The sequence below is a fragment of the Colossoma macropomum genome, unplaced genomic scaffold, assembly GCF_904425465.1.
Source record: "Colossoma macropomum unplaced genomic scaffold, Colossoma_macropomum, whole genome shotgun sequence".
In the NCBI taxonomy this organism is placed as follows: domain Eukaryota; kingdom Metazoa; phylum Chordata; class Actinopteri; order Characiformes; family Serrasalmidae; genus Colossoma; species Colossoma macropomum.
In genome coordinates this window covers 9380116-9668473 of record NW_023494796.1, presented here as the reverse complement: position 1 = coordinate 9668473, position 288358 = coordinate 9380116, and the positions used below count along the sequence as shown (strand labels likewise).

The 288358-nt window shown below is 38.7% G+C and overlaps 4 protein-coding genes across 5 annotated transcripts in view; 2 read left to right on the top strand and 2 right to left on the bottom strand.

The window, feature by feature from the left end:
* LOC118817074 overlaps window positions 1-32558 on the bottom strand; it is a 55135-nt gene extending 22577 nt beyond the window's left edge. The window contains exons 1-17 of one of the 2 annotated variants that reach the window (XM_036583756.1): window positions 32488-32558; window positions 26235-26349; window positions 22945-23034; window positions 22540-22629; window positions 21757-21846; window positions 20959-21048; window positions 20157-20246; window positions 18490-18579; window positions 17805-17894; window positions 17501-17590; window positions 16988-17074; window positions 16301-16889; window positions 13993-14166; window positions 13812-13869; window positions 13606-13686; window positions 11391-13346; window positions 11142-11298 (exon numbers count right to left, since the gene is read on the bottom strand). In XM_036583756.1, coding sequence (XP_036439649.1) covers window positions 11142-11298; window positions 11391-13346; window positions 13606-13686; window positions 13812-13869; window positions 13993-14166; window positions 16301-16889; window positions 16988-17074; window positions 17501-17590; window positions 17805-17894; window positions 18490-18579; window positions 20157-20246; window positions 20959-21048; window positions 21757-21846; window positions 22540-22629; window positions 22945-23033 — 3821 coding nt within the window. In that variant the 5' untranslated portion in view covers window position 23034; window positions 26235-26349; window positions 32488-32558. The remainder of the gene's footprint in view (window positions 1-11141; window positions 11299-11390; window positions 13347-13605; window positions 13687-13811; window positions 13870-13992; window positions 14167-16300; window positions 16890-16987; window positions 17075-17500; window positions 17591-17804; window positions 17895-18489; window positions 18580-20156; window positions 20247-20958; window positions 21049-21756; window positions 21847-22539; window positions 22630-22944; window positions 23035-26234; window positions 26350-32487) is intronic. The other variant, XM_036583757.1, reaches the window with a different exon arrangement.
* Window positions 32559-45878: 13320 nt separating this feature from the next.
* On the top strand, window positions 45879-50766 carry LOC118816505. The gene is made up of 3 exons (XM_036582913.1): window positions 45879-47192; window positions 47289-47445; window positions 50262-50766. The coding sequence occupies exons 1-3, from the start codon at window positions 46688-46690 to the stop codon at window positions 50764-50766; spliced, it is 1167 nt and encodes a 388-aa protein (XP_036438806.1). The 5' UTR covers window positions 45879-46687.
* A 6634-nt stretch (window positions 50767-57400) lies between these two features.
* Window positions 57401-196479, top strand: dnah6 (dynein, axonemal, heavy chain 6). Its single transcript, XM_036582911.1, has 78 exons — window positions 57401-57664; window positions 58938-59132; window positions 62456-62736; window positions 63628-63895; window positions 65370-65504; window positions 66075-66189; window positions 67313-67427; window positions 67569-67737; window positions 68261-68371; window positions 68814-68924; window positions 69663-69752; window positions 70788-70908; window positions 71164-71315; window positions 72088-72240; window positions 72363-72614; window positions 73746-73874; window positions 74019-74132; window positions 75193-75336; window positions 76712-76867; window positions 77735-77785; window positions 77882-77974; window positions 79560-79679; window positions 79784-79964; window positions 81411-81507; window positions 82680-82887; window positions 83822-83986; window positions 84897-85007; window positions 85124-85249; window positions 86086-86241; window positions 88117-88278; window positions 95465-95602; window positions 97265-97432; window positions 97898-98046; window positions 99232-99339; window positions 102597-103152; window positions 103976-104098; window positions 108956-109138; window positions 111363-111506; window positions 117439-117660; window positions 119311-119458; window positions 120320-120477; window positions 124114-124245; window positions 125232-125403; window positions 128211-128357; window positions 129348-129421; window positions 130306-130460; window positions 130683-130914; window positions 137607-137759; window positions 137902-138042; window positions 143208-143450; window positions 144383-144550; window positions 144738-144973; window positions 146616-146877; window positions 148088-148211; window positions 148935-149131; window positions 151391-151594; window positions 154438-154563; window positions 156172-156336; window positions 160074-160141; window positions 160933-161113; window positions 164843-165022; window positions 166241-166474; window positions 169446-169581; window positions 169845-170017; window positions 171688-171883; window positions 173421-173579; window positions 174818-174906; window positions 179436-179582; window positions 181283-181421; window positions 182322-182441; window positions 183880-184001; window positions 184414-184543; window positions 185859-185986; window positions 189213-189398; window positions 194479-194551; window positions 194630-194781; window positions 195134-195356; window positions 196365-196479. Exons 1-78 carry the CDS (start codon window positions 57401-57403, stop codon window positions 196466-196468), a joined length of 12513 nt encoding a protein of 4170 aa, XP_036438804.1. The 3' UTR covers window positions 196469-196479.
* Window positions 196480-196768: 289 nt separating this feature from the next.
* Window positions 196769-287731, bottom strand: chrna8 (cholinergic receptor, nicotinic, alpha 8). The gene is made up of 10 exons (XM_036583764.1): window positions 287539-287731; window positions 264855-264994; window positions 246426-246470; window positions 236342-236451; window positions 218389-218468; window positions 217792-217959; window positions 205967-206161; window positions 204609-204695; window positions 202738-202847; window positions 196769-199256 (listed from the first exon to the last, which is right to left on the bottom strand). The coding sequence occupies exons 1-10, from the start codon at window positions 287696-287698 to the stop codon at window positions 198705-198707; spliced, it is 1647 nt and encodes a 548-aa protein (XP_036439657.1). The 5' UTR covers window positions 287699-287731; the 3' UTR covers window positions 196769-198704.
* Window positions 287732-288358: the final 627 nt, after the last annotated feature.

Genomic DNA, 288358 nt, shown 5'->3' with positions numbered 1-288358 from the left:
TTTGGAGTTGGTGAAAGAACAGTGTAATCAACACTTGCTAAGCCTGAACATGAAAAACACGCCCCCTCATTATCATAGAAATAAAAAATGAATTTATGAAATAAATAAATAAATGAATGAATCAATAAATAAAGTGAACAACTGTTAAAAATATAGATACAGAAAAAAATGTTTAACAATGAACATAGGGATTAATAAAAAATATAAAAAATACAGATATAAACTGAGAAATATATAACCACAGACAAGGAAAATATATGTATAATTACAATATATACTTTATTTAGTTATTTTTATTTATTGATTCATTTATTGAGTAATTTATTTTTTAATTTGATTTATTTTTCATTTTAGCAGCTCTGGTCCGCCATACATAAAAGGGTGCTGAAGGAAAGAAAATAGGCCTACAATCAGATTATTTATTCATGGAGATATAAAGGGCTGTTCTTCTTGATTGCTTACACACATTTCAGGACACTGTGTCTCTGACCTCAAATAGTCACACACATTCTCTAAATAGAACTCACATTTAGCAGATTTCCCATATTGAGAGAAAATGAACGTCTGACTACAAAAACATGAGTAAAAATTTAATATTCACAACAAAACAGTGATCATATGAATTTCTACACATCAGGTTTTTCTCACTGCAGAGAGAAACTGAGAACACAGCCGTTTCAGTGAGTTTGTTCTGCTGTCTTTGGACTAAAGAAAATGCAGACAGACTAGAGGCAATAAGAAGACATTTTATATAAACGTACTGAATTATTCATTAATGGCTTTATTATTTGAGGTTTTAGTGTTGTTTTTGTTTTTATTGTATTACTGTGATACAAAATAGACACCACGTTTCCAAAATGTAAAAAATAAATTCAGACATATTTAAAACAGTTACAAGGTGTTGGCTGAATAAACAAACAAACAAAGGTAAGTATGCAGGCTGCTGTCTCTCATTTCTATGTGAGCATTAAAAAAGTGATCTACATCACATACAATGTGCTGTCGACACAGTGTTCTAAAAATCTTCTACAATCATCTAGAACGTGTTCTCCAGTCCTGATAGTTCCTGACTCTGATGTTCCTAAATGCATCCTCCATAACATGAAGCAGGTGATCTGCCGATGAGGATTTTGCTCATAGACCTTCAAAATCAAGAGAGGAAAACTTAAATTGGATTTAGAAATGGTGAAGATGGTGAAGACGGTGAAGACGGTCGGAGGTGTAAATCAGAGTCTTAGTTCATCCTGGAATGAAGCTTGTACGACTTCAACAGGGTCACACAGGCCCAACACAGAGCAGAGACGTCTACTGTTCCTCTCCTCCTGCATCCCTACTAATGTGAGACCAAATATTCTCTATAGGATATATATATCTGGTCTCTGACCAACCCAAACCCATCAGTAAAGACCATTATATTTTGGGCTTGGCTCTATTTTGCCCAGGAGTGTACATGCATTATACACTATTAGACACTCACATCTATCTCTCTCTATATTCATTCTATATTTTGATATATGAGAAATGACACTTTGACTTAAATTTTTCTTTATTCTCCCACTAATAGACCTAACAGTACCTGCAGGGCTGGCCCTTCTTTCACCGAGGCTAACTGCATTGCTTTCACCTCAAATTGTTGCCGGTAAACTGATCAACACTCAATATCATCCTAACACCTGACCTTAGGCAGATTCATTGGCTCTAGCCGCAGTGTTCACTAAGTCACATCGGGGGCTGGAAGCAGCACTGGGCGAGGACTCCATGGAGGACACAAGTTCAATGCCTATCGACCACTGCAGGTCGGCCATTTCCTCGGTTAATCTATGTGTGGGAGAGGGCGCTGCACCCCTTTGCTCTGCATGCTGCAAGAATGGGTCATCCCCTGGTCACCAATGCTTTGGGATGGCTCGCTGCTTTCTTTCACCATCTTCAGGAGAATGTACATTTCTCCTGGGCCCCCTAGCCCAGTTCTTTGCAGTGTCTTCTCATCCTCTGCTGTCCATGCGTCCCTCTGTCACTCCAGGCACCTCCTAGTGCTTCCTATCTGGCGCCCCGCTAAATCCTTGCACCGCCACTGGGATCATCCTCTCCTTGCCGTTTCTTCTGCCAATTCTGACACCATTGCAGCATGGGGGTGCACAGAAGGAGATTAGACAACTCAAAGTTTGGTCCATAGTGAAGCATTGTTTAGAATTGACACAGTAGCCGGAGTACAAGAAACGAAACTTGCCCTCTGGCTCAGATCATGTCTGTTCCTCCCTCTCTCCAGCCCGGTGGTGTGTCTGTTTGTAGTTACTGTGTATCTAAGGCTGTATGTTGTGCTCGGCCTAAAAAAAACCATGTCCAATACCTAAATCCACATTGGGATAAGCTTTAAAATGCTGACAGTATCACTGCTATCACAGTTATGCTTATTGGTTAAAATATTTTACTTATAACTCTGGGTTAAAGGCTGCTTCAGTCAAGGTGTCTCAGAGCAGCCAAGACCAAAGAGGGTGGAAATAGTTTTTAAATGTTATTCATTACACACTGATTTAAGGTTATTTCTCAGTAATATTTATTACAGATACTATACACTGGTTTTCTGAAAAAAAAAAAACTCCTATTGAGTAAACAATCTGTAAGGTTTTGTTTTGAAAGAAATTAGGAATCTAAACTGTCAGTGGAACTGGAATTGGCAAATCTCACACAATCCTCAACAGTATTCAGTAGTAGTTCCATTTCATCTTGAGATGAAATGTAACTATGAACATTTTCATTTAGTTAGCTAGCTAGAAAACGCATTAGTTAACTGGAAACACATCTCAATATATCATATTACAATATATCAGGTACGTACTGTGATTACGTTAAAAATTTTTAATGATACAATGTGTGATAGTGATGCCATTTCACTGTAACAAAATTTTTATATAACCTACGCTAAAACCTACGTCAAATTACGCTATTTTTGATGTCCTTTCTAACTGTTTTCTGATGTTTCTAACTGTTTTGATACTCTTACAAAACACTGTATTTCTCTATATGAGCCAGTACTGTGTAACTGATTGGTCGAGCCTGTGATCGATGTGCAATTAGTTCAGACTGAGCGCGGGAACCTAGAGAATGCACGTTTAGCTTGCATCACTTATATAGCAATGCAGCTGTGAGCAGTACGCATCGTGTCCTGTGTTTGCTTTAAAGCTAATATTCTCTATCATTCCCCCTCTCAGGGGTGTAACACAGACAATGTAAGAGCTTGCTACAAAGTAATTTTAGGAACTTGACATTCCCTACAAATATCATTTATTTGAGAATGAAAAACTTGAACAACTGCAGAATAGAACAGTATTGATGTTTATGAATGTGAATGTACAGGTTCAGTGTGGTTACCTTCACTTTAACCTGTCCCAGAGCAGTTTAGCTGTGTAGAGTAAGTTTCCATGGTGAACTTCCCATCTAAGAGAGTCATCCTTGTGGAATCAACAGGCCTGAGTTAAACCCTAAGGTAGCCTGCTAACCTGTAATCCTGCTTCATGATGCCTCTCTGTAGTACTTACAGAGACTTCACACTCACCTCAGCTCAGAGATGTAGGGCAGACACTGAAGGAAACTCCTCACTGTGAGGTGGCCTATGTACTGATGCATACTTTTTCACAAATATTTTTTGTGAAGTTTGCTCCTGTTTTTCACAAGTATTACTAGGCAGGAGTCTTAGGACTCAGGCCTACAAGGACTCCTATCTCCTGTCCCCCTTCTCTCTTTTAGTGTTTGAGGGTATTATCTGTACCACTAGGTGAGCGACTGTATTGTCTGCATTTGTTCTCTGAGATTTGTCTAAAGTGCACTGCATTTTCAAACTTCTTTACTTCAGTAACAAAGATATATCAATCTGGCATCTCTTTATTTTCTTGCTTGTTAAAAGGTAGGCCAAGACCGTCTCCTTCCCTCCATTTTCATATAACAGTAGGTAAGCGTCCTGCTAAGTCTTATAAACTTGCGGTTTATTGGTGATCTCACAGCAAATCTTACTGTGTGGTATAGCTGTGCTTTGTACTGTATCTGCTATGTGACGCTGTGCAGCACTCCGGTGAGCGGTATCCTTTAGATGCTAACAAGAAGGCCCTGTACACGTCTAATGTAAGCCTGTCTAATGCCCATGTTTTTCTCTGTAAATAAACTATACATTACTTAGGTAGTAAAAAATGTAGTCATTAATTTAGTTTGGTGGGTCCCATAAAAAGTAAAAACCAAATTACATTTCACGTTACATTTTGTCATTGTATGTTCTCAAACAGCCTGAACAGATATCAAAAACATATTTGTTGGCATTTGGCTTTGCTGGTAACAACATTTATTTTCTCTGTGTTCATGGCTGTTGCTGACCGATAAAAAAGTTAAAGGTATCTTAATTTTCTTGACAGACTGAAAGGTGCTTGAGCCTTAAGCTCTTTTAGTTTTGAACCAGAGCGGCTAGTGCACTAGATTGTACCTTTACATTAGGAATTTGGACTGGGCAAGTTTACAGTTTTTTACTCTTACAGCAGGTCTGGGACCTCTCAAACCCCCCACCAACCTCCCACCCCCCTTTATAATGAACTGCTGGTTACTAGTATAGAAAAGATGCATTATTCAAATTCCATGAAAATCTCAAAAACATACTTGTTTATCCAGCAATAAATCATGAAATTTAGCTGTGAATAATGGAAATATTCTGCTTTTAATTAGTTCTTTACCCAGGCCAAACATCAAAGGGGAGACTAGAGAATGTCCTTAGCACACATAGTGGACACTGGACCACTTTCTACTTCACCTTCACTTTCAAGTTAAACTTTGACATTTCAGTGATCGGGAGACCATCTTAACACAAAATCTCCAGTTGCACTGTTAAATTAGTGCAACTAAACCAGCTATAAACTTGCAGTAGGACATGGGGTTTTGGTTACGCAGTTCCATCACATCATTTCTATTTGATAACTGCAGTTACTATAGCATAAGCTTCCTTTATATTAACTGATTCAGTATATCATGATAACACGCCTTTACCTCTAAAGATTGTAATATAGTCTAATGTCACAACATTTTTCCTGTATTTCTTTTTTCCTGACATTCCTGAAAGCTTGATTTGCTGTACTGGTGGCTTTTATTTATTTGAATTTAAAAAGTTAAGTCTCGTTATTACAGACAGTGACCGGGCCAAACCACTGAACGTTTTCGCAGAGGGGTTACCTCAAATGTTGACAGAATGCAAGATGCGTTCCTGCTGATGCTGAATCTAAACCTAGTCTTTAATTATTATTTAACGGATGAAGCATTTCAATTAAGAATCCTAAAAAGCCTAAAAGACACATGAGAAAAACATAAGGTTACAGTTGTAGTGGGGTCCTGTCTCTTTGGGCCCTGGAAATATTTGTTAAAGATTTTCTTGTTCTCAGCATTGTCAATAATCATTCAGCCCTAACATTTTTAGCAGTAAACTACACAAAATCACTAAGTATAATATCAAATTCATCAGTATTTAATTTGTCCTTTCTTTACTTTTGTGCACTCCTCTTTAACACGTACATTCTTCCAATCTTAAAACCAACCAGTTACAGCAGTGTCCTTCCACTGAAAGCTCCTCCCAAGGATTTCACTGATACTATGTTCCCCTTCAAAGAGACACTAACATTTAAACAAGCAACTACCCAAACTCACCTTAACTGTTTTACACATTTCTTTCTCATGAGAAATTAGCTGAAGGAGACGTTTCTAAGATTAGACACAACACACTTGCATAATGAAGAGGAAAGTCAAAGGAAAATAAGTGAATAAGTTTCCAAAACTTCAAAAAAAAAAGTTCAAAACTCAACTAAAAGATTCAGACAATGGAACTTATAACAAGCATGCAAGACCTGGTAGACCATCAACTGTCCCATCAGATAAACAGTAACTAAAGTTTTCTTTAAGACAGAGGAGAAAATCAAGCTCCACTCTTGATTCAGATTCAAATGGATGTGAAGCCGTCAAGAAGCCATTTAAGCTAATTGCCAGGTTTAGAAGATGTTCCTTGAGTATGGCAATTACCAAACTGTGCTGGACACCAGGCCTGCACTAAAACGCTGAAACTGGACATCTCAGATGTGGATTAAAGTTTTATGGACTGATGAACTTGAAATCGTAAGTAACAGAAGGCAGTATGTGCTCTTTAAACCATGTCTACTACCATCAGTGAAGATGGTGGAGGATTCATGCAGGATTCATGCTTGAATGCTTCTGCAGTGGGGTTTATTTTGAGCCTCTTTACTTCACAGACGTCAATATCACTCCATTTATGTTGAAATGGCTCTTCAGATTGATGGCGAGTGTGTTGAATATGGTTCTTTATAGCACCAAAAAGGGTTCTGCTATTGTTACAAGCCTATAATTGCACTAATACTTGTCTGAGAAATAACAGTAAATTGTTCCGTGAAGTTCCTTCTAACATTTTGCAAACCTGCACGCAGAAAAATGACGTCTGGAATTGCGCAGTCCATCCACTGTTCGGATGGAATTCTTGTGTGTGAAAGCAAACCAGCGATAATGAGCCCCTCCCCCAAACGAGCCCAGAATCGGTCCTGAGTGCGGACTCAGGTATTCGGGACAAGTGTGAAAATGTCCTTAATCTAATACAGCTTTCCTCATAAACTCTGGACAGTAATTCTGTTGTGCTTAGATTTGTTTTTCATTTCCTGTTTTTTAGGTCTTACTGTCCTAAACAGTAATCTGTACCCAGACAAAACAGAAATCTCCTCACATCAATAATGAGACAGCAGAGCATCACTCAAAGAGATTAAACAGTGCTGTAATCAGATCCTTGTTTGGTCTGAGTGCAAAAAACCTGCAAAGTTTCTGTGTCTGGGCTGACAGTTATTTACAAATCGCAAATTACATTTACCCCTCAATCTCACCATACAGATAAAACCACATCATCAGAGACATCTGTACAGTCAGTTCATCACAGAATGCAGCATGGCTCTGCTCTCTCTCTCTCTCTCTCTCTCTCTCTCTCTCTGTTTGTCTCTAACTGTGTGAAAGCAATTAAAAATAAAACGTCTGATTGTGTATTAAGTAATTAGTATGAGTACCAGTGAAATATATCACAGTAAAGAAAATCAAAGTCAGATAAACTGCTGTTGTTGAGAATGATTTTAATGGTACACACTTTAAAAATAGATGGTTCTTCAAGGGTTCTTTAGTAAAGAAAATGGTTCTATATGGAACCATGAACACTCAAAGTACTATTTGCATGGTTAAACGGTTCTTTGCATCTTATAAGCGTTCTTCAGATTGATGGATAATATACTGTGGATGGTTCTTTATAGCACATTTTTGAAAATGGTTCTATATGGCACCCAAAAGGGTTCTGCTATTGTTACAATGTCAGGCTTATAACAAAAGAAGAACAGGTATCAGTAAATTTATACAGTTTGAAGGCAGTGTATGTAATGTTTACTGTCCCTAGATGTGAGCTAACATTCATGGAGCTGACAGGCAGCAGAGCTGTCAAGAAATTATGAATTAAGTAATCTACCTGTTATTTTACTCAAGTAATCTGTGTTTTATACATACTTAATTAAACAGTAACAAACTCTGCACAACCATTTAGGGATTCTAAACTATTTTGTCGGAAACAGATAAACTGAAGCGTTATGTAATCATTTAACCATGAAACGCATGTAGTTTTATGCAAACCTTATGCCTTATACAGTTCACTGAAAGATGTGTAAATATGCACTAGTGAGACACTGATCAGTCTCAGCACTCAGAACTTTTTTCTCATGTAATATCACGTTTGGCATTAGTTTTGTCTGATTATTTTTATTATTACAGATATTTTCATCGATGTAGTCGAGTCAACTTAGAAACATCTTCCAGGTTGTGATTGAGGATACACAAAAAGAACCTGATTATTCAAGCAGTTTTCCAACAAACTATTTTGTCTTTTGCTAATGCTTTTACATGTACTCCAGTACACTTTTTCTACAGTAACAGTACTTTTACTTAAGTAGGTATTTTCAGTACTCCTACCACCACTGTTTATATTCTTTTTTTGGACTGTTATAAGTTAGACATTTAAAATAAAGTCGGGGCATTACGTTCCTCCCAGAAAATGAACAAAACCAAGACAGCAGCAGTCAGCTGACTTATCTATCAAGTATAATCTTTCATTTGTAAATAAACTCTGAATACTTTAAATAAAACTCAATTTACACTGTTTTCCTTTTTTCCCTTCTTAAGGGTGTACTACTGCACGCTGCAGAGCAAATATTAGTTGTTTATTAATTAATTAATTTATTTATCCATTTATTAATCCATGTTGAAGAGAACATATTTTCTCTTGTGCTCAGCATTTATTGCTAGAAACATTTGTATGCAAATCATTTAAAGAGTAACTACATCCCACTACTTCAACTACACCTCACAACTCCACCCCTGGCTCAACTTTGAACAATGCTCAAAAATGGGAGGGGCACGCTGTGAGGGGCACTGCAATGATGTACGGGTTTGGAGGTGGGGCTGTGAGGGAAACCAGGTGGGCTGGCCTGCTGTGTTTTTAGAGCTAGCGTATGTTAGCTACCTGAAAATATGGTGAGTGACAGAATCAAACAGCACTTCTGCAACTGAGAGTCTTACGAGGCTGATGATTTTTCTCTACTACCATCCCCATCCTTGACGAGGGAAGGCATTTCTGATCAGGCAGTGCGTCTTGAACTCAGCATGAGTCACTGACTCAATCCACCGAAGAGTTAACATAGTGCCGGGAAATGAATGGTAGAACATTCCCTAAACCCATGACAGCAGGCTTCTAATGATCTGTTCAGCAGGTCCATATTCGATATAACTCGAGTCCTGATTTCTTAGATGCGCTGAATTCCAAATTTCTTTGAACTCTGTCTAAGTTTCACTCAGTTTGACATCAAGGTCACACAGACCGCATCACCGGTCAGCCAGTGTTTGCTGCAGTGGCCCTAAATCCTTACGTCCTGCAAGCCGTTCATGGTACTTGCCAAGGTTGCTTCCAATTCAGTTCCCACTCAAATTAACATTCCCCTTTATTAATCGAACACTTGGTCGTGCAAACTCACTGAACAGAAATCTGCTGTTTGGATGAAAGGTTGACACAGTCAGTAACAATGGCATTTAACGTTAACCTTTCCTGAACCGTTTTGCTTTCCATAGTTCCAGTGTTGCTTGCCGTTGATGTCTGTTCAGTGAGTGTGTGTGCCCGAGGGTCTGAGTTCTGAAAAGTGAAATGGACGCAAGACCAGCTTTATGGAGACTCGCAAGAATCCTCACTTAATCGTTCCAACATCTTTATGACAAACTGAGCTCAGATTAACTGTGTTATTTACAGTTGGTACAAACAGCCGGCATATCGCAGCCTTGTGAGGTGGTTCTGGGGGTATTTAGATCAGTGCGTGAGTGTGGTTACCTCCTCGCTCTGGGCTCCTATGCTTTCATATTTATGAGTGCGGCAGGAGTAGGGTGTCATCAGGGGACAGTAACGTTGTTTGACAGATTTACATACTGTGGTGTGTCATGGTACTTTGGTACGAAGACATGTCACCTGCACCTATAGCAGAGTTGAACCAGAGGGGCGCTGCAGAGGCAGAACTGACCACAATAAAAATGATCTTTTTACAGCTTGGAAAGATGTGCTCATGTTTTAAGGCTGGTATATTTTATTATTACAGAGCAGTGCATTTCAGCTGTTAATGTAAAAAAAAATTTCCACGACCATTTGTGATTTATTAATGACTCAGACACACTTCAAAGTTGCATACACATATTCAAACATGCACTTGTTTCTACAAATTAATTGTACACAAATGCTGAGAACTTTTTTTAAGAACAAATTTTGAATAATATTTAATTACGTTTTATAAATAAGGCACCTGGAGTCACAATGTCTACAGAGGAAATGCATCCATTTTAATTACTATCCAAATCACCAGTAAACCTACATGTGTCTTCTGAGTTTTTAAATAAAAAAAACATTTCTTTGGTAACTATTTTGCCTTTTGAAAACACACTAAATGTACCGCTTTACCAAGAATCCATAAAAAATGTTTATTCCAAAACCTTCTCAAAACTTTCGTAAAACAATGTGTCTGACATTAGCCTGCGTATTCATATCCACTTCATATAACAACCTTCTGTGATGTAGCTTTTAGAGGCATTAAACTCTTCAGATGTCTGGTTCTTATCACCACCACTGTGAACAATTCTGAATTTCTCTAGAATTACACATTTCACATCAAACCACTCTGATTTTTTATAATCAGTTATTATACAGAAATTTTGAAAAATGGTAGAAATTCCCTCTAACTTTTGCTGGTCCCAGTAAACCTGTTGGGCGAGGTTCCTGGGAGGCGGAAATTAGGATCAAATCTAATGAAACAGCCCAACAGTTTAAAAGTACTGAGACATAAATGATACACTGAAACACAAAATGTCAAACTACGCCCACTGCAGAAGTTATAGAATTGTCTTTGATTTAGGGCCTGGCAGCGTATCTAATATTTACAAAATATTAACAATCATTTTTTTGGCGATACAAAATTAGGCATCATGAAAATTGCAGTGGTCTTAAAACACCTCTTAATGTACATTTTAAGTGCATATATGTTCACGCAGTTAAGCTTCCCAGAGACAGTTGTGTGGCAGTCAGATGAGCCCTTCTTTTGTTGTGAAAAAACGTCATTCACCACCTCATACAGTATTTGATTATTTACTTCAAATTATGATTTAGACAGTCAGAAAATTAACTCTTTTAAGGAATACAGAAAGAGTGCTTGAATATCAAAAAATATATCATTCATTACCAAAAAGTGGAAAAATGTTGAGACATCCACTTTTATTGATAACGCTCAGCTCACCTTCAATTTCACTTTGACCACTAATGGTTGCTCTCAAAGTTTCCTTTCATCATGTGATTTGATATAAAAAGAAACCTTGTGGGTTTGATGTCTCTGTTAGACTGTTAGAAACAGAACTTTCTAAGTAACACAACACACAGGTCAACTCCCAGTGTGTGGCACAGGGCAGTGAATAACCAGCCTCATTCACCACCGCATGCCTGCCAGCTCAGCAATACATGCCAAACACAATCCCTACTGTATTTAAGAAACCTTCACACTCACCTCAGCTGGGAGATGTAGGGCAGACACTGAAGGAAACTCCTCAATTCACTCTCTTCATCTGACCAGCCTGTCAGCTTAACTGGTTTCTTCACTGTTTGGAGTTTCAGCACTTCTAGAAAGAGGGAGCTCTTTCTCTCTGAGAGGTTTATGATCCACACTGTGCAAAATTTGTTAAACAGTTACACCACAAAAAAGGAAAATGATCAATATACAACATTATTATTACAGAAAGTATGAAATAACACTCACCATTTAAAGAGACTTCTGTCTGCTCACTAGGTTTGCTCTTGTCTCCGTCTCTATATACAGCAGAGACTCTGACTCTGTAGCAGGTGCTGTAGGGGAGAGTTATGGTGTATTCACACTCAGGACCCTCTGTTAGAATGAACTGCCAGCCTTCTAGACCAGCCTCCATATACTCCACCATGTAGCAGAGGACAGGAGAGTCTCCATCAGCCTCAGCTCTCTGCCAGGAAACAGTGAGAGAGTCCTTACACTGTTTGTGCACTGTAGGCTGTCCAGGTCTGGCTCTAGAAGGTGTCTGGAACTCTGTGATTCTGCTATAGTCACTCATGCTGTTACTGTTCATTACAGCATATCTGAGCTGATACTGTGTCTCTGGTGTGAGACCTCTAATAACAACACTCTCTTCAGTATTACAGATGTCAATATTACTCCATTTCAAATAAACACGACTCCCTCCACTGCAGCTCACTGCTCTGTACTCTACTCTGCACCAGTGAAACACGTAAGACTCAGATCTTTGCAGCCTCATGGTAACAGATGTCTGTTTTATGATGATTATTTCTGGGAGCTCTGGCTTTAGCTCAAGGTTCATTTTTAACCTCACAATGTTACCAAACTGGTAGAGACATACAGAGGACCCAAGAAAGTGTGGCTTAGGTTCAGATGTAGCAATAAACTTGGTACGCTCTGCATCTTCATTTGTCTTTTTGCTGGACAAAAATAAATGAAGGTCGTTGCGGATTTTCTGACTGATATCAGGAAGCCTGAAACCCTTTGTCTCTTCTCTGTTCATCATGCTCTGTTTCAGAGCTGAAAGAAATGGATCTTCACCCTCCAGTGATGTGAGAGTGAAACACAGCACTCTGTCTGCTTGTGAATCTTCTATGACACGTTTCAAGTCCTTCTGTGATTTTACAAAGGTGATGTTAGCAGCTCTGCATTCATTCAAAGCCACAACTTCTGCGTCTTTGTTTAGGAGCCACTGATGCATGTTCTGTGGACTGAATGGTGATTGTGTGTTCTTCTTCAGAAGGTCTTGCAAATGCCTCTCTCCTTTCTCTCCTTTCTCTCGGATGGTTTTAATGCAGGAGGCTAGTCTTCTCTGAAAGTCAGACTGGTACTTCTGCAGAAGAGAAGAAAACTCTGAAAGAGCATCTTTTAAGTGTGGATACCATGAATTCACACCAAGATTAGAGTAAATTGACATCATATCCTGGCAAATGTTGATGTTCCTTTCTAGATGCTCCAGGACATCAACTGCATTGTCCAGTATGTCTTCCTTGATGCTGCCAAATACATAAGCGGATGTCTGATCCAGATTCTTCAGAGGGTAGAGCCACACTTTCAGAGGGACTGCTCTCTCATCTTGAGGTTCTAACAGCTTTTGGAGTGACCTAAATCGTTTTACTGCAGTATCAAAATCCTCCAGACTTTTGAAATCCTCTCCATCAGTGTAGAGAGCAAGTTCAAAGATACAGTTTGCTTTTTCAAGACTCAAGAGTAATTCATCTGCACTCTGGGAAAGAAAATTTTTCTTGACTTTATCTTTTAGTTTGACATTTCCCTCCCTGCTTTCATTCTTGTCATCAAACACTAAAAATGCTTGGGCCCCATACAGAACAGCCACAACCACATGTGTTGCTGAATTCTGATTGGTCATGGAGAGAGGAGGTCCACTCTGCAGCAGTCTGTGACTGAGCATGTCCAGCCTGGTGGAGGTTCTGTAGTGTAGAGTGACTCTGTCCTGCAGTTGGGACTGAGTGGGGTGCTTCAGATAAGCAGCAGCTCCAGCCACCTCCACCAGTCCTGATACAACACTAGCTCTCAGAGAAGTGGTCAGGTCCAGAGCTTTGAGTCTCTCCTGCAAAGATTTTCCCTCTACAATCCTTACATCCGTGTGGGGTCGAGGAAAAGACAGTCTCATAGAGGACAGAGTGTTGTCATCCCACAGAAAGGCATCTAAAAACATAAACAGAATAGTGTCACCCGGTATCATTGTTTGTGAACTGAAAAAAATAGATAAACATCCATTAATGCATTGAGATGTACAGAGCTGAAATTGATAAGTCGATAAAATTGATAAATTGATAAAATTTTCAATTATAACTGATATGCAATGATTATAATTAATTATATTAAAATGTAATAAAATATAAGCTCACTTTTTCCTTAAATTAAATACAGTATAGGATTCCAGTAAGTGGGAACACATGCCTACCTGAGTTGAAAGAATCATTGCGACAGTCATACAACGTCCCAAGCTCCAATATACGACCAAGTGCAGACACTTCAACAAAGTCTGAGGTGAAATTCAAAAATTATGCTGTTAGTATTTAATCATGGTAGTGTTTATAGACTGACATTTAAACATTTTGTACAAGTTTTGATGGAAAACTGCACTAAAATGACAGCATTAGAACTCACCATTAGCTCGCTCAAGTCGTCTGCATTCCATCAAGAAATCCAGCTCACTCTCAGCTCTCTGCAGTGTTTTAAGCAGAAAAAAAGTGCATTTGTTTATATCAATAACAGTGAGATAAGTGAATTTTCTTATTGTTTTATTTAACAGAATCACTGTATTGGAGGTTTGGGCTTGTACACTCACCTTAGCTCTCGCTGTAAGCTCTCTGTTGTCTTTTAGGAGTTGCTTCATGTGTTGCTCCATCTCACTTTCTCTTAATGCATTAAATGGGATCATAAGAGATGGCTCATCTTTACACTCCCCCATATTATAGACTTGAGCCCGGCTGACATTGATCACCATTGGATTTACTGATATCTGCAAAAAATACTGCCGATAAGTAGTGACTTTTTTAATGACTGCAGCATTACCAGGATTTAAACTTGTGATCTTCTTACAATGCTCCACTTAACAGCCTTATTAGTAGGACTGCAGTTAATTATGCTTTCCAAAATAAATTAATTGGTTTATTATGGCTTTGATTAGGCCTGGGTTCGATTCCCGGCCGGGTGACCAGGGTCGTTTCTGTGTGGAGTTTGCATGTTCTCCCCGTGTCTGCGTGGGTTTCCTCCGGGTACTCCGCTTTCCTCCCACAGTCCAAAAACATGCAGTCAGGCCAATTGGACATGCTGAATTGCCCCTAGGTGTGATTGTGTGTGAATGTGTATGTCTGTCTGTCTGCCCTGCGATGGACTGGCGACCTGTCCAGGGTGTAACCTGCCTTCCGCCCAATGACAGCTGGGATAGGCTCCAGCACCACACCGCGACCCAGAAGGATAAGCGGTTTAGATGATGGATGGATGGCTTTGATTAATTGATTTATCAGAAAAAGTGCACCGTTTGTCAATAACTAAATGTTTTAAGACATATACAATGTTTCTTTCAACAAAAAAATCATTCTCATTGTACACAATGTTCTTTCAAACTTAAAACACCTAATCTTCTAAAACACCTATCTTCTAAATTACATACACAAAAAAACACTTGTTTTTATGTGGGCTTGGGGCCACAACATGGCAAAAAAAAGTATGTTTTCAAAAATATCAATATATGTGTGGAGGAGAAAGTCCATTAGTGTACAAACAGAAAAAAGATCTTCCTTTCAGCCAACAATGTCTATTTTGCTCTGCTGGAGTCATGAATAACTCTGTATCATAGTCTCTGCTATCTGTATTTTTCCCTCATCAAGCCAAGATCTGATGGTGCAGCCCAACAAATAGCCACTTATTTAATAATGCAGTAAATAAATGGCGTCAAATGTCATTCACACCTAAGGTTTGTTGATAACTACTTATGTAAGGTAACTAGTTATGTTTAGGGTCACCAAAGGGCTCTTTTAATACTTCCAGCACATAATAAACTGGGGAGAAAAGATATTGTGTAGACAAGTCTCTCTTACCAATGTTACAGCTGTTGGCACTAGCTTTAGCTCATCTGAAAAAATAATCTTCTTCCCTCGCTAATACCTCCTCTTCATCAAATCCTCCCAAATTAACCTGCAATATCTGATAAAAATCTCTCTGCTCTTTTATGACCTAAATATTTTGAATAACAATATGTTTTCGAATGTTCTGCTCTGTGTCTGCAACTGTCACTTTTTGAAGCTAATCTAAAGCCATCATTGTTCACACCTTACCATGACTACAAGACTCGATCCCATCCTAGTAAGTTAAACAATTAGAGTTCAATTTGTTAAATGATGTATCATGTAGAAATTAATATGTATATTCCTTTAATTATCCAGACAACTTACTTTAAATGACTCTCGAGTACTGACTGTGCCATTTGTTTTGGTTAAACTGGAAACACAGTTTCCTGCTTTCAAAACTGACAGAAATGTGAAAGGGGCCCAATGCTTAGGTATAACACAGCCATACAGGCTGAACAGGTAAATCTGAACACAAAATGCCATCATGGTTAAAAAAACAAAAACATAATGTCATATGAGGATAACATGTTCTAACTCTAACCCTGAGAGGTCCTAACTTATTAAGAGAACCAAAAAATAAGAAGCGATTAATAGAAACCAAAACTGCAAAGAATTCTGGGTAGCCCACCCCACCAGTGGTATATTTATACTATTTTAGACTTTGAGTTTCTACAATTTATCTGAGTTAAATGTGACAGTTGAGACTCTTACAGAAAAAATCTGTGCAAACTTACAGTTAACAACTAACAACAATTGGTCAGTAAAGCTAAAACTGTTGGAGTATAAATTAGAATCTAAGATATAAACAAAAACAATAAAATTATACAAGCCTATAATGTTGGTTATCAGAATTTGAATCTCCTTAAAATCAGTATCAGTATCATATTTTTCTAATCTAACTGTGGCAGACTATGTTCAACAACACAACCCTGAAAAAGGCGCACACTGGTTACAAACAAAGCGAGGAATTCTCCAGTCATCAAGTGTTGCTGCTTTCACTCCTTTCTATGTTCAACAACCCACCTGAACAGGAGTCTCTTCACTCTTGGCCAGGACAGTATGGTGCTCTTTGTGCTCCTCCATTGTGCATATAAAACATATGACGGTCTGGTCAGTTTTGCAGAAGACCTCCAGAGCTCTGTGGTGCAGCTTGCAGAGTCTCTGTTCCAGCTCTCCAGTCACCTCCACCAGCGTGTGTCTCTGCAGAGCTGCTACTGTGTAGTGCTGCTTCACGTGGGTTTCACAGTAAGACGCAGGGCAGGTCAGACAGGACTTCACCGCTCTGAGCTTCCTCCCAGTGCAGAAATCACAGGCCACATCTCCAGGTCCAGCGTAGCAGAGAGCAGGAAGAGCAGGACTGAACCCAGCCTGCTGCAGCTTCTGAACCACTTTAGCCAGAGCTGAGTTTGGGTTCAGAGCAGGACGAGTTCTAAATCTCTTCCTACACTGAGGACAGCAGTAGCTGTTTTCTAAGGTTGGTTTGGACCAGAAGTTTTGGATGCAGGTCTTGCAGTAACTGTGTCCACATGGGATGGAGACTGGATCCTTCAGCACATCTGTACACACTGGACATCTGAAGTGATCTTCCGTCAACAGACTGGCCAACAACTCACTGTGTTTAATACGATTATAATGATCAGGGAACTCAACTCAAAAAAGATCAGTGAACTCAAAAAATTAAGTAGAATTTGATGTATGTCATGTCAGTACCTGATGTCTGGAGAGCAAGCTTCATCTCTTAATCTGATGTGCTGGTTCAAGGACAGGGAAGGGGATGGTATGTCCTCTGGCTTGATCCTGGGGATAAATATAAAACTGGTTTGCAGTACCATACCTGGTATAAGGTACTGTTAATAACTTACACGTTTTTTTCCTTGTTTAAACATAATTGACCTAAAATGGTTCATAGAAATGCAGGTAGGAGCTGGTGATGGGCACTCCTGCTTCAACCTTTACAATGAAAATATTATCCTATTAAAAACAAATTAGGGTTGAGCAGGTGTTAAATTACAGAATAATATGAGGTTAGTGCATATTAAAGGTTTCTCCAGCTAAGTACACCCCACCTTAATGTAAATAGGAAAGACAATCTGAGATTATATGAATGTTGTTAATTTATGTTCATCTTAGAATAAAGAAGTTGGGTTTCCAATTAATTTTTCACTTAGAAATGTGTCCATTTTTTAAAAAAAAGAAGTTTGCATACAACAAATGTAAACACACCCTTGTTTGAACATAATTGGTCGGTCCATTGAATGGTCAGATTTGAAAGATGCACATGTTGGAGCTGGAGATGCTGTTTCTGACTTCATTCTGTGTGAAAAAGCAAAAAGCTTTAAAATACAATACAGAACAAATACAATGGCAAAATATTACAGCCTGAGAATGTTTTGAAAGAAAAATATAATATTTTCTCATTACCAGTATTTTGTAATAATTTTGGTCTGAAATAGACATCAAGCATTAAAGAAATAGAGTCAAAAAGTGTCTGAAACCACATTAGAAAGTCTAGAAGGTATAAACACACCCATGTTTGAACATAATGGGCCGATCCATTGAATGGCCAGATTCATCAGATGCACATGTTGGAGCTGGAGATGCTGTTCCTGGATTCATTCTGTGTGAAAAATACAAATGCTTTTGCCATCCTATTAATAGTTACAAAATGTTACAGTCTAAGAATTATGCAAGAAAAACTGTTTAAAATAACAACAAAAAACAAACACAGCCTGAAAAGTGTATATAAAGAAAAACTTCACAACGTCTCAATACTGGTATTCTGGTCCGAAATACACACCATACATTAAAGCAATTGTTTGGTGAAAGATTTGTGCACAATAGTATGTTGTACAGCATTAAAAAAAACATAAGCAGTCTATTTGGGCTTACTTAACAACTCAGTATTGTTTGAGGTAAGTGTGTGATGATTTAAGCACGCAGTCTGCACAATGCTAAACAGCAGCCTAAACCATCATTACTTGTTTGTTACATTAGTCTTAAGAAGCAAACTTAAGACATCTAAACTTCAGACAAACTAAAGAAGCAAACTTTAAACATTAAACACATCTACATCCACTACATCCTGTGTACTCAACAAGATACAAAGAATCCCTTTGAAATGTATCAAGTTTAAGACAATGAAAATGTGTTTATTCAAATATAGTTATTTTTTGTGTGTAGACAGGGTTCTGATCTGAAGGGTATGAACAGACCTCTGTTTGAACATAATAGGTCGATCCATCGAATGGCCAGATGCATCAGATGCACATGTTGGAGCTGGAGATGCAGATCTTGGCTTCATTCTGTGAGAAAAATTAAAACGTTTTGGTTAAAGCCCAACCTCTTTTCACACTCTTTATTGATCCCCCAAGTCAATGGATTTGGCAAAATAAAAACATTTAGGGGATTAGGGGATTTTAAAGTTAAAGGGGATATTAAAACAAAATTGCATTATTTGCTAGTGATCTGCTATTGTATTTGAGAGATCAACTGGCTTATTTCTCTGAATTAATGAGGTCACTTAAAGTCTTTGGATCTTTAACAGACTTCAAAACATGTGTGCATAAAATACAGGTTATCATATATAATTACAACCCATCACATAAGATTATAAAAAAATGTAACTTAGATTGGCAATCAAAGTCAATGAAATATTTAGGAATTAATCAGCCTAAAAATATTAAAGACGTAAAATGCCAAAATTTAAGCTGATATAATGAGACGGAATATGATCCCTTTATTTGACATGGTATCCAGAACAGAATCAATAGAAACAAAGCATAATACCATGACATAATACCATCTTTTCCAGACCATGCCAGTAAAATGACCTCCAATGATTTATGGAATGCGACAAACTCACTTTAAGATATAGGGAAAGGCTGGAAACCAAAAATAAAATTGAAAAAACTTCAGCTGAAAAAAGAAAATGGTTGAATGGCATTACTACGCTCACATAAGATGAGTGACGTGTGGGTGCAATCCTCTTTACAAAGCTAGACATAGATATAGAAATTATGTTATCAGAGATATCTCAATCCAAGCAATGATAGCAGATAAAAGAGTAAATAAATATACGACAGAAAATGGTTAAATGGTTAAAGCTACCACTGAAAATATGGAATACTACTACTTTAGAAACACAACCTACACTATGTGGAGAAAATACTGAGATGGTGTTCATTTGATCTGGACATCGCAAGATAATCGATTCAAAATGTGGATGAGTAAAGGACTCTCAGTCTAAAGTTTAGGAATTTCCAAAACTTCCAAGCCTAAAAAGACTGTCATGGTCTTGAAACAACAGATTTTTTTTGATACCTCGAAGTGAGACAATGTTCTTACCACAAAATAAAACCAATAACAAATTTCAGAACCCCATGATAATAGTATTGTTAAATTATTTATATCCGTATTCACAAACACTTAAAAAAACCTGTCTCTGATTTGTATAAAAGGATTTAAAAATGTACACACTGACTCTGCCTTATATATTAAGGACAAATGGGAACATAAGTGTGGCATTAAGACTAGGAACACTGTCATGCTACTGGTGTAAAAAAAACGTCTTAATCAGGTGACGCATTTATGCTTGGTAATAAACAGAGCATCCAGGAAAGGCTGAGTCCTTTATGAGCAAGGATGGGTCTAAGCTTGCAACTTTGTCAAAAATATATCTGTAAATTATCCAACAGTTTAATAATAACATTCCTCAGTCAAGGACTGCAAAAGTTTTAGGTATTTCACCCTCTACAGTGCATAATATCATCAAAAGATTCAGAGGATCCAGAATAATCTCTGTACATAAAGGAAAGGGCGCAAATGAGTTCTTGTGATCTTCGACCCCTCAGATGAGCTTGTGTAGAAAAAATTTAATCACCTGTGATTGAACATGATAGGGCGGTCCATTGAATGGTCAGATTCGGCAGATGCACATGTTGGAGCTGGAGATGCTGTTTCTAGCTTCATTCTGTGTGAAAAAGCAAAATGTTTCAAAAATAGAACAAATACAATAACAGCATATTACAGCCTGAGAAATGTACTTAAAGAAAAATCTCAATATTGGTATTTTTTGTCTTAAAAACACATCAAGATAAGGATGTTTTCTATGCATTTTTCTTTCTTTTTCTGTTTTTTCTTTGATTTTTTTTTTGTAAAAATGCGAGTCAACTTTCTTAATGGCCCAAATGTTAAAGAAGCACTTTCATTTTAGTAGATGATGTTAATAGTAAAGGATACGTGTCCTTTCCAATACACATTTAAACAAAAACGTAAAGAAAAATAAACACATTTTAAAAATTAAACCTAACTGATGAAACTAATAGTTACATCTTATTGTCTGAGAAATATGTAGAAGAAATAATTCCATGACAGAACTTAGTCAGGAGTTCTCTTTCTTCAATCTTTTTGATGAATATGTTTTCTTGTTAGACATTATTTTAGTGCTGAGCTTGTCTATAAAAATATAGAATTATATAAAGTACATGCACATCAAAAGGTCTTTATCTGGTTTTATGGCTGTAAGTACAAGCCCACACTTTACCTAGGAAATGAGTATATAACACACTAAAACAATACATATTTATGTTTATTTCTCATCATTAAAATAAAGGAACTGAGTTTTTGTTTTTGGATGTGTGCTCATAGTGACATTAGCTTGTGTAGTACAAAAACGTAATCACCTCTGTTTGAACATGATAGGGCGGTCCATTGAATGGTCAGATTCGGCAGATGCACATGTTGGAGCTGGAGATGCTGTTTCTAGCTTCATTCTGAATGAAAAAGCAAAATCGTTGAAAACACAATACAGAACAAAAACAATGACAAAATATTACAGCCTGAGAAAAGCATATAAAAAAATATCAATATTGGTATTCTGTGTCTAAAAAAAACACATCAGCTTAAGGACATGTTTTCTACGCATTTTTGTCCTTGTTTTTCTCATTTTTCTCTTTGATTTTTTTGATTATGTAATGATGTAAAGATGTAAGTAAACTTTCTACCATTCTTAATGGCCCAAATGATAAAGAAGCACTTTCATTTAACTATATGATGTTAATGGTAGAGAATATATATGTCCTTTCCGATAAACATTTAAATAAAAATAGAAATAAAAATAAACAAATAAATAAAAATAATACCTAGCTGATGAAACTACTAGTTACAAAATGGTATGGTCTGACAAATATGTAGAAGGAATAATTCCATGACAGAACATAGTCAGGAGTTCTTTTTCGTCAATCTTTCTGATGAATTTGTTTTCTTATTAGACATTATTTTAGCGCTGAGCTTGTTCAAAGAAAACAGAATTACACAAAATAATAATTTACAGAATTACATAAAACAAGCACACATTCTACCTAGCGAGTGAGTATGTAATACACCGAAACAATACATGTTTATATTTAAAGGGAGTGAGTTTTTGTTTTTGGATGTGTGTCCATAGTGACACTAGCTTGTTTAGTAAAAAATGTAATCACCTCTGTTTGAACATGATAGGGCGGTCCATTGAATGGTCAGATTCGGCAGATGCACATGTTGGAGCTGGAGATGCTGTTTCTAGCTCCGTTCTGAGCAAAAAAGCAGAATATTTTAAAAATACAACACAGAACAAACACAATGACAACATATTACAGCCTGATAAATGCATATAAAGAAAAACCTTAATATTGGTATTTTGTGATTAAAACAGACACCATAGCTTCAGTCTGTAGGTGAAAAATCTAAATGTTTCAATTAAAAGCCAATCTATGAAACTAATAGTTACAGTCTAAGAAATATGCAAGAAATAAGCTGCTTTAAAAAAACAACAGACAATAAATACAGTGACAAAATATTACAGCCTGAGAAGTGTATATAAAGATGAAAGATTCTGGTCCGAAATAGACACCATACATTAAAGTCATATGTAAAAATTACACATCGTAGTATGTTACACAGCAAAAAACATGAGCAGCCCATTTGAGATTACTTAAAAACTCAATATATTTTAAGGCAAGTGTGTGATGATTTAGGCATGAAGTTTGCATGATGCTAAACAGGAGTCATAAGTCATCATTACTTGTTAGCTATATTACATAAAACAAATGCATATCAAAAGGTCTTTCTCTACCGGGTGGCTATAAGGAAAAGTACAAACTTCATCTAGGGAGTGAGTCTGTTTGAAATAAAATAGTGGGGTTAAGGTTCCATTTATTGAAGACTTGTCCATGAGTCCATATTGAAATAAATAATAGCTTGTGTAGTGAAAAGTGTAAACACACCCATGTTTGAACATAATGGGCCGATCCATTGAATGGCCAGATGCATCCGATGCACATGTTGGAGCTGGAGATGCAGATCTTGGCTTCATTCTGTGAGAAAAATCAAAACGTTTTGATTAAAACCCGACCTCTTTTCACACTCTTTATTGATCCCCCAAGTCTATGGATTTGGCAAAATAAAAACATTTAGGGGATTCGGGGATATTAAAGGGAAAGGACAGAAAATTGCATTATTTGCTAGTGATCTGCTATTGTGTTTGACAGATCCACTGGCTTATTTCTCTGAATTAATGAGGTCATTTAAAGTCTTTGGATCTTTTACAGACTTCAAAACATGTGTGCATAAAATACATCATATATAATTACAACCCATCACATAAGATTATAAAAAATTGGTATACACACCCATGTTTGAACATAATAGGCCGATCCATTGAATGGCCAGATGCATCCGATGCACATGTTGGAGCTGGAGATACAGATCCTGGCTTCATTCTGTGTGAAAAATCCAAATATTTGGAAAATACAACACAGAACCAAATACAACAGCAAAATATCATGATCTCTCAATATTTCAGTATCAAACTGCAAATCAGTAATTTGCAATACTTTTGATCTGACATGAACACCATATGTTAAAGCAATAATTTGGCAAAAAGTATGTCATACTATTAGAAACCACTGTACCACTGTATTGTGCTTTTACCTTTGGCGAACTTTGTGTAAGAAAATGGCAGAAGCCCTCACTGTGGAATATGTGGTTAATATGTGTAGATGAGATGGAATAGAGCAAAAACAAAAAAATAAACTCACACTATAACATAATTAAATCTGAAAATAAAAGCAAGATTTTCAATTCATCAGCCAATGTTAAACCATCAATCTAAAAACAAATGCTAAATAGGGCTAAGGAGATTACAGTGGCCTAACAACTCAACACACCAAAAAACAGATCAGACTCTGTCTTTCTGTCACTCTAACACCATTAACTCAAGCTCACTTGGTCAGATTTGAGTCACTATCCTGAAGTTTCAAATAAAAGTTGATAAAGATAATCTGCCTACACCTTACACAAAAAAACAGTGATTTATGATTAGCCTTTTTTCATGTCAGTCAAATCCTTTGTCAAAGACATCTCAGTAGCCACAGACTGAGCTGTCAAGACTCTGTAACTGTGTGTATTAAAGCTCTCATTTGAGGTGACAACGACAGTTTTGATTGCTTAATGCTTTTCCTACTGCTCTGCACTGCTAGCTAGCATGCTCTCTACTGCATTTATTTCCAAGAATAAACAACGGTATGCTTGTCAGCGAGCTCTCTATCTGAAGCAGAAACATACACTCCCAATTCCCAAAAAGTTGAGACTGTAGGTAAAATGCAAATAAAAACAGAAAGCAATGATTAATGAATCTACTTTGACCTGTATTTGAACAAACAGAATAAAGACCAGATTCATGTTTAACCTTATCAACTTCATTGTTTTTGGTAAATATACACTAATTCTGAAATTGATGCCTGCAGTATGTTCCAAAAAAGTTGGGACAGGGGCAATTTAAGACGAGGACTTTGTAAAATGCTCAAAAACATCTTAAACAGGGGATGCAACCATGCTTGGGTATAAAAAGAGCATCCAAGAAAGGAAGAGTACTTTATAAGCGAAGATGGGTTGTGGCTCAACACATTGCCAAAAATGCATCAGCAAAAAAATCCAACAATTTACAAATAACATTCCTCAGCCAAGGACTGTAAGGATTTTAGGTATTTCACTGTCCTCAATGCAAAATATTATCCAAGAAAAGGCTGAACAACTCAAATAATCCCCAATCCCTCAAACAAGACTGCATTCAAAACCTGCATGTTTCTGTGATGGATATCATCACATTGGCTTGGGAATACTTTGGAAAACCACTGTCAATAAACACCGGTCATCGCTGCATCCATAAATATAAGTTAAGACTGTACTGTGCACAGAAAAAGTGATGTGTCAAAAGTGTCCAGACATGATGCCAACTTCTCTGGGATCGAGTTCATCTGAAATGCACTGATGCACAGTGGAAATGTGGATTGCGGTCTGACGAGTCAACCTTTCAGATGGTTTATGGGAACAATAGATGTCATATTCTCTATACCACATAAGAAAAGAACTATCCAGATTATTACTAGCTTATGGTTCATAAACCAGGTCTAGCGTGGAATCGGGGGAATTAGTGGGTAACTCGCACATCTGTGAAAGCACTATGAACACTAAACAAATTTTGGATCAACATATTCTGCCTTCTAGGTGCCGTGTTTTTCACGGACACCCATTGCAACATGACAGCGCCAAGCCACTTTCTGCATGTGTTACAACAACAATTAGAGAGTCTGGCCTTCCTGCAGTCTAGAATCCACTGAAAACATAAAAAAACGACAACGAAGGACGCATATGACTGCACAATTATACCTGTATAACAGAACAATGGCAAAAAACTATGCTCTCAAAACTTGAATGGCTTGTGTTTTCAGTCCCCAAATGATTATTAAGTTTTGTTTTATGGAAAAGTTATTAAATATAGTTGCAATCATACTTTGGTCCCAACTTTTTTGAAATGTGTTGAAGGCATCAATTTTGGAAAGAAAATGACAATTACACAAGTGGCTCTGTGCTTCACCAATGACATGGTCATATCTATATACAGTCAACTACCAGTGATCTCTTATGAGAGACCTCTAACTAGAACATTCACAGGTCATTTCTGATAGTAGATTTTAAACTTTTTTTAAATTGTCTCATTGAAAAACACTTCATAGCTCAATTAAGATGTACAGCAACAAGTTTCCTATTCTAACAATGAAACTAAGTTTTTGTAAAGGAATTTGGTTTGAAATGGGCTTTATAGGCAACAATACGTCTTAACATTGCCAAGATACTGATTGTGTTGATGACAACATTTAGGTATGACACCATATTTTGTAATAGGAAAAATCTTTAGTCAAAACATTTAGCTTATATCTCTGATATAGGTGCCCAACACCACTCCTGATGATCTACCACCTCTGAAAGCTTAGTCACAACACCTGAAGCACTTCTGTTTCACAGCAACCTAGTTAGGACCAGACAGTGCTGTGTAACCAAGTGCCTCACAAATAAATATCATCCTTTCTACATCCTTTGCAAATTTTGGGGAATTTTATTCACAGGTTTCTATATCTCGCCAGATGCTAATGCTAACACTGCACTGGACAACCTGTATGCAGAATTTCTAAACAGGAAAACTGCAACCAAGATGCACTGTTATTTATATGATATGGTGCGCTGTGCATTGCCAGCTGAACAGAACTCCTAATCACTGCATAATTTAATCTAAGACCTCGCCCTGACTGTGATTGGTCCTCTGCACAAAGCAAAGTTCGAGCAACTCTGAGACATACACTGGTTTCTCTATTAGAACACATACAAGAGTATGTTTGGTTACTTTGATTTTGATTTTTTTATCAAGTGAAGTGTACTGCTTGCATAAGTGTTTTGAATCTGTTCTTTTCAAAAATCAGTCAAACCAATTCAAACCAAGTCCCAAATTAATCCAAATTTTTGTAGCATTTATGCAATGTTTATGTTTGTCTCATAAGCTAAAAAGGTTGTAATTAAATTCTAATATCACTTTTCACAATGTATGACATGATATATGAAGAACAATCTCTTGGAGTTCACTTACTTTTTCTGTTAGTAGACTGTAGTCAGCTTCAGTCAGTGTTGCAGACATGAAAACTCATGAGCAGTGAAAAAGGTGACCAGCTCAGAAACCAATCAAGTAGCCAGCCGCATAATTCCTAAGAGAAATTTTTACATATAAATATACAAAAATTCTGGGGCACTCTGACACTGAAATAAAATTGCTGGAAAATTACTTAGTTCACTTAGTACAACAGATATTGTACTGGTTCGTTTTCAAACTTTGAAACTTTTTTTTTTTAAAGTATTTTGATTTATTTATTAAACAGATTTATTTATTAAACATCTGGTGCTTACCACAGCAAGTAGTAACATACCGATGCTGACCCATTAAATGAAACATATATCGGCCAGATGTGTCAGATACACATTTGATATCATCTGTGATGCTGCGTTCACATGTTTGCGGTAGATGGACAATGGCAAATCAGATGCTCCATTGTATTCAATGGAGCCGCAATGGAAAAGTCTGCCACCACCAGTGACAACACTCCACAGACCTCTGCGGTGAGCACAAAGATTTCCAACTTTTGCCATTGACTGTAGTGGTGAAATAAACCAGATGTAGATTTTTTGGGGAGCCATGGACACCAAACAACTTGTGGTTGAATTCCAAACAAATTCCAGAGTATTACACAACAAAACATCACCACTGCTAAAGCACTCCTTTGACAATCATCCATTTTTGCCTGAATCACGGTAAGCATGGCGATATTTGAGTGTCTTAATTCTGTCTTTGTCTGCTATGAGGTGTGGATTTATGTTTTTTAACGCAAACATGTGAAAGCAGGTTTATAAAAAGTTACAATTAAACTAAATTTGAATAATGTGGTTAAATGTGAGTTGAACCGTAAGGGTGCCTCAATTTAAACATCAGCTAACAAGACAAGCAGCAACACCCATGTTGGCTCACTTTTTCTTTCAATATTTAGATTTTACACCTTTACTGTTGCATGGAATAGCTCACACTGGAATTATAATTGCTGTTTATTTTGCTGTTGCATTACCCAAAAGCATAACAAGAATGACACAATAAAGTCTTACTTCAAGTAAGACTTCATTCTTGTTTTCATTCTTATTTTTCATTGTTATTACACTTTTGCTCTAGTTACAGCCTCATGAAAAAAAGCACTGATATCGGATTGGTGATTTCTATTGGCCAATAAACAAAGTTCAGATATTGGAATTGGTATCGTAAGAGAAAAATTGGGATGTGTATGAACACGGAGGTTAGAGCTGCCATCATACCGTATGCCCCGGTGAAATGTCAGAAAGATATCAAGGTATGAAAAAATCAATACCGCCCATGTCTAATGAAGGTGAAAACATATTGGCTTTCTCATAGACACTTCCCTTTAAATATTTTAGGTTAACAGGCTAAGACATGCTTTAGGTTAACAGGCTATGAGAAAAAAACAAATATGAGTAAGACACCTAAAATGTCAACTTTGTTCTATATGATTTCATTAATTGTACTACGTAGCTTGTTTTATTCTATACAGTACTATTGTTATTATTAAGTATACTACATACTATTATTATCATTATTATTATTATCACTATTATTATTATTATTACTGCAAAAGCAATAGTAACAACCCTTTAACAAAACAAAATCATTCAACAAGTGCAAACGATTATTAGACATTATGTAACTCGGATGAACTGCAAAACAAACATACAAACTCATCTGCAGCAACACTGCTAAAAATGTAGCCTAACTTTAGCTAACAATCACTATAGCTAGCGCATAATGCTAATGCCAGATAGCCACTGAAACTCCAGTTAACAAGTACAGTATAGTGAAAATCTAACTAAATAATATTTCTTAAGGAATCTAGCACCAATGCCCCTTTTTAGGATTTTCTTTTTTGTGCTACCTAAACAAAATTTATTTTTGTTCCAGTTTATTTCTCCTAACTGTGCATAGAAAACATGATCTAACAAAGGTAGACTCACTTTACTGTGTATCATGCCCAATTACACCTCTAAATCACTGTCACACAGTGTAGTCAAATTTATATCAGTCTGATTCAAGTTAATATAATAATAAAATAATAATAATAAAAAAATATTATTCAAATTAATCGAAAGCCCATCAACATGGTTTCAAATGTTTACAAATATGTTTTAATAGTAACAATATATGCCTCAGAACAAACATTTAGCAATGTTATATTTAAGAGATGAATCCAGTTAGATAGTAGTAAATAGTAGACAAATGCTCCAAAAATGTCAGGCTGCTGCCTGATCAGAACGGTTTAGGTGAGCCAGATTGCGAAATGACTGACTGTGGTGTCTCCCTGGTAATGTAAACAATTATGTGTCGATGGCAACACAGCCAACAATGCTAAAAATGGTATGCATAGAAGGGAGTACCACTGTGGGGTTTTTTTTAGTTTGCTCCGTTTTGACGTGTGAACATTCCACCTGTATTCCGGTCTGCAACAAACAGCTGAAAAAACCCACGGGTCTCGGTTCGCTTCCAAGTGAACCCTGGCTAACAGATGAGACTTAAAGTAATCGCAAAAATCTGTGTTTTATTTTGGGTAACGGATCGTGGAGTGTATTTCTGGCTGAGTGGTTAAACTCAAATTGACAAACCAATGACAAATAAACAGATGTCAAGTAAGATTTATTGTTATTATTGATTGTGATGACAACTAATGCCCAGTGAGAGGAGTTTGGTCTGGCTATTTCAGATTAATCACAAAACTCTTAAAACTAAAGAGAAACCTCGAGACCAAACAATTACTCTTTTGAGAAAGCCACCTGAGTATTTTCAGTGAAAATACAATGGAGTACAGCTCCAAATCACAGTCCACATCTACCTTGTACATTTCTAATCTTTCTCTCACCACCTTTTTCTAAGAAAACCACATTCATATGTTTTTTTTAATGTTATGTTATGTTTTTTAACATGACTGCAAATTGAGTTTGCTTCATCATCAGACCTGAGGGTTTCACTTCAATGACAGTAGCTATGTTAACCAGTCAGCATGTATTTAAACCTCCACAACCTGACCACATGCCAGGTAAAGCTGAAAAGCTGAAAAGAGTCAGTACAAGAGGTGATGTGTCTAAGAGGGAATGATAATTGATGCCCCCCTGGAGAGATGAATTTTACTGGGTTTTACATGATGCTGACTGAGACTTAGTGATGATGATGGTAAAAAACTCTTTTACTGGGTAAGCTAATAACTATTTCTCACTCTCTCACTCTTGAATTAGAAAAGCTGGGAAAAAAATGTGATTTTATGCGAGTTATTCTCTCATTTTTTCTCTCTCTCTTTCTCTTACACATATATTCTAAATTGCTTATTACTAATAGTAACATTTTAATAAACTTATGCAGTAAAACAGTCATTTGCAACAAAGTTATTGATGTTTTTTTCCATATCCAGACTATGTGCCATAAGAAAAGTCACTTAAATAGTTTAATGTCAAGCCCTGAAATAAACACTTTTGGCTATGTCTCTTTGTTTAAACATTGTCATTTTATTATCTTTCACTAACTTGCTTTGCTTTAGCACTGAAAAGATAGGGACCTGCCAAAGCATAGAAAGCACAACCATTAGCTAACGCTACCTGGAAATGCCATGTTTTTTTAGCCTAATATCATGTCCGTTGTTAAGTTACTGTCATTTTTCTCTTGGTTTTATTCTAAACCGTGATAAGCTAAATAAGTCTTTAATTCTGAAAATTCAGCAGTAATTCGGGAATCTGCAAGAGTGTTCTAGAATTCCTGTTGGGTCTAAAGGGTTAAAAAAAACATTTTAGCGGCTGTTAACATTATTAACTCTGTTTGGTACTTTGGCAGAAAATTTACCTTGCATTTAGTCATATCCAATTCAAATTAGACTGAACAAAAGGAAGGAAAAAAATCACTAAAAAATTTCTCAACAGAAAAGCACAACATCACTCAGCTCACAGTAAATTCATCACAAGACCTATAGATGCTAATTAGAGAATAATCATGAGAATAAGCAGACCAGTGACCCTGTGTATAGTTTTGTTTCTGAACCAATTCAAGTCTTCAATATAATGACTTTTCTATATTAAGACGAATCAGTAAGCACAGTTTGTTTAATTTACATACAATTTTCATACAGGTATAACAACTCTGTCCAAGTCTGTACTAGATGGAAAGGGGCTTGAGGATGTTGTCACAAATAATGGTTTCTGTAATTGCTCTATGTTTATGGTCCTAATTTTAATCTTTTACCTTAGGTAAGCCTATACATGTGAGGTTATGTATGCTTGTATTAAAGCTGACCTGTTGATATCTATCACTATCTTTATTTTTGCTACCCTATCAGGTAATACTTCTATTCATTTACTTCATTATTCCATCTTTTGTGTTAGATTATTTTTTTAAATAATATATGATACAAATTTGATATTTTATAATGTTTATCATTAACAATAATTTTAATGAATAATATTATATAATATTATTATTATTACTATTAGTAATACTATTAGTATTCTTATTATTACAAGGACTATAGACTATGAAAATGTAATGAACATTATTATTATTACATTGTTATTATAATTTGTATTATTGTTATGACTATTATTAATAATAATCACAATAATAACAGAGCATGGGCATCACTTTTTGTCAAGCAAATTAGCGCCCTCTGGCGAATGTCAACAAAGAGCAAGGAAGTGCTTTGTGCAACAGAGTCTGGCTGCAGATATGCACTCTCAGCCAGATGCACTCTCAGCCCCAGTGACGTCACGTGCTCATGCACGCTCTGCCATAATGGTAGAAGCAGCCCAACGGCACGGTAACTTTTGCTGCTGTTGCTCAGCGATATCATCACTCAATCCATTTTTCGTCCATAACACGGCGAGAGAGTTACATTTAATGTACCTCCTAGTTGAAAAAAGTCATAGAACCCATTACAAGTGTCTGTTAGTTCCTGGTGGTTTTTAGTACTGGCTATTGGTATTCTGTGTTTTCCTGATGGCTTGATGTCACAGTGTAAAGGATTCTGATCGTTTAATCGGGTGTTTGATCGTTTAATCAGGTGTGACTGATTCCACATTCATTTGATTGTTTCCCAATGGCCTCTAATGGCAACCATCAAGCCAATTCCTGTTAGGAAGCAAAACCATCAGGTTTTATTCCTAACGGCTCTGCAAACACAGTTATTATTTGTGACTACTGTTTTGGTGCCCACAGTGTCGTCTGTTTGGTGCTTTTCTACAGTGTCACAACGTTGAAATGTAATTCCTCTTAAATGTAAAGTTATGAAAATGTTGTCTGACACCTTTGTGACAACCTCCTAGAGTCCTTAGTAAGTCTATTTTAATCGATATTACAGTTTTGATAACCGATTCTAACCGATTCATGACTTTCATGAGTTTCCGTAGCCTTTTTGTTTTTTCTGCAAATAAACCCGACATTCATGTCTTATTGTCCTGGTTTTACTGTGAACGTTTCTATATTTAATTGCCTTATTATCAGTATGGCCACGTTAATATACATTCAGTGTCACTCTTGTAGCCCAGCAGTTCGTGGTTCACTGCTTTTCTTCATAAAACCGACAAAAACACTGTCGTGGCAGAGCGTGCACTGACGTCATCAACAGGCTGGCGGTGCAGGTCGGGCTGAGAGTGACTGTCTGCAGCTAGACCCTTCTCGCTTTGTGAGCTGCGGCCTTGTCTGCTGCTCCACTGGGGCAAAAAACTTCGCAGACGGTATTGAAACACGCAGTCACTACATCGACTGAACACATTTTTACACCTACAGCTTTTCCAGCTTCAGTTTTACGTCTGTATATCTAATACACATGATCTAATAACGGTTCTCAAGAAAAAATGTCAAAATTTAACAAAAGAAAAACATCTGAAAAATCTTTGGTAAACAAACCAACAACTTTTTTACATCCCACGGCTGTTTACATCAAACTTTACAGCAGTAACTCACACAACATGACAGAAATTGGAGTTTATAACATTATGAAGTTTATCTGGGCGGGAAACCAAGCCTGTGAATGCGTTTCTACCTCATCGATTAAATGTTTATATGCAACTAACTTCGCTAACTTCCGCAAAGCTAAAGCTAACAGTTCGTCTTAGCTTGACGCTTTTTAAGGTGGAGTTGTTTAAAACCACGTTTTTTGGTGTTATTGTTGGCTACAATACACAGACTATCGAATTATATGAGGTAACACGATAAACGTCAAAGCTATAAAGCAAGAAATAAAAGGTTTTTTACTTACCGTGGGGCCAGGGCGGCCTGACGGCAGGCCTCGACTTATCTTCTGAAGTTTTACTTTCATTTTCATCTGGCCTTTACGGCCCGGGAGACTCACAGACCAATCGCATGCGTTGTGAACATCACACGTGACGCTACTCAGCCAATCAGATCTGTGCATTACGATAAGCACTGAGACTCGAGTGAGTGACGCGCACACAGGGGAGGGACGAGTTATTTCGCATGGCGTGCTCTAAAAAGAGAAAACTGACAAATACTGTTAAAATATTACTGAACTGTACTTTATTTGATTTGACATTCGGTTGTTGACTATAGGATGTTGATATACCTACTAGGCTACTTCACAGTACAGTATATGGCACTGAATCGTGATGCAAGTTAGACATTGTGATGTTCTGGACCTTTGCTTGAGGATATTTTGTCTAACTGGACTTTATTGAATTTTAATTAAATACCCCTGTGCTACATGCTCCTTCTCTAAATGAAACCCACACATTTAATATATTTAATTTAAATCTTTAACATATAAATCTTTGTCCTGAGTTCTGTCCATTCATATCACTAAAGAGGCACAACATGACAAAATGTCTTTTTGGAATACCTTCAGAGATGGTTTTATTCTAGCTTCACCCCAGTAGGGACTGGTCTCTGAACAGATGTAAAGCTGCACAATTTGGGATGTTGTGGAAAGGACACTGGGATGCTTTTAAGATTCAAATAAACTGGTTTTACAGCACTTTGTAATTTCAAATTATTTTTATTGTGTATGTGTGAAGGTTATTACTATCAGGGCAGATCAGGTGAAGGTTTTTGTTGTTTAATCTCATCCTGTCTTGCCCTGATTGCTGCAACAAATAACTCTATTTACATTTACATTTTACTGGAGAAAAAAGAATAAATGCAGTCTTGGTGCTGCAGTTCAAATGCAGTGAAATGGAATCAATCCAACTGTGGACACAGTGCATTTACGTTACTGCATTTATAATGGAATACTGAAGAAACTACAGTAATAATGTATTTCTTAATATTTTAGTATTGCTGCTGAGGCTGCCAAGGCTCTGCCCCTCTGAACTCTCAAACATTTGTACTTATTACAGTCACAAGCTTTAGCTAACGACTAATAGCAGCTAATCTATTACTGTTAGTTGTGAATGTATCTCTTACCTCTGTTTTACTGTCTTTATCTTTTTCTAGTTTTTGAGTCCACTAGATTTAGACATGCATATGTTTAACTAGTAAACTTGTAAGTTTATTTAGGAGCTCCTTTTTCTGCTGCTCTCTCTCAGCTGTACTGCTCTGCTCTACAGTAGTGCTGCACTACTGCTGTTACACTGAACTGTAGTTCTAACACACGGCACTACAGCAGTACTTGAGTCAAAATAATGGATTATTTTCTCAAGATTTTTTCGCTGTGGAAAAAAGTCATAGAAACTATTAAAAGTTTGTGATTCCTGGTGGTGTCCATTAGTCACTAATGATATGTAGTGTGTTCCTGATGAGTTGGTATCACAGTGTAAAGGATTCTAAAGGTATAACAGGTGTTCTGGGACTGATTCCAGATGCATTCGATGGTTTCCTAATGGGATCTAAAGGTGTCCTACAAGTTAGTGGTCTCTAATGTTAACTCAGTCACACAAAACCCTCAGGTTTTAAGTTTGATGGTTCTAATGGTCTTTTCCAGCAAGAATGTCTTAATTAATAATATTAATTATTAATCAGAATCAGAATCAAGCTTTATTGGCCAGGTATGCTTACACATACAATGGAATTTGGTTTTGGTTACAGGAGATCACAGTGCACAGTATCTGACAAATGTTTACATAAATAAAATAAAATAAAAAAAAACATGCATTCCTGCCATCACTCACTCACACACACACACATACACACACACACACACACACACACACACACACACACACATATACACACAGCCATACCTGTAAACCTTACACTGTGCATAGTATGTGTCTTAAGTTAAAGTGCTGAGTGCAGCAGCAGTTAAAGGGTGTATAGTGGCAAAGAAATGGAGACGTGAGATGACGTGAGATAAGGCAGATGCTAGAATAAACACTGGTCTGTGACAGTAGTTTCAGAGAATGGACTCTTGAGTGTGATAATATATACCAATATATTTAGAAGTGCAGTTTAGAGGCTGGAATATTGTTTATGTGTAATATTATAATTGTTCAAGAGAGTGATGACTTGTGGGAAGAAGCTTCTCTGTAGCCTGCATGTCCTGATCCTCATTTGGCTGAAGCGCTGGCCTGAGGGAAGGGGCTGGAACAGGTGGTGGCCGGGGTGTGATGATTAATTAATTAATTAATAAAATCATAATAATTACTGTGTTAATATTTAAACTAATTATGTAAAAATAACATCTATTCTTGAAATTATGACAGATTATGTCGACATAATTGCTTGTTTTCTCAATATTTTCACAGTGAGTGTGTTTACAAATAATCTGATAACTGCAGAAAATCTGATTTTGTCAGTAATCCAATCAACACGTTTACATGTACTTGGATAATCAGACAATGGGGAAACTCTGGGTCTACATGAGGCAGTTATCAGATTTCTGCTTTGCAACCAGCCAATAAACTCACAGAAGAAGATGTGGCATAAACGTAGAACTCAAATTTTGTGCCTGGGCTTTTTTTTCACACATCCAGTCACTTTACCTGAAACTATGAACATGAACTATATGAACAAACTATGAACATACAACATCTAGAAGATGAAGAATATTTAAATTCAAGCATGTATTAATATTACACATAAACAATATTCCAACTTCTAAACTGCACTTCTAAATATTTTGGTATATATTATCACACTTAACAGTCCATCCTCGGAAACTACCGTCACAGACCAGCATTTCTTCTAGCATCTCCCTTACCTGCCTTATTATCCCACTTATCTGACTCTTAGTTCACGTCTTCCTTTCTTTGCCACTATACACCCTTTAACTGCTGTTGCACTCAGCACTTTAACTTTAGACTCATACTTTGCACATCGTAAGATTTACAGGTACGACTGTGTGTGTGTGTGTGTGTATGTGTGTATTTGTGTGTATGAGTGTGCGATTGTTGGAATGCATGTTTTTTTTTTAATTTTATTTATGTAAACATTTGTCAGATACTGTGCACTGTGAGCTCCTGTAACCAAAACCAAATTCCTTCCATGTGTAAACATACCTGGCCAATAAAGCTTGATTCTGATTAATAATTAATATTATTAATTAAGACATTCTTGCTGGAAAAAAGACCATCATTAAACTCACACATGTATGAATGACCACAGAAGCTGATTCATGTTTGACAGTTAATGATGTGCTCAGACTGATTTAGTTGACCAGGTGTGGAGCTCTGCTGGCCATATAAATAAAAAGAATTTGTAGCCACTACTTAGTAAGGTGTGGGAACCAGATCCTAATGGGTGGCCACGACTTAGTAAGGTGTGGGAACAAGATCTTAATGCATGGCCACGGCTTACTAAGTCTTTGCCATGACTTAATTATCTCACCTTACCAAGTCTGGCCATTTGTTAGCATTTTGACTGATTCTGTCAAAATAATGGTTCATTTTCTCGGGATTTTGACTGATTATGTCCGAATAAAGGCTTATTTTCACAAGATTTTTATTGATTATGTCAAAATAATGGTTGATTTTCTCGATAGTTTGACTGATTATGTTGGAATAAAGGCTTATTTTCACGAGATTTTGATTGATTATGTCAGAATAATGGTTTATTTAATGAAATGTTGACTGATTATGTCGGCATAATGATTAATTTTCTCGATATTTTGACTATGTCAGGATAAAGGCTTATTTTCTTGAGATTTTGACTGATTATGTCGGAATAATGGTCTATTTTCTCTCGAGATTTTCAGTGTCGGAACAATGGTTTATTTCCTCGAGATTTTGATGGATTATGTCGAAATAAAGGCTTATTTTCCCGAGATTTTGACTAATTATGTTGAAATAAACACTCTAAAATATATGTTAAAACATTCTGTCTCTAACTGACGCATCAGTGTGTTCAGCTGGAGACAGCATACCTTTAACACAGAATGCGTTGAAATATTTCTGTGCCCACTTACAGATCAAAATAATTGCTTATTTTCCCAATATTTTGGCTGTTATACTGTGGTGTTATGTCGGAATGATGGCTGATCGTGTGGAAATGGTTTATTCTGTACAGGACACAGAGGCTGCGTTCAGACGGCAGAGCGTGTCTGTGAGTTCCGCTCGTGATGTGTCAGTTTGGACCGTCTAAAAATGAGAGTCAAACTGAACCGGACAGCACAGACTGTTCTGTTCCACAGTGCTGAGCTTAAAGCTGCTGAAGCTTTATCTCTCTGAATTTCTCCAGAAGAACCGCAGGAAATGCTCGCTTCTGTGGTCACTTAGAGTCATGTGTGATGTTGCGCGTAACTTCCTGCCTGTGTCACCGCCCACACACACTCGCTCACTCCCCACTAAACTCGTCACAGGGGATTCCTCGTGGTATATTTGCATTACTGAATTAGTTTAAACTGCACTCCTACAGTAAAATCACTATCAGTTAGGTATTCTGACTATAGATATTTATAGAGATTATGCTATGATCTATTTAGAGCCAAGACATTAATTGAGTAATAAGCTAAATATATACAAAATCATCATTTCTAGGTTACTTTCTATTAGGAGGTGACTGTCCCAAACGCTAACCCTCAAATTTACACTTACAAAAATAATACTTACATTTTTATTTATATCAATGTTTTTAGGTGAGATTTAGATTCATCATTTAGATTTAGAGTTTAATTTTGAAATAAAAAATTTAATTAACAAAACGCTGTTCCATGCTTTCATGTTACTACTGAAACAGAGTTTTAGTCTGTAGGCGGAGCCTTTTTTTTAGTCACGCCCCTGCATTTTAGAGCAGAAAGTGAATCTGCCTCCCTCATCATCCACATGGTGAGCAGTTAGATCTCATTGTTTTAAAGTAAATGTGCCCACAAGTCTGAAAATCAGTGTGGAACATTAAGAATTGTCACTTTCTCTGCAATGTAACAGTAAATGTCTTTTGTGTTTTAATAAAAATATTAACATTTTTATGTGTGAACAGCTGTTCAAGGCTGTCTTTGCCAGTCATGTGCTCTCTAGCATTTTTGAGTTTGGCTCAAAATTAGCCACAATCCTCATTACCAAAACGTTTGGTAAAATTTTGGTCATGTTATGATTTTAATTTTGATAATGACAAATAATAGATGCTAAATCAATGAAATGTTTTTAATAAAATAAACATGATTAAGGTAAAGGGTCACTCAAAGCAATTTTTTTTTATTCTAAAGTCCAAGTCAGCAAAAAGTCTGTTGTCAGCTCTGACTTTGAACCAATTGAAAATACTACAGAGACAACATATCAAACGCTAAAACTGAGAAATTATTATTTTTGGAAAGAAAATATGCCCATTTTGAATTTGATGCCAACAACACATTTACAAAAGTTGGGACGGGGGCATGTTTACCACTGTGTAGCATCACCTCTTCTTTTAACAGCACTCTGTAAGCGTTTGGAACTGAAGAGGCACTGCTGTAGTTTTGAAAGTGAATTGATATAGAATTCAGCTGCTCAACAGTTCAGAGTCTCCTTTGTTGTAATTTTCATTTCAGTGTGCCAAATGTTTTTTAATTGGTTGACAGGTCTGGACTGCAGGCAAACCAGTTCAGCAGCCGGACTCCGTTACTATGGAGCCATGCTGTTGTAACGTGCAGAATGTGGTTTGGCCTTGTTTTCCTGAAATAAGCAAGGCCTTCCCCAAAAAAGATGTGGGCTGTGTCTGAAATGGAAGGCAGCTGCCTTGATGCATGCATTGTCTAATAAGTCAGTGCCTTAAATGGCTGTGTTGTCCACTGCCTCAGTGCTAGTATTTTCTGCATTTTTTCTTACTGCATCAGTGTTAACAGAGAGTAGTATGGGATATGTAGGGCAGCAAAGGATGTATCTATGGTGCCTTCGGAAAAAAGACTGAACAGAAGAACCTCAGCAGGCACAGTTTTCATAAACATTCGATTCGAACATGACTGTGTGCCTTCCAGCCTCAGAATACTGTACGAGTAGGCAGCATTTATTATGTTTCAGACAAAGCCATTGGGTGGCAGCATATGTTGCTCCAAAGCCTGTATACATCATTTAGCATTAATAGCACCTCCACAGATGTGCAAGTCACCCATGCCATGTGCACTAATGCACTAATGGCTTTTGAACTGTGTGCTGATAAAAAGCCACATGGTCCCTTTCTTCTTTAACCCGAAGGACAAATGAACCTATGAGTCCATGATTTCCCAAAAAATATTTCAAATTTCGATTAGTTGTGCACCCCTGCTGCAGATTCTCTGAACCTTTTAATATTATGTACTGTAGATGACAATCAAGTTTTACCATATTCCATTGCAATTATATTCTTTAAATTCTAACAACTCCAGGCTTTTTTTTCTTCATTGTTTGGTTTAGAATATTAGGTTATGAAAAGGTACAAATAAGCACTTTTTCCCCCCACTGAATCCTAAATGTGTTTTTCCCCCAGAGTTGGATCTGAAACCATTGTTGTACCTTTGAGGGTACAATTACATTGTATCTTGAACCTGCACAGTGGTAGATTTTAACTACTTCCAGCATGTGAGAAATGCTGCACTGTGGCTGAATAAAACACAGGAAACGATGTGAAAGTTCATACAGTTCTGAGTGATCAATAGTTTTTATTTGCTTCTTTTCCATCATGACATTACAGTACACAGCCAGGGCCATCCCAAAACCCCTCCAAACCTCACATTTGAGTTGGTCTACCTTAAATGAGTAAAAGTAACATAGCATATAACCTACTTTATACATATAACCTACCTAACATACTTTATCAGAAGTTTAAAGGTGAAAGCCTATCAAAATACCTGTCCAGTCTCTAATCATTCTAGGATTGGCTTTATTAATCCTAGCAAAAGCTCTAATTATACAGTGTATTTAATTTCTGCAAACCATATCCTTTCAAGAGAACTTCCAGACTAAAGTTCATACAGTTCTTTATTCAGCTGTGTGGGAACAATTATTTGGAATAGGTGAGAAGATGACAGTACAAGAGGATAAACAGAGTGAGTGTTGTTTGTAGCTACAACTAAACAGAAGAAAAGAAAACGCATGACTACACACTGGTCTTCATAACAAGAAACCTACTCAACATTAAATAGATACAGATTATAGAAAATCTAGATCATCTTAACCAAAACAGAGAAAACAACACTTACTTAACACATCCCAAGTCACAAACAACTACGACTCAGCAACATGGAGAGAAAACACTACACAAAATGGTTTCCTTGGCCTTTTAACCCTAAAGCTCTGCCTTCTTCCTGTAGCAAAGCATAATGGGAAATGGAGTCTTATTCCTACTATGGGGATTTCCAACACTGTCTGCTCTGTTATTGGCTGGTGTAATCTAAATGAATGCTCTCACACATGTGATGTGTGGTTGACCTAGAGTTTACTCTGATAGAGGAACTTCAGGTTCTCAGGCTGAGCCATGACAGAACTGCATGTTTCTGTGAAAAGTGACCAGCTAATGGCTCCACCAGTGGCATTTACAGTGTAGAGAGAAGCCCAGGCTTCCAGGTGAGGCAGAGTTAGTCTTCAGATCCATATAGTCCTCATTTAGTCTTTAGACTGATATGCAGTGTTGTTGTACAACTGAATTTTGCTGTGTTTTCCTGACAGTATTATATGAATGTTGTAATATAAGTCCTATTTTTTAATAGGTGAGGGAAGTAAAAATTTACATTGACTCTGTTTGGAAGGTACTGGCTGGAAGGCATGATGATTTTTTTTGTTTGTTTTGAGGCTAGATTTTCTTTCACAGAACCTGTCAAACTGTCCTGTTAAGTGTCCATCTGTCCCTGATAGGGAGCTCCAACTTGTGTTTTTCAAGACTGTAGCTTACGATATGTAAAATCATTGTGGTGATGATACACTTTTGCACCATGTTGCTTTACAAGTAAGGAATAAAACTGGAATCTCTTCTCGGCTCCTCAGGCTGAACCATTACAGAAGTGCTTCACCTGTACCATCGCACATCTCCATAAAAAGTGACCAGTCAATGGATCTACCAACGGCAGTCCATGTAGACAGAGACAGCCAGGCTCTCAGGTGGAATCGCAGTTTCTTTGATCTGTAGTGTCTTCAGCCATGTTTTGTCAGCTTTAGTCCTTTCAGTTTATACTTACTTTCAAACATCCCTCACAGACAGTTATAACATGAAATGCTTATGAATACATACCTGATATCTATTTTATGACAGTTTTCATAGATTTTGGCCTAAAACATATGTTTTTAAATACATTAGTAACAAAAAGGTACATGCAGGGAGTTTGAGGCAAAATAGTCTCGAGATTTAACACTATTTAACCATTATCAATATTATATATAAAAACTCAGACTACATGTGTAAGTTCACTGGTGGCTTTGGACAGTAAATAAAATGATTATATTTGTGTTGTAGACATTGGATTCCTATCACCACCACAAAAACAGTGGAATACCCCTTTAATATTCATGATATGAGAGGGATTGGTTGAGTTCAAATTGTCTATCTTGTTGAAACTGATGTGATGTAATGTGGTTTCATAAACACAGATTGAACAAACCAGATGAGCAGTTTCACCAGCTCCAACATGTACATCTGCTAAATCCAGCCAGTCAATGGATCCACCAGTGACTCTAAGACACATGACAGATTTGAATAACAGGTACTCGTAAAAGAAATGTATGCACTGGTTTATGAATAAGATCACATGTGTTTAAGTTTATTTCTTTAACGTTAAAAAAGTGTAAGTTCAATAAATTGATAGGGAAACATGACTGCTCTTGGTCATTAAGATCCACAGCATTGATTTCAGTCTTTCTGTGGATCAAGCAGAAGTTTTCACAGCAGTAAATGGTCTGATTTCTTATTACATAGACAGACGCTGGGCAGAATGTCTCCAACAACATGCATATCTACCAAAAGTGACCAGTCAATGGATCCGCCATTGACATTCAGAGATGAACCCACATTAAATCATAGGTATGTCTGTCACTTAATTTCACCTTTATGCTTATAGCTCTGAAATCAAGGGTAGTAATTGGGATTTTACATACCCTTTGCTGTCTACTCTTCTGAGAAGGCTTTATGCTAGATGTTAGAACATTGCTGTGAGGATTTGATTGCATTCAGCCACAAGAGCATTGTGAGGTCAGGTACTGATGTTGGATGATCAGTTCTGGATCACTCCAGCTCATCCCAAAGGTACTAGATGGAGCTCATCACTCCAGAGAACACAGTATCACAGCTCCACAGCCCAATGCTGAGGGGCTTTATAACCACCTAGCTGACACCTAGCGTCCCATTCTTTTGGCACTGTTTTTCTATAGATATTATACAGGCTGTGTTTACACTTGTGCACATTAAAGTAACTGAATTGCGTTGCTGTCCAAAGAAAAACATTTATCTGCATTTTTGTATTTTTTTATTTTTCTACATTATTTGAACCAGGCTGCTGCCCTTTGTATAGCATGAAAATTTCATGATGATTGGTCCAATAGAAATGTTCCAAAACCACTTGAAATAAAACCCTTTTATGTTAAATAACATTCAAAGTTAAGAAAGTTTGTGCCTTCTCCTGTAAAGTTACTGTTTTGGAGATACTTGTTTCTCTTTGGACAGTGATGATTGACTAATTAGACGGATTTCTGGACACCTTTGGACACACAGTGTATGTAAGTCCAGGTACATTCATGCTAAATGAAGAAATTTCTAATTTAGTCAAATCTGTTTAACAGCTGCAAGTCAGAAAGAACATCATCTACTCGAACTTGCATATCGATGAAAAGTGGTCAGTCAATGGATCCACCAATTACAATCAGTAAAGAGAAGGATCGTTCTATGGACAGACGTGTTGCATTAAACCACAGGTAAACATTTGAATGTGTTTCTCAGCACTGGTAAGGATATCAGATGTCCACTATAAGTGAATCTCACCGTTAGTTCTGAGTGAGTGAACAGTTGTTGTTCTCATATTAAACACAATCTGCTGACGGAGGATCACTTCAGGTGTTCAGTGTGTACAGATGTGCTGAAGGATCCAGTCTCCATCCCCTGTGGACACAGTTACTGCAAGACCTGCATCCAGACCTACTGGTCAAACCAACCTTAGAAAACAGCTACTGCTGTCCTCAGTGTAGGAAGAGATTTAGAACTCGCCCTGCTCTGAATCCAAACTCAGCTCTGGCTAAAGTGGTTCGGAAGCTGCAGCAGGCCAGGTTCAGTCCTGCTGTTCCTGCTCTCTGCTACGCTGGACCTGGAGATGTGGCCTGTGATTTCTGCACTGAGAGGAAGCTCAGAGTCCTGTCTGACCTGCCCTGCGTCTTACTGTGAAACCCATGTGAGGCAGCACTACACAGTAGCAGCTCTGCGGAGACACACGCTGGTGGAGGTGACTGGAGATCTGGAACAGAGACTCTGCAAGCTGCACCACAGAGCTCTGGAGGTCTTCTGCAAAACTGACCAGACCTTCGTATGTCTTATATGCACAATGGAGGAGCACAAAGAGCACGATACTGTCCTGGCCAAGAGTGAAGAGTCTCCTGTTCAGGTGCGTTGTTGAACATATAGTCAGCCACAAGCGGCTGATTGAAGTGCAAATTAATATTGACAGCTGTCTGTAAACTGGAGCATTTACTATATTTTTTATTATACTCTCTAAAAGCAAATTCAGAATTGTTAGCTGCAAAATGGAGTTTTAAAGTTTTAACTTTTAAGATTTTGATTACATTTTTAATTTGGCAGATAATCTTATCCAGAACATCCATGACCAACAGACAAGAGCTTTTTCTCTGTCTTTTTAGGGGACTGACTAGTTAAAAAGGAATAACTCAAAAATATCATAACACTCCTTCATTGTCAAAGTACCTAAAGGCATTAGTTAATTGCTTTTAGTTCTTAAATCATTATGACATACTGTACTTAAAATGCAAACATAGCAACCTATGATTACACTAAAGCATTATCAAACATTACCTCTAATATTTATCTTTTAAATTTACTTAAAATCTGAACAAATGTTTTCACCTTATGTTGTCTGTTGGTTGGGAATCTCTGATTAAGAGGCATTGCAGGAGAAAGCGATGAAAACCTTCAAGCCAACAGCTTTTTCAATTGAGAAGTCTTCACATGTGCTGTGAAATTTTCACATGTAGATTTTTTTCTTCACAAGATCTTGCAGAGTTATGAGAGTGAGCTGTTTTATCTGGCAGAAACCTGCAGAGGGCTTGAAGAAGCTGATGGTGGGCTATGATTCAGTCTATTTAATGCTTGTTTTCATAAGACAGTTCTCTAATGTCTGTCAGTCTAAACTTACAATCACAATCAGTTAAACAACTTCACTGTTTTTATTTTTCCTTCAGATTTTTTACCTGGCCTTGTTGAAGTTGCTGCACTCGGTCGCTCATTGGACCTTGGGGTGTTATATGACTGCCACAATGATTCTTTCAGCTCAGGTAAAAACATTTGTTTAAATTAGTCCAATGACAAAAATCAGGGGTTCAAAGGTGGCAGATAAAATCGATCCGCCTTCCTGAGATAGAAAATCTAGGGGTAGATCAAACTGAATTTAACCTTATTTAGCTAAACAACAAATCTTACTTAAATGAATCTCCCTGATGCAGATGACTATCTGAACAGAAACACTTGGCCACTTTCCAACTACTTGACAAAGGCCGTCTGAATGCGTCTTAAGAAAAGGGAAAATAGGGCTGTAGACAAATCCCCAACATTGGTAATAACATTACTGTCAAATGTTTCACATGATGCTAATATTAAAATCTATAATCATTCACCGATACATGCAAAGCCAAGATAGTAGTACAATCAGTACAGTAGCAATATTTCTGTGCTTTTCCAGGCTGATAAGGTGCAAATCCAGGATTACTACAACAGTGCAGCTACTACAACAGTGGACTGAACTATGTCAAATTAGTCATATTACAGTCATAATCTAAAAAAGATAATCAAACCTTGAATTACTCAAATCGTGAACTGTGCATCCAATATCTTCTATATGTATTTTTAAATTGAAAAGTTCAGCTCATGCAGTTGGATGTATTTTGCTGGAAGTCAACCGAAAACTCAATTTTGTCCAGCTTCTATTTTCCACATTGATAGTTTCGCACATGTGAAGGTGATCTTGGAAGAATTTCACAGAGCAAACTATTCGAGTGTTTTGTTCTAGACTTCTTCTAGTGTGCTATGCTTCTCGTAAGTGAAGAGGAGTTCTAGTGGACTACAGCTAGACAGAATCAAGCTTTGTTTTGTTGTAATATTAGATAATACTGACAAGACATGGAACTGGAACTGATACAGTTGATCAACTATATCTAAATCAGTACTGTAGAACAGGTTTCTGAGATGTCTAACGGTCTCAGGTAGGATTTAGTAGTGCCTTATCTTCTGTTTTGTTCAGTATGGCTTAAGGCTGACAAATTCAGTTTGTGATCTATTGTGTATTAATCTAGTAAAGTTTAATATTTCTGAGATTTCTTTTATGCCAGACATCTGATTACATACACCAGACTTTCAGACCAGTCTTATATTTTGTTTTAATAATGAGGTATATCAAAAAATGGTATGGGTTCAACATGGAAACATGTTGGGGTAGGTACACTGTCAACAATCAACATCCTTTTAAAATATTTCATTCTCTTTTAATTCAGATGTCGTTCTGTGGGATGTGGATACCGTTCCTCTTTGAAACTGTCTCTTCCTCAGCCCTGTGTGGATGTGAGGATTTTAGAGAGCGATTCTCTGCAGGACAGACTAAAAGCCCTGGACCTGACCACTGCTCTAAGAGCTAGTGTTGTACCAAGACTGGTGGACGTGGCTGGAGCTGCTGCCTTTCTGAAGCACCCTACTCAGTCCCAGCTGCAGGACAGAGTCACTCTGCACTACAGAACCTCCACCAGGCTGGACATGCTCAGTCACAGACTGCTGCACAGTGGAGATCCTCTCTCAGTGACCAGTGAGTAGCTGTGCTGTATGGAGCCCAAGCATTTTTCATCTTTGATAATGAAAGTGATAGCAGTGAAGGAATCAGAGAATTGAAGGCTACAGTAAAGATGATCACGTTCTCAGATGATCTCTCCAGTCTCAGTGAAATCGAACAAGCCAGCTGTGCATTGTATAACTGCGCTGCCTACACTGACGGAGAGGATTTCAAAAGTCCAGTGGACTTTAAGACAGCTGTGAAACTGTACAGTTCCCACCACAAAGAGGTTCCTCAGAAAGTTTGGCTCTACCCTCTGAGGAACCTGAAACAGGCATCTGCTTATGTGCTTAAAGAAATTAGTGAAGACTTGCTGCACAAAGCAGAGAACGTCCTGGAGCATCTGGACTTTCTGAAGAGGGATCTGGGTATTTGTAAGGATATGATATCCAGCTGCTCCAATCTTGATAGAATAACATGGTTTAAAGCCTTGAAGGACACCTTTTCTCAGTTTGCTTTGCTTCTTCAGCAGTATCGAGACGCATTTCAGAGAGGTTTGGACTCCTGCGTTAAGACCCTATGAGAGAAAGGAGAAAAAGGAGAGGAGAATTTGAGAGACCTTCTGAAGAGGAACGACCAATCACCATTCAGTCCACAGAACATGTATCAGTGGCTCCAAAACAAAGATGCTGAAGTGAGGGCTTTGAATGAATGCAGAGCTGCGAAACATCACTGTTGTGAAATCTCAAGAGAATTTAAAGCGTGTTATTCAAGATTCCCCAGCAGACAGAGTGCTGTGTTTCACTCTCACCTCACTGGAGAGTGAAGATCAGTTCCTCTCAGCTCTGAAGCAGCACATTGATTCAGTGAACATGATGAACATGCAAGAAGCTCAGCCACCATTCAAGCTTCCTGATATCAGCCAGAAAGTCCTTTCTGACCTTCGTTCATTTCTTTTCACCAGAGAGGCAGAGGAATATGCAGAGAAAACTGAGTTCTTTGCTGCATCGGTACCTGATTTCCCGGCTCCTCTATTCACCTGTACCACTCTGGGAATGTTGTGAGTGACAATTTGAAAATCGATGTAAAGCCAGCACCTGCACAAGTAATAGCAGTGAAGCTAACATGTGTTACCTTGAGGCTGCAGAGTTCAGAGATGACTTTTGCTGATCAGTACAGAGTGGAGTACAAAGCTTTGAGCTGCAGAGGAAAGAGTGTCACTGATGCAAAATGGAGAGCCATTGAAATCAAGAGAACTGGATCAAATTATGTGGTCTTGGGTATCAAACCAGAGACACAGTATCAGCTCAGATATGCTGTAATGAACAGTAACAGCATGAGTGACTACAGCAGAATCACAGAGTTCCAGACACCTTCTAGAGCCAGACCTGGACAGCCTACAGTGCTCACACAGAGTAAGGAGTCTCTCACTGTTGCCTGGCAGAGAGTTGAGGCTGATGGAGATTATCCTGTGCTTCGCTACATTGTGGAGTATATGGAGGCTGGTCTGGAGGGCTGGCAGTTCATTCTAACAGAGGGTCCTGAGTGTGAATACACCATAACTCTCCCCTACAGCACCTGCTACAGAGTCAGAGTCTCTGCTGTCTATGAAGAGAGAGATACCAGCAAACCCAGTGAGGAAACAGAGGTGCCACTGGATGGTAAGCTGCCTGTGCAGGATTGAAATTATTAGTGTAATAAATTCTTTTTCTGATTAAGGTAATTTGTTACTATTTTCTGAACTTCCTTTTTTGCAGTCTGGACTATAGACCTCTCAGAGAGAAAGGCCTCCCTCTTCCTAGAAGTCCTAAAACTCCAAACAGTGAAGAAACCAGTAGAGCTGAGGGGCTGGCCAGAGGAAGAGAGTGAAGTGAGGAGTTTCCTTCAGTGTCTGCCCTACATCTCCCAGCTGAGGTTTGCTCTAAAGGAATAGTTCAGTTGTATTTTGTGACCCATCTATACAAATCCTTCCATAAAAATGTATAAGCTAAAAACAGTAGCTGCTAGTTCGTAGCAAGACACTAGTATTCCTGCATGTGAACATTACTGAAAACATGTTGGGTGATATCCTACATTAACATCACATTCGTCGTACCTATCATAGATGAGATTGCTCTAGAAATGCGGCTGAGCTGGTTAAACTTGCTCAGTGCTGTAGGGTTGACCACATACCTGTACAAAAATGTGTTTATGTTATGGTTTACATCTTAGGAGATCTTCAGACCACAGTATCAGGTTACAGACATCAGACAAAACACCTTCAGGTCTCTGGAAAAACAAGTAACAACATGTCTCAGCTCTCGTTCATCAAGTGTTTCAAACAGCCTCATGCGAAATAGCTTCAGAGAAGAAAGCTAAGCTAAGCGGCCACAAACTCTCAGACGGTAAAGTTTGTGGGACATTTGCAAGTTCATTGTTTTTCCTGATCTATTAATTACAAGTTTTTGGCAAAATTGAAGATGAAATCATATCACAGCTGCTACGTTTTATTATCATGCTTTTATTTGACAAACATTAAGCTTTAACTCGTGTTATTCCTGTTCGCACTCATGACCACGTTGGTGTAAGGGACCATTGCAAAATTACCAAATGAAAAATTAATGCAAAGAAAACATTCTCCTTTCCTCCACAACCCAGTTTAACGATTGACTGTGGTTATTTTCCACATGGTTACCTGAATACGAGGACTCTGTTACTGACACAGGTCTTATAGGAAACTTCTTGAAGCCTGTTTTTGTCCATACTTGTCCATTTTTACAGTTAACAGTTCATCACAGAAACCATATGAGCCAGTTGCAGTGAGGGGATAGTAGGTGAACATTCATGCAGAGGCTTTATTATGGCGTTTCTCCAAAACTCATACACTGTTAGTACTAGCCATTCCACAACCAGGGTTACACAAAGCTCAAATTAGGTGCATTCCTAATAACAAAACAACAGGGTTTTTTTTCCTTCATTCAAAAATAACCAAGGAATGAACAAGATAAAGCACTTTGAAAGATGAAGGAACAAGAGAAAGAACAAAAATTACTCATTTGTAGCACAGAATTATGGAGCTTTTAAGTTGACCAATGGGCAAAGGAGGCATCACCAGGAGGCACTGGACAGAGTCTGTCACTAGCCCAGCTTCTGCAGCACCAGTTCTGGAAGTGGACAACAAGTGTGAGCAACAAGACTGATTGGATCACTTGAGAGCGGAATATGAATTCTGGGCTGAGAGGAGGTACAACTGAGGATAAAGGGGGAAACTGGAAGTGAGTTTGAAGACTACATTTAACTGGACCAGTAATCATGAATAGAAGCAAAACATAGATCTGAAGCGGGAGCTACTCCCTGCAGGAAACTGGAGCCGAAGCCCCATGGGAATCTAGTCAGGGACAGATCCAGGAACTGGTTCCTGATCAGGGCTATGATCTAGGTCAGGGTCCAGGGCCTGGAATAAAAGCACAATAGCCATGACATCAATCAGGAGGTCAAGTGGAGCAAGATTAGATAAGAGTTCAGGAGCAGAGTCTAAAAGAACAGTCATAGATATGTTTAGAAGAGAAGAGACAGAAGAAGGTTTGATGAGACTGCAGACTTGGAGGCTTTCAGCTTGACGAATTCAGAAAGAGCCTCTCGAGTGGTGACTGAGTAGAAGGTGAGGCAACGGGCAGGGAAGCTGGAGTGGTACAATCACACAAGCATGAAAACTAGAGGGCTGATGTCTTCAACCATGGTCCATGTCTTGCAGCAAGAAGATATGTTGTCCTCAGCCATGCTTCATCCTCAACCACAAGGGAACTAGAGACATTGGAGCGGATATGAGGGGATTGAGATGCAGGACATGCCCTGAGCAACAGTAAAGGCAGAAGAATTGTCTCTCAATGCTGACATGAGTCTTCATCATGATGCATCTCAAAAATAAGTTATTCACACTTGACATCAGAAATACCTCAACTGGAATCATATAGGGTCACATAGAACAACAGAGAAAAAACGAGAGCAAACCAGATGAGAGAAACCAACAGGGACATGGTTTAACTTAAAACCCTCTTGTCACTGGGGAGGTATCCTCAAGGGAACATAATTGTACCATGATTGACTGAAATGATATTCTCTAAATTGTACTGACTCCACACGCCCCGTCTCATCTCCAGACTTTTTATTTTACTGTTCTGTTTTAAAACATTCGGTTATGAAAAGGTACAAATACGAACTTTTCACCTGGAAAAAACTTATTTAAGGTTCACATTTGGACCTTAAAACCACTGTTGTACCTTTGAGGGTATATTTACATTGTTTGTACCTTGATGAGTGAAAAACCTGTATAGAACCTTTATTTCTAACAGTGTATGTGAGGCAATACATAACATGAACAAATGGAGAAACTCAAACATAAGAGAAAATACAGGTGATATGACAAGCAGGTGGCACAAGCACTGGACTAAACCACAGGCAAAGTTAAAAGGAAGGGAATCTGTGGCACAAGTCTGTTTTGGATTACTTAACAACTTGAAGCTATTTGAGGTATGCAGTTAGCACAATGCTAACTGGTGGCAATAAGCTTCCTTTGCTTGTTAGCTACATTAGCCTTGTAGCTTCAGTCAGAAATCTAATGAATCAAACATGTCTTGGCTGATTGACTGCACTCAGGGTAAGGGGTGCAATTATGTAAATTAGATTTTTGGTGTAATGTTGATTTAACTGTCTGACGATGTTTTGTGTAATTCTGCGCTGTGATGTTTCAGGCTGAGGGGTAGTATGGTGGACAGAATGGTCCGAGCTCTGAGAGCTACAGTTCCAGCTGAGTTGACCATTAAGGAGCTTTCACTCGTCGAGAACTGCACACAGTGGCCGGAGGAGGAGCTGTCCAGAGTTCTCAGCAGCTTAGCTTCTCTTCTGTTGCTGTGGAATGACCAGTGTCTGAACCTGAATGGACAAATGATGGAGGTTCAGTCCATTGTCTCTGTGTGTGTCTGTGTCTGTGTGTGTGTGTGTGTGTGTGTGTGTAGGTTGTCTAAAGAGAGTCTCCAGAAGCTGGTTGTTGTGGTGAATGAAGCTCAGGATGAGGAGCTCACTCGTGGTTTCCTACAAAAAGTGGGTGGAGATCTGACTTCCTGCTCTCTGAACTGGGAAATGATCCACTATTTCCTGCAGTACCACTTTAGGAAGAGCAACATTAAACAGCAGAACATCAACTTAACACTACATTGGACAGAAGCTCAGAAAGTAAAAGGCAACATAAATGTGTAAAGTAACACCACTTGAATTCCTATTTTTCTAAACATCTGCATAATTAAGTTGTTAAGTCATTCAGTGGTTTGATGTGAAATTTTTAAGTCAGAATTGTCCACAGTGATGGTGACAGGAACCAGATGTGTGAAGAGTTTAATTCCTCCAAAGGCTACACCACGAAAAATTAGATAGGTTTTTTTAATCCATTCATGGTGGAGAGGTACATGTGGAGCATTGTAAAGGCAAAATACCCCCAAAGAATTCACCACTGTTTTATTAGCATTACATACAAAACAGAAGACACTAGATTCACTGGCCAGTTGGGATTGGGTTTCTTTCACCTCCACTGTGAAGAAATTTGAGTCTGTAAGTTTCTCTACACTGGACCATTTCACACCAAAGCACTCTGAGTGACTCTGTTTACATCTCAACAATTAAATTGAAACACAAATAGCTGAGTCTTCCTATATATTTTTCTATAGATTTTCTTGTATATGTGGTATTTTTTAATACTTTTATATTTTAAGAGGATACAATACAAAAAACAAACACATGGTCCAGAATTTGAGTGCAAAAAGGAAAAATTAAAGGAAAATTATGTCTGTGTGTGTATGTGTATATGTATATATATATATATATATATATATATATATATATTATATATATACTTTTTTTGTAAACATATATTTTGTTAAATAAATAAATAATACATCAACATAATAATAAATAATACATAAATAATAATAAATAATAAATTAAAAAAAAAACATGTAATTTGACCAGTCATGCCTGAACTTTGGCGTACAACAGTATGAAAAGAAATACACATTTATTTCTCTGATGAAGGTGATTTTAATCATAATTTATCGTATATATTTCTTGTATGTGTAGAGCTCACTCCCAACAACGTATATCTTAGAAACAAACATTGAAAATGCTCTATAATGTGGTCTGAAACCTTTAAATATATCTGCTCTTCTTCAGGGATTTGTAGGCAGTTCAGTGGATGTTGTTTTATTCTTTCTTTTTTCATTTTAACTGTGCTTTTCAAATATTTGAAGCTACTCATACAATTATAGTCGTATCCTCTTTTATCGGTTGCTTTTTTTTCTGCTAATGTTTAACTGATCACTGTAAGCACTTTGAACTAAACTGTGTATGAATATGTGCTGTATAAATAAACTTGCATTTGCACTTTTAAAGCAACTTTAATAAACTCTGGCTCATCAGTTCTGACTAACTGTTATTCACTGTTAAAGTCCAGAAGAGGGGAGGCCTTTTAGCTGAGCTTCAGGAAGTGGATGAGCTTAAAGGAGCTGCATAACTTACAGAATTACACATGATTTACTTACAAGCTTCAAAACCTCGCTGATCTCCACTGAAGTGCACTGTAAACCTTTCAAATGATATTAAGAGCTGAACAATTAGAAAAAGGAGCTCATTCTAGGAAATGAAATTAATTTCTATAATGTGATTGCTGGAAAAGCTTTTAAAGCAGGATTGGCTTTTTAAATGATTTTTATTTATCTTGCTACTGCTATGTATGTTTTAAAGGGACTTTAAGAATTAGCTTTGTGCACACAAATAATCTGGCATGAGACAAAACAAGGGCTTATTTTACATTTAAAGAGCCCAATATCTGACACTTCTATTTTATTTTCATAAGATCCTCTCATAACATTAGTTTTAGGTACCAAAACATGAATATATGTCAATATTCCCTTGACTCTCTTTATCCATCAGAATATCTCTGAGCTAAACTGCTGTAGGCTGAGTAGGTGGAGGGAGGTCAATGAGTTGGCTCTCATGACATCTCAGAAACAGAAATGGGCTGTTTTTGCAGCTTAGTATCCATATATGGACTGTATGGAGTGCATGGACTGGATAGTGACTGGTAGGTTTTGAAAGTTTAACAATATTTACTCAAACAAGTACGTAGCTTTCCATGACATACAACACAAAATCATATTCATACACGCAACACTGATTTATTGAATGTAAAGAAAGTAAACATTTAGAAGAACAATAAAACTACAAAAGACACTTTTCTGTAGATTTTCAGTGAAAATATCCAACACATCCTCTACTGAGAACACTTTACCTCTGCAGATTTTAGTATAGTGTTCATTTACTGAGTTTAACATAGCTGAAAAAATAACACAGAATATAACGTGCACTATAACTTTTGTAGAGGCCACATTTAATGTTTCACTTTGATGTTTAGTTGTTCACACTTCTGGTGTTAAAATGTGATGGTAAATAGGCCAATAGAAATGATCTCAGATGACTTGGGGAGTAAAGGAAACTTTTATTTGTACGGTTCATTTTGCGCCATCTGCTGGTCATATTGACGTATTACAGACGTACTACATCTGAGCGGTTGTTTCACTTTTCATCGGTTTTTTCAATAATTTAGAGGTTTAGATGTAAACAAAGCCATTCAGAGTGGTTTGAGAAATGTGTGAAATGGTTCCTTGTAGAGAAACGTAATCAGATATCTTTATAGTGGTGGAACCAGGGGTCACAATGTCTAGAACACAAATATAGCCATTTTATTTACTATCCAAAACCACTATTGAACCTATATGTGTCTTCTGAGTTTTATATGTGATGCTGATGGTAGAATAGTGGTAGTGGTTTTGGGTCACTGGATGAAGGGATAAAAATAAACACATGAAAATGTATGGCAAAACAGTGATAGAACAATGTCTGAGGCATCTGCAGCAAAGTTTTCCATGTATTAAACGCTTCAGGTGTCTATAATCACCATCACCGCCACTGTGAACTCTGAACACATACAGTCTGTTAAAGCCTTTAGTGGATAATTGGTGATTTGGCTCCATCTAGCGGCCAAACTCACAAACTGACTCAACTGATTTTTCACTGTAGCAGCGTCACGTTTTACAACATATAAACATGAACATGAACCAGTACAATTAAAATACGATAACAAGCGTAATAAGGAATGAATTAACTAAAGCAAAAAGTATATATTTATATATGTAGCTGTAACATATTAAGGTGGAAAAAGGGAGAATTATTTATTTATTTACTTATTTGTTTGTCTGAGGGTTTTAATGGCTGAAATTATACAAGTGATGATACAAATATTCTTTTCTATTCTCTTATATTCGCTGTTTTTGGTCTGATATACAGGCATAAAAAAATAAATAAAGAGGAAATTAGATTTAGAAATACGCTTTCATTTTTTTCTCTGTAGGAATCATCATAATCTAAGTTGGATTTCATTAAATAATTAAACCAGTGTGAATGGCTTTAATGATGAGATTTTTTTTTTCATTTCTCCTCAGGCAGCCATCGTTTAAATTAACTAAATAATCGTGAAATAAGGAGAAAACTAAACCAGTCATGTGCAAACTGACAGTATAAACTCACGTTGCCAGCGTTAATCATGATATCTACTGGGCCTCTAAACCCCAGACTGTGTTTTGAACGTTTATCTGAGTTTTTAGCTCGATATTGTACCAGAGAACTTGTAGAGAGGAGAATTCCCGCTCTGCAATGTATTCCGGGTTTCTCAGACGCTAGAGGGCGCTCCCGAGTGAGTCCAACATGAATGATATGGAGCATTTGAGCAAAATCATAGTTTATAAATGCTGAAACATTTTTAATGTAAAAGAATTCGATCATTTCCTGAACACAGAACAGCATAAAACATTTGAACACCGCTGTTATGTTTTTAAGAGCTTTTAAACTCGAGTTATTGGAGTTTAAAACGGCACCTCATGAATGTTCATGACGTCAGTGAGCACGAACAGCCAATGAGCTGCTCCGCTCGCCAATCAATCATCAGGCTCTAGCAGTAATGCCCGCCTCCTGTTGCCCAAAGCCCGTTTGCTGTAGAAAAAACGGAAACATATTGGTGAGATTTCTTTGTTGTTTAGGTGAAATACATCCTTCTACTTTCTATAATTAAAGAAAGGTTCTGTTCGAGTGATTAGAAACTATTTTAACTTTTGTTTTTAGCCGTTGAGCTCCATTCACTCCCATTCATTGAGGACTCACTCGTGGGCGCCCTCTGCTGTTCAGCAGTCCTGTTTTGGTATAACGGGGGGAATAGGAAGAGGCCAGGCTCCTCATAAACCGGCTCTGATTCTCCTCTCTATAAGTTCTCCGCTTCAGGCGGTCATCGTGTAAATTAACTAAATAATCGTGAAATAAGGAGAAAACTAAACCAGTCATGTGCAAACTGACAGTATAAACTCACGTTGCCAGCGTTAATCATGATATCTACTGGGCCTCTAAACCCCAGACGGTGCTTTGAACGTTTATCTGAGTTTTTAGCTCGATATTGTACCAGAGCCGGTTTATCTCTACAAGCTCTCTGACTGTACGGTTACTTGGCGCCATCTGCTGGTCATTCCACCGTATTACATCTGAGCGATTTCCTCACTTTCCATTGTTTTCCTGCATGAATTTCTGCATAATTCCGGTGGAAACAGAGTCATTCAGAGCGCTTTGATGAGAAATGGTTGTCCTGCATGTACCTCTCCGCCATGAACCTCTCAAAATTTCTCAAAACAATCGTTAAACAATGTGCCAGGTATCAATCAAAGTATTTAATATGCACTGCAAACACAGTTACGTTGTGACAACGTTATGTGTTTGCTGGGTAATAACTTTTTGTAAATGAGCCTTTCATTAACATATCTCTAAAGTCTCTGAACTCTTCAGACGTCTGGTTCCTATCAGCATCGCCGTGAACAATTCTGACTCGGTAAGTTTCTCTAGAACATTCTTTAACGTCTAAACCACTCTGAATGACTGGTTAGTTTCCTAACCATTTAATTATGCAGAAAATTTAAAAAATGTGGAATTCCCGTTTAAAGTGTTTAAAAGATGCTTTAAAATTGTTTTAATATTTAAATGATTTTTTTAGTGATAATTATGAAACTATTTCTTTCATTTTTTTGTGATTTCACTGAGGGCTTTTAACTTATGTTTTAATATTTAACCAGCTTCTGTAAGTCAATAAACTTTAATACATCTTTATTTGTTTTTTTGGGGAATAACGAAACACTCAGATTTTCTGACTCAAGATTTTACTGACGTAACAGTCTTAATTTTAAACTAAATACCGAGTATGCCATTTTGTCAGTCGCAGAATAACAAACAAACAAACAAACAAACAAACAAACAAATAAGCTTCTCTTGTTAAATAAATGCAATTTTCACACACGTTTTCTGAACGAAATCCCTTTTTAAACATTTTTGTTACATAACTATATCATTGGAATCATAATGTTCAGTAAACATTGTAAAGCTTAAAAACCTGTATTATCCTTGCGACTTTTCCATCGTCATTTTAGGCTGAATCTCAAATGGCTCCCTACTCCCTATGTAGTGCACTATTTAGGTCATGAAATAACGGCTTACAGTATGTGTCTGAAAGAAAGCCTTTTATATTAATTTATAAGCTGCACGACTCTCTGTGCAACATTTAGTACACTATTGGGGTTTAGAGGCCAAAGTTTCCTGACCAGTGCAGTCCACTACATAGGGATTAGGGAGCCATTTGGGATTAAGCCCAAGCCTTGATTTGTTACATTCACCCCTGTATTTTTTTCGTTTTTAATACTGCTATACAGCGGCAGCTTGAAGCAGAGGAGCAGGACAGGGGTCTTCGGGGAGTTTATACTAATATTTTTAGGACTATCAGTATTATTTATCACGACGACAGAGACTTTTACTGAGAGTAAACCTCTCATTTCCTCTCCTCTTCCTCAGTAGCGGCTCAGCGTTGCCTAGCAGCCGTAAACAAGTCCCTGAACGCGCTGGTACCGCTTGGCGGAGAGGGCGAACATTTATTCACAGCATATAACGCTTTAAAACACGTCGGAGATGTTTTAATGATCTGTCTTCGCAGGTGGAGCCATTAAAAGCGCGTTAGTGTGTTTTAGAAGTGCTGTTGCGCTGCTGTGAGTTAAGAGACCGGAGCGGCGTCAACACAAACACTGTGAGTTTTACTGTTTACCTCCGAATAAACCGACACGATCTGACATCTTAGCGAGCTAGAGTCAACAGAAATCAACATGCCGGCTAGTAAACCTGCATTTATATAGGTTTATTTATAAAAAAGTATATATTTATATAGATTTATTTATAAAAAAGTATATATTTATATATGTAGCTGTAACATATTGAGGTGGAAAAGGGGAGGTGGAAAAACTGTACTGTACAGAAGTGTAGTGACCAGAGGGAGTGACAGTGACAAAATAAGCCACTTCTACTGATGTTAAATGATTGAATATGTATTAAAAAGCATATATAATGAAAAACATACTGAACAAGTTTGATAAAGTGTGTGAATGTTGTTAAAGTGTCAAAATGTACTCTTCACTTTCTGTAAACAGCTGATCTTATAAGCCAGCCTACCATAGAATAATTAAATACTATGGAATATAATGTGTTGCATGCAACTTTGATTGTTTTTGAATGGCTGTGTGTAACTGAAGCCTCAGAAGCTCATCTAGGATCAGTTATTATCATTGGTTATGTTAACTGAGGCTGATCCTGCACTAGCACCTTCGGTCTGAGACAGCTGATAATTATGGACCATTGTCTTTGGCCAGATTCGTCTCCAAGTGAGGAACAGAAGAAACCTGGAAAAGTGTGAGAGCGAGTCCTGATCATGACCTCCTCGCTCTCCCAGAGAGAGTCACTGCGTGGTCAGACTGGATCAGGCCGTGAGGATGCTGGGCGGAGGATGGTGGGGATGTCCACACCTCTTTCATTAGCCCTCACTCCGGTGGACACAGAGCTGCTGAGATCCAGGCTTGTTTCAGCAGGACCCAGCAGTGTCCAGCGAAACCCAGATGCCCTGGTGTTCACTCACAGCACCAAGGCTCAGGAGAGACGGCGGACCACTCAAAGGCCTGCCCAGCTGGAGATACTGGTGAGAGAGAGCGCCAGGCGAGACCATTTTGTGTTAGAATTATTACTCTTGACTGAACAGTTATTACTCATTTGTTCATTTAGCTATCACTAATGCACTTATTGCTGCTTTTCAAACATACAACATTTCCTCCTCCTAGTCACCTAGACTTTCAAAAGGATATTCTTAATTAAATATTTCCTTTATTGTTTTTTTTTAAATAAAAGAGTTTGATGTGAACATTGGTAACATTTCTCTACCCAGTCCAATGTTCTCTACCCAGTCCATACAAGCTGTACATGGAAACTAAGCTACAAAAACAGCTTATTTTAAATTCAACTTGGTGATGTCATAACCATGAACATGTTTGCGTATGACCACCTATTCCCTACAGCAGTTTAGCTTCGCCCATTTGTGTCAAAGTGATGCTGAGTGTTGTTACCGCAGACAGTCTGTAGCAGAGTTATTGGATTGGAAGATGTGGAAAAAATGATTAAACGTTGTGCTGTTCCTGTCTGTCAGGAAGCAAATGGATCACCGTGGCCTTCCAAAGCATTCAGACACCCAAAGAAAAGGAGCTGAAGTTTATTTTGCACTCCTTAGGATTTTAGTTTAGAGTCTAGATATCACCATGGGCTGCTTTTTCAGTAAGGGCAGCCAATCAGAACAGAGGGCATTTACATATATCAGTCTTAAAAGCACAGTAAGCCAGCCTGTTTGATTCTAAGGGATACAGAGTGGGTGGAAAAAGGCCAAGTAAAAATTAATTACGACCATTGCTGGTTCATAAAACTGCAGATATTATACATTTGAGGAAATAAAAATAAACCACAATAATTATATAACATATTTACATACATACATACATCATCTAAACCGCTTATCCTTCTGGGTCGCGGTGGGGTGCTGGAGCCTATCCCAGCTGTCATTGGGCGGAAGGCAGGATACACCCTGGACAGGTCGCCAGTCCATCGCAGGGCAATATAACATATTTAATATAATATATTAAAATATTATCAGATATAAATATTGGTGACAAAAACTGAAATACTTAAAAAGTACATATCTAGCAAAATGAAATCTATGCAACTGCTTAATAGTTTTTTGTTACTGTTTTATTTAACATGTTGATTTTTAATCTTTTTTAAAATAAGTTCCTAAACTTTTGACAGACAGTGTACATGCAGTGCAGTTTATATATGCGCTGTCTGCTTTCTTCATTGTATATAATATCTTGTACGTTCTTATCAGAATTGTAGTGTAATAACAGCATGCTGACTCTGCTCTGTTCCAGCCGGCACTGAAGCAGTATCAGGAGCGTAACCAGCCTGAGTTCATCCACAGGAAGAACAGAGAGAGGCTTATTAGTGCTGGCTGGAAGCCCCCTTCCCCCTCCTCTGCTGGCATAGAGAGATCGGACCCCTCCTCGGAGAGACGGCCATCCACTCTACAGTTACCGCAGATACCTGACCACCTAAAAGAAAGACAGGTCTGCATCTCATTCAGTGCTGTTTTATTCATATTAAAATTTTAGTTTTCTCATTTGGTCTTCAGTAGATTAAAATCACTGAGGCCAATGCCTGGTGACGGTCAACCATGGGAACAGCACCCGGTGACAGTAAAAGCTCATTTACCACCATAAATACACCACTCATTTAACACATTTTTTTCATGCAAACCATAGCAAGACACTAGCGCATAGCTGCACTTTTAAATATCTGGTGTGATATGCCATGTTAATATCACACCTGTTGTATCTAGCATAGAGATTGTGAAAACCAGCTGTTGAGTTGAGCTGGTTAAACTCGCTCAGGGAGGCAGGGCACTGGGTGCTGTTGTGACAAGCAGATATCATATACAAAAAGCTGCCTATGTACTATGTGGGGTACTTTTCAGGACATCCTTAGACCACAGTGTGAAGTTTCAGTCATCAGGCAACACAGCTTTTATTTAACTCATTATAAATCTGAATCTGTCAAATTGCCTTTCAAAGAAATCAACAAAAACAAAAGAGGTTAGGGTTTAGGACAAACACCAATATCCCAAAATAACATACCCTATAAATTATGACTTTGAATATATTTAGCTTATCACTATCTCAATTAATGTCTTGGGTTTAATACATTATAACAGAATCTTTGTATGATCTAAATAATTGATTATGAATGGTCTATACACATTACATGATAATTAGCTTACTGTGCTACAAAACGTTGTAGCGTTGGCTTGTCAGAAAAAACGTCTGGCATCTGGAGAGGATACCTACTGGAAGAATGTATTTCAGTCCATTAGCGTCTTAAAGCAGTTTAAAACTCTAGTAAAAGCCAAAATAAATCATTGTTTTCTTTGTTTATGGCCAGCATGTTCTTCCCACCAGTTGTAAGCAAGCAAGCAAAGTTTATTTATATAGCGCTTTTTACAACAGGTGTTGTCACAGAGCAGCTTTACAGAAAAATCGGCATTACAGAAAGAAATCCGGGTCCAAACCCCCATGAGCGTCACCAGTGGCGCCAGTGGCAAGGAAAAGCTCCCTAAGAGCAGGAGGAAGAAACCTTGAGAGGAACCAAGACTCAGAAGGGGAACCCATCCTCCTCTGGTCGACACCGGGTAGCAAAACATTGTTAGTATAAGGTATTGTAGTACACAACGGGGAAAACAGGTGGAGCAATGGTTAAATTGATTAGTTTAGTTTAAGCAGCAGCATGAAGCCCAGTGGTGGTCAAGCCGGTCCAGAGGGCTGGCGAGCAGTGGGCACCCGATCAAGGCAGGCGAGGCAACAGCATCAGACGCACAGGAATGGCAGCTGTTCAACTCGGCAAAGAAAAGAAAGAAAGGAAAAACACACAGAGAGTCAGTTCTGTAAAGAGTCACTGATCACAGGTTACAGTATAACAGAGCAGCAGAGACTCTGTCAGGTCTGGATCTGACAGGGAGATCTAAAGGCTTGACTACACAAGTAAGTTTTTAGCCTAGACTTAGAGACTGAGGCTGTGTCTGAGTCCCGAACATTAACAGGAAGATTATTCCAAAGCTGGGGGGCTTTGTATGAGAAAGCTCTCCCCCCTGACATAACTTTATTAATTGTAGGTACTAATAGTAAGCCAGCACCTTGTGATCTAAGTAGGCGTGATGGTTCATAGTGGGAGAGAAGTTCACTCAGGTACTGAGGGGCAAGTCTGTTTAGAGGTTTATAGGTCAGTAATAGAATTTTATAGTCAATGCGAAATTTAACTGGTAACCAGTGTAGGGTTGATAAAACTGGGCTGATATGGTCAAATTTTCTGGTTCTAGTAAGAACTCTGGCTGCAGCGTTCTGGACTAGCTGAAGCTTGTTAAGGCTTTTGCTGGGACATCCCGCCAGCAGGGCATTACAGTAGTCTAGCCTTGAAGTAATAAATGCATGAACTAACTTTTCTGCATCCTGTAGAGATAATGCATTTCTCAATTTAGCTATATTGAGGAGATGCAGGAAGGCTGTTCTAGTAATATTAGTTATATGTGCGTCGAAGGACAGATCAGGGTCTATAATGACACCAAGGCTTTTTACAGTTGAACTTGATGCTACTGAGAAATTGTTAAGTTTAAGTGTAAAATTAGACAGTTTGTTTCTAGCTGCTTTTGGACCAAGAAGCAGAACCTCTGTTTTATCCGAGTTAAGAAAGAGAAAGTTACTCGACATCCAGTCTTTTATGTCTTGTGATAATGTTACTAAATAACGGGCCTGAAAAATACTAGGAGTACCAGCAAAGGTGGCTTTAAACATTCAAATTAACACTTTTCTACATTCACATGTGCGTTTTCTCACTGAATTCTACGAATATTTGCATGTGCGCTTTTGTAGTTCGTCAGACAACAGAGCAAGAATTTTTGATTTGTATTGTGCACTGATCTGTGGCTGTAATTTCACTAGGCAGGATTTGAGTTTCAGTTAACTAGGTAACCAACGCTGAAGAGGAAAGAGGTCAAAGACGATTTTATTACTGTTCAAAAGTTAGGAACATGAGATATTAATCATTAATGTTAATATATATGTTAATATTAATTAACTACATGTCATATTAATAATTATTTTATTTAATTACTTAATAATTAACCTATATGATGTAGGCTGGAATGTTGTGAACTATAGAAACAATGTTATAAACCAGACAGTGTATCTTTAAAGGTATTGTCATTATATTGTTATGATTATTATTTCATATTTGAAGTTTTTGGGAACTATTAAACTACAAGAAGTCATATGTAATTATTTAAATGATACATTTCCTACTTGTCTTTTTTGTGAGGTTTGCTCACTTTTCCAGTTATCTGTAGCTCTCTTCATCATTCTGGACACATCTAACCTTTCTTTTCAGATAAATCATTTCAAAGCTATAAAGTTACATAGTACTAGCATCATATTACAACCCTATTTCCAAAAAGCAGGGATGCTGTGCAAAATGCCCATTTTGTTGCAACATGTTACCTCAAAACATGTTGCTGGCATCTGATTCAAAATGGGCATACATTTTTCAAACAACTATAAAATGTATTAATTTCAACATTTCATATATTGTCTTTGTGCTATTGCCAATTAAATTAGGGTTTAAATGATTTGCACATCATTGCAGTTTGTTCTTATTTACATTTTGCACAGCATCACAACTTTTTTGGAAACAATGTTGTAGGATCATTTTAAATGTAAACCTGCAACAAAATGAGTTCTGATAACAGTGACACCAAGCTTTTGGATGGTGATTTCAGTTCTTTGAATGGAATTTCAATAAGGCAGTATTAAGTCCTGAGCTGATCTGTTTAACATGTGTATTTCAGGTGCAGCTGACTCAGAGCATGCTCAGCTCTGCCCCTCCACCCAAAAGACCAAAGAGTTCCCCTAAACAACGCATCACCACCTTGGCACCCATTAGCCACACCCCCTCTCCACCGCTGACCAATCCGCAGCTCTTCAGCTCAGTAGAGGAAGTGATCCGTGCTCAAATACGCTCCCCTTCTGAAATCGCGCATGTCATCCGGAGCAACCCGGACCTGGGTTTCCTCTACATGACATCAGCAGCCCCCAAATCATCCATCAAATATGATCCATACAAACTCAAGTACGATTTTTAACAATTAATAATTAACAATTGACAGAATACAAACTGAACTAAAAACTGAAAACTAAATAATTCATAGTAAGCACTAAATAATTGCTGGTCGCAGTTGCTGAACACTTTATAATATTACTGAATCATTCATAAAAGTTACTGAGTAATTCATAGTAGATACTGAATAATTCATGACATTACTGAATAATCAGCCTTAACAATGCAACCAACCTACACATCATGCAAACATGGCTACCATTATGCAATGGTGATTAGGTGGGTTTTATAGGCAGCGAATCAGTCAAGTGATATTAACACCCAGGAACTCCACAACGAAGGTGATGGCATGATAAAATGTAGAATAAATGGAAAGGCTAATTTAATGAAATAAAGTTTGAAATGGTATAGCCTGTAAAACCCACAAAATACCAGCTAGCTAACAGCAAAACAGCGGAATTTAACAGATTTTTCAAGATTTCTTCAATTGTCAATGAGTAGCTCAGAGTGTTTTGATGTGAAATGGTTCATTTTAAAGAAACTTACTGACTCAGATTTTCTTGAGAGTGGTGGTGATAGGAACCAGGATTCCTGACATCTACAACACAAATATAGCCATTTTATTTACTATAAAACCAACCATACCATATACCAACCATATCTTTTAAGTATTTATATGTGATGTAAATAATGATACAGTAGCAGGAATCCAAAAGCATGTTTTATTTGGGGAAATAACATTCTATTAGGTTGCATTTGACAACCCAATGTGACGTGGTTCCTTTAAACATCATTACTGTAAAGTCTGTAATTTCCACACTGAATGGCTTTGTTTACATTTATCTACTACATATGTATAATATATTCAATAAAATAACGCCATGTTCTCTGTTTTACTGACAGGATTGTGACATATGAAAAAATCAACAAGTCGGACTACTACACGATCAGCGCTCAGGGGGTGACGCACTACTGTGAGGGCCAAGTGGACTTCCTGCCCCTGGCGCGCTGGGAGCAAGAGTTCCGTTACCACCGGCGGCTCCTGCGCATCCCAGTCTTTGCCCTCTTCCGCAAGTGGAAGGCCTTTCGTGTGTGGCGCACCAACGTGCGCTCCAAAGCCATCAGCAAGTGCAAACGCTCGCTGCAGGAGCGCCTCTTCATCGTCAACGAGGTGAGAGAGAGTGTTTGTTTATGCTTAAGAAACTAGTAACTCACTCCCTCATATTTAGCAGACTGAAAATGGTGAGATAGCAATAAGCTAAATATATACAAATTCATATTTTTTATTTTTAAGATTTTTAGATGTCTTTTAAAGTAAATGTTGAAAGATTTAGATTTATTATTAGTGTAATTTTTACATAAAACTTTATTTAAAAACGTTGTTCCATGTTTTCATGTCACCACAAAACACGAAGAGTTTTACTTCATAGGCGGAGCCTTATTTTAGCCACACACCTGCATTTTAAAGCAGGAAGTGTGACGGCATCCCTGTCCCTCATGGTCACATGAGTAGGTTAGAGCACATTGATCACATTATTTTGAAGTAAAAAAAATATTTTTTGTTGAAAATATTATGATTTTATGTGTGTACATCTTCAAAGCTGTACTGGCTAGCATTTTTGAGTTCTGCACAAATTTTGCTGAAATAGTTCCTACTGAAACAGCCACTACTAAGTCTTTTAACCTGTTTAATAGAATGATCCCATATCAGAATGTTATTTTTATCAGTGACAGTGTGTGCCCTTGTTTTTTCTCTACCATATTAGAATTATTTTATACATTTATCTGTCACCAAATAGATTTTATTTTAGTGAAAACATTGATTCCAAACTCTATCTTATGGTTAATCCTCCAAAATAATGCTGACAGCATTAGCAGTGTTTGCCTGCTGCTTCAAAAAGCAGGTACAGCTACTAAATTATATAGTAACAAAAGCCGCTAGATGCATTAATTTTAACACTTAACTCAATCACTGAACCCCAGAACTCTATAGTTATGACTTATTCAAAATATGTTTCAGATTGTGATGGAAAGTGATGATTACCCTGCAGTACTGATGTCTACTAAATGGCAGAATGTGTTTAATTTGTTTTCAATTTCAGTTATGCATATTATAACGTCAGCATTGGTGGTTTGCGTTGAGATCCCGCCCCTCTGAGAGCTCCACCAATCGTCACATACAGAAGCCGAGCTCCAAGACGGGACAAAATTGCACTGTAAAAGCCTTCAGTCCAATAAATGTTTTATGAAAAAAAATATCATAATATTTTTCAAAAAGCACAGCGACAAATATTAACATATAAAGTGATTCCAAACTTTTGAACAATAGTGTAGAGTGTATATACGGCTTGATTTTCTCCTCTCTCTCAAAGATGAAAGCTTCAGGTACTGTGTGTCTAACAGGGACAGATTTGGTGTCTACCAGGTCTTCCAGGTGGTTGTTAGGAGTCCCACATTCTTTGAAGCTTTTAATCATTTTTGAATTCCAATTTATTATTTTCCTTTGAATTCTTTTTGCAGGTGGATTGTTTTACAAATAATGTCCTGTTGTTTGTTTTTGCACAATTCTGCATATTGTAAAAATGTCTTTAAGTGTCACTGATTCCCCCCCCCTTATGTGTAATGTGTGTAATGTTGCCTTGCAGTCTCTGCGACCGGCGCTGATTGACATCAGAGAGATGTGTTATCGCATCAGTGACATGGGCCTGTGCAGAATAGAGAAGGATCACACCTACAGACTGCAGGACTTTCAGACTGCCCAGTACATTCAACTCCAAGAGGTCAGAAACATTTACATGTATGGAATTTAGAGATGTGTTGTTCACTCAGAGAATGTGTCCCGTCTAGGCCTCTCGTTTGGGTCATAAGTATTTAAAACCGTTCAAAATGAGGAACAAACATGTTGAGATAATGATAATTTATTCCAGCATCTCTATGGGATTCTAATAGTATGTTAGTACTATACTAACTTTGATTAACATGAACATTTTTGCATGAAAACATTATACGTTAAATGCTGTTATTTGAAGTTATTCCAAGGCTTATCTCAAGCTTGCAAAAGATATATTATCATATGTTTGTTTTATCATATGTTGCACTTGTTAGGGAAGAGCACTGACGCAGAGCTGCCAATGTTTTCTATTCCTAAAAACTGACTGAAACCTGGTTAGACTAGTTGCATTCACAGTCAGTGATGTATCTTGGACTTCCTGAAGGCCTAGAGTGTTTTAGTGCCACCCACTGTATATCAAATTGTGAGCACTTGGTTCCCCTCTTCCTAATTATTTTGATAGTTGATATGATAACCCTGATTGTGTGTGTGTGTGTGTCTGTGTTTGTGTGTGTTGTAGGTGTCCTCTCGTCTAGAGGAATTTAGGGAGCTGGTAAAGGAGGTAGCAGGGGCCGCCTGTCGCACAGCCATGCTGGAGGCTGGATACACACCTGATTACGGCAACTCTGAGACTGGTTCGCGCACACATACATACACATACACACGCATACACACACATACACACACATAAACACGCATACACATGCATACACACACATAATCTCATGTTTGTTTTACATTACTAGTGAGGGCTTCCAGTTATTTCTGTTAATTTTTATATGACTGTAGCCAAGTAACACTACACCTACACCTAAACCTAACCTTAACCTTAACATCCATATTCAGGGTCAAATGAAAATGCTGTGCCATTCTGTGCAAGAGCAGCTCAAGTGTTCTTAAAAAGTACATATATATATATATATGGAGGGCCATTGGGTGGAGTGGGAAGTGTCCTCTAGTGGTGGGAGGGCCATTACTGAGATAGTCCGGGCTCTCCTGACCACCCACTGTAGACACTTGCAGCCCTGTGCAGAGCAGTTTCCAAACCAGACTGTGATGGAGCTGGTGAGAATACTTTCAGTGATGCGCCTGTAGAAGTTCTGGCTGACTTGCCAGCTCTCTTGAGCCTTCGCAGAAAGTGCAGTCATTGTTGTGCGTTCTTAACCAGTTGTGTTGAGTTGTGTGAGACCAGGTGAGATCTTCACTAATGTTGACAGCAAGAAAATTTGAAGGTGCATCCTCTCTCTACCTCCGTCTAATGAATGAGCAGTGGTTTGTGCTGCTCTGCCTTCCTCTGATAGTCCACAATCATCTCATTTGTTTTGTCAGCATTTCCTTCTGTACCAGTGGCAAGACCCACATGTCATTACACTGAACGCTCCTGCCACCAGTTTCTCTTTTCTTAAAGTGAACATAGCTGACCACATATTAAAGTACAATTATGCTTGACCACTGATGTGTGTTTTGGACTGTATTTTTTATACAGTCTGTCTAGACAGTGACACCACAATATGTAAAACTCTGTGGCATGCGTGAGCTGGTTGGGCAAACATGAGCTCCACTGTGTGGATTTGTGTCCAAAGCTTTACCCAAATGCCTAGAAAAAAGGAATCGATTCTTGCTGGGATTGACACCCAGCCGTTGCTGTTATCCTCTCCTCCAGGAAAGGGCTTGTCTTCATAATGTTCAGAAATTAGGAAACAGAAACATCACATGACTATAATGCAAGGATAACTTGTTTTTTTGTGTGTGTGTTAGATGGGGGTGAAAGTAAACCCTGTGCTGATTTGGAGCTGTTGTATGAAGAGGCTTCAGAGAAGATGAGCTACACAGAGCAGGCCAACAAGAGATACCACTGCAGTCGCCTCACATGGTGAGCGTGTTGCTCTCACTCTATGGTAAACCTAACAGAGTACAACTCACAAAACAGCAGTGTGTTAAACAGTTTGTTTGTAGTTGTATTTGTGTGTACCTGGTTGTTTTATTGAGGCTGTGTTTGTATGCGTGTGTGCAGTTTTATCCGCCTGGCTGATTACCTGATATTGAACACCATGCATGTGCTGGTTGTCAACTCCGTCAGCAAACTGCTGAGTGTGCTTCAGGACCAGAACACGCACACACCCTCACACTCACTCATGCAAAGCTGGGCCAGCGGAGAGGCTGACAATCAAAACCAGAGGAAGGTGAGCATATGTGTAGCGTCCTGTACACTGGGTTGGCAATTTTAGATGAGGTACACTCATTGGCCTTTTTATTAGAAACACCTACCATGACAGCAGCCCATCTGTCATATTTATCAGCCCCCCTCCACCTATTAGTAGACGGTGACCATCAGAATGTCTAAAAACCCCATTAACACTCTGGTGGTCTGAATGGTAGAGGTGGTCAGATGGGCTACAGTCAGTAACTGTAAACCTACAGTCATGAAGCCTCCATTTCATGAACTCATCACAGCTATATATCATCATACAGCAGTGTTTACTACAGAAATCACTTTGTAAGTAATCTTTTTTTCATAGAATTGCAATTTGTACAAACGTGCATTAGTGAGATCCTGCTGGTGTGGGTTTCCTCTTTTTCAGTGATGCAGACAAAGCAACTTGAGTGCAAATACCTCAGCCTAGTGGAGAATGATAATTACAGCTGTGGATAGCCTGTTTATCATAAGGCAGTTGACTGAGAACTTGGATTTCATGTATGTTACAGAACAGTGTAGCAGAACAGATCACAGATGCTTCACTTCTGCCAATGTTCATCACAGAGCTGATGCTGGAAACTCACATGCTGTCCTTCCAGCCTTCCATCGATGACTTCCAGGTGTGTCTGTTTACGTTTACCTGTGCACCAATCACTACTCAAAACAAAAACAAATAAACTCAATGATTTGGAAGCTACTTGCATGTTTTATCATTTAAGGGTAAAATCCTGAAATAAACAAACCTGAATATGTCTAGAATATGTGGGCCTTCATATTTAATTAGCTCCTTATATGGTTGTAATCTAATCCTGTTCATTGAACTGTTTGCATGTTTTAAAAAAATATGTGACAGACATAGTTATATACAGTATTTCAATTCTTTAGGACATACAATTAACTTATTTATAAAATATCTTTATTTACTGTATTTTAAAGCGCACAGTGGCATGAAGGCATATCTATGAAGACATGTCTATGTCGTCAATATGTGTATGAAAATGTTTTGATTGAGTAAGGAATGAATTTTGGTCAGTGTATTGATGAATACTGTTTGTGTGTCAGGAGTGCTCAGCGGAGATCATCTCCCGCTTCCAGGAGACAGTGCTGTCTTTGGAGCCTCTGGTGCCTGACTCTTACTTTCACGCCTTCACTCAACCCATCATTAACAACAAGGTAGAACACTTCTGACTCTCAACTCACTGTTTACAGCAATTTGCAACACTACTGAAACACAACTCATTATGTGAGAGCAAATTATAATACTTACAATAATATTAGCATTATATTATTTATATATAATATTATGATAATTATAATTTCAATACTGGAATGATTATTTAATGTTCTTAATCACTGATAGATTGTCTATCTATATATACTGACCTCTAACTTATCAACAACAAAGTATAGCACTATAGAGTGTAACTACCATAACTTAATTATTGACTATTGTAAATTAATCAGAAGCTTCTATGAATTATTTAGTAACTACTATAAATGATTCAGTATCTACTATGAATTAATCAATAAGTACTATATATTTTTTTTAGAAAGCAGCGCATCGCTCCCCATATCAACAGAGTGCAGAGTAGTAGGAAATATCTTTAGTATTCTTTAACAGCACATCTGTTTGAGAGTATTACATTTTTGCTTCCATCAAGCGATGATTTGCTGGGAATTAGCATCATTATGAATGAATCAATGGTGTTGTACCAAGTAGAACAGTAAAACTATGAATTTTCTATTTTTTTTTGTGCTTGTTTCTAAAGATATGACACAAACATTACTTTCCAGTGTCTATTAGGATGCATAGAACCAGATAAATTGCCTTTAGAAATTCAATTATAATGCTAATGCATTAATGTGTGTGTGTGTGTGTGTGTGTGTGTGTGTGTGTGTGTGTGTGTATAGATGGAGGAGAAGATGTGCGGTGATGGTCCAAGCTTAGAAGCCACTCTTGAAGCTGACCAGCACCTGCAGGGCATCATCCAAAGCATCAAGGTTATCATTGTCCCATCCATAAACACAAAAGCAACATCAACACAGTGTTCTGCACACCAGGACTGCATGATACGGACACTGAATGCGATGTTTGGGAAAGCTGTGAGATGTTGCGGTCAGCGTTGGCTGGTGGTCAAGTTTGGGTATTAAGTTTGGGTATTAAGTGTGACTGGGACAATATATGAGAAGGGGATGGGAAGGTATTTAGGCCTAACAAATATAGAGAAAAGGTAGTGAATCAGGTATGGTGATTATTTTTTTTTAAATTTATTATTAATTACTTAACCCCTTATTACACACCTGTATAGCAAAAGAATAGGTGAACTAGTTTGCACTAGTCCCTGTAGTTACTGCATAATAAGCCTTAGTATGTAATAAGCCTGAGACCAGGTGTGGTTTGACCCTTTAACCCCTTAAAATCCCTTTGTGCAGTCGTGTCTTCTATTTTGCAAACATAAATGGCCTTAGGTCTTGACAAATAGGCAATTATTACAACTACAATTAAATATTTTTTCTTTTTTATGTCAGAAAACTTAACCAAAAATAAAATACTCTCACTAAGGGATGGCTTTATCAAAAATTGAAGGACTTTAAGCTTTAGCCTCTCCAAATATTTGTTCAAAAGCTGCGGTGGGGTCAAGAGTGAATCAATTAATGGTCCGTGTTACCACAGTTTCATTGACTAACATTATTGAATGAAATTTTAAAATGTTGCTGTCCAGCCAACCAAATTTTTCATTTTTTAGCATGTCACTCAGCGGCCTAGGACATTTTACTTAAATTGAATTGATTTTACTAATTAATGCTAATGAGGGGTTCATTGTGTTGCTAATTTGAATGACAAATAATTAAAAAATTCAACATAAAGGCCATTCCAGAATTTTCACGACGTATCTACCATTAGAAGTTTAGAAAAGTACCAATTTGTACATCCAAATGTTTGTTAAGAAAGTGACTACATGTTTATTATGATCGAAGATACATCCCACCAACATGAAAGGAACCTACAATTTTACTTGTTTGGTTTTTTTCCAGGATTCTGTTCAGTTTGCGTTTGATGCTGCGAACACGTACGCCCGTACGTTTGAGCCTTTCCGTCTCTTCTACAAGCAGAATGAAAGCCTGGATCTGAACGCTCTTAAAGAGCAAGAACATGGTAGGGCAACCATCACTACCTTCATCACCATCAGACCTTTCATGTTTACCTGTGCACATTGATGTGGATCGAAACTCCCTTCATAATGGTAGTAAAACTCTGCTTTTGCTTTGTTTTAATGACTTTTTCATTGGTTACTGCAGTCAAATCAGAGCTGGATTTGGATATTAGCATAGCACTATTCAGCTACATTAATATGTAGTTATTTGGAAACCTTCATAACAGTAGTGATGTATGTTTGTGTGCGTGACATAGAAGTGGGCTTTTTCGAGCAAAGTCTGGAGAAGTATCACCAGCAGCATAAGGAGGCTCTGGCCATCATGCCAAAGAGACACTTGGGGATGCTCCTGGTGGACACCTCACAGCTAAAGAGCAAACTGACCCCATCCCCACTGCGCTGCCTAGAGGTTACACAGATATACACACACACATATACACACACACACACACCTACACACACATCCCCCCCCACACACACACACTCCCACATACACACATACAATGATGTTAACGTTATTTTCAATCTAGTAAGTAAATGTAGTAGAATCTGACCTGACCACTGAGTTTCATACCTACATACATAAAAAGTTTCAAAATTACTAAACATCTTTTTTAAGCCTTTAAAAACAATCACTGAATTCTACGAGCCAATTAATATACATAAGAGAGTATCAAACAGATATCTATTTTAATAATTGCTGGAGAAACAGCAGTAAATTATATTAACCCTTTAATGTCCATTTGAATTGCCTTAGATTTATATGTTGTGTGAACTTTCTGAGCACCGATCTGAAGACTTTTTTTATCGATCAAACTCTGTAGCCAAAAAGTGCAGATTATTAGATATTATTATATCAAATCTTTTTAAATATGTGTACGTATATGTGCACACGTACCCGGCCGGGTGGCCAGGGCCCGTTCTGTGTGTAGTTTGTATCTTCATTTTTAGTCTTGCTAACCAGTGAAATATTGAAATTGATTATTTTGACATTATTAACAAATATTCAAAATATGTTGAGTAATCAATCAATAGAAGTCAAGTTGCACAGAAATTTCTTTATTTAATGCGGCTGACAATCTACAGCTAGCTGTACAAAAAGTTTCACCATGTAAAGGCAACTCAAAAAAATGTCACAGTCACCAATATAGATTCTTACTACTCACTCCTGCCCCCTGCAGGCCATTAATGACATGCTGCCTCTGCTGGCCAAGAAAAAGATGGACGCCATCATCGCTGAGGCACAGGATGCCCAGTTCAAACTGGAAGTCATTCCCACGGTGACCACTGAGTATGTCAACTCCCTCACCTTCCTAGAGGAGATCCAGGAGCGGGTAAGTGACAGAAACGCGTGATCTGCATGTCCCTTCATACATTTATATCTCTCTCATAGTATTTGGGTTACTAAGTGTTGGAGAAGATTATCTGGTAAAATGAATATCTCTCTCTCTCTCAGATTGAAGTGCTGGACGAGCAGATGGAGACAGTGTGTCAGATGTATAAGCTGATTGACAGCTACTCTGTGCCGACCCCACCAGAAGACTTTGCCGTGTTCGCCACTTTGCGTCCGTCGGTAACGGCTGTGAAGAACGCCATCGATAAAGCGTTAGGAGAGAAAGACGCAAACGTTGGCAAATTCTGTCAGCACCTGCAGCAAGACATCACTGAACTCAACAAGGAGGTGAAGAGGGTCAAACAGCAAGCAGAGGTAAGTGCTCACACCACACCTACACATACCATTTTTACATCATTTGCTATTATAGTTTTATTGTGGAATAATACCTGACCATATTCTACTGCTGAAACACTTACATTTAGTTAATAAATGTTTGCAATAATTGGATCAGTAACTAAATAATAAAGAAAAGCTTCAAAATGCTACTTTAAGAAACTTTTATTTGATTTTATGATAGTAGAAGTTAATTTTTAAAAAGAAGCATCAATTTTACCACAAACAATGTCAGGTGATACAACCCACATTTGTTAAAAATATTACATTTTGAAGTGATTTACTACAAATGAAAACATGTATAAACGTATCTGTTTACTTGAACACTTGTATAGACCTTTGTCCTTGAAAACACATTCACACAATGGTTCAAATAAATAAGCATTATTATAATAATTACAATTTTTCTTGGTTTTCCTGGGGTCACACTTTCTGACTTGGTAAACTGAACCATTTTATTCAATGTCTTGTCTATTCTGCAATACAACCATTTTTTTAAAAACTTTTTTGCTGTCGGTGGCGCCACATGACATTAGAGGAAATCAGGATGTACGGAGAAAAATTCCAGCCAGTTGAATACTGTTAAAGTTAATCTGCATATATAACCAGATGGTCGCAGCTTCTAACATTTTAAGTGACCCTTATTAGTCCCACAACGGGGAAATTTCATGTCCACATTTTAATCCATCTGTGCAGTGAAACACCACATACACACTAGTAAATGCACACACACTAGGAGGCAGTGAACACATTTGCTCGGAGCGGTGGGCAGCCATATCCACGGTGCCCAGGGAGCAGTTGGGGGTTAGGTGCCTTACTTAGGGGCATTTCTGTCATGTACTACTGGCTCAAGGGATCGAGCCGGCAACCTTCTGGTCACAAGGCTGGTTCACAAACCTCCAGCCCACAACTACCCCTGAGTCCAAAAAGACAAGTTTTATTTGGCTGCACTGAAAGTGTATTCACATAAAAGAAGTACTGTACAAGGGTGTAACAGATGTCATGTATTTGTAAAATTATGTAATAGGAAAATAATGGATTTTTTGAGGCGGGTCATTCAGGGGTTGATTTTTTTGCTTCAGTTGCTCTTCTGTCATTTTGAATTCCCAGAACAGGCAGATCCTGGACATCAGTGCTGATCGGGGTAAAGTGCGTATGGTGCTGGGAGAAATCCAGATCTCCATAGACGAACTGCAAGCACAAGCCTTCAGCTACAAATCCTACCAGAAACAGTTTAAGGTCAGTGGGTCAGTCCAGCCACCAGAGGGCACTGTTACTGCACATACCACATGCACATAGTGTACCGTGTGCTCCTTTAGCGATTATTATTACGCTTAGTCTTTGTGTTCACACCCCTGTTTGTCTGATTCTGTGTGTTTATAGGTGGAGGTGACGAAGTATGAGTCTCTGGAGGAGCTGAGTGCTGAGGTGAAACTGAAACATTTGCTGTGGGATGCACTGGAGGAGTGGACCAGCCTGCAGAACACCTGGATGCAGGTCAGTCTTGCAGTCTCACACACATACACACACACATTTTCCTGTTTTCATTCCAGAATTGCAGGTATCAGGATGTTCATTACCATTAATAATAAACGTAAATGGCCTAAACTACTAAAAATGCAGCTAAGTAGCTTAAAAGCTGCCTGTTGTATCCGGAAATCCAATTAAGCTGCAGTTACGATGAAAACATTACATTCATGGTGGCAAATTAGTCCTCGTGCCACGTTTTCTGACTTCCAGACCAAATCTTTAAATCAGTAATTAGTTGGCCATTTAACCTCTACAGTGCCAGAGGTGAAGCAGATCTACCTGGTAAATGTAAATATTTAAATTGCCATCCTGCTTGCATTTTTCTTTGCTTGACCAGATGTGAAATCTGTAACAAAATAACCCTGCTGGTGTGGAGGAGTTGTAGTTTTTGAATACAATGTGCAGTGTGTAAGATTTAGGGGGATCTATTAGCAGAAATGGAATATGGTATACAAAACCATGTTTTTATTACTGTAAAATCACCTGTAATTACAACTTGTTGTGTTTTCCCTGGCTTTGAATAAGCCCTTCATATTTAAATAGGCAGCAGGTTGTCTTTCAACAGAGGCTGCCACGTTTTACAGTAGCCCAGCACAGACAAACCAAACACTGGCTCTGGAGAGTGCCTGTCGTATTTTTACATTGAAGCAGCAGCTTGAATTTGGTGGCGCTTTAGAAGAGTCAGTGGTTGCTGTAGATGCTGGCTGACCATTTTGTGACCAAATTTTGACAAATGGAGGATCGTACTTATTATTTAGCTACACTTCTTTAGAAGGACAGATTCTCTTTCTCAACAGTTTCTTTATTGATGACGTTTGCAGGCATCTGCCTTTTACATAAATTATCTGGACCCAGTTTCGCAAAACATCTGTGCTGAGATCATCTACTCTGGGAGAGGGAGTGTTCACTGTGATGCTTGCTTTACCATTTAAGAATCGCCTTTGTGCTTAGATGCTTTTGGAAATCTAGCTCTGATCACCAGCAGAGTTTTTACGATGATCAGATTATTGTTTTTTTGTTTTTGCAGAGTAAGTTTGATGAGCTGGACCCGGAGCTGCTGAGTGCTCAGGTGAATAAATATGGAAAGTATGTGAACCAGCTGGAGAAAGGTCTTCCACCCAACAGCGTCGTACCTCACCTTAAGGCCGGTGTGGACTCCATGAGGGAGAAGGTGGGCGGGGCTTTCTTGTTCTTTCACTGAGTTGGTCTGAATAAGTGACCCACAATGAGTGCAATGAAAGAAGTTTGCTTGCACTCATTTGCTTATAGGGTTACTCACATAGTGTTGCATATGGGCCATAATCTATTACCAGTCCAATGTTTGAATTATTTGTCATTCAAATTAGCAACACAATGAACCCCTCATTGGCATTAATTAGTAAAATCAATTCAATTTAAGTAAAATGTCCTAGGCCGCTGAGTGACGTGCTAAACTAATACGTTTGTAGGTAGTTGTACTTTCTTGAAATTTTATTGCGTTTTGAACGGCTAATTTTGTGCTTCACGTTACTCTAATGTGCAAATGAGGCTTCTCCTTTTCTCAGCGTTTAAAATCTTGTTAAGTGTGTAGCAGCTACGCAGTCACGTTTTCCTAATGGCAAGTTTGACTGCGTTTTGCTGAAAGATATATAACGTAAAGGAATATGTTGGGGAAAAAATCACTGTTTTGCACTTACCTTAGACGTAGTCGATCAGCCAAGACATGTTTGGTGTCCAAATTTTCCTTCTTTAATGTAGCGCTGGAGCTATGAGGCTAACATTGCTAACAAACACTAGAAGTCAATAGTCACCCAAATCTTTTCCATAAATACATCCCTGAAACCTCTCTCAACCCTCCCAAACCATATGTAGGTCATCTTTAAGGTTGCACAGACTTGCTGAAGTGGTTTAGGACACAGTATGACCTGTAAACTATGTAAATGAACTTCACTGTATAGCTCAACACTCTGCAGACAGCCATTTTGGACAAGATGTATCAATGTTAATCATGTATCTCAGTTTGACAATTATTTATATATGTAGCATCCACACGTCTGCGTGACGAACGTGCACACAAAGAGGAGTTGAATTTCATGCATAGTCATAAACTTAATGAACCTTAAGTTTGCAGTTTCAGCAGGTTGTATTTACAGAAAGGATTTCAGTGATTATTGACTCCTAGTGTTTGTTGGCTACTTCAGCCTTGTAATTCCAACAAAACTGTACATAAAACATATCTTGGCTGAACAGCTTCATCTAGGGTAATTGAAAATGTATGTATTGTTGTTTTCACCAAACCATTCGCTGAACCAGAGTTGTGGATAATGTTTGATTATATTACTGCTATGACAGAGATGTAAATAGATTGCAGTGGGATTAAATAAACTTAGTGAAGGACCAGAGTAGGATTAGCCAATGCTGATCAATTAAAATATGCATGGATCGACTCTCACACTGATATCTCTACTTGACTGATGTTTTGTTGACTGCTTTGTTTTTTATTCCTGAATTCCATCTGTGTTTGTCAGTTCATTTGCGTATGTGTGTGTGTGTGTGTATGCATGTAGCTGCCGGTGATCAGCGATCTGCGTAATCCATGTCTGAAAGCTCGGCACTGGGAGATGTTGGAGGGCATTGTGGGCTCCAGTCTGCTGGAGGAGCCTCTGACACTGTACGCCCTTCAGGAACTCGACATCTTCACCTACAGCCAGGAGATCCAGGAGGTCAGTCAGAGTGAGAGAGAGCAAAATAGAGGAGTGGAAGATTAGAAAGATGGATGGATGGATGGATGGATGGATTGATAGATGGATGGTTGGTTCTGTTATGTATTTGTTGTCCAGTTTGGACCTGTCATGACTGTGAAATACGAGCCTGAGAAAAACAACCCAAATCTGATTAAATTAGGACCGCCAACCTTAAAGTCTTAAACGAATAAAATCATGTTTTTATTACTGTAAAATCAACTGTAATTACAACTTGTTGTGTTTTCCCTGCCTTTGAATAAGCCCTTCATATTTAAATAGGCAGCAGGTTGTCTTTCAACAGAGGCTGCCATGTTTTACAGTAGCCCAGAACAGACAAACCAAACACTGGCTCTGGAGAGTGCCTTTCGTATTTTTACATTGAAGCAGCAGCTTGAATTTGGTGGCGGTTTAGTACTGAGAAAGAAGAAGAATCAGTTGGTTTACAGTCAAATTCAGCCAGAATTTTTTGGGTTACATTTGGGTTCGGACAGAATCATGTGGGGCTGCAGTCGAGTTGACGCAGAATTGTTTCAGGCTGTTGGGTTTGGACAGAATTGTGTTGGGTTACAGTCGAGTTCAGACAAAAATTTTGTCAGGCTGCAGTCGGGTTCTGACTATTTTGTCAGGCTTACTGAAGGTCAGATACTTGGTGCTGTGTGTCTGGTCAGATTTAGAAAGAATTTTATCAAGCTGTGTTTTATCCAGATTTGGATAAAAATGTCAGACCTGGATAAAGTTCTGATATGGACATCATGAAAATCTGAGATAGATGGCAACTTGATGAATAATGAATAATGTACTAATAGAGCTCTGATATATGGTCTGCCTTTTTGGTCCTCTTTTCAGGTATCAGGCCAGGCATCAGGAGAGGCTGCTCTGGAGGCAGTTCTGAAAAAGGTCAGTGCCCAAGAATGTGGTCATATTTTCAACTCTGTGTGGCGGTTATACCTTTGAACACACTTGTGTATGTTTTGATGCTGAAACTGCCATTAGGTGGAGGACTCATGGAAGACGACTGAGTTTGTGGTGCTGTCTCATCGTGACTCTAAAGACGTGTTCATTCTTGGAGGAACTGACGAAATCCAGGTGAAAAATACTCTCAGCTCTCCCTGCTGGTAATGTAGGAACAAACAGCCTGTTGTCACTGTCATAACAGAACGTTGTATCAAAATCTTTAAACCAAAAAAACGTTCATTAATATTTGTTTAATGGAAAGAGATTTTATTCTTAGTAATTGTGGACCACTTTATTGGTTTATTCATCATGAAAAGTTTATACAATGTAAAGAACAGCTGACATTTATGTTGTGCAAACAGCTGGTGTTATGAGATTTTGAAATGAAAATTATAAATGTGTTTGTGGCTTATTTAGTTTGATATACTTGCTCTAGTGCATCTGAATCAAATCGATCCATCAATATCTGACTGTGTACTTAATAAAAAACTCCCAAAAATTTGGAACAGTCATGTAAAATGCTTATAAAAACACAAAGCAGTAATTAACAAATTATGTTTGACCTGTATTAAATTGAAAATAGCACAAAAACGTGATGTTTCATGTTTTACCTTTTGAACTTGTAAATATATGCTCATTCAAAATGTGATGCCTGGAACACGTTCAAAAACCATGTTACATCTTTCTGTTTAACAATATTTATTAATCTTTTGTGGACTGAAGATACCAGTCTTTGGCCATTATTTCCTTCCATCTGAGAAGTCAGAGGTTACTGGCTTTCACTTGTGGCCTTGCCCCTCTATGCAGGGATATTAAGTTATTAAACACTGCAGAAAGTGAAGTAACAATCCAGTGTGGTGAACCTCAATCCAGTCTTTGCTAGGGCTGAATGATTTGGGGAAAATATTTAATTGTGATTTTTCTGACTGATCTTACAACTGCAATTTATTTTTTCAAATTATCAGTATATTTTTTTCTATTATTATTTATTTATTTAATTGAATTTCTGTAAATTAAAGTTCAAACCTGTTTTTTGGGCAATAAGGCCAAAATATCTACCTTTTCTGGCTTGAGGCTTGTCCCCTGAATGTAGTATGTGAGACTGCCAGTAAGTTGTAGTTGTGATGTCACAACACATGGAGGTTTGGTTTGATTGGTCTAACTCATCTACAGGTAGTTCACAAGCTCTGTGTTACATGGTTAACTTTCCCCACTTAAGACCTAAGACAATATTTTTGATAGTGTAGGCTGTAGTTAAAAAATGCAGCTCTTATGATTTGAAAGTTGCATTGTGTTAAATTGCAATTCCTATATAAAATGATTAATCTTTCAGTCCTAAGTTGCTCATAAAGGACTAGTCCTTCCTTGGATGCATTCTTTTGTACCCAAACATGATTGTTTCACATGTTTAAGATGTTTTTTGAACATTTCACAATGTTTCTAGTCTTAAATTGCCCATTTTTTGGAATGTTTTTGTGGCATCATTTCAAAATGTGCATATATTTACAAAAACAATGAAGTTGATTACATTGCAGCATTAAACATCATATCATTGTAGTGTTTTCATTTAAATACAGGTGGATTTACAAATCACTGCTTTCTGTACTTATTGCATTTTACATCCTTCCCTGACTTGTATGGAATCGAGGTTTGTAAATAGTGAAGTATTAAAATGCACACATTGTATATTTTGTGTGGGGTGTTTGTGTTTGTGTAGGTGCTGTTGGATGACAGTTCCATCAACATGGCCACGGTGGCATCCTCCCGCTACGTGGGTCCCATCAAGGCCAGAGTAGATGAGTGGCAGAGGCTGCTTGCCCTGTTCAGCCAGACCCTGGTAATCAAACCCAGATCTGAGTTTATATTACACCAATCACCTCATAGAAATGTGACCTGAAACTTTCTCTACTGGAAACTCAGTAAAAAAAAAACTCTCTGTAGGACGAGTGGCTGACGTGTCAGAGGAACTGGCTGTATTTGGAGAGCATATTCAGTGCTCCTGATATTCAGAGGCAGCTTCCTGAAGAGGCTAAGATGTTCCTGCAGGTGGATAAATCCTGGAAGGAGATTATGAGGAAGGTCAACCGTCTGCCCAATGCCCTACGTGCCGCCACACAGCCAGGTCTGACATAACACTCACAATAAATATGTGTCATATACTCTATAAGCATGTAGAATCCAGACTGCACAACACACATTATTTGCAGATGTCCTGGTTTGTTATAATACACTGTGTAAGCTTATATGTTTATCACTATAAAGCAGTAAAGTGTTCATTTAAACCTGCACAATAACATCTCTTATGCTGTGTTTACATGTTGCTTTTGAAAAAATATTGCTCCATGCCTCAGATCATGGAAGCACTGATTATCAGAGGAGAGCTTTAGCGCTGCTTGTTGTCTTTTTAAGGTTGAAAAAGACAGGACAATGATTTGTACTCTAGCCTGGCCGATGTAATCAGATATCGTTGATGATTGACAAGTAACCTGATGACAATGCTTAAAAGGCAATAATCGCCATGTTGGGAAACTGACAGAGAACCAGAGAGGACTAAGTTACTGTTAAGAACTTTTAAGAAGTGTGCGGACGGACGCCCTAATAGTCTGTTTTGTTTTTTTTTGTTTTGTTTTTTTTCATGAGATAGAAAGGTTAGCTGAGAAGCTACACACTGTAATGTTAGGTTTACCTGCCACACATGTAATAATTTCTTTCATTTAAGTGACACAACTGTAAATTGTTGCTGTTGTGCAACAATAGTGTAATAAAATTACCACTTTAAAATAAGACTACCCTTAAAAAACGTTTATGAATGGTTTAGAATTAGCTCAATAATGTTACTAATTAGGTCATAAACACCTTAAAAAGTATTAATAAACAGTTATAACACATTCATAGAAAGGCCAAAAGTGACCTGTTGTATCTGATAAATATGAATATATGATGAAGCTGACAGGTTCAATGCTAGATGTGATAGATAACACAAGATCAATAACAAGCAAAACCTAACACTGTAAATGAATGTGAGTTCAGTATTAGGCAAAGAACAGGTCACTGTTGCCCCTTTTAATTGTGTTTTATAGCTGCTTATTAATAATTTTAAGCTGTCTTTGACCTAAATGATATTGAGATTGCCATAAGTAAACTCATTTAAACCATTCATAACCCCTTTATTCCCCTCTTATTCTATAGTGGAACCTAGAAAGGGTACAAAAAATCATGTTACATTATCTTCTGTTACAAGTTAAGAATGTTAATTAATACACTGCACAACTTTATTATTGAATAAAATGACAATGATGACTCATGACGAGTGATTCTAAACTTTTGAACAGTAGTTTATATACAGTATATCCTTAAAAACTCATAACTATTCCCTCTGTACTGTAAACATAGCCTACCTTGTCGAACACCTACTAAAAACAGGTATCAGAAGAAAAATGAAAGAACTTGTCAAGATTGTGCCAGCGGTGAAATTGCACCTAAATGCTACTAAGTTGCTTGACAGTCTGACTGGAGTGCAGAGAAGGGCTTGTTCTGAAGTGTTGTATTGAATGTTTTCTTGCCTCAGGGCTTCTGGAGATCTTCCAGAACAATAATGCTCTACTGGACCAGATTCAGAAATGCCTGGAGGCCTACCTGGAGTCTAAGAGAGTCGTCTTCCCCAGGTGTGTACACACTGTTTATTTAATGTAGTAACAGCATATTATTGTTTCACTCATGTTTAAGTAGGACATGAACCAATCTGAGATCAGATCAGAGTTCTTGGCATATTTTAATAGATGGTTATGAGTTACATCACAGTGCAAAAGTCAGATACAGACCATTCTTTATTTATTTAATTTCCAAATACAAGTTTATTATTTTGTCTGTGTCAGGAAAAAAGCACAGAAGCCTCAATAGCTGCATATAATACCACATTATTTCTGTGTCAAACCTTTTCAGAAGACTTGCTTTCAGTGTTTCAAAGAAATCTGCAGGGATATTTTTCACACCTCCAAAATTCAGTCTTAGAATTTGGTTGCACTTTCTACTTCTCATGATCCAAGTAATCCCAAATAATTTAGTGATGTTGAGGTCTGGACTCTGGGATGGTCAGGCTGTTTGTTCTGAGAACAGAAGCAGTTCCTTTGTTTGTTTTTTCTTCTTTTGACATCCTTTCAGACTCTTAGAGCTGAGTTGTCTTCTCACAGTGGAAACACAAACAGAAAATCTTTTTGGAATCTTTTCACCTCTGAAGCAAGAGTGGAGCTTGATTTTCTCCTCTCTCTGTAAGATTAAAGTTTTAAGTGCTGTTTATCTGATGGGGGCAGTGTTGGTGGTCTACCAGGTTTTGCAGATGGTTGTCAGTAGTTTCATTTTCTCTGTATCTTTTCTTCGTATTTTGACCACACGTTTTGGAAGCTTGTACTTTTTCACTTTTTTTGTTTGACTTTCTCCTTCCTCATGAAAGTGGATTATATTATATCAAATCTTTGAAATATCTCCTTTAGCTAGTTTAGATATTCATGAAAAAGAAATACAAGACAGTTAAGGTGAGTTTGGGTAGTTGCTTATGTGAACTATGGGAAGAAAATGTAAGTGACCCCTTTGGGAACAGCTTTTGTTGAAGGACACAGCTGTAACTGGTTGGTTTAAGACTGAAAGGATGGAGGAAATAAAGAAAATTTGTTTAATTATTTTTTTGTGTATGTGAAGTGCACACTGTATGCACTGTGTAAATGTAACTTCTGCCTGATTGGAGTCAGATTGAGTAATCAGTTTTAAATGAATGAGATCTGAGGAAAAAGCTGTTATCTTCATTAATGAATATGAGATTCGTTCCTCATTTTTCATGCAGGTTCTACTTTCTGTCTAACGATGAGCTGCTAGAGATCCTGGCGCAGACGCGGAACCCTCAGGCCGTGCAGCCACATCTGAGGAAGTGTTTTGATGCGATCTCCCGTCTGGAGTTCGCCGTGCTGCCCCCTGCCACGCCTGCTGAGGCCGAAGGAGAGAAGCACTACAGCAACGACATCCTGGCCATGATCTCACCTGAGGGAGAGAAGGTCTGCTGACCACTGCTCCACTTTGTTAAGCTAGTGATATCATGTGAAATGTGCACACATGACTTATGATAGTGTCACTATTAAGGCTTATTAATAGGAGAGGGAGAGAAAGTGTATACAGAATAGTAGCGTGATACTTCAGGTGTAACAGTAAATGAATAAATAAATAATGTTGTATCTAGGGGCCTGTATAATTTACTATTGTAAGCCTGAAAGCCACACATTTTCTGACTAAATGATTTATGATTTTTGATTGATTTGATTGATTAATAATGCAGAATGCCTTGTATTTCAAAAAGTATCTTATTTATGACTTAATAACTTATTCTTGTTCCTAAAAATGGGCATACTTAAAATTATCTGAAGAAAATGTAAGAAACATTTAGTGTCTAGTTTACAAAGTTTAAATCAACATTATTTTCGTTATTATTTTAAAAATTGAATAAAACAAGTGACTCCAGACTTTTCAACAGTGTATAAGATAGGCCTACATGATAAATCATACTTTTATCATTATCATGATGCGAGTTTTTATGCTTAACACATGGTTAAGAGCTGCGGTGACAGAACAGATTAAATTAGCTCTTGTGTCAAAGTGACATAATCAGTTTCTTGTGCTGGATTTGAACCCTGCACTCTCCCTTAACCATTCGCCCAAACAGCCAGTTACAAAACACACATGCACAGCTCAAAAACTACACTGTCCTGGAGTACTAGCCTGTAAAATGCTTGAATATTTTGTGTTTTTATTACATTACATTACATTATCGCTTCTCATATTGTCATTGTGATCCACAAGCTTCACTGAATATTGCATTTTAAGTCCATGTCATGCAGCCCTAATACATCACTAAACTACTACTGTACTGTAAAGGACAGGACATTTAAGCGTATCTGTGTGTTCTCTGTGTGTGTACGTGGTGTGTGTGAGTAGGTGATGCTGGGGAAGGGGCTGAAGGCGCGTGGTAATGTGGAGGATTGGTTGGGAAAAGTGGAAGAAGCCATGTTTTCCTCTCTCAGACGTCTCAGCAAAGCCGCCATCTCCGACTACCAGAGCAAACCGCGGGTGGAGTGGGTAGTGGCTGGACACCCCTCACAGGTGTGTTTTAGGTCATTATAGCAAACGATACGTGAAAACATCTAGGACTGAAAGATGATGCGAATAATTAGGATTAATCACATTTTTTGTGTAGTTAATCATGACAAAAGAAGCTTTATTAGAAAGCATTTTATTCAGAAATTCAGTACATTATATATATATATATATATATATATATATATATATATATATATATATATATACACAAACACACACAAACACACACATAGATAGAAAGATAGTTGAGTAGTTGGGTAGACTAGAGAGACTATACTAGATAGATAGTCGTTCAAGGTAGTCTGGAACTCAGAGGCCCATTTATTGATTTAATTTCTTCAAGGGAGATTCTTCAGTTATTTTAAGGGAGATTAAATATACGATAGTTCACTTATATAAGGAAGACGAAAGTCAAAAGAAAGTAAATGAAAAAACAGGAGTTTCCAAAATGAGAATTTCCTGATGCTGAGAAATGAATAAGTTGTACTTAATCAGTGTTTTGAGTGCTGTTAGTTTTGATAAACACACTAACAGCATTGCAGTAACTGGAAATAACATTAGTTTTATCGTGAGAGCTATCCACAGAACTTACCATTCAAAAGCTGTATTTACACTACTGCGCTACTACTGATGGTTTGAAGAGTCAAACTAGAAAAATGCATTAACAGTGTTAAACCATGGTGGCGTTAATCATTTATTGCGTAGATTATTATGTATATGAGGTTTGAGTAGACACAGTGCACATGTACACATATACATAGTTGGGGAACAAGAACATCGCTGTATGTTAAAGTGATGTCAGATTTCACCTCTAACCCCAAATGTAGCTGATCTGTCAAGGCATGTTTGGTATCTGAGGTTTATTTTTTGAGTCATCACAAACACAGATCCTCTCTCTTTGTGTGCTCTGTAGGTGGTGCTGACCATCTCCCAGCTGATGTGGTGCAGGGACATGGATAACTGTCTGGAGGGAGACCATGACCACTTTCAGGCCCTGCAGCAGTTTGAGCTCACCAATTTCGAGGTGGACATTTGCAAAAAATCACTTTTTGGTCTCTATTGTTGATATTAGTTATTTGTTTAGCTTACTGTTTGTGTATGTGTGCGTGTGCGTGTGTGTGTGTTTGTGTGTGTATACAGAGGCTGAACGCTCTGGCTGCTCTGGTGCGGGGAAATTTACCAAAAATTCATCGGAACATCATCACAGCGCTCATCACTGTGGATGTCCACGCACGAGACATCGTCACTGAGCTGGTCAAAGAGGGGGTGAATATGTTCCTCTGTATTTTGTTATATACTGTAGCATATTTTCAGGAAATCAATGAAAGTATTGATAACATGTTTTTTAGAAATCAGATATGGAAATTACAGAAATTAAAGTTTTTTTTTGTAGCGTGGGCACAGAGAATCATGAGGATTTCATTTTTTGTTAGAATTGTGAGCATAGGATCATGGGAAATTCAATTTAGTTTGAATCATAAGTAGAGGAAATCATGGAAATTTACGTTTTTAGAATGATACACAGAGGAAGACACGGAGGAAATTACATTTTTTTTGGAATCAGCAGCAAAGGGAGTGATGGGAAATTAAGTTTTCTGGATTCATAGGCATATGGATTTAGGAGAAATTGAGTTTTGGAATCATGGGCATAGAGAATCAGAGGAATTTAATGGTTTTGAACTTATGGACAGAGAGAATTTCCAAAAATGGCTGGCATGAGGAATTACTGGAAATTAAGTTTTTGGAATCATGGGCAGAGCGAATCACGGGAAATCAAGGAACCATGGACAGAGGGAATTGATGTAAGTGATGTGTTCTGGAATCATGGGAAGAGGAAATCAGAGCAATTGGGTTTTTTTTTGGAATCATGGACAAAGAGAGTTGCAGAAAAATGAAAACTGATTGCTGTTTTTAAACAGGGCATCATTGCACATACAATTTAACGCTACTTGATGCTTTATTTCCAGACATATTGTTATTGTATGCACTGTAATGAGTATTTTATTCAATACAGCCCTGCATGTGCAATATGGTGCAGTGCTTTTGTTCAGTTCTTTGCAAAGGCCTGTTCTTTAGATCATGTAAAATGTGTGTTCATACAGGTCGACTCGAGCAGTAACTTTGAGTGGCAGAGGCAGCTGCGCTACTACTGGGATGTGGATCTGGATAACTGTGTGGCTCGCATGGCTCTGTCTCAGTACATCTACGGATACGAATACCTGGGAGCCTGTCCACGCCTGGTCATCACCCCACTCACGGTAACATGCACTGTTCTTCAAAAGTTCAAAGTCAGTTGTCATAATAATTATTTTATTCAGTAATAATTTATACCGTGTAGAACCCTAGACAGAAGATATCTGTAGATGTTTTATTCAATATTTTAAGAATTTTAAGAAGAACAAGAAGATATTAAAGTATAAGAAATTTATAATTATCTATTTTACTGTGAAGTTTTGTGCCTGGGGGTTTGATAACTACTTTTGAATTACAAAACTTTTTGGTTATTCATTTTATTATGACTAAATTCTGGTTTTATTCATAACTTCATTTTCATTCAGTTTTACACAGCTTTATCAATCGTTATAGGACCAGGTGCTGCCCTGCTCATCATTATGAACATATCCAACATTTTTTTTCATTTTCACTGCTTCCTGCTAATTATTTGAGACCAGTGAAGCAATAGAGTAACTAGCATCTTATTCCAGTCATTTTAGAACAGAAACAGAATTGGATTTATAAAATGGATAGTCACAGACTTAAAATCTGATTGATTCAGTCATGTGCAAGGCTGTTGTACTCACAGATGATCACACACAACAACTGAATTCTGTACCAAAGTGGCAAGATGTCAAAAACCTTTGTGCTGCTCATGAAATAATCTTTGAACTGGCGTGTAGCATCCATGGACTCATGGCATCCATGTGACATCCATGAACATACCCTACAAACCTGATTTTGTTTAAACTTATTTCCTTTACAACTACCACTTGGCAGATAGTTAACAGTCTAACAGACTCCTAACATTTTTAGTTAGGCTTGAAATATTTATTATTCACTGAAATATTGCAAGTCTGTAACATGCAAAGTAGAGAATATACTGCTTCAAATGTCAGTGTTCAATGCCGTGAGCAGTAATACACCCAGTATGGGAAAGTGAATATACACCACTGTTAGCTTGGCACTTACATAACAGTGCAAATGTCATCGAGGCCCTACAGAAATTAGCATTGTTTTAGTGGTGGTGCTCAATAAACTGATAAACAAAAACTATTTATGAAGCACAAGTTTCTAAATTAAACACTGGTGTATTACGATAAGCATGGCTGATAAAAAATGTTAAAAAAGTTAGTGCAATGGCTGAAATATACAACAATGGGCTATTAAAAGTTCTTAGAATCATGTAATCATGTAATCATCTCCATCCTAACTAAATTAATTACATTTCTTGGTGGTCATTAATGCAATACATCATGAGAGGCTATGCATTACAGTGACTTTACTGTAGGTAAAATTAGTACTTTGTTTAGAATAATGTAGTTTAGTGTATGCTAATATTGCCAAGCAACTAAGAACTGCTAAAGGAGGACAAGAAGTTGCCCATCATTGTAAATTGCCGTCATTTCATGAACTTTAAAGTTTTTGTAATATAATAATGAAACCATCATAATATAGCAGTACGTAATGCTGAAACCTTCGTCTTATAAGTCGTTTTTGCGCACCACATTACCACCTCACCACTAATGCTGATTACAGCTACTGCCTCTATGTGCTTTCCTGTGTTGTGATAGCATCATGCTAACTGTTCCATGCATTTGTGGAAGACAATCAGTTTTTGCTAACATACTTTTTTTACAGTGAATCTTTCAGTAAAAACTTCAGCCTAATACTTAATATTAATAGACGTTTAGTCTATTAGCTGTATTTCAGTCTGTTTAGCTTACTGTCTTTTAGAAAATCAGTTGTCAGCTCAGTATTTTATGACAGTTTTGAACATGTCTTAGCCAATCAAATTTCAGGACTCGTAATAAGCCATAAGCCACTCAAGGCCATGAGTTACAGTGATTTAGGTTTAGGTCAACATTATTTCAAATGGCTTATTGCTTTGTTGTATTTGTGTTTATATTGGTTTATAGGACCGTTGCTACCTGTGTCTCATGGGGGCATTACAGCTGGACCTGGGTGGAGCTCCTGCAGGTCCTGCTGGTACAGGAAAGACTGAGACCACTAAAGACCTGGCCAAAGCCCTGGCAATCCAGTGTGTGGTCTTCAACTGCTCTGATGGACTTGACTACAAGGTGCTCTGCCTCATACTTCTTCATTTACACCAAGTTTCTGCTTTTATTTTAATAAAATATATATAAAAAAATTAGATACAAACAAATTATAAAACCCAAAAGCTGGATTTGCCATTACAAGAAAACATGTCCTTTATACACAGAACCCTTAAGACCCTCAAGGCCAAAACTTTAACATTAGCTAAAAAAAGTCAATTGTGTAGCCTTGAGCAATAATTAAGTGCAAATGCTATCAATCTAGGCTCATAGGAGCAATAATTTCCAAAAATACTTGGCAAATACTTGTGACAGACATGCAAAATGCAATGTTAGATAAAACTAATAAATTGTTCATAGTATTCTGATGATGTCACACAATCGTGCTGCCACTTTGGTGGGCAACTTCAAATTTATGCGCAGTGGTGGTTTATTATGAGATAGCAAAGCCAAAATTGATCCAGCAAACCCACTAAAACATGTTTTTTTTTTGGGGAATACTCAAACTAATTGTTTTAAAGCATATTAACCAATATATTTGAGTGTATTGCCTTTATTTATTTGATTTGTTGCTGTAGTGATAACACATGAAAGATGAAATCTAAATGACTGTTATTAATGCTGCGTCCCAAACCACATACTAGCACACTATATAGTGTGTAAAAAACAGTGCAGCACCATTAGAAGTGCACTCATTAGTATAGTAGGTGAAGTGTAGAAGTGTGTAGTTTGGGACGCAGCATTAAATCAGCCAGTGAAATGCATTCAGAAGTGTAGCAGCTGTTTACAGCTCTGCTGTGCTGCTTGTTAGCTGCTCATTAAACATTTCCAAGCGAAACTTTAAGGTACTCACTGATTAACGATGCATTTATTGAGGTTAACTGGATGTCTACACATTTTTCTATGATGCCTTCTTTTTCGTCACCTTCTTTTTTCGAAATGTGTTCCATTTATGGGGCGCTTAAATGTAAATGCAGCACCATTTAAGCTGGAACGAAAAAGTCTAATAAGACGTCTGCAAATAAGAAGCTAACTCCAGCTTTCTTGTGTCTTTTACTTGTTTTTGTAAAATCTCACATGTTGGAAGCTTCTGTACTTGAGAAACACATACAGGTTACACAGATTCAGTCCATCAATCCAGCTAATCTTCTAATTATAGCATTTTCTGGAGACTGTATCGAAAGTGTCCACATATGTTTTCTTTTTTTTGCGGTCACTCTGGCTTGTTTTGTTTGGTCTTCATCCACCTGCAGGGTTGTAGCTGCAGCAACAGTGACTAGATGAGTGATATCAGAACACAGTCACAGCTTTACAGAGTTACAGCGAAGGGGCGTTCTTATTGGTGTAACTGAATGCTATGAATGGGCTGTGAAAGACGTTATCTGGCAGTGTCTCAAATCAAGATTTTGTTATATGGGTAATAAAGTAACATCAGCCCCATGTTGAACCTTTAGTAGCAGGATTTAGTAATCTGTGAATCAACACAGTAAAAACATTCAATATATTTCATGCATGTATGTCATAATATATAGCAGACACAAGGTAGTCTCCAGCATCTCCAGTACACACTGAAGACTTCATACAGCAGCCTAATAGTGCTGAAGAGGATAAAGCCTGCCGATCATGTCACATCCACATGTAGAGGACATGGAAAAAAAAGAGCATCGTGACTTCTGTACTGACAGGAAAGTCACATTTGTTATATGTGTCTGGGATTTTAGATGTTCAGCAGGCACACATTCACATTTACAATGCTGCAGTTAGCAAAGAAGCCACGGTGACAGTTTGTAGTTAGGGACAGGGGTTTAGTGAAAGGTGCTCAAGGATTGGTCTGCTCTGGTCTGCATCATATTATTGTAGAAAATGAAGTTTTTCCCACTTCAGAGTAACAAGCAATGACACGTTCTCAAAGAAAGTAGTGGAACAAAAAGTAAAAAGGGCTTTAAAATGTAGTGAAGTGGAAGTAAAAGCACCAAAGAAATTGCACATACACACGTAAGTGCAGCTACGACGTACATCACTGTACATCACTGAAGTCGAGAGAGTGGTTTATTTGCGTTTGACGTCGCTGGTTTTCCTGAAAATGCGTCAGTGTTTCTGTAAATCCAGTCCCTTTATCACCTAATTAGGCCACCTTCTTCCACTACGCAGTAATTCACTTCCAGCAGAACTAGAGGCTGATTTGAGGTGCGTCACTCCTTTCTGTTTCTGTGACTGCACTGACGTCCCTTCTTCCCGCAACACTTGCTGATTCATCATGCCTATAGCCATCTACACTCTCTTTCATTACTCTTCCCTTCTGTTACTGGCTCTTTCTTCATTACCCTCACAGGCTTTTGGAACATTCTCATCTGTTTTATCCTCCTCATAAACAGGTATCTGCTAGGTTCTGGCCGATATTGACGACCCACAGTGTTATCAATGCAAATGATAATCGTCATTTATTAGTGACTTAAGCCCTATTCGAACAAGACTAGTTTTACATGGTGGGGTAATGTTATTTCTACTGGTGTTTCTCTTTACCTTCTGTAAAACAAGCAGTAGACATAACCCCAGATTATATTAATCATGTGTGGATTGAGATGTCAGTAAAACACTATCATATTCTGTGGAAAAGGAGTTTCTTAAGCCATGTTTAAGGAGTTTCACTGCTGGCTTGTGAATTTCCAGACTAATGACAACTAGGGATGAGCAACATGATGGTATTTTATCATTTTTGAGATAAATTATGTAACAATATGCTTTTTTGAGTGTATTGGGAATAACGTTAGTACTTAAAGAACTCTGACCACCTGCATATTTCATTACAAAGAGAGCATAACTACTCCTGTTTAAATGGATTTAATGCAGTACAGTTTGTAAAACATTGAATAAAAATTATTGTGGCTGTAGGCTTATTATAGTATCTTTATATGTGGTGCTACAGGTTCTTTTTTTCTTATCAAATCTCAGAAACTTTATAGCGTGGTGCATATTATGTATTGTAAAATGTCTTGAATTATCATGATATAATATTTTTGCCACATCATCCACCCCTAATGACAATGATAATGAGACAGTGCGTTCAATTAAGACAGCAAGGTAGATGGTTAGAATAAGCAAAATAATGCCTGAATGAAATGTTTTACGTGTTTTCTACTCATAGAATAAAAGCATTGTGTAAATCAAGTAGCTCTTTCCTCACTTTCCTCACTCCATCACTTATACTGAGATTTCTTATTGTGTGAATAGAGAACCAACTGTTAGTGAACAAAACAGCATTGTGGTTGAAATATCAGAAACAAGATATATTCAGTCTTAATGTTTAGCATGAGAATAACAAGTTGTGACACAAAAAGACTTTTCTATGAGGAGATGAGATGAAAAACGTGAGTAAATGAACAATAAGCAGTTCAGTTTTCTCAGAGCAGTGCAGTAACCTGCCACAAGAGGGCAGCAGAGGCTCATTTTTACAATACCGCTCAGCCTGCTGCTACAGTGCAGTTTTGGTTTCAGAAGAGGGGCATGGCTTATCCATGTAATAGATGGATTACTGTTCATCAGTCCATGAGTATGTTTAGAGTAAAGTTCCCCCTTGTTCAGTGGAAATTTACAGTGCAGAGTAAACCTTTCTGGTTGCAGTGCTTGGTATAAAAATGCATTAAGCTTTTTTAGATCACTGTACTTGTAGTGGCACACTTCCACCAATGTGTTCAGTGCTGGTTTTTTAATACATTATTTTTATGCACAGAATCGTTCAGCAATACCGTGATGCAATATACTGTTAGAAAGCTTGAAATCTCAGGATTCAATTCCTGCCAACCATTTTATGATCCGTTATTCACAGCAGTAACGATTGACTCATTTGCAACATGAGCACCGAATTAACAAACGCTAGCAAATCTGTGGGTCCTTACCTTCCAAGCCTTTCCACTACTCACAGAGACATCATAATGTCAGGCGGAAATAAACTTCCCCATTCCAGCCTGTTACTCTGTGTCAGTAATTCATACAATAATTCTGATGATTGAGAAAAAACTAGAGAGTTACACCTTTCAAATGAGACCAAGATCATGACTGTAGCCCAAAGTATGTTTGAACAGCACATCTTTTACTTGCCGTTTCAGGCAAAAATAGGGCGACAGTTAACAGGGTAATGCTTGTTATAGAGGTTGGCGATATAGCAAAATATAGTATCATGGTACTTTGAGATGTTTTTATGGTAATTTTGTGATTTTTATAAGGTTAACACTTTGAAACAGACACATTTTAGAAATTCTATCAAAAACTATCAAAAACTGTTCGTTGTTGAATAAAACACTGCGTGAAGTCCAATTGTAGAGATCTGATTATGCTCTCTTCGTTAAGTAATAGTGTTGCAGGGCCAGACGTGATCTTGTAATGGGAATGAGATGACTTATTAAACTGTTGTTGCTGGATTGAAACAAAATTCCCCACCAACAAGAGTATGCTCCTTCTAAAACCACCCCAAATCCTTCAAGTCTGTGCTCTTTTAACATCTGGAGTACATTGATAACACCATCAAAATAAACTATATAGCAAAACATCATCGATAGGTAACAGAACTGTTCTTTTGCAAGAGGTAATGTTTATTTCTACCGCATGTAATGTGTTCTCTGCACCCGCAGCACACATCTACAAGCTTATTTGGAGTTTTTCAACTTTTCATCCATGCTAACTTACATTACACACTGTGCTAACATGTGCTAACGACAGGCTTATTGTTCATTTTACAATTTAGGTAGGGGCACCATCGCCCCCTGGTTTGAGCTACACCTTCCTGGAGTGTTCATTGGTTCAGTAATTTCATACTTAGTTTGTTCCCAACCTATTAAGTCTAAGTTACCACCTTTATTTAGCCATTTGTCCCTGGATGTTCTTGTTATGAGATCACATCTGGCCTCCTGACACTATGAAGCATGTTTCCTTTAAATACTGATCCTTTAAATGATATCCATACTCAGAAATGCATATGGAAGCCACTGCATCACAGTTGAAATGTTAGAATGTATAATAATTGGTAGCAGGGGTGCGCAAATATCATATCACAATATCTAAAGGCATTTTCACAATATACAATATGTATTGCGATATTCTGACATAGACACGTATTTACATATTTCACTGCACTAAATCCAGTTAAACATGGCTAATTATGCACTTGTTTTAAGCAGGACATACAGATGTTCAGTGTGCTTTAAAGAGTGCTGATATCTGTAAGAACAAAACCTCATATCTCCAAAATGGTGATTTGATAGGAGAAGGAAAAAAGTTCTTAACTTGTTATGGAAGTTAATGTAATCATTTTTATCCAAGTAATTTTGGGCCATTTCTCTTTAGTCTGTTCAGCATGAAGTTTGGACACAGCATAAAGGGTAGCTAGAGTTTTCAAATTATGCAAAACTTGTGAAGGTTTTTGAGCAATAGCAGCAATATGCTCACAAAAGCATATTTTCTATTATAATAATAAAACTTATCACAAAAACAATAAAATATTGTCACTTTGCCCACCCCTACTTATAGTAATTTAAACTTATAGTAATAATAGTAATAATATTTATATTACAATATTTATAGTAATAATATTCAGTAAAGTATGTGCTACACAGTTCTCAGGCTGTTGTCTCTATTCATCTGCTGTCTAAATAGATTTTACATAATCAGTTATTTTTAAAATTGATTCAAATTCAGACAGAATTGTAGTGAAAGTGTTCAGTTTTCACTGAGTGGAATGGTTATGATGTCAGAGTCGTCCACCTCTGCGAGTGCTCCGTCTGTATTTGTGCGTCAGCATGGACTTGTAATATAGAGCCATTGTTTAACACCTCCCCTGGGGCTTGTTCACACTATGGCAACACAAGCGAGGTGATGAAGTCATTAGTCCTTTTGTCTGGTTAGTACTCTTATTCATGCTACAGCATAATGCTGCACTGACCGAACCCTCGGCTGAGCAGATCTCCTCACACTCTTTCTTACTAGAATGTTCCTCTGGGGTGTTATAGAGCGTTTCCTTCAGAATAAATATGAGCACAATATGATGTGAACGGCCAGGCGCTGGCTTATGAATCAGCACAATCTCCTTTATTATCCCCCTGACCTTATTGGCTAGTGATGCCGTTGAGAGTTTATTACCTGTAATTGAATATAACTTCCATTTCACTTTGAAAGGTAGAAACCTTTTGAAAAGGACAGTGTAAGGAGCCTAACTAGATTGGCTTTCAGGCTTTGACCCTTCAAAGCCAGCCGTAACAAAAGCATGGCTTAATTTGATATTAATTATTTCTCACTCGTAGCTCATTGAAACAAACAGAGAGGTTCTGTTGAAAGCCTGGATTCTAAACTTGCGGTCAGTGACCACACTTCGTTTATTTCATTTCAGTTCAGAGCTGCCAAGTTATTTATTTCTCAGATGTTTCTGAGGAGATTAGATATAAGATAAGCCACTTGAATAAGGAAGGAAAATAAGTGAAAAAGCCCAAAAGTTCCCAAAATTGGAGTTCTAAAAATAAAGAGAAAACGAGACTCCTAACAACCACCTGCATGACCACCTGTTAGACCACCAAAACTTTCCCCATCAGATAAACAGTGCCCAGACCTGAACATCACTGAATACTTAAGATGAAAATGTAACAAACTACTAAGATGAATTTTGGAGGTAAAAAATAGTTTTCAGTGAGTCTCCTGAAAACAGTGAACATACTAAATACTGAAAATGTGATATTATATTTAGTTGTTTAGGTAAAATTGACCATACTGTGCAAAAATGTTAGGCACCTAAAATGGTTTTAAACTATTTATTTCAGCCATAAGTGTGTTTTTGCCTGTAAATACACTGAATAGCACTAGAATAAATATGAATAAACAGAAATAATATGTGGTGAACTGGTTTTAAGATCACAGGTTTGGTTTCCTTATTACATTGTTGTCTTTTCTTGATATCAAAACAAGTAAAAAAGTCAGAAGTGCAGACTTTGAAACTTTGTATACAGAATCTAAATGGAAACTATATGTAATTAACAAATAATATATGTAATGAGGTTCTTAAATAATTACATTTAAAGTAACATCTCACAAGGCAAACATAGTAAGTCTACACTATTATGAGTTAACAACAACAAAAGGCTGTTTAACTGTGGTATCATATATGTAAATGGTGAGTTGTGTGCAACATTGCATGAATACGTATATGTGTGTGTGTGTGTGTTTGCAGATGATGGGGACATTCTTCAGTGGCCTTGCTCAGTCCGGAGCCTGGTGTTGTTTCGATGAGTTCAACCGCATCAACATCGAGGTGCTGTCTGTCATTGCCCAACAGCTCATAACCATCCGGAACGCCAAGGCAGCCAAGGTAGCACTCAGAATCTGAACACTCTGCGTGAAGGTAAAAGTCTGAAGACTGGAATAGTGGGCGGGGCTTTTCAGTAGGAACAGGATGATGTGTTCAATGTGGCATTCTGTAGAATCATATGCTTTCTGTAAATAAGAAATACACCAAAACAGCAGAGACTTCACATTTCACAACTTCTTAGATAAATAAAATCACAAGTAACATGTACAGTCTCATCCAAAAGTTTGAACACCCCTGGTCAAATTGAACGTTTTGTTGATATTTTAAGTTGCTTTCTATTTGGTACACATTACCTTGCATCTGCACTCATTGTCCATTTTGTCTGAAACACCTGCCATACAGATGCACTTTGTGGTTTACAGCAGAAGTGCATAACTTCGGCCCTGGAGGGCTGGTGTCCAGCACAGTTTGGTGATTTACCTGTTCAAACACACCTGATTACACTCATCTGTTACTTGCCAAGTTCAGTGGGTTTGTTTGAGTAGAAAAACCTCCAAACTGTGCTGGACACTGGACGACCAGGACAGGAGTTGTGCACCCCTGTTTTATGGCTATTGACGCTTCATCAATCACCCTCTAGCCTAAAGAAACAATTTGGCAAAAAATAAAAATTACACAGGTTTCCGCTTAACGCCTAATAGAACAGATCAGCCAAGACAAGTTTGTTCGCAAAATCTTCTTTACTTTAATAATAATAATAATAATAATAACAAAGACTGTAATAATAATTTCAATTTCTGCAGCACCGTTCACATACAGAAGACCACTTTATGCTAAGTACTACACAAAAAACAATTAAGAGAGAGAAGAAGAAGAATAAAGTATTGCTGAAAACAGGAAAGATTTAAGGTGAACTTTGAAGAAGGTGTGAAGAGATAAAGGAACAGAGCTTAATTTTTTGTGAACAATTGTTAAGACGAGAGCTTCATAATTTACGGGCCAAAACACAAAAAGATCTGCCCCCAAAAGTCATGTTAAAAAAAAAAAGTTAACACATCTACAGAGAATTGTTTCATTCACAGTTACTGTTTATTTGCTGAATTTAACATAATGTAAAACGTGTTATATTTATATGTGTTATAAAAGCTATATTTAAGTGTGTTCTCTGTAGGGGATGTGTTAACCCCTTAACAAGGTTTTATTACACACTTCTATAACATAAGAATAGCTCCATTAGTTTGCATTAAAGTCCCTGTAGTTACTCAATAATAAGCCTTTGTATGAAATAAACCTGGATTGTTAAGGGTTTAACTTATTTATACTTACAAAACATGTAATTTGATCAGATGTTCAGTCTTTTGCATACAACTGTAAGTGAAATAGCAACAAAAAAGTGTTTTCCTTTATTATGTCTTCTTGAAAGTACTAGTTCCCCCTGACCCCCCTTAACCACTGCTGTCAATCAGTAAAGTCTGCTTCTTTAGTTTTACACTGGATCTAAAAGGCTAATATTGCTATATAATGTAAGCATATACCCCAGCAATAAGCATTGTGCAAACTGCATGTCTGAATCATCACATACTTGTGTGTAACAGCTGATTAGCTGCACTTACATTTAGGTAAAGAGAAAATTGTGTACATTTGATTTTTTGACAAACTACTAAATGTTAGTAACAGTAATTAAATGGGATAAATGACGTTGCTGTGTGTCTCTGTTTGTAGCTGTCTCGGTTCATGTTCGAGGGCAGAGAGATTAAGCTGGTGATGACGTGTGCGGCCTTCATCACTATGAATCCAGGCTATGCAGGCAGGACTGAACTTCCAGACAACTTGAAAGCTCTGTTCAGACCCATCGCCATGATGGTGCCCAACTACGCCCTCATTGCTGAGGTGTGTGAGTGTGAGAGAGTGACCCAGAATATGTTTCTTATGCTAAATTGTCAGTTTAATAGGTGCTTATACCTTGTGCCTACACTTATTGGCCATTTTATCAGAAACACTTCCATACAGATGCACGTTGTAAGTTTACAGCTATTGACCATAGATGAGCAATTTCTCAGTCAATACTTTCACAAATAAACGCTATAGATGACATTTGTGTTATGTTGTTTATTTTTTTAAATAACTGTTAATCGTAGATTTCTGAACTGAAGATATGTTTAAAAATGGAAACAAAAGAAATGTGAGCGTTTTCTCCAGGGGGATATCTGGAGAAAAAATGGAAGAAAATGTAGGCTATAGGTGCTATCTTCTATCCACAGGTCTTGACCATTCCACCCATTCTTCTGGGTAAGCCTCAGCTTTATGCTTTAATCTGCTCTCTCTCTCCCTCTCTCTCTCTCTCTCACTGTGCAGGTCATCTTATATTCGGAAGGCTTTGAGTCCAGTAAGACTCTGGCGAGGAAGATGACTCAGATGTATAAACTGTGCAGTGAACAGCTCTCCCAGCAGGACCACTACGATTTTGGCATGAGGGCTGTCAAATCCGTTCTCGTCATGGCCGGGTACGCTGATCTGAGAGCAGTCTGAACGCGGTTAAGTCCTGCTGCAGTGTCCCTAAGGTCTGGCTAAGGCATGCTACTGAGCCAGCTTTGTTCACTGCTGTTAAAGCCAGATGAAAAGCCTCCTTCACGCATTTCACTGCTGTCAAAAGAAAATCCAGTAGCAGTAACCTATTATTTAAAAAAATAATGAAAAAATAAAAAGGGTCCTGATTAATTGCTAATAGAAATTTTGAACAGAAATGCTTTCAGTTCCAAGTCCCGTCACTGGTTTTTGGAAAATTTGGAAAAAGCATCTTGGACCATGAAATACATACAGTGCACTAACTACAACTGTAAGAATACATTCAGTGTGTTGATATTTGTGTCATAGCTCAACAGAACAGAATGATCAAATTTACCATTCAAATAAATGTCAAGTGGTGAAACTACATATTAATAAAAAAGTTTAAAATTATTTACAGCTACTGAGAACATATATAAACTAGTCTTTGTACTTGGACATGTTTATAAACCTTTGTCCTTGAACTTAAGATTTTTTAAAATAACACTTTTTCAAGAGTTTTCATGGAGTCACACCATCTGACTTACTAATCTGAACCAGCCTGACCCTGATAATATTTGTGAAAGGGCCACTGACTTTCATCGGCATTATTTATGTTGCAGTACCCTGCTCACTCTTTCTTAAAAGCAAGTCAGCATGAAAGTTCTTTGTTTTTGGTTGTGCCCCATGACATTTGAGGAAATAAGAAATTGCAGACAAAAGTTTTGTTATGAGTTGAATCCTTTAAGGCTCCCCTATTTTACAACATGCTGTGATTTTAAAGGTTTCAAACATAAAATCAGGCCAGTTCTATTTTATTTATAACTTTGTTGATATGTGGTTGGACACTGACCAACTGACATTTTTAGACCTGAATTGATTTAGGTCTAAATTGATAGACCTTCATTGTTAGACCTAAATTGATTTTGAAAGGAGGTATCGTGGAATAATATTATAGAATACTGGTAATGTATTGTTGCTGTCATGTCATTTTCTCTTGCTTGTCCTTGTAGTAACAGCATGTTAGTGAGTGCAGGTGATAGAGCGAGAAAGTGAGAGCGCACGTTTTAATGTGTTAAGGACCCCTTGCTGGGGTTAAATGTGTCGTATTTCAGCGAGTGAGTGAGTATTTGTTTGTGTTGCAGTTCTCTGAAGCGAGAGAATCCACACCTGAGTGAGGACGTGGTGCTGATCAGAGCGCTGCGAGACTCCAACCTGCCCAAGTTCCTCACTGACGATGCTGTGCTTTTTGGGTAAACACTCCATCACTGATTCACACATTCACAAACACTGGTTATCTTGAACACCCAGCGGTTTACTGATTTTTTTTTTTTTTTTACTTATTACTTGTCAGGGGTCCAACCAAGGCCAGTAGAGGCCTGAACAAGAGGCCAACTCTAATGTAAAATATACAGAGAATACAGAATAGCCAAGTGCACTTCAGCAGAAAAAAATACATTATGGAAAGATTTTCAGTAAATAGCTGCAAAAATGTGCATTACACAATATTTAGCCTCGCGATATTATCACCTGCAATGGAGGGTTCAAATTTGAATATATTTGAATTAGGGGTGGCCATTATTAACCCTAACCATATCAATTACCAAAACCATAATACTACGTTAGTAAGATAACCGAAACCTTTAGCTTTTTATGTTTATACCAACTAAACAGAACATGAACATTCACATCACAATAACCTGCAGCCTTTTCTGTTTGGAGTACGTAAAATTGTAACGTTAACATTAGCAGTTTAGTTGACGTTAGTTAGTTAGTTGTTTAGTTAGTTAGGTAGTTTACATAAACTCTGTAGTCTATAACTGGTAGAGTTTCTACATTTCTATTAATAAATGTTAATGAAGACGTGCTAAGGGTTGAGTTGAGAATGAAACTGGTTGAGGATGAGTCCAGCTCCGGAAAACAGGCCAGACATAGCTGGCATGCACAAGTAGGCTCTTGCTAGCTGCCCTGGCTGCAGGCATTGGTTCTTTTCTGCTTTCCAACAATTCAGAGGATACATGTGAAGTGGTCAGGCATGTCCTCGCAGTAGTGGTGAAGTTGCGTGAGTTGATTTTGTTGCGGTGAACGTCACATTAGAGGTCTGCAGATATAATATTTGTGGTACAGGACTAGCTTTCATTGTCATACTGAGGTTAACCAGACCAGTTGTGGGCAGAAGCGGGACAACACATCAACACATCAATTAATAAATAAATAAATACATAATATCTAACAGCAAACTACCGAAATGTAATAAACTCATGCTAAATAGTTGTGAAGCGACCAATCACATGAACAACAGGTGAATTACGTTCTTGTAGGCTAGAAAAGTGGCGGAACCTTCAGACAGTCAGGTGGCCACAGCTGTGGAAAGTGCAAGTCTGATATGTGACAGTCATTTTAATGTATAACTGAAGCACATGGAAAGCAGCTATTTGAGACTCCCCTCACACCAACTTCTCCAACCAAGCTTTAGTTTTGCTTAATAAAATGTTTTTTTTGCTCTTTCCTAGCTGTAGACCTGCATAACTTGAAAGCATATCATCAATGAATTCAATAAACCCACCACACTAATAAATTGATAATAAAGTCCCTTCAGCTGAAATGGATATGCAATAAAATCTAGAACTGTCTAGAATCTACAGTGCTAAATAACATGGCTGCACATGGCAAATGTTCGAAAAGCTTTCCAGGAATGACAGCACTAAATAACTTTAAACAGTGGGAACAAGCAGCATTCCTAGGCTTCCGGGAATATCCGTACAAAGAAACAAGCTCAAAATATGCACCATATGATGATGTTTAAAATAACTTCACCGTGCTGCATCTGAATTAGCCCGTGGCAAATATACAGGGCTGTATAGAGTTTGTGGCTTATTAGCCTGCCGTCTGACTCACAGGACTCCTTGTGCACATCCGTGTGCTTTTTCACACACCATCACACACCATAGACCTAACTGAGCTTCAGACATTACCCACATCACCCGCTAAAAGCACAGCATGATTTGTTTGTGCATTGTAGTGCTGTTCCAAACCGTGAAAAATTCAGCTATAATGCGCTCTCGGTAGAGCTTCAGTGAGGGTTTGACTGCAGTTTGTGCTTTTTTTGGTCCCGTTTATAAAGAGACGGATTTGAATTTGAAATGTGTTTTCACCTTTTTCAGATTCCACAGAAGTGTCACTCTGTGTCACACTGATTTGCAGTAAACAAACTGAAATGTCTAGAAATAAGCTAAACAGGCTAAGTTTGCTAAGTAAGATGCTGAAAGTAAAAAGGTGAAAGTGATGATTGATGGAACCTGCAAGTAAAACAGATCCAGTCGTAAAATCTGATGAGCCGTGTTTGAAGCCGTTGTAAAATACTCGATAAATGCAGGCCTATGGCTTTGCTGACTCCTGAACTCTGTACTAATGCACCAACTGACTAAAACCCACGGATGGAATGGAATAATCTGATACTAACGGATGAAGTTAGAACTTGGTTTTGTTCAAACTGAGGGTCGGACAGCTTATTAGCAACTAGGCTAAAGGGTAGTGGGCTATAACAGACTAAAATGTAGCTAACAGGCTAGCCCGCTCCTCTTTTAAAATTCAGCATTCACCTTTAAACTGATGTATTTACTGAATGATTTACAGTAATATAAAAAGTACAAAATATGTTATTTAAATGTCTTACAAGTTCCAAATGTCTGCGTTTTAGATAAGTCTTCCTTAAGTAGTACTAAACCAAATGTGACAAAACAAATGCGTGGCACCATTAGCTTGATGCTAACACAGCACAGGAAATCCTGTAGTGTTGCTCTCTTAAACTAGCATCATAGTTGTGGTAATTTGTTGAGCAGAAACTACTTATTAAACATTTTTTTCTTTATTAAACACTTCTATTTTTTTTTCAATATAATTTCAAAAATTTAAAATTTGCTGAAATATACAATGATAGCTGACTGAAAGTTCTTCCTTCAGCAGTCAAGAGCTTGACAATATTAGCATACATTTCTTTGTGGAATAATTGTTTATTGCAGTTGTTTATTGCAATTATTTGTAATTATTTATCATTTATATTTGTATTAATTTACTGTGTTGTCTTAGCATCAAGCTAACAGTGCACACATTAATTTTCCCACAGTGTAAAACAGATCTAACAAAAAGGGGGACATTTAAGGCACGTGAGACATTCAAGTATTATTTTTTTAATATTTTGTCTTTTTATATTGCAGTTTTATAATCAGTTATTCTGTAAATACTTTTGAATACACAGAATAATAATGGAGGAGCGTTTTAGCCTTTTTACATTGCACAGCGTACTCAGAAAACTGAGACTTTACTAAGTCTGTGTAAATGTAAACAATAGCCTACAGAGTAGGTTTTCAGGAGTTCAGCTGTGAGGTGGTCATAGGTTTGCGTATGTCATATATTTTACAACAGCAACTTAGTCAAACTGAGGGACCAGAAATATGTGTTTTATATAATTTATGGGGAAAAAAACTAATTTGCCCTTTCTCATTCATAGGGGTATCCTATCTGATCTTTTCCCTGGAGTGACCATTCCTGAGCACGATTATGGTGTTCTACAGTCCACCATCCATGCTGCACTTTGTGCCCGCTCCCTTCAGCCTCTGCCCAGTATGATTGGTAAAGTAATCCAGCTGTACGAGACCATGTTAGTACGTCACGGCGTCATGCTGGTGGGCCCCACTGGAGGTGGAAAGACCACCGTATACCGGGTCCTGGCTGACGCCCTGCAGGCCCTCTATGAAGCTGGTCACAAAAACCCCTTCTACCTGCCCGTAAAGACCTATGTGCTCAACCCCAAGTCCGTCAGCATGGGGGAGCTGTATGGGGAGGTGAACCCACTGACTCTTGAGTGGAGGGACGGACTGATGGCCCTTTGCGTGAGGGCGGGGGTCAATGACCCCAGTGATGACCACAAGTGGGTGATCAGTGATGGGCCAGTGGACGCGCTGTGGATCGAGAACATGAACACGGTGCTGGATGATAATAAGATGCTGTGCCTGGCCAACAGTGAGAGGATCAAGCTCACGCCCTCCATCCACATGATGTTTGAGGTGAGTAGGTAGGAGTGTAGGTAGGAAATAGACATTCATACTAGCACTAGTAATCGTGGCATGTGGAAAAGTCTCAGAACTTCATTAACTCATTAAACCTTGTGCTAGCATTCAGCAACCATGGACTCCTCTTAGCAGCTTGCTGAGGATCTGGAAATGAAGTTAATCGCTGCTTTCAAAGCAGCGAAAGACATATAGAAATATATCAAAGTGCTTCCAGCTCGCAATTTCCACGGTCTGACATATCATTAAGAAATGGCTGTTAAGGGTCACTGGGAAAGTCAAGGAAGGATCTGGAAGACCAAGAAAACTCGCAGATAGATAAAGTATGCAGAGAAACAGATGGACTACAGTCTGTAGTTGTAGAACTACAAAGTGCTCCTATATGGTAAGTGGAGCTGATAAAATGGACAAAGAATGTAGAAACAAGGAGGTGGTTTTAATGGCTGATTGGTGTATACATATGTATGCGTGTGTGATGTATCACCCAGCCCATGTGCACGTCAGCTTTTCTAAGCTACAATGAGAAAACACAGATATTATATGACATCATACCTGTGTTTCCATCACGTTCTTCCCATACACACTGTTTGATATAAGGCTGATACACACACTCACACAACTTTCCTGTTGCTGTTGAACAGAATTGTAGAACAAACTGTTTAATGCGATTAGACTCAGCACTCAACACACACACAAACACCTGCCCTATTTGTCTTTATCACACTCTCCACACACACTGTTTAAGATAGAACTGATAAACAGTCTCTGTCTTTTTCTCTCTGTCACACTCTCTCTCGGTCTCTGTCTCTCTCTCTCTCAGGTTCAGGATCTAGCTGTAGCCTCTCCAGCTACAGTCAGTCGTTGTGGGATGGTGTATATAGACTCTGAGGAGCTGAAGTGGATGCCATACGTGCAGACATGGCTAACAGGCCTCTCAGAGAAGGTAAACCCACTCAAAACCACCTGGCCTGGATATAAAATGCCCATCTGAAGAGATAACTTGGCATCTTTTGGAGTTTGCATTATCGTTGTTAAAGCAATTACACATAGGATGTGGTGCAAATAAACCGTGCAATAATGCATTGGATAGGTTACTTTCTATTTTGGAAAAGTGACAGGAGCAAGGAGAGTCTTACTGCCTCATTCAGGAGCTGAAACATTATAAGAGCTTTGGTGTATAGCTTAGATGTCTGCATCCAGTTTGAGCCTCAGGGTTTGTCAGGGTTTGGTCCCCTTAGTTCCAGTGAAGGGTAATGTTAATGCTACAGCATACAAAGACATTTTAGACAATTATGTGCTTCTAGCTTTGTGGTAACAGTTTGGTGAAGACCCTTTCCTGCTCCAGCATGACTGTATCCCTGTGCACAAAGCGAGCTCCATAAAGACATGATTTGATGAGTCGAGGAACTCCACAGACACACTCCAAAATCTTGTAGAAAGCTTCCCAGAAGAGTAGAGGAAGTTATAGCCACAAAAGGAGGCAACTCCATATTAATGCCCATGGTTATAGAAAGGGACGTCCACAAAGCTCATATGGGAGTGATGGCCAGTAGTCCACATACTTTTGGCCATATAGTGTATGTGTAACGGACAAGACACAGTTGGAGCCAGTTGTGAAGGGGGAGTTATAAATGGATACCAGTTGAAGGGCAGCGCAGCGAGGAGCAAGGAAACCAAAACATAAACAAGCAGCAGGGACACTAGGCTGAAGACAGAAAAGATGGCAGAGACTCCTCTTTTGGCCCAGAAGTGTTTTATTACTCCCAAAGTAGCACTTTGTTTTTTTTTTCAAAATAAACCCACTTAGACTATATATTAACTTATTGCAAACCTATCAGAAAAACATGCTCAAAGTTGAGAGTTCTTCCCACTCACAAGCTTCAGCAAGATTCTTAAAGGAGCACTGAGGAAATGGTAATGCCTCTAATAATCAGCCAGCAGGAGCCAGTGAGCATTATATGTATGAGCTTTGGCTAACATGTCTCCCCTGATCATTGGCCACACTGGTACTCCTGCAGTGATATATTCCTTTAATCAGCACTTTTAGAGTCATGCGGGGAACACATGAACTTTACAACGTAGAACAAAACATAGTGAGTCAGTTTCTCTGATTCAGCAAAACACTGAGCGGGTCTACCTGCAGAGATAATTGGGTTGCATTGTGGAATAATTTCCTTTTCATTGTAGGATTGTGATGCTGTTGGGAGAGTGTATTTAGTGCTGGGTATGTAGACAAGGAAGCTGACTAAGCCTAAACTGCCTAGGTTTAGAAATCATATTACAGATAGATACTACATATATGATATCTGAAACACATCAGGCATATGCAATATATTGGTGCATAGATACTCATACATATATAGCACATATATCATATGTTGTTATTATTATTACTATTAGTATTATTATTAATATTATTACATTAACATATTTCAAATTTGCATTAAAAATAGACATTTGGTAGTGGAAATCACCTAAACCATTGTCTAAACAGAATCCAGAAACACTGCCGCCTTCTCTGGGCCTGAGCTCATTTAAGATGGGCTAAGGCGGACTGAATAATTTAAGTCTGTATTAGTGTGTCAGTAGGAAACAGCATATTTTACATTTCTCAACATTACATTTGCTATGTCTTTTAAAAAAGTAACATTATATATAACGGACCACTTTCTAGGTTAAAGCTCTTCAGGTCTTTGTAGGCATATAGTCCAGTGCATAATAAAACAAATATAACAAGCAGCTGATAATAATCAGTGACGTTATATGCAAATTGAAATAAACTGATTAACTGAAACAGCTATGTAGAGGGCATAATCTGGTTAAGGGTCAACCACACTAAAATGGCGATGTTGTGATAGATGTGGCAGTTTAACCTTCAAATCTTACACTACGGCAGGAGTGAGCAGAGTAACAGGACATAAGGTGGTCATTCTGCAACAGTGAGGCCTCCCAAATGCAGAAATTTCACAGTAGACAGGTGTTCCAGATGTGCTGTCCAAGCTCTTCTGCAGAAGCACAAAAAGAATATGCAAAGTTGAAAACCTGAAATGCAGTGGTTGGCCACAGAAACTGAGTGCAGAAAATGTGAAGTACATCTGGCTTACTTTTCTTTGAAATTGGACAATGTCCAGCACCTCTCTCAGCTCAGAACTTGCAAAAACCACCAGGACCCTGGTACACCCATCCAAAGTTCCAAGATGTCTTGTAAGAAGTAGTCTTCATGGAAGAGCTGCGACCAAAAAGCCACTTAGCTGTAAGATAAACAAAGCCAAGTGACTCATCTATGTACAGAAACACAAGGACTTGAGTTCAGAACAGTGGCAGCTCTGAAGTGATGAGTCAAAGTTTGAAATGTTTGGCTATAACAAAAGGTAGTTTGTCAGCCAAAAGGCTGGAGAGCACTATGTGGATCAGTGTTTGCATTCAGCAGTGAAGCATGGTGTAGGTTCCCTGCAGGTTTAGGGCTGGATTCCTGCAATGGAGTTGGTCATTTGATCAAAATGAATGGCCCCCTCACTGCTGAGAAGTACAGGCAGATTCTTATCTATCATGCAGTACCATTAAGGAGGCATGTGATGGGTTCCACATTCATTCTTCAGTGTGACAGTGACCCCAAACACAAGGCCAAAGTCATAACAAACTCCAGCAAAAACAAGACCAAGGAGCCCTACAATAGATGATATGTCCCCACAGAGCCCTGATCTCAACATCATTGAGTCAGTCTGGGATTACATGCAAAGACGGAAGTGAGACAGCCAAAGTCTGCTGAAGTACTATGGCAGGTTCTTCAAAAGGCCTAGAACCACCTGCCAGTTAAGTACCTTAAAAACTGCACGCAAGTGTATCTAAGAGTATTGATACTGTTATAAAAGCGAAGGGTGATCAAACTAACTGTTGATTTGGTTTAGTTTTTTTTTGCTTATTGCATTTTCTAGCAAGTAAATTATTAAATACAAATTATGCATGTAATTATTTTTTTAAAGCATCCTCACTATTCGTGTAAGTATTTTAAAGATTCTGCTCTTCACTCAGATTGTTTTGCTGATAATATCATTTGTAATGGAAAAAATGTATTACATCAAAAAAGGAAATTGCAAAATACAAGCATTTTCTCAGACTTTTAGATGAATATAAATGGGACATTTTCATTACATATAAGTTTTTCTTGCTCAGATCTCATCTTTCTGCCTGTATGGTTCACATTTGTCTTTGTATGTGACCCATATTTGTATGCAGTGTGAATGGACCTGCACTCTGAAATGACCTGAGTATACACATGCTAATCAACAGCCTCATGTGAATCATCCATGTGCATCATGAACAACAGCATTAAATGAGCGAATGAGCAGCACAGGCTTTCACTGCAAACAATATTAGCCCTGTGTAGCACTCAGCTGTTCGTGATTAGGGGAGATGGTGAAAAAAGGCCAGATGCTTAAATGCTTCTGCTGTTTACTAACAGAAGCTTCAAGCTGCTATTGCTGCTGTGATAGTAATACTTGCATGTGTGGTGGCCAAAATAATCACATGCATTCTGGTCTAGCTGTTCTCATTAAGGTTGTATGTCTACAAATTAGATATGTATGTATGTAGAAACACATATGAAAGTGGCTCAGATCTGAATGAATAAACTCAGATTTTTGTGTCCACACAGCTCTGAAAACATCAGGTCTCTGTACCACTTTCATGCTACGAATCTCATGTTCTACCACATCCCAAAGGTGCTTTGCTGGATTGAGATCCAGTGACTGGGAAGGCCACTGAATAACACTGAACCTATTGTCATATTTATTAAACCAGTTTGAGACGACTTTTGCTTTGCTGGATATAGCCATTAGAAGATGGGTAAATTGTGCCCATGAAGGGATGCACATGGTCAGCAACAACATTTAAATAGGCTGTGGCATTCAAGCGATGATTGATTGGTATTGGGTAGGCCCAAAGTGTGCCAAGAAATCATTTTCCACACCATTACACCACCTCCACCAGCCTGGACCATTGACAAAATTTTTGGTTTTGGTGAGCCAGTGCCCACTGCATCCTCAGCTTTCTGTTCTTGGCTGACAGAAGTGGAACCCCACGTGGTCTTTTGCTGTTGTAGCGCATCTACCTCAAGGTTCAACTTGTTATGCATTCTGAGATGCTTTTCTGCTCACCACAATTGTACAGAGTGGTCATCTGAGTTACCATAGCCTTTCCATCAGCTCGAACCTGTCTGGCCGTTCTCCATTGACCTCTCTCATCAACAAGGTAGTTCCATCCACAGGACTGCCGCTTACGGGATGTTTTTCCTTTATTGCACCATTCTGAGTAACTCTAGAGACTGTTGTGTGTGAAAATCTCAGGAGATCAGCAGTTATTGAAATACCCAAACCAGCCCATCTGGCACCAGCAATCATGCCGCGGTCAAAATCACTGAGACCATATTTTTTCCCCATTCTGATGGTTGATGTGAACATCATCTGAAGCTGCTGGCCTGTATCTGCAAATTATTTTGCACTGCACTGCTGCCACACAATTGGTTGATTAGATAATTGCATGAGTTCCTAATAAAGTGCTCAGTGAGTGTGTATGGCACATAATTAAGTATAGATTCTTACATATATAACACATATAGGACATATTACCTTTACATATAGGTACTTACATATATATAAAACATATGGGACAGACTAATATATATAGGTATTTACATATATTTAACTCATAAGGGACATATGTATACCTCCACATGCTGACAGAGTATAAAAACAAATCTTTATGTGTATGTGTGTTTATATGTTTGTGTGTGTATGTGTAGATCACAGAGCCCATGCGTGTGTACCTGATGCAGCTGTTTGAGCAGTACGTAGAGAAGGGTCTCCAGTTCGTGTCTAAGCGCTGTGTGCAGGCCATGGCTCAGGTGGACATCAGCAAAGTCACCACCCTCTGCTGCCTGCTGGAGGCGCTGCTGTTCAGCGAGGGCTCTCCTAGCCTTAAAATGGTACACTCCATCTCACCTTAGCTCCCGACGTAAACTTCCACCACCTTCATATATGAAATCTGATTTAATATTCTGCACATGCTACCTTAAAATGAAACTGCCCAACGTATTCATGCCCTTTAATAGGATGGGTCAGCGCAGCCTGATTATAAACACAGCTTCATCCTTAGGATTCAGAGCAGAAGAGCTTCAAACAATATCCTAGTAGCCCATTTTAACGTAACTTTGCATTGTTTTGGAAATTATATGTATTACTGCTTTATCAAGTATTATTTTAGCAAGAATTGTTTAACCTTTGGAGTAATTCCCTTTACCCAAGATAAAATCACTGTAACCCACAGCATCCGGCGGCTTTTACAAAACAGTCGCAATATAAAATATGACAAAATACAAAAACATTTCAATAAAACATTTGATTTACAGTTAGTAATAATCACAATAACCAGTTTAGGCAACCATGCACTGCTGAAAGAAGACGGGAATTTTCAGTCAGAATGTAGTCATTCATGAACACTTTATGTTTTTGTCATATAATAATAGAAACCACATTAAATAGTAGTGTCTAATGCAGAAACCTTCGCCTTGTAAGTAGGTTTTGCTCACTGAATTAATGCCACATTGATAATATTGATTTCTACAAGCAGCAACTCTATGTGATTTTCTAGTATTGTCTTATCATCAAGCTAATGGTGTCAAACTTAGCTTGATGATAAGTTCTATGATAAGACACTTAGTTTTAACCACTAACACAGACATTTGCAGCATATAAGATTCTTTTGTTTTCATATTGCAATTTTGCAGTGAATTATTCAGTAAATACCTTAAGTCAGTTCTTAACGTTGAATTAATGGAGTAGCAGTCAAGCCTATTAGCTATTATCTTTTAACCTGTAAACCCTGCTATTTATTAGCATAGTTTTTAAGACTTGGCTTGGAAATGGGAACCTCCATTCACTGAGGCTACAAAGTGGTTAAAATAGTATAACAGTAATGATAACAATAGTGATATAAGTGACAACCTTCTCAAAACAGTGAACTGTATGGTTAAACAGAATGGTTATGGTTAAAGGTGGGATATTCTGAGTTATGAGCTTTCACAATCCTCTAAGTACCATAAAAAAGATGGCTCTTTAAAGGTTCTTTAGCAAAGAAAAGAGTTCTATATAGAACCATGAACACTCAAAGAAATTAAATCGTTCTTCAGATTGATGGAGAATGTGTTGTAGATGGTTTTGATATAGAACCTTTTCTATTATTACTAGCTTGGCATTGTAACAATAGATGGGTTCTGTGAGTGTTCATAGTTCTATATAGAACTATTTTCTTTACTAAAGAACCCTTCAAGAACCATCTTTTTTAAGACTGTAGGTGTGAGTTACAAACTCACTAGTATTAGATAATTATTTTGAATGTTTACCTAAAGTACAACAGGTTCTAGATAGCCAGTCTAAATTACACAGTTAAGCTGACATAGTAAAAGACCACATCATTTTTGGAGTAACAAGGTAATAAATGCTGACATACACTAAATATCACTCCGATGTGATATATTGAAGAAGGAAATTGTGAAGGAAGTGCAGAGTAAGTTATATGGCAAACAATGATGAAACAAAATACAAAGATTTCTGAAGTTTTCTGAAGTAAACTGTGAAGAGTCAGTAATAAACCGTACTTTTTTATAGCCCAGATTCAGTTTTGTTTATAGATAGTAGACAGTTATATACTGCGGAAGAGTCTTTATACTTTATTTGTATATATTGTAATATTTTTATGCCACGTAACTATACTGTGTTGTGGAACTCACCATCATTTTACCTAAAATAATTATCTAGGAGTTTGTACCTCACACTTATCTGGTTAATACCTAAAACCTGAGGGAGAGTAAAAATAAAAGCATTACCATTTTTACTTCATCTATCAATACTTTCAAAAAGTATGTATTGTCACACTTTTAGAGAGCACTGTATGATGGGAAATAAGAATGTAGAACGACTCAAGCATCCATATAAAATGCATAAAACAAAAAAACAAAAAACAAAAAAACAAACACAGTTCATATCCCCCGGGTGCAGAATGACATGATGGAAAACGAGTGAACGTCTCGACCTCAGGCACAAGTGAGCACATTCTAAATGTCCTCTGATGTGTAATGACACTTATTTGCACATTCTGCTGCCTGTACTGTAGCATCACAATAAGGCATATTTGTGTGTGCGTGTAAACAGGACTCCAGCAGGCTGAACAGTGTGCTCTGCCAGACGTTCGTCTTCTGCTACCTGTGGGCGGTGGGGGGCAATCTGACAGACAGCTGCTGGGACGCCTTCGACACCTTCGTCAGGCAGCAGTTTGAGGACAACAATGATGCAAAGGTAAAAGCGGCTATGTGAAACATTACAGTAAGAAGGACCCCACTAACACCTTCATTTTTCAACATTTTCCGCCTAATTCAGTCATGAAGATAAATGTTCAGAATGGTTCTCTGGAGAGGAACTGATTTCTTTACAGTGGTGGTGATATGAACCAGCGGTTATGATCTCTTTGCGATGCAAATATAGCCATTTTGTTTTTATAGCTTTTCTATAAAAATATTTTATATATAGTTTTTGTATGTAATGTTGAAAGTCATAAAATCTGCACAGAACGTTTTCTTTGGGTACTGCTTTGCTTTACAGCAGTCTGCATGTACCACTCCTCTGTGAATGAACTTTTAAAAATTTAGCCCAAAAGCTTATCCCAAACCTACTGAGAAACAGTGTCTCAATGTCATCAAACAGCGCATTCTCAACCTTTCATGTCACATTTTTTAGTAATGTAGCTAATTATTAAATGCAAGTTACCATTAGCTATTCAAGTAACTTTAGTTGAAAATTACTTTGCATTAATTACATAGATAGCTTTTTGCTAGCTAGCCAACTAAATTTAGACAGAAGCTACACTGCATTAAATACCCAGCTAGGTATCACTATTTAGCCAACTAACTTTATTTAACTACACTACATGAACTACCTAGCTGGTTATCACTTACTAGCCAACTATCTTTAGCTAAAAGCTACACTGCATTAGATACCTAGGTAGTTATTGCTAGCTAGCCAACTAACTTTAGCCAAAAACGAAAGTTCAAACTACCTAGTTATCGCTACCTAGCCAACTAACTTCATGACAAAAACTGCACTACAGGAACCCAACTATCTAGTTATTGCTAACTTTAGCTACACCTACACTGCAGTAAATACCTGGCTAATTATTGATAGCTAGCTAACAAGATTTAATCAAGAACTATACTGCATTAACTACCTAGCTAGTTAGTGCGATTTAGCCACCCAACTTTAGCTAAAATCACACTGCATTAACTAGCTAGCTTGCTAGCATGTCTGTATATCTAGTCCATTTTATGAGGTTATCAAAAAGATAGCTGTCTTGTTTATGGACAAAAACCCTTTACCACTTGTAACTGTTTACAACAGATAATTAAGGATAGATCGTTCTACAGAATTGGTTCAAAGTCAGAGTTAAAAACACAATTTAGATTTTTAACTGACTTGGACTTTAGACTAAAATCATTTTGTTTTATCTCTATACCTTAATTATGTTTAATTTATTAAAACAAATGAATGAACATTACATTTTGTCACTAACAAAACATTTGTAACACTCCCGAAACACTACCAAATGTTTCGGTAGTGACTGTTTCGGTTGTGACATTTTTAGCTATTTTTCTGCAGAACTCAAAAACACTAGGCGGTACATGACTATCAAACACAGCTTTGAACAGTTTTATGCATATAAAATCATAGCATTTTTCATTAAAACACAAAAAGTTTACTTTACTGCCGAAAATATGTGTTTCGGTAGTGACAATTCTTAATATTCCACACTGACTTTCAGGCTTCGGGACACATTTACTTCGAAACAATGAGATCTAACTGCTCACCATGTGGCCATGAGGGACAGGGTCTCAGTCTCACTTCCTGCTCTAAAATGCAGGGGTGTGGCTAAAATGAGGCTCCGCCCACAGACTAAAACTCTGTGTTTCAGGGGTGACATAATATTTCATTGTTTGTTTTATAGTGTTTTCGGTGGAATGCTTCAAATACAATACATGTAACTGTGACAAACACCTTGTTGTGAATCAAATCCCGCTGCAGAAAGATCTGTTTAAAACTCGCAGTCATGAAATTATTTACACTGCAAATCCATGTTTTGCTCAGATATAAAGTTCCCTGATGAAAAGGTGATGGTGCTCTACTCGCTCCACTGATCATGCTGCTGCGCCCACAGCAACACTGTCATTCCCTGATGATGATGTTACCATCACTGTCTCTTTATGATAACATCTGGCAGACTCTCCGCTATTTAACTTTTGGCAAAGCGGAGGACATTAAACTGAATGTGACGCGCTTTGGCAGAACGCTCTATTTATAATTTGACGACTTCCTTTGACTCTCCAAAAGACTTTCTAAAGACTCCCCATCTGATAGCAGCCCCTCGATATTTCACGAGAGGAAGACTGAAGAAAAACAATCTGTCCCGGAGCTTCCTGTGAGGATGGAGGGAGCGGGGGGGATATTTATTTCAGAAGGTCAGAGAGGGACAGGTGGAGGCATTAATAGTATTCCATAAAGAAAGAGAGAGAGAGAGAGAGAGAGAGAGGGTCTGAATACGAAATTGACCAGTGGTGGAGACATTGAGGGGGAGAAGGAAGCCTCACTTTAGCCTGAAGGCCTTTTCCTCAGTTTTGTGTCTTATCTTTTCCTTTTCTTTCACTCTGTTTTATGTCTCAAGTTATTTTCTTTCGGTATGAAAGGAAACACAGACAGCTGGACTCTATGTGGTAGAAGTATAATATCACCTCTTAGACAACGCGGAGCTGCATTAATGTTGAAACTAGTTGAAAAAATACATGTAATAGAAAAGCAACGGGGCAGTCCTGATTCAGGCTGTGCTCTTGTGAAAAAAGCATGTATGTGTACTTAAATGTGCACTTAATATGAATATTATATCCTTTTATTGTTTACACACGTAAAACGATGTTTTTTCAAGGGTTCTTTAATAAAGGCAATACTTGCATGAGTTCTTTGCATGATGAAATAGTTCTTCAGATTGATGGAGAATGCATTGTATTTGGTTCGATATAGCACCTTTTTGAAAATGGTTCTATATAGCACCAAAAAGGGCCCTTCTATTGTTACAAGCTTGACATCAGACAATCTCTGAACAAATTCCTAACAGTTCCCAAAGCTACACTCTTAAAATAGATTCAGGGGTTCTTTAGTAAAGACAAATGGTTCTATATTGAACCATGAACGCTCAAAGAACCATTTGCATGCTTAAAGGGTTCTTTGCATTGTAAACAGTTTCTTTAGATTGATGGAGAATGTTGTGTATGGTTCTATATAACACCAAAAACGTTTTTTCTTTTGTTGCAAGCTTGACATCATAACAACAGAAGAACCTTTTTGGAGCTATATAGAACATGTTTCAAAAAGGTTCTATATAGAGCCATATACAACACATTCTTTCACAAGTCAAGGAATGCTTTAAGCGTGCAAATGGTTATTTGAGTATTCATGGTTTCTGTATAGAACCGTTTGTCTTTACTAAAGAACCTTCAAAGAAACATCTGAGTGTAGCGCAAACTGCAGCCAGACTTCAGGACATATTACATAACATTTCAGAGAATGGGCCTTAGATTAACGTACAGTGCATTGCTGAAATATTTATTAAAGGTTGTGGTGCTCCGTTGCATTTTGGCCTCTAACAAACAAATTACTCTTCTTTACTTTCTGCCATTCTGCACTCTTAAAAGTGATGATGCTTCAAGGGCTCTTTAGCAAAGAAAATGGTTCTATATAAACCATGAACACTCAAAGAACCCTTTGCATGATTAAAATGTACATACAGCTAAACAGTTGTGTTTAGAACCGTGAGTTCTATATAGAAACATTTAATGCTCAAACATTTCAAATGGCTCTTTGCATGGTAAAAAATTGTTCAGATTGATGAAGAATGTGCTGTAGATGGTTCTGTATAGAACCTTTTTGACAATGGTTCTCTATTGCACCAAAAAGGGTTCTTCTATTGTTACAGTGTCAGGCTTGTTCTATATATAACCGTCAATAGAACGTTCATGCACATTTTCCATCAATCCAAAGCAAAGAACCATTTCATAATGCAAAGAACCCTTTTAATTATGCAAAGGGTTCTTTAAGTGTCCATGGTTCTGCCTAGACCTATATATATATATATATCTCACTGAATATACTGTGTAAGAAATTGCTATATGTGTCAGGTCATAGTACAGTATGTGTCAATTGAAGCCATAGATGATGAACTCCCAACAGTTTAGAGCACCAGCCAACTAGCTTAATAGCAGCGAGCCTTAAGGCTGTATATTTTGCCATTATTTTGGAATGATTTAAAATGAAACACAAATCATGAGCAGAACTTTGGTTCATTGAGTTGGTTTGTCATTTTTTTATGAACAAGTCAAACATTGTTGCCTTTGTTATTCAAATGTAATCAGCCAAGTAACAAATAAGGATTTGAAAATGCTGAAATTCCTATGAAAAAGATACTTGAACTTTTTTTTAAACATATCAACATTGTTATATTAATAACACGTTTTCATGGTTTAAGTGGGGTCACGCACTTAAGAGCAGCTTCACCATGACTCAGTAATGACCATTCTTTTTCAATACTTGTCAAAGGGCTACTGACCTTGGCATTGCAGCATGAAATATGCAATACCCCTCCCATTCTTTCCTAAAAGCATGTCAGAAGTCCTTTGTTGTCGGTTGTACTGCATGACATTTGAGGAGATCAGAATGTGTAGACAAACGTTTTTCAGTGAGTTGAAAACTTTTTTAATCTGCCCTATTTTTCAATATGATTTTAAAACTACTACCTTCTTATTATAATTCACTTCATCTGCATATACATCAATCGGCCACTTCATAAAAACCACCTCCTTGTTTCTACACTCATCATCCATTTTATCAGCTCTACTTACCAAATGGGTGCCGTTTGTATTTCTACAATTACAGACTGTAGTCCACCTGTTTCCCTGCATACTTGTTAGCCCCCTTTCACCCCGTTTCTCAATAGTCAGGACCCCCACAGAGCAGGTACTGTTTGGGTGGTGGATCATTCTCAGCACTGCAGTGACACTGACGTGGTGGTGGTGTGTTAGTGTGTGTTGTGCTGGTCTGAGTGGATCAGACACAGCAGTGCTGCTGGAGTTTTTAAACACCTCATTGTCACTGCTGGACTGAGAATAGTCCACCAACCAAAAACATCCAGCCAACAGCGTCCTGTGGGCAGCGTTCTGTGACCACTGATGAAGGATTAGAAGATGACCAACACAAACTGTGCAGCAGCAGATGAGCTATCGTCTCTGACTTTACATCTAGAAGGTGGATCAACATGGTCAGAGTGTCTAATAGAGTGGACAGTGAGTGGACACAGTGTTTAAAAACTCCAGCAGCACTGCTGTGTCTGATCTACTTGTACCAGCAACACACAATAACACACTACCACATCAGTGTTACTGCAGTGCTGAGAATGATCCACCACCCAAATAGTACCTGCTCCTTGGTGGTCCTGTGGGGGCCCTGACCACTGAAGAACAGGGTCAAAGGGTCTAACAAAGTATGCAGAGAACAGATGGACTACAGTCTGTAATTGTAGAACTACAAAGTGCTCCTCTATGTTGAGCGAAGCTGATTAAATGGACAATGAGTGAAGAAACAGGGTTAATGAAGTGGCCGGTTGGTGAATGTTTACACTTGATATTTTTTAAATTTTGGACCAAAGTCTTAGATGTGAGAAAAATAAACCAATAGTGAACATGGGATGATACCCAACTTGCAGCAGCTTGTCTTTGTCATTGTGGGCGAATGAGCTAAATCAATGTGCAAGTTAGAGCAAAGAAAAGAAAGAAAAGTAGAACATTTTAAATTAGGGACTTCATTGCTCAAAACAGTTAACGCCCCTTACATACATTTGTTTTAACTCTGCCTGAATGTTAATGGTATTGTATATGTGCCATAGAATTTAGTGTGACCCAAAATAAACTTATTGCACAGTCTATGATGGATTAAAAGTGCGTTGTTTTTTGTTTTGCTTTCAAGCTAATCTCTCTCTACTGCATCTGTATTCATGTGGATTACCCTGGACAGTCATTTCAGTGACTTTCTTTTCAAGAACAGAAAAGTTTGTTACTCAAACAATCTGCCCACGGCTTCCATGGTAATGGGACTGTTTCATAAATGCTGGTGTGTTTCTTTATCTCTCCTCCTGCAGTTACCTAGTGGAGGAGACCTGTGGAGCGTGTATATGGATTTTGAGAACAAGCGTCTGGAGCCGTGGGAGAAAATCATTCCGTACTTTAAATACAATAGAGAGACGCCCTTCTTTGAGATGCTGGTGCCCACCACAGACACGGTGCGCTACGGCTACCTGATGGACAAACTGCTGTCAGTCAGACACTCTGTCCTTTTCACCGGCATCACAGGAGTGGGCAAGGTAAGCTGTGTGTTTGTGTGTGATCCACAATAGAGGCCCTCGAGTGGGGATGGCCTGATCTGTTACTTAGCTGTTTCATAGCTCTTACCTAGCAGTAAACAACATTTACATCTGATCTAGAAGATCCACATCAAGGCATGCTGACCTTTTAGATCAGATGGTTAACCTCTCAAAGTTCTTATTACGTAATAAGTCTCATTATTCAGTAACTACAGGAACTTCAAAACAAACTGGCTGAGTTGTTCTGAGGTTATCCATGGTTTTCTTCTTTTCTCAATGGCAGTTGCCGTGACGTAACAACAGTTCCTCTACAATGGGCTAAACTTCCGTGTAGCGCTTTTCACCGGGAGTAATTACAACGCAGTCGAACTGTCTCAAAAGCACAGAACATTATGTGCTGTCAGAGGGGGTCACAACAGCTATCGCAAGCTTAAAACGATGCTGGAAAATAAATGATACGAACACAAAGGCAAGCACAGATCAGAACGTCAGTGTCCGAGGAAGACGAGGCCAAAATAGCATGGCTAGCGGCACTAAACTTAAAACCCCCCCCTGAAATATTCATGTTTGCTCCTTCCATTTTGTAATGAAAACATAAAAAATGCACAAGAGATACATTCTGATGAACAAAGCGAATGAAGAATGCACACCTGATGGTATTTTAGTCGGCCTACAAAATACTTTCCTACTGCAGTGCTAAACTAATAAACCATTATGGCTACTGTGGCAACATAACCAATTATAATGGTTCTCAGAGTTAATGCATCTTAGCTGGCTATGTGTTCTAGTTTCATTTAAAATCCCTAACCTACCTTCCACAAAACAGCTTTGAGAAATGTGAACTGTTCGCGATTGAAACACAGAATCTTTCCAGTTTTATTGCTGTGTAGATAATTATAAGCTTCTGTGCTTTTATAATTTCTCAGCTCCTCACCGTCAACACCTTCAGAAAAAAGCAAGGTAGTTGATAATGTCAACATACGTGACATCTGGCTAGAGTTTCATATCGTCAGCCCAGACTTGGGGTAGGTTTAATAGATGAGGAACAGACTGGGTGACACCGTTTACAGTTCTTGTTAAACATTCTTGTCCAGGATGCCACCGCGACACAACTTCCATCGTCTTGTGTCCAAAAAGCGAAACCTAGCTAGCTACACAGTTTAACAACTAGCTAATGATAAATCTCTTTAGCCTTGAAGCTAATCCATATGCTATCGATTGTCAACAACAAACTACCGGAAGTCGTGCCCATTCTCATTCCAAAGACGCGCAATGCTTAATGGTAAATGTTGTTGTCTAGGAAAACCGTGGATAGAAGTGTGTAATAAAACTTTGGGCTTGCTAGAAGGCCCTGAATTTTAAAGAGGTTAAGTAGCTTTTTCATTCTTGTTCATTTAGTGCCGTCTTGTTTTTCTGTGGAGTTTTCAGCACTGCTGTCCATCTTTTTACGATTCACATAAGTTGCAAAAATCATAATGAACGCTGTAGAGCACTGCTGCATGTGCAAGATTCACACCATTGCACTGAATTTACCTATTTACCTATTTATTTAGCTTCTGTTCCACTTTAAACAGTGCCTCAGTTGGATAAAAATATGATAAAATATGATGATAATATATGGTAAGTATGTTAATTGTCTATGTTTTTCAGTCTGTCGTGGCTCGTGGCTTGTTGAACAGCATTCAGGAGCAGGCGGGCTACGTTCCCGTTTACATCAACTTTTCAGCACAAACCTCTTCAGCTAGAACACAGGAGATCATCGAGTCCAAACTGGAGAAGAAGAGGAAGAACATACTGGGTACAAACAGATACAGTGCACACAAAACACACAGTATTACATTAAAAGTAAGACGTCAAAGTGAAATTTCTTGGCTGGCAGAATATTTGCCTTTTTTTTGGTTTTGACCAAAAATCTAACGTGTTATGTGTTGGCATTTTCAGCCCAATATTTTAAGTGTCCAAAATTGACAGATGCGCAAAATAATACCTTCCAGCCAATCACAGCCATTCTAGGCACTACTTCCTCCATCAAACGAAGGAAGAACTCCTCAGAACAAAGTGGCCTGAGCTGAAAGTTTGACAGACATAGCAGTGAAAAAGAGAGGCAGAACAAAACGGTCAATTTCTGTCAATTTCTTGTCTTCTTCTGACAGATATAGATACATTGCACCTTTGTTGCACATGCAAATAATTTTTTTGAATGACGTTCAGTCATAACTACAGACAAACAGCACAAAGCTGATAGTGACAACCGGCAATTTCAAGAGCGATGGAAATCAGAATGCTTTTTTTTGTCAGAAGCCATAGCAAATGAGACTGAAATAAATTGAATATTAAAATAAAATCTAGCATGGACGATATTCGGAGACCAGGGGAGAAACTAAAGCAGCTGGAGCTTTTTTTTTTGGCACCAGCAACTTTTTATCAGAGTAAATAAATGCAATGTTACTTCTTCTATACATTTGTGTTCTTCATATTTTCAATACTTAATATTTTCAATCATTTATAAATAGTATTTTGGCAAAGAATGACCTGCCCTTTATTTTGGCAGGGCTGTACTTTGATATGGTCCAATCTGGCCCCTTTTAAAAAAGGTTTGGACATTCTGCCATATGCTATGTGTTCACTGAATGTTCAACTCCTTGTCTATGTGTGTCAGGTGCTCCTGCTAATAAGAAGGTGGTGGTGTTTGTGGATGATCTGAACATGCCAAAGTTGGACAGTTACGGCTCGCAGCCCCCAATAGAGCTACTGCGCCAGTTCCAGGACTTTCAGGGCTTCTACGATCGCGAGAAGTTCTTCTGGAAGGAGATACAGGTACCACATCTATACTGACAATCTAAGGCTATGTTCAAACAGCATGAAAGAGGAGCCCAAATCAGATTTTGATGTTTAGTTGATCACATTATCTTTTTAAAGTGGCCTCTGACGTCAGTTTGAACAGATATGAATATCCACCCAGCATGTTCATCCAACAAACAGTCCTCTGTCTTTCCTAAAGAACAACAAGCAGACACTAAACCAAGCAAAAGATTTTAAAAATAGTCCATTTCTTTGCTTGTTTTAATTGTGAAAGCTGAGCAATCAGAGAAAGGAAGTTTAATTTCTTTTGTTTACCCATCGTGAAAAAGAATGCTGGCAAGAACGCAAACTCAGTGCCCAAACAGCAATATATTATAATTATAACAATAATGTAATAATATAATGATACTGGATAAAAGCACTTGATCTGTGTGAAGCTCTTTTACTTCTCTCTTTTTCCAAACTGCCCTTGAAGTAAAGTTTATTTAGAGCATTTTCACACTTGTTCCAAATAGTTGAGTCCACACCCAGGACCAATTCAGGGCTTGTTTGGGGGAGGGGCTCATTATTGCTGGAGTCAAGTGGTGCTGGGTCTTGAAAAAAAAACTCTAGAGTGAAAACACAGTTAGAATAGATGTTAGTTTGATTTTCTGGGAAGCACCATCCTTATTTGTTTACGCTGCCCGTGCTTGTCTTGTTCCTCTAAAATGTAAGACATGAAGTGTAACCACGGTAACAGGTGTTTAGATGACATCGTGGTAAATGCTCAATTACCACATGTGAAATGATGAAGATTAAGTTGGACTGACATAAAATTCACATGAATTCTGATCTGACTGTGTAGACAGACATTGTATTGCGTCATATCGGATGTGTATATGATTTCAGTACCACATACAAAAGTGTCCCAAATCAGAACTGAAACTGATTCTGTATGTTTTTTTCTGTTCACACTGTCACATGAAAAATGAATCTGTATCACATGTGAAGAAAAATATTGGATTTGTGCCACTTTTAAGTGCAGTGTGAATGTAGTCAATGGATACATATCAGATTTCAGTACCACATATGAAAAAGGGCCTAAATCTGAATCAAAACTGTCAGATTCATGTTTTTCACTGTTCACACAGCCACACAAAAATCTGTGCCATATGTAAAGAAGAAGAACAGATTTGAACCATTTTTGCCTGCAGCGTGAACATAGCCTAAGACTGGTTGTACATGGCTTTTACATAACTTTAATTGCTGAATTTCACTTGTGTTGCATAATATTAAGTTTCCTCGTTTGAAATTTAGGCTGTGTTCACACTGCATTGGCCCAAATCCGATCTTTTTCTTTATATGCGAAATAGATTTTTTTGTGTGTGACAGTGTGAACAGTAAAAACTCTAAATCTGAAAGTTTTGGTTCTATTTTGGGCCTCTTTTGTATACGGTGCTGAAATCCAATGTTTATCTGATACATGGCAATGTGATCTCTGTCTGAACAGTCAGATCGGAATTTACAGATGTAAAGTATAAGTGAAAGCCACATGTCAACACCAGGACAGTCCTGAGTTTGAGCTCATCTGAAATGGACTGATGCGCAGTACAAATGTGGGTTGTGGTCTTACGAGTCAACATTTCAGATTGTTTATGGAAATAATGGACATCCAGATTAAAGTTTAAAAGCCAGGGTCTGTCATGGCATAGGGGTGTATGAGTACGCATGGCATGGGTTACTTTCGCAACTGTGAAGGCATCATTAATTCTAAAATGGCAAAAAATATCCACTTTCAAAACTGGATCAATTGGTGTCTTTAGTTCCTAAACGATTATTAAGGATTGTTAATCATCACACAGTGGAAAACATGCTCCTTTCCCAACTTTTTTGGAATGTGTTGCAGGCATCAAATATGGAATAAGCATATATTTACAGAAGGTAATGAAGTTTATAAGGTAAAACGTTAAATGTAGTGTTTTTGTCTGGTTTTCAGTTTAATACAGGTCAAAGAAAATTTCTGAAACTTTTTACTAGCATTTCACATACCGTCCCAACGTTTTGGAACTGATGTTTGTATTCTTTATAATTGGCCGGATTTGCCGTAGGGTGGTTGAAGAAATTAATTTGTTTTTTTTTATTTGAAGCTAGTTGTTATTTTGAGGATGTGCATACACCACACATACACTTTGTGGTACACACTTCCGAAGGTGTGGTATACTAATTAAGACACACCCCCTGTCTGGCTCCTAGAGGGCTGTATAGAGAATTACGAAGTAAATTAAACTTTTAAGCCAACATTAAAGTAATGTGGGTTGATGGTAACCGTTTGATGTTGCAGCTTTCATTTTAATATGGACCCACCCCTGGACAGGGCACTCATCATTTACTTCTCAGACCAGGAGGGAAACCACACACACACACACATGCACAGATAACACAGCATAGTAAACAAGGCTGCAAGGAGAAACACACACTTCAACAAGGTTAAAGAGGAAAAAAGTGATGCTGCAGTCAAACTAAAGCTCATCAATCTAGCATATGAGTTATGAATCGCAATAAAACAAGGGAATATGACGGTGGAGACGAGAGAGAGAGAGGAAAAGTTGCCCTTGAAGGCGCTGGTTTGATGTATTATTGATTTTTGATAGGTGAACGGGAAATGATTTCCTTTGATATGCCAACATTTCTTTTTATATTTTTTTGTCTTCCTGTCATTTAAAAAGTAATTAATGCTTAATCCCGTCAGTCTGCCGTGCTGCTGCAATATTAACTCAAGTTTAATCAATAATACATTAATTTGCTACAGTAAACGGCTGATAGGATTGATCAAAGTGTCAAAAAATTTTATAGATGTTTCACAAATGACATATTTATCCTCCTCTCTGTTTCTCAGGCAGTTGATTCTCCTCTCCTTCACTCTGTCTCTTCCTTTTATAGTTTCTGCTCTCCTCTTTCCTCTTTTCCTGTTTCTATTTTCTCTTCCTCTCACCACTCCTGTCATCTTCTGTTCTCTTTTCTTCTGTCCTCTTTCCTTTCCTCTCCTATTCCCCCTCTCCTCTCACTTCTTCCCTTCTCTGCTCCTTTCCTTTTTCCCCATCTTCTCTCTTCTCTTCTCTTCCCTTCTCTTCTCTTCTCTTCTCTTCTACTGTCTTTTTTCCTCTTCTCTTTTCCCCTCTCCTCTCCTTCTCTCCTCTCCTCTGCTCTCCTCTCTTCTCCTCTTTCTCTCTCTCTCTACCCTCCTATCCATGTTTCTCTTTTGCATTTATCTCCTTTCCTCTCCTTTCCACTTCTTTTCTCCCCCCTCCTCTCCACTCCTCTTATTTCAACACCCCTCTCCTCTCCTCCTCTCATCTCCTCTTTTTTCTTTCCTCTCCTTTCTCCTCTCCTCTGCTTCTATGCTCTCCTCTCCCCTCTCTTCCTCTTATTTTCTCCTCCTCTCCTCCCCTCTCCTCTCCTCTCCTCTCCTCTCCTCCCCTCTCCTCTCCTCTCCTCTCTTCTAATTTCATCACCACTCTTCTCTTCTCTTCTCTTCTTATTCTCTTTTTCTTCTTATATTCTCTTCTTCATGTCATCTCTTATAAATAAAGCACAAATACCTGTCAACTCATAGTATATTCGCTGAATTAGGTGTGACGTGTGAGTGAATGTTGTGTATGTGTGTTTGTGTAGGACATGACTATAGCAGCAGCATGTGCGCCTCCTGGTGGAGGTCGTAATCCGGTGACCCCACGCTTCATCCGCCACTTCAGCATGCTCTGCCTGCCCACGCCCTCCGAGCACAGCCTCAAACAGATCTTTAAGGTCCCTCACACACACACACAGTGCCTCAGCTGGGAGCACTGTAACATGTTGAATGCACACACAGCCTCAGGCTGTACACGTGTGAACTGTGTGTCCTGCTGTACATGTATTTATAGTGTGGCCTGTTCTCTGCCTCTGTTATTTGAATATCTTAACCCTTTTCACCAGCTACGCTACATACATTTATGTGTGCATCTTCATTTGCGTGTATGTAGATGTCTATATATTTGTACACATGTGTCTGTGCACATGTGTCAGTCTAATGAAAACATAATAATGTACAGTTGTGCAACAGTCAGAGACCCTTTTCAGTTAAATGGCCCCTTAAGTATAAATAAGTAATTTTTCAGCATCAGAAAGTTGGTTGCATTTTCTGCTTCTTACAGTCCAAATAATCTCAAACACATTCAGTGATTTTGAGGTCTGAAATCTGAGGTGGTCAGAACAATGGACTGAGAGCACCAGCTTCTTTGTTTGTTTTGTAAATGTAACAGCTTCTTGTCAGCTACACATCCTTTCAGACTCATAGCGCTGAGTTGTCTTCTCACAGTGGAAGGATGGTCAGAAACACCTGTGGATGTTTTCAGATCTGAAGCAAAAGTGGAGAACATGAGAGTCCTAACAACCACCTGCAAGTCCTGGTAGACCACCTGTCCCCATCAGATAAACAGCACTTAAAGCTTCATCTTTGAGAGAGAGAAGAAAATCAAGCTCCACTCTTACTTCAGATCTGAAAACATCCACAGGTGTTTCTGTCCATCCTTCTACTGTGAGAAGACAACTCAGCAGTATGAGTCTGAAAGGATGTGTAGCTGACAAGAAACTCTTACTGAGAAAAGTAAATAGACAAATAGACAATATATTACATTTGCATTAAATCAGATATTATAGTAATATTATTGACTGGAAATACACAAAAAATACACATAACTACACAGTGTTGTATGTATGTGTTTATATGTCTGCGTATGTGTTTTTATCTGTAGGCTATTTTGAGTGGTTTTCTGAGTGATTTCCCAGCTGCAGTGAAACAGGCTGCGGGCAGCATAGTTGACGCTGCAGTAGAGATCTATCACCGCATGAGTGTTGACCTGCTCCCCACTCCAGCCAAATCCCACTACGTCTTCAACCTCCGAGACCTGTCCAAGTGTGTGCAAGGTGAGATAAACATGCACGTCTTGACTCTTGTGTTATGACAACATCGACTCTCAGGTTCAGGTCTGGGTCTGGTTATTGGAATGTACAGAAATCCAAAAGCATAAGGCGTTTATAGGAATAAAAAATGAGGTAAATTATATATTTTCATTTAAAAAAAGTTTATAACTGATTGTGTTTTAACAACAGAGAATGTCGGGACATAAGCAGCTGATATTCAGTCTCAAGATAAACAAAATGACCACAGCTAAGTGGTACCGATAGTAAGTTTGTAAGTTTAGATTACGCTTGTTTCACAGAGATATGAGTGGTTTATTTATAATATTATCAAATATTTCCTTGTTGGGATCCAGGCATGTGCAAAAGTTTGGGCGCCCCTGGTCCAATTACATTTTGTTGATTGTCTAAGTGAAAGTAAGTTTATTTGTGGAATTTTACATATTGGAAAAAAGTAAAACATAAAATGTGGCCTGTGCAAAAGTTATGACACATTTTATATTTTATGTTTTATTTTCCAGTATTTTTTTCCCAAATCTGCACAATTTGCACTAAAATTAGCAGAAAAATGCCATATTTATATGTCCTCTGTAGAGGATGTGTTAACTTACTTGGAGAATCAACAAAACGTGTAAATTGACCAGGAGTGTTTTTGCAAATGACTATATTTGAATGGCAGTTGTTTAATGTGGCTATTCAAAGAAAAAAACAGTTCAAATGCTCCCTGCTTCAGTATTCATGGCACATTTATTCCTTTGAGAAGAAAGATGCAAAATCTTTCTGACTCATCACTTTATTGCTCAAAACAGCTCTTGTGTTCAAACGCTTCTTCTCACCCTGCGGCCTATTAGAAACTCTCTCTGAATCCCCCCTCCAGTGGCCAACAAAAGTGCTCTCTCATGATTTGTGAGGTGCCTGAGGGCCAATAAAAAGAGCCTCCTGTGGGTTAAGACCCTCCCACAGGCTGAGCTGATAAAGCAGCAGTTTCGCTAAACAGGCCAACACACGCTGAGGCCTGTTTAATTGTTATTATTTACCAAACGCTTCAAAGATAACGGCTAAGGTCATTTCTTACTGTGTCTCTGTTAGTCGGTGATGTCAGAATTCTTCACAGTGGTGGTGATAGAACATGTAATGCCTCTAAAAACTACATCACAGGAGGCTATTATATGTAATGGTTATGAATATTTTGCCTTGTGCCGAGACAATGCTTTTACTATAGTTTTGGAAAATGTTTTGGCTTAAAACATAAATGTAAAACCCATTTGGGGTGGAGGGGTACACAAAGAGCATTCTCAGGCAAAAAATATACTTTTTTCAGATTTTCCACTATTTTACCATCGTCCACATTCCATATAAAAGCTCAGAAGACACGTATAGGGTTATTGGCGACCCCTGGTCCTATCACCACCACTGTAAAGAAGTCTGGTAGTTTCGCTCTCACATTTAACCACTCTGCATGACTTTGTTAACAATTAAATTATTAAAATTGCAATTAAGGCAAATATTAGCAGTGAAATAATGTATTAATTTCTTTACAAAACAAAATATTCTCATTATTTTTTAAGGTGTACATTTGTGTGACATTTTCTCTATTTCTGAACTAAAATCAGGCCTGTCACTATCAGTTGGTATCACTTTGAATTTCAGTTTATATTGGTAATTGACTAATCTGGATATTAATATTTCTTGTGTGTTCAACAAAAGACCATAATGGAAATCTAGAACACTCACAGATATAGGCTTAAAAAAAGCCTTTCATCATAAAAACAGGGGAAAACTAAAAGTTTTGTTTTGATAGTGAGTCCAGTCACCTTTGAAACCAAGAGATAGAAATTTAACACAGAGCTTTGAGCCCTAGACTAAGGGGAAATGGTCACAGAAGCACCATATGAGGTCAAAAGTTATAAACGGGAATGGTAAATTTTAAACATGTACAGTCAGCCCAAACTGAATGTCTGCTGCATACCACCTAACTAATAAACTATAACTACAATTTCAGCAGCTCCCTGTTTTGTTCCCTGTTTCCCCACATAACATGCATGAACATGCATGTCGGATGAACAAGTTTGTCTTTGGAGAAAACTACCGCCCACTTGAGCTTAAAAGCAGCATATGCCATTAAAATTACAATGTCATACTCATGTATTTAGCTAAAGGCTGCACGCTTAGCCTTAGAACTCTCCCCAGCTACAGTTTCACAAGGCTGTATGTTTATTTAAATGACTGAAGCAAGAGATGGCCAATGTTTACACAAAAAGAAATAGATGAATATAAGTTTATCTGTTTGGCTATAGTTTTGAAGGAAGGACACTCAGCATGATGAAGCTGTTCACATCCTGGGTCATTCATTTGGCCAGTGTAGCTAAGGAACTGACACCAGCTGGACAGTGGAAACAGACTACGGGCTGGCTAAATAATGCGCCAAGTCATCAATACTGAACGAGATGTATGATTACTAAAGTTATTTTAATATATATTCATATAAAAGATTTACGCTTTGAACTTTCATATCATTGCTGCTATCTCGGTGAGCAGAATTCCTGTCTATCTCCATATCTGAGTGCCCCCTTGTGGAGAAATTTCAGACTGCTAAACATGTCTTTATAATAATCTGTGGATTCTATGTATATTAGTCAAATTGCAACTCACTAAGCTGATTCATCAAGAACGTACATTTTAATCAGTTCAATTGTTAATCGGTTTTAAAAGAGTGATCATGACAGCCCTAATAAACATAAAGAAAAAACATTCATGAGTGTTCAAACTTGTAGCGTATTTCAGGCTAACAGGTTGTGTGTATGTGTGTGTAGGCATGTTGCAGTGTGAGCCCGGCACTGTGCCGGACCAGAACCAGATCTTCCGTCTCTTTTGTCACGAGTGCCAGCGTGTGTTCCACGACCGACTCATCAACAACGAGGACAAGACCTACTTCAACACCATGCTGTCTGAAATGGCCAGTAAGAAGCTTTAAATGCCTTCACCCACCACAATAGCCATGTTACATACCAGCCATGCTTCCTCCATGATTGGCCGATCAATTGATTGGCTGATTAATTGATTTTAGAGTTGCAACGAATGCTTATTTTTAGAGAGTTAGGCCTTCTGTTCAGGCCATACATTTCAAAATTTACTTCTACAATAGGACTAATTTCTGCTAGCACCCCTATGGGATTTCTAATAGTATGTTAGCTCTAAGCTAACACATTACCGTTTTTTTTGGTTGTTCTAGATTAAACACTTTTAAAAGACATTCCATATATTTTTTTGAGGTTTGTAACAAATATTACCACATTTTAGCTTGAATCATTCAGTTTTACGGTGACCCTTTTAGTAAAGAGCCGTGGCATTGAGCTGCCACTGTTTTCAACTTGGCTAGACTACGATTCACAGTCAGTGACGTATCTAGAACTTCTAGAAGGCCTGGGTAATGTTTTTCTCAAGAAATCCATCCCACACATTAGAAATCCATACATGATTGGGTGATTCCACTGTCAGCTCCTAATTATATTGGTAGTTAATCTAACAAGTAAGGCCTTCAATTCATCTTCTGAAGTCCTAACCAATGAGAGAATGACAGACTGGCTTGGCTGTATTGCCTGATTGGACAATTTTCCTTTTTAAGATTTTAACCCTTTTGTTTCCAACCAAAACATAATAATGCAGTGAGAGTATTACTACAATAACAAGGGTGTTTTTTAGGTGCCAGATTTATTGATCACTGCATACAGATGTTCCACACTGTACTAAAACGTGAATCATTTTAAACTAGTTGTGAGGGCACTGAAGCCAAAGCTCTGAGCTGTCCCACAACATTGCCAGCCAAATGTATATGAAGAAGCTAGCTTTCCCCTTTTACTCTCCAGTCTCTCTATGACTTTTAGTCATTACGCTGCTCCCAATCTGTCTAAATTTTAACAAGCTGACAGTGTCTTCATCGTGCCTTTCAGGTAAACATTTCAGCATCAGTTTGGAGCCCAGTTACTTTGCCAAGCAGCCCATCATCTTTGGAGACTTCATCAAGGTAACGATGGAACTTACACTAGTTTACTGCTGTCACTTGATTTTTTTTCTGAAAAAAATGATTAAACGAATAAAGAAAATGGGGCTCCTCACAACCACCTGCAAAACCCGGTAGATCACCAAAACTGTCCCCCTCAGAGGAACAGCACTTGAAGCTTTCATCTTTGAGAGAGAGGAGAAAATCAAGCTCCACTCTTACTTCAGATCTGAAAACGATCCACAGCCATCCTTCCACAGAGAGAAGACCACTCAACGCTATGGGTCTGAAAGGATGTGTAGCTGTCAAGAAGACCTTACTGAGAAAAGGAAATGGACAAATCAAACAAAGAAGCTGCTGTTGCTCTTAGCACAATGGACTGACCACCCCAGAGTTCAGACCTCAAAAAACCCTGAATGTGTTTGGGATTACTCGGATCATGAGAAGCAGAAAGTTGAACTAATTTCTAAGACTGAACTTTGGAGGTGATGGAAAAAAGAACCTCAACAGATTTCTTTGAAAAACAAGTATTATATTTAGTGCTGGATTTCCGCTTTGACTGGAGATATAATTAATGACTGGAGGTCTCTGACTTTTGCACAGTACTGTATTTTGCCATGATTCAAATGATTCAAATTAACCCCTTGAGCCTTAGGCATATAATTCAGTTATATGCCCTAGACATACCATTCAGTTATAAATCATATAATTTAGTATTCAGTACCTACTTTCAAACTAATTTGCAAGTTTTGTAGTTATGAGAGTGAGAACTGAAGCATAGACTTACCCTTTTAAGAGGTTAGGAGAGACAGACAGCCTGTTAAGATTGTTGAAATTATGTTTTATAACTACCCTGTTTAAACGTGGAAAAGTATGAATGACAAATTGGATGATGTCCTATTGCACAGGTGGGATCAGATAAGGCAGACCGTGTCTATGAGGACCTGATGGATATGGAGAGGATCCGGAATGTTCTGCAGGATTACCTGGATGACTACAACATGACCTTCGCCAAAGAAACCAAGCTTGTCTTCTTCCAGGATGCCATTGAACATGTCTCCAGGTAGCAAAGCCAAAAGTTTGTAGATTTTTGTCATAAATTTTAATCAAGCAAATAGGAGCCTAGAAATACAACTCAGACCTGGAATCTAGACATCTAGAATCTATTTTTAGTGATTTAAATTGATTGATTGATTGATAGATAGATTGAAAGTTTCACTGTGTGAAGGCTGCTGTGTGCTGTTTGATTTCCAGCCTGTTATTTCCTGTCTTTTTTTTTTAATAGGATTGCCCGTATGATTCGACAAGAGCGCGGCAATGCCCTCCTGGTGGGCGTGGGTGGCACTGGGAAGCAATCTCTCACACGACTGGCTGCACACATGTGCGGCTACCGCTGCTTCCAGATTGAGCTGAGTCGAGGCTACAACTATGACAGTTTCCATGACGACCTGCGGAAACTTTACAAGATGGCAGGCGTGGAGGGCCAGGATATGGTCTTCCTCTTCACTGACACTCAGGTACAGTCAGAGAGGATGTGTTCCAAATCACCACTTATGCCCTGCATAGGATACTACCCAAATCTTATTCTTTACACAGGCTCAGTATAGCACTTATCCAATCATAAAGCACATGATAACGACCCTGAACTACAGTCAGAAAATCAGCATCCAAATCAGCATTTATGACTTATGTAGGGCACTGTGTAGGCCAGGGCCCACCAGCAGGCCCTATGTTTTACTGCACACTTCTATAACCTGAGAATAACTCAGCTAGTTTGCATTGTAGTGTGTGTAGTTACTGAGTAATAAGCATTACTATGTCATAAGGCTGGGATTTTAAGGGGTTAACTGAGATTTCATTACCATGGTTACTTCCTTAACCAAGACTGTTCACCTGGTTAACCAAGCTTGATTACTGTGGTTATCTGGTTAACTGAGAATGGTCAGCATGGTTACTCGGTTAATGCAGTTTATACAGGTTTGTCAATCAACTGAGGCTGGTCACCGTCATTACTCAGTAAACTAAGATTGGTTACCGTGGTTACTCATTAACCCGAAATTGGTTACCATGGTCACTGGTTAACTGAGATTGGTCACTGTGGTTACTTGGTTAAGCAAGGTTGATTACCATGGTTACTCAGTTAAGCAAGATTGGTCACTGTGTTTTGTTGGTCAACTAAGGCTGGTCACTGTAATTACTCAGGTAACTAAGATTGGTTTCCATGGTTACTCATTAACCAAAATCAGTTACCATGGTTGCCGGTTAACTGAGATTGGTCACACTGGTTACTCAGTTAATTGGGATGGGTTACTCTGTTAACTGAGGTTGGTCATTGTGGTTACTCAATCAACCTGGATTGGTCACTGTAGTCACTCAGTTACCTGAGACTGGTCACTAAGGTTACTTGGCTAATGAGATTGGTCACCATGCTTACTCCATTACCTGAGATTAGTCTCTGTAGTTACTCAGTCAACTGAGGCTGGTCACTGTGATTACTCGGTTAACTAAGATTAGTGTAGACAATGTACTGTAGGTTCAATAATCTGCGGTAATGGAGCATTACATGGTGTACAAGTTAAATGTGGTCCAAACCAATCCTTTTTCTGTAGCACTTTTTATGAGTGCATACTTTATAAAGAGCAGATGTGTGAACATTAGGGACTGACTTATTTCTTGGCTCACCTTCATCTTTGAGGAAATGGTAATGACAATGAAATGGCTTATACGTATCAAGAATAGTAATGGCATCAGTTTGACTCTGATCAGACTGAAGGGAATCTTGGTCTTATTTGTAATGTTCTTGGATTTCCTGCAGGATTTGTAAATATTAAAAATTTGGCTGAACTATGAGATACTTAATTTGGTAAAGGCTGCATTACCTACCTGGGCTGGGTGATATAGTTAAAAACTATATCTTAATATATTTCAGCAATTTGGCCATAAACAGTATATATCTAGATATCATATTCAAACAGGGATTTAGTCAAAACAACAAGAGTTTGGATTTAACTGCCTAAATGCTATGAAATATGCAAAGTTGGATGTAAACAAATACTTTTTTTACCGATTCAGTCACTCCCATTGAATGCGCAGGGCAGTGGTGTTATCCACTTTGCTGTCCAACCTTTTCCTTATCACTTGAGGTTTCCATTTTGCGTAAGAAACATATTGGTGAAATGAGGGGATTTTCTCAGGGTTCTTTGAAAAACTGAAAGCAAGTCTCTGAAAAAGACTGAAAGTTGTAATAAAACATGAAATACTGAAAAAATACAGAATGAACAGCTACAGATCACTTCTTATGCTAGCTACACACAATAATACATGTTAAACCTTTTGTATTATTTTTGATAGCAATATTTAAAATGTTGTTGTTGCAATAGTCAAATAATACTTGCTTTAAAAATGAAGGCATTTAAACAGTGAAAGGGTAAAATTATCCAGCTCTAATTGATGCCCAGTCCTGCACTGTACCACCCAATTAGACTAACAGCTCCCTTCTTTCTTGAGCTCATTAGTCAAACCAGAGAGAACTCAGGCTTAAAACGAATGTCCACAAACCCTGCAGAGCTCAGAAAGCTGAAATGAGAATCTATGGCTAACTTCAACATTCAAAGCTCCTCTTTCTTATAGTATCTTAGAGTATAACTAATTCATTCCTGATTCTTTATGGATAACTGGGACATTCATGTAAATGCAGGCAGTGCACTGTTCTTTCAGTGGAGTTGAGAGTACAGTAGGTCGAGTTCCATAAAGCTCTGCTGTTCGCTCACCTGTATTCACTCCGTTCTTTAACTCTGACTTACTGCCAGAAGGAGTAGTGATGCTCGAGTCAAATGCAGTGAAAATATGAAGAAAGGAGTTCAGTTAGATGCTTTTACCTCCACTACGTTCACACTGCAGGTAGAAGAGGCTCAAATATGATATTTTTATGACAATTTACAGCAACTTTTTTTCAGTCAGAGACTCAAGACATCTCACCTCAGACACTTAAGACTCAGACTCTCAAGACTCAGACTCTCACCTCAGACACTAAAGACTCACACTCTCACCTCAGACACCAGAGATTTAAACATCTCACCTCAGACTCTCAAGACTCAGACTCTCACCTCAGACACTCAAGAGTCAGGCTCTCAAGACTCAGACTCTCACCTCAGACACTCAAGACTCAGGCTCTCACCTCAGACACCAGAGATTCAGACTCTCACCTCAGACACCAGAGATTCAGACTCTCACCTCAGACACTCAAGACTCAGACTCTCACCTCAGACACCAGAGATTCAGACTCTCACCTCAGACACTCAAGACTCAGGCTCTCACCTCAGACACTCAAGACTCACACTCTCACCTCAGACACCAGAGATTCAGACCCTCACCTCAGACACCAGAGATTCAGACTCTCACCTCAGACACTCAAGACTCAGACTCTCACCTCAGACACCAGAGATTCAGACTCTCACCTCAGACACTCAAGACTCAGGCTCTCACCTCAGACACTCAAGACTCACACTCTCACCTCAGACACCAGAGATTCAGACTCTCACCTCAGACACCAGAGATTTAGACTCTCACCTCAGACACTCAAGACTCAGACTCTCAAGACTCAGACTCTCACCTCAGACACTCAAGACTCAAACTCTCACCTCAGACACTCATGTCTTGACTGTGACTCGCACATCAGACACTCAAGACTCAGACTCTCACCTCACACTCTCAGGACTCGACTCAGACTCGCACCTCAAACACTCAAAACTCAAATCAGACTCATATTGAGCAACTTGTAAACATCTCTACTGTTAGGACTTTTAATGTTGTGCAGTGTCCCCAAGGCTTTAAAGAAATTGATGTGTTTGTAGATAAAGGAGAAGGCCGGTCCGACAGCAGAGAGTGAATTATAATGATAATGTGTGTGTGTGTGTGTGTGTGTGTGTGTGTGTGTGTGTGTACAGGCAACAGATGCAGCTCAGGTACACAGTGGGGAATGGCCTATGATGATTTAAACAGAACAGTCTACTCTCATTATGCTCTCTCATTTGCAGCTTGTTATACAGTGCTGTGCAAAGGTCAAAGACCACTGTTCATGTATTTAATTTCCATTTCCAAGTTATTCATTTTACTTGCATGAGGAAGGGCAAAGTCAAAGGAGAAAACAGGAAAACAAAAAATGTTTAAAAGAGAAAATGTAACCCCTAACAACCACCTGTAAGACCTGGTAGACCACCAAAACTGTCCCCATCAGATAAACAGTACTTAAAGCTTTTATCTGTGAGAGAGAGGAGAAAATCAAGCTCCACTCTTGATTCAGATCAGAAAAAATCCACAGCCATGGGCTGACCACCCCTGAAAATGCAACCAACTTCTAAGAATGAACTTTGGAGGTGTGGAAAAACATCTCTGCAGATTTCTTTGAAAAACTAAAAGCAAGTCTCCTGTAAAGAATGGAAGCTCTACTAAAAGCAAAGATGAACATACTAAATACTGAAAAAAATATATTCTGTTTAGTTGTTGAGGCTTCTGTGATTTTCTATTAAATATATGTTCTCTGCTTTTTTTCTGGTCCCTAACTGAATGACCATTCTGACTGGAAATTAAACAAATTTTAGGATGATCTTTGATTCTTGCACAGTATGTGTAAATCTTCAGCTTGTAGATGAGCTGGATGTTTCTGTTACGCAGCTGCCACTTTAAGCTCAGCCTTATCTCTCTTAGCACAGTCCCTTCTTATGAGTGACATCTGATCGAATGGCAGGTTTAATTCCTCATCTGTTCGATCGGGGCACAAACCTGACGTCTCCAACTAATCCCACATGCTTAGACCTTCTGAGCGGAGCTGACCTTTCTGCTATATAAAAAACGTACAGATGCTTGTCTTTTTTCTCAGAGGGCGAATAAAATAATGTCGAATTTTTGCTGTCTGAAATATTGCATTTGGTGTGCAAGACATGTTATACACTTTTTCACATGTTTCTTTAGGCCTGTGAGCTCCTTTCTCCAGTAATGTATTTCAGCATGTTAGGTAATGTTATGACACCACAGAAAAGCATGCTTAAATCAGAGAAAACGTTTGCTTTTCGGCTGAGAAACCTGTAGGCTAGCTTTGTCCATGCTCATATTTTGGTAGTTCTTGGTGTGGTTTGGTAGTTCTAGCTATAGGTTTAGTAAATAGTGTGTTTACAGCTTATAGATCGCTTCTTGTCAAAGTGATAAAACATCTAAACCTTACTATATGAAGGCAGCTGCAGCTGTAGCGTTCTTTTACTGTTATACCTATCTTTTACTGTTAATAATCTTGTAATGAGAACATCTGGGGACAACCATGAGACACTTGGGATAAATATTGGTGGGAATGTAGACTTAGTGGGAACAAACTCATAGTGAAATTTCTAAACCAATCCAACACTTTGTGAAGGCTGGAGCTCCAAGCAGGGGGGCGATGGTGCGCTCGTCAACATTGTCCGATGAAGCCTGTTGTTAGCCCATGGATGTAACATAAGCTAGCTTATCTGAAAAGTCCCTTCAGAAAACTCCAGTTAAGCGTGTGCTGAGAACACATTATAGGCATTACCTCCTGCAAGAGAACAGTTCCATTAGCTAACAGTAACGTTCCGCTAGCTAACTTGTTTGGCTTATGTTATTGATTGTAGTCTGGATGTTAATAGCATGGACTAGAGGGATTTGTGAGCTGGTTTTAGAGGGGACGTTGTCTTGTTTGTAATGCATATCTGGTCCCTGACTATTACTGTTTTTGTAGCCTATTGTTATTAGGCCATTAAAAAATAATATGCTTCATCTTTTCTATTAACCTTCTTGTAACCACAATGTCAAAATCATTTAAGCCCTCATTCACTCATAAGGGACGGCAGACTGCTCATGGAAAGCTGGAGCATGGCTTTATCACATTTACAGGCACGCAGTAAACAAGACAAAATCCTGCCTTGCTCTGCTACACAGCGCTCTGGAGACAACGTATTTAGACTGATAAGGGCATCAAAATAAATGCTGAATAATTCATAAAAGAATACAAAATTATGAGACAAATATGATGAAATATAATTACTTTTTTTTCATCTTAAAGCCGCTATTGGCACTTTTCCTGACATTTAAACTGTCTAGCTTGATTGTTAGTCGTGATGGATGAAATTTGCAATGCTAATGTCAGACAGCTCAAGCCTAGTTTGACTGTCTGTCTGACTGTATGTAAGCATGTAAGTCGTTGGTTTGTGCAGGAGTTTTCCTTTTAAATAAGTGCCTCAGCCTGAATTCAATCAAAAAAAATGGTGGGGCATTGCCCCAGGGTTTTAAAAAAGTGGCAGGTCAAGTGCCAGCTTGGTCCGTTGTTCCAGTAGTCATGGTTTAGAAAGCAAGATTTGTTGTCATTTATCTTAATTTTCCAGTTTAGTAAACAATTAACCATTGTAAAGCAAAGGTTCTGCCAAAAATCAACAGATTTACCTCACATATAGTTGACGAGACGTTTGGTGTTTGAGGTTTGCTTCTTTCATTTTACACTGGAGTTACAAGGCTAATGTAGCTAACAGTGGGGTAATTGTATTTGATTTCTGGTCAAACATTACTTTAAAAGAGTAACGTAGAAAGATATTTGTCGGGTGGTTCTATATATCACATAGTATCTTATTTATTATAAAGTTTTTGGCTGATTCATAAACTTCTCTGTGTGTCTGTTTGAAGAGTTGCTTCAGATGGGATAATAGAACCATTCATTTCTTTACAATTGCAGAGAAAAGAGTGGATAAGATTGACTTTTTGGTCATGGAACTAGCTGCAGAATTGCACCCCCAGTAGTTTAGCCAATGATATTTAGAAGCCTCCTAAAAGACAACAAACACATTAATAAACGTCTAGAAAATTAAGACCTTCAGAGTCACAATGTGAAATAGCTGACACTTTTTTTTTACCAAGATGGAGGTGAAGCAGTTCATGATGAACATTAATAACCATAGCCAACTCATGAATATAAATAATGATGTGTTCCTTGTTAGATTAGTGTGAGCTGATTAATTCCAGCGATGGAGGAGTTCCTGTAGAACACCAGTGACATACTGAACTCATGATTGTAAAGGTGATTAACTGTGGTAAATTAGCTGAGTGCGATGTATCTCGTCCAGGCTGGACTTATTATTATGAAATGGTTTAACATGTTGAACTTGCTACCTGAGCCTCCGTCTGATGTATCTCTCTTGGCTGTGTTCAGATTGTGGTCGAGGAGTTTCTGGAGGACATTAACAACATGCTGAACTCTGGAGAGGTGCCCAGCCTGTTTGAGAAGGACGAGCTGGAGTATGTTCTGGCCGCTACACGGCCCAAAGCCAAAGAGGCCGGCATCGCCGAGGGCAACCGCGATGAGGTATGGGCTGGAGAAAACAGGGAACATAAGGAGTCCTTACATCATTCATTAAGCCATTCCATCCAACCATCATTCATCCCTTTGTTGAACTTTATGTATGTACTGTATGTGTGTACATGTGTATGATTCTCTCCACGCCCAGGTCTTCCAGTACTTCATCTCTCGTGTGCGGGAGAAGCTGCACATTGTGTTGTGTATGAGTCCAGTGGGCGATGCCTTCAGGTCACGATGCCGTATGTTCCCTTCTTTGGTCAACTGTTGTACCATCGACTGGTTTGTACAGGTCAGCATCACCAGCCCCTGCATTTAAACCTGCTACTTAGTCAGTATTGATTAACTTGTGCCATTCACTGCATGACATTTATTTACAATAGCATAAAGGTTATATTACTAATACCAGTCAAGTACTGTATTGCAGGACTTGCAGTGTTGTAGGCCTGAGCTTTATAGCTAAAAACATTTTCTATATCATTAACTATAGATAATTATTGATAATTATTAAGTGAATTTTCTGATTAATAAATTACATGTCTGAAACACAATTTACTTTATAGCTGCAACAGCCCAGTAGCATCTATAATAAGATCAAATTGCGCTTTTGCCTCATTGTGTTTGCATTTATAGGAGTTCCCATCTCAAAAAACTCAAAATAATAGGAGATTATAGTAACGAAGCACCTGTTCACATTTACCGAAGCTGATAGTAAACACTGACTGTGCACTGTTTAAAGCCTGTGATAAACTTCTTACATTATTCTTACTTTGATTAAGGAAATGAAAAATCTGAAATTGTTTTAGTAAAACAATATTTTAAACTGCTGCTGCCCACTGGCGAAAAGTGTCGGTAGACTGTCAGTAATGATCGCCTCTTTTAGTAAACATGCTCCTTATTTTGGGTGCTCTGTATGACTTCTTATTTAAGAAAATTGAACAGTTTCACACAGTAGAGCCTTGTTGTGACAGTCTCCTCTTGTTCCAACACCACCTCTTGCTTCTCCAAGCTCTTAACTCTGCAGACTGTCCCATTGGTTTATGGTGCTGTGAGTGAATGGCTAGACTTATGCTACCCCATGTAGTGAACAAAAGGACATCGCCACCTTGTGTACTTAAATAGCAGTTATTCAAGCTTCAGCCTTGTGCTGCTAATATCGTGTTGAGGAACATAATAGCAGAGTCATTTGATCGTAAATACCTCGAATGATTATTAGATTATTCGATTTTTTGATCTCAGTAATTAGCATTACTATTTTATTGCCCGTACCGGCAGTGCAGTCTAGATCCCAGAGCATTGTTCACTACAAATCCAACCTCATTCTCACAGTGTATCTAAGTGCTTTATCCACCTTTGAAATGCTTTTCTTATACTGTACACTGTCTTTTAACATAAAAGCTGTTCATTCTTTGCTGTCCTTTGGACTGTAATGTGGAAGAGTGAAGTGTAATAGTTGTGGTAAATCGCTCACCACTCTAAGGTCAGTATCCCCATATGCCTTTGGCAGTGGTCTCAGTGACATTACTGTCTGTGGCTAAATGAAGAGTGATGGATGTAATTGTGTCTGGTGTCGTGTCCTCAAAGCAAGCGTGCAAGAGCAAGAGAGAGAGAGAGAGAGAGAGAGAGAGAGAGAGAGAGAGGAAGCGTGTGTTTGGCTGGCATTCTAATTGGCCACAGACGCTTTAGGGCCTCTTATTATTTCATGCATACATCGGCTTCTGCCTGCATCTATCAATCTCTCACCCTCTCTCTCTCACTCTCTCTCTCTCTCTCTCTGTTTCTCTCCTGTTTCTCTCCTCTGTTCGGCGGGCTAACGAGGCACATGCTGACTGATCTCCGGCTGTTTGGACAAGAAGGGTGTTGGGATAATCACTGCCAAGACTGTGTGTGAGGGTCTCTGTCTATGTACTTGTCTTTTTACATAAGTACACTATATATATATATATATATATATATATCTATATATATATATGTATATGTTCTTTTATGTGACATGGTTAAAGATTGACCCCCCTCATTACCTGAAATGGCCATGACCCACTGGCAGTTTTGAATGCAGATTTTTTTGCCATTTTTTCATAATGCAAGTCTTTAGCTACACAACCGTATGGGATCTTTATTGTCGTGTTTTATCCTTCATGTGCCACACATTTTCAATGGGAGACAGCCCAGTCTAGCACTTGCACTCTCTGATTGCACAGCCATGCTGGTTTAACGTGCAGAATGTTTCTTGCTATTGTCATGTTGAAATAAGCAGGTACACCCCTGAAAAAGACGGAGTCTAGAAGGCAGCATATGTTGCTCCAAATGTGTACACATTTTTCAGCGTTAATGGTGCCTTTACAGCTGTACAAGTTGTCCATGTCATGGGCACTAATGCTCCCCCATACCCTTTTTGACAGACCCTGGCTTTTGAACTTTATGCTGCTAACAATGTGGATGATCCTTTTCTTCTTTGGTTCAGAGAACACAACGTCCATTATTTCCATAAATAGTCTGAAAGATTGACAGCATGTGTTTTCACTATGCATCAGTCCACTTCAGGTTGCAAATTGCAAGTGGTGAACCTTGACCCATCCTTGCTCATGAAGGACTAGGCCTTCACTGGATGCTCCTTTTATTTCCAAGCATGATCAACTACATCAAGATTTTGTAACATTTCTTTACTTTCCTAGCCCTAAATTGCCCAGTCCCATCTTTTTTGGAATGTGTTACAGGCATCAATTATATTTTTAGTTCTTTTAAGTGATTTCAGTAAGTAAAATGATTTCACAGTACTGCCAGATAATTTTGCTTGTACTAAGAAATAAGCTTCAGACAAGCAAAATGATCTGCCAATGTAGTGAGATAATTTGACTTACTAAAATCACCTAAAACAAGTAAAAAATGTCTAGAAGTAAATCATCTTATAATAAGCATATTAGGTATATATTATATAACATATATTTAAAATAATTTCAATTGACAAGATACTATTTTTTGCAGTGCATTTCAGTTTAAATGAGCTTGCATGCTTACTTGTTAAAAAAAATTGTTTATTCAAGAATAAAGGAAGTTTAATGCATCTTTTATACAGGAATAGAAAACACTTTAACACACAGAAAGCTCAGATTCTACACATTGATATGTTTCACTGTGGCCGATGTGAACATGAACACACTGTAGTACCTCTGGCTGCAGATATAAAAGAGTTTAAGGCGCTATTCTCTGAATGGATCTCTGGCAAGATGCTCGATTCAATAGGGTCAAGTGGTTAAACGGTAGATTAGGTTGTTCAGAGTGGTTTGATGTGAAATGCTCTGTTAATAACTTAATAACTAAGAAGTGGTGGTGATAGGAACCAGATGTGTGAAGAGTTTAATGCCTCTAAAAGCTCCCTCTCAGAGAGTCATTACATGAAAAGGATATGAATACATTACCTAATGCATGAAATGTTGTTTTATTATAGTTTTGAGATATATAATTCAGGGAACTTTTTTACACGTGTAGGTTCACTGGTGGTTTTGGATAGTAAATAAAATGATTATATTTGCGTTGTAGACATTGTAACCCTTGGGGCCGTATTAGTCCTAAGTTAAGATCTGACAAGCTCAAAATAGTAACGTCCTCTCTTAATTTAAGAATTATATCTTACTTTTCAGCATCTTATTTCAAGTTAGCAGATCCTAATCCACTCAATCATGGTTGATAATCAGTTGTTACAATTGTCGCAGTGTCTGTTTTCAAAGTGAGCCTCACACCTGTAGTAAAAAGTTCAGAGCAGTGCAGAGAATGGTTTTTATGGATGCTGTAGAGAATTCTGAAATGAAATGTCTCAGTGGCATCTATAACAGCCTTTTCTTAAGCTCTGTAATGAACTCAAGTGCTATAGGTTTTACCATTACTGAAAAACACCTACTAGCATCTGAACATAATAGATTATTGAAACTTGAGTCTACAGATATGTAACAAGACCTGACCAATTGTTGCTGTCGGAAGAAAACCTTGTATCTCCATTTTTGTTGTTTTTCAGTTTTTGACATAATTTGAAAATGCCTGTTGCTCTTTACATTGTGTATAGGTTTTATGAGGAATGGACCAAAAGAAATGGCCCAAAATGACTTCGAAAAAAGGTCTGGTTCTATTGACTTACATTAAAAGTAGAGTGGTTTTTTTTCCTTTTCCTGTAAAGTCATAATTTTATCATCATTTTTAAAGTCATCATCAACATGATATTGTTTGATAAATAAAACTAGGGGTGGGCAATGCAGCAAAAATATCATACCACAATACTTCAAGACATTTTCATGATACACAATATGCATCACGATATTTAGTTTTCCAGAGATTTAATACGTTGGAATAGACAAAATAGAACCTGTAGTGCCACAAATAAAAATATCATAAAAATAATGTACCTAGAACTTCAGTGATTTATATTGAATGATTTACAAACTGTGCTGCACTAAATCCAATTAACCAGGCCAATTTTGGCCCTTTTTGTAATGAAACATGTAATTAGTCAGTGTTCTTTAAGTACTGACAATATCTACTTCTAGAAGGCCTATGTGATGATTTTTCTCACAAAATTGGTCCCCCATTGTAAATCTAAATGTGATTGGTTGATTCCACTGTCAGTTCCTAATCATGTTAATCTGGTACATTAGGCCGTCAGTGCAGCACCTGAAGCCCTAACCAATGGGAGAGGAAGGCTGTTTCTACCTAGATACCATGGAAACAGTCCTGTTTAAATACAACCATTGCTACAAACTCCAGCCACCAACTGAAAAAAAGCAACCTGTCTAGGGGAAGTTTAAAGCTTGTCTAGTTAGGGTCCCTAGCCTAATGGCTATGCGTTGCAATTACTGAGCACGGAAGTAAGGTGTGTGAGGCTAAAGTGTGTAAAGTGTGTCCATATAAGCTGAAGGGGGTTCACCTGTCTCACCTGAAGATCCCTGGCCAACTTGATCCCTGGCTCCGTAGCCAGACAGCCCAAGCATTGAGATGACTAAGTTGAAAATGGATGAGGAGTAAAGGCACAATAGTAGTATTTAATAGTTTCTAGTTGTTTGGTGAGGGATTTGGGTGCTCCTCCGCTCCACCACATGTGCTGCTACTCAGCCTCCAGTTTCATTATGTATAGAAAAGATAGTGAGTAGAAAAGAATTTTATATTGTGATAATGTAACTGACAAAATTCATACCCTGATTTGATTATTTCTCATGAGCAAAAATGTATGTAATGAATATTTATGAGCAGTATATTAATATATGATATAGTGGACTATTATTTTTTTCTCTCTCTGTGTCTTCAGCCATCTCTACCTTTTTCTCTTAGTTCAGTTCAGTCCAGAAATGCTATATTGCCATGAATATTTCAAATGACATTACTGCTGAGCAAAGTACAAATGAAAGGACAAAAGTATTAGCAAAGTTATTAATCATAAACGCTAACTCTCCCCCTCTTTCTCTCTGTCAGTGGCCACATGAGGCTCTTCTCTCAGTGTCCCAAACATTTTTCCAGAATGTGGAGTTTGGCAGTGAAAAGATGAAGAGTTGTTTTTCCGAGATGTGTGTGGAGATCCACATGAGTGTGACAGACATGGCTGAACGTTTCTACTCAGAGCTCCGCCGTCGCTACTACACCACCCCAACCTCCTACCTGGAGCTGATTAACCTCTACCTGAGCATGCTGGGGCAGAAGAGACAGCAGCTAGAGGCGGTGAGGGTCATGAACTCATATCTTGACCCACAAGCTTCACAACCTCTGTACACACACAAACCAGTCCCTTAAGTCCCTACGAACTCCATATCTTTACCACACGCATGACACCACAGCCTCTATAAAAATCAGACCACGTGTGACCCCTCAACCTCCCTATACAGCTAGTAGTTACACAAACCTTGCTAACACAAACTATAACAGCTAGAGGTATAGTCACACAGACCTCTGGGATATGACCCTACAACCTCACTTCATAGCTTACAGTCACATACGGTTCAGGCATAAGACACTGCAACCTCAATAAATGGCTTATAGTTACAAAAGCTTCAAGGATACAGTCCCGTAACCTTGAACCTCCACAGCTCAAAGTTGCAAAAAGTTAAAGGATATGATCCTGTAACCTTGTCACACAGCTTAAGTTCCGCAAGGTTCAGGGATATGATCCTACAACCGTCTCACACAGCCATACTATGTGTACTCTATGGCTTACAGATACACAAGCTTCAACCCTTCAACATCCTAAATACATAGCTTACAGTTATACAAACTTCAGGGATATGACACTATGACCTAACTGCATGGCTTACACTTACAAAAGCTTAAGGGAAATGACCCTAGAACCTCCCTACATGGCTTACTCAGGCTCCAAGGATACAGCCTTACCACACAACTTACACTTACCACAAGTTTCAGGGATATGACCCTACAACCTAATCGCATAACATAGAGTCACTTAGACTTTAAAAATATGACCCTAGAACTTGTCTACATGGCTTACAGTTACTCAGGCTCCAGGTATATGACTCCACAACCTCATAACACATTTAGACTTACTTTTAGTTACACAGTGGTATACAAAACTATGATACATGTTAAATATAATGTGTGTGTGTGTGTGTGTGTGTGTGTGTGTGTGTGTGTGTTGTCAGGCTCGTGATCGAGTGAAAAATGGACTGACTAAGTTGTTGGAGACCAATGAGCTGGTGGATAAGATGAAGATCGACCTTTCTGCTCTGGAGCCTGTGCTCAAACAGAAATCCATTGATGTCAACGCTCTTATGAAGAAACTTGCTGTCGACAAAGAAAAAGCTGACCATGTGAGTGTGTGTGCATGCACACAATGCCTGGCTTACTTAGTGCATTTTCAATTTACTGACGTTGCACTCTTCCATGTAATTAAACCATAATACTTTCTTTGCAATATACTCTACACAGTTATAACACTTTGAGTGAAAATCTTCTCATTACACCTGCTTTTAGCCATTGACCTTTGATCCCTCCCAGGTGCGCAGGGTGGTGAAGGAGGATGAGGCTCTGGCTAAGGTGAAAGCAGAGGAGACACAGGCCATTGCAGATGATGCCCAGCGGGACTTGGACGAGGCCCTCCCAGCTTTGGAAAGTGCTAATAAGGCACTGGATGCACTAGACAAGGCCGACATCTCTGAAATCCGTGTTTTTACCAAGCCGCCTGACCTCGTCATGACAGTCATGGAGGCTGTGTGCATCCTGCTGAACAGCAAGTGAGTGCCTGCGCTGTTTGTGTGTGCATATTTAAATACAAGATCATGTCTGGCTCTTAAGAGGATCTTAGAAGAGCTTCCTGTAACTCGTGACCCGATCATATGTAACCTCACAAGCTCCATACAGCTAGTAGTTACATAAGCTTTGAAACTATGACCCTACAACCTTGCCAACTTGTAGTTGCGGTTACATAGACTGGCTTACATGTCACAAAAGCTTCAGGGATATGACCCTACAACCTCGCTAAATGGCTTACAGTTACACAAGCTTCAGGGATATGACCCTACAACCTCACTACATGGCTTACAGTTAGAAAAGCTTTAGGGATATGACCCAACAACCTCACTACATGGCTTACAGTTACATAAGCGTCAGGTATATGACCCTACAACTGCACTACACGGCTTACTGTCCCACAAGCTTCAGGGATATGACCCAGCAACCTCACTACATAGCTTACAGTTACATAAGCGTCAGAGATATAAGCCTACAACCTCGCTACATGGCTTACAGTTACACAAGCATCAGGGATTTGTTAAAACAGCTTGTAGCAATTCACAGCTTGTTGCATGTTGAGTAGGAGTTGAAATTTAGGTAAGGTAATGCAATTTTGGCACATTTTGTTGTGACAGGTTCTGTTAAGGATAATAGGGTTAGGCAAGGGCCTCAGGGGCCAAAATTCCTAATGGCTCCTCTGGACACATATAAAATACCCAGTTGGAAGTTAAAAATCATAATGCTCTGTATTAGCTGGGACTGAGTTTCTTGGGCACTGTTATTGTGTTTATAATTCATTATGTTAACAGTGAACAATAATGCATAACAAACATGATCATGAAGTGTACCATATTTTTATAAATATATTCAGATATGTTTATAATTTCTTATGGGTGCATTATAACATGTTATGAATGTGTTTATTGTTTCTTATAGCCATAGCATTTATAGAAATTATTTCCCTATTTTCCAACACCTTTACATCTGGCTAGTTAGCATGTCTGACCCCTCTGATCTGATCAGTATTATGATCAAAGTAAATCAGAAATTGAATTGGCCTGAAAAAAAACGTTGATTAATCCACCCCTGCTTTTTCCCCTCTCTCTCTCTCTCTCTTGCTCTCTCTCTTGTTATCTCTGTGTACACTGTCTCAACGTGTCTAATATCATTTGATATTACTCCCCCAAGTTGTTTAATATTTCTGGAAATGAAAGTCATGCTGAAGCTCAATTACAGTTGCCCAAAGCCGTCCGTCCTTTTTTCTGAAACAGAGTCATAGTTCACTCTTAGTTTGACTCAAAAGCCAGTGAACAACTCTCTGCACAGACTATACAGCGTTCAGATCTGCTGGTCTTCTTTGTATTGGATGCTGATAAAAATGTAATCACATTAATGCTTTATTTATATTCTCATTCTCTGTTATTGGCTTGATTATTTTTTCATCATCATATGTTTGTAGAATATTTCACAATCCTGTAAGAGTACAACAAAACTTTGCTTGCCTTTTTAAATTTGATAATAAACAGCAAATGTTCCGGTTCCTTAGGAATTCCCTAGCAAACACACATAATAGTTGTTTGTGGCTGAGGTTTGAAAATCACGAAAGGAGTTAAGACTACATTTCCCATGATTCTCTATCCACAGGACTGACTGGGCCAGTGCCAAGCAGGTGCTAGGCGACTCCAACTTCCTGAGGAAGCTGACGGAGTATGACAAGGATAACATCAGGCCTCAGATCCTGCAGAAGCTGCAACGCTACATCCAGAACCCAGACTTCGTTCCTGAGAAAGTGGAGAAGGTGTCCAAGGCCTGCAAGTCCATGTGCATGTGGGTGAGGGCCATGGACCTCTACTCCAGAGTTCTCAAAGAAGTGGGACCCAAACGAGAGAAACTGGCTGCAGCTCAGGTGAGTTATTGCACAAGCTATTGCTGGTGGAATGGAGGAGTTTGTTTGGTGGATGGATGGATTCAAAAATGCATAGATGAATGGAGGGATGATGATTAGATGGATGGATGGATGGATGATGGGTGGATAGATGGATAGATGAATGGAGACATGGATAATGGGTGGACGGATAAGTTTATGAATGGCTGGATGGATGAAGCATTGGATAGAGGGATGGACGGAGATAAGGACAATGGGTGGATAATTAGGTAAATGGATGGCTGGGTGGATGAAGGAGTCGATGGATAGATGGATCGGTGGATGGATAGATAATGTAGTATGGACGATGGGTGAATGGAAGATAAATTACTGGGTGGTTGGATGGATGAAAGTGTAGATGGATTGATGGGTGGTGGTATGATGGATTTGTGGACAGGTTAATAGATGGTTAGATGGATGTAGGTATGGATAATGGGTGGATAGATAGGTTAATGGATGTGTGGATGGATGGATAAGTGGGTGGATGGATAGGTAGATGAATGGATAATAGATGGGTAGACAGGTAGATGGATGGAGGTATGGGTGATGGATGGATGGAATGGTAGATTGATGAACGGATGGGTGGATCAATGAGTGTATGAATCCATAGGTTCATGGATGGATCGATGAATAGGTGAGTGGATAGATGGATAAGTATAGGGATGGATGGATGAAGGAATCATAGAAATAGAAGACTTTTTGGATGATAAGAAATAAGGATGGTTGCAGTAGTAAATAAAACCTCTATTCATATTCTATTAGGGTGGATGGATGAATGGATAAATAAATGATAATAAAACAGACCAGTTTCAAAACATATGAGATAGATGGATGATGGAAATAGACCGTTTGAATTATATGGAATAGATAGATGAATGATAGAAATAGAGCAGTTGAAAGTCTGTGGGATGTATTGGGAGCAGTAAAATTCCATGGCACAGATAGTTGGATGGGGATTCATTATAAGATATTAGGAGTAGAGAGAAGAGTGGAAGTAGCGCAGCTCTGATTTGGATGAGGATGTGAGATGTTATGAGAGTTGTCCTGAATTGCTCTCTGTCCTCAGACTGTGCTTTTATCTAGATTACTCTCTCTGCAGGAACAGTGTTGTGTTCTAGACTACAGTGCTTGCTGTGTCTCATTGTGTTTGTGCTGATGTATTTTTGTGGTTGTTCTTGTTGTTGTTTATAAGGCGGAGCTGGATGCTACCATGGCGACTCTGCGGGAAAAGCAGGCAAAGCTGCAGGAGGTGGAGAATCAGATCAAAGTTCTGCAGGAACAGTTTGACTCCAGCCTGGCCGAGAAAGAGGAACTGGGTACGACAGAGAGAATACAGAATGAGAGAGAGAGAGAGAGAGAGAGAGAGAGAGAGAGAGAGAGAGAGAGGTGGGGTGGAATAATAGGAAGGGGAGAAAAAAAGGAGGAGAAATAAAGAGAGAGAGAAAAAGAGAAAACAGAGAGAGAGAGAGAGAAGATGGAGAAAGGGAAGACAAATGAAAGAGGAAGAAAGAAAAGGATAAGGATAGAGTGAGAGTAATTGGAAGAGGGAAAAGGGAAAAGTGAGTGCGGGAGAAAGACAGGGAGCAAAGAAGAGAGAGAAAAAAGAGAGAGACTGGAGATAGAGACAGACAGAAAGAGGAAATAGGGAGAAAATATAAAAGAGAAAATGGAGCGAGAGAGAGAAAAATAGAAAAAGGAAAGAGGGAAAGAGAAAAAGCATGAGAGAGAGGGAGGAAAGAAAAATGGCAAAAAGAAGAAAAAAGAAAAGGCAAGAGAGGACGAAAGGAAAGGATCAGCATAAAAATAGGGAGTGATTGAAAAAAAAAGGGAATGAGTGAGCGAGGGGATAGAGAGAGAAAAAGAAAGAGAGAAAACAGTAAAGGGAAAAAAAAGAAGGCTGAAGGGAGAGGAGGAAAGATTACAGTGTTTATACTGGACTGTATAGTACATGTAAAAACAGACAGCAGTGCTCCTGCAATAACGGTTCAGAGTCAGTTCTGCATCACTCAGCATGTGTGTGTTTATATGTATGTGTGTAGCTAAGACTATGGCTCTGACGGAAGCTCGGCTGGGCCGTTCGGGGAAGCTGACCGCAGCTCTGGGGGACGAGCAGGTGCGCTGGCAGGAGAGCATCACCCTGTTTGAGCAGGAAATCAACAACGTCATCGGAAACGTCTTCATCGCTGCTGCCTGCGTGGCTTACTACGGAGCCTTCACCTCCCACTACAGACAGCTGGTAGTGTTTAAACTTTTGTGTGGGTGTCATGTTGAGTGTGTTTGTTCTAGTGAAGAAACCTTAAAAAGTCCCATATTCTACATAGTTTTTTATTATTTTTGTCCCTTCAGACTTCAGGAATGATATACGTATAGTACTGCAAACATCAGAGACCATCCTTCATTTATTTAATTTCCAGTCAAAACAGCGATGAAGTACAAGTTCTGCATTTTTCAGGAGATATTAGATATAAGATGGCAAGATAAAGGACAAAGTTTAAAGAAAGAAAGTGACAAAAGGCAGTTTCCAAAACTGGAAATTAAAACCTTGAGAAATGGGACTCCTAACAACCACCTGCAAGAACTGGTAGACCACCAACACTGTCCCCATCAGATAAACAGGACTTGATTCATCCACTCAAGTTAAAAGAGGCACACTATATTTAACATAATTTGGGTGGTTATTAGGACATGTGTTCATGGCTGTGACATCACAACCAGCTTGTGCTTTTTTGCAGCTTAGTTTCCGTGTATGGACTGAAACCTCAACAATGTTTTTCATAGCTCACCAAACTTTTTTCAAACATTTTATTGTAAAAACAAAGCAAGGACAATTTAGCTTTCTGTGCAGTGAGGCCTTTAAGCTTTCTACGTGGAAAAGAATCTTTCTCTCTTTTCTTTCCCACTCTGTGAGTAATGCCACTTGTAAAAAGAGAACAGATGACCCAATCACACTGTCCCCACCTGGATAAGCTCCTGCTGTTCTCCAGCATTCAAGGTCACTCTCACAGTACATTTTTATCAGCCTACATATTTCGGCCCAACACCTCCTCAGCAGTGGATATCACTCTATTTTTGATGTCTTGACTAGAACAGGTAGTTTTGCCAAAACCAAGCAAATGGACAAAAACAACACTTGCGTGCATATCAAGCCAAAATGCTTGATTGAGTCAACAACAACAATCCAAACGTCGACTTTGTGATCCAGAACTAATCGTCCAACATCGGTACCTGACCTGACTAATTGCTCTTGTGGCTGAATGCAATCAAAACCTCTCAGCAGTGTTTCAACATCTAGTGTAAAGCCTTCCCAAAAGAACAGAGAGCAAATGTGGCAAACTCCTTATAAAATCTTCTGATTTCAGATGAAACGTTGGATGAGCAGGTGTGTAAAAACCTTTGGGCGTGTAGTGTATACATATGGGACATATTATTACCTATAAATACATTACATATCATTGCTGTCGCAACAAACCTCATGTCCATTTTTGTAATTTTTAACTTTTTTGTATTATTGGAAAACTCCAGTTACACTTCGCACTGTGTTAAAATTTCATAATTAACAAACTGACAGAAATGGCCCAGAATTACTTCTTTAAATCTTATTACATTAACCTCCATTACAAGTTAAGAATGTTTTTTTTCTTTCTATTATAAAGTTAAAAAAATATATTACATATGGGACATATTATTACGGTAACACTTTCTATGAATGTCACCTTTGTAAGTATCTATAAACACATTCATAACATGTTATAATGCATTCATAAGACATTATAATCATAGCTATAAATATTTATAAAAATGCATTATATGTTATAGCCATGTTTATAATGCATTATGAATTGTTAACATAATACATTATAAGTACTGATCATAACAAATTATAAGAGCTCATAAGTCATATTTGTCCGCTCTAAGTAAAGTGAAGTGTACTGTACTAAAGCCTCCTCCAGTGTTAAGAGTGAGGCTTCAAGTTGAAGTATTTACTGAAGGATTTACTGAAACACTAAAACATTCACAATAAAGCACATTACAGGCTTCAAATGTCAGAGTTTAAACTAGAGCTGCCATCAGTGTTTTACCCAATGTGAGAAAGGTAATGTACACCACCGTTAGCTTGGTATTTGTCTTTACTTTGCAGTCTCCAAGCTGGGACTGACTTCTTTGGCACTGACAGTATAACATGTTATTAACACTACTTATAATGCATTATATTAACAATTCATAATGTATAATAAACATGGCTATAAAGTGTAATTCAGTGTAATTCTTTTTTATAAATATTTATAACCACGTTTATAATGCCTTATGAATACATTATAACATGCTTACAAATGTGACATTCATAGAAAGTGTTACCATTATTACAATGGTATTATAATTTCAAATATTACATATTTAATTGTATTTTTACTTATACGTAGTTATATATGGGACATATATATTTAACCCAGTGTCCTGAGATCATATATAAACAGGGCTGTTTGTGTGTCTGTAGCTGATACAGAAGTGGATTTCGCGCTGTCAGGAGCTGGGCATCCCCATCAGCGATAACTTCAGTCTCATTGGAATCCTTGGGGACCCCTATGAGATCCGTCAGTGGAACGCAGAGGGTCTGCCCCGGGACACTGTCTCCACCGAGAACGGAATCCTTGTGACCCGCGGCCGCCGCTGGCCACTCATGATCGACCCTCAGGATCAGGTGACCTTTCACCCCTCCCGGAGCATGATATTATTACATCATTTGTGACAATCTGTTTTTGAAGCTATGCAACTGATGCACTATTGTTCCTTCCTTATTTCTTCTGTTTTCTTTCCTCTCACACACAAGTTTTTTCAGTGTGAATGGTGTGGGAATAATGTGAGTGTGGAAGAATACTTTCAGCCCCAATTTCAAGCAACAGTTTGCTGAATTATGAATGAGATTCAGAAGGTAGTTGGGATTGTTCAGAGGCAAGAGCAAAATGTGAATAGAAGTTGATGAAATCAGTGTACTCCGTCTACACCAGTGCTCTGCAAGAACGTGCATGGGGGGTATTTTGGTGCTCAGGCTTTAGCAGAGCTCAGTAACACTGAGATTAATAACTGATCGTCACATTGATTTATCAGTCTACTCAGGCTTTAGCAGAGCTCAGTAACACTGAGATTAATAACTGATCATCACATTGATTTATCAGTCTACTCAGGCTTTAGCAGAGCTCAGTAATACTGAGATTAATAACTGATCGTCACATTGATTTATCAGTCTACTCAGGCTTTAGCAGAGCTCAGTAACACTGAGATTAATAACTGATCGTCACATTGATTTATCAGTCTACTCAGACTTTAGCAGAGCTCAGTAATACTGAGATTAATGTCTGATCATCCCATTGATTTATCAGTCTACTCAGGCTTTAGCAGAGCTCAGTAACACTGAGATTAATGTCTGATCATCCCATTGATTTATCAGTCTAATCAGGCTTTAGCAGAGCTCAGTAACACTGAGATTAATGTCTGATCATCCCATTGATTTATCAGTCTAATCAGGCTTTAGCAGAGCTCAGTAACACTGAGATTAATGTCTGATCATCCCATTGATTTATCAGTCTACTCAGGCTTTAGCAGAGCTCAGTAACACTGAGATTAATGTCTGATCATCCCATTGATTTATCAGTCTACTCAGGCTTTAGCAGAGCTCAGTAACACTGAGATTAATAACTGATCATCCCATTGATTTATCGGTCTACTCAGGCTCTAGCAGGAATGTCAGAGTATGGACAGAACCCATTTTTTTGGATTCTTTTTTAGAGTACCTATTACATACCATGTGCTGATAATAAAATAGTTAATAAACAAGAAGTGATTGTGTTTCTAAAGATAGTATTTTTTTTATTTTTTCATTTAGTGGGTAAGTCTTTTAAAAGTATTCTTCTAAAAATTTAAAAGGTAACTGTATTCTGATAGATATTATTATTAGGGGTCAGTAAAGCCAGCAGGAACACAAGGACGGGTCAACACTGGGAGCTGCAGTGCCTCACTTTCTTTTTCTGTTTTAGAGGAGGCACTGCTGTTTTACAACACCAGCAGAACAACAGGGAAGCAGTCCAGAACACAATCAGCCAGCTTCCCTGCATTAACATACAGATGCTTGGCCCCCTCCGTCTTCCTCTGACTTTTCATTACAGCTGCCTGTGATTGTGCTCCCTTCCTCCTTCGGCTCCTTGTCGTTTCGGGTTTTTCTCTCCCTCCATCTCTCCGTCTCTCCTGGGAGGCTCTCCGCGGCTCTTCTGGGAGAGAGACGGAAGCACACGCGCACACACGCAAACAGCCGTTTCCACTGATATTTACATACTGCCCTGATCTCAGCTCCACTCAGCTCATCTCGCTGGCATCCTCTCTGGCACATTCTCCTCTGATCTCGCACACACGCTCCTCTCTTCATCTCAGCAGCGTCTCCTCTGGCCCAGACTCTTTATATAAGAACCCACTGTCACATCCTTCGCATCTCGCATGGCACATTTCAGCTCACAAGACACGCGCACACGCGCTATTTCACTTGACAGTTCTGACACTTCAGCCTGGTCAAGCAGCTTCATCTCCTCCGTACACATCTAACATGTTTGTGCTGCCGCTGAGGCTGACCTTTTTCGCACTTTTCCTCTTCTGGCAAACGTCTGCTCGCAGTGGGGCTACGCTCAGCTCTGGTAAAACACACTCAGCTTATTCAAGAAGAATGTCCTCAGAATTAATTCGAAAGATGTTCTTTTGGGATATTTTTCCCAACAGAAGGTTATAAACGTGGTAGTTTGGCTAAAAATAACAAATTTACATAGTTTACCCCATTGGAGAAACTGGAGCTACAAGGCTTATGTAGCTAACAATTTATGGAAGGCAATTCCTAAAAGAATTTTGGGGGGGCTGGGGTCAAACAGACAACCGATGATGGACCCTTTTTTTTTTAGATGTGTCATTTTATATTTTGATTATCTTCTCACTGTCTACCTTCAGTGTTGTCCATTTTTATGGAAGCAGTAAAGTAAATACCTTTCCTTCTTATTGGCCTGGCTGCATAACAGGATAAGTCTGATAAGCCAGGTTTTATTATTTTCATATATTACATAATATTTTCATTATTTTCGTCTTGTTTTGCTTTTCAATCAATTTTTGCTGGATGTTTAATAAAAAAATACAATTTTGTATAATACAAACATTTTTAATATTTTACGATGATGTGTTCCCTGGATTTTAAGCTATAGGAGTGAGAAATAGAAGCCTGGACCTGCTCACAGCTCCTGAGCATTTTAGGAGGGTACATTAAAAGCACTCATTTTCCATTCTTTGTATAAACTTGTTTAAAACTTTGCTACAACTTTTAATGCATTTAGATGAAAATATATTGATTCGTATGTTGATGCAAACCAAAGGGATACGTCAAGGTTAAACAGTGAAAGCTCTATAGCCTTCTCGGGGAAGCTGTGTGCATATCTGAATGCTATTTGTGTGAGAGTCCATCTTCATGAAGTGCATTATGATGATCTCCTGTTCTCCTTTCGCTTCTGGAATCAGGCGAATCGCTGGATCCGAGCCAAAGAGACAAAGAACGGTCTGAAGGTCATCAAGCTGACAGACGCAGGCTTCCTCCGCACCCTGGAGAACGCAATACGCCTGGGCATGCCTGTCCTACTGGAAGAGGTGAACGTTGACCTCCTTGGTTATCACCTTTTCTCACCATCAAAACTCACTAACAGTGAATTATCACTCCTGTTTGGATTTGAACAAAAATATCAAAATCTGAACATGTGAGACCAGTTACAGTTTCTTTTTCCGGCTGCTGTACTGCCAAATCAGGACCAAAGATTACTGATAAATAACTACACACCACAGTGACCGCTAACAGCTACATGCATCACAGAACACATTTGATTCCAGCTATCAATAGTCATTTGACTTTGTGCTCTCAGATATGAGTCTTTATCCTCTACGTGTGTGTTTTTGAGTAAGAGTTAGCTGGAATCAAGCCTGTACTGTGGAAGGGGTCACTGTCAGCCTGCTAACTAAGCTAGAGGCCAAGATTAGCTTGTCTTATTGTATTGTGACTCATCTGATCTGAATTTTGGTCTTTCACAGACTAACACTGCTTTGGCTTGATTTGATTGCTTTGGACTGAGAGCCTTGTTGTGGACTGATTGTGGAATGGGGCTATTGATTGGCTCTGGCTGTTCTCTGATTGAAGCATTTAATAAGTTGTTTTAAGGATGAGTGCTGTTTATAGCTGAAGTGTTTTCATTATTCCAGTTAGTTCTTTTTCAGCGCAGTGATGGACACACATGTAACACAGCATTAATGACAGACATTTATGACCACACAGGATGAATACTGTCAATATTATTAGAGATAGCACCAGTCTGATACCCTGTATTAGTATTGGATCAATATTAGCAATTCTGCATGAATGAATCAGATTTGTTTCTATAGCAAATATAGCTTGAAATGTCAGAAAATTGTTTGTCGACCAATAAAACAACACATTAAGTAGGTTTTGTGACAACAATGCTATCTTAAGGTTAGCATAAGAATGAGTAGTGAGCTAAGTATTGGAGTACAAGTGCATTGCCTTTATTTTTAAATAACCTAATTTTTCACACATTTGCATTGTAGGCAGTATTTCTGCTATTAATTTTTTGGTGAAAGAGTTGAAATAGCTCATTTTAAACTTTTAGGGTATCTTTTAAAGAAAAAAGTATCAGATGATACTTAAGATTTCGGTCATGATATACAGTTGTATGCAAAAGTTTAATCTCCTGGACAAGTTACATGTTTTGTTGATTTTAAATTAACACCACCTTTACAGAGAACAAACTAAATGTGGCATTTTTAGTACACAATTTCTGTTTATTTGCTGAGTGTAACATATGAAAAATATATATATATAAAATATAAATTTAGCACAGGCCACATTCAGTAAATAAACAGTAATTGTGTATTAAAATGCAGAAGTGTGTTCTCTGTAGAGGATGTGTATTTATTTTCACTCAGAACTTCAACAAAATATTAACATAAACAGTTGCACTATATGGCCCAAAGTATGTGGACACCCTTCACACTCATTGCTAATAGGTGTATAAAATCAAGCACATAGCCATGCAATCTCCATAGACAGTCATTGACACTTAGTGAAATCAGTTATTGAAATTTCATTTGACTGGGACGCCCAAACTTTTGCACACAAATGTATGTATTGGGTGTCGAGCCATCTATGATTATTATGCATGTCATTTGTCTCTTTGTGTTTGTGTACAGCTTAAAGAAACTCTGGACCCTGCTCTAGAGCCTGTTCTCCTAAAGCAGACGTTCGTATCGGGCGGCAGAACGCTGATCCGCCTGGGCGATTCCGACATTGACTACGACAAAAACTTCCGCTTCTACATGACCACCAAGATGGCCAACCCCCATTACCTGCCTGAGGTGCGTGTGTGAGAGAGAGAGTATTGCCTTATAGCAGAGTAAAAGAACTAAAACTGTTGGATATACCCTGGCGGTCAAGGTCACTTTGTCTCATTTTGAAATTTGATTTTCATCCTGTTGCTTTTCATTAATTAATAAAAAAACTTGCAAAAGTTTTAACATAAACAGTTGCACCATATGGCCCAAAGTATGTGGACACCCTTCACACTCATTGCTAATAGGTGTATAAAATCAAGCACATAGCCATGCAATCTCCATAGACAATCACTGACACTTAGTGAAATCAGTTATTGAAATTTCTGCTCTGCTAGATCTGCCCTGGTCAACTCTAAGTACTATTAGCATCTATGAGCAACAACAGCTCAGCCCCAAAGCACAGAGCAGTGCTGCAGAGTGCTGAAGCGCATATCACATAAAAATTGCCTGACCTCTGTTGCGTCACTCACTACAGAGTTCCAAACTGCCTGTGGTAGCAAAATCAGCCTAAGGATTGTGCATTAAGAGCTTCATGAAATGGGTTTCATTAAGCTTCTGATGCAGCTGCCCAACGCCAAGCAGCTGCACTCAAGCCTAAGATAACTTGAGTGGTGTAAAGCACACTGCCACAAAGTGTAGACCCACCAATAAATCCTTAGAATTTAGCATGAGGTGTGCCCAAATTTTTGACAGACAGTGTATTCACTGTAAAAGAAACTGTTGCTTTCACTCCGCTCTGTAATCAAGTGTGAAAATAATGCAGTGTCAATGTTACAGAGCCCCCTTTAGAAGCAAACAGCTGCCCCTAAGGTCCACATGAATTGCAGCTTTTAAGTCGATGCAAATTACTGTCCCTCTGAGATTTTCTGTTTGTTTTCATGAAATCACTGATTGTGTGACATTAGCATAGCTGTGTCTGCCTCCTCCCCATGAAAGGGCTTTTGAGGCATAGTGCCTTGCAGTTTGGCACTGGTTTAAGGTCAACCAGACATAGTCATGTGACCCAGCCTAGGGTGGATTTAATGATTTTGGGGCTTTAGCCAAAAACAGACAGCTAATATTGTGTAGCACAAAATAATTTCATGAACAGTTTCACCAAAGGCTTCCTCTGTTCATGCTGTGTTGCTCGCTGGCTCATATCTGTGTGCCTCCATATAGTGGAGTAGTCACATTCCAACATAAAGTCATACATTAAACCCTGAGCTAGAGTGTATTGCTATAATAGCAAATATGACTGCATGATTAGTCATATGTTTATTGTTATTGTGATCAGTTTCCACAATATATGTGTCAATAAGGACTGCAATGGCAGAATGGATCAAATACACTATATCTGAACAGCACCAGAGTGATGTTATTTGATGGACAGGTAGCGTTAATAGCAGTGGTGTAGATCTTTCCTGAGCAGAACCTGTTCTCCCCCTTGCAGAGAAAGTGACTTAACCACTCTGCTGTTTAGCCAATTAGAAAGCATGGAAATATACACAGTTCAAAAACTACTCTATCCTTGACTGCTAGTCTGTAAATCCCTAAAAAAAAAAGGTTTGGCAAAAAAATCGAATATGCACAATTTTCCACTTACACCAGATCAATCAGCCAAGAGAGGTTTGGTGTACAAAATTGCTTCTTTAGAGCGAAAGCTATAAGGCTAACATTGCTGAAAAACACAAGAAGTCAATAGTCACCCAAATCTTTTCTGTAAATACATCCTCAAAACCTCTTTCAAGCTGCTTAAACCCCATCAAGGTCTTCGTTAAGGTCACACAGACTTGGAGATGCAGTTAGCATATCTGCTGCCTAAATTGTTTTAATATATTAGACACATATATTATATACACACCCCTATAAATGCATCATGAAGCCTGCGAGAGCAGAAGCTGTCCCCCCTCCCCCCAGTTGTTCTCTCAGTTGTTGAACCCCGAGCCTGGGTGCTGTGCCAAACCGCTGTTCGTGGCGGGGTGCATGTGATACCAGACCCACCTGCCAAAAGACAACGGCAGGCGTGTTGCGGTGAGGACTGTGGGGTCCTGCCACATTTTGCTCCCAGCAGTGATGAGTGCAGAGAAAGAGAGAGAGAGAGAGAGAGAGTGCTGCTGGATAGCGCTCTTCTGTCTCAGTGGGTTTGTGCACTCTGACTGCTAACGTTCGAAAGCCCAGGCCTGTCACTTTCTCTTAAGCAGAAGAAATGAGCAGCGCTGGCGCTCTGAAGCAGCTCCCGCACTCAGGGCCAATCAACGCATGCCTCTCAGGGATGCAGAAAGAGAGAGGAGGGAACTGTAGCTTGTCTTCAGGCATATGCTGAGCACTTAGGTCCAATCACTGCGCGCTGCAGGGGATACATTACAATCAGAATGAGTTTATTAGCCAAGTACATTTTCCATGAGTGCTCACATAAAGGCAGAAAATAGAATGGAAAATGCTGAAAAATGTAATATGTGTATATTATGGCAGTGAAATAATGAAATTACATTTTTTTTTTCATTTAAAATTTTTTGCATTTTGCTATCGCTATATGAGTGGACAAAATAAGCTTAATCAGAAGGTAGTTCCTTTTAATGATAAAAGAGGATTCACATGAAATTGAACATGAGCATCACACGATTTCCATAGAGTAACCACAGTTTCAAATGTTCATCACTGATAACCAGTGGCTGCATGTTACAATTCAATACATATATATAAGTAATAAGTAAATGAGTGCATATATCATATATATTACATATAGAGTGAATGAGTCTATAGATCATGTATATACAGTAAGTGAGTCTGTATCATATATCATATATGGTCAGTGTATATATACACAGTGAATTAAGGTGTATTTCATATATATCATATATACAGACAGTGAGTCCGTGTATCATATATACAGTCAGCTTCTCATCGGTTGTAGTCTTTCGCTGTTATAGGCTACCGCTACATTGTGTCTTCTTTCAAAGAGAACTGTAGTTCTGATGGTTTTGCTGTTGCTTTTGTTAGTTTGCTGCTGGTTGATTTATACATAGTTCTCTTGGGGGCACTGTCCAGTATAGTCTGCCTAAAACATGCTAATGTTACTGATATTCCTAATATCGAGGCATCAGCACTGTGTTTTGCTCCTAAATCCTTCCTCAGACTCAACATACTTCAGTGATAAACAAATTCATGGCATGTCAGTAGCTGGAAATATCTTTTTTTGAGATAGCCAACAATGGAAGCTGATATTTGGATTAGAGGACTGCAACCGTAGCAACAGGTCATGAGCAGCTGGACTTCACAGTGGAACTTTGGATAGTTTGAAGGGTCAAACTAGGAAAATGCGTTAAGGGTGTGAATTGTGCTGTTCATCATTTACGATCTTAACATTGACATCACTAATAAAAATACTAGAAATATGCTCTACTGTATAGGTTTAGTAACAGTGCCAAGTATGGTAAACTGTTGTTAGTGCAGTAACTACTTTTGAGTAGAGCAAACATCATTGTGTAGAGTTATCTAGGCAGACAGTAGATACTATAATTATTTTTATTGATACTGAAGTTGTGTTTTGGTCCTAGATTTAACTGGCCTGAATCATTTCCCAAAATAAAATGTGATTGCTAGCATAAAACTACTGGCTGCAGTTTTTGAGGGGCCAGAGATGCATGGCTTTATGGCCTTAATGTATGTTTAATTGAGATTCTTGTAAATTTTCTGTGACAGAATAGTTAAGATAAAGACAGTGTAGCCTTTCTGAGCTAAAGAGGACTCTTTTATAGGTTTTTATTGGCTGGTTTTTGCAGGTGTGTATCAAAGTGACCATTATCAACTTCACTGTGACCAAGTCTGGACTAGAAGACCAGCTTCTCAGGTAAACCTTAAAGCCCTTAACTGTGTTATGATACCTTGAACCAGCAGTTTTGCAAAGAGATTGGTGTTTTATGTTTTATGTAAAAAAGCGAATCTACGAGGAAATGATGTAGAGCACTTTATGATGAGTGTCTTACTCCCCATATAATCTCCTTCAAAAGCTTAGAAAGAGTGAAAACTAATCATGCTTAAGCACCAGAATCAGCATCTTTGTGTTAAAAATATTCATTTGTAAATGTTAAGTGCATTTGACATTAGAGACTGTAGCTCACAGTTTTGTTGTGTTCATCCTCTAGCCCTTCATTAGTGGTCAGTTTCTGCCCACAGGGCCACACTTGGCTGGATATTTTTGAGTGGTAGATCACTCTCAACCACAGCACCACTGCTGTGTCTGAAACACTTGTACCAGCAGCATTTCAGTGTCACTGCTGTGCTGAGAATAATGAATAAGGTAGGGGAGGCTGATAAAAAAAAGTCTGTTATTAAACACTTATATAGCGAACCTATAAGGTAAGGGTATCCAGTATAATGGCCAGTGAGTGGACATACAAAGTAGTTGTTATTAATAAAGTGGCAGGTGAGTGGAAGTACAAAGTAGTTGTTATTAATAAAGTGGCAGGTGAGTGGAAGTACAAGGTAGGTGTTCCTAATAAAGTGGCCAGTAAGTTGAGTTATTATGATAACTGATCATTAGTTGTAGTTTTATTTTGGTTGTTCTTGTTGGTGCTGTTGTTACCATTGTTTGTGTTACAGTGGTTGTTGTCTGAGTGGTCATTGTTGGGGTCTCTGCAGTGATGTGGTGCGTCTGGAGCGGCCGGATTTGGAAGAACAGAGGAATCAGCTGATTGTGCGCATCAACGCTGACCGTAACCAGCTGAAGGCCATCGAGGAGCGCATCCTCAAACTGCTCTTCACCTCAGAGGGCAACATCCTGGACAACCAGGAGCTCGTCCAGACCCTGCAAGAATCAAAGGTCAGACACAAGGACTGAGAGGTCAATGGATGAGAGTATATTTGGTTACCTTAAAGCAAAAATTAAATTTACAAAATTGAACCCTTATTCTAATGTTGCCAATCAGCGAACATGTTTGGTGTCTGAAGTTTGTTTCTTTAGTTTTTGCACTGGAACTATAAGGCTAATGTAGCTAAGAAGTAATAGGAGCTTATAGCATCATTTTAATTCTTTTTTAAACTCTCGCTCTCGTCCGCTTCAACTCACCACTTGGCGGTGTGCCACACCTAAGTCATACAATTGACCACTTGGGGAAGTAGAAGAGGAGGGGACAGTGAGGAGCGTATTATCCAAACGCTCTCAGTTAAGTTAGGCTCAGATGTTTGTCTATAGTCTATAGTCTATAAAACCTCATATAATTCTAATCAAAGGCAAAATAAATATTTTTATGTTTTATGTTTGTTTATGGTCAGCAGTGACATCTTCATAAAATTTGGTGGTCATTGTTCGTAACCTGATCACACTAGAAGCCGCAGCAGATGCCTTAAACATTCAGGTGGACATTTTCTGTATTTGAGTGTGCATTTTTATATTGGATTCAACGAATATTCAGATGACAAATTTTATTTTGACAGCCCTAGTGGGTCCTCCAAGCTAGCTGATGGGTCCAGTTCTTGCCTGCAGTGCCTCTTAAAACAATGTAAACAGATGTTAGAGACACACACACATGCAGGGCCCTACAGCAGTGTGTGTTTGTGTGTGTGTGTATGAAAGCAGCGATTGAGATTGCATTTCACTTTGTGTCACCCTCCCACAGCCCTGACAGAGTGATGCAGGGATAAACAGGAGAGCACAATGGGTGGAGAGTTGGACAGATAGATAGATGGATGGACGGATGGATGGATGGCTTCAGTGATTAATGAAGTCTCTTGGGTCCAATAAATCTGTTTGTCCATATAGCTTCACTGATTGCCCCAAAACTTTTTTAGACAAAACAATTTTTAGATTTGGAAATATTTATATACCAATTAGGGCTGCCCAATATGTTGTTTGTTAATCACAATAAACCAAATCAGAATAGCTATTAGCATTTATGCTAGTGGCCACAGAATGCACAGCAGAGAAAAATTTAAGCTTTGTTTGATCCTACACCTGATGTGTTAGACATTTGTGAGAGTGGTGAGCAGAACAGTGCAGTGTATCGTTTCACATCAGCCAATAAGGTAAGTTAACTAGCAAGCAAGGTGGCTAATGAGCCAAACTAAATGCTTTAGAGTGATATCACGTTACCATCTTAAAAATTCTTATTATAATAATTATAATTGGTGCGGCTCTGTTCTTGTTTTTGAATGAGCCATGGGAAAACACCTTTGTAAAGCAAATGCTCTTTTATTAACCCCTTAAATGGCCAGGACGAACCGGCGGGTCCAAAGTTTTACTACACACTTCTCTAACCTATGAGTAACTCCACCAGTTTCACTGTAGTCCATGTAGTTGTTGAGTAATAAGCCTGCAGTGCTACCTGGAAGTAAGCTATTTGCTGTTGTGATATAACACTGATTTATCCTGTCTTGGCCGTTGCAGTACTCATCTGCTGAGCCAGAGTCATTCAGTAAAAGTTACTCATTTGTCAACATCATGAAAAAAGCAGAAAACATATATTTAAAAGAAAATTACCTGAACAATTAAGTATAATATTAAGTTAGCAATTAATATTACTGATTATAGCAGTATTTAATGTGCCCACCCTTTACTCTTTACTGATGTAAACATAACATAAAACTCAAATATCATGCCACGTTCTTTTTTTTTAAACATCAAATCACTTTACATATTCTAGACGGTAAAAAAATATTCAAATAGTTTATTTCGTCAAGAGTGTAGTTGGTTTCAGTGTCACATTATGTTTCATTTATTATCCAAAAGACCAGTGAACCTATGTGTGTTTTACATATTGGTAATTGTAAATGATTTTTGAGACTATTTTGCTTCACAACACCTTCTCCGCCATGAATGGCCTAAAATAGACATTTTAGACCGAAGTCTTAAAACTATTGTAAAACAACACCTCAAGCAGTGTAGTATTAGTAACTATTTCATGTAATACCTTTCTGTAAGAGAGCTTTTAAAGGCATTAAACTCTTCGTTCCTATCACCACCCCTGTGTACAATTCTGAATCAGACAGATTCTCTAGAACGGAACATTTCACACCAGTCCACTCTGAATGACTCTGCTCCTCCACAATCTAACACCTCTGACCATCAGCGACACAACCTTCAGTGTCTCCCTCCCCCTCTTCTATTATAAACACTGGTGAAGTGCTATTACATCTCCCCACAGTGACCACTGACTCACCACCTCCTTCACCCTTTCCATCACTGACTCCCCGTCACACCATCAGGCCAACATTCACAGCTGACCAGGTGAAGAAGGACCTGAGGAAACTCAGAAGGAATAAGTCTGCAGGACCAGATGGCATGAAGGATAGAGTGTGTCTTCAATCTGAGCAGTAGCCTGGAGAAGGTCCCAGTTATGTGGAAGACATCTTGTGTGGTCCATGTCCCCAAGAAAGTGCAACCTAAAGTCTGAAATGACTTTGGACTAGTGGCCCTGACATCACAAGTAATGAAGACTCGAAAAAGTTGAAAAGTTGGCTTTAGCTCACCTTTGACCACTGGTCAGAACATCCATGAACATCCCAGTGCAGTTTTCCCATCAGGGTACTTTCTGGTCTGTAGACCAGACAGGAGGGTGAATACAGGACCCTGGTGAAGGACTTTGTTGAGTGGTATAGAAGGAACCAGCCAGTGATGGACATTGTCGGCCACTAAAAGAGTGAGAGACAAATACATGGTCATTTCTGTATGTAGTCCTATGTAAAATAAATGGAGAGCAGACAGCATAAGAGCAGGCTTGGTTGGGGGGTGGAGCATTTTCACTGCTTTTGAGGGTCATGGTGAAGGGGAGGTCATTGTGTTTGTAATGGGCTGGTCTAGACAAATGTCCAGGGCTAAATTGAGTTCCATGTCCAGCCCTGGAACCAGCTGCAGCTCAATGTCAATAAAAGAAAGGAGATGATGGTTAGCAAGAGGTTCAACCCCCCCATGTCCCCAGTCATTATTGACAGTGTGGATGTCGAGGTGGTGAGGACATACAAATATCTGGGGGTGCACTTGGATGACAGACTGGAATGGACTTTCAATTTGCCCCTCACTATAACCCTGTACATTTATATATAGCTGAGATCTTTTACACCCCTTTATGCCCTTTTTGGTGGATACTAGATGTTGTTTAATGCATTTTTTTATGTTCCTCCTGCTATACTGATGTAATTTCCCTCTGGATCAATAGAGTTCTATGTATCTTATATCTTAACCATTCAATTAAGTAGAAATTTGGAATGTGTGGTATTGCCCCAATTAAATTCGCCAATGAAATGTAAGTGAGTACCCAGTGCAGCTGAAGTGAAACTATTAATAATATTGTGTTAAATATATTCATGAAACATTTGATTATCACTCACCTCTATTCAGCTCTAATCCAAATATCAGAGTACTGCATTTGCTGGCCTTGTTTATCGAGCAGCATTTCATGCCTGCAGAATATCTATTCATTTTCCCTGCTAGCAAATTCATCCATCATTGTTATTGACAATCTAGCAGTTTAATGAGCTTAAAACATGACAGAAGCAAGCGTAGCGCACACATTACTGAAATAGCCACATGCTGACACGCGTGTATGTCTGGCAGGTGACGTCGGAGGCTATTAAGTCTCGTCTGGAGGAGGCGGAGGCCACGGAGCTGATGATAAACACAGCCAGAGAGAAGTACCGGCCCGTGGCCACACGTGGCTCCGTCATGTACTTTGTTATCGCCAGCCTGTCCGAGATAGACCCCATGTACCAGTTCTCCCTCAAGTATTTCAAACAGGTAAGACACTGCTAATGCTAATCTGATGCAGATGATTCAGCCCATCAGATAAATATTAGGTCCTGCAGTTACTAAAGCAATAGTTTGTCAAAAAATCTGATTCACACAGTCTTTCCCTCAAAATACAGCTACAGTTCTAAAAAGCTGGGATAGTATGTGGAATGCTAATAAAAATAGAAGGCAGTAAAATCTGTTTGACCAGTATTAAATAGAAAATGATGTAAAAATACAATAGTTTATGTTTTACTTTATGAACTTTATTGTTTTTTTGTAAATATATGCTCATTCCAAAGATGATGCCTGCAACATGTTCTAATAAAGTTGGGACAGGAGCATGTTATCACTGTGCTACATCACCTTTATTTTAATAACACGTAATATTCAGTTTACAGACTGGAGCCGCCGTCTGATCCAGTTTTGAAAGTAGATTTTTTGCCATTCTTCTATTAAACAAGTCTTCATCTGTGCAGCCCAATGGGGCCTTTGTTGCAGTATTGTAGTTTTCAATGGGAGACAGATCTGAATGCAGACAGGTCAATTTAGCACCCGCATTCTCTAATTATGCAGCCACGCTGTTGAAACGTGCAAAATGTGACTTGCCATTACATTGAAATAAGCATGGCTGTCGCTGAAAAAGATGTCATCAAGAAGGCAGCATATGTTGCTCCAATATGTGTTCAGTAATAATGCTGCTTTCACATATATACATGTTACCCACTAATACCCTCCTCACTGTATCATGATAAACCCTGGATTTTGAACCTTATGCTGATTTATGCTGATTCATTTTTGGCAAAGGGGAGAGCTTCAACCTGTCCTCACTCATAGAGGGCTATATCTTTCCTGGAAGCTCATTTTGAGCTATGATTGCATCACTTGTTTAATTTTTTTTATTTTACAATGTTCTAAGTCTTAAATTGCCCCATCCCATTTTTTTGGAACATGTTGCAGGCATCAATATCAGACTGAGTGTATATTTACAAAAACAGTGAAGTTGAACTTTAAATATCAAAACACAAAACAAAACACCACTTTCTGTTAATATTAGCATTTTACATACTGTCCTCACTTTTTTACAACTCGTTTCTAGTCAGTCAGCCAAGACATGGTGTGGTGCACTGGAGCTACAAGGCTAATGTAGCTAATAACTAATAGAAACTTTTATTTGTTTGTATTTGTTTGTATTTCTGTACTTTTTTATTTTCTTTTGTGGTGTAGTTGTTTAACAGCACTATCGAGACAGCGGAGCAGATGAGTGATCTAAGCTTGAGGCTGCAGGTTCTGCTGGATCAGACGCTCCTTAGTTCCTACACTAATGTGTCCCGCGGCCTCTTTGAGCAGCATAAGACCATCTACAGCTTCATGCTGTGTGTGGAGATTATGATGCAGAGAGGAGAAATCACCCAGCACGAGTGGCTCTACTTCCTCAGAGGAGCTGGAGGCATGGACAAGGTGAGCGTATGTGTTAGGGCCTGACCAGTATGAACATTTTATTACCGATACTAATACTGAGCTAAAATATCAATAATAACAAAAATATTGACCAACATGATTTAATATAGGCAAAAATTAAACAGACTCAAATAGTTCATTTTACTGGCTAATATGGTAAAAAAATTAGTACAGCTCCTCAAATAAACCACTTAAATACAAACTCACAGTGCTGAGTTCTCAATCAAGTCCCATGTTTTTATGTCACTACCGAAACATAAAGAGTTGTAGTTCATAGGTGGAGCCTTATTTTAGCCACACCCCTGAATTTTAAAGCAGGAAGTGAGACTGCATCCCTGTCCCTCATGACCACTTGGTGAGCAGTTAGATCCCTCTGCTTTAAAGTAAATGTGTCCCAAAGCCTGAAAATTAGAAAGGAACATTAAAAATATTCACTACCGAAACACAGATTTTATGCAATAAAGCAAATTTTTTGTCTTTTATTAAAGAAAATTATGATTTTATGTGTGTACATCTGTTAAAAGCTGTGTTTGCTAGTCATGTTCTGGCTAGCATTTTTGAGTTCTGCTCAAAATGAGCTAAAATTGCTACTACCTGAACAGTCACTACTGAAACATTTGGTAATGATTTGTTCTGATTGTTTTGGCAGTGACAGAATGGAATGTTCAATCATTAGTGTTAATAAACATAATTAAGGTACAGAGTCACTCAAAGCAAAATAACTTTAGTCTGAAGTCAGTTAAAATTCAGTGTTTTTATCTTTGACTTTGAACCAGTTCAGTAAAATGATCCATGAATTCACTAGAAATGTATTGAATAACAATAAGTGTGAAATGTTCTGCATCAGTGTTATGTCAGTGTTGTATGAGTGCATGTTTTTTTCATTCTTGCCTTTTCCTCGACCTCAGTGGCCCAAAGCCCCCAGCTAAACATGCACGCATAAACACTCCCACCCAAGTCATGAATGAGACGTAATTGTGTTAATTGCAAAATTAAAGCATGGAGCAGATTGCTATTTTGGCTGCGTCCCTGCAGGGCCTGCGCTCTGTGTTTTCATGAGCGTATGTGTGTGACTGTGTGTTGTCACTGGTTCACTTCCTAAAGCGCAGTGTGATACAGTCATCGCCCACCCCTGCTCTCGCTTTCTCTCAGCGAAAAAATGACACCAATTCAGCCATCTGTCATTTCCTCCGCCACCGAGGAGATTCCCCCATCAGCGCTCTTTAACTAATCATTTGCTTTGGCCCGCTTCATATTTCACTCGTCTCAAGCGGCAATTACACACATCAAAATTTTCTGAGCGGCCGCCGTTAATCATAGTCACATTCTCCAGTCAGAGCTGTCTGCATTTTAATTTCATTTAAACAGCGTCTCATTTCGACCGTTTGAGCGATCGATCCATCGCTTTTAAAGCTGAGGGAATGTTCCACTTACCGCTGTGGAGCATTGCTGCTGGCAGTGGCTGAATTGTCAGTTGTGGCTCTATTGAAAACAATGGAATGCTGGGTTTGCAGTCGTCTACTGCCAACATGTGAACGCAACATCAGCCCTAAGAGTGAACAGTATGGAAACATTTAACATCACAATACTTACAGAATCACAATACATATCATGATATTTAGATTTTTTTCTGACGTGTAAACATTTGGAACAGACTTAATGAACCAAAATAGGGGAGATGCACTATTTTGGCCACTAAAAATTTTTGACCGGCAACTAAAAGTGCCATTTTTGGCCATTTTCAGCCAATATTTTGGTGCAAGAGGAAACATTTGCACAGAAAAAGCATCACTTAAACATCACAGTGATATCAAAATCAAAGACTTTACAAACAATTTTAATAGTAATGAAAATGAGAAATAGTGCTATTTCATCCTTTCCACGATGGCAGTGGCCTCTTTCTGCAGTATAATGTACCCTGCCGCACTGCACACATTGTTCAGGAATGTTTTGAGCAACATGACACCGTTTAAACCCAAAACTTACATTTAAAAGTGAACTCCTCAGCTGCCGTTCGCTCCTCTGCTGATGGTACCATATTCTTGAATCCTTGCCGGCACGCAAAGAACCTCAGGATATGTTGGCTGGTGAAGGATCCACCCATTGGAACCTTCGTTGCCATGGAAAAGGAGGACACTTTTCTCAGCCGCATATGAAGGAGCCTTTGAAATGGGACAGCCTAGTCACGCTGCTGTGATGCAGCCTGAGGGACACAGCTTGAGTCTTGAGTCTCTGAAGCTTGAGTCCAAGTAAAGCCTAGGCAAGAGTCCAGGTTGAGTCTCTAGTCTCTCTGAGGCACAAGTCCAAGTCATTTTCTGATGCGTGAGTCCGAGTAGAGCCTTGATTCTCTGAGGTGTTAATCGTAGTCAAGTCTCTAGTCTCTGAGGTGCGAATCCAAGTCGAGTCTCCAGTCTCTGTGGCCCAAGTCTGAGTTTCGAGTCTCTGATGTGCGAATCCGAGTTGGGTCTCTAGTCTTTGTGGTCCAAGTCCGAGTCTCTGAGGTGCGAATTAGAGTCAAGTCTCAATTGTCTGATGCGTGCGTCGGAGTTGAGTCTCGATTTTCTGAGGCATTAATCTGAGTCAGTTCTCGAGTCTTTGAGGCCCAAGTCTGAATCTTAAGTCTCTAAAGAAGTTTGATTGAGTCTCGAGTGTCTAAGGCATGAGTCAGAGTCAAGTTTTGTGTCTCTGAAGCCCGAGTCTGAGTCTCAAGTCTCTGGTGGTGTGAATCTGAATCGAATCTTGAGTCTCGAGTGTCTAAGGTGTGAATCCAAGTCGATTCTCGAGTCTCAAGTGTCTAAGGTGCAAATCCAAATGGAGTCTCGAGTCTGTGATGCACCAGTCTGTGTTGTGTCTCATGTCTTAAACGTGATAACTGAGATATTCTCATATTGCCAACTTCTACTCAATCATTTTATCTCTCTCTCTCTCTCTCTCTCTCTCTCTCTCTCACTCCCTGTCTCTCTTTCTGTAGGAGTTGTCAGAGAAGCCGAATGTTCCGTGGCTGTCTGATTTTGTGTGGGAGACGTGTTGTGATCTAGAGAACAGACTGCCTTGCTTCAGAGGCATTAAGAAAGACATTGTATCCACACCTATTGCTGTTCAACTAGGTAAGCTACCCTTTTTCCCATACAGTAATCTGGCCTTTATTTTATGTAAACAGTCAGCTCTATGTAGTGTTTCATCGCTGTTGTAGCCCTGTTAGCTCCAACACAGCAGCTTTATAAGGGACAGAAAAAACATTTATAACATTATATCTGTTAATGTAACTCAAAACATGCTTTTTAGAATTTCTGTTGCTCAGTTTGTCATGAAATATTCATAGAATGTAAAGTGCAGCTGCCATTTTTGAGTGACACTATAAATGCTTCAGGGCGTCTGGAGGTGACTGTGAACCCAGAAGAGTGGGAGGGCTACATGAAAGACCTCCCCCCATACTCACAGGACATGCCTGCCGACCAGCAGCCAGATGTCAGAGGTCACTGGAATGAGCGCCTCGGAGCCTTCCAGAAACTCATCCTCATCAAGAGCTTCAGTGAGGAGAAGGTAGAGGAAGCTACACTCCTGAAGGCCACTTCATTAAGTACACTTACACAAGGATCTACACTCATTGTCCACTTTATCAGCTCCACTTAAAATATAGGAGCACTTTCTAGTCCGACAATTACAGACTGAAGTTCATCTGTTTCTCTGCATACTTTGTTAGGCCCATTTTAGATACTCAGACTATGATTAATCCAGGTTTAGAGACTAAGACTATGATTAATCTAGGTTAAGATACTTAGGGCTTTGATGAATCCAGGTTTAGATACTCAGGACTGTGATCAAACCAGGGTTAGATACTCAGACTATGATTAAACGAGGTTTAGATACTCAGACTGTGATTAATCCAGGTTTAGGTACTCAGATTGTGATTAAACGGGGTTTAGATACTCAGACTGTGATTAATAATCTAGGTTAAAATGCTTAGGACTTTGAATAATCCAGGTTTAGATACTCAGCCTGTGATTAATTCAGGTTTAGATACTTAGTGATGTAAATAATCGAGGTTTAGATACTCCGTGATGTGATTAATCCAGGTCTGGATACTCCGTGATGTGATTAATCCAGGTTTAGATACTCAGACTTTGATTAATCCACGTTTAGATACTCAGCCTGTGATTAATCCAGGTTTAGATACTCAGCCTGTGATTAGTCCAAGTTTAGATATTCACTGCTGTGATTAATCCAGGTTTAGATACTCAGACTGTTATTAATCCAGGTTTAGATACTTTGTACTGCAATTAATCCAGGTTTAGATACTCAGTGCTGTGATTAATCTAGGTTTAGATACTCAGGACTTTGATTAATCCAAGTTTAGGTACTCTGCGCTGTGATTAATCCAAGTTTAGGTACTCTGCGCTGTGATTAATCCAGGTTTAGATACTCAGCCTGTGATTAATCCAGGTTTAGATACTCAGAACATCAGCTAGCAAGAAGGGGCCCTGCTTAAAGCCCTCAAAAAGGCCTTTTTCAGCCTTTTATTCAGATTTTACAGTGACCTGAAATGACCAGAACACTGGCCAGTGCGGTCATACTCTGTTCTAGTGACCCAGTGGATACCCATATGGTGGATATCTCTGGGGCTTTGTAAAGAGCAGGGGCAGAGGAGCTCTTCCACTTCTCTCTTCTAGAACATTATGGCTGCTTAGCTTTCTGCATGTACACTCAGTCAGTGCAGCAATGCATTCAAGGTGCCGAGTCTAATGTCTTTTATTATTAAGCTGCAGCTATTTTCGTGTGTGGAGTTGTGTGTGAGTGTATCCATGCAGAATGCAGATACCGCAGTGCATTATTAGGTGTGAGTGTACGTGTGTGTACAGTTCATGTGGGAGTTTTTATGAGTTCACAGCTGTGCAAAAGCTCCAAGCCTGATTTTATAGGCCGTCTTGGGAAACAGTCGAACTTACAGCAGAGACTAAATCAATTCCTCTCGTCTCAGAGAAAGTTAGAGAAGGATTTTATCCTGGTGTAAGTGTGAACAAAAACTCCTGTTTGCTGTTTTTTAACACTGTTTTTTCTAGTTTGACCCTTCAAACCATCTGTAGTTCCAGGCTGAAGCCCAGCTGTTCATGTGCTGTATGAAGCTATATAGAAACCTGATTTCCAGTCAGAACAGCCAGAGTTGGTTTGTGTGGTTTTGTTGACCCTCAGTCTTCCTGTCTGTGTGTTTCCAGGTTGTGTTTGCAGTGACGGAGTTTGTGATAGTAAGTCTGGGGAAGCAGTTTGTGGAGAATCCCCCAGTGGATCTGGCAACCCTGTACACAGACATGTCTCCCTCCACTCCGCTGGTGTTCATCCTCAGCACCGGCTCTGACCCCATGGGGGCTTTTCAGAGATTCGCCAAGGAGAGGGGATACTTTGGAGAGGCAAGTACACACACACACCAAAGATTTCTCCCATAGGCCCCTGTTCTATATTTTATTTTCTACTTATTCTACATTTCACTTATTACGTTTCTATGCTTTAATATATCAAGCATAGTTCTGAATGATATATACATGACCATTTTCCAACCTTTCATTATTCCTTAAAATCAAACAGGCTTTTTTTGTTACTGTGCCTTTAAGACTAATATACTGTTAAACACTGTTTCCACTCACTGTCCACTCTAGTAGACACTCCTACCTTGTTGCTCCACCTTATAGATGTAAAGTCAGAGACAGTAGCTCATCTGTTGCTGCGCAGTGTGTGTTGGTCATCCACTAGTCCCTCATCAGTGGTCACAGGATGCTTTAGGCGGGATATTTCTGGTGGGTGGACTATTCTCAGTCCAACAGCGACACTGAGGTGTTTAAAAACTCCAGCAGCACTGCTGAGTCTGATCCACTCAGAGCTGCGCAACACACACTAACACACCACCACCACGTCAGTGTTACTGAAGTGCTGAGAATAACCTATCACCCAAATAATACCTGCTCTGTGGTGGTCCTGTGGGGGGTCCTGACCACTGAAGAACAGGGTAAAAGGGGGCTAACAAAGTATGCAGAGAAACAGATGGACTACAGTCTGTAACTGTAGAACTACAAAGTGGATTTTTTGAGCAAATTGAAGTTTCTTTGGTGGACTTTTTTAGCCAACTTGCGCTACATCAATGGGTTAACGATATGCTTGTTGTTCATTGGACAGTATTGACAAGTGCAACAGTGCCCCCTACTTTAAGTTCGCCTTCACTAACTGATTCGTTTAGAAATGTCACACTCAGTTTGATCCCACAATAATAAGTCTACTTTTCCACCCACATGTAGCCCACAGCTTCTCGTGGATGTCCTCAGTTGTTCTAGTTACATCAGACTGTATCCAATGTAGCAACAGCACAAATAAAACTGAATTGAATCCATCGTAGTGGATTCTAACAGCAGTCCAGAAGAGGAAATCTTACCAAACAGCAGCCACACACACAAGTATTTCCACACATATGTGCAGCTGTCAAAGCAAGTGTGAGCAGTATCCACTGCGAGAGCTCCTAATGGACTGTATGAGAAGTATAGAAGCCTTCCATTCTCTCCTCTCCGTACGCATGTTACTGCATTCATAAAACATGAAAAGCCACACAGTGCTATAGTGTGGAGTCATACATGACCTACCACACGATAACTGTTCATTATTCAGAGCATGTTTCAATGGCACTAAACCCACAGATATAAATAAATACGTCTCTATTTCTTAGAGTTTGAGTACAAACTCCATCACAGACATTCCTGACTGCCTTGCCCTGTTCTGTTTTTACTGCAAACTTTGTCATTTAGTGTCTTGCTATCGCTTTTGTCTATCTTTCTGGCATTGGCTAGTGGGGTGGGTGTATTTACTTCTCCCCAGCGTGTGTGTGTGGTCTATCTCTGTGAGATTGGGCAGCAGTGTGGTTTGTGATGTGTTTTCTTCTCTGCGGTGTGTCTGTGTGTGTACAGAGTGGAGTCTATCTCTCTGGGCCAGGGTCAGGGTCCTATAGCGGAGAAGATGATAGCGGAGGCTGTGAAGAACGGAAACTGGATCTTTCTGCAGAACTGCCACCTTGCTGTCTCCTGGATGCTCTCCATGGAGGAAATCATCAAGACCTTCACCGAGCCTGGTGGGTGTTTCTGAGATACATACACTACCACTCAAATCACCTTCCAAAAGTTTAGAATCACTGTTCAGAAGTTTAGAATCACCGTTCAAAAGTTTAAAATTGTTGTTAAAAGTGTGGCATCACATTCAAAAGTTCAGAAATTTTGAATCATGTTCAAAAATTTGGAATCGCTGGTCACATGTCTAGCATTGCCGTTAAAAAGTTTAGAATTGCTGTTCAACAGTTTAGAATCACCGTTCAAAAGTTTAAAATTGCTATTTAAAAGTTTAGAATTGCTGTTTAAAAGTATCGCTATTCAAAAGTTTAGAATCGCTATTCAAAAGTTTAGAATCACTGTCCAAAAGTTTAGAATAGTTGTTAAAATGTTAAGTATTGCTGTTCAGAAGTTTGGCATTGCTACTGAAAAATGTAGGTTCACATTCCAAAATTTTGAGTCACTTTTAAAAACTTCAGAATCACTTTCAAAAATATAGAGTCATGTATAAAAGCTTAGAATTTGTTGCTGTTTATAGTTTAAGCATCGTTATTCAGAATTTTGGAAAATTTTGGAAAAGTATCGCTATTCAAAAGTTTAGAATCACTGTTGAAAAGTTTAGAATCACATTTAAAACCACATTAAAAAGTTACTGGCTAATATGAAACAATGTACTGCACTGTTCTGCACACTCACACAAATGTCTGAATGTGTAATATCAAGAAAGGTTTTTTTTTTCTGTCAAGTGTGAATTTATGAGCAAAAACGTTTGATCATTTATCTCTTTATAAATGATAATAGCGTTATCATATATCACTTTATAGTGAACTTTTTACAAAGTAATAAATTTAACAATAGCAGTCAACACATCAACATTTCATTTTAGTTCAGATTCTAAGTGGTGATGTAACAGTGCTTGGTGACTTTATCTTCACTTGAAAAAGTAAAGAATTTGTAAAATTGTTATTGTGTTTTCCCATCACTGCGATTCATACTACTTACAGCAGCTTTTCCTGCTTTTAAAGCTAGATAATGGGAAATTCCATTGTGGTAGATGTTGACATTACAGCCTCAAACAAAACAAGATTGCACCATTATTGCCCATGTTTTGTCTATTCTGTTTATATTTACTGTTACTTATATTGAGCTACTTCCACGCTGACTAGATTTGAGGTATCCAATCGGAAGTATAGCCGACCTTTATGCTAGACCGATTCATAGATTGTCCTTTTCAGTACTGAAATGGGATTGGTTGGTTTTGCAGACACTGTTATCCATGAGAACTTCAGACTGTTCCTCAGCTCAATGCCCACCAGTGCGTTCCCTGTCACTGTGCTCCAAAACTCTGTTAAGGTAACACACACACACACACACACACACACCGGTGTAGTGGAACATACAAACTGCTACAGCCGTCCAAACTTCCATGTAAGAAAGTATGCATTCACATCTGATCTGTGGAGTGAAGTAGAATATCTGACGTGAAGCTTCAATGAAAAAATAAGAGAGCATATTGAAAGTTAAGTTTGCCAAATCATGTAAATCAGCTTATCTTGCAGAGCTCATAGATCACACGCAGCATTGCTCAGCCCCGTGGTTAGCACAACATTTTTTCAACAGATTCAATCTCAAAATCATCCTCATGCCTTGTGTGAAGGGCCTTTTATCATTAAGGCCTCAGGGAACCTCAATCCGTGACTGCTGTGTAATTGGGTTACTGGTGGTCTTGTGGGTACGCAGTATACACAAATGTTTTTCCTTTGAATATTTGGTGAATTTCTTCAAGTATTTTTCTCCTTCTATGCAGATTGGGTGGTTCTAGTCTTGGGTAAAACTTAAGCATTACCTTCGCCAATCACAGGGCTGATGTTGCCGGTCCCTCCCACAGCTTTTATCAAAACGCTCCTACGGCTTTTATCAAACACTCTCTTTGAGCCTGAGCGTTCGAGCAAACAAAGCTGAATGTATAGCACTGCTAGTGCTAACATAATATTGAAATGCTAGCAGAAATTACCATATTTGTCAAAGCATATATTTTCTTTTGTGCCCTATTAGAAAAAATTAGAACCTACATTCCGTCACCACCCATGAGTGCAGGTTATGCAGTGGTGGAACTTCTTACAACTCTTTCAAAAGAGTTCTTTATTAAAATCAATGTTTATATGTAGAACAGTCAGTTGTTTAAATGGTTCTTTGCATGGTAAAATAGTTTGTCAGACTGACAATGTTTTGTATATGGTTCTATGTAGAACCTTTTAGAAAATGGTTCTATATAGCACCAAAAAACATGACATTGTAACAGTAGAAGAACACTTTTTATGGTGCTAAATAGAACCATTTTCAAAAAGTTTATTCATAGAACCATGTACAGGGCATTCTCCATCAATCTGAAGAGCGATTTCACCATGCAAAGAACCATTTAAGCATGAAATGGTTCTATATAGAACTTAAGGTTCTAAATTGAACCACTCGCTTTATGAAGAACCCTAAAGAACCATCTTTTTAAGAGTGTACGCTCGTAGATGTCAGGTTGAACAGTCGCTTGACATTGTGTGTAATGTTAGTTCTGCTTGAGTGACGTAGCAGACTGATGAATGTCAATCCAGCATGCTCAGGACGGTTTCATAGAGGTGAAGCTCCTCAGGGATCTGGCTTACAACTCACTTAGTCAATCACATTTGAGCAGGCTGAAGGTTCTCCACAAGGGGGCGTCATTAGATGCTGCTCTAGTACCTTTTGGTGCTTCATAAGAGCTGTGCTTCGCATTAATGACACTATGTGACTTGTTTCATTCAAATTTTGCAAGATTTTTAAAATAACACTTAAGTTTAATATCTGTCTGAATCATTTTGGACACAACTTAAGTCTAGGAGTGACAAACTCTATAAAAATGAGAGCGTTAGTCAATGTTTTCTCACAGTTAACAGCGTGAAAGGCAACTTGAGACGGCCCAAATCGAACTTGACCTCCCTCAGTGTGTCCTCATAATGGTAAAACGTTTCAACTGAACTGCATCATTATTACTATTATTATTATATATTATTAGAATAAAAAAACTTGTTTAAGATGCCATTATTCATCACCAGTTGCTCGACAGAAACGCCCCCTAAACCTAATGACACTCAACAGCATTTCGGGTTTTATTTGTAGTGCACCATTTTTTAATCTGTTCTAGACGATTACATTGTTAATCAAGATATTAAACGATGGTACATCACAAGCAGGGAAAAATCAATATTGCACAAGCCTAGTGTTACGTGGGGACTTAAGACAAGGGCTTGGTGTCAAGTGCTGGTTTAACGTAGTAAACTCATATTCTTATACAGGCAGGGTCAAATCTGGTTAACCACATACTGAACCAGTAAACTCGAGGCAAAAACACAAACCAATACTCAGAAACCAAAATACAGAGCAAGAGATCGTTACCATAAATAAACCGCTTTAGAACTATATAGCATGGCTAGAACAAGGCCTGGACTGTGTGCTTATATACAAAATGGCTGCTAATGAAGATCAGGTGACATAACTCCTCACAGAGCGACCTCTGTGGGCGAGGAGGTGAAACTTAAGCAGTGGACCTGACACCTAGGTTACACGAGATGCAATTGTATAAGAATTGCATAGAACTCATTATTAAAGCATTGCACTGCACGGTTCTGATCTGAGCGTTTTCACTGTGGTTGCATGGCCACGAATTAGATACGTATCCAATCTAGGACCACATTTGAAAAGATCAGACTTGAAAAGATCAGATTTGTGTGTCCACATTAGGGCAAAAAATCAAATTTGTGGTTCTTCAGCCTATGAATGTGAACGTAGTTTGAGTCGGGTGACTTGTAGTGTTTTCAAGTTGAGTTAACTCAAGAAAAGCAGTTTAATCAGTTACCTTATCATTTTAAGTTGAGCTGTGTTTTCACTTTTTACAGTGTACCGAGATTTCTTATTCTCTGTGAATGGGTCATAAATATTACAGACATCCTTCATGGAAGACTAATCCAGTCCGAGTCGTGTTTTTTACTGTGTAGAAATGGAATAAAGAGACGTGTGCAGGTCACAAAAACATTCACATTGGAAATTACAATGCACACACATTCCTTCTCGGCCCCCGTCTGCTCTGTTATAATGAAACAGTGAGGGCGTCAGATGCTGTCTAACAGTCACTTTATTAAGTAGAGCTGTGACAACAAATGAAAACACATCTCACTGATTGAACCCTCACATCGAGCACATCTGTGAGAGAGAGTGAGAGAGAGATAGAGAGAGAGATAGAGAGAGAGAGAGAAAGAGCGATTATCCTCACTCATTAGCCATTAGGAATCTGGTGGATGTGACGTGTGTGTGTGAACTGTATTGATATTTCTGACACATATGCACAAACACCCTCAGCGCTGCGGGCTGAATGATAGCACTTCACAGAAAAAGAACCCTTTCATGTCTTATTCACGCTTCACTGCCCCCCCCCCGATTGGTTACAGCACTAGATACATCAAAATGTTGCTTTTTTTAACCCTTTAGATCCTTTTAGTACCGGGGGGTTCAGTCCAGTGCTGTAATAAAGGCAGTGAGTGGACACACTAAATACCGGACAGTTTGATATTATATGTAGTCGTTTAATTTACCATAAAACATGTTTTCTGCTTTTCCTGGCACTAACTTGATAGTATTTGATGGCTGTTTTGACTGGAAATTATATAGATGATGGGTCTCTGACCTTTGCAGAGTTCTGTATATATAGAGATTTTTTTCTTTATCAAGAAAAGAGCTGATCCTAAAAATGTTCTCTCAGATAATAACAGCGACAGTGTCAAGTCATACAAACTCTTTGTTTGACCACTATTTTATTGTTGCATTCTCTGGGTTATTGCACCATTTAAGACAAAAGGGGCAGGGGCTCAAATTTTATACACCTCCCATATCACAATGAAACAAGTACCCTAGCAAACACCACAGCAACCACTTAGGAATACTCTAGCAACCACCTTGAGAACCACCACCCATGAGATACACTAGAGCAACCACATGGCAACACACTAGCAACCACCAAACAACGCACTAGCAACCACCAAACAATACTCTAGCAATCACCATAGCAACACCCACATCTTAGCAACACTCTAGCAACTACAAGAGATAGCAACCACCTAACAACCTTGCAGTCAATAACCACATATACATAAACATCCTAGATATCACCTGGAACACCATATGAACCTCTCAGCAACATCTGAGCAACCACCTGATAGCACCTAATAGCAACCTCTTAGCCAATCCCTAGCAACCACCTGAAACACTATAGAAACCACCTACTGACACACTACCAACCGGTGTGATTTCTGTGTAAGAAAGGTGCTACACAAATACATGTATCGATCTAAGATTTAATATTAATGATATTATTAATGATTAGAAAAATAGTGAAAGATGATAATAATTTGTTAATTTACATTTACAGTGTTTTTTTTCTAAATGTATCAACAAATTGAACGCATATCAGTATCAGAAAGAGCCATGTATACTGAAAGCACTGCAATATTACAGTTAGCTTGAGCACATTAGATCATGGAAGAAAACTACTGAATGAATCAGTACTTACCACTAACTCTTCAAATCAGTACATTCATGCTTTTCTCATGAGGTTTTCATCATCAGTTTATTCATTTTGGCTGATGAAAACCATCACTGACTGTCTTTCCTTTCAATATAACAGATATTACCATGAATTACCAGATAACAGAAGCCGTTTGTGCAAACAGTGGAAATGCTAATACGCTCTAATATAACACTCTAAAGAACATCCTCTTTTCTCACTGTACTAAAACCAATATGTATGTATATTTTCATAAGACATCTTCTCTAATGAGCCTGTGCTAATATATTGCTAGGTGACTAATGAGCCTCCCAAAGGGCTTCGTGCCAACGTGCGACGGGCCTTCACTGAGATCAGCAGCACCTTCTTCGAGGAGCATATCCTGGGCAGGAAGTGGAGGAAGATCATCTTCGGAGTCTGCTTCTTCCACGCCATCATACAGGTCAGAGCTCAGGGCTTAGAGTGTAATTATTTATTTTATTTTACATTATTTATCGTGTTAAATATAAATTGAGAGATGGCTGTTTTAATGTATTTATTTGCATTTTTTTGTTTATTATTTTTAATGATTAATTAATGTAATTTTATCTATTTAATTTTGTTAATTAGTCTATTAACTTTTGTTCTGTTGTTATATATTAAAATACATTGTGTTTTTAATTAACGATTTCACCAGGTCACTTAAAGATAAACTGTTCATCAAAATAATATAACTAAACCATAATAGCTTACAGTACTTTTACTTTTGATACTAAAGTACATTTTTAAAAAGTGAGTAAATTTGTACTAAGCTTATATCTACCTTCGCTCAAGTACAGGGTTTTTATAGGGCTTTGGAATATTGGCCTCACAAGTTTGCCTTACAAGTTTCTTTACTTGGGAATGATGCTTCATAACAGTGTCATAAATGGACCGGTCACTTTAGTTTAAGACTAGGCCTTTCCTGGATGCTCCTTTTAAACCCAAACATGATTTCCTCTCCTGTTTAAGATGCTTGTTGAACACGTACAGTGTAGTACAGCTTGTTTTGAACATGTTGCAGGCAACATTTTCAGAATGAGCATATTTTTACAAAAAACAATGACATAGATTTACAAATTTTTACCTTCTGCCTTAACTTTTTTGGACTCATGTTTGTAATTGTTGTAGTTTGTGTGTAATTAAATAGTCTGTTAAATAAATAATGCTTTCTGCTTTTTCCTGGTGCTGAAAAGTGAAGATTATGATTTTTTTGATTGGTAATTAAATAATTGAACATTAGTGTAGATGGTAGGTGTTACCGATGAATTGTCTGAAGTAGGTAGAAGGCAGGTGTTTCTAAGTGGCCTCTCAGTGTATATATTTCATGCTCTTACTGAATCCTATGCATCCTTAGCCTAGACAGGCTTTCTGCACAGCCTGTCTATGAAGTGTTTTACTAATTCACACATCTTTAACACTCATTTATTCGTTTAGCCCAGTATCTGACTGACAGGATGGTGTGCTCTCTCTCTGTCTGTCTCTCTCTCTATGTCTCTCTCTCGCTCTCTTTATGTCTCGATCTGTCTCGCTCTCGCTCTCTCTATGTCTCTTTCTCTATCTCTCGCTCTCTCTGTCTCTCTCTCTTTCTTTCTCTGTCTCTCTCTCTCTATATTTATGTCTCAATCTCTCTCTCTCTCTCTCTCTCTCTCTGTCTCTCGCTCTCTATGTCTCTCTCTTGCTCTCTTTATGTCTCGATCTGTCTCTCTCTCGCTCTTTCTATGTCTCTTTCTCTCTCTCTCTCTCTCTCACTCCCTCGATGTCTCTCCTCTCTCTCTGTCTCTCTCTCTTCCTGTCTCTCTCTCTCTCTCTCTGTCTCTCTCTCTCTCTCTCTCTCTCTCTCTCTCTGTGTCTCTTTCTCTCTCTCTCTCTCTATCTCTCTTCCTGTCTCTCTCTCTCTATGTCTCAATCTGTCTCTCTCTATCTCTCTCTCTCTCTCTCTCTCTCTCTCTCTCTCTGCTCTCTCTATGTCTCTGTGTCTCTCTTGCGCTCTCTCTATGTCTCTCTGTTTCTCTCTATGTCTCTCTCTGTCTCTCTCTCTCCCTTTCTGTTCCTCTCTCTCTCTCTCTCCCTCTCTCTCTCTCTCTCTCTCTCTCTCTCTCTCTCTCTCCCCTCGCTCTCTAGGAGAGGAAGAAGTTTGGGCCTCTGGGCTGGAACATTCGTTATGAGTTCAATGACAGTGACAGGGAGTGCGCTCTGCTCAACCTGAACCTGTACTGCCAGAGCGGTCACATCCCCTGGGACGCTCTCATCTACATTACCGGTGTGTGTGTGTGTGTGTGTGTGTGTGTGTTTCCTGTCTAAATGCTTGTTTAGGTGAGAATTATTCATGGCATTATTCATTGATCCACACTGTCACTCCCGGCCCTCATCCGTGACTGAAGGAGGAGACTGTGCGCAGTACATGCAGGCATGTAGAGATGTTATACGCAGCAGAGCCGAACTCCAGCGGTCAGTGTGTGTGTGCAGCTGTTTAAAAGGCAGTTTAAAGATGGATGAGTGTATTAAATGGTATTGAAATGCAGCTGCGAGAGAGACAGAGCCAGTTTTCTTTACCTTTGTCTCTTTCTTTGAGGTCATTCAGTTATATCACTGGAGAGCATCCTTGCAAATAGAATGGGACATACATATAATTTAATATGATTTAGCAAACTGTTTAAAGGTAAATCAGTCCTAGTTATTTGTCAGTTCTCTTTCCCTATCTAGAGCTCCACACACTCCACTCTGTGCTACCAAGCTGGGAGAGTGAAGGCCAGCACACCCTTCATCTACACTTTTACAAACTGCCACTATCACAATGCTGTTGAACAGGTCAACATATTTAGAGGACACTAAGGGCCCAATTCTGTTACTGTTCTTGGACTCCTGGACACAGATAGCTGTGGCATCGCTGGGGATAGAACTTACGATATCATGACAATATGGCCAATGATTAGACAGTTGTACCACTCTGGAGCATGTGTGCTCTGGAAGTTGGACTCAACCTGAGAATATGCTGCAGTGATTTCCATGTTGTTGCAGGTTTAGGCTGGAGTTGAAGTCATATGCTATGATGTGATGTCAGGATGAAAGCACTGAATTTACGCTCAGTGACACTGATGTCTCATTAATTGCTGGAAAGGTGTCAGTCACTGATGCAACGGACTGAAATGTGTGTGTGTAGGGGAAATTACATATGGAGGGAGAGTAACGGACGCGTGGGATCAGCGCTGTTTGCGCACCATCCTCAAAAGCTTCTTCTCGCCAGCAACTCTGGAGGAAGGCTACAAGTTCTCTGCATCAGGTACACACACAATCAGCAAGGACGCTTTCATCATGTGTTCCCTCACAGATTACCAGCTGCTTGATTAGAATGAGGACGTAATCTAGAAGAACCATTATGTATAGGATTATTCTATACCAGTAACATATTCTGGCTATTTTCCATTACTTTTAAATTACAGTTCATTTAGTTTCACACTGAATGATAGAAGCAGGTTTTGTCTGCACTGAAATATATGAAAGCCTGACTGAAGGCTGTACTAAGCGTGAGTGTGCCACGCTCGGCTGATCTTTTTAATTTTCTTTCTTGTGCTGAGAGGGAACATGTATAGCTTGAATCCAAGCCTTTTCCTCCTAATGAGATTTTCCATAGAATCTCTAATCTCATTACAGTCTTACCCTGTGAATTACTCTTACCTTCCTTTTTTAAATTTACTGTAAACATGTAATCCGGTTACATGTGCACATCATTTCTGTTTCTCTCCTGAACGAGAATGTCTGAAATAAACCTTAATGTGTACACATAAATCATGTGGATAAATATTTCAATTAAGCATTTCAGCATCTTACTATTACTGTGTTAAACCCAGGACCAGAGCACAAATTCTTAGTAGATGACATTTGGGTTGAAATTTGCAGCGAGAAAGTTGACAATCTAAAGACTTAAAGATCTAGTCGTCTGTTTCCACCTCTAACATTACGAGCCTAATTACATCATAACTTATTTAATTTTGTAATTTTTAGGCTGAAATGTGTGAAGAGATAGTTGATATCAAACACGATAAATTCACTAATTGTGGAGAAAATTTTATTCTACTATGTGCATAAAGGAACAGTGTAGGATGAACTTGTGCTTGATGTCAGCGCTTTTCTGCAACACATCCTATGTGCTATAGCTACACCCTGTACCATTTACTAGAGGTAGCCTTTCTGCAGTAGAAAGGATGTGTATCTGTCAAGAAGCAATGACTGATAAAAGAGCACAGAAAAAGAACAATCAGATTACTTTAATAAGCTGCTGGTGTTCTCAGAACAATAGACTGTCCACCTCAGGGTCCAAATCTCAACATCTTTGAATGTTTTTGGGATTATTTGGATTATGAGGAACAGAAAATGTAACCAACTTCTATGAATGAACTTTGGAGTTGTGGAAAAGTATCTCTGCAGATTTCTTTAAGAAACTTTAAGTGAGTCTCCTGAAAAGAATGGAGGTAGTAGTGAAGGCAAAGCGTGGACACACGAAATACTGAAAGAAATGATATTATATTTAGTTATTGAGGCTTCTGTGTAATTTTCTGTTACATATGTGGTTACTGCTTTTTTCTTGATGCTAAAGTATAAATAACCTATTTAATAGCCATTGTGAATGGAAATTAAATATAATAAAAGGCTGGTCTCTGGCACTGTACTTTATATCGTGCAGCCCTAACACATGACTTAATATTGTTTTTTGTGTGCAGGGATCTACTTTGCTCCTGAATCTGACAGTCTAAAGGAATATAACAGCTACATTGAAAATCTGCCCATCATTGATGACCCTGAAATCTTTGGAATGCATGAGAACGCCAACCTGGCTTTTCAGGTAAAATCACTCCAACTGCTCCTGCTCAGAAACCTGGTAGGTACCTAACTGAAGGTACCTAAGACATACCCTTGAAGGTGCCCTAGACAAGTGAGAGTTTAGTACCTTTTTTATGAGAGTGTAGAGTGTAGTAAGCCATTTGAGGTTCAGCCTTTGACAAAGAAGTCATTGTTCCATTTAATTTTGGTGTTGGATAAGACCTCTCATTTGTGTGCATCAGTGCTGCAAACACATTTATAATAGTATAAATATAAATAAGCACCGATGCACCAAAATGAACAGTCTTGGCCACTGCCAGCTGGAAACAGTCAAACCCAATAACGGTATGTCTTTCATGCTTTCAGACACAGCAGCAGCCTCACCTGCAGCTCTCTTAGAAACAGAATAACCCTCTCTGCTTTGTTAATTACAGAGACAGGAGACGCTGACTGTGATTAACACCATCCTGGAGGTGCAGCCGCGCTCCACGGCAGCTGGAGGGGGGAAGAGTAATGACGAGGTGGTCCATGAGCTTGCAGACTCCATCCTGGCCAAGATCCCTGGTGAGAATCCCTCCTAAACTACATCAAATGCAGAATCATCACACAACTACAACTACGAAAACTGTATGAAACTACATTAACGACATAATGTTTATTAAACTACACCAGCTGCAGAATCCTCACTAAACTACATCAACTACAGAATCCTCACTAAACTACATCAACTACAGAATCCTCACTAAACTACATCAACTTCAGGGTCTTCACAAAACTACATCAACTACAAAATCCTCATAAAACTACATCAACTACACAATACTCACAAAACTACATCAACTACAGAATCCTCACCAAACTACATCAACTACACAATACTCACAAAACTACATCAACTACAAAATCCTCACAAAACTACATCAACCTTTGAATCCTCACAAAACTACGGAAATTATAGAATCCTTACTAAACTACATCAACTACATAATCCTCACTAAACTACATCAACTACATAATCCTCACAAACTACATCAACTACAGAATCCTCACAAAACTACATCAACTACAGAATCCTCACAAAACTACATCAACCTTTGAATCCTCACAAAACTACATAAATTATAGAATCCTTACTAAACTACATCAACTACAGAATCCTTAGTAAACCATATTAGTTGCAGAATAAACTCCACCAGCTACAGAATCATCACTAAACTATATCAACTACGGAGTTCTCAGCAAACCACATCAGCTATAAATATCTCTGCAGATTTCTTTGAAAAACTAAAAGCAAGTCTCTTGAAAAGAATGAAAGCTGTAATAAAGGTGAAAGTGTGGACACACTAAATGCTGAAAATTGTACAGTATATTTAGTTGTTGAGGCTTCTATGTCACATTATTTTAAATATTCTGCTTCTTTTCCTAAAAAATAAAAAATATATCATTTGTATGACAAAGTAAAGTACAGGTGATCTGAATTCTGCACAGTACTGTGTGTGAAAGCGGGTGAAATGCATGAAAATGTGCTTAGAGATGAGCGGAAAATACATAAAAATGTGTTCAGTGAAAGGATGGAAAATACATAAAAGTTTATCCTTCCGTAACCCCATACTGTCATTAGCTGCTCTAAATCCTTCCTCCATAACTTTCTCTCACATCAGCTCTGCACTGTTGTGTTTATATTCAGCTCTACACAGGTAACCTTACGTAAGCCCTGCGACTGAGTCAGCAGCTTCAGCAGCTTCAGCCGCTCAGCAGCTAGTGACTGTTTACTCCTTGTGTAAGACTGCTGTGAAGTGACCTGACCTTCGGAGGGACGGAGAGACACCCGCAGTCATCATTTATCAGTTATCAACATGCTGTATGTTTGTGATTGTAGAGAAGCTGGACATGGACAGTGCGGCTGAGAGTCTGTTTGTGCGTGATGCTAACGGCCGAGTGAACTCCCTGACCACTGTGCTGGGACAGGAGGTGGACCGTTTCAACATCCTGCTGCGTATACTAAGGGTGAGTATTTCAAAGAAGGTCCACAGCACAGGGTCAGAGGTCACATACGGCTGACCGGTTAACTCCATTTGACCCATAAGCACTGAAGAGTTAGCACAGTACATTCAAGTTTCAGTGTAACGGTATGAACTGGGAACAGTGCGTCATGGAGACACATTGTGTTCCGATCACTCAGACCACCTTCTAAGGTGGTCAAGGACTCATATGACCACATAACACGTTGTGAACACTAAAGTGTCTTGATGCATCTTTAACAGTAGCAAAGGATCTTAATCAGCTTCATCATAACAGCAGAGAAGAAAGTAGCTGTGTAGCTACTTGTGTTTAAAACAGCCCTTTCATTTACACAAACACAGACCTGCGAGACTGACGTAGTAAATGTGACATAGTAAATTTTCCTCCAGCCATGAAATCTGAACCCTGGAGACCAGGGTTGGGCAAAATACTTTGGGAAAATAGTGATGGCAGAATATTGAATACACTGTCCTAAACATATGTAGTAACATATTCCTGTACAACACATAACAAAGTAATGTATTCAGAACACATTTAGAATACATATTGATATTACATGGGAAAACTCTGCTGTAAGTTGTATGTATTTCACATTGTTCCTCGCTGATACATCCTTCTGATGATATGTTTCATGGAAAATTCAATGATTCAAACCAATACAAAAATAAATTTCATGACCTAAGCCAACAATTCACCATATCCCAATAACAAAAACCTGCAAATTTGACCATAAAATGAGTAGCAATGTGATTTTCAGTTAATGATATGCACAAGTCCAGTACATGCCAAGCTGAGTTTAGAACTTTAGAAAATGTCCAGCGTTCTGTTCGGTCATCCCACACCGTCCTGTGTCTCACTGTCCACTTATGATCAGATCACTCCAGACAGATGTTAATACCAAGTGTGAACAGGGCCTTAGCTAAAAAAAAACACACGCAGCCAAAATAACAAAACAACCAAATAACTTTTTTGAATTGTTATGTTATGTTATGTTAAATGTTATGAATGTTTTGTTTAATTTGTCACAGGTTTATACTGAACAGTGGCAGACAAAGTACACAACTCCTGAAAGGAGAGATAGCCTTTGTAAAATATTACTCGCGTAAAGGTCAGTTAGAGGTCCTCTATGTATATTGAATGTTTAAAAAAAGGCACATGTAATACATACGTAGTTTGAGATGAAAGATGTTATTTTCGTCGTGAGACAGAATCACTTACCAAATCATTAGATAGCCTTAGAGTTAAATAAAAGCTGTTACAAATAAACAGTGATATATTACAATACTGAATTTAAGTTGTGTTGTTTATTGAAGCAATAGGCCACAAGATACCATGTTACTGCAACATTATCACAGGAAGGGTGTTCTAAGGCATGACGCAAAGTGGAATGCCTAAAACTCCCTTCCCCTTTTATAAAACGGCAGCCAACATAAAATATGATAATATTTTTCAGAAAATAATGTATTATTGATAATAATCAACATAAACAAGTATTCTACCATGAAATGCAGTTCCTTTAGAGTATGGTATCATTGTCAAGCAACCATGGACCACTGAATGAGGAGAATGTTCGGTCTCCCATCAGTGTTTACTGCGGTCATTTCATAAACTTTTTAACTTTTTGTCAGATAACAATGAACATTTGATAACACAGCACTGTTTAATGCAAAAACATTCGATTTATAAGTACTTTTTGGTCACCAAACTACCACCGCAAGTCTTATTTAGCACCAATCTAATGGAGCTGAATTTCAAATGGAGCCCTGCTGCCTACATAGTGCACTACGAAAAAGAATTTAAATACTGGATGCTGCACCTCAATGGTGATTTGGGATTCAGCCACATCCATACTCAATAAATGATGCACGATTTAGCTGTAGAGGTGAGACTTCCTAAACTTTCATAGCTAGCACACTATTTAGGAAGTACAGAGCCGTTTGGGATTCAGCCTGGGTTTGACGCGACTTCTGACTGAAACATGAATATTTGAAGCGTGTAAGACATTCAGGTTTTAGACTTTTATATTGCTGATTTATGGTTAATCATACCGTAAGTACTTTAATTCAAGCCTGTGATATTAATGATAGAGTTGTTTAAGCTGTTAGCAGTATTTTAGCCTGTTAACTAGCTGACCAGCCTAGTTCTAGTTAAGAAAATACGTTCCAAGCTAAAATGAAATATGTTTGTGATGATAGCCTTACCTGTGCCGATTATGTGCAGTTTATTTCACAGATCTCTAAACTAATCACTGCCTGCTTCTCTAGGTTCACTAGAACATACTTCACCATACAAACACAACTGAGCAACAGCACAACCTGTGCCTGCAGGTTTGCTGGTGTTTGCTCATTTGGTGCTTATGTTAAAAAATGAGAAGATTGTAACTATTGTGAATATTGGACGGTAAAATGGTTTGTGGGAATCAAATCCTGAGATTTCAAGCCTTCTAGTAGTATATTACATCACTGTATTGCTGAATGATTTGATGCAAAAAAAAATGATGTATATAAGTGTACAGTGTTCTAGAAAAGGTTAACAGGTATGATTGTGCTATATTCAAACTTTTGGTACTGCTGTTGGGACTGTTTGATGGGTTTCACCACTAATTCCTGGGCAAGACAAACACTAACACTACAGTCACCTACGTCTGATTAAACTGTCAGTCAGTCTGGATAAGTGTGTCTGCCAAATACCGTAAGTATAAATAAAAGTGTAAATAATGGGGGCCATTTAGTTGACAACAGTGACTCCAGTGCTTGGAGCAGCATTCTAAAACAATAATGGCTTATGCTAAATAATGTTATCCATACACCCAGACTGCTAGACAAGAACCCAATAAATAATAGTGAATTTCAGGAATGGTTCTTCTATGGTTCTTTCTATAAAGCACTCAGTTCTTCATGGAACTTAGTAGTACATTTTGGATGCTTTTACTGGACCAATAAGAGCTTCTGTTAAAAATCTGCATATGACCTAGATTTGTAGCTCCTGCCAGTGTTCTGGAGGATTCCCGTGTTGCTCATGGAGGCTTTGCTAATGGGCTGATGAGTTGAATCAGGTGTGTTAGGGGGAAAAATCCTGAACTGTGCAGAAGGGGTCCCTCAGGACTGGGCTAGAAAATCACTGACCTACATAGTGATTTGGAGATTAATGCTGCATTCTCTGATTTCTGAGCTCAAACCCTTCTTTTGTGTGTGTTTGTGAATTTCTGCAGGTCTCTCTTAGCACTCTGCAGAAGGCCATAGCAGGGTTGGTGGTCATGTCAGAGGAGATGGAGAAGATCTACGGCAGTTTTCTGAACAATCAGGTTCCGGAGCACTGGGCCAGTTCAGCCTATCCCTCACTGAAGCCCCTGGGCAGCTGGGTCAAAGACCTCGCCCTGCGCACTGCCTTCATACAGGTACAGCACATCTTCGCATACTTTCCTTAGTTCATTTTGGGGTGCCATTATTCGACTGAGATAGGAGCCTTGTAGCTCCTCTCTACTTGTGTACAGCCATGTACAGTTTATGTTAACCATCTTCCAGTCCAGTGGCTCAACACTTCTCATACAACAGCTTCTTCCAGAATCATGGGTAAGTATGGGGAGCTGATGAAATGAAATTATATTTTTAAATTTTAAATTTTATATATTTTTAAATTATATATTTTATAATTATAAATTTTATTTATAAATGCTAAATAATTATACAGCTTCCTTTCAGTTAAAAAAAATCTGCAGGAATATTTTTCCATGCCTCCAAAGTTCCTAGAAGTTGGTTGGACTTTCTGCTTCTCATGTTCCAAATAATCCCAAACCCATTTAGTGATGTTGAGGTCTGGACTCTGGGGTGGTCAGTGCATTGTTCTGAGAACACCAGCAGCTTCTTTGTTTGTTTTGCCTGTTTCCTTTACTCAGTAAGAGCTTCTTGTCTGCTACACATCCTTCCAGACTCACAGTGCTGAGTCGTCTTCTTACAGTGGAAGGATGGACAGAAACACCTGTGGATGTTTTCAGATCTGAATCCAGAGTGGGGCTTGATATTCTTCTCTGTCTCAAAGGTGGAAGCTTTAAGTGCTGTTTATCTGATGGGGACAGTTTTGGTGTCTATCAGGTCTTGCAGGTGGTTGTTAGGGGTCCCATTTTCTCTGTAGCTTTTATTAATTTTCTGAACTCCTTTTTTTTTTTACACTTTTTGTCGGTCTTCCTCCTAATATCATCATTGGTGTCTTGTATCACTTACCAGAGCATCTGAGATTTCTTCAGTCGGTTCATCCACCATGCTCGTTAGTTTGCTAGCCTGGTTAGCATTAGCTGCAGCCCTGGGCTTGGTTTTCTTGCTACCAGGTGTTGCATGGTTATTAGGAGTTTCATCTTCTTTGTATCTTCTAATCATTTTTTGAATTCCAGTTTTGGAAACTCCTGTTTTTTCACTTAGTTTCCTGAATATCTCCTGAAAAATTACTTGTACTTGGCTGTTGCTTTCAGTTTTTCAAAGAAATCTGCAGGGCTATTTTTCGACACCTCCAAAGTTCAGTCTTAGAAGTTGCATTCTCTACTTCTCACCTGAAAATGAACTTGTACTAAGTGGCAGTGATAAACGTAAATGAAATAAATGAAAAGTGGTCTCTGTACATTTAAAATACACTGATCAGGCATTATTAACATTATGACCACCTCCTTGTTTCTACGCTTGTTGTCCATTTTATCAGCTCCACTTACTATATAGGTGCACTTTGTAGTTCTACAGTTACAGACTGTAGTCCATCTGTTTCTCTGCATACTTTGTTGGCCTCCTTTTACCCTGTTCTTCAATGGTCATGAGCCCCCACAGGACCACCGCAGAGCAGGTATTATTTGGGTGGTGGATCATTCTCAGCACTGCAGTAACACTGACGTGGTAGTGGTGTGTCTGGATATTTTTGGTTGGTGGACTATTCTCAGTCCAGCAGTGACACTGAGGTGTTTAAAAACTCCAGCAGCACTGCTGTGTCTGATCCACTTAGACCAGCACAACACACACTAACACACCACCACCATGTCAGTGTCACTGCAGTGCTGAGAATGATCCACTACCCAAATAGTACCTGCTCTGTGAGGGTCCATGGGGGTCCTGACCACTGAAGAACAAAGTAAAGGGGGCTAACAAAGTATGCAGAGAAACAGATGGACTACAGTCATCTGTATGGACTACAAGTGGTCATAATGTTATGCCTGATCGGTGTACATACACATTCCATATGTTGAGAAATGCATAATGAAAATATATACAGTTTTATAATACTAAGTAAATAATATGTCATAAGATGAACAGCTGGATAAGATATTAGAGCAATTAGACTGAGCAGTAGGAGAAAAGTGCACACATTAGTTTTATGACTGAGAGCTAACTGAAGGCCTCCTCTGAAGCCAGTGAGATATGAGCTCCTTATTGTACTGCAAAGAGGAGTGCTAGGAGGACACACACTCACACACACACACATACACACAGCCAAAACATAATATTTTCCAATACTTCCTACACAGGCACATATCCTCAAAGCTTTCTCACATTTCCTCTCCCCCAGGCTTTCCTGCATGGTTTAGTAGGTGCACTGTTCACTCTCATACCAAAGCTGACTGAGCGTGCTGTTCCATGTGGCTGGTCTGGACTATTCCCTTACATAACACACAGCAGCACACACACCAACACAATTCAACACACACATGCACACACACACACTGTACTAATATGAGTGCATGCGTTATGAGGCATATTGTAATGGTGAAATGGCTGGGCTGCTGACTGAGAGCGGAACATTGGCTTAGTGTGTGTGTGAGTGTGTGTGAGTGTGTGTGTGTGTGTGTGTGTGTGTGTGTGTGTGTGTGTGTGTGAGCAGTGAGGTAGGAAATCGCTTCCACCGCAACAATCCACTCTGAGAAAAACCCACACTAAGCCTGCACTGCTGATGAACCACAGACCTCATTAACCCACAGACATCACAAACACTAATATAGTTATTACCATGCTGTCGCTACGCTGTTTACAAAGTCAGAGACCGATTTCATTTCCAGTCAAACAAGTCATTTTTCAGGAGATGTTTCTGAGGAGATTAGATATAAGATAATCTTCTTACATAAGGAAGTAGAAAGTCAAAAGAAAAGAGAAAAAGAGTTATAGAGAAAATGGGACTCCTGACTAGGAGAACAAATCTTCATAATCGATTTTTGTCCCATTATGATTTCAATTAAAAAATGAATTGAGAAACAAAAAAGCTGCAGATTTTAGTCTGGCAATAATGTTTCATTCGACAGATTCAAAATACAAAAAAAAATCTCATGAATATCATCTAAGTAGGGTTTTTTTAAACCCGAATTACAGCAACACATCCTCCGCATCACTCGAGAAAGGTGCAGAAACAGTTTCCAGTCTTTGTAAGAATGCACAGATGAAATTACGGGGTTAATTACAGTGGTAATTGCTCTGGATTCAATTAACACTGACATGTTCTGTGGCAATAAAATAATTAATCAATCAATAAAGGAGCAATGCAAGCTGTATTTCTTCTCTAATGATCAGAACTATTATAATTATTAAAACTGTTACTAGAATTAAAACTAGCAGTGAAAAAATGTGCTCATTAATATTCAAAAGCACTGAATTAAATCAAACCTATAATGTCCACTGAAAAACAAACTAAAACTAAATAGAATTAATGAGAATTTTCTTCAGTGCATGAATCAGAGATTAGAAGTGTGTTTCTGTGTTTGGCTGTTTTCAAGGAAAACTGGAGCTGAGCTGAGCTGAGCTGAGCTTACTGATTTTGTTAAACTAAATAAAAACTAAAGCAAAACTATTACTTTTCAGAAAATAAAAAACCTTAACTATTAATGCACCATTAAAACTAAACTGAAATCGAAAAACCAAAATGAAAAACTAAATAAGAATAAGAACTACTGAAAATCAGAACTATAATAACCCTGCTAATGGTAAAACAGAAATGGTGAAATTTGATATTACAGATTAACGCTAATATTCCACACATCAACTGTGTCAGATACAGACACCTAAAGCAGCTCCTCACATGTAAAACGGCAGTTAACATGCTTGGTGTTTTCAAACGTGTGTTTTTATCAGTCCACATTCAAAAACTGATAATAGTCTTAGGAAATTTCACGGAAGCTCTGGTTTTGTGGATGGGAGGCTAAAACTAAACACATCTGAGCTGGTCTGTATGCGTTAGTGTACAAGCTAATGCACACAGGGGATACCTGCAGAGTTTAGCTGTGCAGTTTAGACCAACAGTTTCACAATGTAGCTCAACCCTTCAGCCAGTGATGCTTATTCTCTCTGCTAAACTGAAACAGAATCTGCAGGAAAGCAGACAGCGATGCACTGTTGTTTACTTCTGACTGTGGATTTGTAAGAATAAGATATTAGTATCGAGTTTTGAGTTAGTACAGAGTTTTGGCTGTTGACGCCGTGTAGATTCTCTCTCATACTCGTGCCTGAAGGCCGACATTAAAATGAAGTGTTTTGGTAGTTTTAGATTTTTTTTGGATTGTGCATGACTGTACTGCAGTGTCCACTATCTGTATCAAGCCAGCTAATCAATAACTTCATTCGTTGACAACAATTTTTTGTCACTGACGTTAGCAATAATGTTGATTAGTTCATGCAGCCCTACTCCTAACAACCATAGAAGACCATCAGATAAACACACAAAGCTTTCATCTTTGAGAGAGAGAGGAGAAAATCACTCTTGATTCAGATCTGAAAAACATCCACAGGTGTTTCAGTCCATCCTTCCACGGTGAGGAGACTTTTTCACACTTTGAAAATAGTCCAAAAACTTTATTTTGTCCCAAAAATTCTTGCATACGTTACTGTTTAATAGAACAGTAATCAGTTCTAATGTTCCAAAAATCAAAGCAGTCGAATCGCCACCATCACAATGCTGCATCATGATGCACTGCTGCGTTTCTACACCTAGTTAACATGCTTTAGCTTTTCTCGCATCCCGTCTTAGCGCATTTTAATCTCAAGCCAGCTTATACAATTTCCAACATCTTTCATGATTGGAACGATTCATCTTGAACATAAACAGTGACGGGTAATTTCGGAGGAAGGTCGTGAGCAGGGAGTACACACTTTAGTCTGGAAGAACTTCGGACAGAAAGTCCTGCTCAAGGACAAAAGGGAGCCAACGCTCTGCATGTGTTATAACCTGCAGCCCTCTGCTCTAGTTAGCAAGTCAGATTTCTTTCATGCCCTAGATGGGAATTGAACCAGAAGTGATTGTTGCCTGTTAGAGAAACCTCTGGCTGCAAAAAGTGCCTTTTTATTAACCCCACTGAGGTAATACTACACATACAGTATGCATCTGTAGTATAACATGCTAACAGTAGGTCTTATATAAATGTAATGTAGTGAGTTAAATGAACCAGACCCTCCTAGCAAATGTTAGTGTTGAATATCTATGGAATAAACAGCTTTTGCTCTTTGTGCATGTGTTTGTAGAGCTGGGTAACGAGAGGGCAGCCCAAGTCTTTCTGGATCTCTGGCTTCTTCTTCCCTCAAGGCTTCCTCACAGGTTGGTGTTCTAAAACTCCAATGAGCCGTTCGTTCTTGCAGAGAAAAATACTGCAACATACGTTCTCCTGTCCTGCAGGCGCACTGCAGAACCATGCACGCAAGTACAACCTGCCCATAGACGAGCTCAACTTCCGCTTCAACGTGATCCCTGCGTACCGAGACCAGGCGGTGGTCACTGAAGCCCTGAAGAACCTCAGCCCCGGTGTGGAACTTGAACTGGACCAGGAGGTCAGCTCAGGGCCGATGGGTTATGGGTCAAGCTTTATTTCTGATTAGTTTAATACACTTATCTCTAAGAACTTTATTAGAAGTACCTACCTTATTGGTTCACCGAACAATTACAGGCTGTAGTTCATCTATTGCAGCAATTTATCCGTCCATTTCTGGCAACAGGACGGCCAGATTGAGAGTTGTCTGCCAAGTTGAGAGTCCAGTTTCAAACTGTGCATCAACAGATGGACTAAAGTGTCTGAACATACCCCAGTAAAGTGGCTGTTTCTTGGTCGCTATTGTGGAAGTGTTAACAGGGCACCAGTGTGTTTATTGATCACTGTCTGTGTGAACGTGTTATTTTTTTTAGCTTCCTCCTGTGGAGGATGGAGTGTTAGTGCATGGAATGTTCATGGACTCCAGTCGCTGGGATGACAAAAACATGGCGATGGAGGACGCGTTGCCACGGGTGATGAACCCAGTGCTGCCAGTGGTGCACTTTGAGCCCCAGCAGAACTACGTGCCTGATCCATCACTGTACCACGCTCCACTCTACAAAACCTCAGCCAGAGCCGGCACACTCTCCACTACAGGTAACATAGATCAAAGTAGAAAAAATATGTAAGTACAATATACAAAATATACTGTAAGATAAACTATAGAGCAACACACAACACTGTGGAGCCACATTACATGATAAACGAGCCACATGATATCATTAAGGTAACATGATAAACTAGAAAAGTGTATTACCTGAAGAGTGATTGCAAAGTTTTTGCTTGCTAAGATGTTGTCATTGCTATGGCATCATAAATGGTTGCTAAGTTGTTGCTACGTGGTTGCTGTTGCACCTTAGGTGGTTGCTAAGGTGTTGCTACGTGGTTGGTATGGTATCCCAGGTAGTTGTTATGGTATCCCAGGTAGTTGCTAGGTTATCCCAGGTAGTTGCTAGGTTGTCCCAGGTAGTTGCTAGGGGGTTTTCAAAACTGGAGTTCAACAAGTTATTAAATGATACAGATAAACAGCACTTAAAGCTTTAATCTTTGAGAGAGAGTAGAAAATCAAGCTCCACTCTTACTTTAGATCTGAAAACATCCACAGCTGTTTCTGTCCATCCTTCAGCACTATGAGTCTGAAAGGATGTGTAGCTGACAAGAAGCTCTTAAAGAGAAAAGGAATGAAGAAAACTTGCAAATCACCCAGATAAGCTGCTTGTGTTCTTAGAACAATGGATTGACCACCCAGAGTCCAAACATCAACATCACTGAATGTGTTTGGGATTACTCATATCAGGTGAAGCAGAAAGTTCAACCAACTTCTGAGACTGAACTTACTGCAGATTTCTTTGAGAAACTGGAAGCGAGTCGCCTGAAAAGAATGGAAGCTGTAATAAAGGCAAAGAGTGGACACTGTCCTAACTTGGAAATTATATAAATGAAGTGTCTGTGACTTTTCCACAGTACTGTATGTTAAACTGTATAAGAACCACATTATATGATAAATATGAAACATCAAACAATAGAAAAAAACTAATTGTTATAAACGTTACACAGATTCTCGAATCATATTTTTCTGAATGCTATGATTTTCCTGTTTTGCAGGACACTCCACTAATTTTGTGGTGACAGTGCTGTTACCATCCAACAGGCCCAGTGACTACTGGATCTCCAAAGCCTCAGCACTGCTCTGTCAACTCAACGAGTAACAGACGCACCTTCTGCACACCTTTGTTTATTTACACTTCTGTTGGTCTTCACACCTTCTAAATGCTGTTTATGCTGCAACTGTAAGCTAATAAACCAGTCAAAATGAATCCTGAATAAATATAAACATGAACAGCACAGGCATAAGTGGCACTGGTGTGGATCTACTTTCAACAAAGCAGTTTAAAACAAAAAATACCCCAAAACATCTGGATCACAAGAAACGCTGGAGCTTTTTTTATTGAGGTTTTATTTAAAATCTATATTTTCTATTAAAATGTTAGTTCATGGTGTTTACATAATGTCTGTACATATTGCAAAGCGGATTCACAGAGAGAACAATACAGGACAAATCAGATTGGAGCACAACACACGCTACAGGTGAAATACTGTACTTTGACCACAGTGCTGATATTATACATATATAAGTACATTTTACATAAAAATATCAGATCAGATCGGTTACAGGGACACCAGACTACATCTCATCACATGTTCCTGAATGCACGATTGAAATTCTTCTCATGTTTTCAGTCTTTCCGATCTGAGCAACCCTGGAACATCATTGTCCATGTCGTTGATAGTGCGCTTCGAGCGATAGAAACTGACAGAACACTATACATGTGCAATCAAATGAATTCAGAACTACAAATAAAGAATGGTCACAACAAAGAAAGCATATATTTTAGGGTGGTTCCAGGATTTAGAGTGTGGGCCCTCTTTTTCGGCAGAGTTCTAGGCTTTCCCAGCGAATTACCAAACCCATCGAAATTCCTGAGTTGACTCAGGTACATTAAAACAGGGAAAACAGCAAATTTTAACATGGATCACCTGGATGTGTGATGCAAACCCTCATCGAAATATGGAGTACGGTTTCATGACAGGCTTCGAGGATCACAGTGGAGGAAAAACTCTTAGGGAAGTCGCTCTGGTGTCCGTTATAATTCCGACAAAATTCATGGCACTCTAACTTTTCCATTATAAAGCTTTCTTAGATTCTTCAGCAGGGTGGTGGATTTCTACATTTGCACAGTGACTGAGTGACAAACCGATTAATAAAACCAAAACAGCAACAACGACAACGAAAGCAGTGATACGCAGCTGTGATGTGGGAGGAGCTTAGCAACAGCACAGTGTTCGGAGAGCAGTATATGGAGAGGCAAAGAGAGTGTCAACATCACACTCAGTACACCAAACTACTGCACCACGCCTGCTCCAGAGAGAGGCTACAGTGGACAACCACAATAAACTAAAGTCCAGAAGTTTTTCTGAAGGTCTACATGTTTGCTGAGAAGTAACTAGATTTGAAAAATACACTCAGTTTGGTCAATATTTTTTTTTCTTTTTCATTTTGTTCATGTTTCTCAAAAATGACCAGGAACGAAACAACTTTGGCAGTACACAATGATTCAAACGCACTCACTCAGTCACACGTCTTAAAATCACTCAAACTGATTCACACTTCTCACACTGACTCACACTTACACTGAATCACAGTGCCTCAATGAATCGCAGCAACTCACAGTACCACACTGAATCTTACTGATTCACACCAAATCGTACTGATTCACACTGTCACACCTGACCTGACACACTGAATCTCACTGATTCTCTCCAAAACTCATTGATTCACTGCAGATTTTGTTATTCATATTGAATCTCACTGATTCACACTGAGTCACACTTAAACAGACTCAAAAAGTCCAAGTGATTCCTGCTGAATTGCACCAATTCACACTGCTGAATTTCACCAATTTTACACCAAAACTCACAAGCTTAAACTGACTCGGTGAATCGCTGTGACTCAGTGAATTACAACAAACCTCACTGACTCACACTTGCACCAAATCACAATGAATGGCAGTGACTCACGTTTCACACTGATTCACACTGAAAATCACTGATTTACACCTAAACAGACTCAATGAATCACAGTGACTCACTGTGACTCACACAGAATCTCACTGATTTACATTGAACTTCAATCATTCACACACAATCTCAGTGATTCACACTGCTGACACTGATACGAATTCAGTGAATCGCAGCGACTCACACTGAATCACACTGACTCTCATTCATTCACACTCCTCACACTGATTCACACACAAAATCACAATGACTCACAACGAATCTCATTTCTCATACAGAGTCATGTGGTGGTGGTTAGTTTTTCTCTAGCACATCTAATTTATCTACAAAAAACAAAATAATAATAGCAAAGCGAGGACCACGTGATTATGTGTAGTCCTTGGAGACGGCCTCGATGAAGTTGGGCGCCGACATGAGGATGGTGAAGGTGCAGATGATGGAGAAGAGCGAGAAGGTGACGAGGCAGAGACGGTCCACCACGGCGGCGGCGAATTTCCACTCGCTGCACACGGCCTCGGCCTCGTCCTGCGCTCGAAAACGCTGCGAGATGTACAGCACCTCGGCCAGAATGCGCTGGATCTCCCTCTCGCCCGCCACCGCCACCACCTCCCCCCGCTGCTGCTCATGACCCGGAGAGCCCCCCGCCGGCCGCCCGCCACACGACACGCCCGAGTCACTGCTGGCAGGGCAGCAGGCGCTGTCCATCGAGTGATAGCCGAAGTAGAGGTTCATGTGGCCGTTGGTGGCCGAGCTGGCTGAGGAGGAGGGTGCCTGGCCAGGCACGGCGCCCATCTGGATGCTGCTGGCGCTGGCGTGGTGCAGTGGTGGGTGAGCGTACTTATAGCCTGACTTGCGCTCTTCGCCCGGCTTCTTCATACGCAAGAACCAGGCGCACCAGTTTAGAAGGATCACCCGCACCTGAGAAATGGAAGCGGACACTACAGTCAGGTTTTTCTTACTGACCGACAGATTAGTGGAACCAAAACAGCAACAAAAGCAGTCACACATAGAGGATTCTGGCAAAAGCAGTGTTTGGAGAGCAGGATGTGGAGAAGCAAAAGAGCACTTGGGCATGTTTTTCATCATGTTGTGTAGTTTTTGATACAACTATTGTTGTCACGTTTTGTCCTTCAGTGTTCTCTTACTACAATACCCAGCATGCATTTCGCCAATACATCATACAACCATTGGTACTTCCTACTGCAATCAACCAATCCACACTGCTAGCAACAAGGCTAATAATGCACCCATGTGGCTAACTAGCATTGGTGGTGTAGTGCTTAACTGGTCGTGGAACAAGATACGTGTTATTTTATCAACGACATAATTCAGTACAGAAATGTGGAAATTATAAAGATGTTTTTCACCATTTTCCCTGATGAAGATGTCAGACACAAGTTTTCAGTCAGATAAATGGAGCTAAACTGAGGTGAGGTATCTAGCTAGCTAGGTAGTTCGCTTTGTCTTTGTTATCACCTCTCATAAAATGTTTGTCATTACATGTTAATATTTTACCAATAGCATTTCTACCTTAAGTAATATTTTACCAATAGCATTTCTACTTAAGTATATTTGAGCAATAGTATTTCTACTTAAGTAATATTTTACCAATAGCATTTCTACCTTAAGTATATTTTACCAATAGCATTTCTACTTAGTAATATTTTACAAATGGCATTTCTACTTAAGTAATATTTCACCAATAGCATTTCTACTTAAGTCATATTTTACCAATAAGCATTTCTAACTTAAGTATATATTACAAATAGCATTTCTACCTTATGTAGATGGTACCAGTAACATTTCTACTTAAGTAATATTTACCAATAGCATTTCTAATTAAGTAATATTTTACTAATAGCATTTCTACTTTTACTCAAGTAATATTTTGCCAGTAGTTTTTGAACTGTATGTAATATTTTACCAATAGCATTTCTATTTTAACTTAAGTAAACTGTTATGTTCAAGAACGTATATTTATACATATAGTCAGCTAGGCCTTGTATTATATGTATTATAAATACTCAAGTATTTCTTTCTAAATACTTTTTGTGATGCTTGTTCATGTGTTATTAAGTCTGAATGGAAGTGGCCTTTAAATAAGGGTAAGTTGTCTAATTACTGCTGAAAATAAGGGATAATGAAACAGGAACTGGTTTTGGGAGCTGGGATTTAAATGAGAAATGAAATGTTTGGGGTCATTTTAGTGTGTTCTGTTGTTTTTCCTTTTGTCTGGTGAAGCGGGCAGTCTGAGCCCCGCTGGGCACTGGTTATGTTAGGCAGATGGAGTGTGTGTGGCCTTCAGCGAGGCCTGCTCTGTTTAAAGATTCAGACCTGTCTCAGTGCAGGCAGCTCCCGGCGGGCCTGAGCTAAATAAGAAACGCCGGCCAGCCGGACTTCCAGAGAGGCTTTTTTCTCTAATAAGAGTTGAGAAGAAGACATTAAAATTTTATCGACGGGACCTGATTAACGGTGTATAACCTCGCCATCTGCCTGTGTCACTTCTGCATTCTAGAACTTTCCACACCTACACAGACTGTTGGTTCACTGTACAGTGTCATTTACTGCTCACTGAAACTCCAGTGACTTATCACAACGGCATCATGAGGAACACCACTGAGGAATCAAAGTGGACTTGAAAAAAGAAGGAAACCTGTAATAACAGTCCATAATATAAGTCTAGTTTCATTCTCTGTATTTTGGTACTAGACTTTACTCTGTTTCATCAGCATTACAGGAGAATGTAAATGGTCAATCCTAATGTACTTCAGCATTAGCTACTAACCTACTCTAACTGACCACTTTATTAGGTCCAGCTATCTTGTATCTGCACTCATTGTCCATTTTCTACAGATTGCAGTCCATCTGTTTCTCGGCATACTTTGTTAGTCTTTCTTTACTGCATTCATCAGTGAACAGGTGGTGGATTATTTGGGTGGTGGACCATTCTTAGCACAGCAGTGACACTGGCTTTATTAGGGCTAATACAGTGGTTAGTGAAGCTGTTCAGCTTTAACATTATAATTTTTAGCTTTTTAAATGTTTTTACAGTGTAGATAAGATTTACATATTATTTTTGCCATGGTGAGTATGCAAATACAGCCATGTAACTTTTATTTTTTCTAATTCTTTTAAATTTATGTTGTCTTCTAGTGGTGTCGGAAACTGGGAAATAGCAATTTTCCACTCAAACAGCCGAAAAGTTGGATTTCCAGGTAGGAAACTGCAAGTCTAGATGATATACGAGTGTTTTTTCCAGTGTAGTGGCTGTTTCTTTCAATAAGCACCACAGAATGAGGTCATAGTTACTAGTTAACCATCTGGTAGATACGAAAAGCACCTGATGAGAAACCAAATGCAGCATTCGTCATCATTAATTCCACCACCTAGCTATGTCTCCTCTATCATACACTCTTAAAAAAAGATGGTTCTTCAAGGGTGAAGGCCATGGTTCTATTTAAAACCATGAGTTCTGTATAGATCCATTTCATGTTTAAATTCTTTGCATGGTAAAATGTTCTTCAGATCGATGGAGAATGTGTGGTGTATGATTCTATATCGAACCTTTTTGAAAATGGTTCTATATAGCACCAAAAAGGGTTCTGCTACTCTTACGATGTCAAGCTTGTGACAATAGAAGAACGCTGTGTGGTGCTATATAGAACCAGACCTTAGAATCATATACAACACAGTCTCCATCAATCTGAAGAACCATTTCACTATGCAAAGAACCATTTATGTGTCTAAATAGAACCATTTCCTTTACTAAAACCCTTAAAGAACCAAGAAGAGTGTACAGTGCTGCCAAGCAGAGAGGGTGAAAACCAGTTCTGGGTCACAAGAAGCACCAGCACATCTTTTCGAACTGCAGCCAACATCACTGGACAGCTCAACGTGCTTGGAGAGCACTGATGGAGGGAGGGATGGAGGGAAGGGGCCATCCTAGCCACCCAGAGAGAGTGAGGCCAAAATGTGCAAATCTAATTGGTGTTCTTGGAGCAATGGACTGGTCACCCCTTGGTCAACATCACTGAACGTGTTTAACGGATTTGGATTGTAAAAAGCAGAAAATGCCACCAAATTCTAAGACTGAACTTTGGAGGTGTGAAAAATATCCCTGCAGATTTCTTTGAGAAGCTGAAAGTGAGTCTCCTGAAAAGAATGGAAGCTGTAATAAAGGTAAAGAGTGACACACATTAAAACTGAAAACTATGATATTATACTTAATTGTTGAGGCTTCTGTGTAACTTTCTGTTAAATATGTTTTCTGCTTTTTTGTGACACTGAAAAATGAACGACTTCATCACTACTTCCAGGACCTTATCATTTATAGATGAAGGTCTGCACTCTTACAGCAGTGGAGTGTTCATTCTTTTAGAGCTGCAATGTCTCCACTCACCCATTTTGGCATTTTCCCCCCTTGTGGATCATGATGGTGGAACTGCAGAACCAGGACTGTGACCACCACCGACAAACCCACAATCATCATCGTACTCGCAAAGTACTGGGCTGCACACACACACACACACACACACACACACACACACACACACACACACACACACACAAAGAGCTGTTAAAAGCAGTGGTTTTCTGAAAAATGTAATGTACAACACAGTCATGCAGTACCAAGTTTGCTTCTTTACTTTTACACTGGAGCCACGAGGCCAATGAAACTAACAGGTAATAGAAGCTTATCATTGCTTTTGGAAAAAAAACTCAGATTTCCAAACATTTTTTTAAATTTATTTTATTATCAGCATTTACTTTTTAGTTATTGCTTAGTTATTGATTTACACTTTACATTCTATTACTTATTTTATGACCAACATTTCTATTATTTTATCCCTATTCAATTTGTCATTTATTATGATTCAGTTTATTCAGATTTTTTAAAATCGTACTATTATTATTACTATTGTATATAGGCTTCAATATGTTATTAGCAAAGCATTTAATATGTTTTTCAATCTGATTTTCTTCAGTCCCTCATTTTTGTTTAGGCTCAGCTAAACTGTAAATATGGGCCATCGGCAATGTACTCTGAGTTTAAATAAAGGTTGATCGATTGACTGAAAAGTAACTTTACAGGAGAAAGAAAAACTTTAAGTTTCAATGTAAGTTAATGTAACAACATGAAACTCATGAAGTACTGACACTGTAAACAGCAGCTAGAAGTTTAAAATTATGTAAAAGAAAAGAAGACAACAAAAATGGAAATAAGATGTTTTGTTCTGACAAAACTTGTACCTAAGTTAGCATTGCGCTAACTGCATGCCTAAATCCTCAAACCTGCTGAGTTGTTCAGTATCTCTAAGTGGTTTCTGACACTGTATGACGCACTGTTGTCTATAAACATGGATGAAAGTAGCTAGAATAGCTAAAACAGTATTATTATCCATCTTGAAGCCTGAACTCTGTCTGTATAGATAAAATCTCATACATACTAAACATTGCTGTGCGTTTTTCATAGAGACTCCTGAGCTTGTAATGACTTCTTTGGATAGATTAAAGATGGCTGTACTAGTGTTTTTAGCTATACGTCATAATTTGGTGACAGTTTACTGAAGGACAGCATTCATAAGGCAGCATTAGACCTTCATATACGTATATTTATGATATTTTTCTGCAGTTTAACACTGGAAAAAATAACATGAAATATAAAATGTGCCATAATTTTTGCACAGACCACATTTAATGTTTTATTGATTTTTCCACGCCACAAATCTTTAGCCCGCTGCTGAAAAAGTACTTCAACTTTAGTGGTCAATCAAGACCCTCCCTCTGTAACGAGTAATAGACATACATACTCAACATTAGCCTGTCTTCCGTGGCCTGTAGGTGGAGCCGTTCAGTAGAACTTGTATGCACTCATCAACATTGTTTCCTCTGTGTTTGATAAGGTATATGTCTTCTAGCATCACACTTGCGACCTGCCTGGAACCACATCGCAACGCCCAAGGTGGTCCTGACCCCCAGGTTAAGAACCCCTGATTTAGGCATACAGTTTGGATGGTGCTAATTGGTTGGATATTAGTTTCCATTACTTGTCCAGTGTAAAACTGAAGAAGCCAACTTCAGCCACCAAACATGCCTCGGCTGACTGACTAGATTTGGAGTACAGCTGTGATAACAGCTGATTTTTCTGCACCAACTTTAAGAAATGTTTAGAGAACTGGAAACATGCCACTGGTAAAGACTCACTGAGCAGCGCTGAAGACATGTTTACTGGGTTGTTTGGTAAGTGTTAGAGAATAAGTAAAGATGTACCTATGAGAGGAACTGAATCGGAAGTGGCCGGCATGATCTCCGCCACCAGCAGCATGAAGACGGTCAGCGAGAGCAGAACAGTGATACCTGATGGACGGAGGGAAAAGAAATAGAAATCAATTCTGCCCTTTCACCTGCTTTTACACCCCTGACATCAATCTGCGCAGACATTAATAACCTGCAGGACAGGGGTCAGGGGTCAGGGTCAGTGTGTGAGTGTTTGTGAGTACAAGTGGAAATGGTGTTTGTGAGTGTGGGTGTCTGAGAGAGTGCTTATCTATTGATCTATCTTCTCATCTATTTCTGTCCATCTACAGGACACTGAAAACCACCCTGCATTTATTTAATTTCCAGTCAAAACAGCCATAAAGTACAACTAACAACTAAGAAAAAAACAAGAAATATCAGAAAACATTTTATGTATATATGTAATATATATTTATTACATATATTTAACAGAAAGTTACACAGAAGCCTCAACAACTAAATATTATATTAATTTTTCAGTATTTATTGTGTCATTCTTTAAAGCTTCAGTTCTTTTCAGGAGACTCACTTTCAGCTGTATACAGAAATTCAGGGATGTTTTTCACACCTCCAAAGTTTAGTCTTAGAAGTTTGTTGCATTTTCTGCTTCTCACGATCCAAATAATGAAAAACACTTTCAGTGATGTTGAGGTCTGGACTCTGGGGTGGTCAGTCCATTGTTCTGAGAACACCAGCAGCTTCTTTGTTTGATCTGCAATTTTTTTTCTTCTTTTTTCTATTTTCTTTTCTCAGTAAGAGCTTCTTGACAGCTACACATCCTTTCAGACTCATAGTGTTGAGTTGTCTTCTCACAGTGGAAGGATGGCTGTGGAGCTTGATTTTCTCCTCTCTCTTAAAGATGAAAGCTTTAAGTGCTGTTTCTCTGATGGAGACAGTTTTGAAGGCCTACCAGGTATTTCAGGTGGTTGTTATGAGTCCCATTTTCTTTGTAGCTTTCAATCATTTTTTGAACTACAATTGTGAAGCTTGTTTTTCCTCATGCAAGTGCAAAATCTATACCTCCTTAAAAACAAATGACTTGTTTGACTGGAAGTGAAATAAATGACAGCTGGTCTCTGATGTTTGAAGGCAGTGAATGTTTGTAAAATTACTACTTGCTTTTGTTAATTCAGGAGATACCGGCAACATGCAAGAGTTAATGTTGTGTGTATCTGAAAGTACATGGGTTCATGTGTGTGTGTGTGTACATGTGTGTGTGTGTGTGTGTGTGTGTGTGTGTGTGTGTGTATGTGTGTTTTTGTATGTGTGTGCGTGTGTGTGTGTGCGCGTGTGTGTATGTGTGTGTGTGTGTGTGTGTGTGTGTGTGTTACCCAATGAGATCTTCTCTCCGGAGTCTGCAGGCAGTAGAAACACCAGCAGTGCTAACCCTGAGATTAGCACGCAGGGGATGAGCAGATTGAGGCCGTAGTACAGCGTCCGTCTGCGCATGGTCACCGTGAATGTCACGTCAGGGTAGGGCTCCTTACAGCACTCATAGTAAAGCTCATTACGCTTCCCCGGAACACCTACACACACATACACACACACATACACATACGACGAACACTGTAAAACAGCTTTTACAGCTCCTGTATAACAGCTCATTACACTCAGCCAATAGGGAAAATGAAAGAGAACACAGTGTTTACAGCTACATCAATACCTCAGTCAAAACAGACTCAGCCTAATGACACTGTGTGTACCTGCACTACTCGCTACGGCAGATTTGACAGTTTGACAACCATTTAAAGGCGACTTGGACTGTGGAGTGACCTTTGAGTGACCTTATACCGCAATGATGTCTATTTTAACAAAATGTTTCATTAAACATTTTGACAAAACACTTTGTCACTACCAAAACAATCATAACGCTACTGAAACTTAACCAGATGTTTCGGTAGTGACTGTTTTAGCACAATTTGAGCAGAATTCAAAGAAAGCCATTACATGACTAGCAACCACAGCTTTGAACCGATATATAATAAAATAATAATATCTTTATTAAAACACAAAAAAGTTGACTAAATTGCAGAAAACGTGTTTCAGTAGTGACAGTTCTTCATGTTCCACACTGATTTTCAAACAGTGAAATCTAACTGATCACCATGTGGCCATGAGGGACAGGGATGCAGTCTCACTCCCTGCTCTAAAATGCAGGGGTGTGGCTAAAATCAGGCTCCGCCTATGGACTAAAACTCTTGCTGTGTTTAAAAATAGTGCATTACAGAAATAGTGCACTATAGCATGTCAGCCAGTTTGTAGTGTTGTTCAAAATCTCAACGGCAAACTTCACTCCCTGTATAGTTCTCTATCGAACACCCACAATGCATAGCAAATTTTCGTGTACAGACCATGTACACTACAAATTCCAGTGTATGTCAGAGTGCAACGGTGGCTAAATAAACTAGTAGAAGAAGAAGCAGTAAGAGTTTGGAGCGAGGCTCATATCCTCAGATGTGGCGGTTTGCCCTCATTAATTACAGCTGCTTATCACGAACGCCTCCACATAATCTAAGGTAAACATAAACATGGTTCACAGATTGACATTATTGGAAGAAAACAGTTCAAACAGCTTTCCACCAAAATGTCAATCTATAGTGCTGCATGCTGAAAGGCGAAATCAGTTCCCCCCCGAAAAAACTTTTCCATCACATTTTCTCAGTGTTAGAGGAACAAAGTATCTCTGATGCTCATTTCTGAATTATTCCTAGATTAAACTCGTGAGGAGAAAAGAGGAGCTGAACAGGAACATTGTCAGAAGTGCTGGAGATAAATGAGAAACTGAAAGATCTCCAGCTCTGAGAGATGCTGAAAGGTTTCTGAGATGCAGAAGAAAACTTTACACTTCAAAACAACCACGAACAGGCAGTGGTGGACAAGGTACACAAATCCTGTACTTGAGTTAAAGTAGAGATACCCAAGGTAAAATATTACTCTAGTAAAAGTAGAAGTTCCTCCCTTTAGACCTCCACTTGAGTAAAAGTACAGAAGTATTTGCCTTCAAATGTACTTATGTATCAAAAGTGAAAGTACTAAAAGATTAATTATGGCTCTAATGTCCTATTATCATTTTTGTAAGAAGACTCTGCTTCATTAACTCATTTTAGGTGAGAATACTCCAGTGTCTCTCTTGGTAAACCAGTCTTTTAATAGAATGTCATTAATTAGTGATGCTGATGTCTATTAAAATGATCAGCACAAAACACTGAAGGCCAACAGTTTCCATTAGGTAGAACTGAGTGGCTCTGAAATAACTTTTTGCAAACAAGCAAAGTTTCAGTTTAAGATTTATTTATTTAATACCGGGAACAATTGCAATACTGTGGCCAAAGGCTTTGCAAAGGGAAGCAGCACCTCCCCGTGTTAAATGAGGGGCGCTGAGGAGTTGGTGGAGTTATACTTTCATATCGATTCACCCATAAAGAAATACTCAGTCTCCCTGTCTCTCCTGGCACATCAGCACGAGCCTATTATTAGTACAAGAAACAGCTGAAACGGCTGAGCAGAAAACTGTGTGTATTTAGAATAAAGAGCCAGACAGACTCGGGGGAAACTGTCTGTGTTGTTGAAGGAGAATCGCAGGTGTTGGAGTAACAATAAAAAGTCGCCCAAAATGGAAATACTTCAGAAAAGTACAGATACACGAAAAAAAGTACTTAAGTACAGTAACGAATTACATTTACTTCGTTACCGTCCACCACTATGAACAAGTGTCTGTTATTTACGTAACACTTGAACAGTGAGTAACCGAACATTTTATTACAGGAAACCTGTTAACTACAACACACAGCTGTGTAACCTACAGGTGAATTAACCTACAAGCTCATTATGAAACCATTGGAATGTCTATTAAAATCCATTGTTGACAGCTCTTCTACACAGTTTAATCATTTTCAGCTTGATGTGTAAACATCTTTATTACAGCTGGTATTTTCCAAAATCAATAAAACAGGTCAGCAGTTCATAGGGCTCTCACGTGTGTTTGACTTGTTTGTGTCACATGTGCACACAAACATCCTTCGCTTTTATGAAGCAGTGTTTCCGAATGTACTGAAAAGTCTTTTCATCGCTCCCTAGTGAGTTCACCACAGTAAACAGTGAATGAGTTCATGAGTGAAGCTTTCTGAACACAGCTTTTGTATTTCAGTTGTGACATAAAACATGGGACAGCATGTTTTTTTTTTATTTAATTTTATTCAAAAATTAAACTCATGATTAATCTAAATCTTATACCTTTAAATCAAAATATCAAAATATAATCTAAATCTTTTACTTTTTTCCACCCACTAGTTAGGACTCCCCCAATCACACATTACCACCAGCGCTAGGAGAGCGAAGGCTAGCATAGGCTTCCTCCAAGACGCGCTCAGAGGAAAGCACCAACCGCAAGATCTGCTACGTCAGCTAAGAGATGCCTGTGCTGACTAGCATTGTGTTGGGGCCATCCTACCCACCCAGACAGAGCGAGGTCAATTGTGCTCTCCTGGACTCCAAGCCATGAATGGCTGTAGCATCACCAGGGACCGACCTCACAATCTCCTTATGATAGGGCCAAAGCTTAGACCTTCACTTTAAAGGAAATCAAAACATCTTCTTCCCATTCCACCTTAAATGGTGCCCAGTTACATGCTGGCACTTCAGGCATTGTTATAATAACTGCAGCACCATTTAAGATGGAATGGAAACATTCGAACAAGAAACTGGCGAATAGGAAGCCAACTTTAGCCCTGTGTTAAAACACAGGCTGGATAGTTTGACAGTCTAAATGTCCTCATCAGAAAATGTTATCAGGATTAAAGAATAATTAGGATTTTCTGAATCAGCCTAAATCAGGGGGAAAGTAGTAATATTAACCTGAATCTGTACTGAATTAAAATTTGGTAGCATAGCACAAATCGCTAACTGCTAGAAAGCCTAAGTTTGAATGTGTTGTTAGCTGTCCTGATAACCAGCGCAACTAATTTTGTATTGCTTATGGTTGTTAATATTTTCAGCTGTAAGGAGATGAGCAGCCTTTTCACAGCATTCATTTTGCATCTTTTCACATCTTTTCATGTCATATCTTTGTTTTTTGCATCAAATTAGTAGAAGTAGAATCAATGAGTATCAATAAGTATCTGTATCGACATGCAGTATCAAGTATCAATATCTGTATCATTAAAATCCTCACGATACCCAGTCCTAGGTTTTACTCTCCTAGCTTGGTAGGTCCGAATGCTAGTGGGCATTAGCAGTGACAAAATTGAATAAAAATAAAATAAGTTGGCCAAAATCGTTCTTAATATGACAGATAATTATCACAGTTCTTGCAGGATACTGTGGCTCATAATAAAAGATGGTTTATGGAAATATGTTGACGACCCCTTTAAAAGACAGACTGGATGATTATTTCAATCTGCCATGAAAATCCCCATTAAACAAAACACTGGGCATATTTTCATGCGTGTCCCTGTCTCAGTATGCTGGGACCACTCTGTCCATCCTGTCACTAACTATTCTGTCCTCTTCACTTTTTCCATCTCTGGTGTCCTCAATGCATCTGAGCTTCAACCTTTTCCACTAAAACCTTGCTCAAACAAAGCGACTGTGATTACGCTTCTCCTGCTCGCCATGTTTATTCAGCGCTCTGATATTTACTTTGTGTTTTTCTCATTTTTAATCCGTTTATCCTTGTCATAGCCCTGAAGGAAAGAAAATCAATACCAGGATCAGGGTCAAAACAAACCCAACATCTGGGAGGGTAAACAGGCTAATAAATACGATAATCAGACGATCCTAAAATCATCCTCCTTTAAAGGCTTTGTTACTTTAATAAAAATAACAACTCAAGTAGAAAACAACTGACAGAGGCTAAAAGTGCCCTGGAGAACTGCAGAGGAACTTCTTAGTCCATCCAGTGTCTATCAGTACGTTGACCAACATCCATCCATTCTGTCAGGATGTTAGAATCTGTTAAAGTAGGGAAACTTTTTGCTTTTTCAGTATTAAAACAGAGAGATTTTGAAAACACTCATTTTACTTAGTAGAAGTGGCAAACAGCTGTATTTTAATAGATGATTTAGAAGTTAAGGATAATTAATGCTAGCTAGCTAACATGAAGTTAAAACAGAGTTGAGTCCTGGTGTGGGTGGGGTTGGTTACCACATTCATTTTGTTGTTGGTTGGCTCTTCTCATAAATATATATCGTATCTCCATTTTTGACATTTTTCAGTTTTTGACATAATTTGAAAATGCCTGTTGTCCTTTACATTGTGTGTAAATTTCATGATGAATGGACCAAAAGAAAAGGCACAAAATGACTTGTAAAAATGTTTGGTTCCATTGACTTACATTGAAAGTAAAGTAGGTTTTTTCCTTCTCCTGTAAAGTTTTCTTTTTGGAGATACAAGGTTTTCTTCTGACCACAGTGATATATTATTTTACATTATATGCTGCACACATCCCAATTAGCACCTAACTGAGGCAACTGGACTGCAGTACTGTTCTTTTAAAATGTGGTGATGGACGAATACTGAATACTGTCCTTAACACCTTAAATGGTCAGGGTCCACCGGTGGTAACATTGATAACATTGATTTATCAGTCTACTCAGGCTTTAGCAGAGCTCAGTAACACTGAGATTAATAGCTGATCATCACATTGATTTATCAGTCTACTCAGGCTTTAGCAGAGCTCAGTAACACTGAGATTAATAACTGATCATCACATTGATTTATCAGTCTACTCAGACTTTAGTAGAGCAATTTCTTTTTAGAATGTGTAAATATTCTAAACGTTTTCTAAAAATGCATAAAATAACTGTATTTTGAAAAATGCCTTTTCAAAATGTAAGGTGGACTGAATACAGATACTTCTGAAGATTTTCCACAAAGGGGCACCATTATTGTTAAATTGCCTATGGGCAGTAAGTCAGTAAGCCCCATTTCCTATTATTGTTCATTCATAAAACACATATTCCAGGCTGTCATCCCACACAGCAATCAAATTGCTAATGCTGCACAATAACCAACCAAACAACATCCTGCTATCTGAATGGATAAACATGTCACATTAGCTGGATGTAAATTCAGCTCTGTTCAACTTTCTTTAGTGCACCATGTCCGTCAACAGTGTACTGCCCATTGTGCACTGCTTGGCCTATTATGATGGACACAATGCTTCTCTCAGAAAATAAAAACTAGATAGCGGTGCGTTGGTGCGCTGGACCAATGTAAATCTAACGTTACACTTTCTACTAATTATTTTTTTTAGACATGAGAGGTGTGAGACGTGATGAGACTTGAAATAAAGATAGAGAGAAACAAAAGGAATATTTAAACTGGTGAGAAAAACTGATCTACATATACTGCCATGTTGACAATTGGATCCTAATGTAACATTCATCAGTTTGGTCCTTTTTCTGAACTGAAAAATTCAGAATGGAAAATTGATTTCCATATTATTGAGTAGAACAAATGTGGGGATGTTTGATCCTGCATTTGTATTCTATTACACGTTCACAGACATATAGGCCTCCATAACGTGAGGAGAATTTAATTGTCAAGTGAAACTTTTTTAGATGAGACAATTTAGCACTCTGACCAAAAACTCACATCATCACACATTTCACATGATCACACATTGATTCACATGTGATAACACAGTTTCATATTCATGTGAGATCCATGTGGCTTTTCTGTGATGGCAATGATGTTAATTTCAGCAAATAAACAGTGATAGTGCACTAGCATGTGCAGGCGTGTTCACTGTAAAGGGTGTGTTAACTTATTTTCACTTCAAAAAAAGTTATTTAATAACAAAACATGTTATTTGACCACAGGCATCCAAACTACTGCATACAACTGTATGTGCTATAGTGAGATAAACAAGTTGGCCAGCTAGTAATAAAACAAATAAACAAAAAAATGTAAGATAATAATGTATGCTTATATGCTGCAAGCTAATGCTGGCTGGCTAGCATGTGACTATTTAGGAATGCTACAGTACCTCATGAATATCACAAATCGATTCAGAATTATTTTTAAAAAATACACTGAATACACAACTGTAACCAGTGGATTGTTTACACAGCAGTGGAAAATTGACAATAGCAAGGACTCTTATGAGGGACTCTTATGAACTCTAAATAAAAGCTAACAGCACCCCTTGTGGAGAATCTTCAGCCTGCTAAATGTGAGTGAGTGAGTTAGTTAGTTAGTTAGTTAGTCAGTAAGTTAGTTTAAGCCAGGCCCAAGTATTGCTTTGAATCTAAAAGCAATAAACCAAGCTTTTTTATGTTTATATTTGAAAACAGCCTGAATATTTTGGTCAGAAAAGGTACACTTGATTGAATATTACTATAATCAATTACAATTGATTATAATATTCCAAAATCAATGCAATTGATTCTCCACCTTCAGTGGTACATGATATGAATTATGTCAGTTCTTATTTGCATTGCGGTGTTTCAGGCATGCTCAATTGAGTGGGCTGGATACTAACAGATCAACCTGTATCTCCTACTTTATGAAGAAGTAAACTAGTTTGACCTCACAGAGAAAGATTTTTAGATCATTTCATGGACCTGGCTTGTAACTCAGAATGTAAGTAAGTCAGTAAACCAGTAAGTCAGTAAAGTCAGTAAGTCAGTGAATCAATGAACCAGTAAGTAAACAAGTAAGTCAGTTTGTGAGTAAATCAGTGAGTCTATGAATCAGTAAGGTAGCAAGCCAGTCAGTCAGTAAGTGATCAAGTAAGCACGTAAGTCAGTAACTCATTCACATTTAGCAGGCTGAAGATTCTCCACAAGGGGGTGGTGCTTCCTAAAAGTGGTGCTTTGCATCAATGACACTGTGTGTCCTTGTTTTTGGATAATACAAGCAGCAATACTGAAACCTAAATAGTTTCAAAGCAAATCAGATTGACCATCGAGCTTTACGTCACATGAACCAGAGAAACTGTTAAACTTTTCCTGTACAGATCCTTAAACGTATTCCAGTCATTCCACACAGAGACCAAGCTGTTAATGCTGCCCCTAAATCTGACCCTACAGTCTGTCACTGTGTGAAATCTGGCCAGTACTGAGGCTTTGGGAATTGCATGTGTGTACATTTACAATCTGACCATACTAGTGCCCGGTATTGGCAACTATTTGAGTGCCCATGCTAGCTGGGATGAGTGCCAATGTGCGATCAGCTAGCATCAGGAGTCCATCTGTTCCACAGACCCGGGGTTAAACTGACAGAGAGGGAGGAAGTGGCAGAATGAGAGAGAAAGGGGGGAGAGGAGCGATTGGCCAGCTAGCCATAATATTAAGGCACTGGACTATGAGTAGTGATTAGAGTGGTGTATACAAATACCTGAATATCTGAGAAATATGAATACAATAAGGTTTTTGTAAACTGTAAGCTCAAATAAGTTTATATAACTTAAAATTTTGAGGTAACCTGTTGGAATTGGTGAATAAACCAACAAGTTTAAGTTCAATGTACTTAAGATATATATGTGTGTGTGTGTGTGTGTGTGTTTATATATATATAAATATAAACACATGTCTGTGCAACTTTATGAGTTAGTCAAACATAAAATCCCAATTTAATTACACATTTCCATAGGTAATTCACTTTTTATGGTTAAGTGATATTGACCAATTTGACAAACACTGAAGGGTTAAGCATTGGTGTGAACATGGTCACCTGCCAGAACAGGTCCACTCTCAGCAGCAGAGAGAACAACAACTCGCCCTTTTAGCCAACAGCACAAGGTCAGGCTCCTGAGTAAAGAACGTATACACGCTCGCCTGAGGAAAGGTAGCCTGGGTGGAATGAAAACACGTTGATGGTGAGCAAAACAAACAGAAACACCCAGTATGCAAACAGATGAGCCAGGAGTCAATGGGAAAGCATTACCCAACAAGAACACTCATTCTTCCATCATCTGCTAAACTGCAAATTCATTCATTCATTCATCATCTGTTCATTTCAAAGAAATCTGCAGGGACATTTTTCCACTCCTCCAAAGTTCAGTCTTAGAAGTTGGTTGCATTTTCTGCTTCTTACAATCCAAGTAATCCCAAACACATTCAATGATGTGGAGGTCTGGACTCTGGGGTGGTCAGTCTATTGTTCTGAGAACACCAGCAGCTTCTTTGTTTGAGCGGTACAACGTCTCAGTGGTGTGCTTGGGCCGTTATCTTGCTGTAGAATAAATTTCTTTCCAAACCCACATTTTCCAGAGGGTTTCGCACGATTAATTCAAATTTCTTTGTGCTTCTCAGCATTAATGATCAAACCAAATGACCAACTCTGAATGTTTGGTGATCCTCAAGGGTGCATCGAGAGGGAAGCCAGCCTAGTTACAGGCTATAGTTAGTTATAATAGGCTTAACTGAAAGTTAATACCGTTAAGTAAGTATATGTAAGTTCAGTCTTAGAAGTTGGTTGGACTTTCTGCTTCGGTCCAAGTAACACTTTTAAACTCATCAGTTCATAAAACCTCCACATCTCAAATATTTAGCTTTACTGTTTCTTTACTGTTTTCTTTTCTCAGTAAGAGCTTCTTGTCAGCTACACATCCTTTTAGACTCATAGTGCTGAGTTGTCTTCTCACAGTGGAAGGATGGACAGAAACACTGTCAGATCTGAAGCAACAGTGGAGCTTGATTTTCATTTCCTTATGCAAGTTTTTTTCTGAAATCTAATCTCCTCAGAAAAATCTCCTCAATAACTTTTACTTAATAGCTGGAAATTAAAGAAATGAAGGGCAGCCTCTGACCTTTGCACAACACTGCACACTCTGTTTGTAAGCATAGACCTGAATGCCTTCCTGTTATTCAATGTTATTAAATATTGTTATTATGTCCTGTTATTTAACTGTTTAACCCCAGAAACTATAAAAGTAACTTATTTTACCTTAAAAAACAGCAACTTGTTTGTTTTCAGATTTCAGTCCTAACTCAAACTCTGTGTATGTTAACAAGAGATATTAGTATCTGAAGCCTGAATAGGACTTTACTCCATTAACTGAACAATAACATCCTCAGACTATGCTACATATCACAGATGCTCACAAGTCTCAAGTCTTAAGCTGATTTTAGACCAGAAGTGATGCAGCATGCATAGAAAGCTGGACGTCCTCCGCAACATGTGCTATTTCATACAGGACATACTCCTTCATACTCTTTTTATTGTTTAAATGAACGTTACATTGATGACGTTCTGTCTTTATTGTAAATGACAGGCACAGCTGTTTAAATAGCAGAAGACTGTTCGAAAAAGATAAGCAATAAAAACATGACTTGCTGCCGTGACTGTTGATCTATGTTCTATATAGCTATACAATCATTCTACTACAGTGATTATAGATCAACTGAGAGTCATTGCTCTTTATTTGTTGCTGAGGAGGAGCAAAAGATGGAGAGATGCAACATTAACCTACACAGAGAGGCACAAAGGGGATTCACACCTTATCATATCATATATCACCTTATCATAAAGTTAAAACTAGATTTGTCAATGTATTTATCAGCCTAGATTGTTCTTTTTATTGTTTCTGCCTAGAAACTGCTAGAATGCTGTGCATGGCAGGCCTCAAAAATAAACCCAAAGCATACTTTTGTGTTTTATGTGTGAGTGGACGCGTGATGCACATGGCCGATGTGGAAGGCTACATTGATTTGTAGGACTATATTAACATAGGAGCATATTGCGTTTGGCACATCATGCACAGCGGTTACCACATCTGGTGTAAAAAGGGCTTTAAATTGTGAATTTGGCTCAAAATTTTCTTTGCAATTAACAATGTACTCCAATGCATTTGGTCTGAAATGGTGTTTCCACATTGGAAACGAGGTGCTGGTGAAGGCAGGGTTGGTGGGTGTGGTTAATGTAGTCCAGGGGGAGGAGCTACTTTGCTAAAAATGGGAAGAAAATCAGAACAGCCTATTACCTGTCTTTTTAAAAGGAAAACACACAGAAACTTTTTACGTTTAATGATTTCTTGAAGATTTGTTTACTTTGTCTGCTTTAATGAGCTATAAATTGGTTAAATGGTCTCAAACAGCTCATCTTTGTTTGTTTTCCCATGTAGTGTACAGCAGCTTTCACATAAACACACATTGCTCTTTACACTGAAAAAGCAAAATCAATGCAGGAAGATGATGGAACCCCTTTAGGAACAGGACACACAGTACAGTGACACTTGAATTCTACACAGCCGAAAAGCAGCAAAATCTAACAGCCCCCAGCAACAGAGCCCGTCTCAAAAGATGAAAGACAGAGAGAGAGACTGTGTACTCACTCACCTCACTGACTGATAATACTGTATTAATGTTTCTGTATGCATGATTGCATATTCCTGTGCAAGTTGGTGTGTGGAGTGTTTAACCCTTAGAGCCTTAGTATCACAGTACATACACATAATTCATAACAATTCTCTATTAATGAAATCAATTATAATAAAAGTTAATAATTACATAGCTGATACTGATAACACTGCTAATAAATAATACAACATGATGTATTAAGTTATTCATTGTGAGCATACAAGCAATTCATAGTCATAATGAATAACTTAGTTGTACACTAAAGTCTCAAAATGAATTTTGCTGATTTTCTAAGTGAAAAGAAATGAAAATATTCTCACTTAAAACTCACTTAAAAATAACAATTTTTGCAAATTTTAATGCACAATTTCTATTTATTTGCTGAGTTTGACATACTGGAAAACAAAATATAAAATGGAGGTGCTATAACTTTTGCACAGGCTACATTTTATGTTTTATTTTGTCCTCAATATGTTAAATTTATCAAATGCACACTAATAGTGCATTAAAAGGTGCTCTGAGGATGTGTACTTATCTTCACAACAACAAAAACCATGGAATTTGATGAGGGGTGCCCAAACTTTTGCACAAAATTATATAGGGTACCTTTTTGAAAATTAAAGCTCATTAGAGTCTGATAACCCTGATGTAATTCGAACATAAGTGTAATTTGTTACATAATTAACTTAATAACATGTAGTAACTATGTAGTTAACTGTGTAATTATGTAGTTACATTTGTATAGTACAGAAAAACTGTAAAGTAATAACTGTAGACTTTAATAAGGGTTAAAATGACTATGTCAGTGCAGTTTGCTTGTGTGGAGCTTGCATACATGATTTTGCATGTCTTACCCACTAGGTCCCACTCGCCGTTGGGGATGTAAGTAGAAATGTCCACTTCCTGCATCTGCAGGTCCAGCAGCCAGCCGTTATATGTCCAGGAGCCAAACTTCAGGTCACATTTCTGCACATCGAAGGGGAACCAGCGCACATCTATATAACAGGTGCTCTTTAGGATACCTGTCAGAACAGCACGCACACATAATTCAGGAGGAGCAGAACTGCATGTTCACTCAGCTGCCAGTTCATTAGCATAAGGATTTATTTCATTTTCAGTCAAAACAGTCATTAAATACAAATGATTCATTTTACAGGAGATGCTTCTGATAATCCATTTGCAAAAGGAAGGGGACAGTCAAGGAAAATAAAGGATAAAACAAGACTGTCCAAAACTGGAGTACAGAATTATTTAAAGCTACAGAGAAAATGGGACTCCTGACAACCACCTGCAAGACCTGTTAGACCACCAAAACTGTCCCCATCAGATAACCTAACAGACTGGGTATAATACATATGGGACATATGTAAGTTCTTATATCATTGTTTAAAAATAAATTTGTGGAAAGTGGGGAGAGAGAGAGAGAGAGAGAGTGAGAGAGAGAGAGTTACCTGGTGGTATATACTGGCATGTTCCTGAAGCATTCACCAGGACATTAGTGTGAAAAGTAGCATCAAACCGTTCGTCAGCACTGAGTAGGAGAAAAAGACAAGATTCATAAAATTCATGCATTAACTAACAAATAGTTGGGTCCCAAAATATATCTCTTATAACTGTGCAGTTACACTTTAACAATACATGCAACAACAGTGTAACTACGGGTGATTTATTCAGTGATTTACTAATTACACACTGGCTGTTACAGTCAGAAAAGTCTTGTTGGAAAAAGAGCAGTTTACACAAATGCAATTACCCTCACCCTATTACACGTGTAATTACATAAGAAAAAAATATGCTGTCAATACTATACTACACTATACAACTTACATAAGTTGTACTATTGTAACTCATCTGTAATATATATGTGTATGGATGTAGGGATGGATTGATACCAATACTGGTATTGGGTATCGATCTGCTACTGTGCTCATTTACTTGTACTTGTACTCATAAAAGTGAACCATTACCACCTGATACCATGTGATGTAAACTTGGCATACGCTGCCACGCTATAATGACTCAAGCTGGCAGTGCGCCTTGAGAGATTTCCTCCAGGCATACAGTGTGCGGCCATATTTAGGCCATTTTTAAGCACATACAAACATAACCACAACCACTTCCCCAATATAGATGGAGACACATGAACTAACAAAACAAAGCAAAAAAAGTCCAGAATTTGCTACCAAAGTCTGAATAGTATTACAGAGAATTCTGCAGAGGCTGTGCTTCACATAGCATGTCAACCAGACCGAGTGTTTTCACACAGTGTGAGTTTATACATTGTAAGCTTTGTCCGGACAAATGTACAGTGTGAGTCACCAAAGGGCGAGATATCTGAAAATGCACAGTGTATGTCTGGCTTTAGAGGACAAACAGCCAAACAAAAGACTTCAACAAGACGTAAAACGTGTCACTGTGCTACAGAGACTGTTGTTGAAAGATGCAAATGGGGATCAAAACTATGAAACACACTTTACTTACAGCTGTACAGCAGCACTTTTCTGATTTCGAACAAAGCCAATTCTTCTCCACTGCAACACTACTTGATCCAAGGTATCTAAAGTAGCATAGCTAGCTAATGCACATCATTTAGCATCAGCTAGATTTTAATAATTTAGCTGTTAAGGTACATTGCACACATTTACACAAGCAACTACTTAATTCTAAGTTGGTTACTCAGTATAACATCAGAACTGTTATTAGCAAGTGCTAAAAAAACATGTACTCGTACTTAGTCTGGAAAAAAACAGTACTGATGCACCCTTACATGAGTGTACACAGTTAAGTCTGTCTTCCTCCCAGAAATTTAATTGCACATTCCATTCTTTGCTAAATCACGGAAGTGATATTTCTTCTCTTTATCATTTGAGTCAGAACATTTGCAAAGCATTTAACATTTTACAACATTCCCAAAACAAGGAAATGATGCCATCGCCTTGGAGAAATGCGCTCAGTACAATCAGCCGTTGTAGTAACTCCAGTCCTGCGTGGCTGCATTATTCAACAGCCTGTTCATTATTAATCATACCTGCTAAGGCCGCATCAAGAATGAGATGAAATAAAGAAATAATGCAGGTGAGGTCACAGCAGAGACAGGGCCAGTAATATTAGCTCCAAGAGGCTGCATTATAAAAGCCCACAGTGACATTTAGCATCCATCACTGGTATGTAAGGAGAGGATATACATTTTAATCATGCTTATGTCAGACTTTTAATTTGAAACATCAGTCAGTCTGAGCCATGTGTGTAATATGAGTGCAATAGGCCTATAAATGCTGTAAAACGCATAAATCAAGTAGTATTCATGCTCATGTTGGCCCAACAAGCTTGCTGCCCATTGCAGAAGTGTATTAGCCTTTTTAGTGCTACTATGGCTTTCAGTATACAAAAACAGACATTTGTTGTTTTCCCCAAAGTCAGAGCTAAACATTCAAGCCAGTCATCATATTTATGTGGCGTCCACTGACTCTGTCTGTCTCTCTGCCCTCAGGACTCTAATACAAAGCAGGTTTGCTAGCAAGCTTGGCTAGTTTGTGGGTCTGAAAATACAGCACCAGAGTAAAGGTGGGCAATATGGCAAAGATATAACATCACAATACTTTAAAACATTTTAACACGATATTTCCAGTGGCGAACTATGACTAATGCTAATGGTGATTCACATGAATATTTTTAGGCTGTTCTAGATTCAAACACAGACATTGCAAGCTTTACTTGAAAGTTGTGACAGACACAGTATATATTTCACCTTGTAGCAGTGACTCTTTCAGTAGAGAGCTCTGGTATAGCTGCTGTTTTCTGTTTCTAATGCTGCCAGTCTTATTCTTATTGATGTTTTTCTCATGAAACTGGCCCCGCCCCATTGGAAATCAATGCATGATTGGTTGATTCCTCAGTCCCTTTGTAATTATGCTGACAGTTAATGTAATGCATTAGTGCTTCTTTTCAGCTCTAGAAGTCCCGACCAGTAGAAGAGCTCACTTGACTATATCTGCCTAGACACCACGACTCCACAACTTCCTGTGGGCATTTCAAGATTTTAACCCTTTTCTTTCTATCCATTAAAAATGAAACATGAGTAGTACTATAATACTTGCAGAGGTTAAATACAAAGATTCTGTTAATTTAAAATGAATTAAAATTACAGACATGCTTTTTTAGTTGCAAGGAATCATTAGCCCTTCTCTAAAGACCTAGAAGGTGTTGAGGTTTCCCCTCTGCTCTTCAGTGTGTGGCAGAAACATCCAGTGGGGTTCCCCATTGGAAATTTCATTTTCTGAGGTTTGATGAAGCTGGCTCAGACACAGTGCATCAGTAGCGCCTTCAAAAACTCTGAGTACAATCACAATTTGAATGATTCACATACTATTCAGCACTAAATCCAGTTAAGCAACACCATTTATTGCTCTGTTGGGCTTCCAGCATCACTGAGATTCGACTAGATTAAAACCTCTAACACCAAATCAAACTCTTAGAAGCCTTATTAAAACTCTTTGTTCAGTGTTCTAGAAGTATTACACTGAGTTTTCCTGTTCCACCTTAAATGGTGCCTGAGGTGCCAGAATGTAACTGCTGCACCATTTAAAGTGGATTGAGAAGAATCAAACAAGAAGCTGGTGAATGAGAAGCTGACTTCGGCCTCGTAAAAAGTAAAATGTTAAGATATATTTTACAAGAAACAGATCACCTTTGTGGAAAAGTATCCTGCTGGAGATGCAAGAAAAGCAGCTATAGCTGAGCTAAAGCTTAAAGCAGAGCGAAGTAAGTCTGCGTTTTCATTTATATTATATATTTTTAGCCTTTGCTAGGACATTAGCACATACAATGTAAAATGAACATGAAATGCTGTGGCTGCCAAGGTGGTTTGATTTTTGTTGAAAAGACAAAATGGCTCTTCTTAACATTTGGGTTGCCAACCCCTCACCCACACCTATACTGGAGTAAAGGTTAGTTCACTTGAACAGAGTTATGCATAGACGTTTAGCAGTCAGGTTCATAATGGTTGATGTTTTATATATAGTCACTGTGGTAGCAATGCTGAATCTCCACAATTCTGCTACCACCAAAGTCATCAAACTCATCATTTTCCAAAGCTAGAATAAGAATGACATGAAAGACAGAGCCAAAGTTAAAAACCCACCCTTCATTTATTGTATTTCCAGTCAAAATAGCCATTACATATGGTCATTTTTCAACATCAACAGAAAACATATATTTAACAGAAGCCTCAACAACTGAATATAATATTATTTATTTTCACTATTTAGTGTCTCCACTCGTTACCTTTATCTTAGCTTCCATTCTTTTCAGGAGTCTTGATTTCAGTTTTTCAAAGAAAAAAGTTCAGTCTTAGAAGTTGGTTGCATTTTCTGCTTCTCACAATCCAAGTAATCACATGATAACAATGAAATACTATTGATACTCAGTTCTCTACTTAAATAGGCCAACAATACGTAGGCCAGTCAAATCATGCATGCAAATGTGACCCAGATAGCTAAAGACACAACCATTTGCATATTTAATGCTAAAATACTGGTGAGTTTTATTCAGTAACACTTTGAGAAACAATCAACGTGAAGTATAACCCATTTTGTATTTCTTTTAAACCCAGTGTGATTAACACTGTATTATTACATTTTCTTGTGTCACTGTTAATATTCTCTTCAGAACACGCTGAACGAGGCCATTTTAAATGTTCAGTTTTTTTGATCAATTTAACATGTGAGAAGTTTTGTATTGATAAATTGATTGGATTCGAAAACCAGAGATAAATAATGTGTAATGGTTTAATTATTTTCTGTGTAGAATCCAATAAGCACTGGAAGATCTGTTTTGCAAGGGAAACACTATTTTACACATTTAAAGGCTGTAAAGTAGACAAAGGCAAAAAGGCTCACATCCATCTTTTGAAAGAGAATGGTCAGCTAAATCCGCTGTCCCTACCGCTGTCTCATCCCATTACGCTCTTTCTGGCTTTAAAGTCTGTGTGAGTCCTGCTCAAAGTCAGAGAGGTCAGGCTCCCATCAGCACATTCTGAGCCCAGCCTGGCCCCACTCACGCTCTACTGAAGCGGACCCACACTACGCCCCTGTTGCACACCACTGCCAAATACACAGTCCTGCATGCTCTTCTGCCAAAACTACATTTACCATACTGCTACTACTCTTTACTCCATTAAGATGGACACACCGCTTTTGATCAAATGTGGTAACTGAAAGTTGACGTCTAACCCCCGGTCAGGGCCTGTTGAAATAAACGGATCAAGCAACTGTATATTTCTGTTTCTGCTATGCTCAGAATAGTCTTATAGCAAAGGGGAACCCTCTGTGCCTTCTAGGCCTTCAGAGAAAGACTAATGACTTCCGTGAAATGAAAAAATGCATTTCTGTAATTCGGAAACAGTCACTGTAAAACTGCTATATTAAAAGTCAAAATAATGCTAAAATTCTATTTCATGTGCATTGCTGTGAGCTTAGCACTAGCATACTACTAGCTCCTAGAATCCCACAGGGGTGCTAGCAGAAATTAGCATTAGAGGTGTTTTTCTTTCCTCAATTTTCATGGTGTTTTGACATTTAAGGCCCAGACTGATGGCCTTGCACTAATAGTCATGGTTTGCCATAACAAATATTTAAAAATTAAAATAATAAAATAGTAAATAAGGGATGAATGATGTCATTGTGTCTTTGTCTGTCGTAATCATTTTACATTGCACTGAATAGGTTGCTGTCACAAATGTTCTTCACTTCATAAAACTCCTGACATGTTGGATCTCCTCAATGTTCACTGGCCCAAAGATAATTGCCCACAGAGCCAGTCATAGCTATGCTGGACATGATTTATACTCATATATCTGTGCTGATTACACTGTATTTCATCAAGGAGGCCTTATTTTAGACCAGAAGTTCACACAACATTTTCAAAACTGGTTCAACCATGTCATCTTATTTGTTATTAATTGCTATTGTCCTTTAGTGCTTACAGTTCAGAGAGCACAATGACCCCAGTTTTGGTTGTCCTAGTGGCTTTTACTTAGCTGTAAACTTTTGTTTAAGTCAAGTCAAGTCAAGTCAGCTTTATTGTCAATACTACAATATGTACAGGACATACAGAGTATTGAAATTGCGTTACTCTCAGACCCCACGGTGTAGCAATAACATTAAATAGACAGTAAACAGGAAAAGTGTGAATTAAATAGACACTAAATAAACACTAAACACTAATCGTAAAAATAAACACTAATTGCAGAAAAAAGAATTATAAAAAAATAATATACATATAAGAATTATTATAATTATTATAAGAATTATTATTAAGCCTATTATAACTAACTATAGCCTGTAATTAGGATAGCTTCATCCTGAAGGATCACCAAACATCGACAGTTGGTTGTTTGTTTTTGATTGAAGGCATCATTAATGCTGAAAAGTACAAAGAAGTTTGAATTAATGATGCAACATCGTCTGGAAAATGTTGGATTGGAAAGAAATTCATTCTACAACAAGATAACATCCCAAGCACACCGCTGAGAAGTTGTACTTCTCAAACAAGTCCAGACGTCAACATCACTAAGCTGTGTTTGGGATTATTTGGATCATGAGAAACAAAAAATGCAACCAACTTCTGTGACTGAACTTTGGAGGTGTGGAAAAATATCCCTGCAGATTTCTTTGGAAAACAACTTGTACTTGAAGGTCATTTTGATATGAAGGGTGGTCTCTACACACATAAAAACAAAGGTGCCGAAATGGGTTCTATGGTTCAATGCCATGGAACCACCACTTTTGGAACCACTCGGTTGATGATTCTTTAAAGGAGATGTGCTTGTGAGAAGTCACATAATGTAAAGGCTCTATCAAATGTTCATAAAGAACCGTTCATTTAGGCCAGGAACCTTTTAGGAACCTTTATTCCCAAACTTGTGAGCAAGCCAGCAGTAAAATGAATGCATATTTAGCATTCAGTGATGCTCCTCCATTCAGCATGTTAATGTCTTCAACCCTTGCCATGCTTCATAACAAGGCATTTCAGCAAAAAATGAAGATGTTCTGGAGGTTAATCCACTTTTGACTTCAGACAGATTGAGTCAGCACATCGTGAAACTTTCCTACGTGTTTAATAACAGCGTCTCCCGAAGGTGCCATCCTTTAGCTAACGTGCGCGGCCAAGAGCAGCATGGTAATTGAGCTGAGTGATGCGGGTGGCCATTAGAAGTATTTTACAGCACTTGTTTTGTGATGTTTTATAAAGACAGATGGAAGACGAGATGCTCTAAAAGCCCCCTTACATCATTTCCTCCGATCAGGAAGCATGAGGGTCTGATGTGGTTTTAGGAAAAGCCTGGCGCCATGACGACAGGGAACATAAGGGATTTGCATAATATGGATTTATGAGGTGTGGCCAATCAGAAGGAAATTACTGCTTTCAATCAGCCTCCAACACAAAGGTAAGTACTCTATAACCTCCATTTCTCTCTCGCTCTCACGCGCTCGCTCACTTTTCTCTCTCTCCATGACTTCTCAAATCACCTTTTCAGTTGTCCATGACAAATGCAGCATAATTAAAAGCATATTAAAATGCACGGGGCAAATGACGGATGGTGTTTGGGAAGTTATTTAAACAGTCTTTCAAACATGATGCATCCATCTACAGCACCCAGTCTGAATGCTGATATACGGCCTTTGCCAACAATATTTGAATTAAAGTGTTTTGAGATGCACAACCTGCACTTAGGAAAGAATAAATAAATATCAGAGTCATGTTGATGGCTTTAAATATATGGAATGAAAGCAAGGACGGGCAAGGACATCTTTCCTCCTCTCTGTTGGTTTTGTTTCCGTCTCTTCCCTTGCCAAGTCGTTTTGGCTGCTTAGCTTTCTCTTTCAAGCATAAATATCAATCCATGTTTATTCACTGCATGCAAGAGTTAGCTCTTAAAAGTCTAGCAATATCAATATTGTTTTGCTCAACTATTTAAGATTAAATTGTATAATTAAAACAATTACTCAATTACAAAGTGGCACCCATGGTAAACATGAGCAAAAAGGACTGGAAAAACATTTTTCCTCCTCAGGAATGGACTCCATAAGACCTCTGAAGGTACCCTGTAGTATCTGGCACCAAGATGTTAGCTGTAAGTTGTTAGGTGGAACCACTGTGGATCAAATTTCTTATTCTAGTACATGGACGTAGTTTGAGAGCTGGGGAATTTGGAAGCCAAGGCAACAACTCTTTCTCATGTTTCTCAAACCATGGTCTCAGATTAGACCAAAACAGAGTTTTTCTGGCAACAAACACCAGCGGTGAGTTTTGCATGGGCACAAAGATAGTCATGCAGACAAGTACTTTATCCCTACTGTGAAGTATGGTGGTGGATCTGTGATGTTGTGGGACTGTTTTTCTCCCAAAGGCCCTGGTAAATTTGTTTAAATACGTGAATATCATGGACAGGATATCATGGATATCTATCAAGTACCAGCAGATATTAAATCAGAACCTGACTGCCTCAGCTAGGAAGCTTAAACTGGGCTGTGGTTGGGTCTTCCAGCAGGATAATGATCCAAAACACACCTCAAAATCAATGATGGTTTACTGACCACAGAATCAAGGTTTTGGCATGACCATCCCAGTGCCCTGACCTAAACCCCATAGAAAACCTGTAAGATGAGCTGAAGAAGAGAGTCCACAGTATGGACCTCAGAATCTGAAGGATCTGGAGAGGTACTGTCTGGAGGAATGGTGTCAGATCCTTTGCCATGTGTACTCCAGTCACATCAGGCATTAAAGATAAAGTCTCAGAGCTGTTATCTTTGCAAGGGAGGCTGAGCTATATATTAAATGAAGAGGTGCCAACAATTGTGACACACTGATTTTTGCTATTTTGAGCTTTATTTAGGGAGGGCACTGTACATTTAGTCTACCTTCTGTATTCACAGTAAAATGATGGTAAAACAAATTCAAACCAGAACATGAAAATCCTCCTTGGTTTATTATAAGAATGATATTTTGTGAAACTCATTAGATGTTACCGTGTCAGTGTTTTCAATTCGAATGCGGCCGAGAAATGCATTCTTCATTTGTGAGAAATTGAAGGATGCAGCTGGTGTATCCTAGAAAACCTTCAGTCTCTCAGGATCCTTTCAAGCACAGCTTAAAGCAATTTGAAAAAAGGTAGAAACAGCCATGAGAGCCAAGAGGCACCACAGTTGGTAATGAAATGTAATGAAGTGTAAATTTTAATTCAACGTTTTTAAACATAAAATTTAAATGTGTTGCATTTCTTACGTCAGTAAGCTGTGACCCTACGGTACTGCCTGTTCAGACTGTCTCAAATGTGCAAGTAAACACTGAAGAAGAGCCTTCGTGTAGCAGTGCTAGGAAGATCTCTCCAACCTCGACTGCATCCTTAGTTTTGAGACATGGCTTGGACGTTTAGGGTAGCTATGGCTGTATCCCTTTATCAACAGCTCTGGTGCTATTGGTGATGAATGAAGAGGAGTCAAGGAGTAGAGAGAGTGAGTCGACTCCAGAAAACCCACTAAGTAGGGTGACTGAACAAGATGTGCTCCTGCATCCTCATGTGTACAATTCGAATGCTCCTTGAACTGAATGGGAAAGCCGGCCTATTCAAATATCAACTGTTTATTCATAGCATTGAATTGCATCATTAAGAAGTCCATGTCGCCATGTTGGTAGGCGACCTGTGACTCTGACTGTGCTCTGATAGAGCTCGTCTCATCACCCGTTACTGCAGCTACAGCCCTGCAGGTGGCTGAAGACCAAAACCAGAATAGCAAAATAGATCAGAATGACCACAAAAACATGAAAAGATATGTGGACATTTTAGATGCAGCCTCCAGAAAATGCTACAAGAAGAAGACTGGCTAGAGTGGTGGACTGAATCCATATAGCCTGCATATCTCCAGAGTTCAGAACATGTTATAATCCACAAGATTTTACAAAAACTAATAAAAGTGGCTACTAAAGTTGCCAAAGCTTGTAAATAGTAAAGTCATACACATATATAAAGCTGAACTTAGCTTCTTATTCTCCAGCTTCTAATTTAAATGTTCTGTTCCACTTTAATTGGTGCTGCAGTTACATTGAGGTGCCTTAAATGTGGAACAAATTATGAAAGTTGGCGAATACAAAGCAACATCAGCTTACCTCCGTAAATGAATTAATACACCTCCATAAATGCATTAATTCACCTCAATAAATGAATCCTTAATCAACAAATACCTTAAACTTTCCTGTGGACATGTTTAATGAGCAGTTCTGTACTTTACCTACACTAATGAGTGCATCTCTAATGGTACATACGCTACTTTTACACACTATTTAGTGTGCTAGTATGTGGTTTGGGACGGGGAGCTAGTAGCACAGCGGGAAATCTCAGTCATTTAGATTTCAGCTTTCATTTATTATCACTACAGCAACAAATCAAATAAAATCAAGGTAATACACTCAAATATATTAGTGAAAATGCTTTAAAAAAACATGGTTTACTGCCTTTGCTGGATTGATTATGGCTTTAACTCATTACAAACTGCCACAGCACTGCTGAATGAACCTGTTGTTGCCTACCAAAATGGTGGCAGCATGATTGTGACATCTTCAGAATACTATCAATCAGAAATTGAATTAACTTTTTTTAACTTGAGCACTGCCTAAAATGCATGTATTTGTTGCTTAATGGTCAATCAGTTAATCATTAATCATCCCTACAGCAGACGGAGCATGGATCAACCAATTGAAACTCTAGCATTAGCAATTTGACAGAACTCTTTTGCTTGTCTCAATGAGCCACGTGTGATGTAGAATGACATCATGCTGTTCTTATCGCTGGCAATATGTGTAACTTCCAAAGGTTATGAGGGCAGAGAGAAAGAGAGAGAGGGAGAGAGGAAGAGAGACATTAGCATAGAGTGTAGGGGAGAAGAGTCTATCTCAAAGTTCTCCTTTAATAATACATTAGGCCACATCTGTCTCTTGCCTAAACGACAAAACGCTACAACAGACTTAAAATGACAGCTACGCTCTCGAGTCACAACACAGTTAAAACTACAGCTACACCCTGCACTGCAGAGGCAGCACTGACAATACAACTGAACAGAACACACAGACGTACATGTGATAAACAGGCTCACACAGAGATGATCAGCACTCACAAGTTCAGGTCTTTGCTTCTCTAATATTACTGGCTCAGCTCATCAAAGGCTTGATTAGTTGAAGAGTTCATGAGAATATGTGTAAGCCTACAATAATACTATACCTCCATAACATGCTTAATCCATAGCTAATTTAAAAATAGCACACGTTCTTAACAGCCCCACTCAATACAGTGTGCTTCACCTAATCCCTGCTGCAAAAGCTCATGAGTTAACATGCATGAAAATAATACCAAATTTGATACACACTTCTCTTTTTGAATCAAATGCATCCCAGACAGCTTACTGTGGTGCTTGTCCTGACCCACCAAGACATGCAAACAGGCTTGTTTAGTTTATTTACCCTGCAGTGACTAAGGTAACCAAAAAAGGTAGATTTATTTGTAATTTGGTCAGCTTGTCTGTTAAAATAAACCGGCTAGAGTTAGACTGAAATAACTCACTCTGGTAATCCCAGCTGAGATATGTTGATCTCTGAAGCACAAGGTGGATATTTCTAATAAAATGGCCAGTGAGTAGAAGCACGGGGAAGGTGTTTCTAATAAAGTGGCCAGTGAGTGGAGTCACAAGGTGGGTGTTTCTAATAAAGTGGCCAGTGAGTAGAAGCACAGGGTAGGTGTTTCTAATAAAGTGGCCAGTGAGTGGAATCACAAGGTGGGTGTTTCCAATAAAGTGGCCAGTGAGTAGAAGCACGGGGTAGGTGTTTCTAATAAAGTGGCCAGTGAGTAGAAATCCAAAATGGGTGTTTCTAATAAAGTGGCCAGATAGTGGAAGTACAAGGTAGGTGTTTCCAATAAAGTGGCCCATGAGTGGACATACAACGTAAGTGTTTCTAAAAAGTGGCCAGTGAGTGGAAGCAAAATGTGGGTGTTTCTAATAAAGTGGCCAGTTAGTGGAAGTACAAGGCGGGTGTTTCTAATAAAGTGGCCAGTGAGTAGAAGCACAAGGTGGGTGTTTTTAATATAGTGGCCAGTGAGTGGAAGTGCAACGCTAGTGTTACATATAGATGTAATATAATCAAAAATGCAGAACAATTACTCTTTAATTAGACTGCATATTATAGCTCACAGTAGGAAGGGTTTGCTGAGGACAAAAACAATGTTAAACAGTGAATCTTCCTGCTGATAATGCTAATGCTAATGGGTATCACAATCAGATTTGCATAATTTAGATTAAGGGGGACATTTAAATGGGCAATTCAAATTCACATTCCTCCGGCGAGTTCTGTTTTATTTTAAAATATTCAAAACCACTGATACCATGTTGCCCTGCTCCACAGAGGCCTAGTTAGAGTGTGTATGTGTTGTACAGGGAAAGACACTTAAGAGAAGCTGACATCATGCTCTGTCTCTCTCTCCTCTCGTGTCTTTCATCCCTTTCTTCTCTCACGACTCAAAGTCACATGTCCTCTTGTCATACTGGGCTCATCTTACCAGAGTTTCATACAGATGACATCAGTGATACTTCAGTAGTGGGAGAACAGTCATCTAAGCGGCTATGTGTCCTGGCATGGGAGGGAGGTTCTAGGCATCCTTGTTAAAACTCCTTTAAAGAGTCATAATTCTACATTTTTTGTGCATTTTAATTTTTACAGTGACATCCTCTTATGCTGTTTGTACAGTTTTATATACTAAACCCATTGGAATTCATTAAGGTTAGCATTGTGTTAGATGCACTTTGAAAAGACGTGGTGGTTCTTTAAATGTCTTGGAGCACGTGCTAGCCTTCACCCTCCCTATTGATAGCATCATATGATGGAGGAGGTCTAACTAGTGGCTGGACAACTAAAAAACTGGGTAAAACAAGGAAAGTTTCTCTTTAAAATGAAATTATATGTGCCATAATATTCCTCACACGTCTGTAACATATATAACTTTGATTCAAGCACTTTCAAACCATTAATATTAATGCATACTATATTACAAATGCATCATAAGGGCCTTTTTGATATTCAGCTTGAATGCTTCTCGTCCCTCATGTCTTATATATGTTTGCAGTTCCAGCGGATTATAAATGTATTTAGTCTTTTCAGAGCTAAGCTCCTTCACACTTTAGCTCATAGCTCTTTTTCAAGCAATAAAAATAAGAAATCCTTTGTAGATTTCCTTAATTGTTTTTTTCCCCCTCGCTCTGTCTTTTTTCTCTCTCTTTTTCCTCCCGCTCTTCTCTTTAGGCTCATAGCGTTGCAGTCATTAGGGGCCGCTGATCCTGAGAGTAAGCAGCTTAATGTTGTGTGTAATTCTCTTTTTACTCCACTTCTTTCCTTCTCTCCTTTTTTTTCTTTTTCTTTTATGGGTCATCTTTCCGAGAACGTTCCAGACCATCACTAACCTTGTTTTTTTTTTCACCTCGTATCAACTTTTTCGAGCGCTGCTCACTGTAACTGTTGCCATAAATCACCTTTAAAATGGCCTGGTTAACGGCTGCCTAGTCGAAATGGATGGAAGACAGAATAGATAAGAAGCTCTTCATGCTGAACATCAGTGTCATATGCTGACCTTCAGTGATTCGTTCTGTCTTTCGTACTGAAGCGATGATGTATATTTTCACAGCAGAAGATCAGACTTGTCGATGCTGATAAAACTGAAAGAACACTAAAGCCTCCCTACATGTCAGAATTTAGACAGCTTCCATTTGCCTAAGTGTTTATTACCTTTTATATCTGATATGGCTGCACAAGAAGTTTTAAAAGCAGTCGACTTTGGACCTCCTTGCAGCTGCTTCCCATATATTTATATGTAAAGCAATACTATAATATGTCCAGTATTACTTTGCTACATAGGGGGGCTTCATTTCTGTCTCTTTTACATTCAATCTTTATCATCTACTTTACATTAATTGTTCATATAATATATTACTTTACAACAATTGTACATATTATATATATTATATTTAGCAATTACTATCTCTATTAATGCCTTGGGTTTAAATAGACCATAACTCTTGTAAATATCTAAGGTCTGAATACTTAATGCTGTTTTAATGTTTTGTTTTGTTTTTTTTTCTGTGGGACTGCAGTTTGAATTTGATAGAATGCTCCACATCTTGATAAATGAAATAAAGCTATCCACTCATCTCTTATACGAATCATAACCAATGCAGTGGTTTTACAATATCTGTATGCAGTTTCCTTTAGCATTTTGTTCAGACTTAACTGTACCGTGTATCATATTCTTCTAAATTCCGTGCTGTCATTTAGAGAGAAGGCTGGCTCAATGGGCTGAGTAATTACCTTCTTCATCAGGCTCTAATCCCATGCTGAACAGTGAAAATGTATGAAGAATATGTTGTTATCCCACAGTTATTGAAATTCCTCAACTTTTTCACTTCATTAAATGCTTCGTTTGCAGTGTTCTGCTTTACTTTTGATTAGATTCAATATCCAGTTTTCGACAACATGGTGAACAGAGGAAATATTCCGAAATGACTCCTGACACAGCGCGTGCATCAAAAGCTCTCTGTAAATTGCAGTCCATTCTGAAAATGATTACATTTGCAAATTGGGGACAGAGCTCAGCTGTGATGGCTTTTCCGTTGACTTTTATAGAATTGATTTATCCAATACTATAGCTTTTAATCTTTCACTCTACCGTCCTCTTTCATCTCTCTTTCTCTCAATATCACTTTTTTCTACACAGTACACTTTTGAAAATAAAAGAGTTTGAAGAGTGGGTGAATGTGTGTAGGGTTACAGGAGGTCTGTCCTTGTGCTTACTAAGCTTGACTGAAGTGTGTTAAGCATAAAAACAGAAGAGGAACTTTAGAGCAAGAAAGCTACCAGCTGGTCAGATAAGGGGGCTGTGGGGACCAAAACACCCCATATTATAAAAGTCCCTGGCTTTGAACTTTATGCTGGTAACAATCTCGATGGTCCTTTTGTTCTTTGGCCTAGAGAACACAATGTCCATCTGAAAGGTTGACACGTCAAACCACAGCACATATTTTGTTTCCACTGTGCATCAGTCCATTTCACTTCTCTGGAGCCCAGAGAAGTCGGAGGCGTTTCCAGACATTGTTGGCAAATGGCTTCCACAGTGCAAAGTACAGCCTTAACTTGCATATGTGGATGAACGGTATTTATTGACAATAGTTTGTCTAAGAATTCCTGAGGTCATGTGGTGAAATCAAGCTGTTTTTAATGCAGAGCATGTGAAGGATCGAAGGCCACATGCATTCAGCTGTGGTTTTTGGCCTTGCCCTTTATGCAGAGATTTCTCCAGATACTCAAGATGGTAGGAGGTGGAAAACCTCAAATCCCTGCAATCACTTGATGTGGAATTTTGTTCTTAAATTGCTGACACATTTGTCATTTTCGCTCATGAAAGACTAGGCCTTTCATGGATGCTCCTTATAATTGCATCAGTACTTAAAAAGTTTTTTGAACATTTTCACAATATTCCTAGTCTTAAATTGCGCCAGGCATTAATTTCAAAATGAGCCTATCATTAAAAAAACAATGAGCTTGATTGAATAAAAGTATTTTCTTACAAGTGGATTAAGAAATCAGTTTGTTTGTTTCATTTCACACTTTTCATAACAAATGTACACAATTTTCTCTTACACTTAGAGGATCATCCCAGATATATTTATACCCTTCCAATTAGCAACTCAACATAGTTTAAGGCAAGCAAGTGATGATGTAGGCGTGCAGTTTACACCATGCTGTGTGACTTTGAAAATTTTTTATTGAATAAAATCAAGAATGTTTTGGCAGTGAAAACACTAACAGTAATGGACAGAGTGGAGTGGAGGGCAGTGTAGGTGAACGGGCGAATGAGGCATCTGTGTTTATATGCCCAGAAGACAGCACTGTACGTGTTAAAGGTGCTGACTGCAGTGGTTCAGCCGCAGTGGTAAGGTCAATGAAGTAAAGGGCAAAAGGCTCTTTTCTTCCCTGTGGTCCAGTTAACCTAATTCACCTCCTGTGTTATTGAAGCCTTGTAGCCATTTTAGCACAACTCAGCAACTCTGACACAGCTTCATGCAACACTACACTCATGAAGCTGTTAATGTTTCACTTATCAGTAGTTCATTTGGAAGCCTAATGTGGAATGGCCTGGTCTATTTGGGTGCCAACATTTGTTAGAAAAACAGATGCTAATAGAGGTGCTGCCAAATTGCTAAAGGATTTCTTCCTTCATCATCTGTTTAGCCCAGCACAGTGGGCAGGTCACAGGGGGCCAGGCCCGGATGAAGACTTTTAGGCCCCTGGGCACGAATGTTTGGTGTGACCCTACCTGGCTACCTTTCTCTGATGTTCAGGGATTTTTTGATGATATCACAGCAGGTAACATTAGAGCTGTGCAGCACCACAATGGCAGCATACTAACTGCAGTGTTGGCCACATCATCGCTACAAGCTTATTCATTTTCAAGTAGAAACAAAACAATAGCAAGATTACATATTCTGCATTAAGGAGAGCACAGGTTAGCATAAACCCAACAACTAATGCAATACGTCTCTATAAAACATGCCTCCACTTTTCATAACCAACACCTTTACCCCAGTGAAAACAACAAATTAAAATCTGACAGCTGGAATATATTTTATAAAGACAGCAAAACATCAGCCAGATAAAAACCCATTCTGCACTAAAGCATACTGCCATGGCAGGTGTGCAAATGTTTTCTTATTTCTTACTTGTGATGACTTTATGCATGAAAGTAGACAGTTCACAGGTCCCTACCAAAAAGGACAATGCAGCTTTGCAACTTGAGTGACTGACATTCTATATTTGGCTCTGGAAATGGGCCTCCCCTGCTGTGTCAGATCCCCCTAGGCATAAATATCTGGATATTCACATTCAGTACATTCAAAGAAACACTAGCTTAATACTAAAAAACTGAATGCTTGAGGTAATGGTGGATAGTTACTGTTGATAAGCAGTGACTGGAGTAGAAAATGATGTTCTGCCCAATGATGTTCAGGAATGATGTGGAAAGCATCAGGACCATGATTGGCTATAACACAATGACCAGTTTCACATTAGTTGTGTTTTTTTGCTGTGTCTCTAGTAAAATTCACACTGCAAGTATAATCAGCTGTTTAAATGTTGTCATAATTGCTCACAGGGGCTCCCTAGTGGCACTGAGCACACACCTGTATAGCCCATGGGATAATCCAAGCCTGTCTGTGGTCATCAATCTGTGGTCATATACTACAGATGTGGCAGATAGAGATTAGGCTGAAAAACACTAGAATGTTCCTTTCAATGTAAGGATGAACAGAAATGAAACGGTAAAATTTCCTGTAACATCTTCCAAAGCAGAAGTATGTAGCATTGTGGGAAATATCACTGATTTAGGGGCCATCATTACAGCACCTTTTCCTGCTGACATGGACTATCCTCTGCTTGAGGCTACACACTAAACTCTCAGCCTTGCCCATCAAAGAAGAGGCCTGCAGCCACTAAGGCTCATAGGAGTTGCGGTTCCTTGAGCAAATCCAGCCAGAGGTGATAGGTTAGAGAGAGCTGAAGGCAGGGCTACAGGAAGATTCCACTCAGACACGGCAGCCTGACCACATTCAGCTCAGCCAACAGTTAAGCAGCCTACTCTACTACCTACACACAGACTGTGCTGTAAAAGTCTCCCGAATATGGACAGTGAGCAACATGGCTGTTCCTGACCACAGTTACTGACATGGTCAGTTCAGATAAGGCTAAATCATTAGATACATATTTTGTCTGAATAGTCATTGGTTGACCAAAAAGACCCAAGTTTGGACTACAGATTATCTAATCCCTGCTTCCCTTAGACAAGTCAATATAGAAATGAAGCTCAAAACATTGCACCATAGAACTTCATTTGTTTGCATCATAAATTTGCCATATTTTTAGAGTCGCTAATTTTGCAACTTAACAAAGGAGCAGATTACACAGATTGTTACTATAGTCATGTGCAAAAGTTTGGGTGCCCCTGGACAAACAACATGTTGTGTAGAGTTTCTAAGTGAAAATAACACATTCTTTACAAAGAACACACATTTTAATACACAATTACTGTTCATTTGCTGAACGTAACATATTGGGGGAAAAAGCTATAGTGCGTTTAGTCGACTAACAGGAGAGAGTCCTAGAAGGATCTAAATGGGAGAAAGAGTAAACTTGCTTCTTTATCTTCTACTTGTCAGATCAAACAGCAGGCGATGGATGTAATGCAGCACATAATTCTGGGCAGGATGTTATTTTTCCTAGTGATCATGTACATGTGCTGGTTTAGGTGATGAGTGCTACCTGTTGTACAGCAGGATGTCTGGTGTCCATATCTGATTGGAGGGGAAGCGTAGGTTATTCACACCGGGATAATTCTCAGGATTCCAGCTTAGATACACATCTGTCCAGCCCTGTATGCACAAAAACACACATAGCTTTGTTTTTATACCATGTAAAGACGTGGGGTCATATGCACTATATTTATGTTGTCTGAATAAAACGTGCCATCTCAGAAATGGCAACTGTACCACGAAGAACAGATTTTTCCAAGTCATTTTGGACCATTTCTATTTGTCTATTCATCATAAAGTTTAAACATAATATAATATAATACAATATTATATAATATAATATAATATATATGTAATAACATACATCACTGGATATAAGTCAGAAACCACCATTAATTAATGTAATTTCCTGTCAAAACAGCAATTAAGTTATTCATTGTTGAGCATCAGGAAAAGAAAACAAAGAAAACATATATATATATATATATATGTAATGGAAAATAACACAGAAGCCTCAACAACTATATATATATATGCATGCAAACATTTATATAATGAAAATATATCCCATATAAATTTCTATATGTAATATGTCCCATAAATATTGTATATATGGAACAATATATATGTCACAATAATGTCCCATGTGTGTTGTATATGTTTCTATATGTAGACTCTTCCTGCAAACAAAAACAAACATGCACATGCAACATGTGAGTGCCCCAGATGAATACACACACACACACACACACACACACAAACAAACATAAACAAATTGAGCACACACAGCTGTCGTCCAGCTGGGGCATACCGACATGAGCTAACCAATGGGACTAAGAAAAAAGTGCACACACACACACACACATACACACACACACACACACACACACACACACACACACATACAGTTTGTGTGTGTTTGTGCCTTTTCTCTCAATTATGTAAAGTCCTGTTTCTCACACATCACTGTTTCATGCACATCTCTTTCCAAACTACATTGATTTGCCAAGAACTCAATGCAGCTCACACATCCAGGTCAGCGCCCCTGTATGGTCTGTCTTCTCTGTGTTTAAAATGCAGCTGAGTTTCTCTCTTCATCTTTTTAGACTGAGGCTTTGGGTCACAGGCCTTTGCCACTGGAGCACCGGCTTTCATCTGCTCGGATTACATTCAAATCAGTGTGGATGTCCGTGTCTATGTATGTTTTAGGTTTGTCCCCTCTAAGTCAGCTTAATCTATTGTAGCATTCTTGGACTAAGACTCTGTCAGTCAACTACCACCAAGCTTCTCCCACAAATGCATTCTTTTGTAGAAGATGTTGGAAGATTGGGCAAGCTTTACAGAGGTCCACCTAATGAGAAACAGTTTTTGTCAAAGTACCACAATAATTCACATCAGAGCACCAGAATGTTCATTCAGAGTCACGGTTTAACAGTGAATTTCTAGCAGTGATGTTTCAAGGGTCTGAGGTGAAAGGCTGAGTGGAGTCTCCATCTCTGGTGTGCAAGTCTGAGTCAAATCTCAAGCCCCTGGGGTACAAGTTTGAGTCGAGTCTCAAATTTCTGGGTTGCAAGTCTGAGTTGAGTCCCGAGTTTCTGGGACGTGAGTTCATTCATGAATATTGAATATCAAGCCCTAGGTGCAAGTCCAGTCGAGTCCCAAGTCTCTGAAGTGCTTATCCGAGTTCTGTCTTAAGTCCCTTGGGTTTGAGTCCTAGTTGAGCCTTGAGTTCAAGTTGAGCCTCTGGGAGTCGAGTCTCAAGCCTCTAGGGTGCAAGTCCAATTACAGCCGTGAGTCTCTCAGGTGCAAATCAAAGTTCAGTCTCAAGCCTCTAGGGTGCAAGTCCAAGTCGAGTCTAGGATTTCTGGGGTGCAAGTTTCTGTAATGAGAGTCCAAGCGGAGCCTCTTTTGTGCATGTCTGAGTCAAGTCTTGAGTATCTGGGGTGCGAGTTGAAGTTGAATTATCGAGCCTCCAGGGTGCAATTCTGAGTTGAGTCACAGGTCTCTGAGGTGCAAATTCGAGTTCAGTCTCAAGTCTCTGGGGTTTGAGTCCAAGTTGAGCCTTGAGTTCAAGTCAAGCCTCTAGGGTGCAAGTCTAAGTCGAGTCTAAAATTTCTAGGCATGTCTGAGGCAAGTCCAAGTCTTGACTCTCTAGGGTTTGAGTCGAGTCTCTGAGGTGCGAGTCTGAGGCAAGTGTCTAATCATGCTTGAATGTATAAAAATGTTCTTAATAACATATATAACAACATTGAGTTTCCATTTAAGGCAAACTATCTGTATAGTCCAACGTTTTGTGATACTATGTAATTTATTTATCAGTGTTGAATTTCACAACAAATAAAACCGAATGGTTCACCAGGAAAAACCTCAGTTGGGGACAGTTGTGCACACACACATGTATTTGCACCCTTGCAGTGGCAGCACGCTTAAACTTCTGTGTCTGTGTTTGTCTGTGTGTGTACGTGTGTGTGTGTGTGTGTGAGAGAGAGAGAGAGAGAGAGAGAGAGAGAGAGAGAGAGAGAGAGCATGTGTGTGTGAGACATTATTTAACCTAGCAGATGAAAGAGAAGGAAAACTGGGTTCTTTTCTTCTTCTCATCTAAACAAATCACATTAGAGTAGCCATGGGGAACAGGGTGCTCTCTCTGTGTTCTCTTCCTCCAGTGGCTCTGTTCCCTCAGGGCTCAGCAGCCATCACGGACCAGTTGGCACTGCCAATGAGATGGGCATTGGGCACGGTACGTGTTGCATATGTGAGACACACACACACACACACACACACACACACACACACACACACACACACACAGCAATTTTGTTATCAGAGTTAAGCCAGGCACGAACTACATGATTTTACCCCATCTTTGCCGTGTTTGACAAGTTTTCCAAATGCCATCAAAAACAAAATCCCCAAAATTTGCACAGAAAGAGATGTTTTTTCTCTTGGTCAGAATTAGGACTCTTGAACTGCACTGTTGGGTCTGACCATCCAGATGTTTTTCAAACATTTCACAGGTTTGAAACCTAAACCAAGCAATTCTCAGACAAAACAAGTTTCTGTGATGTGAAATGTATGTCCTCCCTTAGATGCTGAATACATAAATGGCAAAGAGTTAAACTGGGGCTAGAATGATATGGAACAACATTCTGGAGCCCTTCAGGTAGGATGAGGAAAAATAATGATTTCTCTACTTTTACCAGCAGTGTGATTGAACTGATCCAATGAATCAAAATCATGGAATAATATAAGATCAATCATGTCTCTCTAGAAAGATGAAAGACAAGCCATGTTTCACTGGAAAAATTAAGGGTCAGTCATATTTCCTTGGAAAAATTAAGGACTAATGATCTTTTACTGAAGAAATAAGGCCCAGTGTTTTACTGGAGATATTAAGGACCAGTCATATTCTGTTGGAAAAAAATAGGCACTGATCATATTTCATAGGAAAAATTAAGTGTGTCACTGGAAAAATGATGAACCAATCATGTTTTGTTGTAAGGACCAATGATGCTTCACTGGAAAAATGAACCAATCATGTTTAGCCGTGAGAACCAATCACGCTTCACTGGAAAAACAAAGAACCAGTCATGTCTTGCTGGGAAAAAAAGGACTAATCATGTTTCGCTGACAAAATGAAGGACCAATGATATCTTGCTGGAAAAATAAAGGACCAATCATGTTTCACTGGAAAAATGAAAAATTGCCTTGGCCACCCAATGGCCACCCCATTTATATTGTCCTAGAAGCACCACTGACCAGCAAGCTTTAAATCCAAAATGCAACCCATCAAAATATCAACTATAAAATGTATAGTCCAGTTCTGAAATCTGATTGGCCACGCTTGAAGCCATTGTTGTACAGTTGATATATGTGCACGCTCATCAGCTCACACATCAGCTGAATTCTGTCAACTCACATCTATAACATGTTTACAATCACATTAAAAAAAACTAAATAGTTGATGAAATAAGTGGAATATGTAAGTTCTAAAGTATTTAACACTCATTAGCCCAAGTTAAAATACAGAAATGCTACTACTGGGGCTAAATGTACCTCAGTAGCTCTTAAATATCATGCCCGTCCACCTCGTCCTTCTCTATAATTTTACACACCCATCTGTGATTTCCTCACACCGACATGCATCACACTTTCTCTTGGAGAACATGAACTAAATAACTGTCTGTCTTATTGCTTGCAGATATTTGCTTTCGACATGGCACTATCATCATTTTATAAAGTGCTCCTGAACTCCGTTATTTTTAGCTGCATGCTTCGTTTTTTAGTAGGCCTGTTTAGTAGAACCAATTGCCTATTGCGCTCTCATGCATACGATTCAAAAACATTCACACAGCTTCAGTGCTTTCCTATTCCAATAAGCACTGTTGTTTACTGGAAATGAAATAAAAACATAAATGATTTTTAGTCAATAGCATTGGTCAAACAGTTTATTGGTCACTCAGTTGATTATTTACATCCCTAGATACTATAAATGAATTGTATTACAAACATGCTTTACGCCCTTCTATAAATTATGTGTAAATATTATAAGAATACTCTTTAATGTTCACTTAGGAGCCTAAAATGTTTAATCTGCTACCACAAATACTCATATTGAACCAAAATTAAGTCCCTTTTGCCGCTTAAGCGATGAGACCTGGATCTAATTAAACATGGTGAAATAGATGGAATGTGTCTGGCCTGTCACATTTAGGGTGTTTTTACGCCTACTTGTTCTTTAGTGCAGTTTGTTTTGACAAGTGGGAACATTTTTTAAGATGATCTGCACCAAATGAGGGAAATCAACATTGGAGCATGCTCTTCTCTTCTTCTTGCAGCTTGTCAGTGCTGTACTGTCCAAATAATCTATGTTTTTTAATGCCTGACTCTTTATATATAGTCATATCGCTCCTGTAGCACGAGCTGCTGCTAAAAATGACAGATGAGCAATAAAGTAACGGCAAAGCAATGCCTTTGATATAAGAACATGGATCGCCGAATGTGTTGCAGCCATCCGATTTGTGATCAGTAAACAAACAGCCATGTGTGTAGTTTGGAGCACTTTAGCCAATGTAGTGTGAAACCAATCAAACTACTTTGTGATAAAATCACTAAAAAACCCATAATAGGCATGAAAAGAGTCTTAGACTGTGTTCAGTCTGCAGGCAAATCGGATTCTCAAATCAGATCTTTTGAGGCGACTGTCCACACTGATATTTGCAAGTAATCAGATTGGATTTGTGTGTCCAGATATCACCAACCTATCTGCATGGGTTGATGTGGTAATGACGTAGGCATCACTAACTACGTAGCTACGCTGGTGGATTACAAATGCGGATGCAGGAGAGATGGAGGTGCATCATCTCGCCCTCCAAACTCTTTAAAATTCTCTGGCATGAGCCTGAATCTTTTGACTCTTCTTGAATCTCAGCACTTCTGTCACTCTGGATTCTACATTGTTATTGTTTGTAATGTTGCAAGTGACGTAGAAGACATTTTGAAATTTCTGATTTGAGCAGCCAGAGCATCCAGACTGAGATGCGTCTGTAAAAAATCTGATTGCAAATGCATTCAAACTACCTCCAAGTGTAATTTTTCAAAAATCAATCTGGTTGTGGGTTCAAATCCCAGGACTGACTGGGTAGGCCTGGTTATGCTCACCTAACCCACCCTAGTGTCCCAGGCAGTGCTGTGCCACCCCCAGACTGGGCATTGTTATTGATCTCTTGTAGGACCAATACAGTACATAACATAACAAGGCTGTAAAGTGAGTGTATCATGTTTGCTAACATTTATTTTAATATGATAAATGCCCTTGCAGAACAATGTTAAGATCAGTTAGCTAACTATGTTAGCTTTCCTTAGCTGTGCTGCTGACATTGCTGATTACTTATTAAATCTGTCAGATTAAACATGCATATTTGCATAAAGCATTCTGTTTGAAGATCAATATTAATACACTTTTATGTGTGCAAACCTTTGCATTCTTTGAGGTTTGCGAAAAGATCTCATGTAAAAGGCAATCTATGTTTGGCAGGTAAAGTTCGCTGGCTACCTTAATTCTGAATATCTGATCTGTTTTGTGGGTCCAGCCCACTTTATATTGGAGTGTTATGTGGCCCATTATCGAAAATGAGTTTGACAGCCTATAAAAATAGACAAAGGCACAGACAAAATTTAGGCTTGATGCTGCTTTTTAGGTGTGTTATATACTCTTTTACCACCATAATGCTTTGTCCTATTCTTTTCTTCTTTAAATCCCCTATAAACATGAACTGTCCCTGTCTCTGGCCCAGTCCAGCTTTTGAAAAGGTTGTCACTGAAATTGATCAACAGGATCAAAAACCACTTTGGGAAATTTCCCATACCTGGCTTAAATTCTCAGGCAGCTGATCAATGTGCTTAACCTGTGCATTTAGACTAATGAGGGCTGAACAGGCAGATTACGGATCAGGATCCTGATGATAGACTGTGATGAGTCTGCACGCGTGGAGGGGGTTTCAAAGTGTCCTTGCTGAAACTCTTTTAAAGGGTCCATGTCTTATTTTTTTCCCTTTATGTCTACTGAGTTTATATACAAAAAAGAGTCGCATTTCATGTTTACTTGACCATTTTACACCTTCCTTATATCCCTTAGCAGTAAATAGACTGTTCTATTAAGAGTGATATATGTAAATGATCTCTCCTCTTATTGGCTGCATTGTACTGCACCTCATTGCACTCCCTTCCCAACAGCCAGGAACAGCACAACATTTAGCTGTCTTCTCTAATAACTCTGCAACAGGCTGTCGGCAGTAACAGCACTCCATATCACTTTAACATGAGTGGGAGGGGCTAAACTGCTTTGGGCTGAAAAAGCAGTCAAATATAAATGTATTCATATATTCAAAATGAGTTGTTGCAAGTTTGGTTCATGTTTTTAGAGTAAAATCATTTTTTTTCTCACATGAGCTCACATTTCCCGCAGTGTGGTTTATTTAATAGAGAGTGTGTTTAACACTGTGGCTCCTGCATTTACTCCAGTAGTAGTATGTTTAGCACAGCAGATTTCGGTGTGAGGAGGCTTTTATGATGTCACTGCATTTAGCAGAAAAATTTAGAAATGCTTACTCAGATTTTGATATTTTTGGTTTGGGTCTGTTCCATGAAAACTACAAGCTCCTGATGGTGAAATCTTAAGTAGTGTGTTGGCAGGAAGCATCTGATACCCATGAAAAATAACAGGCTATAACAGCTTCCATCTTCTAGGAAGGCTTTCTACAAGATTGTGGAGTGTGTCTGTGAGCCCCTTTAGTCAAAAGAGCATTTGTGAGGTCAGTCACTGACGTCAGCTTAGAAGGCCTGGCTCGCAATCAATGTTCCAGTTCATCTCAAAGCCGTTCAGTAGGGTTGAGGTCAGGGCTCTGTGCAGGCCAGTGGAGTTCCTCTACATCAAACTTGTAAAACATGACTTTATAGAGCTCACTTTTTGCACAGGAGCACAGTCATGCTGGAACAGGACAGGTTCTTCCCCAAACTGTTGCCACAACGTTGGGAGATTATAATTGTCTAAAATATCTTTGTGTGCTGTGGCATTAATATTACCCTTCACTGGAACTATGAGGACCAGACCCTGAAAAACAGCTCCAGACCTTTATCTCTCCTCCACCAATCTGCCAAAGCCAGATTCATCCTTCTGCTAGACAGCAAAGCATGATCCAGCCCAGAGAACACATTTCCATTGCTGCAGAGTGGTGGCATGTTTTACACCACTCCAGCCGACACATGGCATTGCACATAGTGATCTTAGGCTTGTGTGCAGCTGCTTGGACATCAAAACCCATTTCATGAAACTCCTGACACACAGTTCTTGTGTTGATGTTTGTAATGAGGTTTGGAATTCTGCTTGGAGTAATGGATGATTTTCATGCACTATGTGGTTTAGTACTTGGCCCTGCTCTGTGAGTTTGCGTGGTCTACGGGCTTCATGGCCGAACTGTTGTTGCTTCTAGATGCTTCCATTTCACAATAATAGCAATAATATTATAATACAGTTGACTGCAGCAGATCTTGCAGGGCAGATATTTCATAAACTGGTTTGTGGCAAAGGTGGCATCCTATGACAGTGCAACATTTAAACACACTGAGCCATTCAGTGTGACTGATTCTACTGCCAGTGTTTGTCTATGGAGATTGCATGGCTATGTTCTTGATTTTACACCTGTTAGCAATAAATAGGAGGGGTGTCCACATACTTTTGGCCATATAGTGTATTTAATAGAAAAGTCCAGTTTCAAAAAAGTTGGGACAGTAGGTTAAATATGAATAAAAATGGAAAGCAGTGAACAAAAACAGTACAAAGACAAGATCAACTTGATTGTTTTTGTAAATATTCACTCATTCTGAAATTGATGCCTGCAACACTTTCCAAAAAAGTCAGGACAGGAGCAACGTAGGCTGAGGAACATTGTGATGTTCTAAAAACATCTTTGTGAAAATTACATTTTCTGCTGAACCGTTGGTTTAAGAGCTGAGAGATAAATTATTAATATTAAATTACATCATGCTTGTGTTATTGCAGATTGACCTTAAACAACTGCATCAAAAACACTGTTTTAACTTCACAGCCAGAGACTGCACTCAGCAGTCTGAGTGAGGGAAGCTGAGACCATGGAGAGGTAATGCGTACAAAACGAATCTGCGTCCCTAAACAAACCCCCCGTCCTGTCCGAAGCAGTGCGGCACGATGCTCACACCAGCAATTTAGCAGCCTAATGTATTTTGACACAAGCTGCAATCTCAAATGAATCACTTTATGTCCAGTTAGAGGACAGTCTCTTCCAAAAAATTGCTCCACAGCGAGGCGCCTCATTTCACATAAGTGAATAGCGTTATTGCACCACCATTCTGCTCTACCCTGTTGATGTTTTGCTGTTGTTTTTGTGGCTGTAGTCCTCCGGGCCCAACCTGTGACATTCTATCCTGAAGCCTTTCCAGCATCATCAGCCATTAGCATGTCTCTATGGCTTTAATATCCCTATTATAGCAACCTTTGCGAAACCACAATGCATTGACCTCATTTACATTTCCACCAATGCTGATGTTGTTGTTGTTATTTCTCCTGCTGTTCTCCTGGGCAATGTCTAAGCAATGAGCATCTTTCAGAAGCCATGCACATGTACACAGACACTCGCAACAATGCCGCTCAGCAGGGATCGGCTCAGGGAATATTAATATTTATTTAAACTAAGCTAAAGCTCACAGATGGATTACATTTGCTAATAAAAGCAGGGCTTGTAGTGGACACACACAAAACAATGTCAGCACATGGGGTCATACATATGTCCCATATGTGTTATATCTATGTTTGTACCTACAAGTAATTATATGTTCCCTATGTACATGTAATAATACTGTAAAATAGGCCATTAAGTACAAATTATTCATTTTTCAGAGTTAGGAAAAAAACATAATATCATGTCTTGCAGTATTGAGTGCATATACTGTTTACTTTTACTACAGCTTCCATTCTTCAGTGTTTGAAAGAAATCTGCAGGGACATTTTTCCACATCTCTAAAGTTCAGTCTTAGAAGTTGGTTGCATTTACTGCTTTTCATGATCCAAGTAATCCCAAACACATTCAGTGATATTGAGGTCTGGACTCTGTAGTGGTCAGTCCATTGTTCTGTGAACACCAGCAGCTTCTTTGTTTGATTCTCTAATGTTTTTTGTTCTTTTTTTAGTGATTGAAAGAAAAAAAGAAAATGGGACTCCTAAGAACAACAACTGCACAAGACCTAATAGACCACCAACACTGTCCCCATCAGAAAAACAGCACTTAGTGTAGCTGTCAAGAAGCCATAACTAAGAAATGGATATAGAGAGATAGAACATTTGCAGATTAAATAAAGAAGCTGCTGGTGTTCTCAGAACAATGGACTGACCACCCCAGAGTCCAGACCTCAACATCACTGAAGGTGATTACTTGGATTGTTAGAAGCAGAAAATGCAACCAACTTCTAAGACTGAATTTCATATATTCAAACATATTTAACTTATCCAGTATATTCAAACACATAATCCAACAAACATACATATAAATGATAGTAGAACTCACCAGTTGTAGCCAGGCATTGGTGATAAGCACTTGATTCTTCTCATCCTAAAGGAGAACAAAGAAAGAAAACAGAAAACAGGTTTGATATGAAAGAAAGATTATTCACTGTAAAAAAATACTGTAAATGTACAGTGAGTACATTATAGTAATCTACTGCACTGCTTAAATACAGCAGATTGCTGTAAAAAAGTATGCATTCTGGTAGAAAGTGTTCAAGCTTCTTGACAAATGGCATATTTTACAGTACAGTAAATATTTGCAAAGTATACTGTGACAAGGACTTTTATTTTGTATGTCTGAATATTGAGGTAACAGGTGCAGAAGCCTCTCAGTATTAAATGTGGCTTTGTTATTTTCTGTTAATAGGCTTTATTTCTTTCTCTACAGTTCATTTCACAGATTTATAGTTGTATGCAAAAGTTTGTGCACCCCTGGTTAAATGGTATTTTGTTGATTTTCTGAAAATTTTTGAAAAGTTAACACATTATTTACAGAGACATTTGTGCACATTTTAATGCACAATTACAGTTCATCTGTTGAATTTACCATATTGGAATCAAACACAGTGATTGTCATGTATAGCAAAGTCACAACCACTGAACATTGTGTGCAATTACACATTTCCACCAGAGAGGTCTCCAAATCCCCAAAACTTACTCAGTGCAGCTTTAACGTGTTATATTTGCCCCAAAGATATATTAGGATGCATTTTACATGTTTTGTTATTCCAGCCTTTATGGTGCCTTCAGTAGTTTATCCCAGTTGATTTTTCACTAAAACAGACATTAACTGATGTTAAGATCATTTCTGATCTTATCGATTGGCATAAACTCATATAACTGCTGTAATGTCTTCTGTATAAGATGTGCTTGATAAACAGTTTAGGACTGTTGTGATTACACTATATAGCTATAATTACCTGAAATTCAACAGTATGTAATACTTAAGGTATGTACAATAAACCTCTGTATTATGTAATTACTAGCGCTGTGGAAGTTAACATGTAAACACAATCAATTATTGACAGCACTTTTTTTACACTTTTTCCTAGTTTCACCCTTCAAATTATGTGTTAATATATCAGTAATTCAGCGGAAAATGCTGGACAGCACTCACAAGAGAGAAGCAAATAAACGCAACAGTGGAAAACTCCAGTTCCCCTCAAAACACTATCTGAGAGCTACTTACATAGGGACTTCACAAACTTTGAATAGTGCATATTAAAAAATAACGCTTGGGAATGTATAAGCAGCTTATATCAAAATCTTAGTGCAGGGTCAAATTTAAGCAAATAAGACAAATGTGACTAATTGTGATAAATTATTAATTGTTTAACTGCCCTAGTAACTACAGTATAATGATGAGGATAGGAATTGCAGTGCGATGCAATTGAGCTGTATATAAACAATACTTTACATTAATGTAAATACAGCACATTTTACTTACATGAATCAAAAACATAGTAAGAACATATATTTTGATGACTTTAGTGTGTTGTAACAGTGAATTGAGTATCAGTACTGTAAATAAACAGTGTTACGCTCGAGAAACTGCTCCCTCATAATTACTGTTATTTTGCATCAAAATTTGCTTTGTACAACTGGAGGGTTAAATTAAAGGGAAATCATTGAGATGTAAACAAAGTCATTCAGAGCGGTTTGGTGTGAAGTGCTCTTTGTCCTTTTCTATAGAATCAAAATTGTTCACAGTAGTGATAGGAACACGACGTCTATCTCTAAAAGCTCCCCCATAGAAAGTTATTACACAAAATGGTTATGAATACTCAGCCTGATGTCTGAAATATTGTTCTTGCTCTGTTTGGAGATAATACTTGGGCCTAAAGCATATTAGTTAAAATCCATTCATGGCGGAGAGATATGGCGTTTGCAGGGCAAAAAAGTAGTCCCTAAAGGAAATGTTTTTTTTGCAGATTTACCACTAATCTGACATGTGTAGGTTTGCTGGTCATTTGGATAGTAAAATCAATGACTATTTGTAATGTAGACATTGTGACACCTGGTTCCTATCACCACCATTGTAAAGAAATCTTTTCACTCAGTTTCTCCACTAGCACTCTTTCCATCTCTCAATCCATCAGGCATTTTCTCCTTTTGGGCTTCCAGATATTGAGATATGGACAGCTGTGGCATTGCTGGGGTCACACTCACAACCTCCTGGTGTTGGGGTGAATACTTAAACCACTGCCCCACATGTACCTGCATTACTTTAAAACAACATTTTTTTTTATATATATATTTGAAGACACAGAGACCTGAGTGACTTCAGGAGCTTGCAAGTGGTGCAATGGACTAAGCATTCACTCCCATCATCTTAACTGCAGTGATGCCACAGCCATTCATAACTGGGAGCCTAAGAGGAGAAAACACTTTATTAAATGTTTAGGGACACAGAAACCTGAGTAATTTCAGGAGCTTGCAAGTGGAGCAATGCACTAAGCATTCACCCCCACCAGGAGGTTGTGGGTTTTAACCTCAGTGATGCCATAGCCATCCATAACAGGGTCCCAAGAGGAGAAAATGCCTGATGGGATTTCTCAGATGGAAAGAGTCTCAGGTAACTATAAAATCAAGTTATGACATACATTCTATTGCGTATCTAACAGACTGTATGTCTTATGTGAGTATAGAATGTCTGAGAGTATAGAATGTATCTCTAATAGATGCAGACCTAAAAATGAGAGTCCAGAGAACTTTTGACTAAGCTAAGAGGTTTGAATTGTGTGAACTCTAGTGTCTAAGTTTACACAAGAAAAGCTAAGAAGTTACTTTATAATTTTCAATTGAGCTGACTAACAGTGTTATAGACTCTGTCTCCCTCTCACCCACTCTCTCCATCTTAACCCCCCCCAGCACCTCCGACCACACACAGACAGACGCATTAGGAGCTTTTGAGATGAGTGTGCGAGAGTGGTTATGACAGTCGGTGTGAATTGGAGCAATCTCCGACACTGTAATAATCACCACTAGAATGGAGAGCACTTCTCAGTGTAATATGCCTTTATGACTTCATGAAAGCCGCGTTACGTAAGCCTTTGCCTCAACATTTACCGAGCGCTTTCAGCGGGCGGGTGTCTGAAATGCTGTCTGCTCTCACTCGGGGCTTCGCTGTTTTGATTATGAGATACATGATGGAGGTGATATGATGATAAAGGAAACAGAGCTGACCAAACAGGCTGGAAAACAAAGAAAGGAAAAATTCATCTCCATTTATGCACAAAGCCAAAGAGCCAGTGAAACGGGGAATAACGTGTGGCCTACATAAGAGCCACTGGAAAGACAATGAACAACTTTTCCCAGCCTCTGCTGTGCACTATTTAGCTTACAGCTGGGGATTTACAAAGGGTCAACTCATGGTCGGCCAGACAGAGAGAGAGAGAGAAAGAAATTGAATTTTCCATCAGAAAACAAGAGAAACATCCATAAAGTGGCAAACACTTTATTTGATGGCTTCCCAAATAGGGACTTCATAAGCATTGTACAATATACAAACCTAACCTTCGTCTGTATTTACACAAAAGCAGCGCAAAGATAAGATATGCAATGTTTTTTTTCCATTGGTTTTTATGAATATATACGCTTATTCAGAAGCCACAGGCATCATATTTATAGGGGACCTATTACATTTATTTTCAACACTCAATTTTATTTTTGGTCTGTTAGAATAAACTTACATGCTTCAGTGTTCTAAAAACACATTATTTTTCGTCATACCGTACATCTTTATTCACCCTCTGTCTGAAATGCTCTGTTAGAACTCCTGTGTCTTTAAGCCCCGCCTCCAGATGAGCCCAGTGCGCTCTGATTGGTCAGCTCACCTAGTTTGTTCTTATTGATCAACCGCCAGAGCGGTCCACCCCTAAACGTTCCACCCCTGTCTTGCAATCCGAAGACAGACTCCTGTAAAGTTACCATTTTGGAGATACAAGGTTTTCTTCTGACAACAGCGATATATTAACCTTCCAGGTTCCATACATTTATAAAAAAATTCATAAGGTAAAACATGAAAGATTGTGTTTTTGTACTGTTTTCAATGTAATACAGGTCAAACTGAGTATACTAATCACTGCTTTCTGGTAGATCCACATCAATAATTATTAAAGTGAGGCATTCTAAAAACTCAAACAGGCCATCATTTGTGTTCTACCTGCTAAAAGGCCAGTATTGGTTCAAACTTCATCTTGATGCATGGTGCTTGGGACGTCGCAGATCACTGTTTGTGATGTAATTTACAGACGCTCTCTTAGTTACCAGTGATTTCAGCCATCCAAATCACCATGTCTTGTGAGTTTAAAATGCATTCATTTTACACAAAACCTCAGATCTGACCTTCTTCGTTTCAAAAAATGATCATTTACACATGTGAACATTTTGCACCCATCATTCAAAAACTACTCTATAAAGAAATCATACATGCGAAAATGAAACCAACTTCTTTGGACTTCAGAGTTCAAAGAAGGTTTCACAGTCAAATTCCATGTACTAGTAACATTTCACTTGTTCACACTGAATGTGCAAGATCATGAAATCATGGGTTAAGAGCTCAGCTTTTTCGAGACTCGCCATAAAGAAGAGGAGCTTTGAAACTGTCACTTTTCCCTCCAGGCGCTAATGATTCAGCTTTCTGAAGGGGAGTCCGTCCTTGCTCTCTCACGCTTCCTCTTTCTCTCCGGCTGCTCCCTCTCTGTGTGTGTTAAATCTGCTCGGTGTGCGCAGTTTCATTTGGCACCCGCAGCAAGAGACCCATTTGGCGTCCGCTTGTCGAAAGCGTTCCAGCGCTTGCGATTGCCAGGCCGATGCTAACCAGCATGATAACAACAGCCAGCCGTAACACCTGACGCTACCCTGAGCTTTCTGTTAGCCTGAAACATTTTTGGGGGTAAAACACTAAGCTCCAGTGTTATTTGGGTTAATCTCGTTGTCGCTAAAACAATCATTGCTTTTGTTTTTTTTTAGAAAAGGGGAGCAAAAGCGTTAGAGCTTCATCTGTGAAAAAAAACTGTGCTACTTTACAAGCTAATGGAGGGACGCTTGTGTAATTGCTTCACCTAGACCTAAATTTCCCACAATCGCTCTCCCTCCTCATAATACTACTCCAATTAATCTGATAGAAAACACTCAGGCCAGGTGTTTCAGTCTGGTGCTTGGAATCATATTGCAATTAGTCGCTAATACTGTAATTAGCAAATAGCCTCTCTGTTTGTTTTTCATTGTCTGTATAACACACATAGCAGCGCTGACCTGTCGAGGCTTTCTAATCCTGTCCTCTCTTGTGGCGTCCTCATTTAGCATCCCAGAACAAGCTTTTTCATCCCTCTGTTCATCACCATGTTCTTTGAGCGTGACACACTAAAGTCTACTGGAGTTTAATATGATATTTCTCATGTGATACAGTATTCTGTAGAGCAAAATTCAATGCACATTTTTTTTTTTGTATTTTTGCCTCATCGGTTTGACAGAATTCATGGTTTTATGTAAATGTCAGCATTTATCAGTGTTTGGGAATCCCTGTGGTGTCCACCAATCCTGCTAGCCAAGCCACTGAGCTGTAGGCTAATAAATACCACAAAACTAGCAAGAGTGTAACTCTTAGCCAAATCTGAAAACACTGCCAGCTACCTTATTCAGGCCCTGAACACCAAGTTATAAACCCCTGGGCACAAATGTTTGGTGGCTATCTGGCTAACGTTTTTGGGTGGCTACAGAATTTGTGATATTAATGACAGCTCAGGTTAACAAACTCAACAACCAATACAACACTTCTCTTTAACGAATACATCCACTGTTGGCAAGCAGCACATTTACCCAAACACATCAGTCATCCTAGGCTAAAGCGTACTGCCATGGCGGGCATGGAAAATGTTTTTGTTCCATCCTACCTCTCGTGACTTTATGCAGGGTGGTAGACAGTCCACAGATCACTTTCAACAAGGACGATGCAACTCGGGTTAGGATGATCCAGGCCCGACCTTGCTAACTTTAGCTTTTAGCTAGTTGTCCTCCTCATCTGAAAAGTCAGGTTTCTCATTTATTTGTTCAAATAATCCATTCACTCCATTGTAGTGAAGACTTGTAGACAGATCCCTCAGTTATGCAGCTGCAGTAAGAAATTTAGCGAGTTGTAAAGTTAGTAATCTGCCTTTCTTCTGTTTTCATAACTGATGTTTATGCACGTTCTTCTATTCTAATGATGCGCATAAAAGGTACTTGAACCTAATAACTCTCCATTGTGGAAAAGCTGCCTGCTATAAACTTAAGTAAGCGTGCATTACCAGCCATGTCCATGAGGTGCATATGATAAAACAAAAACAACCGCACAGCGTTCATAATGTACACCTTTGTTTATCAGATTGCATGTCAATGTAGCTAGCTAATTAGTTATCTGCTAAAAAACCAAACAGACCAGCATGCATTCCATGCTGGTCTAAGCTGGTCTTTGCTGGCCTGGTCAGCATAAACCATCCTACCAGCATCCAAAACACAACATTTGCCAGTTTTTCTAGAAGTGTTGTGCAGGGTGTAGACTAGCTTGTGGATTGGTCAGCTACATAAGCCATTTTATACGGAGCTCTGGCTAGCTAAAATAGCTATGTAAGCTAAATTTAGCCAACTTAGGAAGAATTCCACGATCTTCCAGATTCCAGTTTAACACCTGGCTAAATATGTTGTGATCTTATCTTTAACTCAGCCTTCATCATGTCGACATTCATTTGCCAGATTGTGTGTGAATGTAACTAGCTAGTGCAGGGTGTAGGTTAACTTGTGCATTGATGACTAGCTAAGGCATTTTCTGTAGCCTAGCAATCTGCAATAAAATTACTTTAACTAACTTAGAAAGTACCTTTTCCTGTAACCTGGCTAGCTACAATAGCTACATAAACCTAATTTAGCACACTTGGGAAGAGTTCCACCATCTTCCAGATTCAGTTTAACCCCTGGATAAAGTGTAGCGATCTTATCTTTACCTCAGTCTCCGTGTTCATGTTCGATTATGAGATTATGTGTGAATGTAGTTAGCTAGCTGGTCCTGCAGTGTGTAGGCTAACTTGAGGGTTGGTGATTAGCTAGCTAAGCCATTAGCTTAGCTAGCTACAGCAGTGCAAGCTAACTAAGTGACTTTAGTAAGACCTCCACCCACCCTGCTAAAAACTGACCACTAGAAACCCGGAACCAACAGACTTTCAATGATTTCTGGACCAGATTCCAGTTGGATAAATGTAGCTAGCTAACTAGTTGTACATGGTGTAGCCGTACTTGTACACTGATAATTAGCTAGCTAAGTTGTTTCTATAGCTTAGCTAGCTACAATAGCAATGCAGGCTAACTTAGTGAATTCAGAAAGAGTTGCACCACCTTTCAGGTTACATTTTAACCATTTGTTGAATCTAATGGAAAACAACACCTATTCTATTCTTCCTTTCTTACTCATTTGGATTCCTCTCCTTTGTCTTGTGTTGGGGAAGGATGACCACGGGTCCCTCTTATCCTTCAGCCCAGATTAAGGGCAGAGAGATTGAAAAAGGTTTGAATGCCTGACCAATTTGGTCACTTTGAGGTGCAGTGAGCAGATAGATGAAAAGAGAAGTGCATTTGTTCTTCTGCCAGTTTGAAGGGATTGAAGTTTAGCTCTGAAGAGCAGCATCTGCCACTTCTGAGTGAAACACACAGAATACATACACCACTATGGCGGTTTCACTCACAGATATTAGAAGTGAAAACCCTAAAGCCCCTTTCAATCATGGACATTTATTTGCAGATTTAATGGTAATGGGAAGGGGTGAGATGTGTTTGCCAGAATCAAAATGCCAGTTACATTTTTATGGTAATTTTGCATGAGACCTAGTACAATGCCCACAAAATGACCATGAGAGCAGAAGCTGAAACATTACCAAATATAATGCCGTCTTGATTAAATCCAGCAAAGCTGAACATTTCTGTGATGCTTTTGATGTTGTTTCCTTACTGTCTACCAAGTCACTTACTGTAAAACCCCAATAAATATGTGCTGGGTGAAAGCACATGCTTGTGATTATTGATTAGGCTGTGAAATAAATGAGATTCAGTCTTTCTCCTAATAACTCCAGCTGCCTGTTTCTGCCAATAACCACAGCCAGAGCAGTACCTTATTGCTTCTCTATAAAATCAGTACAGCTTTTGGCATCTGCTTTCACCATTAATGCTCTTAGGAGCCTTTCTTGTGTCTCACACAGTCATCCAAAACTACGTATTCCATTCTGTTGGGAACAGTTGCAAAGAACAAACTTGGACATGCAAGACCAGTTCATGATCTACTGTAAAGAGTTTCATTTGAAAGCAATGCAGCCACTGAGATATACTCAGGGATAGGCTTGATTTCGGATACATGAATTTTACACATTTATTTAAAATACAAAAATACTGTTTTGTGATTTACATTTGATGATCTAGAAAAACATCTATGTAATTTTTCATCAGAATATTTTAGAGTTCTGTAATTTTGTACCATTTAAATATTCTTAGTGTTTTAAACAAAAAATAGAGTATTAGATGCAGTTTATTGTATATGTATTTATCAGAGACAATACATATTAATCAGCTAAACTGGCTAAATAAAAACTGTATACTTTCATTGTGAAGTCAGTACATTGGCAATGGCCATGTAAGCACCTTCATTGTCTTTAGAACCCAGTTGAAATTTTTTTTTTGTATATTTGGGGTCATTATCTTGTTAAAATATCTTTCTTTCTTCATTTCGAATTGATCAAGCTATTCATGTTTCTTTTGATTACATCTTATGCCCTAGTCCTGTTTGTAGAGAAGCAGTCTCATATTGTGATGCTCCCACCTTCATACTTCATTGTGGGGATGGTGTTCTTGGATCATATCACTGCTGTCAGAACAAAACCTTGTATTTCCATTTTTGTCATTTTTCAGTTTCTGATGTTATTTGAAAATGCCTGTTGCCCTTTATATTATGTGCACATTTCACAATGAATAGACAAACAGAAATGGTGCAAAATGACTTGGAAAAATGTCTGGTTCCATTGACTTATATTAAAAGTCAAGTAGGTTTTTTCCTTCTCCTGTAAAGTTACCATTTTGGAGATGTGAGGTTTTTGTTCCGACATGATCAGATAATATTGTTACAAATTTTATTGCACTTATATTTACATTGTTTGGTGTTTTCCAAGAAAATACATTCTGACAAAGCATGGAAATCAAGGCCAAACCAAACAAGAAAAACAACAAATAAATTTATGATTATGATTCTTTAGGAAATGATTGTATACACTGTTGAAATTGTCTGAAAATTTACCACAATTTGATTAGATTATTTTAGTACAATTTACAATCATTTTGTAAAATTTGAAACTGAGCAAATTATATACAAGGTATCAATGCATTTTTAAACCCCCAGCTGACAAAACAATGCGTCAATAACGTGTCACTGACGTTGGCATCGTTTGGCATATTTATATCCCCTACAGCCATCAGTTCTGCTTCTGGGCCTCCTATAAAATAACTGATCCTAAATCAGCAGGAAATGGCTCTGTAAACAGAAGCTGTGTGTGTCAGACGTGTCAAAGCAAAACTTCCTCTTGACTAGCAGCATATGAACAATGCACAATCCCCCTGCTTCCCCAGCGCTAGCTGCTGATGAGATTGGACTGAGATAAGAAAGCCGTGTGGATTTACGCTCCTCGCCTCAGCAAATTGAATCTGTGGAGTGTAAAAGCTGAGGGATGCCCATGCAGATGAAGATAACTGGAGCTGATCCAGAACCGCGGACCTCTTTATGCACGGAATCAAATAATGCGATTGATTTGATAAAGAGCGAACGCAGCTACGCCGGTATGAATTTAATGAAGGCTGGACGAGAACTATGAAGGAGGAACGTTAATGAGCTGCTAATCGAGTCCTGAACTCCAACACACACACACACACACACACACACACACACTAGTCACACACCCCACAGTCTCCATTCCTGTGTTTTTTTTCTTACATAGGTCCCTCCTGTCTCTATATTTTGTGTATATTTAACATATTTTAGTTTCAGTATTTTCTGTATTTTTATATACTTGTTTACTTTTCTGTAGAGTGATTATCTAAATAAACTTGAAACATGAACTTGAACTATTTCAGATTCTCCATACCCCCCCCCCTCTCTCTCTAACACACACAAAACTACTGAGAGAGAAAGTGAAGTGTGAACAGGTTGGTCATTACGGTCTCTTTCCTTGAGAATAAATCCCTCACACAGTGCAGTCAAGCCAAAGAAGACAGTGAGGGGACAGTGCACACACAGACAGACAGACAGACAGACAGAAAGACAGAAAGAAAGAAAGAAAGAAAAAGAAAGAAAGAAAGAATCTCTGACACCTGTACAGACAGACAGAAAGAAAGAAACATTGAATGAGTAATGAATGAATGAATGAAGGGAGCAAGGAAGGGAAGACAGAGAAAGAAAGGGAAAGAATCTGTGACATCTGAACAGACAGACAGAAAGAAGGAGCTGGTTATGGGAGGAGGCAGGCAGACAGTGTGTGTGTGTGTGATTTGACCCATTTCTCTCTCTGTACAGGACTGACCATAAACCACTACAGATGGAGCTTATAGCACTCCTGCCCCAACACCTCAATGCCCACCCAGAGAGATCTGCATTTAGAAAAGACTCCCACACACACTGATCACCTCATTAACATCCCCTTATTAGACCATCTGATATCACCAGCACTGCCACTACGGTGCCTCACTCCTCTGTTTATTTACATCACAATTTCACTGCTGAAAGCTCTCCACACCATCACAACAAATATGTATCATATATATACACATACAGACCCTCATTGACTGTATGTACGATATATATGACATATACACTTTTTGAGTGCATATATATATATATATATATATATATATATATATATATACACGATATACATGATATACACACTTATTGACTGTAGAGATGATGTATATGACATAATATAGATATGATATAGGCATATAGATATATGTGTATGATATAGATTCTTTGGTTGGAACATACGGCCACGCTTACACTCACTGGGTGAAAATTTTAAATATACATTTTCATCATGCAAACTGCCAAATAATCACTTCCAATGTTTTTTTTTTTTTTTTATTGTGTAATGGAGTTTAATAAAATCAGACTTCAGGGTGATGTCAGTATACAGTAAGTACAGTTGGAGTCATCTATGTCTGTAAGCTGAGTCACATTTTGTGTGTATGAGTCACAGTGAGGGGCTCATTTTTGGTGAAATGCATCAGCCGACCCCACCTGAGTAAACGTTCAGCCACCCGAAAACCTCTGCTGACGTTCATTTTACACTCATTTTGGACTAAAGGAAAACAACAATAATGCTTAACACAAGCGTCTCTGGAAAGAACATCAGGAATCCTGCACCTGCCCTCATCCTGCCCACTCTACCTCTCCATCTCCACCTCTCCACACCACTGGTGGCTCCAAAGGACCGGGACAATTTGTGGTGGGCCACCATGTGGGTGGACCGCTCAGAGAGTGGGTAAGAGAGAAATGCATGGATGTTTATATTGTAGTCCTACATAAATAAAGCTTTTAAAACTGGAGTTAAAAAACTGTGACTCAGAGCTATGGGTCTGAAAGGATGTGCAGCAGTCAGGAAGCCCTTACTGAGAATAGAAAACAGACAAAAAAGAAGAACAAAGAAGCTGCTGGTGTTCTCAGAACAATGAACTGACCACCCCAGAGTCCAGACTTCAACATCACTGAAAGTGTTCGGGATCACTCAGATCATGAGAAGCAGGAAGTGCAACTTCTAAGACTGAACTTTGGCAGTGTGGAAAAATATCCCTGCAGATTTCCTTGAAAAACTGAAAGCAAGTCTCAATCAAGGCAAAGAGTGGGTGGACACTACATACTAAAAAAAGGTTAGGTTATATATTGTTAATTTTCTGTGAAATATGATTCTGCTGTTTTTTGTTTTTTTTCTTTAATGGCCATTTGACTTGAAATGAGGGGTTTCTGACTTCTGCTCAGAACTGCGTATGTAATAATGTGGTGAGTCGTGCAGTGATTACATTTACATTTGATTGCTATTCTGTATCGTCAGCTTTGAATTCATTTGCTTTTAATGTCAAGCAGAGACAAAAACAGCAAAAATGTAAAGGATGGTTTTCTTTCTTCACAATAAAAGATCTTCTCTTTTACATACAAACACAAATGTGGTAGAGACGGTTAAGAGTCCATACCTTCAGCAGAATTCTTCAATGAGTTAAGAGTGACAAATAATATATAACAATGTATATCAAACAACACCATGCTTTTGTTAGCACTGTGACTCCTAATGGCTGAGCGACCACTATAAAGCATTCCTTTCTGCACAGCTTCTTCACGGGTTTCCCCTCATTCTCCCTGGGTGGGAGATTAGCCTAGCGCTGCAGCGTGTGGGCATGCCTGCTGTAACATAACAGCTGCAGCCCTCCAACCCCCCCTCCCGCCCCTATTCCAGAGCCAGCCATGCATTCATAAGTTTCACGGTCGCAGCCTATGGGCCTCGCGCCATCTGGGGCCGCCAGAGCGGTGAGCTTGAGCCGTGGCCGCGGAGGCCATGATGAAAGCGGCAGGATAAACAGATACCTTACGTGCAGAAGGTGAGACAGCAGGACAGATTGAGCAGCAGGACGGTCAGAGCGAGGTCACATTTGACAGGAAAAAAAACTTGCCACACTTAAATGAACTCTTGGACTGTTTGCCCTTTAACCTTATCTTACCTTACATACATGAAAATGAGGCTACCTGATGCTTACAAAGCAGAAAAAGGCTATATTTAAGCAATAAGCCACAAGAGGCCAAGCAATACAGTGATTTTTATCCCCATGATAAAAGGCAGTAATGCATAGCCTCTCATGGCTTATTGCTTTTATAAAATGGGAGATAGCATAAAATATGCTAATATATGCAATTTTACACTAAATAATTCATTATTAATAATAATCAACATAAGTATTCTGCCAAGGAATGTAGTTACTTCGAAGTATGTGATTGGATGGAATGGATTGTTGAATGAAGAGAAGATTAAAACTATTTAGGGAGTAGGGAGCCATTTCACATTCAGCCTGGGTTTGATGCTGCTTAAGGCTGATCTGGCTGAAATACAGACATTTGAAGCATGTAAGCCATTCAAGTGATATTCTTTAGTCTTTTTTGATGCTGTTTTACACTAAATGATACTGTAAATATTTTAATTCAAGCCTGAACTGATATTATTGAGAGTTTTCTATCTTTTAGCCTGTTAATAAGAATGCAGTTGTTGTGAGGTGGTCATAGGTGTGCATATATACGCAAAATATATATTTTACAATGGCTTTGGACGCGGCTCAGTCAATCCGATTTTCGGACTGAAACTAACCATTTTATAAAATGACATCAAAGCACTTGTAGCTCACAATTCCCACTGTCTGAAATGTCATTAAGAAATGGCAGTTAAGGGGAACTACGGAAGTCAAGGTAAGACCTGGATGACCAATAAAACTCTCAAACATAATTGCTCATATGCTGGCCAGAAATGCAAAGCAAAACCCCCATATGACAGCTAAACACACAGGAGTGGTGTTGCACTGTTCTACTGTGCACAAACATGATCTGTAAGGGAGAGTCATCAGAAGGAAATCTTACCTGCGACCTCATCACAAAAGTCAATGTTTGAAGTATGCAAAACATATCAAGATAAGCCAGGGTCATTTTGGAAACAAATTTGAACTGATGAAGTAAGAATGAAACTTTTTGGATACAATCACCAAAGGCATGTTTGGTGGAAAAAAAAGAAACAGTATTTGATGAAAAGAACACCTTGACAACTGTTAAGCTGTTATTATCTATTATGCTTTGGGGTTGTGGGGCAAGCATATTGGGTTCCATTAATAGCAGCAAATTCTGGAAGCAAATATGCCATAGTCAGTTAAGAAATTGAAGCCAAAGAGATGCTTGTTTCTTCCAAAATCCACCATGAACTACTTCAAAAATGTAAGCTGAAACTTTGGGAATGGTCCCACAGTCCCCTGACTAGAACATCATTAAAATCTATGGGCAGATCTTAAACTGTGCATGAAGATGGCCCAGTAATATTGCTAATAAACTATTTGCATTCCAGACTTTCAATCCATACTGCATTTGTAAGTAGAAGATGAGATATTTTATTAAAATTGGAATTGAATGAAAAGTTATTGATGTGTCTAGTGTTATAGACTTTACATTTTTGCCACATTTTTGTCATTTCTTGACACTGAAACAAACAGAAAAAGTTCTGACTTGAAACTGTAAGTACAGAATGTGAATCGAATGAAAACGTAACTTATGTGACTAATTAGCTATTTAGTTATGTAATTACATTTAAATAATATAGCAAAAACAATAACAACTTTTCTCTGAATTAATTATGACTCCATTCAAATCTGCAGTACACTTCAAGACACTTCAGGTGTTCATTCCGTCTGCATAACTTTTGAAAGTTTTTTCTTTTTGCTTTTAATGAAGCATCAAGTAGGACTAGCATTATAATTGGGCGTACTTTGCACAGGCTTAGTCATTGCACACTGAAGTGGAGTGCGTCTACTGCGAGGTCGACTAAGCAATCAAAGCACAAGGGCTTGCTTTCTTCTGATGCTATAATTAATTAGCGTGGCTTTCATTTGATGAACGGTTGTTTGAAAATGTCTGAAACGCTGCCTTGCACCATTATGGTGTTTTGTGGAGTGGAGACGTTGTGTTTTGAAAGCTTGCGTTCATCAGTATTCATCTGGCATGTCGCCTGGACCTCTCTGAGCATTTAGTAGGACATCATGTAAAAAAAACATTTCCTGATGTCTTCACTGAGTCACTCAGAGAGTTCCAGAAAAACAGGAAAATATTCCAGTCATGTCAAATGTCATAGGTCTGAATTACGGTAACACTCTACTTGAACTCTGCTGCATAATATTGACATAATCATTTCATAAACATATCATGGCAGAATGTCATTCACTGTCATGATTTGAACAAGATTTTGTTCAGTAGGCTTGAAAAAGCTAACATACTGTTATTATTATCCTATGGTCAATATGTTTTTTCCATATTAATAAATTGAACAATGCTCATTCTGCTTATATAACATGCTTATACGTCTACTTCTTAATCCACAACAGTCAGTAAACACTCCATATCCAAATGTTTTGGACAATCTTCATATGTCACTATCATACAAGTAGGCTAGCCTAGGATAGCAAAGCCATGGCCTAGCAATACATCACCAGCCACCTCAAACACCACAGCAATGGCCTAACAACACTTTATCCCACCACATGGGATAGCACAGCAATGGCCTACCAGTGCCTTAGCAACCACCTGAAATACCATAGCAACTGCCTAACTACACCTTAGCAACCACCCGGGATACCACAGCAATTGCCAGCAACACCTTAGTATCCACCTCGAATACCATAGCAGTGGCCTATGGTACCTGAGCAACCACCTGGGATAGCACAGCAATGGCTTAGCAACACCTTATTAACCACCTTAAATACCATAGCAATGGCCTAACAACACCTTAGCAACAACCTGGGATAACACAGCAATGGCTGACCAATGTCTTAGCAACCACCTCAAACACCTTAGCAATGGCCTAAGAATACTTTATCAACCACATGGGATAGCACACCAATGGCCTACCAGTGCTTCAGAAACCACCTGAAATACCATAGCAACTGCCTAACTACACCTGAGCAAACACCTGGTATAGCACAAGAACAGCTTAGCAACCACCTGGGATACAACAGTGATGGCCGAGCAACATCTTAGCAACAACCTAAAATACTATCGCAATGACCTAGCAACACCCTAGCAACCACCTCAAACACCACGCAATGGCCTAAGAATACCTTATCAACCACATGGGATAGCACAGCAATGGCCTACCAGTGCTTCAGAAACCACCTGAAATACCATTGCAACTGTCTAACTACACCTGAGCAACCACCCGGGATACCATAGCAATTGCTAGCAACACCTTAGTATCCACCTTGAATACCATAGCAGTGGCCTATGGTACCTGAGCAACCACCTGGGAGAGCACAGCAATGGTCTAGCAACACCTTATTAACCGCCCCGAATATCATAGCAATGGGCTAACAGCACCTTAGCAACCCCTTGGGATAGCTCAGCAATGGCCTACCAATGCCTTAGCAACCACCTGAAATACCATAGCAACTGCCTAACTACACCTTAGCAAACACTTGGGATAGCACAGCAATGGCCTACCAACACCTTGGCAACCACCTGGGATACCATTGCAACTGCCTAACTACACCTGAGCAACCTCTTGGGATAGCACAGCAATGGCCTACCAACACCTTCGCAACCACTTGGGACACCATAGCAACTGCCTAACTACACCTTAGCAACCACCTGGGATACCATAGCAGTGGCTTAGCAACACCTGAAAGCAAGTTTCCTGAAAAGAATGGAAGCTGTGGTAAAGGCAAATAGTGGACACATTAAATTTGATATGTAATGAGATAAATTTAATATTTGAAATAAATCATGTTTAGTTGTTGAGGCTTCTGTGTTTTTATCTAAATATTTGTTTTAAATATTTTCCTCCCACTGAGAAACAAAAATCCTGAATTTAATGACCGTTTTGACTGGAAAAGAAATAAATACAGAGTGGTCTCTGACTTTTGAATAATACTCTATTTGCAAAAATATTACAACATTAATGTTTTATCAGTATCACCCAGTGCTAGTTACCGCTGTCATGGAATAAAAAAATGTGAAACTAATTTTTGTGAATCAATAAAAAATTTGGCAAAACAAGAGAATAAGAAGTGGGACAGCGAGTGAGGGAGAGAAAAGGAATCAGAAACTGCTTCTCTTGTGGTTTTTGGGTTTTGGAGAGGAGACACTGTGAGTGTGTGTGAGATGTGGAGGCTCACAGTGTCTGATTGAATTTTCATGCTGAAACGCAGTAGATAGTGGAGACCCTGTATTACATTCTAATACAGAAATGTAGAACTCTCTCTCTCTTTCTCTCTCACACCACCTTGTGTGGCGAGATACTGGAAATGAAGTCCATGCGTGATGGTTTTCTAAGAAAGATAACTGAAAAGATATTGGAATCCATAGTCCTTGCGCACATACAGATACTGGGCTTGATTTGTGCTGGAACAAGCCAGATTCAGATCCTATTTTGGCTTGTCCTGCACTTCAGATACAAAATAAAGTTATTCAGCAATACAGTATAGGCCTATGATATGAAAAAAAAACAAACTTTCATGTACTGGGTGGCAAAAATAACGTTTTAGTCCACCTGCCTAACAGCATAACAGAATTATCTGTATGCTTGACAGTCGGCAAGGTGTTCCTTTCATCAAATGCTTCTATGCTTTTTCTTCAAACATGCATTATTGATTGTGGCCAGAGTTCAATTCAATTTACTTTATCAATCCACAGCACCTGTTTCCAAAATGCCTCTGACTTATCTAAATGTTGTTTTGCATATTTCGGTAAAAATACTTAATTCCTGCATATGTGAGACTACTCTTGAACCAAGATTTCATCATTGCATCAGTCTCCAGGCTCTGGCCTTGGCAGGAAGAAAGATACACAGCAATGCTTTATGCTCAATTCAGCCTGGTTACTTTATAAATATTGGCTTGTTAAGGCTTAATAAACGCATTACAAGGGTGCTACAACACTCCGTTGTACTGAATACTGAATGCTGTGTTATTAAAATATAACAAAATAACACTGATGCTGTGTTTATCTCTGATTCGACTGTTCAGCTAAAGTAAATATATCAATTTATCGGCTACTCTTGACTCAGTAAACAAGCTATTTGTTGAGTCTGCGTAAAAGGGAAATCTACCAATTTTTCAAATTTGATGCTCTGCTCTTAAGAAACCTATCAAGACAAAATTGTTCACAGCAATAGTGATGGAAACCAGACATCTTAAGAGTTTAATAAGAGTAAATAAGAGTTCAACCCCTTAAGATTCCAGACTTATTACACACTAAGGCTGATTATTGATTATTCATGTGTAGGTTCACTGGTCGATAAAAAGTAAATAAAATAGCTCTATTTTGAGTTGTTTACATCAGAATCCATTGGTAAAATGGTTCCACCACTGTGAAGAAAGTTGTAAAGTTTCTCTGCATTTCAATGCACATATTGTCAACTGAATTATGACTAGGTTTTGACAAATCTGTAGAATTGCCCTTGTGTTTAGAGAACATTGCTTAAGAATCTTGTTCACAAACTCATCAATCCCATGATCCATTGAGACACCACACCTGCTGCCCATTACTTTTTGTGATTTTTTTGAGAAACTTTTTTGTTTTCTTTTTGACTACAGCAAGAATCTACAAATGGAGCGCTGCAGACACAGAAGCACTCACCACGTCTATAATCTGGAGCAGTGTAAGTCCCAGTTCCACCACTAGGGGCGCAGAGTCATTGGCTACAGGTCTCTCCAGCCGGTTGTAGTTGGCCAACAGCTCCTTATACAGCCTCCTCTGGTGTTCCCCCTGCAGAGAGTCTACAGAGAGGGACGTTGGGTAAAGAAAAAGAAAGAAAGAATGACAGGAAAACATATCAAATAAGGCCTTAGAGAACACTGGAAAAGCAGAAGGTCATGGGTTAAACAATTAATTAATAGCTCCTCTAATGGTTTGACTGCTACAAGCTTTGATAGACAGCACAGTAATTGAGACTAATTTGCTCAGGGAAGCAGCCGCTCCGCTCTAGACAGGCATGTGCTGATAAAAGACAGACAAAAGAGAAGGAAAAGGATAAGAAGATCAAAGAAATATCACAGGAATATTCTTCACTGAACCTTTAGCTACTTTCAAAATGTTTAAAAATGTGCAGTTATGCAGCCTAATGTTTATTCAGTAACATTTTACTTAAACTCCACTACATAACACTGACATAACCACGCCATAAACATGTCATAGCAGATGTTATATGCTGCCATGAGCCATCATGACAGATTAGGTCAAATAGTCATGTTTCCAATACTGTTCATTTTTATGACATAAGTCATCATATTTAATGTTATGAGGGTTAAATAGAGTACAGAGCAAAAATTAGCATCATGTCTATTTCCAGTAATGGTAACAAGACACTGAACAAAATCTGTCATAACAAGTCATTACAGCATCTGCCATGACATGTTTATGTCAGTGTTATGTAGGATGGGAGGAAAGTGTCAAAAAGTGTGTGTTCATAAGAATTAGCAAAGGTTTAAAACAAAGCTTTAAAATGAAAGTGACAGGAAAAAAATAACCAGATACTATATTAAAATATATGAACAGTGGGGGCCAAAAAGTCTGAGATCACTAGTGAAAATGCTTATATTTTGAAATTTTAAAATGAATTTCAGAATTTCTTAATCAGTATCAGTATCAGTATCTTAGTCAGTCACAAATTTGCTTAAATTTGAACAGTGACCCAGAAATAGTGCAGAATTTTGAATATTTCTTCTTTGTTTACTTGTCATAACTTTTCTTTGTTTAAAATTTTTTAAAAATTCTTAACTTTTCTTTTGCTTGTTTTGCAGTATAAATGAAAAATCCAGGTTTTCGGTGTGGTCTGAGACTTTTGGACTCCAATGTATTAGTAAAAAAAATAGAAATAATAATATGGTATGCAAGATAAGAAATAAGCCAGCAGTCACAGGAAAAGAGCTGCAGGATGACCCGAAAACAGCAGAACCAACATTTATACAGAGAACAACAGACAATTTTTATGTGCTACTTGCTTCAGTACTTAGGTGGCCTTGCTCATTAGTTTGTGTGGTCTAAGCTTTGTGGCTGAGCTGTTGTTGCTCCTAGATTCTTCCATTCCACAATAATAGCACTTACAGTTGTCTGGGGCAGATCTAACAGGACAGAAATTTCACACACTGATTTGTGGTAGAGGAGGCATCCTTTGACAGTGCCATGTTTAAAGTCACTGAGCTCTTCAGTATGATTCAATCTACTATTACTCTGTCTATGAAGATTGATATGTGCTTGGTTTTATTTTTCACCTGTTAGCAATAGGTGTGGCTGAAACACCTGAACTCAATAATTAGGAGGGCTCTTTCCAGAAAACATTTAATTGCAAATAAAAAACAGCTGTGAACAATCAATGTGGTGATTGTACATGGAATATGATGGACTCTTGGCACTGGACTGGGAATTGGTATGTTACTAATGTTAGTGGTGCATTTAACAGATGGCAATGTGTGTTGGTAAAGTGGGGCAGAGTTACATAAGTGCAATCTACTCTGTTTCAGATGGGACCTAAGAGGGCAGAGCAAAAAAGTTCATTGACACTCCCACAGAGTCCCACAGTGAATGAGAAAATGATCAGATTAAGGGTGTTTGTGTATATATATGTTAGTGTGTGTATGTGAGTGTGAGAGTGTGTGTGTGTGTGTGTGTGTGTGTGTGTGCACCGATTGAGCTTCTGTCTCTGAATTGTTGCAGTCAGCCAGAACACATCCAGGCATGCAGCTCGAACTAAATCTGTTTAACATGAGGAAATCCTTTAGTGAATTTGCTGACGCTAGCATACTGTGAACCCATGTGACATTAATGACTACAGTCACCTTCACATAACTGGGGTGTAATGAAAAGTATTTCTGATGAGGATTGAATGGTTCTGGTAATAGGAGCACTAATCTTTCAAAGAAAATACACTGTAAGTTCTGAAGGTCTTCTTTTTTTTCTGCAGGGGAACGTGGTGTCCCTCAGGGTTGAGGCCTAGGCCCATTTAAGTTCTTTCAAGGAGTTTCAATTCAGCTGGAAAACTGATATTAAGCTGTTCACTAACTTTACCAATAGAGGTTTTAAGTAGATATTTCTATATAATTCATTTAATTATCCTCAAAAATGAAATATTCACAGAGGAATAATTCTGTAAAGGATAATAGGAAACGTTATGTATCTGTTATGAGTGTGCAGTATGATATTGCTGGGGGAGTTTAGACAGCTTAAGGGCTCACCCTTATTTATTAAACATGATTTTGGTAGAAAAAATATCTTGCGTATATGTAATTGAAAAATCTTTAAAAACTCAAGGAAGCAAAAATAATCACTTTAATCACTTTTTGTACTTTATTTCACTTATTGTAATAATTTATTAAGACAGTGTTTTTATTTCCCCTGTATACCAATAATGATTATTTAATCATGTTTCCCTTAGCAGTTAGTAAACATTAATTTATTTTCATTCTAGCAACACCCTAGCGACTAACTGAAATACTGCAGCAACTACCTAGTAATACTATAGCAACCACTTTGGATACCATAGAAAGCGCTTAGCAATACCATAGCAATTATATAAAACACCACAGCAACTGCATAACAACACACTAACAACCACCTGGGATGCCAATGCAACCAACTGGCAATACCCTAGCACCACCTGGAACATCTTAGCATCTGCTTAGCAACACTCTAGCAACCTAGCAACCACTTAACAGCATGCTAGCAACCAAACCACCTAGTATATACACCTGAACATATCGTAGCAAAGACATAGCAACACCCTAACAACAACCAGAGGTACCATAGTAAACACTTAACAGCCATTTAAGATTCCATAGCAACCACATATCAGCACCCTAGAAACCACCTGTAATAATATATGAACCACTTTGCAACCACCTAAGGTACCATAGCAACCATGTAACAAATGCTTAGCAATACTGTGGAATTATTTAAGCTGAAGTTAAATATTAATTTAATTTCATTCTTGCATACAAACTAATATTATTGGACTAAGCATTTTGCTTATGGCCCTCAAATTTTCAGAAATGATTGTGGTTATAAGCTTCCATTTCTTGTTAGCTACACTGGCTGTACAGCTTCAGTAGAAAATGATCCAAAGTTCCGACACAAAACATGTTGGCTGACTGATGTTTGAGGTAAGACAGAAAACTGAATTAGATTTTGAATTTGATTTGATTCAACTGCAATTAGATTTTTTTGGTGAACTATCACTTTAAGAACTACACCAGCAGGTGCACTCAAGCCATGAAGGACACTCCAACAGGTGAGTCGAACAGCATTAACCTTGATCCTCGGCTTACATAGTAAACATGCGTCTCTTTCTCTTCTTGCTTCAAGACGAGGAGGACCACTGCCTCCACAGGGTTCCCTCAGTAAAGCTGACCCAGTCATGACCTTTAATTGGCAAGGTTAAAACTCCTTCAGCTTCAGATGAGCAGACGCCTCACATTTCATCACCTATTCCAACCTTCTCTCTCCCTCTCAGCCTGCTCGCCTCCTGACAGAGTCACATTAAGCACCGTTACGGACACGTACCTCGCAAACGAAGTGAAGCGGAGTAATCAGAAACACAAACAGCCGCGCAGAAAACAGACACACGAGCAGAACAAAGGACAAATATATGGTCAGGTGGGTCTAAAGCGAGATGGAACTGCATGCATTTCAACAGAAGCAAACAAAGCATATATGTAAACAAAGTCACTAAACCTCTGCATGTAAACAAACAAACCATACATTTAAACACTGCCATTCACAGCATAGGTATACAAACAGATCTCTCAGGGGGAGAGCGGAGTGTGTGTATGCCAGACACACCATACATTACACACGTCTGTTCAGCCTACAACAGTTTTATGAGTGTCGAGCTGCTTTCACAGTCCAGGGCGGCCAATCAGAACAGAGCTCTATGTGTTCTATGTACAGAAGAGTTTTAGGATTAACAACCACACAGTGCAGTATGAAAAGTTTCTAATCTGAGATGCTGTTTAAAATAATTATTTGATTTAAAAACACGTGAAAGCTGAATTTAAACGTAGTTTTGGACAGCTGATTATTTTATTATCATATCGCTGCTGTTGGAACAAAACCTCCATAGTGGTAACTTTACAGGAGAAGGAAAAAACGTACTTTAGTTTTGATGTAAGTCAATGGAACCAGACTTTTTTCTGAGTAATTCTGGGTCATTTCTTTTGGTCCATTCGTCATGAACTTCACCCATAATGTAAAGGACAACAAAATCTGAAAAATGGAGATACGAGGTTTTGTTCCGACAATAATAATGTATTGTTTTACTTTGCTTTATATTTTATTTGTCCATTCTCTGATTGCAGTTATTGGAGCTGTCCTTTGAGTGATGTTGGCCAGCTCAGGCTAGTTTTGGACAGAATTTTGTTATACTCAGGTTTGTTTGGAACATGATGAAGCGGTTTGGGTCGAGTCAGGTTCAGTCAGAATTTTATACTTGGGATAGTTTCGAACTCTTAACATGATGTGATTTGGTTTGGGTCCTGACAGGATTTTGTCGGGTCTGGGTCGGGTTTGGACAGAATTTACACAGGTCGTTTTAGGACCTGATTATGTTTAAACTTGATTATGTGGTTCGGGTCAGTTTTGAACAGATATTTTTTTGGCTTGGACAGAATTTTGTCAAGCTCGGGTTGAGTTCAGGCAGAATTGTGTCAGGCTTGGGTTTGGTTCAGAAAGAAGTGCCAAGCTCAGGTCAGTTTAGGACTCAAAATTCGACACTGTGGTTTGAATTGAGTTCTGACCCAAAAAGCGATGCTGTGTGTCGGGTCAGGTTAGGACAGAATTTTGCCGGGTTTGTTTGGGGCTTTGGCATAATTTTATCTGGCTCGGGTCAGTTTCTGACTCAAAACATGACGATGTGGTTTGGGTCAGGTTTGGACAGAATTTTGCCGTGCTCGGTTTGGGCTTGGACAGAATTTTGTTCTACTTGGGTCAGTTAGGACTCAAAATAGGATGGTGTGGTTCGGGCTGGTTTAGCACAGAATTTTTGGCCTTGGACAGAATTTTGTTGGGCAGTGGGTCAAGTTCATAGAGAATTTTGTCATGCTTGGGTTAAGCTCAGAAAGAACTCTGAGGCTCAGGTCAGTTTTGGACTTAAAACAATGACATGGTTCAGTTTGGGTTTGGCCTCAAAATGCGATGCTGTGTGTTAGGTTGGGCTTGGACAGAATTTTGTCGGGTTTGGGTCAGTTTCAGACGCAAAACATGATGTGGTTCAGGTCAGGGTCAGATGGAATTTCGCTGGGGTCAGGTCAGGCTTGGACAGAATTTTGTTGTACTTGGGTACAGGGAAGCAGGAAGTGGGGATGCTGGAGGGCTGCTGCCCCCCCTGAGGAATGTAACTGTTAAAAACAATAATATAATAATGTAATATAATAAAATATTAATGACTGTAAACAACAGTAAAACGTTCTGAACTTTAGAATAATTTGAACACTGTAAAGACACACGTGTACTTGTTTTAGTGTGTTTTAGTGAGTTTGTATCTTTATATTTTCAAAACTTGCAGTAGTTGCACTGTTTAGTGAACGCTGTACAGTGAGCTGAAAACAGACGACTCAAACGCACTCAAACGCATGCAGGTTGAGGTGTAATGTGCAGAGCTATAGGGCTAGTTGTGAGCCCTATGGAAGGCTAATATTGACTTTTTAACTTAAAAAATAGGCCAATGTATAATAATGTCTTATCAACTATTATCACCACAGTCTCTCTCTCAACGACAGAGCAGTGGTTTGGTTCAATATTGATATCTCTCCCCTTATTATAACACTGCATGACACGTAAATCAGCAAAAAAGAAAGGACAAATCATTTTGCATGATGTCAACGGTCAGGTCACACGTACGCTGCTCCAAATTTCAGCATATGTACCGTCTCTTCTGCTACGCCTGTGTCTTCAAGTATCATGATATTACATTTTTGCCCTCAGGTAGGGACATCTATGAGGTCAGCAGGACCTCCAGGAATCTGAGCTGTTCTGATGAGGCGTGGAAAATGAAACCGCTCTGTATTGATGTTTATGCTAATGTGGTAGACGAAAAAGCAGGCAGGGCTGAATAAGGCCAGTGTGATGGCGAGTCTGAGGAGGAGGACAGATAGAGAGAGTGTGAAAAGATAGAGAACAGGATGCGGTGGCTGAGAGGGGAGCTGGGAGATGGAGAGAAGAGACAGACAGAGAGATAGAGAAAGACAGGGCACAGGATGGGCACAGGCTTTAAAAGGCAGGGAGCGAGAGAGGACCTGTGGTGAGAGGACTTTAAAGGAATAGAAGGAGAGCCAAATAAAAACCCACATGGGGACAATGTGCACCTCTTCATCTCTCCTGCCCCATGATATCATCTTCTGATGGATGGAAGGAATGTGTGTGTGTGATGGTCTCTCACTCTCCAGGCCTTTTAGGGGGTTTATTTCACTCTAAGTGAGATTATGCCAGCCCAACTTAAAAGCTGAAAGCCCAGATCAGAAACTCCAGACCCATAAATTGACCCTAATCTTGGCGCGAAAATGTAAGAGGGGGAAAAAAAAACGACAGACGCAATATTTCCTTCCCTCTCCGGCGCGGATTATTCGCAAATCATTTTATATGGGAACCTGATCAGCAGCGAGATATTCTTTTATTCAACCATTAAATCAGTCAGTTTTATAACACAATGGGTATTTCTCATGATGAAAAGAGGGCGAGAGAGAGAGAGAGAGAGAGAGAGAGAGAGAGAGAGAGAAATCCCTGCAGAATAAATGGGTCAGTGCTCTCTGTGTAGGATTGTGTTCTACTCCAGCTTAGCCCCCTTTAAAGGCTTGAATGACTAGCACATCCCTCTATCCCCGCTAAAAAAAAAGGAGCGAAAAAAACGAAACGCAATCTCCACAATTGATTCACTCGATAAAAGCCAGATTGAAGGCACAAAAGGGAGAGCAGAGGTTGCTCCGACACATTTTCCTGGAAGGCAACTAAGCCTGTGCTCTTTCTAGAACAGTCCAGGCTCACAGGTGAAATAGCTTTTGACTTTTAACATCCGTTAAAGACTTTCAACGTTCGTTATTTCCCCCCAAAGGAGCCAAAACCAATAGCCTGTCCCCAAATCCATGTCCACATGCAGTTTATTGTCTTGCTTACATGACATATTTTATCAAAAACTAAATAGAATTTTGTTTTTTCAGTATTTACTGCGTCACTCTTTACCTTTATAACAGCTTCCAGTCTGTTCAGGAGACTCACTCTCAGTTTTTCAGAGAAATCTGCAGAAAGACCTCCAAAGTTCAGTCTTAGAAGTTGGTTGCACTTTCTGCTTCTTACAATCCATATAAATCCCAAACACATTCAGTGATGTTGAGGTCTGGACTCTGGGGTGGTCAGTCCACTGTTCTGAGAACACCAGCAGCTTCTTTGTTTGATAAGCAGATGTTCTTTTTTTTTGTCTATTACCTTTTCTCAGTAAGGGCTTCTTGACAGCTACATATCTTTTTAGACCCCTAGTAGTGTCATGATTAGACCAGGTGTTTCAGGTGGTTGTTAGGAGGTCCATTTTCTCTGTAACTTTTAATCATTTTTTGAAGTTTATGAAACTTTTGTTTTTTCAGTTACTTTCTTTTGACTCCCCTCTTTCTTAACTCTGTAAAATCCCAGGCTTGTTACATAATTATTATTAGTTTTTTAGATTATTCAGTAATTACAGGGACTGAATTGGCTGAGCTATTCTTAGGTTACAGAAGTGTGTAATAAAACTTTGGGCCTGCTGGCAGGCCCTGGCCATTTAAGTGATTAAGCAAATACAAGTGGATTGGCTGTTATCTAATCTTCTCACAACATCTCCTAAAAATGAGTAAATTGTACTTAATGGCTGTTTTTGCCAGGAAACTAAAGAAATGAGTTTTGCACAGAAGTATATATCTATCATATTTCATTTTCTGTATTATGCATAATGAGAGTAAATGATACATAAATTCTACCTGTAGTGTAATAAGCAGGCCCTATTACCTGCAATCAATACATTGTTTGGAGTGTGATGCCAGGTATCACGTCTGTAAGAAAGACCTCACAATTTTCCAACGTTTGACAAGTGAGGACCTTCCGAACGCAGTGAAAGAAAGGGGTGGTTGGATATGCAGGCCACTGATACAGACCCCTTTTTGTGCAGTGTCCTCAGAAAACACATTGCTTGACATTTCATTGCTGTCATAACAAAATCTCACAACCGTTTTATAAGATTTCACTTTCTACATCCTTTGAACCTCAGTTGCCCTTTGCATTGTGTGAACTTTTCATGAGAAATATTACAGTTACTTGCAAAAAAATGCAAAAAAAACCCTCATTATATAAATCATATCAGCGTACATCAGCTTCTGAAGTCACAGGAAACATAAAAAATGCCTTTCTGATTTTTTAATTAAATGTAACATGGAATCATTTGGGGTAGAAGATTTGCTTTAAATTATGTTTTAGCTGGAAAGACCTGTGACTTTCCACAAATAAAAAGTCAAGATTCACAATCTACTCATACACTGTAAAAACAAAAACAAAAACAAAAAACATACAAACAACGAAAAAAGGTCCGGAAGCAGAGGTGCCAAACAAAACCTGTTAATTAATATTAAAAGTGTGTTTTCTCAGTGATGGTAAAAATCTGTAAATTTCATTTGATTTGTTTGTGTCATTAGAGTCATTAGATTTGTCTTCTACTGTAACTCAACAGTTTTACTACACTGTAACAAAAACTGTAAAAGTACTGCCACAGTGCTGTAAAATTTAAGAGTCAATGTCCAAAATGGTAACTTTACAGGAGAAGGAAAAAACCTACTTTACTGTTAATGTAAGTCAATGGAACCAGATGTTTTTCCTAGCAATTTTGGACTGTTTCTGTTGGTTCTTTCATCATGAAATTTACCCACAATGTAAAGGCCCACAGGCATTTTCAAATGATGTCAAAAACTGATTCAGGAGGAAAATGAAGATACAAGGTTTTGTTCTGACAGCAGCGATATACGGTATTTAACAGTGCTTCTGTTAATTTACAGAAAAAGAAAGTAAACTCACAAAAAGAAAATAATAATCTTTATTTTACAGACATGTGTGTTTATTGTAATGGCTGTTACTGTTATTATTATGGAAAAATGCTGTATTTTTATCATCACTGAGAAAATTAAAAGTTAAATAACCAGTTATGTCTATCACCCCTCTGTCTGGATTTTTTTTAACCAGTAGTGTTAAAATACAGTATATGTATGTTTTATTTACATGCATTTAACCTCTTCGTATTTTCAAAAAACAGGTATTAACTATTGAATTTTACTGTACTTTGAATCTTTTCTTACAGTGTAGCTTTCACTCTGTTATTTTGTTCAGATTATGGAAAAGCATTTTGTGAATTTGCACTCATTTATTTGCAGGACAACAAAATCGTTGTCATGAGTAGCATCTACAAAACAAGACTTCTAGACCATCATAAAGCTTGCTATTCCTACACCAACCATGTTTAGTCATGCACAGTGCAATTTTGTGTGTCACCAATGTTTGAAAAACAGGTGGATGGGTCTAAACACAACCTCAACAACAGTCCAGGACCATCCGGATCTTCTTAGCACTTGTTGACTGCCATTCTGCATGATATATAACAGTCTATGGTCACTTTTATAGGCAAATAGGCCGAATCCTCTGGGGTTGAACTTCAGGACATTTTGTCCTTCTGCTATAACTTTCTTTTCTGACATCAACAATAAATAGACTAGGTGACTTGCTTTATGTGTGTTGCCATGCTTACGCCCCTGAATGACCATTTGTAACTGTCATAAAATATTTCGGAGGGGGTAATGTTTGGAGCAACCAAACAAGGGAGACAATTCAGAACGTCAGGGTGCTCCCATTGAGCTACATGCCAGGGACAGGATGATTCAGTATTAAAAGGCAATGCTGAAAGCTTTTGGGGCCTGGCTCGGGTCTGTCCCGCACAGATAATACAGACCGCAGCGAAAGATTCTCCCCTGCTATTGTCTGAGGAGCTTTTGAGGAGCAAAATGGTGACAGCTATTATTCCACAGTTTATAGCCTGCAACAGAGAGTTAAAAAAGCGTGTGTGTGCGTGTTTATGTGTTTGTGTATGCGCTCGCTCTGGAGAATTGCTTCTATTTTCATTGCATTCAGGGCTGGAACGTGTAAAACAGCTGTTCTTGTTTTAGGCAATTATGAAAGTCAAATAGGAGAAGGAGAGGCTGCTCTTGTAGCACAGATACTGAGGAAATAGTTTTCGGGGGCAGTGAGCGCAACCCGAACGCGGCAAATGACAACAAACACATGCGGCGAGTGCATATTGCAATTTCTACCCAAATGACTCCTGAAAGAAAGGACTGATGTAATCAGTAGAAGCCCAAACCAGACATTACCTTCAGAATGCTTATTTATATGTGAGTACATTAGGAGCTAGATTGAGTTTTGCTTTGCATGTAGTAAGAAATCACAATGCAAGTTGCAAAAATTCTCCTGACCTTCCTGAAACTTCCAGAAACATTGCAACAGCATGGCTGGTGAATTGCAATAAGGTTTCAGATTCTTTAGTGCCATGACCTTATATCTCTATCTATATCTCATATGATATCAAAGCTAATCTTGACCCTTAAAAATAAAGGTTCCTACCTTCAGGAGCATCTAAATATTTAAATCAGGTGTGTTTGATGTCGTTAGGCCTTACTTAACCCTGCACTGCTTAGGCATGTCAATAATTATCATTAGAACTTGCTTGCTGATGATAATTCAAGAGCGTAATACATGGGACCCTCTAAGCAGCTGGCTGAGGATCTGAAAATAAAGCTAATTGGTGCCTACAACACTGAGAAAGGCTATTAAAATATATCAAAGTGCTTCCAGCTTGCAATTTCCACTGTCTGAAATGTCGTCAAATGACAGGGGAATTGTGAAAATCAAGAAAAGATCTGGAAGACCAAGAAAAGTATCAGATAGAACTGCTTCTATAGTGACCAGAAAGGCAAAGCAAAACCCCCACATGACAGCAAATGAAAGGTTCAGCTGACACAGGAGTAATGGTGCTCCATTCTACTGTGCAGTGTTGCTTGCAAACATGACATGCATAGAAGAGTCATCAGAAGGAAACCTTGCCTACAACCTCACCACAAAAGTCAACATCTGAACTGTAAAAGAACATCTACATAAGCAAGAAGCATTTTGGAAACAAATGCTCTGAAACTCTTTGGTCACAATAACTGAGGTATGTTTGGATAAAAAAGGAACAGCATTTGATGAAAAGAACACCTTGCCAACTGTTCAACATGGGACTGAATGTATTAGGAATCTATTAGGCTGTCAGTGGCTCAGGAAACATTGCACAGCTAGATGGAGGAATGGAGCAAATTCTGGCAAATGTGACACAGTCAGAAAATTGAAGCTGAAAAGAGGCTGGCTTCTACACAACATGACAATGACTCAAAATGTAGCTGAAAATCTGCCATGAACCACATAAACGGAAGCTTTTAAATTGGCCCTCCCAGTCCCTTGACCTGAACACCATTGAAAATCTGTGGGTAGATCTTAAACATGCTGTGCATGCAAGAAAACTGCAGATCTATAAGCGTTCTGCAAGGAAGAGCAGGTGACAATACATAAAACAAGAATAGAAAGACTCCTAGCTGACTACAAAAAGCATTTGCAAGCTAAGATATGCACCAAAGAGAGTGATACAAAGTACCGCTGTAGTTGAATATACCAATTTATGGATTATTTAATCAAATATTTAAAAAAATATGCAATAATATTTGTAGAATTGTTTTTAATAGTCCACTGCCAAGGTTTGTGTTTACTTCTTTTCACTTCAAAAGACAACAGAATCTGTAATTTGGGGCTTCCCTGTATGTTTATTACCTAAGAAAAATAGCCTAAGCTTCTTCTATGACCATTGCACAGTTTGAAATATCCTCCAGCCCTGTCACACTGCAGCCACAACAAAGAAATACGGTTTCTCAGGGTGTGTTGACAGTTTCATCCATCAGAGTTTATTCTGTCCCGGTCTTGGGCCCTCTGCTCTGGACCATTTTGGGTTTTTGTGAATCCACTAACACACAGGTCTTAACAATTACCTGACCAGTTAAACCATGTGAACTAACAAAGATGTAGCATTGAAGTTACACTGGAATGCTGTTAGTTTCTCAGATAACCTTGTAAAGGAAAAGGTTTCTGCATATTTCAATCAAAATCTCCACTAAAACTCTTCCTTGCCCAAAAGATGAGTGTATAGTGCTACAAAAACGTTGACCTGTTCAGTCATCATTAAACCACTGGTAGAGTCTGAAGTGTAAGTGATGATAGTCATTTGTGCTTCAACACCTTGGGAAAAGTGATTCTTCCTACACTGTGTTGTTAAAGCTGGTGGGAAGGAAGAGTATCAGGCTTTAGAACAGATGCCCTCATAGCCTTCATTCTTTTATAGAGTCATCAGGACAAACACTACACTTTGCAGGCCCTCAAGACCTGAGAATGAGGACCATTGGTAGAAGACTTCTTAACCCCTTAAAATCCCAGGCTTACTACATACTAAGGCTTAGATGTGTGTAATAAAACTTGGAGCCCACCAGGGGGCCCTGGCCATTTAAGGGGTTAAACTGCAGGTTTATTTTGCTGTTTTTAAAATAAATCCAGTAACTGCTATGCAGCAACTGTTAGACATATTGCTAAACAGTACAATGATATTTTATCCTTATAGTGATACATTTCATCACAATACACTTTTCTAAGCACAAAAGATACGGTCAGTGTTCTAGTACACTGAGCAACATAACACATAGAAATTTAGACCAATGGTAGAGCCTGTACATAGCAGTGGGCAATATGACAACATTTTATTGTCGGTACTTAAAGAACACTGACCAACTGCATGCTTCATTATCAAGAGAGCATAATTAGTCCTGTTTAATTGGATTGTCAGCAGTGCAGTATGTAAATGACTGAATAATAATCATTTTGTTCAGAGTTTTTAAATACGATACTACCTTCGCGTTTTGTATGTGTTTTAAAATATTGTAGTATTTATTATCATGAAAATTTCTTTAAAACTGGGTTTTTTTCTATATTGCCCACCCCTATCCTTAAACTACCAGTGATGTCACAGTGTCAAATCAAAACTACATAATGACAAGCTGACTGGATATCAACCTATTATAAATCAAAATTCTAATCACTGTATACAGTCATAGTATAGAGTAATACATATGTAGTTACAGTAAGGAGCACTGCAGAAAAAACATCCTTATACTGTATAGCTAAACCACATTTGTGAATGAGTTTATCATGTTGCATAAGGTTGCATGAGGTTGCATAAACCTACTCATGGTTAGAGGAAATAAACTGGAACAGCTGACAGTTTTGGTTATTTTTGCGCAAATCTTTAAAAGGACCATCTTGCCCCACTCAGGGCAATCAAGGCCAGCTGCCACCCTATATGGGGTAAGAAGCCCCCCTGGTGAATCTTGCATTTGTCAAGTTTTTAAAGAATGGACAATGTACACATCAAATCATTTCTTTTCTTTGATTTGTTTTAAAAACTTAATTTAAGACAAAAATAAAATGATCCCACATTGTTTTAAATAATCTTTCACAAAAGACGAATCACAAAAAAAAGAAAAAAAATGTTTCTTCTCAAAACCAAATGTACTACTCTCTCCACAATCCCCTCATGATCATCAGCTTTTCTTGCACAACAAGATATAAACGCATAATTCACTACTATCCAATGTCAAAAACTTTGATCAACTGACCTTAAAAAATTCCAGGCCAATAAATCTCAGAAATGCAGTGATTTTTCAGAATTATTTAGAATTATTAGACCCTAGTCATTCAGTAAATGTGTCAAAATTAAATTTTGGCCTCATCATTTGATCAGGAGAGAAAATAAGAGGAGGGCCATCCCACCCTGTAAGGGACCCTGGGGGATACTGCTATCTCCGAGTATCACAATATTTTAATACTTTCCTTGTTATGGTAACAACTACACAGGATATGTAGTTACAAATACAAGTATGAAGAAATCCTCAGGGTTTAAAGGGTTAAACCAGTGTGTAAAACAGTACAACAATGTTTAGCATTTGCTCATAAGTGGATCCCTCCCTGATATGACACTATGATTTTTTCCAAACTGGAGTACATGGGTCATCTCTCAGTGCTGACCAGTTGCAGATTCAGGGAAACACACATGTCCAGCTTCCTCACACTCAACATGTGCCTAATATCCTGAGCTTATCCACTCAACACATTAAAACCTATATAGTATACCAGCAGGGAAAATCCTCTCTCTATCTGTTGAGGAGAGGTATAATCTACACATACTCCATTTCCCCACTCGCAGATGGAGTGGACGGTGGGATATTTGAGGTGAGGACTCTGGGAGCGTTAATGTTGGCAAAATGTTAAAAATAAAAATGCTGAACTATCAGCCAAAGCATCCACCTATCCATCCATCCATCCTTCCATCCACAAGTGTAATTTTTAAGTGACAGGCCTGACACAGCCTTAGTGTTCACACCAACACTCAGGCAATTAGTTGGTGAAACTTTTTTACAGTTACAGTTATTTTACAGGGTTGATATAGTAAAAATACCAATTTCCAGCACACAACAGTGCACACAACAAATACAGCATGTGCTGATGTCTGTTTTATTCGGACCTCTTAGTTGGAAAAGCAAGGCTATATGCTTTGAGATTGCACAGTCTTTGGGCTTATAGACAGGATACATGTGCATAGTAAGCACCTGTGTAAAACCTGTGTAGCTGCTATCTAAAAGATCATGGTCAGCCTGAATGAGGAGCATAGCCACAGGGCTGACCCAGATTGATCACAGGCCGACACAGTCAAGTGGGAAATGAATACTTAATTGATACTTTTTAAGATAATACAATTTCATTTGTTTTCTGTGAGTGCTGTCATTGTCTTATGGCTAATCAAACCATTATGCTCTCTATTAAGCTCCGCCTTATTTCCTCAACCTTCCAATCACTCCAAACAACTGTGGCTATCTGCCATTAACTCAAGCCTTTAGTTCATTTTCAGCAAGCCAGATGAGGCTGGGGATGTTTAAAGTTGAGATTTTCATTCCATAAAGTAGAATTTCTGCCCACCCAAAAGCCAAAAAAGAAACCACAGCCACTGTCAGTTTTCTGTCATCATCAGTTTTACCACAAAGGCTGAAAAGGGCTTTGTGAAAAAGTCAAAGCAACAACTAATGTTAGTTAAGTGAACGAAAGGTAAGACATGAATGGACCATAAACATTAGCTCATGCCTGCCATGGCAATATGTTTTGTGTTTAATGATTAAGTCCAAGTTTTTGAGTTCTGTGATGTTTTTCCTTGTCTTTGCAATATCAGCTGTCTGATTTTATCTCAGTCATGTCGTCTTGTTTAGGTCCGCCCACTGTGGCAGTATGCTTTAGCCTAGAATGATTAAGTTTGGGTTTTTAAGTTTGATGTGTTGTTTTCTGTCACCTTTGTACGCCTCAGCTGTTTGGGTTGTTTTAAATGATTATGTCTCTGGCAAGGAAATGAATGCTTTATAGTCTTTAACGTAAAGGGAGCTGCAGTGTACGTTGTGTTTATGTGAATCCAGTATTCTGGTTAATTGCCAGAATGTAGTGATATTACCACAGGGAGGAAGCCTTGAAATAGGTTGGGTGATGACTGCACTGCTGTCAGGAATAGACGACAGTCTGATATAATGACATTAGCATGTTTGGAAGTTTGGCATCATCATTTCTGTCTGTGTCACTGTCCTGAACCAGTTAGATTCCACTCCCCTCCAAACCAAAAAACTGCAGTGCGGCCACATGTCAGAATGGGATCCAGCTGGAATCTGGAAGGCACTATTAGCCATAAATGTACAGATCAACTCAGCTCTAATGTAGCTGTCACTGACGCAATGCTCATGTTATGTAAGTTAATGGAAAATTGTGTACGCCAAGCATACGTTTGCAGATGCAGCATAGCACATCTAGGTTCATCTCAAAGTAATATAAGACAGACGTGGCCCCCAGCACAATATCTAACAAGGCTGCGGAACGTTTCCACTGATCGCTATCAAAGTGCTGTAATCTCAAGCTTAATGCACATTTAGCTGAAAGATTCTGAAGGTGTTTGGTGGCATGTGATAAACTCTTCAGTGATGCTATAGAAGAACCGGTTTTGGTTCCCTAAAGAACCTTTCAGTGGATGCTTCTTTAAAGACCTGCCTTTATAAACGAGACGTGCTGGTATGAAGAACCTTTTCGAGGTTTAAAGAATGGTTGGTTTCTATACCATTTAGAGGTTTCTTCTAGAACCATACACCAAAGCCAAGGACCATTTCAAAATCTGTTTATTTTTAACACGGAAAGCCCAAAAGTGTGTTATGTGCAGCTGAACCAACACTTGCACAGCGTGAAACCAATTTCTGGCCCCTAATTCCTTCCACACTTGTGATTAATACATAATCAAACTAAATGAGGTTTGTCCGTCAAAGCGCTGACTCTCTGGCTCCATTTGATTCACTGCTATTACTGACAGGGCTAACCTAATAATGATATGTTCGATCAAAGTTCAAGTGGGGGATCTGTACATTAGACAATCTAAACTTCTCTGCTTTTGTAAAAAACATGTTTTAAATGATAAAAAACCAAAAAGCTCTATGAAAAATGACCTATCTGACCGAAGAGAATTTGAAGTGGGTTTTTTAAGCAGCTAAATTAAAACCACTCCAGTCTCTGGGCTGCCAGATTGCTGTACCACACTGATGAAAACCCCCACACCTCAATGACTCTGAGTTTGAAACCTTTAAATGAAGTCTAGAATTTCTCTCCCACATCAAGTGAGAGCCAGTCAAGCCTGAGATGCATCCACATAGGCATGAATCTCACAGGGAATCACCTGGATTACTGGCTCACCGCCATTTAAAAGCAATAAAAAAGTATTCAATCTTCCCCTTTATGCCAAATGTAATCAGTCAGCCAAGACACGTTTGGTGTCTCAAGTTTTCCTGCTGGTGCTACGATTCTAATGTAGCTAACCAGAAATGGAAGTCTATAGTATCCCTCCCCAATTAGCATCATGTAAACTGCATGCCTAAATCATCTCATATTTGCCTCAAGTCTGTTTGCTTGACACACTGTTGTCTATAAGCTCACTATAATATATAGGTTTCAAGATCACTGCCATATTCATATGCTTTTGTCCATAACAATACATCATACAGCTTCACTCAGGTACTAGCCCAGTGCCAAGTTTTGGCTAAAGGGGTATAAATCCCCCCAGCATTGGGCTGTGGAGCAGTGGAACTGTGTTCCCTGGAGTGATAGAGCTCCATCCAATACCTTTGGGATGAGCTGGAGTGGCAGAACTAATCATCCAACATCAGCACCTGACCTCACTAATGCACTTGTGGCTGAATGCAGTCAAATCCTCACAGCAATGTTCCAACATCTAGTGTAAGGCCTTCCCATAAAAGGAGAGGCTGGCACTGCTGCAAAGAGGGGACAAACTCTCTGTTGATACCCTTGATTTCAGAAGAAACTTTGAGTGGTGTCTACAAACGTTTGGACATATATAGTGCAACACAGTGCAACTTTAAGTCCCTTTGATGAGTGCTGAAATGTCCAGTCCACAGGTTTAGTCCCCAAGGCCATCTTCATGCCCCTTTGATGACTCTCCCTTCCCCTTGAACCAACATTAGACACTTTCCCTGGTTAGTCTGTTTTGCAATTTGGTCAGTTTTTGCAATTTGTTGCTTTCTTTAATGTAAGTTTAGTTCAGTTTGAAATAATGTAATTTCACTTTTGATACTAAGGGTATTAAATAGATAAACCTCTTATAAACTTTTTCATCCTGTTTCTCTCTGTCGCTTTTGTGTAAACGGAACAGACTCAGCTGAACTTCTAAGATGTGGCCCAAATGCCGAAGCTCTCCTGCACCAGCACAGGAATTTTGCTGATGTGTTTTTTTCTCAGCTCTATTGATCTTTATCACTCCAAAACACAAGTGGAGCAGCGAAAGATGAAAGCAGACATACAATAAAGAAGATTAAATATTGATTTGCGTCATGCACTAAACTTTCTTGGGTGGGCGATGCCCACAGTCACCCATTACGGAGTTTTGGACAGCTGAGGCTCTGAAAAGAATCAATAGGTTTGTGTACAATAATTTGTATTGAAGATTATTATCAATGGCTTGGGCTCTTGAGTACTATAAGTAACCTAACCTCACTGGTCAGGACCTCATGAAGATCTTGCCCTGATGTCAGAGAAGGGTAGAGCATCCCCAAACATCCCTAAGTGAGAGTCTTATGTACAAGTAGTTACCAAATAATAACTTGAGTAGAAAGTCCAGGTATCAGGACTGCCATGTATCTGTACTCTATGTAGTCCTATGTAATGTAGTGCTGTTGTGTCTAAAAAAGGGCCTAAAAATGACATTTCATTCTAATGTGTACAAGTTACATAGAAGAATGACCACTTGCAGACCACTTGCAAATCCAATGAAAAGGCAGATCTCTTTGTGTACAGATATCGTCACTGTCTGAACAAAACCTCATATCTCTGAACAGCGGCTGAAGAGTAATGCTACACTTTTAAATGTAAGTACTGAGTTTAAACTGAGTCGAATAGCTAATGATACAAATGTTAAACAAGCCAATGTGGTCTGAAGCAAAATTTACGCTAACATGCAGGCGCCAGCAGTGAAGCATAGTTTCAGTTCAGCCTTCGAAGGGTCTACGCAGCCTTTGAAGGACGTGGTCTATGGTCTACGAAGGCATGTATGCAGCCTGAATTGGGACACAGCTACTGACTCCCAAGTGGTGCCACCATGTAAGCGTTGGCCTTATCACCAGGAGATCGCAAGCTCGATCCCCAGTGATGCTACAGCTGTGGCCAGGAGTTCAAGAGAGCACAATTGGCCTCACTCTTTCTGGTTAGGTATGATGGCCCTCCCTCTCCCCCATCACTCAGCGTGATGCAAGCTAGCACAGGAGTCTCTTAGCTGGCGTAATGTAGTGGTTAGTATTCTCCTCCAAGCGCATTCAACTGTCCAAAAAGTTGCATTAGCAGCAGTTCACAAAGAAGCGGCGGCTGGCATCACACAACTCAGAGGAAGCCATTGCCCTCGTAGCACTGAGGGTGTCGTATGATTAGGGGAATCCTAACTAATGTGTGGAATTGGATATGACTAAACTGGGGAGAAATTTGGGAAAAAAAATCCCCAAAAACAGATTTACAAGGTTTTTGCGCAACAGCTATAACGTCCTTCTCCTATGAAAATTCTCAGGAGAGTTCAAATCCATTAAATTATGCTTGCATAACTGAACAAGTGTAACCAGGTACAACCCACCTCTGTTCGTTATTATGATGATGATGTTTAATCCTCTAGTCCTGCTTTTCCAAGCTTGGATCTGTCTACAATTTGTGATTGAACCACACATGTTAACCAGAACCCCCTCAGGACGTCTAAGCGCATGCTCTCAGAGTGCGCGACCTTGATGTTGTGTTAGTATTCAGGGTAGCCCTGTGATTCCATGGACACTTGCCTATTCCAGTTAGTGTGCGCTTCCAGGTAGCTCTGCACATGATGAATAGCGCTGCTCTCCAAACACACACACACACATACAGTCACAGTCTGGCAGAAGACAATGCCTGCAAGCTAAATGCCAAGACAAAGTCGTACAGCAAAATGCCCAGTGTTGAAATCCGACAGTGCTGGAATAAAATCTGCAGTGCTAAAATGATGCACAGCACTGGATTAGCATAAGTTAGATTACATCTTACAGTATTCCAGCTGGATGCAAAGGAACACTGTAGATGTTAACCCAGTAATGTATACAGTACTGTGCAAAATATCAGAGACCACCCTTTCATTTATTCAAAGTAAAATGATTATTACAATTATTCATTTTTCAGAGCGCGTTAAAAAAGCAGAAAACACATTTAACACAACAAATACACTGAAGCCTCCAGCACTAGGAACACTATCAACTCTAACAGTAGTTAATTTGTCCACACTTCTGTACATCCTACTGACACTTTAGCCCTTCCACAACTCAACGTTATGGGTCTGAAAGGATGTGCAGCTATCAAGAAGCCATTACTGAGAAAAGGAAATAAACAAAAAAGAAAATTTGCACTACAACACTGAAAATAAACATCTGAGACCTTGGATTATGAGAAGCAGAAACCAACTTCTAAGACTGAACTTTGTAGGTGTGAAAAATATCCCTGCAGATTTCTTTTAAACACTTAAACTGAGTCTCCTGAAAAGAATGGACAATGTAATAAAGGTGAGTAGACACAAAAGAGTGGATATTACATTTAGTTGTTGGGACTTTTGTGTAATTTTCTGTTGAATATATCATCAGTTTTGTCATTTTTTACTTTTTCACATAATTTGAAAACTCCAGTTACCCTTCATACTGTGTTGAAATGTCATGACCTACAGAAATGACCTAAAATTACTTAGAAAATCTTGTTACATTAACTTCTGTTACAAGTCAAGAACGCTTTTATTTTCTCCTGTAAAGTTACCATTTTGAAGATGCGATATTTCCGACAGCAGTGATATGTTTTTGGCTTTTTTCCTGACCCTGAAAAATGAAAAACTGCCTGTTTTGACAGAAAATTAAATAAATGAAAGGGGTACTCTGACTTTTGCACAGTACTGTATGTGTAAATCTATCAATGAATGCATTATTCCACCACTGTAAATGATTTCAATAATATAGGCTGTAGCTATTGTTTCTTTCTACACTGTAGGTGTTTATGTAAAACACTGACGGTATGAAATCAACACTACACTTAAAACTGCATATCAATTCAACACTCAGATATTGGGGACACTTGCATTGTACCCATAAGATTAACACACTTAACACTGCCAGTCTTTTCGAGGCAACAGCACACAACAGCAGCAGACCACACTAAGCCCCCTGTAGTCTTTTTTGGGGGGGCTTATTGTTTCAGATGCTCCAGTCAGCTTATTGGACACATCTCAGCACACAGCACCGCCACATGTTACCCAGGGATTAAAAGGTCGGAGTGTTAGGATACAAACAGCACGCTGGAAACTCTTAAAAGCACGCGCACACACACACACACACACACACACACACACACACACACACACAGGTTTGTTTATCTGTCTTTGTGGTGCAAATCATTCCTACCCTCAGAAAACAAATCAGCTTTTATCATCCTTTACATTTTTTAATTGATAATTGATGAATCATTAAATGAGTTGAAGAATGTTCATGTTAATCCAAAGCTGTAAATTATTATTATATTCAGTGATGTTGAGGTCTGGACTCAAAAAACTGGCAGCTTCTTTGTTTGGTTTGCAAATTTTCTTCTTTTTTGTCTGTTTCTCAGTGAGGCTTCTTGATAGCTACACATCCTTTCAGACCCATAGTGCTGAGTCGTCTTCTCACAGTGGAAGGATGGTCAGAAACACCTGTGGATGTTTTCAGATCTGAAGCAGCTTGATTCTCTCCTCTCTCTCAAAGATGAAAGCTTTAAATGCTGTTTATCTGATTGGGACAGTTTTGGTGGTCTTGCAGTTGTTAGGAGCCCCCTTTCCTCTATAACTTTTAGTTATTTTGTGAAATCCAGTTTTGGAAACTCCTGTTTTTTTTTTTCGTCTATTTGCCTTTGACTTTCTTCTTCCTTGTGCAAGTGGATAATCCTATATCTAATCTCCTCAGAAACATCCTGAAAATGAATACTGTGTACTTAATGGTCATTTTGACTGGAGCTAAAATAAATGAAAGGTGGTCTCTGAATCTCTGAACACAGTACTGTATGTGTTGAATGTGTTGATCTAACACTGTAACTGATTTCAATACTGTTGTTAATCTAAGACTGTAAATTATTTCGATAGCGTAGGTGTTAATCTAACACCCAGTGTGGTAATCCAACAATGAGTGTGGGGAGCTAAGAGTGGCAGTTTTTGTTAGAAAACAATGCCCCTACAGTGTCACACAGTTTCATGTTTCTCCATCATCCTGGGGACATTTGGTCCTCACTAAGAGCTAAATACACACACGCATGCACATGAGTGCACATGTGCTATTCTCATTTCTGAGGACCTTTAAGTGTCCAACGTGAAGCACGTGTGTTTTGTCAGTTGTGCATTAGCATTCTCAGATTTGCTGACAGAGGAGCCACAGTAGAGTCTACAGGCTGCTGCACAACTCCTGAATCCACAGGACAACAAATAAATAAATAAATAAATAAGCAAACAAGTAAGTAAATAAATAAAGAAGTCATTTTCTGTACTTACCCTTGACGCAGAAAGCCATCCACAGGAAAATGGCGACGTGTAGGAGTCCAAACACCCCGCGCGGCTGCTGCTGCATGGTGTGTGTGTGTGAGACTGTGTGTGTGTGGAGGCTGCGCTCCTTCAGCACAGAACCACCGACTAAAGTTTGGGCTTCCAGCATGAGAAGCGCGCGGACAGGGGAGATTCTCCTCCTCCTCCTCCTCCCGCCCTTCCTCACTCACTCTCACTCCTCCCTCTTTCTCCATCCCTCCTGCTTTTCTCTCTCTCTCTCTCTCTCTCTCTCTCTCGCTCACATTCACACTGTCGTGTCACTTATTCATGTGTATTTGTGGCGCATTTCCACTGATTCTCTCTCCCATTGACTCATATAATAATGCTAAACCTTCGGGAATGAAAAAAGAGCTTATGTAGTAAATAAATCAACAAAATAGTGCAGTAATGTTTAAATAAATAAATAAAGTAGCGCACGCACACACACACACACACACACACACACACACACACACACGTGCACTATATACATATAGGAGCATGTTCAAGAAATGTTTTGGCATTTGTAGTTTTAGATCATAAGTTCTCCAGGATTTTCTTCATTTTGCTATGAGTATGATTTGAGAGGGGGGGGCTAAGAACCACACCAGCAGTGTGTGAGTATGTGGAGAGAGAGAGAGAGAGAGAGAGAGAGAGAGAGAGAGAGAGAGCTTCACTTGTGTACAGTGTGGCTGTGGACAACAGCAGCTGGAAAATAAAGCACCATGACTTGTGTGAAAGCAGTGCCTCTTTCAGTGGCGGGAAATCCTACAGTAGATATATTGTGGCA

Bases quoted from the DNA above. Each gene is read 5' to 3' on its own strand.
- LOC118816505 (XM_036582913.1), top strand. From the start codon at position 46,688: ATGACTTTTGCTGATCAGTACAGAGTGGAGTACAAAGCTTTGAGCTGC. The intron at 47,193-47,288 runs GTAAGCTGCCTG...CCTTTTTTGCAG, and splicing joins AACAGAGGTGCCACTGGATG to TCTGGACTATAGACCTCTCA. The intron at 47,446-50,261 runs GTTTGCTCTAAA...GTGATGTTTCAG, and splicing joins CCCTACATCTCCCAGCTGAG to GCTGAGGGGTAGTATGGTGG.
- dnah6 (XM_036582911.1), top strand. From the start codon at position 57,401: ATGACCTCCTCGCTCTCCCAGAGAGAGTCACTGCGTGGTCAGACTGGA. The intron at 77,975-79,559 runs GTGAAAAATACT...GTGTTTGTGTAG, and splicing joins GAGGAACTGACGAAATCCAG to GTGCTGTTGGATGACAGTTC. The intron at 129,422-130,305 runs GTAACGATGGAA...CCTATTGCACAG, and splicing joins TCTTTGGAGACTTCATCAAG to GTGGGATCAGATAAGGCAGA.
- chrna8 (XM_036583764.1), bottom strand. From the start codon at position 287,698: ATGCTGGAAGCCCAAACTTTAGTCGGTGGTTCTGTGCTGAAGGAGCGC. The intron at 218,469-236,341 runs GTAGCACTCATC...TCTCCTACTCAG, and splicing joins GACATCCTGCTGTACAACAG to TGCTGACGAACGGTTTGATG. The intron at 217,960-218,388 runs GTAACTCTCTCT...CTGTTCTGACAG, and splicing joins ATGCCAGTATATACCACCAG to GTATCCTAAAGAGCACCTGT.